The sequence below is a fragment of the Vidua chalybeata genome, chromosome 13 (genome assembly GCF_026979565.1).
Source record: "Vidua chalybeata isolate OUT-0048 chromosome 13, bVidCha1 merged haplotype, whole genome shotgun sequence".
Lineage (NCBI taxonomy): Eukaryota > Metazoa > Chordata > Aves > Passeriformes > Viduidae > Vidua > Vidua chalybeata.
Window position 1 is genome coordinate 12,964,326 of NC_071542.1, and position 279,915 is coordinate 13,244,240.

General features: G+C 50.1%; 9 protein-coding genes, 2 long non-coding RNA genes and 1 other non-coding gene across 18 annotated transcripts in view; 5 read left to right on the forward strand and 7 right to left on the reverse strand.

Moving 5' to 3' along the window:
- Positions 1-10,487: 10,487 nt before the first annotated feature.
- Positions 10,488-51,526, reverse strand: LOC128794778 (collagen alpha-1(III) chain-like). The gene is made up of 5 exons (XM_053954981.1): positions 51,432-51,526; positions 51,223-51,370; positions 50,662-50,920; positions 35,952-36,021; positions 10,488-11,138 (listed from the first exon to the last, which is right to left on the reverse strand). The coding sequence occupies exons 1-5, from the start codon at positions 51,524-51,526 to the stop codon at positions 11,129-11,131; spliced, it is 582 nt and encodes a 193-aa protein (XP_053810956.1). The 3' UTR covers positions 10,488-11,128.
- On the forward strand, positions 46,447-47,506 carry LOC128794721 (uncharacterized). The gene is made up of 2 exons (XR_008433241.1): positions 46,447-47,191; positions 47,311-47,506. It is a non-coding gene; the product is annotated as an uncharacterized LOC128794721 (long non-coding RNA).
- A 570-nt stretch (positions 51,527-52,096) lies between the features above and the next one.
- On the reverse strand, positions 52,097-54,443 carry LOC128794740 (uncharacterized). Its single transcript, XR_008433260.1, has 3 exons — positions 54,252-54,443; positions 53,220-53,657; positions 52,097-52,410 (listed from the first exon to the last, which is right to left on the reverse strand). It is a non-coding gene; the product is annotated as an uncharacterized LOC128794740 (long non-coding RNA).
- A 2,032-nt stretch (positions 54,444-56,475) lies between these two features.
- Positions 56,476-56,548, reverse strand: TRNAR-UCG (transfer RNA arginine (anticodon UCG)). The gene has a single exon. It is a non-coding gene; the product is annotated as a tRNA-Arg (tRNA).
- Positions 56,549-56,659: 111 nt separating this feature from the next.
- POLG (DNA polymerase gamma, catalytic subunit) lies at positions 56,660-67,768 on the forward strand. Its single transcript, XM_053954662.1, has 23 exons — positions 56,660-56,720; positions 57,210-57,834; positions 58,125-58,320; positions 58,714-58,881; positions 59,132-59,278; positions 59,492-59,571; positions 59,982-60,164; positions 60,280-60,437; positions 60,649-60,772; positions 60,852-61,076; positions 61,224-61,344; positions 61,528-61,599; positions 61,712-61,831; positions 62,012-62,172; positions 62,283-62,336; positions 62,426-62,543; positions 62,967-63,102; positions 63,211-63,457; positions 63,542-63,664; positions 63,965-64,136; positions 64,407-64,615; positions 65,707-65,864; positions 66,982-67,768. Exons 2-23 carry the CDS (start codon positions 57,254-57,256, stop codon positions 67,041-67,043), a joined length of 3,615 nt encoding a protein of 1,204 aa, XP_053810637.1. The 5' UTR covers positions 56,660-56,720; positions 57,210-57,253; the 3' UTR covers positions 67,044-67,768.
- FANCI (FA complementation group I) lies at positions 66,560-90,815 on the reverse strand. Of its 2 annotated transcripts, none has more exons than XM_053954661.1 (37): positions 90,692-90,815; positions 90,543-90,615; positions 89,876-90,006; positions 89,315-89,471; positions 89,179-89,236; positions 88,706-88,747; positions 88,324-88,447; positions 87,310-87,395; positions 87,000-87,132; positions 86,679-86,771; positions 86,047-86,183; positions 85,081-85,261; positions 84,415-84,502; positions 83,165-83,295; positions 82,442-82,512; positions 81,437-81,551; positions 80,926-81,048; positions 79,765-79,833; positions 78,608-78,709; positions 77,602-77,784; positions 77,386-77,507; positions 76,835-76,999; positions 76,403-76,582; positions 74,962-75,125; positions 74,481-74,557; positions 73,930-74,046; positions 73,185-73,236; positions 72,501-72,628; positions 72,308-72,376; positions 72,095-72,182; positions 71,611-71,792; positions 70,934-70,990; positions 70,791-70,850; positions 69,973-70,059; positions 68,865-68,960; positions 68,202-68,327; positions 66,560-67,463 (listed from the first exon to the last, which is right to left on the reverse strand). In XM_053954661.1, exons 1-37 carry the CDS (start codon positions 90,773-90,775, stop codon positions 67,398-67,400), a joined length of 4,017 nt encoding a protein of 1,338 aa, XP_053810636.1. In that variant the 5' UTR covers positions 90,776-90,815; the 3' UTR covers positions 66,560-67,397. The 2 variants fall into 2 exon arrangements, with proteins under 2 accessions (XP_053810636.1, XP_053810635.1); XM_053954660.1 differs by having other exon boundaries at positions 71,611-71,795.
- A 2,046-nt stretch (positions 90,816-92,861) lies between these two features.
- RLBP1 (retinaldehyde binding protein 1) lies at positions 92,862-98,072 on the forward strand. The gene is made up of 8 exons (XM_053954941.1): positions 92,862-93,050; positions 93,868-93,911; positions 94,147-94,275; positions 94,550-94,751; positions 95,839-96,017; positions 96,624-96,782; positions 97,410-97,520; positions 97,631-98,072. Exons 2-8 carry the CDS (start codon positions 93,900-93,902, stop codon positions 97,787-97,789), a joined length of 951 nt encoding a protein of 316 aa, XP_053810916.1. The 5' UTR covers positions 92,862-93,050; positions 93,868-93,899; the 3' UTR covers positions 97,790-98,072.
- A 2,036-nt stretch (positions 98,073-100,108) lies between these two features.
- ABHD2 (abhydrolase domain containing 2, acylglycerol lipase) lies at positions 100,109-137,533 on the reverse strand. 2 transcript variants are annotated; one of them, XM_053954753.1, is made up of 11 exons: positions 137,482-137,533; positions 127,675-127,755; positions 126,672-126,872; positions 118,077-118,252; positions 117,001-117,168; positions 114,035-114,218; positions 110,407-110,499; positions 108,631-108,744; positions 107,340-107,409; positions 106,513-106,597; positions 100,109-105,653 (listed from the first exon to the last, which is right to left on the reverse strand). In XM_053954753.1, the coding sequence occupies exons 3-11, from the start codon at positions 126,863-126,865 to the stop codon at positions 105,457-105,459; spliced, it is 1,281 nt and encodes a 426-aa protein (XP_053810728.1). In that variant the 5' UTR covers positions 126,866-126,872; positions 127,675-127,755; positions 137,482-137,533; the 3' UTR covers positions 100,109-105,456. The 2 variants fall into 2 exon arrangements, with proteins under 2 accessions (XP_053810728.1, XP_053810727.1); XM_053954752.1 differs by lacking the exon at positions 137,482-137,533 and adding an exon at positions 136,763-136,837.
- A 13,827-nt stretch (positions 137,534-151,360) lies between these two features.
- MFGE8 (milk fat globule EGF and factor V/VIII domain containing) lies at positions 151,361-162,967 on the forward strand. 2 transcript variants are annotated; one of them, XM_053955101.1, is made up of 10 exons: positions 151,361-151,541; positions 155,077-155,202; positions 155,463-155,588; positions 156,081-156,194; positions 156,591-156,772; positions 157,177-157,332; positions 158,215-158,359; positions 159,191-159,393; positions 161,135-161,290; positions 161,572-162,967. In XM_053955101.1, the coding sequence occupies exons 1-10, from the start codon at positions 151,469-151,471 to the stop codon at positions 161,713-161,715; spliced, it is 1,425 nt and encodes a 474-aa protein (XP_053811076.1). In that variant the 5' UTR covers positions 151,361-151,468; the 3' UTR covers positions 161,716-162,967. The 2 variants fall into 2 exon arrangements, with proteins under 2 accessions (XP_053811076.1, XP_053811077.1); XM_053955102.1 differs by having other exon boundaries at positions 159,209-159,393.
- Positions 162,968-166,638: 3,671 nt separating this feature from the next.
- Positions 166,639-171,749, forward strand: HAPLN3 (hyaluronan and proteoglycan link protein 3). Its single transcript, XM_053954758.1, has 5 exons — positions 166,639-166,688; positions 168,199-168,345; positions 168,587-168,967; positions 170,070-170,372; positions 170,533-171,749. Exons 2-5 carry the CDS (start codon positions 168,219-168,221, stop codon positions 170,811-170,813), a joined length of 1,092 nt encoding a protein of 363 aa, XP_053810733.1. The 5' UTR covers positions 166,639-166,688; positions 168,199-168,218; the 3' UTR covers positions 170,814-171,749.
- A 679-nt stretch (positions 171,750-172,428) lies between these two features.
- On the reverse strand, positions 172,429-218,981 carry ACAN (aggrecan). Of its 2 annotated transcripts, XM_053955085.1 has the most exons (18): positions 218,679-218,981; positions 197,514-197,590; positions 196,625-196,996; positions 195,795-195,969; positions 195,139-195,266; positions 194,263-194,556; positions 192,013-192,552; positions 191,341-191,515; positions 190,812-190,939; positions 190,398-190,691; positions 190,045-190,236; positions 186,733-189,924; positions 178,685-178,798; positions 175,853-176,011; positions 175,422-175,504; positions 174,955-175,099; positions 174,230-174,412; positions 172,429-172,780 (listed from the first exon to the last, which is right to left on the reverse strand). In XM_053955085.1, the coding sequence occupies exons 2-18, from the start codon at positions 197,581-197,583 to the stop codon at positions 172,692-172,694; spliced, it is 6,333 nt and encodes a 2,110-aa protein (XP_053811060.1). In that variant the 5' UTR covers positions 197,584-197,590; positions 218,679-218,981; the 3' UTR covers positions 172,429-172,691. The 2 variants fall into 2 exon arrangements, with proteins under 2 accessions (XP_053811060.1, XP_053811061.1); XM_053955086.1 differs by lacking the exon at positions 178,685-178,798.
- A 57,567-nt stretch (positions 218,982-276,548) lies between these two features.
- The window catches only part of AEN (apoptosis enhancing nuclease), a 3,477-nt gene continuing 110 nt past the window's right edge, over positions 276,549-279,915 (reverse strand). The window contains exons 1-4 of one of the 3 annotated variants that reach the window (XM_053954708.1): positions 279,818-279,880; positions 278,825-279,486; positions 278,351-278,551; positions 276,549-277,973 (exon numbers count right to left, since the gene is read on the reverse strand). In XM_053954708.1, coding sequence (XP_053810683.1) covers positions 277,770-277,973; positions 278,351-278,551; positions 278,825-279,481 — 1,062 coding nt within the window. In that variant the 5' untranslated portion in view covers positions 279,482-279,486; positions 279,818-279,880 and the 3' untranslated portion in view covers positions 276,549-277,769. Of the gene's footprint in view, positions 277,974-278,350; positions 278,552-278,824; positions 279,487-279,817; positions 279,881-279,915 lie in introns of those variants that run through there. The other 2 variants (XM_053954709.1, XM_053954707.1) reach the window with 2 other exon arrangements.

A 279,915-nucleotide genomic window follows, 5' to 3' on the forward strand; every position in this document is an offset into this window, starting at 1 on the left:
CGTGGCAGCAGCTGGAGGAGCAGGGCTGGGCGCGGTTCGGGACCTACACCCGCCGCCGCCCCGCCGGGACGAGCCGCCGTCGGCCTCTCGGAGCCCGGCATGGCTCGGGAAACCGAAGCTGGATGGGCGGCCCGGCTTCCCCGCCGACACTGCCGGCCAGGGCTGGGAAACAGCATTGTCCTTCCCCGTTTTGCCCGTCTCTTTACAAAAAGACGCGCGGGGCGCAGCACGACGGCGGAGGCCCACGCGTGTCCCTGCCCCTCCGTGGAGCAGGACGGGTGCCCGGCGGTCTGAGGTGCGGAGGGGAGGCGAGGGACGCTCCAAGGGGCGGATTTCGTTGAGTGGGATTTGGGGAGATGCTGACCGACTGACAGCCACCCCATCATCGGCTGCGGCCCCGCGCCTGTCCCCGGCCCTAAACACAAGAGATGGGAAACGGTCTGATCCGGGCAGTGAGACCCCGGCAGAGCCTTTCCCGGCCAGCTGCTCCCCGGCGGGCACCAGTCGCGCCAGTATCACCAGTGGCACTGGCGCTCCGCACCAGCGGAGCTCCGGGCAGCGCCGGCAGAGGGGAAGCCGTGCCCGAAGGGGCCCTGGTTTTACGCCGCTCGGCTCCGAGATTGTTCGTACGAGGCAGAGCCGTCCTGCCCGTTGCCCTCTGCCCGCTGCCCGCCGCCCACCGCCGCTCGCCCCGCAGATTCCTCCGCGGAAGAGCTGAAAATAGCGCGCAGCCCAGCGCAAGGCGAGCATGGGGCGGCCTCCTCCGGCCCCCCGAGAGCCGCAGCGCTGGTGTCCGGTGTTTGGGGCTGTTTCTGTCTGAACCCCTCACAGCTCTCTGCCCCACTCCGGGAGCTCCTCCAGCATCAAAGACCTTCGTGTTCTATCCAACCCTCTGCGTTCGGGTCCTGGAAGCTGAGGGCTGATCCTTTTGCCGTCGGCCTCCTCCTCCTCCCAGCTCCCAGTCCATAGGTTTGGGGCTTTTAGTCTGGTCATTTTAATTTATTTTATTTTATTTTATTTCACTTTCTTTCTTTTTTTTTTTTTTTCTTTTTTTTTTTTTTTTTCTGGGGGAAGGGAGGGCGTGTGAAATGTCGGCTTTGAAGGATATTTGTAATAACATAACCAGCAAAATGAATGTCATATTTTTGCTCCAATGAATTGGATTTCCTGAAATATTGTCTCCGTAATGATGCCTTTAGGCTCCTCTGGATTAGATAACTCTCCAACCACATCAAGAAGGCTAATTATCCCAAAGCCACTTTCCCGGCGTTTCCACATCTATTTCACACACCTATGTATATCTATATTCAGAGACGCGGCACTCTCGCGGCACAGCCGCTCCGCGGGGCCGCTCCCGGGAGGGGACAGGCCCCCCGCGCCCACCGCCCGCCGCGTCCCCGCGCCCGGGGGAGCCCCGTCGAGCAGCCGTGACGACACCAAGCCCGACTGCCCCGCCAGCCAATCCGCGAGCCCCGAGCGCACCCGTCAGCCCGCGCTGACCAATGAGGGGCGGGCGGCGCGCCCCGGCGGGATCCCCTCGACGGCTCGAGGCTCCCGGGGGGCGCGCCGGGACCCCCCCGCCCCGCCGGCCGCTCTGGGGTCGCATCTCCCGGCGCGGGGAGTGGGGGACACCCGCGGGGCGCGGGGCCGCGGAGGGCCGGGGCAGCGCCAGGTGCCGCCGTTGGCCCGTGGGGTTGGGTCACGCTGTCACAAGTGCGGGTGTGGGAGGGGGCGAGACCCTCACAGAGGGGTGGAGGCGCGAGGAGTAGAGCCGCAAACAAAGGACGAGCGGTTGTCCCGGTCCCAGCAAAACCCCCAGCGCTCCGGGGGCGCGGACAAGGCCACCCCTGCACACTTGCGGGAGGAGCCGAGGCAGCCCACGCGTGGGTGCCCCCGCCGCCTCCCACCCCCCTGCCCCGCCCGGCGCGGCTCTCTGTCCCGGCTCTTTGCTTGGGCCGGGGAGTCTGTACTTCGGGATTATTCAGCTCCTGCAAGTTTTTTGTTAGGCGGCCCTGAAAGGCCTCAAAGGCTGGGAACACCATTCTAATTACGGGGAAGCACGGCTTATTTAGAAGATAAAAAGAGACTTGTAGTCTCATAACAGCTTCTTATATCCGTCAAATAAGGATCTCTAATGACGGGGTGAGAGCCAGTGAATGCCTAAAACAAACTAAAAAAAAGGAGTGAAAATAAAGCAGCCAGGGGCTTAAGATATATTAAATTACCCTGATTAGGAATTTAGGCCGTGGCTCGAGTCTGCTGGAGAGGCTGGCAAGGGAGGGGGGGGACGGAAAGTGCTGCTATTCATTTCTGGGGAGAGGGGTCAGTAGGTCGGAGGAGTTCACAGGGCCTGGCTCTATTCTTATGCTAACAGAGAATACAAGCGCTGGCCTGGAAAATAGAAATGAATTTGCAATAATCCGAGCCCCTCTGTTTGCAAGGCGAGCGGCTCTATAGCTAATTGCAGCCCGGCCTCCCCCGCCTCGCTGCGGACAGTTGTAACGATGCATGGGAGATTAGAGCCCGAGGGGCTTGGGGGGGTGGATTTAAGCCTTCTCCCCCCCTCCCTTCCCTCTGCCCGACGGTGAAATATTCCGGGGCAGGCGCTGGTGTTTGGGCTGGCTCTGCTCGGAGGGAGCGGGGCCAGGCAACTTCTTGAACTTCCCCGAAGCCGCGCAGGGGAGCGGCCGACGGGCAGAGCGGTGTGCCGGGGGGTGGGGAGGGGGGGTCGGCTCTGCGCGGCCGCGCGGCCGGCGGGGGCGGGAGAGGGGGAAGGCAGCGTAGGTCCCGGAGACGGGGGGACCCCCATTGAGCTGCCGGTGACAAGCAGTAAATCGGGGAAGAATAGCGCATGGAAACGCGCCGTCGGGGCCGCTGGCCGGCCCTACAGCTGCCGGCCCGTCTCGCCGCCGTGAGAGCCGCCGTCTCCTCGGTGGCGTTCCCGGCTCCCGCCCCATACATCGACGCCTCCCGCCCCGCACCCGAGGAGTCCCTCCCCGCAACAGAGGGGTCCCACCCGCACCCCGCGGGGTTCCGCCGCTCCCCGCCCCGAGCCCGTCCCGTCGGCTGCTCGGCGGACTCGGCGGCCCCAGACTGTTTCAGGACCCTGGACAGGGGCGGGGCCGCCGTCGGGGCGCGGCGCCGCCGGGTCCCCTCGCATCCTCCGGCCACGTCGCGACGGGCCGAGGAAGGAGTGGTCCTCCCTGGTCCGGCCCGATCTTGAGCTCTCGCCTCCTTTTCCCTACGTTACCGGGCTGGGATCACCCGCCGCAGCGGCCGTCAAGCCTCGGGGCCATACTGTGGGGACGGGCCGTGGTTTGGCACCGGTCGAAACCCACTCCAACACAAACACACCCGCCAGTGTGCGGAAATCGTGGGTAGGGGACTCCAGTGCAGCCGAGGGGGGCTGTTTTAATGACTATCGAGCGGCTCGGTCAGCTTCCGCCGCCCTCGTCGGCATGAGAGCTGCTCCCGGTGATGGGGACGGTGTGGACTCCCCGCCGTGCCCCGACGGTGAAATGGGGTGGCAGAGACCCGGGGTCGCCCTGCCCGGTCCTAGGGACAAAGAGCCGGCCCTGCTGCCAGAAATACAGCCCTCTTTCGTTAAACGCATTCCCCTCCTCCTCCCCGCCTGTGGTTGGCCCCAAAGCCGGAGCCAGAGATGCCCCGGGTGAGGGCTGTGCCTGGGGTAGGAGGGACAAGACGGTGACAGCCCTGGACCGAGACCGGGACCGGCTCCGCAGAGCTGGGCCGGACCCTGAGCCCCACACAGCCCTGGCATCAATCCTGCCGAGCGCTGCCAACTTTGCCCGGCAGCTCAGGGCTGTCCCTGCCGTGCTGATCCTGGAGGAATCGGGCACAGGGGGGTGGAGAGCCGGTTCGGGGGCTGCTACGGGCCGGGGCCGGGGCTGCCGGGGCCGCCCCAGCGGCCGCAGGTCTCAAGGTCTCCATAAATCACTTTTTCAAACTCTTGGAATTCTTTCACTCGAGACTGAAATTAAAAGGATGATTTCCGTAAGTGGCACACGCCAGACAGAGACATCCCCGCTCGGCATTGTCCGCGCTACGGGACTTCTCCCAGAACCTTCGCCTAACACTTTTGTCGTTTTAAAAGTCAAAACCTCCGAATTTTATCTGGAGTCCTCTTCTGAAAGGCTGCTTAAGCTTAAGAAAATTATATTTCAGGTTTATTTGAAAAAAAAAAAAAAAAACCCAACCCCCAAACTTAAAAAACTCTACTACACACAAAACAAACAATAGTAATATTAATATTATTATTAATAATAATAATAATAATAATAGCAAAACATCGGTGTTTCTAATTTCCAATTGTATACTTAGTCGCTGAAAAAAAGAGGCGGCATTATTTGTAATCATAATCTATTAACTGAGTTTGGGAGGAATTTTTAGCAGAAGAAAATTCATTACGGGGCTGCTCTGTGAATTTTCGCTCTCCCGAGAACACACGGGCAAAGGATATACTCGAGGTTTTAAAAATTGTGTTAGAAAACAAATTCGCCGGCGCTTTTACCTCCTCTGTGGTGGGACACGGAGATGAGCCGGGGCGATTTAATTTCTCAACGCCTGCCGGAGTTTGGGTTCTCCCCTCCCCAAAACATTGCCCGGTCCGTCCCCACGTCCTCTCCCCGCCTTGTCATTCCCGGCCAGAAATAAACCACCGGGGCAGAGAAAAGCTGGCTTATTTGCTAGAATAAAAATCGGGGTTATTTACAAGATTTTAAAAATATTATCGTGTTTATCTGGAGGAGTGAAAAGTGTGTTTCTTTGCAAGAATAAAAATCGGGTGTACTTGCGAGACCAAAAAGCCGATTTCTTTGCAGAGGGAGGAGCCGCTCCTCTGGGAGGTGTGGGACGGGGGGCTGTGCCGTGTCTCGGGGGCACGCAGAAGAAAGGGGGTACCTTCCCCGCAGAGTACCCCTAAATGGGGCTGGGGTTCCTTCCCAGCCTGGGGTCCCCCCGGGCTGCGAGCGGCCGCGACCAGGGGCGCCGGGGCACTTCCTCGATCTCTCCCCGCAGATGTGCGGGGAATTTGGGGAGGAGGGAGGGACACACAAAGGTGCCCGAGAGTGCCCTCCTTTTCCCGCTGAGGTTGAATTGCCACTCGGATACGTTTTCCTCGCTCCGCGGCCCATCGCACACTGTTCGCCTGCCCTCTTCGCAAGGACGGGAGAGCTGTTCCCCCTTCAACGAAAACCCGGAGAGGTGGCGGCGGGGCCCTCTGCGGTGCCACCCTTGCCGCAGGACGGCCGGCACGGAGGGGAAGCCTGGCCGGGAGGGATCCCCCATCGCATCCCTTTCCCCGCACCCCCCTGGCCGTGGGTGCGGTGCTCGCCCGTGAGAGAAATGCTCCCGAAGGGTGCCCGGGGTGTGTGCGAGCACCCTCCCCTCTGGTGCACACACGCGTGTGCGGGACACGCACATACTCCCCCCGGATGGTGAGCCGCCGGTGTGACACACCCACCCGAGTGGGCACACGCGTAGGGCGCGGGGATGCAGCACGCGTGTGCGGGCACGCACGGGGCGGCACTCGCAGAGGTCGCGGACACAGCCGTGTCCACAGACGGACACAGACCCCAGGTTCGCATCCGTCGTTTGCAAACGCGCTCCCGCAGGGCGCACCCGGCCGCTCCCCAGCTCCGGCAGCCGTGGGGATCCCCTACCCCGGGTACCCATTCTCCTGCACCTTCCCTCCCCAAATTCGTTGGCTTTGTCACTCCCTTTCCCCACTCCACCCAACCCACTCAATTAAGGGCGGTGGCGGGAGCGGGGCTGCAAGAGGCGGCGGCGGCTGAGGGCTCCCCGCCCGCTTCCTTCCCTGCACAAGGTGAAAGAACACGAAAAAGGTGAAAACACAGAAAAAGCCCCCAAAACAGCCGCTTCCCGTGGTTTGGCTTTATTTATCCCTGCGTATCCTTGTGTCCTGCAGCCCCGGGCAGGCTGGACGAGCCGGGTGCCCGGCGGGACAGCTCCGGTGTTGGCTCGGCGGGCCGGGGGGTGCAAAGGGGGTAATGGGGTCCCACTGCCCGCGGCGGGGGGCGCGGGGAGCCGCAGGTGCTGCTGGCGGGAGAGACCCGCAATGGCTGTTTGGGTGTTGCATTAAAGCACGCTGCAGTGCGCACACTGCGGCCCCTCCCCCCACAATCTGCCTGTATGCTAATGACATGCAAAGAGACTCATTTGCATGTTTATCTCTGTCAATGGGCAAGCGTGGCGGGCGCGGTAATACGTTTCCCACCGTGGCGTGGAGGCCTCCCCCCCCCGCGCCCCTCACCGCCCCGCCGGGCCGGGGAGGGTCGGGCAGGGCTCTGCTCCGGCCCCACCGCCCAACCCTGGCACCAAGGCAGGTACTGCCACAAAATGGCTGCCAGGGGGGCCGGCAGCCTCCCGAGCACCCACCTCTGCCCCCCAGCAGTCCCCGGCCCCTCCGTGCCCCCACCCCGCAAACCCACCTCCGGATTTTGTGCTTAAGCAGCCAATCGGGGGCGCGGTACCCTTCCCCCCTCCGTCCCTCCTTTCTCCCTTCATCCCTCCTTTCTCCCTCCATCCCTCTTTTTGCATCCTCCATTCCTCCTCCTTCCCCTCCATCCCTCATTTTCCACCCTACATTCCTCCTTCTCCCACTCTATATTCTTCCTTCCCTCGTCTTTATCCCACCTCTATCCCTCCTTTTACACCCATCATCCCTCCTTTTCTACCCTTCATCCCTCCTTTTTCAGCCTCCATTTATTTTCTACCCTTTATCTTTCCTTCTCCCCCTCCATCCTTCCATCTTTCCTTCTCCCCTTCCATCCCTCCACCCTCTCCTTCAACTCTCCATCCCTTTTTCATCTCCATCCCTCCTTTCCCCCCACTTTGTCCCGCTTTCCCCAAACCCAGAGCCCAGTCTTCACTGTTTCCACGAGCGGGGATATTTTTGATTTCCCACCGAGCGGGGGAAAGTCTCTTCCCTCCTTCCAAGGGGTTCCGACTCTTGCCCGGGTGCTGAGCCCCGGCAATTTGTGACCTCTGTGGGTCCGCCGGCACCGCGTGAAGTCCCCGGTGGGTGCAGAGCCGCGGGTGGGTGCCCCGGAGGGGCTCGCCCCTGGTTCCTCTGCTGAGGGGGCTAGAGGTGTCCACAGGCACGAGTGGGGAGAAGCAGCCGTGCATACATTCACGCGTGCGGGCCCACAGAAGGGACGGACGTTGGAGGCACTGGTGCGAGTGCGGGTTTTTGAAATAGCCACCAAAAAAAAAAAAAAAAAAAAAAGGCGCGGCCTCTCCCACGGCGCCGGGGTGCGCCCACGCCGCTGTTTCCAAACACGCACGTGAGAGAGAAGGGCTCTGTTTTGCGGGGCGGGGAGTGCTCCGTTCCCGCTCTCTGAGCGAGGATGCGGCCACCCCATCGCATCCTCGGCGGGGACGCGGCACAGCGCGACCTCCCCACACCCCACGGGGCGTTGGGAGCGGGGGAAACCCGGGGGCGACTCCCGACTGCAATGCAATACGGCGTTATATGCGCTCCATTCCATACATATATAAATAACACGTATATCCTTATGTTCCGCTATCATTTATGGCGCCGTATTATACTACACGATGCTGCGTGACGCGATGCGACGTGACAGCCCTCGGCCCTCGGCACGGCGCGGCCCCACCGGTGTCCCCGGGCCGCGGGGCCGCCCCGCCCCGAGGCGCCGGTGAAGGGCGCCCGCGTCTCTGCGCTGGGCTCGAGGACGGGTTTCGGGGGATCCCCTCCTGTCTCCCCACCCGTTATCCCTCCTCCTCCCTGTCCCTTCTCAGCCTCTTATCCCCTCCTTTCCTTTCTCGCTCTCCCAAGCCCTGCTCACTTCCCCGGTGAAGGTGTGTTCGCTCCTTCCATCCGTTATCTCTATTTTAGCCGCGGAAAGTGGAGGGGCATGTGTGTTTATTCTCCTCTCCTTCACCCGAAATTGTCTTAGAAAAAAATTAAATAAATTGTCTTAGAAAAAAATTAAATAAACGAAAACCTAAATCTGCCCGAGGCCCCCAGACTCGGGGTTTATTTGTGGGGTCAGTCAGCACCTCCCTCGGTCACGCTATGGCCTCTCCTGCCCCATGCCATCACACCTGTGCAAAGGGAGGTGTGACCCAGCTGGGATGGTGCCGCTGACCCTCGGCGAGGACTTTGCCCCGAAGCTCCGTCCCGGAGGGCAGCGGGTCCGGGGGTGTCGGTGCTCAAAGGCCCCCCAACCCCGCGGTCCGCTCCCCGGGTGGGTGTTCCCCTCTCGAGGGGGGCGGAGAGAGGCAGGCCGGGGCAGAGGCAGGTTTGGGAAGGCCACCTCCCCTGGCTTTCCGACTGCCCCCGCCAGGCAGTGTCCCCGCCGCACCCCGGCCGGGGGTGGGTCCGCACGCCCGGGGGAGGTCGGCTCGGGGCTCCTCATCAGCGTGCCCGAGGCAGGGCTGGCTTTGCCAGGAGTATGTGGGAACCCCTACAGAGAAACACCCTCCCATCACTCCCCAAAACCTGCTGTGTCATCACGCCCCGAAGCAGAGGCAGCCCCCCAAAAGCGAATGGGGGGTGTGTTCCCTTACCTGAGCGCTAGCCCGGGGGAGCCACGCAGAGCGGGGGTTCTGTATTCGGCTCGTGTTCTCCTGCCGTGTCCCGCAGCAGAAACTTCCTCCGGCCGGGGCCGGGGTCGGTGCGGGTGAGCCGGGCTGTGCCGGGGGGACCCCGCGGCCGGGGAGAGCCGCACACCCCGGGCCGTGTTTATATGTAGAAAGAAGGGTAATTTGAGTGCTTATACCGAGAACCGGGGTTGTTAAGTTTGCAGGCAGACAGCTAAACGGTGCCAAGAGCGGGCAGGGAGGGGGGTGCGGGGGGGAGGCTGGGGGTGTGTAAGAAATAAAGAGCAATTGTCAGAAGCGAACAAAAGGCGGAGGATGGAAAGGAGCTGGGAATCCCAGGGCAGAGCCCCTCGGCGTGGACTTGAACTTGGGCTTTGACACCGTCTGCCAGGCGGAGAGCGGCTTCGGGCCGGGCGAGGCGGGCTGCGGGGGGAGTGACAACAGCCCCGGCAACGCAGACAGGGGGCATTACACCCTCCAAACACCCACCTTGGATGCGGCGGGGGGGCACTCTGCTTCAGAATGCGACTGATCCGGGGAATAACCCAGACGGGCTGAGACCCGACGGGCTCAGCGCACCTCCCGGTGCAGAGCGGGGCGGCGGCGGGGGGACCCCGTCGGGGCTGGCCGGGGCCAGACGGTCGGGGGGGCCGCCCGGTTCTCACAGTCTGCGCCCGAGCCTGGATTCTCTGCACGTCCCGGCCGGTCCCCCCTTTGCTACTATTCAGCACTTAATTGAACATTAATGGCAGCTGGGGATGAGGTCATTGGAGCCGGCTTTTCTCACACATTTTTCATGCAAATCCGCTAAACTCTAAACAAATTTGAATAAAACCCCCTTTGTGCAGGCCCTCCATGGTGTTTTTCCACGGGCCGCTCCGCCTGTCTCCGCACACTTCATCCGGGGAGGGGGGAGTGGTGGAGAGATGGGGGGGTGTGGGGGGGGTCTCTGCTCGGGCCTGGAGCGGCAGGCAGACCCAAAGAGGCTGTGTCCTCTGCGAGGCTCTCGGATCACCCCCAGCATGCCCACTGCACCATCAGGGCCCTGCACTGTGCCATCATCTCCACTTGCAGCCCCCCTACAGCACCAGCTCCCCCAGTAATATCCATTAGCATCGCCAATTCCCCCTGTAACACCTCCATAGCACCAGTCTGCCCCCAGTAGCACCAGTTCTCCTCCAGCTCACGCTAATCCCCCACTGCAATACCAGCCCCTCAACCACCATCAGCCCCCCAGCGACCCAAATTCCTCCCACTACCAGCAGTGTCCCCACCCAGTACCCCTTGCTGCACTTGGCAATCATTGCCTCTCTGTAAGGTGGTTTTTGGGTGCTCAGGACTGCACAGGGCTGCAGACCCCCCCGGCCCCCCTGCTCCGCAGCCCCCGCGCAGCCCCCATTAGCATCCCCGCGCCCGGCCCCCTGCCCAGCCTTGAACTTGGCCATGCCGGGCTGCGCTCCTTCTGCCTGCCTGGGCTCGCACAATGCCGGCCTTGACCCATTGTTTGCTTTTTTCGGATTTCAGCTGGGAAAGCGGCCACCTCGCGCAGCCTGCCCCGAGCACGCCGGGAGCGGGGCACAATGGGGAACCCTGCTCTGCAGGCAGAAGGGCTCCAAATCATTTGAGAGACATATTCATTATATTCTTTCACGGGGGTCTGTTTGCATTGGGTTTAGCGGTTACTTCCCAGACGGGGTTCAGACCAAATAAAGATCATTGAGTGGCGAGGGATTCGCTCGGGCTTTCAGGGAAATGTGCCTGATGCGGGGCACGGCGCAGCCCGGCTGCTTGGCTCACGGCTGCTCCCGTTTCCCTGTTGATTTGCCTGGGTTTATTTTGTGCCCATTGCCTCCTCCGTCTCGAGACTGCACCAAATCACACGATCACTTTTGCAAAAGAAGAGTTTATTTTCAACAGTGCATGGGGTTGGGAGGATTTGAATGGGAGAGAATTACAGGCAGTACATTTCTCTTACAGGAACAGAGAGGGTGCAGTACAACAGCAGCAGGGCTGCCTGGCCTGGAAAAGCTCATGGTCTTCTGGGCCCCAAGCACAGTGTCTTTGGGAAGGCTGCACTCCCACAGCTCCACGGACCCAGGGATCAAGAGCAGCAAGGCCCGAGCTCTGCTCCATGAGCAAAGCTGGGGGCTAAAAGCTCCCTCCAAACTTCACACACCTGGCATTTCACCAGGTGAGACAGTGACTGGCTCAGGTCTCTCTGCCTAAGCACTTTGGTCCTGCTCTGGGGTATTGAGGGCACTGAAGGCAACATACAGGAATGATGTGGGATGATCCCTTGGCTCCCTGTGTTGCCCTGGCTCCCTCCCCATGGCTGCACCGCTGTGTTTCAAAGTGATGCAGAAATCCACTGTGTTCACGCGACAAAGCTGTCTCCTCTCTGGGGCCAATGGAGAAGCAGGTTGGGACCCTCCTGGAGAAACTCGGAGAAGTCAGATGGCAAGTCCAGGCAGGTGGTAGCCAACTGGAAGAAGGAACTCACAGGCTTCAAAAGTCCCTTGTCCACTCACTGGGATCTAGGAAGGAAAGAAAAAAAATTGAGTGGTTATGATCTCTGTCAGAGAAATGGTCCAGTAGCGCTTGGCTGAGAACAGACCAACTTGTCCCTGGTGGAGCAGAACTCCAATCCTCTCTTTGTCCCCACCACATGTTTCTCATGGCTCTGGACCACTTTACCCTCTTCCTTACCAGGAAAGCTGTAGTCCCCAAGATGCCAAGCTTCCCCTGCACCCTCCTCAATCCCCTACCTCTGCCTGCCCCGCACACCGCCAGCCAGGGGAGGGCTCACGGCTTGTCCTTCCTCCCTAGGCTTTGGGGCATGGGATTACTCTGCATGTCAGAGCCACTAAAGGCACAGCCCTCTGATGTTTTAATCTTCGTGTTAACTTTCCCTGCCCTCGGCGCCCTTGCCTGACTGGAGAAAGTGATACCAAGCCACCGAGCTGGAGCCGAAGCTGTGACGCTCAGCCAAAGTCCCCTTCTCGGCTTTCCCCCGGCCTCCCATGCTTTGCCCCACACATCTCGCACCTTGCAGCACGTTCTCCTCCCTTTTTCCTGATTTTTTTCATCTATTTCCTTTACACTTTATCCATGTTGAGTGTGTATTCCCTAGCCCCCCAAACCAGTCCCATCCTTTTCCTATCTTCCCTTTGCTTTGCCCATAAAATGTTACATTGGAAGGAGTAAAGACTAATATAACAAATCCTTGAGTACACTTGCAAAAGGAACCATCAGCTGGCTAATTTATTCTTTTTATTGCACCAAATTGTAATTTTATAAAATATTGCAAATTTTATAAAATATTTGCAAGCCCATTTTAAGAGATAAATCTTCTGTGTGGCTCTCTAATGAGCCGCCCTGGGAGTAGCTGGCATGTGATCTGCTGTAGGTCGCACCGCGATGTTCCCAGGCTGTGACTGGATGAACCACCGTAACTCTTTGAACTGTGCAAATACTCTACACTCTGGGGTCCAGGCTGCAATTTTCATGGGTATTTTTTCTCTCTCTTAAAAATAGATTATCTGTAACCCCTTTATTGCAATATTCATAAAGCACTTGATGGAAATCCAAGGAAAATCCCTTCCCTTCTGCAACTTTGAAGCAAGCCTAAAACTTAAGAGAGGCAGAGGCCAAACCCACCCCATGTGCTTGGGTTTGGGGAAGGACCAAGGCCTGTGTCTGTCTCTGGGTGCTGAGAGGACAGACCCCATACTGTATGTGTTTAGAGAGAGCCAGGCTGCAAAAAGCCAAGGCTCAGCACTTCTCTGTGAGATTAGGAGTCATCCCAAACGTTCCCCCAAGCCTGGAAAGGATGTTGAGGTTAGGACAGATGAGATCTGAATGGTGGTGGGTGTTTTCACTAGCACAGGACTGGAGGAGGCAGCTGAACTCTTGTTCTCACCAGGGGAAAGGCTTTACCTGGCAGGTAAAGTTCCCTGTCCTGGGCAGAGACAGTCCCTGCCCTCTGCAGGGATAGGCTGAGCTTGCTTTGGCCGACAGAGAAGCTCCTCTGTAGTGTGACAGAGAGAATGCTCGTTGGTACCCGACATCAACCCAGCCTGGAAATCACCCACTGCCTGCCTGGTGGACTTGAAACTTCTGGCACTCAGGAACTGAGGGCAGGAGGGGCTGGACCAACCCAACTGATTTGACATAAGCTTCAGAAAAACTCAAATCTCCTGCATGCACTTTCTCTCTGGGCAGAGTTCAGCCTTGCACTGAGGGTGCCTGCAAAAATAGGGCTTCACCGGGTCCCCGTTCCAGCCCCAACACTGCCTTCCCTCCCAAATGCCCTGCACAGGGAAAACACCCCTCTGTGTGTGGATTTACTGTCTATCTTTTTGTTGTTGTTGTTTTAAAGCTGAATAAACAATTGAAATTATAGCTCAGCCTCTGCCCCAACACTTGCTCCTCTGCCTCCTTGTGCCCTTACAAAGCCAGCACTGAGGTTTATATGCTGATAAACTGCCCTGCCACAGCAATTCTGGGCGGTGGGAAGAGAAAAAAAAAAAACCCTCAAATAATGGTAAATGGATGCAGAACGCTCTGCCTAATCAGATTCCTGTCCCCTATTGAGGCCAGGAAGGAGGGACCCCGCTCCTCCCCTGCCCTCAGCCCAGCCTCCGCTTCACCGGCTCACATGGAGAAACTTTCTGGACAATTTAATCTCGACAGGGTGTTACTTAGAAAAACCTTTTTCACTGTCAATTTTTTTCCCCCTCCCTTCCACCCCCCCCCCTTTTTTTTCTTCCCTCCCAGCCTTGATTGAATTTTGCAAGCCCCTGATATCTTTCTTTTTTGTAGGGATGCACGCTGCTTATGCAAATACCAGCCTTTCATACCAGCCTCCCTGGCTCAAGCCCTCCAACTTGAATGTGACCAAAAGCTGTGCTCTCCCCTGCTAACTCCTTAGCACAATTACACCTCCATTCTGCTCCAGGGGCCCGGGGAGGGGGAAAAAAAAATCATTTTAAACTAATAACACGTGCTGTTTGCTTTGGATAATTACAAGGGAGCTTCGGCTTCTAAGAGCTATGAAATATTCTGTTCAGCGGGGCGGGAGGGAGGCTCCGTGTTACGCCTACGCCGCGAGTTTTATCTCCTGACGGAGATGCTCGCGCGGCCTCTCGAGGCTCCCTCCATCTCGTGCTCATCCTCTGCACCTGGGCAAGCGTTTACATTTCCTACGGAGCAACTTCTCGGTGCTTTGGGCTACAGGAGAGAGGAGAAGGCGCCTGACATTTTCCTTATCTCAAGTTACAATTTCCTGCAAGCATCAAGATAATAAAACATCGGAGATGGGCAAGATGAGCGAAATGAATGCGGCGGCTGAGCCTCCCGCAGCAGCGCGGGAAGGGCCGGGGAGAAAGGACACCCGGGGGATGCGGCTGCTCCGCTGGCTCTCGTTTGCATCGTGGCCCTGACGTTATTGTCCTCCTGCCTTGTCTGCTGGGGAAGTTTATGTGGAGGGCTTTTGCTGGGGCGAGGAGGAGGAGGAGGGGAGTTTTCCCCAAAAGCACCCAGGAATCTGTCAAAAGAGGGACAGAAAAGAGAAGAAGAAGAAGAAGAAGGGAGACAGAGAGTGGGAACGTCAAGGACCCCTGACTAATGAATAGCAAGTTTGCCCTTGAACCTCCCTGGGCTTTGCCATTCCCAGGCTCCAAACAAGGGCTGATGCATGCTTGGGCCCAGCTGCAGGGGGACCGGGCTATGGTTCATCTCAGACACTTTGACAGCCCGGGCCTTTTCCCCACATAGCTCAGACTCGCCTAACTACTCCCCTGGCAACAGCTCAGTGCAGGAACCTGCGCTGAGGCCCTGCCTGCTGCATACAGAAGTACGAGGAGGAGGAGGGGAGCCGCTGGGAGAAATTAGCTAGAGACTGGCTTAACCCATCAAATGCTGGGCAGGCTTTGCCAGCCCCAGCACCCTTTGCTCAGCCCCAGCACCCTCCAGGCACCCCTGGCCAGTATCTGCAGTGGAGCTGGAGAGGGGCAGGGGTGGGTTAGACGTGCAGAATCGCTGTGTATCACAAATCCCACGACCTGCTGCTTCACCATGACCCAGTGCCTTGGACCTCATGAGTCGGAAGGTCCTCATGGTGCCAGGCATGTGGGAGGGAGCCAAAGTAGCCAGCTGGAAAAGGCCACCAGACACTGAGAGGAAAGGGCATGGCCTCTCCCCGGTGTGGTGGGACAGGGCATCCCTCCCTGCCAGCCAAAATGAGGGCAGGGGCTGGATGAGAGGCACAAACTTGCCCTGGATGCTCTTTCTGCATTGCAGATCAAAGGCTGAGGACGAGCTGGCCTTAGGGGTCTGCACTGAATGGCTGGAGAGAACAGGCACAAGCACCCGGCGGCTCTAAAATGCGACCCAGAAACGTTCCCACATCCCAGCCCCATATAAATCAAGGGGGGAAAAAAGGGGGAGCTCCATCCCAGCCTCTGTTTTTACAGAGCATCTTTCATGTGCAGCCCCTGAGAGAGGGCTTTGCCGAGCTTGTTAAGGATGGCTCCTGCGCCAGGCAGAGAGGGGGACGCACCATATGGAGAGGAGAAAAAGAAAAGGGGACACTGAAAATGGAAAATTATGCAAAGCAGGAGGAGAGGCACTGGGGGAAAGGGGGGAGGGAGGCAGCAAGGAGGTGGGGGATGGGGAGACAGGAGGCTGGAAGGGAGCCCTGACTTGGGGAACACCATTAGCCGGCACTGGGGCTGCATGAGGAACAGAAGTTTCCTGTGATCAGGTGCAGGACAGCCCTTTGTACCCTTGGGTGCTGTCACTGGAGGACAGTTCTCCAGCCTGGCCTTCCCTGAGATGGTCTGGGCTGTGCCAGGGTGATGCCCAGCTGGACTGTGGTGGGTACATTCTCTTTCTGGAGCTGTGCTGCACTGGGAGACACAGAAAAATGGGGTCTGTGATGACCTACTTCAGAGGTGTCCTGAGGACCTCTGTTACTATAGCAATGAGGCTGCAAGCAAACATTATGGTCTTTTGGACAAGAGTTTTGCTTGTCATCAATCACAAAACCCAGATTCATGTAAGGAGGTGCCAGAGTATTGTAAGAAAAGGTTCTGACCAACAGCAATGATAGCAAGGGCCCAAACTGCCCTTGGGTCTCAGCTGCCCTTACAGGGAAGGTGGATGCTTGGGTGGGTGAAAGGAGAATCCAAATTCAACTGCCAGAGCTCTACCCTTCCCCTTGGACCCTGCAGGGTCCCAGTTCAACTCAGGGTGAGCTGCAGGCCCAGTGCAACTCAGGGATGCTGTGCAGGCATTCCAGTCCAGCCTTGCGCTACTGCCCAGCTTGTGCTCAAACTCCAGCATTGGCCTAACGTGGTGTTTGGAAAAATGACTCAGCTCTTCCCAACCCAGGTGCAGAGCTCCTTTTCCCTATCCTGGAAACACTGGTCACCTTTGGGGAAACACCCGCCTTGTCACTGTGACAGCTTCTTTTTCCCAAAGCCACTCTGTGCCCCAAACTTGTGACACTCTGTTGGCTCACTGTCTTGGGCCATGACACCTTGCACATCTTCACTGGGTGCAAGCCCCCTTCTCCAGCCCATCTTTTACCCAGAAAGGAAAGCCACCCACACCCGTGCTTGGTGCTGGCTATTCTGTGTCTCCTGCTTTGTCCCCTCTGTGCCATTCCCATCTCCCCGTTCAGTGGCTTTTGTTCAGAGCAGCCAGTGTTTTTCCTTCACTCTCCTCAGCATTGCTCGACACCCAGGAACACAAACTGCTCCTGGCTCTCACCTCTCATCGCTCTTGGCCCTGTCACAGCCTTTGATCTCACACCCATATCTACCACACTGCTCCCTTTTCTAGCTCCTTCTGTTAGTTCCATCAGGAAACCTTCCCTTGCTGCATCCCAAATGGATCTCCCCATTAAACCCATCTACTGTGCTTCCCTGCATTTACCATTGGTTAATTTACCATCAGCCCTATGCCCCTAAACCCTCATTTCAGGCAGGTGTGGGGAAGATTCTTTTCAAGCCAGTGCACAAGAGGGGCTGGTGCAGAGACAGACGTGGGCCTGTGCCTGCAGAGATGGGCACGCTTGCCCTGGCATACACGTGTTCCTGCCTGCACATGCCAACACCTACATGTTCCTGCCCACGTTCCCGCTGCCACATCCAAGGCTGTGGGATTTCAAGGGGAGCTCTTGTTCTCCAATGGGGCACAGGCATTATCTGCACAGCACGGCTGCAGGTTGGGATTTGGGCTGCTTGGTTTTACAGCCACTAGACTAAAAAGAAGCCATACCCATTTAGTTTCTTCAAGAACCATGCCCTGGAGTAAGGCTACGTGTGTTGGCCAGATCCTCAGTAAAGCCCTGGAATAAGCTGTAGGCACTGAAGAGGATTCATCTAAGCAGCATACAAAGAAAAATAGCAAAAAATAAAGTTCACGGGGGCACATGAAAAACAGAGCTTCCACCCACAGAGCAGCTGTGTGGGGCTCCAGAGACAGGCAGGCAACGTGGGAGATGTTTCAGAGCTTGCTCTCAAAATTATACATTTGCAACCGCTTCCCTTCTTCAACCACTGGAGGTACACTGAGCTACCTGCCCTGCAGAGACACATTTCAATCTTCAGGCACAGGACTTTGTCCTGGGCTGCTTTATGGCTGGCTGGCCCTTGCGGCAGCATGATGCAAAAATGAGATGCTCCTTCGAGGGAGAAGAAGAAGAGGGATGTACTCTACACCTTGGTGTTCTGACACAGGCAAGGAACTGCCCGTCCATGAACAAACCCAGGCAGAGGGGCAGTTTGGTGCTCTCACTGCAAATTCCCACCCACTAGGAATGGGTAGTGTGGGGAGAGCAGATGGGATTCAGGGTGTCCTTTGGATCAGGCTGGCCTCAGCTGCGGTGCTGGAAGCTGAACCGTTTCCAGGAAGGATATGGCAAGAACAGTGAGTCCTGCCCAAGTGACGGTCCAAAGCGCTGGCACTTCGTCCTGATTCAACCTCGCCCCAGATTCCCGCCCTTGGCTCGCTTCCAGGTTTCTTTCTCCTTGACCCATCTCCATCAAAAGAAGCGCTGTTATGAGTCTCTGCTCTGAGTTTCTAGTCTACAAATAGAAGCAAAGCAGCACCTGCTCCAGAGCTGAACATTTCCACTAAACCCTATTTTGATGCCTGTCCCGGCCAAAGAAATCTTTTGGGACCATGTCACTTGTATGAGATGTTAAATATTTCAACCTCCAGCAATACAAGACACTGATACGATACTGAACTACACAATTGCTATATGTCCCTGCACTTCCACCTTGGCTGCAGAGATGTCCCACAAGGGCTCATCTCCAGCAAATATTTCTCTGAACAGGGACAGGGAGTTGGCTGCCTTGAGTGCTGGGGCCGATGTGTTTATTGGGCAGCAAAGCTGGCTCTGCCATCTCTCCCGGGGAAGCTGTGCCATGGGAGCTGCTAAAACAGCATTTCATTTCCAAACAGGGCCCCAGAGACCTCTTCTGTGAAGGATTCAACAGAGCGAGGCGGGGTAGAGCAGAACAAGGAGACACATCCCCAGGCTAAAAACAAGGCAGACCCCAGGTTTGATGGACCTTACTGCTCTGCACCAGGGTTCAGGCTGGCCTGTCCCTTGAATCAGTGCCAATCTCTCCTGGGCCACCACTGATGGGGAAACGGCGAATTGGGATTTTTTTTCACCTCCTTCTTCCCCCATTTTCCCTCCCCTAACTCCTTTTCCGCATCATAAGCAAAGTCCTAATAAAGCTCCCATCCCCACTGCCAGCCCTGCACCATGCTCCCAGCAGAAAAGAGATGCAAAGCCACGCTTGGAATCTGATTCCCCGGCTTTAAACGCTGCTCTGCCAGCAAAGTGCGACTTGAAAGCTCCCCTGTCACAGTTACAAAGCTCCGAACAGCCCTTCCTCGGATAATCACGCTTATCTCCAGATTAAGAAAGAGAGACCTGCAGCTGAGGCTGGTCACATGGGCTGGGATGTGGGCAAATCTCTTTTAAACAATCCCCATATAGCTGTGACCTCCACCGTAGCCCAAATACACCGTCCCTCAGTCCCACTCGAAAACCAGCTCTGGAGACATGACAGAGCATGTGAGAGGAGACTGGGCTGGGGATGGGGGGGGCGGAGGGAAACCACGGGGGAGGAGTGAGAAAGCAACGGAGGAGAGGAGGAGAGGAGGGTGAGAAAGACGGAAGAAGAAATAAGTAAAGGGAGGATGTGGGAGAGGAATAGGATGTGGTGGAGAGGGAGGAAAAGTGCATGAATGGAGGGGGAGGATGATGAAGGACAGGGAGATCTCTGCTACTCTTCCTGTTGGGGATTAGTTGTCCCTGCACTGTCCTCAGTTTAACTCTTCCCACTCTGTCCCCGACTGGCAGCCTAGCCTGATTACGTGACTCCAGCTGTGCCAAGCAGCCTTGGCAGGGAGAGCACATTACCTACTTTGCTGCCACAGATTCATTAAGAGGCTTTGCTTGTGTGGGAATAGTCATCCCAACGGGGAAAGGGAAAAAAACCCCTTCTGCAGATCAACCTGGCGAGGAGCTCTGACAAAGCGGTTTCTACAGCCCTGCCCAGAGTTTGGGAGCCAAATAAAGAGAGATAGGGATGTGCACACAGGAGAGGAAGGTACAGGGGGGGTAGGAGGTCAGCTGGAAGGGGTCCTTAGCATGGCCACTGCTCAGAGACGGGGTACCAGACAGGGAGGGAACTTCAGGCCCTTTGCAGGATGCTGGTGCCTGGTTCTTCTTTGTGATTAAAGGCCACCTTGCATCTGGGTCAGGCATGGATGACACATTCACCCTCTGTGTAAATGAAAGGTCTGAGCAACCACAGAGAGACTTTTTCCAACAGCAGGTTCCCTTCTTACATCCATGTGGGATTAACACAATTACTTTGCAATGGAGGAGCCCAAACAGCTCTGAAACAGGCACAGAGTGCTGGGGCTGCACCTCTCTGAGGAAACCCACTTTCTGCTGGCACTGATTGGGGTTTCCAGCCACGGCCACCGGCTGCAGCCGCCGGAGGGACGGCCGTGCTGCCTCTCCAGCTGCTCATTATTCACCCTGCGCAATTAGGCACCGCTGATAAGTCACATGAAATTGCCTTTGTTCTCCAACTGGAAGACCTGCATTTCATGGGAATCCCTTTTTTCCTGCACATTACTGATGAGCTGCCCACTGTATCTAGTGCTGGAGTGGCAGTGAGGATTTTGGGGCACTCTTTGGGCTGGCCCCCATAGACATCCTGTGCAGGTCAGTGGGGAGGTGTAGCCTGGCCCTGCCTGTGTTCCTGGACTTCTCTGAGCACAAAAGAGAGCTGCAGCTCCTGCAGCTCACCAGGGACTTGTCAGCTCTCCTCCAGGCAGGTGGCTTTGTTGCTTCCTGGCTACTCTTCCACCTCTCTGTATCACTTCCCAGCTTCCCTCCCAATAGCAGAGGAAAACCCAGTACAGCTGCAAAGTCAGCGGGGGAAGAGGTGTCAGCCTTACCCAACCCAAACCCCCAACAGACACCTCACCTTGTTCATGACCTTCCCCTTCCTCCCCAGCCAGCCATCAGGAGTAAACCCCATGCTCTGCTGCTTGATCCAAGCATCTCCCACCCAGGCTCCCTGCAGGGCCAGCCCTGCTCCATCGTGTATCAGCTCCTGCTCTTCATTCCTTCACTGTACCAGAACCCAAGTATGGAAGAGAAGGCAAAGCGAACTGGAGCTGACATGAAGCTGGATGCTACCAAGCTCCACAGGAGGCAAGCTGTGCTCCAGTAAACTTCCCAAAATGACCTCTGCTTCAGAGCAGCCTTGTGCCATGTAAGTCCCTGCTCTTTCAGCATCTGGCAGCTGCTCAGATGGGACCACAGGGAGAAAGGACATCTTGGCCCATTAAAGAGTTTCTTCCCATTCTGCTCAAGAAATGTATGTGGGCTCTTAAGTTTTGTTGATTTAAGGGAAAGGATGCAAAATTAATTTAGACAGGAAATTAATTAGATGTGAACTAATGTTTACATCCTTACACATACAATGAGTTCTTGTGTGAACCTACAGAATGCAGATGGATGGATGGATGAAAGATAACAGCAGTCTAGGAATGACATTATGTGCTGGTCCATACACTGGGGATGTAGAAAGACTTTTCTCTGCATTGCTAATTAATAACTCTATCCTGAGCAAATGTTGATAAATCCTTTATAGAGCATGTTATCTCTGTCTCTCCAACTCCTGTTCTGCATTTCTATTTGCCTGTTTCCACTGCTCCACCCCTGGCACCCACACGCTTCACTTCCCTCCCGTATTTTGTAACTGGTAGCAGATTTGACTCCCTTTCTGGAGAAAGAGGCGGAGGTTTTGTTACTGGGGCTTTGTGTGAGTGATTGCATGTGTATGTGTGTATACAAAGATGGATACAAATCCATTGGAAATAAACACCTTTTAAGGGACTTGAGAGAAAGACACACAGGGCAGAGGAGAAGAAAGAGCCTACAGACCCTCAGCCAGACAATCAGCCAAGATGAAGAGAAAGACCCAGTGAACCAAAAAAAGCCTCAGTTCTCTTTTAAACTCTCCATGATTTGCAACGAAAGCAGCAGATCCCACCGCTGGGAAGCCGAGCTCTGGCGATGTAACCCTCACCCCTTCTCTCAGCCCCGCACAGCTCAATTACCCCAGGCTGCCAGGCTGCACTGAGCACACCCCTACCACCCCGCATCTCCCCCGCCGCCGAGACAGCTTTCACCAATGGAAGGAGTACAAATATATTCATTGGCACCTTATCAGACATGCATGCAAAACTAATTAACATGGGGAGACATGCAAGCTGCCACCCAGCCACAAATACACACCCACGAGCATGCACACACACACGCACGCATGCACAAGGCAACCCTTGTCTAGGGGGGACATTCAAAAGGCTTTGTCACTAATTTAGGCATCTGTCTCAGTCTGGTCTGGTCCTCCTGGCTAGGCTGGAGTTGTGGTTTTTTTCCCACTCTGTTTGACAATGCTGGGAACATGCCCGGAGACCCCTCATTCAAATCACCCCTTGACAATGGTCTCATTGTGTGAGCATATAGAAAAGGGAAAGGATGGGGGAGAAGATGTGGAAGGGGGGTAAGGAATTAAAATGTGAACCCAAGGAAGTGTTTACTAACACAAGCCTCGCAGCTGCCCCGTCTCTCCTCCACCCCCTTCTTCCGCCCCCGGCCGTTCCAATGGCCCAGCTTGTCCCCAGTTCGAAGCGGGCAGCAGGATGTCGGGACAGTGGAGTGGGAGCAGGGCTGCACAGAGGTGCACAGAGAGCAGGCAGACTGAAGGGACGAAGCCTCAGGGCATTCAAGTCTTTGGCAGCAGGGGGGCAGGTACAGGTTAGAGAAGAGAAGATAGAGCCAGAGATGCCTTGGAGAGGATTAGGGACTTAAAATGTCCTGGGAAGGACATCTTCATGGAGGAGCAAGAGATTTATTGGTATAACCACTCCAAGGCTTTTTCCGGCAGGAACAAAAAGTGCTTAAAGCTGGCCTCGTGGATTTAGAGCAAGTGAGCAGCCTCGCTGCACGGTTTGGACTGCTCTCTTTGGTGCTGCAGCCAGACACGCTACAGCACGAGAAGAAAGGGGGGGAGCAGCAGGGTGCTGGAGCTGGGGGCTCAGAGGATGAACCAGACTCCCTTCAGGACCCCACTCTCTGCCTATTGCTAGTTATTAAATACCAGGAGAGAAAAAAAAATAGGGAAAAATGCCCCAATGCCCTGAGCACCCCCAGGCACGCCTGGGGAAGGAAATAGCGATGGTGCAGATGGGGGGTGTTCGCCCCCAGCCCCACCGCGCTTGGCTGGCCTTGGCAGGCTCCGTTCAGCTGGAAATGCCCAAGAGCCAGCAGAGCAAAGGGAACGGGAGCTGAGGAGGGGGAGAAAATGATGACAGCATTTTCCATATATGCAAATGAATCCACACAAGATACCCAGAGGGAGACAAAACAAAGAGACCTCAAAGAGGCTGGCTCTGAGACCCACACAAAGCCAGATACCTCCGCACACCTACGGTGTTTGCACGTGAGGACCTGAGCAATGCAAGATGCAATGTTGCCCAGAGGTTCCCCCCAATCTGAGTAGATATCAGCCTAAAGAAAGCCTGGAGAAGGAGCCCAGTGAAAGCTGCAAAGACAAATGCCACAATCCCACATCCTCCTACACAAACAGGTGCACCTTAGGAGTACAAAACTATTCCTGTCCTTTAGCTTAGTCAGAGAAGAGAAAAGCTGTGATGCAAACCCACATAAGACCTGCCTTGGTGGGCAGAGGAAGCTCTGCTCCTCCGACAATGCTCCTGCAGTCAGATCCACCCCCTAGACCTTTGTGTGATTTCCATAAGAGGAAAGCTAGGAAATTCCTGGACATTACTAAACAAGGCAGGGCAAAATGTCACACAGAAACCTAAGAATGTACATGAGGCAAAACCAAAAGTCACCTGTGCAAACATTTCTGCTTAAAAAAGAGAAATTACTGCAAGGTAAGCAAATCTATGCTTTTTATCCAAACAAGTGGTTGTGAGCAGTTTTATTGCCACATTCCTGTGCCCCAATACACAGGGATAAGTACTCGACGCACAGTGACATGCAGGGACTCGGGGACAGAGCTGTTGTTTTAATAGGGCAATGAAGACAGCAAATGAAATAAAACCCTACAGAGATCAGCTTGCAGAACTCAAGGCTGAGAAAATCTATTTGATGGTAAAAGGAAACAAGGACACTCATGATTCTGCTCTCATTTCCATGCTGTAAATTTGGGCAGCTTTTGCTGAACGCAATTAAATCCTCACTTAGGATTTAACCTGGTGAAGCTGAGGGCAGACCTTGCTACAAAGACCCACCTCTGAGCTCTTCCCCTCAACTTGCTCTGCAGAGGCCAGCAGGAGTTGTGAGAAAACTGAGTGAAAAAGCAAGGGAATTCATAGATCCCTGCCAGTGTGGCCATTTCAAAGCCCCCTTCAGCTCTGTCTTGCCTGTTCTCTCCTTCCCCAGTGATTTGCTGCTTTGCTCATGGAGCTTTGGCTTCAGGGAGCAGTCAGTACCAGCACAGAGACTCAATGGTATTTGGGCATCTCCTTCCCTTTGCCTCTAATGGGAACTGAAAGCCTCAGCAAAGCCCCGGCACATCCATTTCCTGCCTCTCGTGGCTGATCCTTCCTTTCCAAAACTATTAGAGTCCCAGTGGGGATCTCATGCAAGACTCTTGCAAGAAACCCTGCAAGACCCTCTGTTATTAACACCTCTTAGACTATTCTTTACATTTCCCTTTATTTCAAGACAGGGCATTTCAAAGTCTTTTGCCCAACAGCACAGTTTAATACACTGAGTTTCCCAAGCAACAAGTAATAGAACTCCTCACCTACTTGTACCACACAGGTAAAGTCACCTCAGGGCTGTGATCTTAAATCCATACATGCTATTCCCCATGGACGTTGAGAGCTGTAAATCTCAACATTTCATTAAACAGATCACTCAGAACAGATTGCCTCACAACATAACTTCTCGGCTGGCCACTACCCACGAGCAGATGATTTTACATGACATTTATTCATGCAAATTGCTGAGGCTGTAGTCTAGTTACCCAGCAAGAGCATAAAAAATTAGTTTAGATGCATAAATGCTGGCACCATGAGAGAAGACATGATGAGACTGGAAACACATGCCTGGGTTTCACATAGAGTGCAACAAAACTTAGAGGGAGTCCTCATCAGGTGGGGGTTTATCAGGAATAACCCCCCCAAAATGATCCAGGGGAGGCAGAGAAAGGCATGTGCAAGGCTGCAAGGGCTACAGAGAAATGAACTTCTCCTGCTGCATGTGCAAGAACCTGCCATGGGGAGAGCACACGCAACATTTTACGTCACTCACAAAGCCTACTCTGTCCAATAAAGTGGGGAAGTAAAACAAAGCATGAAATCCAGGCATAAATTAGCATCCCTCTAGCCTAGCTTTATTTGTGCTGCTGCTGTGGATTAGCATCTAGCTGGCTGACAGGCTGATAGGCAGACAGAAACAGGGAGAAATTAAAAAAAAAAAAAAATCAGTAGGTGTCTTTTTTTTTCTCTATGGTTCCTGGGATGTCTGCCTTCAAAGTGCAGGCAGTGTTCATCCCTTTAGGACCCAAATTTTTCCATCTTCCTGTGAGAGCAATAGGCTCGGTAGGAAAGCAAATCCCCCTGAGATATTTGTGCCTGCACCCTGTGGAGCCGGCACCCGTCATCTAACACAAGCCCAGTGCGAACCCGTCACATCCTCAGCCAGCATCCCCCCGGCATCCACAGCTCCACTGCAGAGAGCCACAGAGCCCTGGGAGCACCTCCAGTGTGGGGCTGGGAGACCTTGAGGATAGCACCTTGCCACAGGCACACACAGGGAGCCGATGCCTCGGGACTAGCTCTGCATCATGTTCACCATTGCTCGGGGCAGCTGCTTCCTTCACTGCCTGCAGCCACGGCTGGGTTTGGTACCTGATCCCAGATGACATGACCGGGATCTCACGCCGGCATCTCCTCTCAGTTTGTGTCAGAAATGTGTCACTGCCTGCTCCTCGGGCAGGAGGACCTGCAGAGAGCTTCCATCGGGCTGACACACAGCCTCCCGCTCCTCAGGGCTGCATGGCAAAATGAGTGGTCGTCACCAGAGACATCCCTCCTCTCAGGGCTTGGTGGCCTCATGCCCACCCGCCCTTTCCAAGCACAGCCATGAAAACATAGCACTAAAGAGGTGCCATTCTTGACAGCCACCACTCCAGTCCTTCCCAAACCAACCCTGGCAAGGGACCCTTTCTGCCCTACCAACTTCAGGCAGCAGAGAGGAGCTGGGAAGCTCCTCAGTGTGCACAAACTGGGGGAACAACAGCAGTAAACTTGACTGGGGTAAAAGCAAACTGCAAAGCCCATTTCCACCCTCACTGAAACATTCAGAGTTTGACTGGGCTTTCAGATCACAGGAGATTTTTAGTCCTTGCCTGTCTTTTAAGGAGCCAAACACAGAGCTCAGTTTTTAGGCTATGGAAATCAAATTTTCAGCCGCTTTTCAAAGGTGGCCTAGAAAACACAGACTAATTCTGCACAGCCATAAAGCAAGTGCCTCAGGAGTACAGCATGCAGTTCAAACACCCTCGTGTCCCTCTGCCTGCCACCATGACTCTTATTGAGTGGGTCTGATCAAGGGATGCAGGTGTGAAAACTCCCCAAGATGCAGAGAATCCCTCCTTGGCAGAGCCCTTGCAGCTCTCAGCCCCTCAGCCCAGTGCACTGGCCCTGCTGATCACTGGTGCCACAATCCCAGTAGATTGGCACTGCCTTTGGAGCATGGAACAGGCAAAGCCATTCTTGCAGCAGGCATCTGCGGCCAGTTTTCCTTGCTCCATGTCCAAATGGGTCAACACAGACAGGTTTTCCTCAAAGGAGGAAGAAGGGCACTCTGCAGAGCTTCAAGACAGCTGCAGCTGGAAATAGCCCAAGCAGAAGAGATGCATCCCTGTTCCTCCAGCCACGCCTTCCCTGGAGTGCTTGATCAAAGTCTGGAATAAAGCACACCATCACCATCCTCATCCCACTGCACACGAAAGACAGTCCCCTCCACATCCATGCAGCCACAGAGGTATCTATGGAAACATCCCATGGTATCAGTAGGGCGGTTTCTTTTAGGGGCTAGGAAGGAAGGGAAGAAGGATGAAGAGAGTGTAGAAACCGGAGCCTTTGTTTCCCAGCACTCAGCCATGCTGTTAATTAGGTAGCAGAGACCAGCCACTTCCTACCACATCCTCAAGCTCTTGCAGCAATAGCAGGCACTCCTTTAGTCTCTGTCCTTTGGGGATGAGAAGGAGGCAAGGAGGCAGAAGTCAGTCAGAGCTTACAGAAATGCAACAAGCTGCAGGAAGGATCTTTCCTTTGCAAGGGAACCAGCGCCTGATGGGCTCCCCAGCCAGCACTTATCTATGTGAACCATTTGTTTCCTCCCAAGCTCTCAGCTTGCTCTGACACATCACCTATTCACCTGATTGCAAGCAGAATGAGTCAGATGGGTCCCAGCCTTGCACCCACTCAGAAGCCCTCTATTTCTACTCTGCTCCTCAGTGCCACGCCATCAGAAAGCTCAGCCTGGGCACCGTGCAGGACCACAACTGCCTTAAAAGCTTCACACAGAAGGTCCAGACTCACACACGTAGTTTGCCCTTCATTCTGGAGAGCTCCAGTACACTGCCGCATGAGATGCATTAAAACTTACACTGGCAACAGCACATTCAGACAAGCGGCCACTGGGACCAAGGCAATACCTATGAAATATATCAGAAATGGACTGAAGGAGCACATTCCCTTGAGTCTCTAGTCCAAGTGGCAGCTTGGGACATGTCTGCAGCAGCCTGGGAAGATCCTGCACAGTACCATGAGGACACCACAGAGACAGCATCTTCTCCTCTGGCTCTTAAGCAGAGTCTTCCACAGCGCTGCACACAGTACATGACCTCTCAGTTAGAGCAAGGACCAAATAAATTTTAAAAAGCATTTTTTTTTTCCTGAGTCCTGGCAGTGTGGAAGTCAAACACTGTTTTTCAAGCTGTTCCCAGAATGAGACAGAGCCACACATATCCACAAGCACAGACAGTCTGCATCTGTACAGCCTTGTTCCCACCACCTCCATTAGCACACACAGAGATGTGCATCCCTCTCTTGTAGAATAGGGTGCCAGAGATCAACATCCGCAGTTATTACCTTCTGGACCACAGACCTCTGTGCCCAAGTTGCTCTGTGCCTAGGACGATACAACAGTGGCTGGGACCACTCCTGAGAGTCCTCAGTATGTCTAGGGGCTTAAATGAGACCCAAGCCAGCCACTATCCAACCCAGAGTGATCCATGACACTTTGAGTTGTTAGTCTCTCTTTTCCTCCCTGTTCAGGTGTTAGCCAGCATCCTGCACTGTCAGCCTTGAGCTTTGAGTCTTGATCCCCCAAATTGCTAGGACTCATTCCAAAAACCAACTAATTGGAGGAGTTTTCTTCAGACTGATAATGCCTAAGCCCTACAAGGTCTTTGACTTGTTTCCAGAGTTTTCCCTGCAATTAAGATGTCTCTAAATACATTTCTTGTTAGCATAATTCTATTAATTTTAAGTGAGAACTGAGACTTTTAAACAGTCCTTGATTACAGTTGCTGGGGGTTTGCAACAGACACCCCAAATCCCAAGGTTTGCTCTAAAACCCTTGTGAATTATTCTAGACCAGCCTTGCCAGCTGCTCTTCTACCCAAAAGGCACCTTCCCTTGAGAGCAGGATAGTAGAAGAAGGGAAGAAAGCTGGAAAACAGCCATATCTGGGACTATAAATGAAATCAGGAGGAACAGTCCCAAAAGCCTCTCTTAGCCTTGGCCACCAGCAGCAGCTACTCGTGAAGCTCCCACCAAGTGAGAGCCAAAGGAAGAGACATATTGATCCTGCCTTGCTAGATTTTATGCCAAGCTTGTCAGCAAGGCATGCTCGGGTTTGGCTGCCCAGGAAATTCAAACCTCTCCTTTGTGTGGCTTTCTGGACCCCTCCTGCTGTCCTCCCTAAATCCCAAAGCCAGCAGCATCCCTTGCAAGGTGCACACTATGCCAGAGGCAGCAAGGACGTGCTCCTTGCAGCCTCCTGGCCTCAGGCCTTCTGCCAACACCACCCCAACATGGGGCACGCAGGCAAAAGAGCTGCCGGAGGAATCCACACCAAGCGGCGCTGAGCACGACCTTTCTGCTTTACAATGGTAACCTGAATCCTAAATACTGGATTTCTAGGCACGCATTAAAGCCATGAGACAATGGAGACGGCGAGGCTGGGGCTGGCTGCAAGCCAGCTCCATGCCGGCCCTGCCAGCACCCGATATTTCCCATTTCCTTCTTTTTTCACCATGGCAGATAAGCTAAGTCCCCCTAAGCCAGGAGGCAGGTGCATGCACAAGCTCACCCCTGACTTGGGGACTGTGCGTGACTCACCCCCCATAGAAGGTGGATACCCAAGAAGACCAAGAGAGGTGGTTGCTTTCCTCGCTCCCTCTCTCTCTCATATGAGCATTGCTTCTCCTTTAATTGGTTTCATTCATGGCGGCCCTTTGCTAAATGTAATTATGCCAGGCTCTCTCCATCTGTCTGCGTTCAGGAAGAGACATCGCTCTCACTGTTTTTATCTTCAATCTTTATTTCTGCATTAATCCCCGCTCTGCAGCTCACATGTACAACAATGTCCAGGACCTCCTGAGGACATACAGACACATAATGAAGAGCAGGATTTGTCCCTGGGTCTCTCCTGGCTGGAGGACATTTTTTCACAGGGAAAGCCCCATACCTCAGTCACTCTGTAACATCTACATCTCTCAATGATACCTCCACAAGCCAGTCCTTTTTCAGACACTCAAGAGTTGTCTGTGAGCCCAGGCAAGAGGAGACGGCTTGATTTTGTCTGCATCACAGAGATGTCTCTGCCCTGTCTTCCCAAGCCCGGTACATAAAGGTAGCAAGATGTCTGCTTAGGTTGACATGGACCGCTTTTCACATGGAGACAGCATTCAGTCCCAAACTACCACACTCATTTTCCTTTCCAGGAATGCAGACAGGGTGAACACGGCTGAGCACAGGGATTAACAAACCTCAGCTCTGCAAGGGCAGCTCATAGCTGCATAGCTGAGGCTGCAAAGCGCCCAACACACCCAGAAGGATTTCATCCCTGGGGAGTCATTACCCAAGGTCCTTACACCTTCCTCAGCCAGGGTAGGTAGATCTTGGGGGAAAACACAATGCTAAAGGAGCTGTTGGTTTATCGAGAGACCAAACCCAGTGACACAGACCCTGGGCAACCAAGCACCATCTGGTGACCGCCGGCTCCCGACACAATAGCCCACGTTGGCATGTTTATGATAGAGACCAGAGGCGGATTCCCATTATCCCCATCAGATCCTGTGATGTGGTTTCAGGAGAAGGACCATGAGAAGCAGATGGGATGGCAGAAGAGAAAAGAACTCAATGAGACAGACAGACAGGAGAGATTTATATGAAGCTAAAGCGCATACCCATAAACATGGGATAAGTAAATAGCATGTAAGTATGAAATTAAATGCAGGGAATCCATGGCATCCAGTAATCAGTCAAATATCTCCTTCACCTCTTTTTCAGTTTATCATCGGCATTTTAAAATGAGATATTTATGCCAATAAGTAAGCCAGTTGTATATTGTAACCCTGCAAATATTGGCTTGGATCTGAGAGATTCGTCCCGACAGACAATTCATTTTTACAGTTATTTTTGGACTCCCGGCTTTCGTGGAACACCGGCTCTCGGTGTTGGATTTTATGCCCCTGAAATGTATTTACAATGCATGGCATCTGTATTGTGCATTACACACTTAAATCATTGCATTTCATTCATTGCTTGTAAAAAAAAATATTGCAATATCCTGAAGCTCTGAATACTCAAATTCAAAATATAACTGCTGCATTTTCAGAGTAATGCTATAAAATAATGTTGTATTTTTAGATAAAGGAGGGAAAATTGATCATGAGGAACATGGATTCCCAAGATCTGGGAAGAAGGGGAGTTTGGATTTCACACCACGATAAATGGGTAAAAAAAATAAAACTAAAAGCTGAAAAATCCACAAAGGTTTATTTTCTAAACAAGAACATGGAAACATTTTGTCACTTAAACAAAGGGAGGAGGGCGGGGGAGGCTCCGCATCCTTGGCTTGCTCTCTGCAATGGACAAATACTATCAGAAACAAAAAGCATGGCATAGTTAGCAGGAGCTCAGTGCTTTAGAATTAATGGTATGTATTTAAGTTCCTTTTAGGGGAAGCCTTCTGCAATTGGGGGTAAAAAAAATTCTTGGTTTTAAAGGCTTCTGTCATTGCTGCCCACAAGCAGAAGAGAAAGGCGCTTTCTTTGTCATCCGGGGGTTTATGGCAACACCTTAATATGTCCTTTTCATAGGTGAAGCAAGGCACACAAAGCAGCCGCGTGCCAATGCGTCCCCCCCGCCACCAGTAAAATAAATAAATGGAGGAACGCGGGGACGGCGGCCGTCGTAATCCCTCGGCAAAGAGGCAGAGAGGATGGTCTGGCGGGGTAAATATCGCACGTCTCCTGCCAAACCCCGCGTGGGCTATTGTCCCGCCACCCCTTTTAGATGTCATTAAGGATTTTTCGCATACAACCAAACGAGCGGAGGGGATGAACACACTCGCTTCTTCCCCACCAGTTGGAGAAGCCATGACGAGGCGGCTGGGAGCCGGCGCAGGAAAAACACAGGGCAAATTAGGAAGTATGTTAATTCAGTTAATATCACAGAGGGGCTGGCGGGCGGTGGGGGGGAGGTGTGTGCGCAGATTTTCCGCCCGAGGAAGGAGGTGGCAGAGAAAGAACTGGGGCATGCCAGCTCCCGTTATTGTTCTGCCTTCATCGGTAATTAGCAAGATAAGGAGGGGACGGCGTGAGGGAGGCAGCGTGGCGAGGACAAGGCAGCGCTGCACCCCACCTCATGCCCATGCGGCCATCTTACAGGCGGCGCTCGCCTCCCGCAAAATGGCCGCCGGGGCCCACACTGCCTCAGGCCTGCAGCTGGCCCATCCCAGTGGGCTCCCTTCTGCCAGCCCCGAGGCAGTGGGCACCCGGGAGCAGTGGCAGCCAGTAAAGGGGGGCCTCAGGAGAAAAGGAGTTGCCGTGGTGGGCCAGAGTGTGCTGGCGAGCGGCCATCTTAGCACAGGCCCTGCTTGCGGTGCCTTGGGCACGCGGCACTCCCACAGCTCTTTCCCCAGCCCTCCTGGCTGGAACACTCTTGGTACACTTCTCCTTCACCAGGCAGCACATATTGCCTGGGCCCTGCCCGTGGCCACAGAGGCGGCTGTGCCCTTGCCATAGCTTTACCATTGGACACGAGCGGGCTGATCCCCACACAGGCAACCGCCTGCCTCACTGCGTCCCAGCGAGTTCTGAAGGCTGCCAGGCACTGGACTGGCCCTGGAAGACACGGCCTGGACAGACAGAGCATTCCGAGAGCTACAAGGCAAGATGTCACCTGACCAGCCATCAGAGAGTGAGTTATAGATAAATTATGCCTTTCCCCTGGACAAAACAGAATAAATCCCAAATCAAAACTGCAGCAATATCAGTAAAGAAGACACGAGCTTCCTAAACCTTAATTTAACACAAATTTAAAACAAGGTCAGTTATAAAATGCATGGTTACACAGACGACACAGATAAAGCTACAGATACATTTCTCACTCCATGGGAGCTTTACTGTGGACACGTCAGTGCTGCTCAGTTCTCCAAATGAGCAACACCAAATACCAACCAAGGAACCCTCATCTCTGGTCTCGGGCTGCCCTCAGGACAAGACCAGCAATTACTGACACTAAAGCAGTATTTGGGAAGCATTTAATGTGTCTTTAGCTATGATGGGACTACTTCAGACGGTGCAATAGGCACACAACGCACATTGAAAATTCGGCTTCTGCTCCAGTACTCTGTGGAGAACCAGAGGGTGATTGCAACCACATGCAGGCAGGGCCATGTTATACATCTCAGCTAGACAGTGAAACATAAGGGATGGCAGGCTAGCTGCTCCGCTCCAGGGTTGTCTACACGGAAAACCACACCATTATAATGACAGCACTATAGGTCAACTGCTGCTGCTCCTCGCCACGCTGGTGCACATCTTCACTCTTTAAACTGGCTTTCTCCAGTTTAGCTTAAACTGCTTTCAGCGTGACATCACTGGTATACAGGAGAGTCCTGCCTTCTGCTAAAGTAAATACCCACGGAGGTTGTATGAGTACAGCTCCTTGCTTCAAAATCCGCCCCCCAACCGTACGTCTGTAGCTAGACCTGCCCTTCGGCTAACCTTTCTGTACTCCGCACACTCCTGGGCTGTTCACAGTGCCCGTGAAACACTATTACACCCTGCTTCCCTTGGGTGCTAATCCTGCTTGTCAACCCAAAGGCAGAAGCAGACGGTGGCTTGGCATTTTGATTACGTTGTGATCTGTTTGAACCTTCCAGATTCTTTTGATGTCTGTGCAAATTTGAAAGGGGGAGCCTTCATCCCCCACAATGAAACTCTGCTATTGCATGGTGAACCATCTCGGGACTCCTATGTCCATAGCCATTGCTAGATTTGAAGTGGGGAGGGGAGTTGCAGCTCCTCCAGGAAGAGTCTGAATTTCAGACTAACCAGTTCTGGCCCTGAGCAGAGAACACTACAGGGACAGCGTGTTGCTCTTCAAACAAATGCATGCGCAGGGGAGTATGCGCATGCACAGAGACACCAGCTTTATACAAATAGATGCATTCATAGGAAAATGCAAATAGCATCCTCTTCCATCCCAGGCTCCCTTCGAGCTCCTGACATCCCAAGGTTTCAGAGGAGTACAACGGAGCCTCAGATCAAACATTAGCCCTGCGGGGGTTCCCTCAGGGAAGCAGCCATGCACTGGGGTCTTTTCCCCGCTTCCATGTGAGGTTTCCCGACCCGGCCTTCCGTGGGTGCTCAGTTCTGACACGCGTACGACACGCGCGCGCGCATGCAGAGCCTTGCTAAAAGGTGCTCTGGGAATTGAGCTCCACTTCCTCTTTCTCCTGAATCAATTGTCATAAACCAGCTTTTGTTTTATTTTTAACAAAGCGACAGAAATAATCTCCACACACAGCCCTTGACACTCCCACGGCCCTGTCCTTTAACAGGACGAGGTATCTAGGGCCCCCGAGGACATGGGCACAGGGAGACAGCAGGGTAGGAAAGACCAGGAGAGGCTACTTTCTGGGTGCACAGAAATCCTCTGCTCCTCTCTTGAGCCCATTGCTTGGCAGGCAGAGAGGTGGTGGGATGGGAAGGTAGGCAAGGCACTTCCAACCTCTCCAACCCAATCTCCAGCTGTTCCCTTCATCCCCTACCCACTTTCATCCTGCATTTTACCTTGCACTTTGTTCCTCTTGCTCTTTGGTGCCAGCAAGAGGTGACTCAATGCAGCACCATTGCAGCAATCATTGGGCTGATGTGCAACCTGTGACAGCCCAAGCTCTGCCTGCCTGTGGCAAACCCCTGTCTCCAGCATGGCCAAGGACTCATCTCTCCTCCTCCTCCTCCCATCCCTCATACCCAGGTTCGGGACTCAGACACATATGGAGACATTTCTTGATGAAACCTATCAGTGGGTGAGTGGCAGCTGAGCAGGTACTGAGCAAGACGTGGGGCCAGACAGCAGCCAGGGGGGAAGGCAGCGGGTGGAGGGAACGTGCCTCGGGAGGAATACTCACAAAGGGCTGCTTTCATTAATAAAACATTCCCCCCTCGGTTGCCTTTTGATTTGGGTGTAAGAATTAACCCCATCTGCCCAACAGCACGCTACCTACCAAGTCATCTCTGCTGAGGAAGGCTGTCTGACGTGTCTGCTCAACTGCCTCGCTTCCCACTGCCTGCGCTCCCTGGCAGCTCAGACCCCTCCAAACAGCTCACCAGCCTCGCTGGGTCTGCCCTATGGAAGAGATCTTCTTCCCACAACATAGATTAGACCCAGTGGAAATAGGCTTAGTGAAAATACCATTTCACTATTAATGCCACCCCTCCACGAGCCCCCCCCCCCACAACCCCCCCGCCAGCTTCACACTCTCTCACACCCAGAAAGATTATAACAAATCCTGGTCACCTTTTGCCCCTGCTAACTACTGCTCCAGTCTTTGCACTGCATGCCTTCAACCACGAGTAGAGAGCTGGGCACAGAGAGTACTTATATATATACACACACATCTATCTAGTCAGCACTGGAGGTGTTCAGCTGCACAACACACATCTCCCTGCACAGCATCTCGCCTTGTCACAACACCCCAACCCATCCCTCTCTGCTGTAATTGCAGCGCCTGGTCCTTGGGCATCAGCAGAAAGTTGCAGCAAATCCTACGTTGGTTAAAGCACAGTCTGTCCATTCAAAATTGGTGGGGGGTTGCTTTTAAATCACTGAGACATTTCTATTCCCTTTCTGTTTAAAGGAAAACCAAGATGCAGAGATGCCTTCGAACCGACAGCCCCTTCATTTTTCCAGAGGTGTGTTTTAATGAGTGACTCGCCTTCCAAAAAGGGGCCGGCAAAGGGGAAGGACGGCAGATTCTCCACACAAATTCAATAGCTGGTAGGTTGCCATGGGCTAAAGCATTTCTTTGCACACATGAAGGGAAGGGACTCCAGAGCACTAAGGGTTTTGCCTCCCATGAGTTATAGCTCTACCCTTCAAGAGCGGAATAAATGCTTTATCCCATTGCAGCCTGTGATGTATTCTACATAGATGGATTGATTTCCCCTATTGTTCTTAATAAATCCTGGTGCATGAAGAAACTCACTGCACAGCCATTTTTCCTGCCTTGTTCTAACTTGCAGGAGTGATAAGGGTCAGATGTGACTGCAGTGGGAAGCAAAGGCCGTACGTGAGGCAGTGCTTTGCGGGATGCAGTGGGTGTGCTTGCAGGGGCTTGGTGGGTGCAGGCAACTAACTCCCTTTTCCCTGTTTATTCCCCCTTTGAGTGGAGGTGAGGAAAAGGGGAACTGGCTGGGTACTGCAGCACTGGCGTGGTGCTGACAGGAGCAGCTACTGCCAAGCTGAGCCTGCACTAGCCTCCCAGATCTGCACAGGGAAAGGCAAGGCTCTGGCCCTCTCTGACTTGAGCTCTCAATTGTGAGAGATAAATACATATATTGTGCTGTCTGATAAATGCAGGGCTGAGCACTGCACCACTGTAGAGCCTTCCTAAGCACACCCAGCTCTCCATCTTGCGCTGCCCATCAGACCTGTCCCTGTCCATGTCCCAGCTGAGAGGAGTCCACACCACCAACACAGAGGCTCCTCTGGTTTTTCATTTGTTTGGGTTTTTTTAAAATCAAAATGCCAAACCAACCCCCTCTCAATGACTCCCAACAGCACAACTCACACCCCCAGATTGTTGTTAAAAGGTTCTCTCCCTCCCTACCATCTTTTCTACTCACAAGGTTGACACCCACCCTCTTTTACTGCTACAGGAGGGTGTTTGCTGGACACAGTTTTGCTGGTGTCCAGCAAGGAGGCACTGCTAGGCTCCAAGAAGCAGGTGGCTCTGCACAATCCTGCCTTGGCCACCTGCCTCCAGCTCCATCCAGGCTCCCTGGATTATCACTGCTGGTCTTCTCTAGCAGCAGCTAACAACTGGCCCCGTTTCAAAAGCCTGGCTGGGAATTTGGCTGTGGGAGAGAGGGAGGGATCAGGTAAAAGAGCTGGTCTCCCACACATGAGTTGAACTCAATCCTTCAGCAAGACTTCCAGGGACTCACCTCTCCTTGCTCAGGTGGAGACGTCCCAGCCCTTCCCAAGGCATCCCACTCCACGAACTCTCAGTCATGTCTGATTAAGGAAAAGAGAATTTGTCTCAATTAGAAAGAGGTTCCCATATGCATGGATGGATGTCAAGCAATTACCACATGTCACTCACGTTTGGAAAAGAGACCTTAAATTTGGGGCCGTGCAAACTTGCACACACAATTGCAAGTGAGTTACAGACCCTGGCATGCTCCAGAGCATACGTTGTTCGGATGCTTTCAAGCCCATCCCTCGGCTGAAACACACCCAGCCACGTAAAATACAGCCAGACACGACCCCGTTCTCTAACAAGGAAATAAAGCCGAGTGGACCTGCATTGCCAGACCCCAGACAGCAACACTGTCTCTTTAATTTTCTCCCTGGCTATCTCATCCTTTGCACAAACTCTTTCCTCCCCGTGGCTTCTTCCAGCCTGGTGGGCAAAGTGGGAAAACATCATTAGGGAGGAAAAATAATTTAGTTTGTTAATCAGTATCCAGTGGTGGGAAACAAGAAAGACAGAGAGCTGGGCTGGCGGTTAGGGCTTAGGAAGGGCCAGCACAAAGCCCACCATTCATGACATCTGGGGCTGGGATTCTCATTGAATTAAACAGACACAAAGAGCAGAGGCATTTCATGCTCTCTTCACAAGAATTATCATATCTCCCTGGCACTAGGAAACCTTCAGCATGGGAGAGAGGGGGAGAGAGAGAGAGAGAGAGAGAGAGAGGGGAAAGCGGGCAGGCTGGGTAGAAATATGGGGCAGGGTAGAAGAGGCTTTGTTCCAGGGTTGGATTTATGGATGGGATGCGGCGCGTTGCTTTGCAGGGAGAGACAGGGCCCTGGCGCGCTGGGTCTAATAAGAATCAGCAAATGTGAAACAGGGGGCCCCTGTGTACCATGAAGCAGGGAAACCCACGTTTGACAAGCCAACAGAATAACCGCTCGCGTCTCAAGGCTGTGGAAGGATGCTGACGTTCCTACGAGATGTGTCGTCTTGTGTGTGTGTCAGCGAGGAGGGGGAGAAGGGGAGAGGCGAGGAGTATAAACAAGAGACCAGGCAGCATCGTTCAGTCATGAAAATTAATTAGCTGATGTGCAAACCATGGCTGCCTCTTCCTACTGCCCTGCAAGCATTCCCCATAAAGCTATGGTGTGTGCAGAGCCTGTGACTGGGAATGACAGGGGCAGATTAGGCAGCTCCTTGGGACACAAGCCTGGCAGCAAGAAACCCACAGCCCATGCAGAAAAGGTGAGGAGGGGATGATCAGTGTCCTTGGGGAAGGGGCAGAGCCCAGGGACCAGAAGAAAGAGAAAAGGGAGAGACTGGGCACCAAGCTGAGACCAGGAATCATGTTGCTGCAGCAGCATAAATTGGGGTGGATCTCAAAACCCAGCCATTAAAAAAAAACAGGGACTGGTGGGCAGCAAAACCACTTAGGGTTTAGATCACAAAATCTCTGGGGCAGGACCTGTCATCTCCTGCAGGCTCACACCATGGAGGCCTGTCCTACTTGGTCTCTGGGCATTACCAGAAGATCTACTTTAAATACTAATTGCTCCATGATCAAGACCTGCAAGCTGCTGGGAGGCTCCCAACAGCATTACCTGTGGGAAGAGGGGATAGATCTCTGACCTCACATCCCCAGGGTAATTTGACCCCATGCACTAGTGCCACAAGCAAATATTACTACCCAGTGATGAAGATGAGCAGTTCCTGACCAACTTCACATATCTGATCCCCAAGCTTTCAGATCCTACTATAATATCAAGCTTATTCTTTGGCTAGAACAACCACAGAATAATGAGGGTGACAGGGAAAATGGAAAAAAAACAGGGAATGAAGGGATGCAGAAAGTGATCGGCAGGGAAAAAATAGAGAAGACTCTTTGACATGGAATGTGCACAGTGAACACAACGTGCTGGAAACAAAGGGATGCAGGAAGAGAGGAGAGGCTGGGATGGGCATCTCGGCAGACATGTAGGTAAAAGTTGAAAAGGAAGCACTAATTAGCACCCAGACCATCACTTTCCATTAATAGCTTGTCACCGTTTCCTTGATGTTGCTGAGAGCAGGGAAGTTGGTATGTGTGATGCTTACCTGTCTCTATCTCATTAACAGAAGTGAGGGTGAGAACAGATGTTTATTGCCTGCATTCAGATAGACAGGCCCTTTGCTGAACTGAGAGGCAGGAGAGAGGGGGAAAGTTATGAAAGAGATGCTCATGAAACACAAGCCAAAACCAAACAATGGAAACCCAAACGCAGGACACTTAGGTACCTGTGCCGATCCAGAAACAGCCCCAGGCAGGTATCAGGTTCCAGGAATTCTGGAAACACAAAACTGCTCAGTCAAATAATTATAACCCAGGGCAAATACACTGCCAGCTGGGGGAGAGTGCTCTGGTATTGGCACAAGGTATGTGCAAGGGGCTGTGACTGCATTATACCTGGGAAAGTAAAACAAAGGGCTGCTTACTTTCCAGACTGATTTGCTCAAGGTGTCCACTCCACTCAAAAACAGACAGCCAAGCATCTTACTGAGAGCCAGAATGAAGATACCCACCAGTAAACAAAGGAAAAAAAGAAAACAAAAAAGTCGTATTTCAGGCAAAGATAAATGTGCTTTGCATATAATCACCGTTGGAGTAATTCTTCCAGCAGCTAAAAAGGAGATTATCCTTCCTATGTAAAACAAAAAGGCCTCTCCTTTCCCTCCAACATGTGGAATGGCTCCTGACAGTGACATGGGAAAGAGGGAGTGTGCAAGGCAAAGCAAGACAAGGCAAGGACACCAATCAGCAAGTACCTGCAAGCTGGTAGCACATGTCTGCTGGTGTGATGACGGGAGTGTGCGTGTGTGTGCGCACATTCCTTGGGACACCCTCGCTTCCACCAGCACAAAAATTCACTATGCAAGCCAAAGGTTCCTCTGGAGCAGAAGCCCAAACCTCCTTAGGAGGGATCGAGGGAAAACCAAAGGCAAAGAAAACATCAAGGCAGGGACTGAAGGAACAAAGGCTTCCCCCCTCTCAGCTTGGAGATGTCTTCTTGGCCATTTAGCTGAGATCAAGTGTAGGCTCTGTTGACTCCCCCACCTATTCAAACGAACACTTTCAATAGTCTGATAGGTCTTTTCTGCTCTACAGCTTCTCTACCCCTGTGTTTGACATCCCCAGCCAATGCAGTTAATGCCACATGCAGAAATACTGCCCTGAAGAGCCCTCGCTTAGATTGTGTGGTCAAGCACTTCAAAGTTAGGAAGTGTCCAATTTATGGCTGTCCATGCAACCTTAATTCCACCTCGCTGTGCAGCCACTCTGGACAGGAAAAGAGGGAGTGAGCTAAAAATAGGCTGTGACCGTGTCGTCAGCCTCGTAAGGGCATGGGCAGGGAGAGGCTGAATTAACGTCTCATGGTCAAAATGAAATCAGGTACCCCCCAACTTGGCAGCGCTTGCTTTGGTGCCTTCAACCATGTACATTTTTAATATACAGAAATCACGTGCATTCTAAACATACAGAAAAATGCATTATTTATAGCTAATAAATAATAGATTGTTTATATAAGCAAAAAGAAAAACAATTGTAGGCAAGTGTAACAAATTCCCCTTCCTCCACCCCGCACCCATCCTTGCTTCATCCTGTGCGGGCAGAGAGATTTCAAGCCCCAAGCCTCGGCACAGATTTCTGCCACTATGAAATACAGGACTAATGTTATCTGGCAGCGGCAGAAGGCTGCTCTCCCGGGGCCAGCAGAGAAGGGGACTGCTGGGGCTGGCAGTGCCCAGGCCAATGCACCCACATACCCTTCAATTTTTCCTCCTGGACATGCAGGAGTTTTCTTCTAGGAGATGGGTCTGTGCTGGAAGGATATGACCTAAAGGTGGAAAGGGGTGATGGAGCTGGCTGTGAACACCCTCCCACCTTCCCTGGCTGGTCCAGAGCTCTGCAATAAAGTGGTGGGAGTCCATGGTTTCACCCTGCTCCTAATCTGTTATTATTATTCCAAGGAAACAATAAATTTTAATTCTTTTCCCCCCCAAGAGGCAAGCGAAGGGAAATCGTGATTCTGAACAATTCATAATTCAGCTAAACCTGAAAGGAATTTAAGGGACAAAGAACAGGCATTTCTCGACTCGAAGAGCTTCCCCCAGACGAATTTCAAGGGCCCACAGCAAACAATGGGAGTGTCAGAGGTTCTCAAAAAGAAAAAAAAAGTTCAAGAATCTTTACAATAAAAAGTGTTAGGCAACACAGAGGTCAGAGCCAGCTCCTCCTATAATAAATAGCACGACTACCCTACATTAACTATAGGAGACATTTTAATGCAGTGCCTCAGCTTCGTGCTAATTATACTTTTTCACCATATTTTGAACCTAAGAAAAAATGTCATCAGTTAATTATAACAGATGAGGGAGTGTGAAGACTTCCTCAATAAATAATGCCTTGATATCTCATATCCAACAAGCTGCGTGCTCTGCTCTGAAGGTGCCCAGAAATATGTCCTCTCAGGAAATATATCAAGAGCTGATGGTCCCATAAGCTGGCTTTGTTTCCAAGCCTTGATTTTCAGCCCAATAATTAAGTGATTTTTATGGATTGGGGAGAGTAAAGGTCGTGGGACTGCTGGAATGGTGCCAGAGAGAGCCAATGTTTAAAAATAAATAAATTCCTAAATCAAAATTAGATAAAACAGACCTCAACAAATTCCCCCCATGGCTGCGCAGGTGAGCACACAGATGCAATTTGGTTTCTGGACCCACGTCCCATACTTCCTGCATTCGTGGCATCTCCATGGGAGTCTGGCATGCACTGAAAAAGCCTGGTTTAATGAGACCAGGCCACAGCTGCCAGCATGCCACCAGGAGCCAGCCACCGCTGTCCACCTACCCCGAGGAGGAGGAAGGGCACCGTGCCCCTGCTGCTGTGCCACCCTGGGCACTGCCCCCGGCTGCACCCATCCCTGCCGAGGCTGCCGGGCATCCAGGTCCTTACGAGGTTCCTCAACTAAACCATCTTTCTTTCAGCTCCCTTCTCCACCTAGCACCCCTCACTTCCCCCTCTGAAGAGCTGGGATTTGGCGTGGGAAAGATGTCTTTGGGCTTTTCACAAATCCAGTATCCCCTTGAACCAAAACCAATTAGCCTGGCCCAAGGTCCTGCCATTGAAGGACTGTCCCTTCTTTTCAAACCCCCGCGGGCTCAATTGCTCTAAGGAGCCTGGATGTGAATGAGCAAAGCCCGCTTAAAGTGGTACTTAAGGCCAGACCAGGGTGAAGGAAAAGAGAAAGCCTCTATAGGAACAGCAAGCTGAGTTTCCAAGACACAGCTAACTGCCGGAGATTGTGTTCTTTCGCTCCCCCCATTTTCTTTTTTTTACCCCCACTCCTCAGCTTTCCAGGCAAACGCTCCTAACCAAACCTGGGCCCCTGAATAAATATTAGAAAACATGAAAGCCAGAACATTGTCCTGACTCTTTGCGGATGCCCGTCTGTGGGAAGTGTGATGGCCCAGCCTTGTATGCAAGCTCTGGTCACAAACATGTGCACTCAGAGGGACAGAGGGATGGTGAGAAGCCCAAGATGATGTTTTTCCAGTTTGGGTGCTGGCAAACAGCTTTCCAAGGTGACCAGGCTTGTGGGCACGAAACACCAAAATCTCCAACCTGGACAGAGCAACTCCCTGTACCGTGTGTTGGGGAAGCCAGCATGGGCAGCCACATGTCCATCTTATGCTGGTGGCCCCTGGTGACACCCAGAGAGCGCAGGGCGATTGAGGGGCTGCAATGTGGCAGCAGCAGTGTCAGGGTGACACACAGTACCCACACCATGTGCCTGGCACCTCAGTGCTGGTGCCAAATCAGCACCTTCCCTCCACCCAGACACACGAGTGTTTCCAGCAGGCAGCCGTGATCCCTCCTGGTGGACAAGCAGCACCAATCCATGGCCACAGGTTGGATGGACTCTCCAAGCTCCTCGGCTCTGCCCTTTCTCCGGCGGCACAGACAAAGCCGGGGCAGAGCAGCAGGTAAAGGGAGGCTCTGCCCGTTTGCATCAAGGGTGCAGGGAAGGCATGGGAGCCAAGAGAGACAAAAGAAATGGCTGAGCCCAGCCTCAAGAGTGGAACTCGCCATTGCCAGGCAGTTCCACAAAAATGCCCATTGATGTGATTTCATCCATAACCAAGTGTGCACGGTCACACAGCCTGGCTTCCAGGGGAGCTCCTTCGAAGAGCAGGGCCCGAACAGCCCCTTCACCTGACCCCAAGCCCTGGTGAGTTTGTCTTCCCCAGGTATTTGGTATAAACCCCCTTTATCTCATGCACCAAACCAAACCCACTGCATGGCGGACAAGTTTTAGGAAAAGGTGGGAATCCTGAGCTGGAGCACACAATCTCCCAGAGCATCACTTCCTTGAGGTGAAACCCGCAAACTGTATTTTCCATTCATCCCCCAATGGCACATGCTGATTCTTCTGTTTCTGTCTCCCTCTGCCCATCCCCAGCTCTGCCTGAAGAACAAAGACATCACAACCCAGCTCCAGGAACCTCACCCATGTTTGGTCTATGCTGCATCCTATTGCTCCATCAGGAGAGTCCCACTGAGAAGAGAAAGAACCAGGAATGCCGGGACATGGACTCTCATCTCAGCACTCCCGAAAAAGATGCCTTCCCTTCTGGGTTTTGCCTACGCAGGGGCAAAGACCCATCCAAACCAACAGCCACCCTAACAGGGCAAAAAGCAAAGCCACAAAGGGAACTGCGTCCAGCCAAAATCCATCCCTGGCCCAAGGACAGACCCTTCGGGACCTCCCTTCCAATATGGCACTTCAAAAGAAAAAGACAGAAAGCAGAGACCTGTCGGTGGGCTGCCAGGGACTCTCTAGATGCAGCGGGTATGCCACAAGCAGAGATTTGCTGGGGGGCTTCATCCACTGCTTCACCCCCGACCCACACATGCATGAGCTGGGGATTTTCATCCCGCTGTCCTCCATCACTCACTGCCACATCCCTTGTTAATTGAGAAGGTGCTGCCTTCACACCTCCTCAAGACACCCATAGGTTCATGCCAGCAATGGGGGCAAGAATGAAGCATTTAAAGCAGCAGAAAAAATTCAACCGCAATTTCTCTCTCCTGGACATTAAAGGCCAAATCGCTCAGTCCCTGTCTCAGTCCCCTTCAGGGGAACTGCTCTGGGGTAAGTGTACCAAGTACATGGCCTGAAAAAAATACCTGAAAAATCAGTTCAGGAGAGGTGATTTTGTGGAGGAAAAAAAATAGTAGAAGTCAAGAGTGGTTTCTGACCAGCTGATTGAATAGCAAGGTGAAAAAGCTTGCATCAATCTTTTGTAAGAGTTCTCATGTAGACACGGATTTCCACACTTCCATTTTATTTCATAAAATTATATATTTATATATATATGTATTTATATATATACACACAAAGACATTTATTATATGTGTGTATATTTTTTTTCCTCAGATCCTCTTTTTATATTTTCACCTTTTGCAATTACAAAAGCCAGGGACAGAAATACCTCCTGGGTTCTGCCAGTGCAGAACACTCCCACCAAAGAGATTTTCTCTAACATGCTGGTTGAATGATTCCTCCTGAATTACATTCATTAGGAATTTGAATGTTTCTTTCCTCCATCCCCCATCAAATCATTACTCCGGAATAAATGCATTCATCAAGCACCTTGCTCAGTTCCCTCCTGCTTTGTTCAGTCTAGTTTTAAAGCATCTCCACTGAAACCGTTTGCACCTGACTCAATGCTGGCGCACCAAAGGGGGAAAAAATAAATAGGAGAAGAATTGAGCGCCACTCACAATATTGTGAAAATAATTGGAAAATTATTTCTTAAAAATAGCCAACATAATAAAGGAGGGAAAGGACTACATTCCTTCCTCCCCACCTCCGATCTCTTCCACAATTTCTGGGATTGCATCAAGTATACATATTCCAGATGGGCTGGAGAGAAGGAGGTTGGTTCTTAATGACACGTCTTTCGCTGCCTTTGGAATGAATGATTCATTCGGATCTTGCCGAGACTCGGTGCCACAGTTGAGTTACATTTCTAGAAAATCCGTATCTTTAATTCTGGCGCTGCGTGTGGGACCCAGCAAATCATGGAATTACTGCTGTAACTTCGGATTAGTAACGCTTTCTAAATGATAGTCTAATTCCAGGCCTTCATGCTTTTCAGCGTTCACACTCACACAGCCTTTTCCCTGGGAGGCTTCCTGCGGAATTAGTGCTGGCGTCTTCGTCTTTCTCTGCCCTTTTTAATTTCTCCAATGACTTCTCATTAGAATATATAATAACAGCTCCTCAGAACTTTTCTTTCTCCCGGTATAGCCAAATTCAGGCTGAGATCCTTTTTCCTTACTGTGGTTATGGCGGTGCTTTGCTGGCCCTGGAAGGGTGCACAGGCAGATTTAGCTTTGCGGGCCTACGTGGCATCTGACGCCATTACCCCGTGCAAGGGAAGGTGGAAAACCTGCCTGCAAGGTGCGGGGGGCTCCCACCTCGTGCTGCCCCCGCTGGGCACGGGCGGCTCGGCCCTGCGGTGCTCCCCTCTCCCTCGGCAAGGGATGCCCACTGCGGAGAATGGGGCAGGGTACCCGCGCTCCACCTCGCCGAGTAGTGGGAACGCGGCAGCGTCTTTCCCAGCCCTCCCCATCTCCCGCAGCATCTCCTGGGGGGCAGAGAACCAGCTAAGAGCCCACTCGCAACCCCTGCCACAGGAAGGTTTCTCTCTGCAGCCTTCCCAGAGCTGTCACGACCCGTGTGGGTTGGCGGCAGCGCGGGGATCATCCCTGCGGGATGCGAGCGGCCAGCGCCCGGCGAGGGGCTGGTGGCGATGCTCCCAGGCTGCCCCAGGGTGCCGGGGGGCCCGGGAGACCCCGGACCCGGCCAGGGGCTCTCGCCCCACACCAGCTGGGAAAACGTGCCGGGGAGGCTCGGCGGAGAGCACGGTGCTTTGTGTCGCCATGGGAACGGAATGCAGATGTGCCAATTGCTTTTCTTTTCTTTTCTTTCTTTCTTTTTCCACCTTTTTTTTTTTTTTTTTTTTTTTTTTTTTTTATTTGCCAGACATTGTAATACATATTATGTTTCAACTTCTGGGGCTTTCAGCGGAGGTGAGGGAGGCTTTGTGCCTTGCCAAACGCTCGGCTCCCAAAGGGAGCTCTCTCAGGGCCGGGCGGCTGCATGCTGGAGGGGTGCACCCAGCAGCGGGACCCCTTTCCTAGGCATCCCCCCGCCGCTACGAACAAAAGCAACAGCCACCACGCAAAAAAGTGATCACATTCTCACCAACTTGACCTTCCAAAGGGAGGCCAGGATCAAATCCAAAGCCGAAAAAATAGAGCAGGAGAGAGAGAGAGAGACAGAGAAGGAAAGATATCCAAAAGCTGGGGAGTTTCGTGGTGTGACCCGTAGGCTGGGACGGGGGGGAAGGTTTATTTGGGGATGGTGCTCGCTCTCTCCATCCTCCCAGAGCCGCAACACCCCCCAGCCTAGGAGTGAATTTCGAGTGCGTTTAACCGATAATTAAACCTCGGATTTATTCGGCAAAGGAAGAATTGGCGCAGGGCTCGCCTCCCTGTCCCCATCCCTCCCCCGTGCTGCCGCGGAGTCCCGGGCTGCCCGGAGCGGCCCGACGGGGAGGTCGCGGACCCGCAGCCCTTACCTGGAGCCCCCAGGGCGGCGAGTCGGGCCGTCTCTGCACTGCCGGTCCTGGTGCGGCCGCTTCCCCTGGGCGAGCAGGTCTGGAAGTCATTTCTACTTTCGGTTATCTAGCTTTATGATGGCTCCACAACACTCATACAGCTAGATAACCAAAGACAGAAACATCCCTCCGTCGGGGATGCCGGCCATCCGTCCATCCGTCCGTCCGCTCCAAGGTGCGGGCACGGCCGGGGCAGGGCGGCCAGGAGCTGCCACCGGGAACCACACACACATAAAAAAAAATTAAAAAGAAAAAAAAATTAAAAGAAAAAAAAAGAAAAGAAAAAAAAAAGAAAAGAGAGAGAGAGAAAAAAGATAAATATGAAGCGGAGAAGACGAGCCGGGGCAGAGCCACGGGCGCACGGCGGGCTGCCGCGGGGGCTCGGAGCCGAACCGCGCCGTACCGAGACAGGTCGGACTGTGCCGAGCTGAGCCGAGCCGAGCTGAGCCAGGCCGGGCCGGGCAGCGAGGGCTGGGCTAGGCTGGGCTGCGGGGGCCGATGCTCGGCGCTCGGCGCCCAGCCCGCCGGCCCGGCCCGGCGAGCGGCACTCGCGCTCCCGCCCCGCTGCCCAACTTCTACTCCCCTCGCATGGTAATCGCCCCCTTTGGGAAGTGACGTCGCGCCGCGCCCAGCCAATCCCCGACCCCTCATTTAAATCAGCGCCCCCTTTCCCGCGCTTTCCAGCCCGGGATGGGCTTTGCAGCGGGCCGGGCCGGGACGGGGCGGGCCGGCACGGCTGGGCTCGGCACGGGCGGCACCGGCCCCTCCGCCGCACCCCGCCACCGGCCGCCTCCTCCCGCCCTGCCCTGGCCTGTGCTGGGGGCTGCGCCGCGGCTCGCTCACCTCCCCTACCCCCTGCCCGCTTCCTCCCGCCCCGACGTGCCCCCGCGGCACCTCCGCTGGGCTGGGGGAGAGGCGAGCAGCACCCCTGCATAGCCCTGCACCTCCAACTAACCTCTCTTTCCCCCTCCTCGGCACTCCCCTCTCTCCTTTTCGCCCCTTTCCCTTTCCCCTCTCTTCCCCTCGCCCTTTTCTCTCTCCCCTTCACTCTCTCCCTTTCCCTGGCCTTTCCTTTCTCCTCACCTTTTCCCTTTCCATCCATTTTCTTTTCGTATTCCCGACTCCTTCTCCCATTTTTCCCTCTCCTCGCCATGCACCCCCACCACCCCCCATGCAGCGTACCTCTCTAACACCTTCTCCTCCCCCAACAATCCCTTCCCGTCCGGCCTCCGCACCTGGGGGCAGCCCGAAAGACCCTTTCTCCGCAGCCAGACGCGGGGCCCGCCCGTCCCGAGACATGCCCCGGGGACGCACCCGCGATCCCCCACACATCCTCTGCTCCCCATTTCCCCACACTTTTCATTATTTCCCCTCCAGCTTCTGCTATTTCCTGCACAGGTTCTTAACGCGATGTGCGTGTAGCGGCGAATCCGGCACATACAAATAATAACAGCAGCAATAATCAGACTAAAATGCCAGGAGGTAAATATGATTATCTGAGGTGCTTAACTGACCTACTCCTCACACAAAAAAAAAAAAAAAAAAAAAATTAGAATTGTAATCCCTCGCCGCTTCTGAACATTTCCTTTTTTAAATTCCAGACGAAGGTAAAATGTGACCTGCTACAAAACGAAGCGATCTCGGCGGGAGCAGCCGCGGCAGAGCGCTGCCTGCCGGTCCCGCCGCCTCCGGCTCCCGGCGAGCTCCGCTCGGATTATATATTTCTCCCTCTCTTCGCCCTCCCCCTCCCCGCCATTCCCTTAAAAAAAAATTTAAAATTAAATAAATAAAATCTACGAGCTCAATCAGGCTAAAAGCTAAAGGACGAGGGCTGCCAGCCCTTTGCGAGCCGGCGCTGCTCCCGGCGCCCAGGCGAGCCCGGCCGCCGCTGCTTGGCTCGCGGGAACTGCGCGTTCCCTCCCGCCGCCTGCCTAACGAGAAACGGGCCCGGCTCTGCTCTGGCCGCCCCGACGGGGCTGGAGAAGGAGGAGAGAAATAATTTCTCTGTCCCCAGCCCCTCGATGCCTTCCCTGCGGCCCGGAGCGGCCCGGGAGGGGACTTGGCCGGCGTTTATTTTAATCTATACTGGAGACGGAGGGGGGAAAAAATTGCCATGAATGGGATCTCCTTAATTTTACGGCCTTGGATTTTCTCCTAATTTATCGGTTTCGCTGTTAGGGTGGTCGCTGCTAGAATGCTGGCGGCTGGGGCGGGGGAAGTCGCCCGCCCGCCCCGCTGCCTCGGAGGGCAGCCCGGGGGTACGGGGACGGTGGCACCGAGCGGGTACGAAGGGCTCGCCTTGCCCGGGGACCGGCCTCGCTTTACCCCCACGGGGGAGGCCCCGTTACTCACCGCGGGGCCCCGGTGGCGGGGAGAAGCTTGGCGCGCCGCCGACAGCTTTCCCCACTCCCGGGGCCGTTTCGGCGGCGATGCGGCCCCGTTCCAGCCCCGTTGTCCCTGCGGCAGCGGCGAGGGGGCCCAGACGGGCAGCGCCAGTCCTGCTAAGCCGCAGCTCTGCCCGGCTGCCGCCGTGCGAGATCTCCCGCCCGCCGTGCCGAGCCCCCGGGCCGCCGTGTCGCTCAGGCGAGGATGCTGCGGGTAAACCACCGCGCCTCGCCGGGCTTCTCGGGGCTGGAGACGAGATTCCCTCTCTCTGCCGGTCAAAGGAGGTGATTTTCTTGGCAGAAATATATATTACATTATTTTTCTTCCCTGCTCCTTTTCGGCAATGTTTTGCTCTGCTCGGAGCTCTCGCCTTGACACTCTCTCTCCGTATAGACAGAGCCCCAGTACGTGGGAGAGCTCACCATGAGCTCGGGCTATTTTTGTTTGTTTTTAGGCTTGGGTATTGTGGGATTTTTTTTTTTTTTTTTTTAATTCTGGTTATTTTGGGGTGGCTTTTTTTTTTTTTTTTTTTTTTTTTTTTTTTTTTTTTTTTTTTGTGGCGGGTAGGGGTTGTTTGGGCTTTCTTTTTGGCGCGATTTTAGCAGGATGCGTACAAAATGGCTCCTTGGCACAGCGCAAAGCACTATCGAGAAGCCTGGGGAGGGATCGGCGGGGCTGCCCTGGCTCCGGAGCTCCGATGGCATCACCCGGAGCCAGCTCGCGTCCTCCTGCCCTGGGCCGCCCACGGGGGCCGCGGGACTCTCCTTCATCTGCACGAGAGAAAAGCACCCACGGCGGCGGGCGGCCCGACGGGACGGGGAGGGACGGTGGCGCCGGCGTGGCTCTGGCCATGGTGCTGCACCGGCCCCGGCCCGGCGGACCTTCCGCCCCACCCGCGGGCAGGACGGCCCCGCTGCCTCCTCGGGTGACCCCGGCGCCAGGCAAGGCGGGCGGCCCCGCTGGCCGCACCTCGGAAGAGCCCGGTCACCAGGCCGCCCCTGAATTATTTAACGTGATCGCCCAGGAACGAGTCCGCTGCCTTCCCCTCTTCTACGTCCTGCACGTCTGACGTCACTTTTCTTTAATTAGGATAAGTTATTTTTAGCCAACCTGGAGTAACCCCCCACGCCTCGCAGCCTCGAGCTGCATCTTCTCCTAATTGTTTTTTTAGGATGGTTTTTCTTTTTTTTTATCTTTTTTTTGGCGGGGGGGGGTGTGTGTTTGCTTTTCCCCTCACCATCGGGGCTTGGCAAAGAAGCGGCAGCTCCCGACGGGCGTGAAGGAAACGCGTCGCTTTGTTTAGTAATTAAAAGCCGCCTCTGAGCAAGCCCCGGCGCCGAAAAGGGAAAGCGGCTGCGTCTCACCCCCAGCTCCTCTTTTCTCTCCGGCCGTCGGGGCCGGGACCCAGGTGGGGACCGCCCCAGACCTTCCTCGCTTGGCGGGGCGAGGTGCTGCCCGGCCGGGGGCCGGGGGTGGAGGCACGTCGAAGGGATCCGGCCAGGTGCAGAGTCTCAGGCCACCTGCACTGCTATGATTCGGGTTTCCTTAAGGCTGAGGCCTAAAATGCGTTTCACTTCCAGGGTGATACAGGGAAAAAAACAAAACAAAACAAAACACAAAAGCCAAACAACGATCCCCGAGGAAATAAGCAGTCGCGGGAAGGCAGGGAGCAAAAAGGAAGAATGAATGGGGGAAAAATAGAAAATTTTAAAAATGAGGGTAAAAACAGAAAGGAAAAGAAAATTATAATAAACGAAGATTAAATAAAATAATTTTCCCCTTTTCTTCTTCTTTTTTTTTTTTTTTTTTTTTTTTTTTTTTTTTTTAGCAAAGGAAATGCATACAGCAAATGAAAAATTAAAAAAATCCACCGGCACCAGAAGCCGGTGGCAGATCAGGGCACAAGCAGCGGTAGCCCCGTTGCTGGTCCTCAGGGGTAAATCCGAGCAGGGGAGCAGGACGCCCTGATGTCCTCCCTCTTATCCCTAAAAACAGGCCCAGTAGCAGCACCCGCTGCACCGGGAGGATGAACTTCCTCGGTAGCCCGAGATTTCTCCCGCGGCCTAAAGCCTGGGTGTCCCGGGAGGCTCGGCCTCATCCGGGCGTTTTGGCCGGTGCCGCTTCTCCGACCGGCGAGAGCGGAGGTTTGGGGGAAACTCGGCAGCCCCCCGGCAGCGCTCGGCCCCAGCTCCCCGCCGTCCCGTCGGGGCTCAGCCCGCCCCGGGCCCCTCTCCCGAGCTGCAACGTCCCGGGCATCCAGGGAGAAGCTGCCGGAGCAAACGCGTCCCCGGCAGCAAAAGGTTCCCGGTGTTTCCACTCGTGCCCCGCGAAGGGTGAGCCGGGGCCAGGCAGCGACGCGGGGCTGTCCCGGTCCCGCCGGCACCTGGAGGAGCCCAACTTCCCGGCGGGGACCGGCCCAACTTCGTATCCCCCCTTCCTCTCTCCCTGCCTCCCTCCTCCCCCTCCGGCAGCCGGTGTGTCCCCCCCGGAGGAGACTGTCCCCCCGCACCCTCCCGCCTCCCCGGGGCCGCCCCGCCGAGGCGGCGATGCCCGGCCGCGACACTCACTCTGCTGCCGTTGCGGAGGGCAGGACGGCGGTCCCGGGAGAAGCGGGCGGCGGGGCCATTCCCCTCCCCGGGGCGGGCGGAGGGGCGGGCTGGGCTGCCCCCGGCCGAGCGGTGGCCCCCGCAGCCCCCAGCCCCAGGCGCGGGCCGGCGGGGGCGGCGGAGGCGGCTCTGCCCCGGCTCCGTGCGTCTTCCCGGCTGCTGCCGGTGCCGGCTCTGGTCGCTGGCCGGGAGCTGCCGCCGCCGGCAGGCTCTGCCCGCACTGACGTCAGCCCGGCAGCCGCCTATTCACTCCAACCATGGCGGAGAGGAGGAGGAGGAGGGAGAGGGGGAGGGGAGGAGGCGGTGGGAGGGAGGGGGAGAGGAGGAGGACGGGAGGAAGGCGGCGGTGGCGGCGGGGGCTGGTGGCTGGCAGGCTCCGCCGAGCAGAAAGCGCAGCCCCTCCGCCTCACCCCTTAATTACCCCCCGAGGATGGGGCTGCGCGGGGGAGGGGGGCCGTGTACCCCCCTTTCCCCCCGGAGAGCCCCTCTGCCTCCGGCTCCCCCGGGGCTGCCGTCGCTCACCTGGCCGCCCCACCGGGCACCCCACTCTTCCCCCGGCCTCGAGAAGCGCTTCTCCGGGGGGGAGAGCGGGGCCAGCCCCCCCACACACCCCGCCACCCGAGTCCCCTCTTGGTGGTGCCCCCCATCCCTTGAGGAACGGACCCCGTGACTGCGGACAGGGAAAGGGCTGAGGCCGCCCCTAACCCTTCCCTGGCCCGGGCAGCTCCCACCGGCCCCCGGCCGCCTTCCCGGCCCCGCACCGCTGTCCAAATGCTGAAAGGACCCTCGACTGCCCGGTCCGGCCCGACACGGCTCGGCACGGCATGGCCCGGCCCTGCCTGGCCCGGCACGGCACGGCCCGGCCCGCCTGCGGGGCACAGGCTGCCCCCGGGCCGAGTCCCCAGCCCTGGAAAAGGGGTCCCTCGTGTAGCCGGGCCGTGCCGTGCCGTGCCATGCCTTCCCCGACGGACAGGCCGAGCCCGGAGCCCGGTTCGCCCCGACAGCCGCAGCGCAGGGCTCGGTGGCCACAGCGAGCTGGAAGCGGGGCGCGGGCGCGCAGGTACCGCGGGCGCGTCCCTCTCCTCTCCCCTCCGTCTCTGTCTTTCCTCTCGTCTTTACAGAACCACACACATACTGCACCGCCTGCAGCCTCTGCTCTAAGGCTCAAAAAGCCCTCCCCAAAAACCCACAACTCCCCACACCCCAATCCCTCCTGGCACACCTTTACTTCGCTTCCGACCTCTCCTCTTCCTTCCTGCGTTTAACCTGGCTCCTAATTTTTATCTCCGATTCACTCCACCGATGCCCCGGAGTGGCTCTGGGGAGTCTCTCGCCGCCCCGATGAATACACAGGGATCCCCAGACAGGTTTTCTATGTAGGAAAAAATAAACCGATCGAGCCCGAGAGATCTGCAACAGCCAAACACGCCGCCTCGCCTTTACATTCGTGTTTTTAAATTCCCCCGTTATTTTCCTTTTTTGCATCTGCGAGTTGCCACGAAAGGAAATACAACCCCAAATGCCAAAATGCCATCGCCAGCAGAAATCGGAGCTTGTTGCCAAATTCCGTAGTATTTTATTTTAAAAGCAATTAACACCATAAAAAAAAAAAAAAAAAAAAAAAAAAAAAAAAAAAAAAAAAAAAAAAGCGTGTCTTCTCCTCTTCCCGGGGAGTGTAAGAAATCCTTTTGCTCACCCAGAGTCGAAAACCTAATGGCATTGTCGTTAAACACGAAAAGGAGAATATTAAGAAATTGCAACACTCCCTCCCGAGCGCTCCCCCCCTCCCAGTTTATTTGCCCTAATAATTAATTCACAAGAGCTTAACTTCGGTGTAACCCCGGCGGTCTTTTCATTAAAAAATCCCCCCGTTTCCTATTGAATTAGCTCTGCTCCATTGTCGCTGAAATGAAGACGCCAAACCAACTTTTACCCTGAGCATTTTCTCACCAGCCCAAAGAAAAGTCTCTCTCCTTTTTCTTTTCTCTGTTTTTTTTCTTTCTTTTTTTTTCTTTCTTTTTTTCTTTTTTTTTCTTTCTTTTTTTTTTTTCTTTTTTTTTTTTTTTTTAATTCAAGCACCCAGGCGATGGACGTGTCCTGCAATTTAACTACTTTCAAATTCTTTGTTCGGGTCCCACCGGGGCTCTATTGTCACCCTATTGAGAGAGCTTATTGCCAAGTCAAGCCTGAGCGAATTGAGACACGCACGGGAGGAGCCCCGGTGCCTGGGAGCGGGATCCGTGGGCTGCTCGGCCCGGGGGGACCCTGACCCAGCCCCGAGGGAGCGGGCACGGAGCGGGACAGGGGCTGCCGGCAGCCCCCGGGCCGGGATAACCGGCACCGATTCCGCAGGAGCCGCAGCCGCCAAAGCAGCCCCGGCCCCGCAGAGCCCGGTGGTTGTGATGGGGCAGCCCCGGGAATGGGCGCCCCCGGGATCGGGCTCCTTTGAACCCTCAAAGCATCCCCCGCAGCAGCGCCCTGGCTCAGGTACCACCGCTGCGGGCAGGAGAGGGACTTACCTCGGATGCCCGCGGTGCCGCCAGCTTCCCTCCTTCGCTGGTTCTCCCTTAATCCCGAAAAGGAGGATCCTCCTCTGTTCTCATCCCACCCCCGACCCCTCCACCTCGGAGCCGGCTCCCGCCTGTCTCCTGTCGCCCTCTTCAGCGCTCACTTTGGGAGCTCCGGGGCTCGCTTCCCGAGCAGGGAAAGAGCGGGATGTTGGGGTGCTTTTCTTGTCTCTTTTCCTTCCCTCTTTCCCGACTCCTCCCCAGCCTGAAAAAAGGGGTTGAGAGCTGGAATAGGGGGGTACGAGCTTCTCGGAAGGGTTATTTCAGGAGAAAAAGAAGCTGAAAGAGCAGTGCTGGGCACGGATTTCCACGTAAGCCCGTACGTCACCTATAAAAATTGCCCGTTTCTCCCGTTTCTTGGCTCCGGGGGGGCAGCTGAGACATCTCCACCTGTGGAGGGAGGGGGTGAAACACCGTTAAAACCGGCACCCCGTTAAAAACGTCCTGCTCCAGCTGGGAGGGGAAAGCAGAACCGGGGGATGCTGGAAAACAGGGGCTGCCTCTGCATCATCATCCGCTGCCCCGTGGTGATGTTTGGCCTCCGCCTGCCCCCCCAAAACACCCATCAGGAGCCCTTCTCAGCCTCTCGATGCCGGGGAGAGAAGGAGGTTTACGGGATTCCACGCCGATGGCACGGGGAGGGCCGCGGCAGGGACAGGGGGACACTGCGGCCATCACTTCCCCCTCCTCGCCGCTGTCCTCCTGTTGTGACCAACGGCGTCTCCGCCGTGTCCCGGGGGAAGTGGAAGCCCTTGACCCCTGGCCCCAGGGGCAACGGGGTTAAACAAAGTCCCACCGCCCCATTATCCGACAGACAGCACTGAGCTCCCGGCGGGGAGCGGGGTCTCCAAGAAACTGACGAGAAGTCGGTACCGGACCCCGACGGGGCGCACCTGGATGGGGATGCTTCTCTGCATGACAGACAGACATAAAACCAAAAAACCTAGGTAATGAAAATAAAAAAAAAAAGAAGACGATACACACCCCATTCCGACTTATGCATTGCAGCCAGCTCTGCTGAAACGGCGGGTTTTTGAGGTTATTTCGGGTTGTTCATAGTGGTGATTTTTTTTTTTTTTAGTGGTTCCCTGCCTTGTCGAACCTTCCTGCCGGCACTCAGGTGAGGCACAGGCAGCCCTGGCCCGGTCCTGCCTGCAGACAAGGCAGCGGAGCTCGTTGTCATCGTCCCTCCCCAGAGTGCTGCCGCGAGAAACATTTAGAGGAGAATTTATTTTTGATATTTACGCCTTGGAGAGAGGATAATTTTTTTTTTTGATGGGGCGGGTTTGGATTTTTTAGAATTTAATTTTTTGCGAACACGATGAAAATAAGGAGATAAAGGACGCCAAATTAGAAAAATCGGCGTTAACACAATGCATCGGTGGGAAGAACAAGTGCACCCAGGTCCTTTCCTACAACCACCCGGGAGCCGGGGGTCCCTAAATCGTTCTTCCCTTCACTCCAGGGCAGCTCATGGCTCTTCCATCCCGGGCAGAGCACCCGCAGTCTTGGAGCATCTCTCCCCGCCGGCTCCACACCCCGCGCCCGCCGAGCTCCCGCAGAAAGACCCTGAAACCTTAAGTCCCCGGTATGGAGGTGGCCGAGAACAGGCAACCCCTGTGGCTCCTGGCGGGCTCAGGCAAAGCGGGTGCCTCCCGCTGCTGGGTGAAACTGGGTGAAGCACAACTCCCGCATCGAATCTCAAGCTGGGGGGCAGCAGGGACTTTGAGGGGCACCGAGGGGCTGTGAAACGCATTCCGAGCCGCAGAACCCTGCATCGCGCCCTGTGTGCTTGTGCGGTTCCTCACATCCCACACTGCTCCCACGCTGGCTCTGCCTTTTCGGAGAGCGGAGGGCAGCAGCGGTTCCTCACCCTCCATCCCGCCGACCCTGCGCCCCCAAGGGGAGGGCGATGCGGAGCGGGGGAATTGGAAAGGAGGCGACCCGGGGTGTGGAGTTCCGCAGGGGCCGGGAGGGGCGAAGGGGAGTCTCGGTGCCCGCTGGCCCTGCCCGGTGCCGCACGTGAAGCGGGAGCGGGACGGGACCCGAGCGGTGTCCGCGCCCCGACGGCCCCGGGGGGCCCGGCCCGGCCCGGCCCGGCCCAGCCCACTGCGGCGGGGCCGCAGCGCCACCTGGCGGCCCGGCCCGGCCCGGCCCGGCACGGCCCGGCACGGCACGGCACGGCCCGGCACGGCACGGCACGGCACGGCACGGCACGGCACGGCACGGCACGGCACGGCAATGTCAGCGTGGGGCTGGGCTGTGCCAGGAGCCACCGTCCCGGCCACAACAGCTCCTGCGGCTCCACGGAGCCTGCACCCACCTGTCCGCACCTCCGATTTCCCTTCCTTGTCAATCTACATCCCATCCCTTGCACCCTGAATCCCGTGCGCCCTGCATCCACCTGCCCTGCAGCTGGCATCGCATTTGCTGCACCTGTGACCCTTCCTCTATACTCTGCATCCCATTCCTAGTACCCTACATCCATACCTTGCACTTTACACCCTAGCACCCTAATTCCTAGCACACTGCATCCCCTGCCCTGTGCCCTACATCCCATTCCCTGCACCCGTGGCTTTTTCCTTGCACCCTACATGCCCTTCCCTGCACGCCACATCCATACTCTGCACCTCACAGTCCATTCTTCGCACCCTACATTTCGTCCTGCACCCTACATGTACCCTATATGTACCCTATATGCCCAGCCTTCCACCCCTGCTTCTATGGCTTTTTCCCTGCCTGCAACCTGCATCCTATTCCTTCCACCCAACGCCCATTCCCAGCACCCTACATCCTACTCCTGTGGCCTTTTCCCTGCACCCTGCACCATACATCCATTCCTCGCACCCTACATCCCATTCCCTTCACCCTACATCTACTCCTTGCACTCTGCATCCCATTCTTTGCACTCTACACCCTCTTGCCTGCATCCTACAGCCCATTATCCGACACACTGCGCTCACGTTCGGCTCTCCACGCACTGCACCGTCCCCAGCCCATCCGTGGGGCTTAGGGCTTTCAAGGTGACAAGGGCGGTGCGTGCTGGCCCCGCCACCTTGAGCGTCCCGCGCCCGCCTCCTTGCTCGGGCCGGTGAAACTCACGGGCAAAAGGGGCACCGTGAGCGCGGTGAGCTCGGTACCGGACCGGCAGAACCGCGGCACGGGCGGCAGCAACAAAATAAAGAGCGCAAACACAGCGCCCGCAGCGCGACCGCGGCAGGACTCGAACCTGCAATCTTCTGATCCGAAGTCAGACGCCTTATCCATTAGGCCACGCGGCCACCTCCACTCGCCCCTCCCCGCGTGCCTTACTGAGGGAATCCCGACGGGCCGTACCATGCGCGGGAGGGGGGCGGGACGGGACGGGACGTCACCGCGGCCGGAAGCTCCCCCGGGCGCCCCGGTTTGGATCTGCCCGCCCGTGCAGGCCCCGGTGGCGCTTGCGGGAACCAGGTGGGAACCGGGGGGAATTTGGGGGGGGAACATCTGTATGGGGGGGGAAACAGCTGTATGGGGGTAGGGCTGTACGGGGGAAAACATCTGTATGGGGGAAAATGTCTGTATGAGCGAACATTTGTATGGCGAGCAGGGCTGCATGGGGAGCATGGTTGTATGGGGGAAAACATCTGTATGGGGAAACATCTGTATGGGGAAACATCTGTATGGGGCACGGCTGTATGGGAGAAAACATCTGTGTGGGGAAACATCTGTACGGGGAAACATCGGTATGGGGCACGGCTGTATGGAGACAGTTATATGAGGGAAACCATCTGTATGGGGACACAGCTAAATGAGAGAAAACGTGTGCGTGGGGACACAGCTGTATGGGGGACACGGCTGTATGGGGCACAGCTGTACAGAGGAGTGTGTGACTGCACGGGACAGTGCGCGCATGGCGGGGGTCAGTGCTGAGCTCACCCCTCGCCCTTTCTCCCCCCGCAGCTCCAGCCGCCCGTGCCGGGGCACGTCCCGGAGCAGGGGGGACGATGAGACGCGTGTCCTGGATGCGCTCGGTGCGGGGCTGCAGCCCCCAGCCCCGGCGATGCCCGTCCAGCTCCTCGGCCAGCCGCCCGCTGCCGGAAGAGCCGAGCCAGGAGGCGGCCGCGGGCCAGCGGCGCATGAACCCCCTCAACATCCAGATGCTCTCCAGGAGCCTCCACGAGCAGATCTTCCGGGGGGCCCAGGTGCGCTACTCGGCGGAGGAGGTCCAGCGGAGCGTGCAGCACCTGCAGCGCCACGACCTGTGGGGCAAGGAGACCTCCACGCTGCCCGACGTGGACCTGCAGCTGCCCCGCATGTACGGCGACAACATCGACGAGCACTTTCGCCTGTTGGCGCAGAAGCAGAGCTTGCCCTACCTGGAGGCGGCCGACGAGCTGCTGCGCTGCCGGCTGCCCCCGCTGCCCGAGCGCTGGGCCTGGCAGCTGGGCTGGACCCGCTACGGCCCCGACGGGCAAGCGGAGCCTGTCGACTTCCCCGAGGAGCGGGCGCTGGTGTTGGATGTGGAGGTGTGCGTGGCCGATGGCCACTGCCCGACGCTGGCCGTGGCGGTCTCCCCGCACGCCTGGTGAGACGTGATGCCAGCAGCGACGCTGGGGTCACAGCAGCACTGGGGGGGGACAGTTTTGAGAGGATGGGGATGGTCCTGAGCGCAGCCTCTTCCTGCAGTCCACTGCTGGCTTGCAGGGAAGACACAATGAAGCCCCAGAGCATCTGGGATGTGGGGTGTGTGTCCTGCTTATCAAGAACAGCACTCCCGGGGTTGGTCACCTCCCTCGCACAGCTGGGGTCCTGCTCAGCACCCCGTGGCACTGTGGCTGCTTTGTGACAGCCGCAGGTGCCGCGTGTCCCCCGCAGGTACTCGTGGTGCAGCAGGCGGCTGCTGGAGCAGCGTTACTCCTGGTCCAGCCACCTCACCCTGGCCGACCTCATTCCCATGGAGAGTCCAGCAGGTGCCAGCTGTGCCAGCAAACAGGACTGGACGGAGAGAGTGGTGGTGGGACACAACGTGGCCTTTGACCGGGCATTCATCAAGGAGCAGTATCTTATCCAGGTGATCCACTGAGCCTTTGCTTTGTTCTGGCAGCTGCAGTTTCTTACCCAGATAATCATTTGCACTGGCTCTTGAGGGTTATTTTGAGAGATGCTGTTCTGCACAGGTACCCCAGGTTTGTGCTCACTTTGTCCTGCAGAACAGGTTGAGGCTGGATCCCTTTAGAGGAAGATACTCTTGCACCCTATAGGGCTGCTGGAGGCTGCGGGGTAGCAGCTGGGGATGTGGCAGGAACCTTTGAGCAACTGACAGCCTGCACTGGGGATGCTTTTGGCTCTCAAAAGGGGAGTGTGGGAGGCAAAGTTTCCCTTAGCAAAAGCAGCTTAAGCAGAGGACTTGCAGCTCCTCCAGCATATCCCAAACCCTCTTTTCTTCTGCTGTGTGGTGTCCCAGGGCTCCAAGATGCGTTTCCTGGACACCATGAGCATGCACATGGCCATCTCGGGGCTGACGGGCTTCCAGCGCAGCCTCTGGATGGCTGCCAAGCACGGCAAGAGGAAGGGGCTGCAGCAGGTCAAGGAGCACATGAGGAAAACACGCAGCAAGGCGGAGGGGCCGGCGGTGAGTGAGGGAGCTGAGCTGCTGGCAGTGCTGTGGGTGGCAGGGGGCCGCATGCTCCTGTGACGGGGCCGTTTGCTCCTGTGCTGGCAGAGTGGGAGCTGTTGGAGCAGCTCCACTGAGTGAAGCTCTCCCAGCATGTTTCAGATAAGGTGGCCTTGGTTTAAGCTGGAGCAGCAGCATCTTTTACTCCTCCTGATCTTGGCTGCAGCTGGTTGTCCTCCCACGCTGTCTGACCCCCCCGTTGTCACAGATCACTTCGTGGGACTGGGTGCACGTCGGCAGCATCAACAACCTGGCGGATGTGCACGCGCTCTACGTCGGGGGGAAGCCGCTGGAGAAGGAGGCACGGGAGATCTTTGTCAAGGGCACCATGGCTGACATCAGGAGTAACTTCCAGGTGCAGGAGGCCATCCCTGACAGGCAGCAGGAGCTGGAGAGGGGAGCAGGGTGGTAGTAGCTGCTGGGGTAGTTTCCATTTTGCTGCCCTTTCTTGCAGCATTGGGTGTGCGTGGGGCTGTGACCTGCTCTGTGCTCCTGCAGCCCTGATGCCTTGCCCTGTGCTGGCAGAGGGGTGGCTGCTTTGCCTGCTCTCACCTGCTGCTGTCCCCAGGACCTGGTGTCATACTGTGCCCGTGATGTCCAGGCCACCCATGAGGTGTTTCAAGAGCAGCTGCCACTGTTTATGGAGAGGTGAGAGCCGCTGGGTTCTGGCTGGTGCTGGCCAAGGGGCCGTGGGCTTGGTGGGCAGTGGGGAGGGTCATGGTGCCTCTGGGCATGAGATGCAGTTCCTCTTGTCCTTAGGGTGTCCTGAACCTCTTTTCAGGAGGGCTTTCAGACTCTTCCCATGTAGGTGACCAGGAATAAACAGCAGCACAGTGGCTGAGGGATGTGAGCAGGCTTCCTGAGGCAGTCTGGAGCCATACAGTTCTGGGGATGTTGCACAGGGCAGGCAGAAGATACAGGGATCCTTACAGAGTTTATGGGAAGAGCGTTGAGGGTTGTGTGAGGCTGGGAAGTTCTAGATGAAGACACATTCATGTCTATTGTAGTCTGGTGTTCCCTCTGGCAGATATCTAATTCCTTGCTGCTGTGGGGTCCAGGTGCCCCCACCCTGTCACGTTTGCAGGGATGCTGGAGATGGGAGTGTCCTACCTGCCAGTCAATGGGAATTGGAACAGGTACCTGAATGATGCTCAGGGTATTTATGAGGAGCTGCAGAAGGAGATGAAGAAGTCCTTGATGAACCTGGCCAATGATGCCTGCCAGCTGCTGCACGACCACAGGTACCACGGGCTGGGGCTGCAGGAAGGAGCTCAGGCACCAGGTGGTCCATGGGGGGCTGTGGGTGGGTGTGAGGTACAGGAGCAAAGCTGTGGTGTGACAACGGTGTGTCATCAGCTACAAGGATGACCCGTGGCTCTGGGATCTCGAATGGGACACACAGGAGTTTAAGCAAAAGAAGAATCCAGGGAAGAAGAAGAAAGGTCAGGATGGGAACAGCCGAGTCTCCCCAGCAGCAATGGATGCAGAAGAGTCAGCACAGGAATGGCAGGAGGGTGAGCACAGGTGATCCCTGGGGATGAGGGATGCTCCAGTGCTGCTTTCCCAGGGTTGCCCAAAGGGACAAGGGTTGTTGGTGCTGGAGGGTGAATCATTGCTGGCCTATGTTCCATGCTGCTTCATGTGGTGGGGGACTGGTTTGATGTCCCTGTCCCCAGAAAGGTGGCACAGAGGCCCTTTGCAAGCCACTTCTCCTTGCCCCACCAGACCCTGGTCCCCCCAGTGAGGAAGAGGAGCTGAAGGTCTCTGCGAGCCAGCTCTGTCTGGAGCGCCTGAAGGAGACGGTCGCGCTGCAACCCAAGAGACTCCAGCACCTGCCGGGCCACCCGGGGTGAGTTTGGGACCCTGTGCTGGGACCCCTGAGCTGGGGCTTGCCCTGCCCTTTCTGACCCATCCCTGCTGCTCCCCAGCTGGTACCGCAAGCTGTGCCCACGGCTGGAGGAGGAGGGCTGGGTGCCTGGCCCCAGCCTCATCAGCCTGCAGATGAGGGTGACCCCGAAGCTGATGCGCCTGGCCTGGGATGGCTTCCCCCTCCATTACTCAGAAAAACATGGCTGGGGATACCTGGTGCCAGGGCGGCAGGACAATTTGCCAGCACCCCCTGTAGAGACTGACGGCCCCTCCTGCCCACACAGGTGAGAGGGATGTAATGGGGTGCTGGGCTGGGAGCTGCCCCACGGGGGTATCTGGGAGCTCCCTGGCACCCTGGCACTCTGCCCAGGTGCTGCCCCAGAGCCTTGGGCCCGTTGTGGGTGTGTCAGCCCTGCCCTCTCTTCTGCCAGGGTGATTGAGGACCTGTACAGGCAGCACTGCCTGGAGAAGGGCAAGGAGCAGCCCCCGGGGCTGGAGGCAGCTGTAGAGGATGAGCTGCTGGTGATGGACAGCAGCACGATATGGCAGAAGGTGAAGGAGGGCATGGAGGGTTCCCTGGTGGGAGGGAGGTGTGGGGCTGTGCTCTCTCCTGTGTGCATGCAGTAACCAGTGCTGTGTGCAGCTCCAGGGCTGCAAGCAAGAAATTCCCTTTAATAAGGGTTACTGGAGGATTGGTGTTTGATCTGGCTCCCCCACGGTCCCTCTCTGCTGCAGATGGAGGAGCTGAGCCGGACTGAGATGGATCCAGAGGAGAAAATGAGCAAAGCAGACCAGAGCCTGGTGCTGGTAAGGGGGGTTTCCTGTGGAATGGGGTGGTGGATTGTTCTCTCTTTCCTTGATTCCCCCTCCTGCCATGCTTGAAAATGTTCCTGGCATTGCCTTACTTTGCTGGTCACAGGAGGAGATGGAAGAGCTGAGGTGGGCAGAGAGGAAGAGCAAGCCCTCATTCCACCATGGCAATGGTCCCTACAACGACGTCAACATCCCTGGGTGCTGGTTCTTCAAGCTGCCTCACAAGGCAAGCTGGGGCTCCTGAGGCTCTTTCTGTCCCCACAGTGCTGCTGGGACCCACGTGATCGCATCCCGTGCCATTGGGTGGGGGAAATCCATCTCTGTAGCTGGGACAGGAGGATGCACAGAGCTTTGGTGATGTGGAGTGGTGGCTTGCTGCGCCCTGACACCTCTTTTGCTGCTAAAGGATGGGAACGATAACAACGTGGGAAGCCCTTTTGCCAAGGATTTCCTGCCCCAGATGGAGGACGGCACCCTGCGGGCTGCTGTGGGCCGCACACACGGGACAAGAGCCCTTGAGATTAACAAAATGATCTCATTTTGGAGGAATGCTCACAAGCGGATCAGGTGAGCAGCTGCTTTCATGGTGACACCTCTGTGCGTGGAGGCTGTTGAGACAGGGGAGTTTGTGTGGATGCACAGGGGCTCAGCATCTCACCTGCCATGTGTCCCCTCAGTTCCCAGATGGTGGTGTGGCTGAAGAAAGGGGAGCTGCCTCGTGTGGTGACCAGGTACAGTACCCAAATCTGGACTGTTGTTCCATTTACCCTGCGCCAGGAGGGCTCTTGCAGGGTGATGCTCATCCTTGCCTCTGCCCCAGGCATCCTGACTATAACGAGGAGGACAATTACGGGGCCATCCTGCCGCAGGTGGTGACCGCAGGCACTGTCACCCGCCGGGCGGTGGAGCCCACCTGGCTGACAGCCAGCAACGCCCGGGTATGGCCACGCTTGGATCCCTGTGGGAGTGTTTTGGACTGATGGGAGGTACTTGGGTTGGAATAGGCGTTGGATACGGATGCTGGGATTTGGTGTGGCAGGGCCAGAGCTGGGGTCCTCTTGCTGATGTGCTTTCATGTGGGAGAAAGGAAGGAGTTGGCAGAGGCTCTGGAGCTTCAGGATGTGGTCAAAGGGGAAGAAAACAGCAACATACCAGTTTCTGTCTTCTCTCAAGCTCCCCTTCTTTGCTGGAGTAACCAAGTGGGTGATGGTCCATATGACTTAAACCCCATTTTGACATTGAGAGCAAAACTTAGGGGCACAGGGAGTGCTGTGCCAGCACTCTGTGGCTGTGGGAGGAAGGCTGCTCGTGTGCCATGGAGGAGGAGAGGGATGTGTTCACCTGGGCATCGTGTCCTGCAGGCTGACCGGGTGGGCAGTGAGCTGAAAGCCATGGTCCAGGTGCCACCCGGCTACTCCCTGGTGGGCGCAGACGTGGATTCCCAGGAGCTGTGGATCGCCGCAGTGCTCGGCGAGGCGCAGTTCGCTGGCATGCACGGTGAGCCGGGGCTGCGCCGCGGGGGAGAGGCTTTGCTGGGCAGGGGGGTGATCCCCCGATCCTCATCCTGATCCCGTTGGGTGTCCAACCTCTGCTCCCCTCCCGCAGGCTGCACGGCCTTCGGCTGGATGACTCTGCAGGGCAAGAAGAGCAACGCCACGGACCTGCACAGCAAGACGGCCGCCACCGTGGGCATCAGCCGGGAGCACGCCAAGGTCTTCAACTACGGGCGCATCTACGGGGCGGGGCAGCCCTTCGCCGAGCGGCTGCTGATGCAGTTCAACCACCGGCTCACGCAGCAGCAGGCGCGGGAGAAGGCCCAGCAGATGTACGCCGTCACCAAGGGCATCCGCAGGTGGGTGCTGCGCGGGCACGGCGCGGGCAGGGCTGGTGGCGCTGTTCCACCCAGAGGAGCTGGGTTACTCGCTCTCCCTTCCAGGTTTCATCTCTCTGAGGAGGGGGAGTGGCTGGTGACGAAGCTGGACCTGGCTGTGGACAGGGCGGAGGATGGATCGGTGTCGGCCCAGGATGTCCAGCGGCTCCAGAGAGAAGCCATGAAAGGGTGAGATGGTCTGACCCTGCATGGCTCTGTGGCATCAGGATGTGAGGGGGAGAGTGCTGCAGCCTGATGGGCAGTAGGCAGAGAAGAGAGATGGGGCTGGATAATCCTGGTCTGCCCTTCCTGCTCCTCCAGGGCCAAGGAGGTTTGATTTGGGGGCTGTCAGCCTCACCCACTTTCCCAGTGAACAGTTAGCAGGGTCTCGTCCTGCGGCCCCAAACCAGGAGGGAGTGTCTGAGGGTCTCAAATGGGGACCTGCAACCCCCTCCCACTTTTTCAGCAAACCTCCCCTCTGCCCCACAGGTCCAGGAGGGAGAAGAAGTGGAACGTGGTGGAGCAAAGAGTGTGGGCTGGAGGCACTGAATCTGAGATGTTCAACAAGCTGGAAAGCATTGCCTTATCCCCCTCCCCACAGACCCCAGTGCTGGGCTGTCACATCAGCAGGGCCCTGGAGCCTGCCATGGTCAAGGGGGAGGTAAGGATGCAGCTCTGAGATGCTTTTGCATATCTTTGCTTTGCTTATCTATTCTGAAGTGGTTTCCTGATGTTCAGCCCCTCTTAAGATTGCTGGAGGCCCACTAGGCTCTTGTAGCCATTCAGAAAACCCATTGTGCCTTTATCTCCATGCCACCAAGAAAAGCCAACCACCCTGAGTTTAGCAGATTTCTCCCAGGAGCTGTCCTGTACAGGTACTGTGCCCTTGACTGCAGTGCTCTCTTACTGTCCATCTCTTTCCTTTCACCAGTTTGTGACCAGCAGAGTGAACTGGGTGGTGCAGAGCTCGGCTGTTGACTACCTGCACCTCATGTTGGTTGCCATGAAGTGGCTGTTTGAGGAGTTTGACATCAACGGGCGCTTCTGCATCAGCATCCACGACGAGGTGCGGTACCTGGTCCAGCACCAGGATCGCTACCGGGCAGCCCTGGCCCTGCAGATCACCAACCTCCTCACAAGGTGAGATGTGATGGCTCTGGTGTCTCCTGGGGAGGAGCAGCAGTGACTCTGGAGTGGGACAGACAAGCCCCAGGGGCTGGGGTTGGCTTTGCCTACAGCAAGCTGGTGCAGAGCAGTTTTCTTCTGCTCACGGCAAGTTAGCAGCATTGGGGGCTGCAGTTCCTTCATGTGTGACTCAGGTGGCTATAAATGGACCTCAGCTTTGATTTCCAGGGATAATGTGCTGGCAAAAGCTTTTTTTTTTTCAATCATCAGCTTTTGGCCCTGCGGGGATGGAGCCAGTAACTGGCTCTGCTGGGATTCAAGTGCATTTCTTCCTGCTCCCTTCAGGTCTGCAGCTGTCACATGGCAGCAGCCTTTGGGCTTGGTTGAGGAGCTGGGAGCCTGAAACTGTCCCATCCCTCATCCCCTGCTGCCTTCAGGGGACAGCAGGGGGCATGGCTCATCTCTGCTGTGAGCACCAGCGCTGTCACCCCTCCCACAGCCTGGGGTGTTCCTGCTGCTTCCCTGCTCCATGCAGAACTAAGCTCAGCCTAGAAAGCTGCTGACCTCCAAGGGCTCCTGTTGATCCAGCCGTGGCACAGCCAGCTTTGCCAAATCCCCTTCCCAGCACAGTGGGGTATTTGGTTACACAGGAGCTAGTCAAGGTGAGCTGTTTCTCCTGTGTGGAGGCAGGAATGACACAAACAGCCTTTCTGCAGCCACAGTGGGGCAGGCACCCTGACGTTCCTGCCTTTGTGCTGGCTCCTGTGAGCACAGGGCTTCCTGCTGGGAAAATCCTGCATCTGCTCTGCCTGCCAGGGAGGATTAGCCAGCAGCGAGGAGCTAGATTCTTCCCTTTTCTCAAGGAGGCTCCATTACTTCCAAGGAGGCACCATTACTGTTCCTCCCATGCCCATTTTAGCAATACTTGACCCTCCTGCTATCTAGGACTCAAAGCACCTTGGCCCCCACCTGCTGACTGATGTGGGTGCATAATACCCTGTGAGGGGTGGCTGGCCAGTGTTTGGTAAATGTGGCTGATTGGAATGGGGTGTGACAAGGTCACGGGTCATGTCCAGCACTGTCCCACCTGCTTTCTTGCTCTCCAGGTGCATGTTTGCCTACAAACTGGGCCTCCAGGATCTGCCACAGTCAGTGGCTTTCTTCAGTGCAGTGGATATTGACCAGTGCTTAAGGAAAGAGGTGACCATGAACTGTGTGACACCATCAAATCCCATGGGGATGGAGAAGTACGGCATCCCTCAAGGTGAGCAGTGTTCCCTGTAATCTCCTCTCCACCTGCAAGCTGCCCCCTGTAATCTCTTCTGCACAAGCCTTCCCTGCTTAGGCAGAGCACTTGGCCTGAGTAGTCATTCCCTGAGGGTTCTGTTCAGCTGAGGCACCTCATGAGCCCCTTGGCTCCTGACACGTCATCTGACCTACAGGGCAGCCACGGTGCTGGAGCCTGCCCCTCTTTCCTCCGTCCTCGAGCGTTCATGCTGCTGCTTTCCAAATATTTGTGACAGTGATGAGCCAGGCCTGGCCCTGTTCGCCCACACTTTGTTTGCTTTGTGCCCCTTGGAGGAGCCCTCCTGTGCACTTCTAACACTAACCAAATTTAATTTCTTCTCCGAAAGGAAGCACCTCAGCAACCTTGCTTTGTCTGTTTTGTCCTGCAGACCGAAACTTTGCCATCTTTTGTTTCTTTCCCTCCTTCCCTGCTCTCCCTTAGCCAAGCACAGCTCTGTTCAGAGAACTGCTCTGGCGTTGCTGGGTGCTTCCTCAGCAGTCCCGAGGCCTCAAGTCATCCCTATCTGCACTCAGTGTAACCCTCCAATTGCTGCAAGCAAACATTTAACTCGTGGCAGGGAAGCAGCTCCTCCTCACTGTGCAGCAGCTCATTCCCAGATAAGGGAAGAACCTGCCCTCAGATTTGTTCTCTCAGTCACTGCACACATCAGATACTCTGCCCTTAAGTAACCTTTATTAGGACTCTTACAGGCAAAGGGTGCTTTCAGAAACAGGATTTGTGCTCTGTAGGCAAAAAGGGCACTTTTCACCAAGAACAAGGCAAATGAAGCAAGTGCATCACAATCGGGGTCAGCAAAAATGTAACAACAAAACCAGCCTGGGCAGAGGAAGCTGTGGCCTCTCACTGCTCAGGAGAGCACACAGCAGCTTCAACTCCAAGGCAGACCAGCTCATGTTCCCAGCTCCCTACTGGTGCTGGTTTCTGCATTCTCACCACCACCCAAAACAGAAGTTTGAATAAATTTAGGGTGTTCTGTGCTAGATGCTCTGAACTAAAGTGAATCCCAGCCATCGCTCTCTTGCATTGCAGTCTGAGTGTACTGCAGGGAACTGACTGTCCCCTTGTCTTCCAGGGGAAGCACTGGATATTTATCAGATAATTGAAATAACCAAAGGTTCGCTGGAGAAGCAATGATGACACCAGAGTGCCAGGACAGTTGTCCAGACCGTGTGCCAAAGCCTCCCTGTCCTTTCAGAAGCAGATCCTTTGGCAGGGACTGACTGATCCCAGCTGCTTCCTTTCCATTTTGCTGTAAGAAGGGATATTTCTGGGCAAGATTCAAATAGCAGAGGCACTTCTGATGGCAGCAGCCAGCTGTGAAACCTGAGACAGAGGCCAGAGTCACTCCCATGAACACAAAGGAAGAAGGCAGAAGTATTTGGCAAGAGAAGCAATAAACCATCATCTCCATATCTGCAGCCTCCGAGACCAAGGCGAGTCCACCATGGAACGGGCACTGTGAGAGGAGGCAGTGGCAGCAACCCCAGTTTATTTTTTTCTCTGTCTCTTCTTTTTGGGTTCCTGGTTCTCATCTGTCTGCTCCACTGTGCTGCTCTGGAGAGGGGAGGGAGAGAGCAGCAGTAGAGTGTGATTGTTTTTGTGTGAGTAGTCCAAGGAATGTTTACCTAGAGCAAGAAGCCAGCTGTGCAGAAGGGGATTTAGCTCTTTTTTTCTCATTAACAAAATGACCTGAATATGGGATTCCTGTCAGCCACTGAGACTTTCCCCATGGGCCACCCCCTCCCCAGTTCATGCTGGAACTTAGACCACAGGCTACCAGGGACTCTGTCCTGGATTTTGGCTTGTTGAAATACTCAGGAAAATATGGACAGAAGCACCAATAAAAACCTGGACAATCAGCAGAGTAAACTCTTTATTTTCCTTAGCCAGCATGTTGCACTCACTGCCTTCACCAGAATTATGTAGTAGAAATGGGTCTGAGGAGAATGATGCCTTGCAAAATTTACCCTGCCAGGTCTTTATCTACAAAAACTTGCATACAAAACCACTTTGCATTGTGCTGCAAAGGTCTGATCCTGGCCAACAGTTTCACTTCCCCAGGACCAGGGACACAGAGCTGGTGCATGAAAATAAAGGCTGCTTGAGGCAGAGGGCTTGGGGTATAGGGGGTGTTCTGAGAGAAGCTGTTCACTCCTTCCTATCAGCTTAGTGAGAGCTAACTCAGGAAAGACAAGCTGTTCTAACCTCACACATTCCTGCACAACTCACAAATACAGCTGGCTTCTAAAGAGGAGGAAGCCTATCAGTAAAAGCAGCTAAATGAGTCCTGACCTGGTCGTTGTGTGGCTCGTTCTCAGCATCCTCTGAATTCTGCTCCTGCAGGGCGCTGTCCAGCACGGAGGCGTTGATGCGGAAATCCCGGGAGGTGCTTAACTTCATGTACTGCATCAGGTTCACCTGCAGCAACCAAGGGGAAACCAGGCAGGGAAAACATTCAGCCATGAGCATCTTAAGTTTAGTTTTCTACCCTGCCTAGTCCTTTGCACAGCACTGGGACAGAGTCCATCACAGTAATAATGCAGGACTGAAGCACAAAGTGGGTGCAAAAGCACCTGCCCCCGTGCAGTGCAGGGGCCCATTTACTTTCTTCTAAAAGCCAAGTGATTGCCAGCTACTGTCACTCTCATGTAGGACCTCGTTGTGGTACATTTCATGACACAGACTGGGGGAGAGTGAAGGAAGGTGGCATGAAGTGTGCATGTTCCTGCTCCACCAGGAACCACAGGTCACAGGCAGGACTGATGTTGGCACGGGCTGGTATCAGTGTGGCAACAATTCAGCAGTGTTGGGCCACGAGCATGGGTAAGGGCTGAAAGGTCCCTACACCTTCCTAATCTGAGCATTAAAAGAGACTTTTAACAGCCCTCCACCATGCCATTGATCCCACTGTTGCACCAGGTTCAGGTCACAGAAGATCTCTCTGCTTTACATTACCTTTGACTTCTTGGAGAGATGGATAAGGAACTTCTCATATTGCTCAATTGCAAAAATCAGGTTTGGGATTGGCTTGGTCTCCCGAAGCACCTTGGCCTGAAATGTGAGAGGAGTGAGATGGGTCAGATTTAGAAAGGCACAATGGCACTGTAGCATGACATGAAGACCACAACATTCCCAATTTAGAAAAGAGTCTTTGGTAACCTTGCTCTGTACCAGTCCTGCCCCACCCAGCAAGCCTTGTCAGCTTTGTCACTAGCTTTAAACTGACTCCCCAGATGGTTCTGCAGTGAGGCTCTCCCGTGCATTGTTTTGTGCTCTGCCTGCAGTCCACAACCCTGACATCCCTGTCAGCAGCTCCTCTGCTCCAGCTCTCCCAAGGCATCACAAGCACAAGCCATCCAAGCAAGGAGCACCCTGACGTTTCACTACATTGTTGTCCTGCTTATGCACCACCACTGGTGTTCGTTCCCCATGGTGACAGAGTGGTGAAGGACACGCAGCATTTCAGCCCATTTCCATACACTCGGGGAAAAGCTAGGAAGATCTTATTTGTGGCTTTTTTAAACCCTTAACATCACAGGAATGTCTGGGACGGCTGATGAGACGAAGGACATCAAGGACCAGGAACCTGCCAGCCTGTTCACTTGCTCCCAATCAAATAATCCAGTCATTTTCAACTGCTTTACTTTAGTGGAATCCATTCCTTCCTTCATCTTTAAATGTACTGATAAAATTAAGAAACACTTAAAGAGGATGCAATATCGGTTCCAATAAATTAGCCCATATCTCTAATTTCATAGCTTACCCCAAATGGTAAAAATACCAGACAAGGCAGACTATCCAGATTGACCTTTGTTTCATGTCCATGAGATTTTAAGCTGCATTTAGTGAAGATGGCTTTTTTGTTGTGGGTTTTTTTTTGGTTGTATTTTGTTTTGTTGTGCTCTTTTAGATTTTTTTTCTGAAATTACAGTATATTAAATTTAATTTTTACTTAAAAGGCCTATATGACAAATTGTCTGGTGATCTGTAAGAAGCCACCAGGTACCACAAGCCTCAATCCTGCAACTACAGCCCATGTTCTCATGGAGTGAGTCAGTCTTACCATTACTGTGGAGACTGCAGCAGCTTCATCCTCTTTCTTCTTCTTTTTCTTCTCTTCTACAAAGCTTAAGCTCTCGCTGTGGATGTTCTGAAGGAGAATGCCAAAAGATGTGTCATTAGAGGGTAAGCAGGGAAGAAAGGCCAGCCAAGAAAGGCCAGAGAAGTCCTTGTTCCAGATAACAGCATTACCAGCTAGATAACAGAAAGCTAGTGATATAAGGGTGGAATTAGGTGTGATCTCAAAAAAAAAAAAAAAAAACAACCAAAAAAAACCACAAACCCAAACCCAAGAAAGAAACTAATTTCTTAATTTATACATTCAGAAATGTGCATGTATGAGAAGTCCCCAGCAGTGATAGCTCTGCACACCACAACACCTGCCCCAATATGTTGTAAAATTCCTGTGGTGCTCACACAAGTACCCAGTTCCTCTCCAGGCAGATAAATCCCAGCTCCAGCACTGCAGTCTTTGGCACCCACATTACTTCACACTGTGATGACTGCAGTGTTGTTGACCTTTATTTGCCATTGTGGTTAACAGCAGTATTAATCTCATCCAAAAAACCCCACATGAACAGAGGGGAAAAAAACCCAGCTAAAGCCCAGCTCCTTCCCTGCTCAAGCAGAAATCAGCATGCTCAGTCCCAATGGTGCTGAAATGTCTTATGCTATATTTGACAAAGTAAAGCTTGAACTCCATGAAACTCAGGTCATGTCAAGAAGATTAATAATCCCCAAGGGTGCCTGTGTACTGAAGCTGATACACCACTCAGCATCAGATGGACTGGCTGTGATTGTGCCAGTTAATTTAGGCCTTACCTGTACGTAAGTAATGAATGAGTAACACTGTGGGGTCAGATGGGAACCTGAGAGCTTCACCTGTAAAGGAGCAGACAGAGAGGCTGGTGTTACTCCTAACTCAAGGCAATGAGCCATTTCCCCAGGAATTTGCTCACACTCACCAGCTTTTCCAGTCTTCCTGGGATGGTAGTTGAGCTGCTGCGGCAAGCCTGGATATACTGCAAGGAAAAAAGGAGTTTCTTCTAGGTGTGCTGTTCCCATCCTGTATCCACACAGAGCTCAAAGCAGCTCATACAATGGCACAGTGGGGAGGGCAGGATTTGCACAGATACCCTCCCCAGTGGCTTGTTCCATCCCAAATGCCATGTCTGCATTCCAGAGCTGTGAGAGGAGAGCTCTGGGGCAGTCACCACCTCATCTCAGGAGCTCCACAGGCCTGTGGAGTTTCATGGTCCAGTTCCCCCAGGTCCTGCTTCAGGGAATGGAAATGAGTGGCAAGGGCAGGGCTGGGTGAGCACTGTGAGTGCCCTTCATTGTGCACATAGTTGTGTAGAGGAACCCACAGCACACACTGGAAACAGCAACTCCAAGCCATGCAAAGCCAAATTCAGCTGGAGAGAACCTTTCCTTTCATCTCCACTGGTACAACTATCACTGCTCAGAAAGGTCACAAAATTGAGGGCATGAAAGCCAACAGAACAAAGGCTCAACTCCTTCAAGAGATCAACAGTCCAGTCCTGAGCGTAGCTGCTGCCAGGGGTCACTGTGAGCTTGCTGCAGCAGATGGGGAGAAGGTTTTTAGCTCAGAGGCAGCCCACCGTCAGCAGAGCACACTCACGTGTTTGATGAGGGAGGTGAGAATCGCGTATGTCTTGCTGAGGCTTCTCAGCAGTGTGTCCACACAGCTCCCTGCTGGGAGTGCAGTCTGCACCAGCTCATGATAGACTGTCAGAAGAGTTCCCAGCTGCAGAATTACACCTTTCTCCAGAGCCTGAGTTTGGTTTGATGCCTGAGAGGAGTCTTCTAGAAGAAAGAGGTATCTCGTGAATATATCTAATGAATCCAGTTGTGCAGTTGGGAGGCACAAAAGACCATCTTTGTGTCTGATGCATAAAGCCCCAGTGGGGCAAGGGGAAAATAATCACTGGAGAGATTTTATCACAACACCCTTATCTTACTTTGTTCATGTGGAACCAGCTCAAGGGAGAGTTTAACCTGACCTCAGATGATGCTATCTCAAAATTCTCAAATGTCTTCTTACTCTCTATCTTTAGCTGTTTTTGACAGAGATGTAACAGTAAGAACTGGACCACTTCCATTACCTGACGTGTCTGACCCCAGACTGGTGAGTTTCTTGATAAGCCAATCCACCTCTTCAAGGACCTTATCCACCTGACCCAGAACCAGCAGCTGAGACAGAAACCAGTAACAAAACAGGTTTTTGGAGGAGTTTGGCACAACAGGAACCTGCAAGCTGCTCCAAGCACAGTAGCCCTGGACACTGCAGGTGTCACACACATGCTGTTCTGACTCACACAGACAGTGGGGGCTGCAGTCTTGGCATTCACTATGGCGAAATGGCACCGACCCTCCACTTCTATGTCCTGGGGAGAGGACAGAAAAGAAATTCTGGTAAGACTTTAACTTCTGTCACATAGTTTGCACCAGAGATGCACTCAAATCTGACAGCACTATGTGAGGAAGAGCTCAGCTGCTCCTGCATCATACCTGATCTATATCTCCCAGGCAGGCGTGGATGTCTTGTGCAAGTTCCCGCAGGAGACCAACAGGGCTCTTGTAGAGAACATGGACACTGAAGAGCAGAGACAGCAAACCCTTGCAGCAAGAAATATCCTCTGTGGGGAAGAGAAAGTGACACAGTGCCAGGTGCAGAGCTTGCCTAGCTACTTAGGAACATCAGACATCCAGTGAGGGAAAGTCTCAGATTCAGTATGGATTCAACAGTAGGTGAAAGTCCTATCAAAATACCCCAGCTACAAAAGCAGGGTTTAAAACATCAGGCATCCCTTGTAATAGTGCAAGGGGAACTATGGCCCACTGGAGCTGTTTGGTAATAGAAAAATGGTGACCAAAAGCACTGAGGAAGTGCAATACAAACCCTGGCAAGAGTACTGTCTTTGCAGTGTATAAATCCCGATTTGAGCCTAAATAACAAGGGAGAAAAGTCAAGTATGTGAGTGGCTTCCTTTCCTTCAGAAATGCTAATAGTTTTAGAGATGGAGCTCCCTCTCTAACACTTGTACTTATATCACAATGTTGTGCTAATCTGCCACAGAATGGGACCTGAATGTATCTTGACAAAGAGGTAAAACCAGGACAGAGCATGTAAGTAAGGGTCTAATGCCAGACCTGACATATCACATCTAAACATGCTCCTCAGAGCTTACTTACCAAGAGCATTTTCTTTGCAAACTTTGACTGTCCAAGTCAGGAACTGAAGGAACTATTTAAGAGGAGAAAAGATACCATGACTTTGAAACACAAAACTACTACTAGTAATAAAAATCCAAGACAATGAATCATAGAGAAAGATGAGTAGGGAATCTAGCTGTGCTCTGTGAAGTTCCACATGGGACACTTAGCCTACTAACAAGTCAAAAACTGAGATCCAGGACAGGGTAATGGCTATACATTCCCTTGGACAGAGTAACAGCTCCATTTAATTTAAGGTAAATGATGACCCCAGACTTCTGGCACAGTTAGTACAGTTCCTAGCTTGTAAAACTGGGGCACTTTAGAAAATGACTCCTTGCATGGAAGGAATTAGGCATTCAGCCAGTTTGGACTGGACACGAGTCTGCTGGCCTTTTTTGCCTCTACTCCCATGTGGAGGCCACACCACAACTAGGCTATGTTAGGAGTCCCTGCTCAGGCAAACAAATCATTCAGGTGCTCAAAGGCAGGATCAGAATGTGCAGGAGTGGGATGGCAAGACAACTTTCTCTGAAGTGTCCTTGCAGGTGTGTGACAGGAGAGCCCTTCACAGTGTAACAGAACTGTCCCTTTGACCTGGTGTGGTCTGTGGGAGGAGGCAGGGCACACATGCCAGAGCCCACAGATGCCAACCCCATCTGATAATCTCCTTCCCACACCCATGGCTATGACACCCAGCTACCATGTGAAGGCTGAGGAGTACCTGCTGTGAGGCTGGGTCCAGGAGTTTGGACAATGTGGAGAGAACAGTGATGAGTGACTGTGTTTCCTTGGCATTGAAGTCATCTTCAGCACTGCTGAGCTGGTTCACCAGGGACCTCTGGTTAGGGGAAGGAAAACACCCCCTGAGTGTGAATATGTGTTGCATAAGCAAATAACCAGAAGCTGCAAGCAGATAAAGGGATCAGCAGCAAGGAGAATGACAGAGTACAAAAACAGGACTCTTCTCAAGAACAAGTGCTGATTTTTGATAGGAGTGCTTACAGTCTGCATATGGTCAGTGTGACTTTTAGAATACTCAGGTAAGTTTATGCTGCACTGAAGAACCTCAAGTTCCGTAAACACACATGCACATCCACCCACCTGGATCATCAGCTTTCCTTAGGGACCAGAAACTTTTCTGAACTGCTAGTGAATCAGTGCCACAGTTGCTATCACATACTCAACCCTGTGGTCAAGCAACAGAGAGCTAGCAGTGTTTCCTGCCAGAATCCCAAATGCTTTGGAACACTTGCAGCACACAGTGGTACTCACCTGAAACTGTCGGATCTGGAAGGCAGCTTTCTCTGTGACATTAATATCCGTTTCTTCTGCGTCACCATCAGTAATATCTGGCAGAGACAGAAAGGTGCAGAAAAAAGCTAAATGCCAAGAGCAGAATACAGGATTTATTTCCAAAAGTGGGAAAGACTGCTCACAGCTAGAGGAGGAACACAGACTGCAGAACCATGGTGAGCCGAAAAACATGTTAAAGGCAAACTTCAAATAGATGAATGCTGTATCAGACCCCAGCTATCCTCTGCTGACAGACTGAGAGCTCTGTTATAAAGGCAGGTAAAATATATCTCTAGAACTTGTCTCTGGTGTGGAAACCTGTCTCTGGTATGCTACTAAGCCCACCTTGTTACTGAGAGACAAGAACCAGAGCCATCTCTCCCTGGTTAGGGATACCTGCCCACACATGGACTGGAACCTGGAGGGTAGAAACCAGAGCAGAATGGTACCATGTGCCTACCCAGGGCTTGCAGAAACTGGGGGATCTTGGCAGAGTACAGCTGCTGCACCGTGTTGAAGATCCGCAGCAAACCTTCCAAGCACAGAAGTGAAATGCTTTTGCCTTTCTTCTTCCCTGACTCTTCAACAACGGTGGGAATTGAAGTGTACCTCCAAAGCAGAACCCTGTGGGATGGGAGATGAGATTTACTCCAGCAGAGCTGGCTGCACAGGGCAAGAACTAGATCTACTCTTAGGATCATATTTTTAACATAACTAAACTGGAAGGTCTTTTACCTATAGAAGAAGGGTGGGGGAAGAGATCTTTTTTAAGAAGATTTTATTTCAATGTTAGCAAAACAGCTACTGCATTCTTCCTGCACAGCTAAATAATTTAATTCTTTCCAGGTGCCAAGGGACCTTCCAATCCCATTTCAAGTCCATCTTTTTACACTCATTTCTTCCACTCTGCTTTCCCTCTTTCTCAGACTACCCTGACCACTGGTGTCAAATCTACTAGTGACAAAAAGAGTTTTACTCGTGGCAGTTTGGTTCTGTGAAATGTCAGAATTCACTACAGGGCTCTCTATAAATAAAATCAGAAAGGTAAAGGCAGGCAAAGCAAAGTAAAAAGCTGTGAGGAAAGCAAAATTGTTTGGCCCAAAGAAGACTTTTCTATTTGTAGGCAAACATCTTTTTCCTGCTTCCCTAACCCCACTTCTTCCCTTTTTTGTTCCCTCTCCTTTCTTCTCATTAGTTGTGTTGCCTGCACAGATGATCTTATTCTGTTTCAATGTCCAATCACGCAAAACATGTAGCTCACATGTAGTCCTAATGACTGCAACAAAAATAGCCTCTATTATTTGGGGTGAGACACAAAACCGGCATTATGCATGGCAGGGGTAATTTGCATTTTGTGCTCTCTGCTGACTGGGCTCTGAAAAGACCCCATGCAGATATGACCTAGATTCCAAAAGACATTTACATGGTTCACATTCTTGGATTTCCAAAGGATTAGATGCATGAATGTCTTCAAGCATCTTGCAGAAGTCCTAAACAAATGATTTCTAAAGCTTGTGTCCCTCATACATCTGTTTTGTTCCGTAGTTCAAAGTGAATTTTAACTTTGCTGCATTCCAGAGGCCTCAAGAATCCAGCCTGTAATCATCTTACCTTCTCTATGACAATGAGTTATGAACAAGAAGCCAGAAAGAAACTGAAAATTTTTGATGGCATTTGGTTCTTCCAGGCCAAGTTATTAAAGCTGTATCACTCACTATGGCACAGAAACTGTAGTGCCTCCACTTGATTTCTCAGGAGCACAGAAAGGCAGTGACCTCAACCCAGCAACAACAACAGTTTCAAACAGTTATGGACTGAATTCTTCTTTCAAAACCCTACCTGAGAATCAAAAATCCCCCCCAAATGCATTGCTGATGTCTCCACATGCCACACTGACTCACTGTGTGATTTTGCAGAGGTTCTGGAACATCTTCTCTGGATTTTGTCCGTCTGGTCCGTCCGTCTGTCCCGTCTCCTCCAGCTGCTGCACCTTCTGCAGAGCGACGCTGACAGCGTAGCGCAGGAACTCCATGCTGGAGCGCAGCACGGCCAGGCTCTCCTCGTGGCTTTGGGCATTGTCCCTGCAGGACCAGAACTGTCAGAGAACTGGGGATGCACAGAGGAAGCTCAGGGATGGCCTATGAGATCCAAAACCTAATATGAAATTGCAAATAAAATCTCTGGCTGAACTGGGGGTGGAAAAGACCCTTTGTTTTGGTAGCTTGTAGTGAACACTCAGAGGGTAAGAGCTGCACCAGCCTTTCCAAGCACACTAACACATGGTTTGAATTGATGTCTGGCTCTGCTCCACAGAGGACTGGACACCTTCTCACCTGAACAAAGCTGTGAGCAGAGTAGATACAAAACCCATGGACAGGAAGCTCCGTGCAGTTTTGTTGCTCAAAGCAGATTTATTCTTTCCAGCTTTCTCCCTCAGGATTTCAGAGAGTTTGTTGTAACATGTAAACAGGCCCAGGACATCCTCAAACTTGTTCTTACTGCAATAAAATTGTAGAAAACATTATTGGAGAAAATGCATTCTTGGAGTTTCCCATTTGATGCTTCAGCTGCCAAATTACACCATGACACTTCCTAAATGATGAAACCTATTACATCCCCCTGCCTCCCTAACAGTGTATACCTCACCCAATCCTCCTCAACCTGCTCTTCTACAACATGTCAGATCCCATCTCCTACAACACATGACATTCCAATGGAAAACACTCCCCAAGGCTCTGTGAGTGGCTGTGCCACAAGGCACTCGTGCTCAGATCATTGATTCTGTGTTGGCACTACCATCCTGTGCCTGCAATGAGGCTGTACTCCAAAGAGCTGGGCAAATAATAGCACAGCTAGTGCTAGAGGGTAAGATTTAATGTTTTACCTGAAATTCCCAATGTTGAAATTGTACTCAATCAGAACCTCACAAATTCCCATCACCTGAATGGCATAGATGTTATTTTTCACACCGACACCAGAAGACAGCGAAAAATCTGCTGATTTATCCTGAGAGGTAAAGGAAACAAGTGAAAAATCTGTTCAAAAACTGACAAGAACTCGGCGTCTTCTCCCACTGAGTCAAACTGAAAATCTGATTTACCAGTTCAAAGTCTTCCAACTCGCTCTTGATCATTCGTCGTGTGACAGATTCTAACATCTCTTCAAAGTTTTGCTCAAATCCCACACCCTCCTCCTCCTCCTCGTCATCTTCAGCTCCTTGGCACAGACGCACAGTGCTCTTGTACCAGGCAAGACAGTGCTGGATGCAGCAGAGCAGGTGGGCCTGGAGGAAGGAGGAAGCAGCCACACAGTCACACTCAGCCTCTGAGCTGGAGGTCACTGGCAGCAGTAGACATGGCCCAGACTGTTATGGTGGGATGTAAAGAGCTGTGGCTGCCTTTGTAACTGTCTTGAGTCTTGAGGATATGCCTCATTCCCAAATTGAGGGGATCAGTAATCTCACATAAAGCTACTCAGTTCCAGCTTCAGACAGTGCTCTGTCTGAATGAACTTTTCTAGATGGGATGTAAAGACTTAACTCCCACTGCTCCCTCCACCCAACCACCTCAGGTACTGAAGGAGATGGAAAGGGAATTTCCAAAGGGACTCTCACTCTAGCTGAAGTGTCTGTGCCCTTCCTGGGTGTGCTACTGCACACAAGCTTCCTTAGGGGAAAACAAAATGATTAATTGGAATTTGTTCCCTTGGAAACCCAACAAATCATTGAGGTCTCATCTCCAACAATTTCAAAGGAGCAAAACCAAAGGACAAATTCTTCCCCCTGCTACACACACAAACTGCACAACTATTTTATGTGGAATTAAGTTAAAGGAGGGAAAAAATTCCCGTAGGTTGAACTCAATGGAGGATAACAGAAGAACGCTATTCCTAGAGCATTTTTCACACAGGTCCCCACAACCACTATGCTTGGGGAGCTCTAATAAATAGCCTGAGGCAGGGGTGAGATGCCCAGCTCTGTTGCTATTAAAAGAATTGCTCCAGGCTAGAAGAGGCTGAAGAAGCACAAGGTATTCAGCTCATGTAGGACAACTAAAATGCTAGTAACAGATGAGCTTGCAGCTGTGGCCAACCAATATAGCTCTTACCAGTGGTTCTTGCAGAAAGATTTGATCTCCCTGAGCCATAATACATCCCTCCAGTTTGAGTGGAGGCAGGAGGTCTTGCTGGGGCAGGTAATATTGCTTTATCTGTCAGAGAAAACAAGAAATAAAAATAACCAGTTACTTGGTAACTGAGCCTCTTAGGACATTTGAAAACAGAGTATAATAGTCTTTGTACCCCATTCTAGAGAGCAAAACCTGGCACTGTGATAAGGGGGACTGTACAAGTACATGAGCCACGTCATCTGCTCTACTGGTGATTAAAATCCCTTCTTGAGTTGCTCCTGTACCTCAGCCAGGACACGTCAGTGCCCTACAACAAGATTAGCTGACCACTTGCTGTTGTGTTGCCTCAATAAGTAACATCACTTGCAACCCACCTGCAGTGTTACCCCTCCTTTAAACAGTGAGGATCAATAGCTGCTGCTGCTATAGAAAGTTATAGATACATAATGATGCTATAAAATTTTACACCTTTACACCAACTTACTATTAAGTGCCCTCTGTTACCCAAAAGCTGTTTTGGCTCTGTTGATGTTCCTTTCTCAGACCCTATACTGTCATGGGAAAGCTGGAATTAGTCAGCATGAACTCTTTGGATGATTAAAGGGAAGAAAATTACTTGTCTCAAAGAAAGCACAGCCTGTCCAATGGATTGAGGAAATGTGATTGTCTTGTTGCCATGAGCAACACTGCTGGGGGATGAGTTAATCCTCCCAGATCCTACATGGACTTGGGTATTCTCCCGATGGGAAGACGGCAACAATAATTACTGTGTCAGCACATATCCTTGGGGAACTATGGAAGGGTAACTGCTGTGCACTGCTAAGGAACAGGGAGAGCACAAAGAACTTCTCTGGGCTCACACCTACCACAGCACCTAAGAACTGAAGGGCTGGAAAGAGCTCCAAGAGATCCTTCCTCTTCCATCCTATGGCAGGAAATGAACCCGTCTCCAGACATTTACCTAGTGTGCTCTCTCAGCGTAGCAGGGGTTTGAACACCTCTTTAGGGAAGTGTCACAGCACCCAAACATGTTTCCAGTGTGAGGGAAAACAATTTCCCCAATATTTAACCTGAATTGTTTGCCATACTGGTTGAAGTGCAGAATTGTGCAGCCCCACCATGGAGCAGGACTTTACCTGAGACAACAGTGTTTCCATTATAGAGCTGGCCAGCTGGGAGTTCCTGCGAAGGACATCATAAAAACCCTGGAGACAGGAAGGAAGGACAAGTTGGCTGACACAGCAGAGAAAATGAACCACAGGAATAATAAGTTGGCGTCATAAGATTGCAACGACACTTTGGCACCGCAAGGAACCATGAGGAAGTAACAATGTGCTCAGAGTAAAACTCCATACCTGGCAAAGCCAAGGCACCACAGAAAGAAGGTATGAATCAGAAAAAGTATGAATTTCCTCATAGGGGCCCTCTCACAAGCTGTATCTCCCTAGCAGCGGTGGCATCAAGCCCAGAGTGACTTTCACTGCTATTTAACACAAGCACAAGATCCAACTTCAAACTGTGAAACCCTGCTTCAAAGGCAAAACAAGCCAGTGGGGAAACTGTAGGAGGCAACAAATCCTGCAGACTGAGAAAACTCAGTGGATGGATAAAGCAAGCACAAGTTTTCTAGCAACAGTGATGAATACACCCAGAACTTGCAGCTCATCAAAGGTCAATCCAACCCAAGACAAGAAGGAAACAAAACCTCTCTGACCAGTACAGGGTTTTTTTCTCAAGGTGGTATCCCATGGTTATAACACAACCTAATATATACACCCAAAAATGGCCCTTTATAACAGGCCTATCACAACAGACCTAAGGACAGCCAAGTTTTTATAGAAACTTGGAAAGGAAGAGGAGAAAAGACAGATCCCTGATGCAGTCTCCAAGGAAGCTTCTCCATACTCTCCAGACAGGGTTTTCTTTGGAGTCCATAATTAACTCTCAACAGCTCCACATCTACCCAGTGCTTGTTATACCACTCCTCCTCACAGGGCATCAAGTATCCTTCTCATTCCCTAGGCCCTACTACAGCAAGACAGACTTTGACATATTTTTGCTCTTAAACAATGCATGAGCTGAAGAAGATACATCAACGTGTCTTTGGGTTTATAACAGTCAAAAAAAAAACAGCAACAGAAGGAGTGAAAACACGTTACACATGTCCCATGAAGAACAAAACTGAGCTGAAAGGCTGTTTTTCACAATAACATGATTGTTATTTACCTGAGGCTAAAGAAGAATCAGACCACAGAAGAGTTTGTGGCTGTTTAAGAGACAGAAGAAACCATGTTTACCTCATATAACATGAGTCGAACGTCTGCTTGCTGGCTCAAACATCGCCTCAGGCTGCCCAGGATTTCTAGGCAGAAGGCCTCATTAGCTGCAGAATTATAGCAGGCATGAACATCTGCCTGGACCTGAGAAGGAACATTAGTCACGTTATACTGGTTACAATATCACAACACAGGAGCAAAGTGGTAAGGGTCTGGCCCCTGAACAATCACTGAGGTAGTCCTTGTGCTCATCATTGTCATGGAGCAGTGGGAATGCTCCCCAGAGCACTGGTGCTGTAAGAGAGAATGACTCTGAGAAGCAACATCTCTAAGCCAGCTTCTCTTTGCACACTGCACTTCCTAAAGCTTTCCTTACAGGAAGGAAATCCTTGCTGGATTTCCAGGACTAATCCTTACTAAAGCTGTATTTCCATTCTGGGGGAACACTTCCCTTTTGAGTTGTTTCAAACAGTGGGTAGTAGACACCAGACTGTCTCACATGGCCACACAGGGACTGCAGAACAGCACTCACCTGAGTGGCACCAATGGCCTGGCTGCACTGGGAAGAGGACAAGCTGCCCAGAACCTTAAAATTTCTTAACAGGAGCAAAAAGCCAGCGACTGCAGCTTTACGAGCATCGAGCTGCCTGGGAATTGGGACAGGAAAGAGGGTTATGTAAGGAAATGTGGAAGCAAGAAGCTCAGAAGCACATAAAATATCAACTCAGCAATGAAAAAAAGGTCACAAATACAGAGTGACTGAACCTGTACAATTGTATTTCCCAAAAGGGCAGTACAGTCCCAAACAGTCTAGAGCTGGGCAGTTTGCTGGAAACTCCCCTGCTCTACACTGTCACAATATTCAATCTCCTTTCTGTCCTTACAATGCTCACACTCAGGGAGAGCCCAGGCCAAGACCCAAGTATTAAATATCCCTTGAAAGCTGGGAGAGTGTCACAGAGCTCAGAGTTGGAAAATTTCTAATAAAAACCTGGTGTTTTGCTTTACTCACAGAAATGCCAAGTCTTTCCCAAGACAGTCCCTTGCTTTGAAAAATAATCCCAAATCTTGAATTCTATATTCGTAACTAGGCAGCCAGTGGTCAAGAAAATCCAGTCTACAATAACAGCAGGATGGTTTGCTCAAAATATGACCAAGCCAACACCTTGTAAGGGATCAGAAGGAATGTGGCAGCTCAGCATTTTGATCAGTGGCTCCTTCCAGACCCTCCCTGGATGTATTCAGCTGTGCTAGACACATGTTGCAATTGGTTTTAATTTTACCTATGTATTTGAAGTTACCAACAGCTTTCTGAACTTGCAAAGCCCATTCATTCAGATGGGGGTTGGGATTTGTGTCTCAGTTCAGTGGAGCTGTGACTGTACCACAATTCCAGGCTAAAGGGATAGGAGATGTCACTATCTACTTATGGGAAGAACATTCTAAGAAGATACTTAGCCCAAAATAAAAATACTTCTGCTCCAAAACCATAAATGAGTTGTAGAAATTTTTTCAAAGAATCTTCTCCCCAGCTTACCTGGAAAAGATAGCTTTTTGGAGAACAAGTATCAGGGAGTCCCTCACTGACATGCTGACTTTGAGCAGAGGCTGGAAAGGAAAATAACCTTTGGAGAGAAAAGCACTAAGGCATGCCAAGCCCTTGGGGCATATGAGCTCATCTTCCTCAAGCCCATCTGGCCCTGCATTTCCAGTACTGTCATCAGTACAGTAGGAAGACCAAAACATTTTAAAATAGACAAGAAAACCCAGAGAGCTGTGGCAGTGAGACACCTTAGCAGGTTAGTGAGGACACAGTGCAAGGGCTTAGGAAAATAACTGTTATCCCCAGGTTGGACAAAGCAGGTAAAAGTTAAAACACCAGGGCAATATCTCAGCCCAGGCAAAGAGGAACACTGACATGGAGCTTGGAAGGAGAAAAATCAACGTGACAGCTACAGCTGTTCAGCTAAACACTGTAGATTTAGTTTTCTACAGGGTGCAGCATCTGGGCATCTTCCAGATGAAAGGTCAGCACAGAGCAGTTTTGGTCCTGTGCCAGACCACACCATATGCTTTTTGCTAGAGGGCACATGCAAATCCATGCTTGAAGAACAGTTCCATGCTACACCAAACAACCCACAGCAGAGAATGAAGGCTTATTTCATGAGGAGGGTTATCAGATCATGCATATAATTGTGGCCAAGAGCTGTCACTGGAACTAAAGTAGCAAGGAGATCCATGGAGATATGCAAAGCTTTACCTGTACTGCCCGGAGAAGCCCTTGCACTGTGTCAATGGGCAGAAAGGACAAATTGTCAAAGGTCTCTGTGACTTTGGAGGATGAAGTCTGAAGCACAAGAGGAGCAGACACAACAATACTGGACAGCAAGTCTGAAAAATAAAAGGACAAAAAGAACAGCTGATGCCAAGGGGCCAGAAAAGCCTGAGCAGAAGATGTCTGCAGAGCTAACTATTACAGACTAATCAAAGACCTTCCATGACACAGAGAGGTCATGATAAAATGAGCATCGGCAAACTGATTCTACTGCAGACACCACGCACTAAAAATGCTCCCAGCCCAGCTGAAGGGCCTCACCCCACCAGAGGGCACTGAGATGCAAGGGAAGAGACTGCAGCACTGACATCCCAGCAGCCTCAGTGGCTCCCAAGGATGAGGAGAAGGCAAGGCTGGGAACGTGGAACAGGCAACTGACTGATGATTCTGACTTTCTGCGCGTCAGCTGTTCCATGGCAACTGCCTGCAAACATATTTTTCACCTGTGATGAATACAAGGCAATCTGATGCAGCTGATACCTCAGTCAGAGGACAAGGAACAACTGATTTCCTTAGCTTCAGGTCACTTCAGTAGGTACTTCAGCAACCAAATCACATCCTGGGCTGCATCAAAAGCAGCCTGGCTAGCAGGCTGAGGCAGGGAATTCTCCCCCTCTACTCCACTTTGGTGAGAGCCCCCTTGGAGTACTGTGTCCAGCTCTGGGGTCCTCAGCACAAGCAGGACAGAGACCTGCTGGAGCAGGTCCAGAGGGGAACAAAAATGCTCAGAGGACTGGAGCACCTCTGCTATTGAGATGGGCTGAGAGAGTTGGGGTTGGTCAGCCTGGAGAAGCCAACTTTGGGGAGACCTTGTTGTAGCCTTTTGGTACTCAAATGGGGTTTATAAGATGGGGACTTAAGTTGCTGTTGTGATAAGAACAGGGCTAATAGTTTTAAACTAAAAGAAGGTAGATTCAAAGTGGATATAAAGAAGACATTTTTTACAGTGAGGGTGGTGAAACACTGAAAACATTCAAGGTCAGGTTGGATGAGGCTCTGAGCAACCTGGTCTAGCAGAAGATCTCAATGCTCATTACAAGGCAGTGGACTAGATGACCTTCAAAGGTCCCATCCAAGCCAAACCCAATTCTGTGATTCTATAATGTGTTTTGAGGAGCTGTCTTGTGACTGTCCACAGAGCAGAGCAGAGGACATTTCTCTCTCTTTTCTGTTACCTATGAAGTGGCTGACAGGAGACGCTGCTTTTGTGAGGACTCTGTTCAGGACCTGCTCAAGAATATCACTTCTGATGGGCTCATGAACCTGAATGAGGAAGAACAATAAATAAAAATCAAAACCTTTAAGATATTCCTGTACTTCACAGCACAGGCATTGTACAGTACAAAGCAAATCCAGATCCAACAGGTAAGCAAGGATGGTTACCAGAAGTCCCCTTTCAGCTAAGTCCACACTACTTGATTCAGATTTCATCCCAGGACAATCAGAACCAGCACATCAAGGCACACACAGTACACTCAGAACATAATGGTTCCAATCATCTATGGGATGAAAATTTACCAGTTTGGTGAAGATGAATGGGTTTCAATCCCACCTTGTCAGATTTTATTTGTACCTCTGAATTTATCTACCTTCTCTACCTCTGCAGTTTCTTGGAAACTGTAATAGGGATTACACAAGTATCATGACAGCTGGAACAGATTAGAATTAGACCTTCATGAGGATGGCTGGAAAGGGTCAAATAGGAGACAAAATCAAGCATTGTTTGCAAAACACTCACAATGGATATAGCAGGCAAGGTTTTGACACTGTTTACCAGGATAGAATAAGAACAGAGTTGTTCTCTCCCCACCAAAAAAAAACTTCCCCAAAACCTACATTACCTTAAATGTTTCCAGCAGGATACTTGCTCCCAGTCTGCAAGCCTGCTTGGCTGGCATTTTTGAAAGGCCATAACTGTTATCAGCAGCTTTTCCTCCAAAGGGCTTTTTTGGTTCATAGGATTCCATTAGGCTGAAGCCAAGATCCACCAAGCCCTGAGTAACATGGTCCCAACCAAATGCACTGAGGAAAGCATTAAATAGATGAGGAAAGAAACAACTTAGTCATAGGAAAGTTTGGATTAGAGCAGAGGTAAAATGTTCTGCAGTCATTCCAGGGTCCAAAGCAGCAGTGAGAGACACTTGATGACAGCAGGGAAGATGACAGCCCTCATAACCCTGTGACTGTCCTTAGGCTGAGGGACAGGTGCTCAGCACATCTCTGCAGTCCTGGTTCTCTGTAAGAATTTGTTTCCAGCCTAAAGGTTTCCTCACCATAGGGAATGATGTGCCTTCAGGTCTGACCTGAACATAACAGCAGGCTACGGCTGGGATGCACGAGTACCCTACTGATGTCAAGATCTTCAAGTTGGAGAAAAAGAGAAGAGGAATGCCTCCCATCAAACTAAAGGACAACTGGTGACAGACCAGAGCTATTCCACAGGATGTTTAAAGGACTAACCAGTGAACCAGCTGAAACAGTGAACCTACTCCTCATCCCTTGATCAGAACACAAACTACAGCCAGCAGCATGACTCACTGCAGATTAGGCCCTGATCAGTTTAGTCCTTTGTACCACCAGACCCTGAGATTTGAGGTAGAAGGAGCAGATTTATACAACCACATGTTGTTGTTTTCTTTTTTTTAATTCGCTAATATAAAACTGGGATAAAACCTTTGGATTTTGACACTGATCCCTGCCAGCACATGGTCAGAAGTATTTCGTATCCTAGAGTGTTTAAACAAAGCTGAAACTCTCCCCACTTCTAAAGCCCATTGAATGTTCTGCAGCACGTGGCAGCAACTCACCTATTTTTCACCACTTCCAGAATGACAGCAGTTATATCATATTGTTGAGGAAACAAATCCTGCAGAAACTTGGAGGCCTGAAGGAACTGCAGGTCCTTGCAGCTTCTTGTGATTGATGTTTTCAAGAAATCAAATATCTGGAACATAAAATCATTACGTGTGAGGAAATGATCTTTGAAATGGGACCTGTATTGTCTTGGGTATGTTCCAGTAAGAGCACCAGCCAGACACAAGTTCCACTACAGCCTGCCAAAAATCTTAACTCACTTCTTTGTCAGGACAAATACACTAGTCTCATTAAGTGCCTCAAGGAGGGTGACTTGCTGCCAGATGCTCTTCATGTGGCCACCACAGAGCCAAAACATTAGAAAAATAGACTGTTTTTCTTCTCATCCTACAATACCAACCCACAGGAATCACTACTCTGGAAAATTGTGATATTGCTCTGGGGTCTTTTAGAGTGTTCAGTAAAGTACAGCATACCAATGATCTAATTGCCTACCCACGAGCATCCTGAAACCATTTTAAGCCTAATTCTGATGGGACTCTGACCTAACCATGCTTCCCTTCCTTTACAGGGAGTGCAGAATGCATCCCCATGGAAGCTCTCTGCAAGCTTATCAAGCACATACCTGCTCTTGCAGTCTGTGTTTTACAGCAACTGACAGCAGAAGAGCCACACTGAAGGGACACAGGGCTTTACCAGGGTTCTTCTGTTGCTCAGTCTAGGAAACAGCAAGGAGCAGTGAGAAAACTTGTTGTCTTTACTGAAACACCCTGGAAATTCAGGAAGCCATCAGGCACATGTCTCTTCAAACATATCACAACACTCGCTAAAGAGAACTTGACTGCAACCATAAAAATTATTAAATCCCTTGTCCAGATAATAAACTAAGTTTTTAAACCCTGCTTCAGTATCTTCAAGAACAGTGGCTGCTCCATCTTTGCCATACCTTCAGATGTCTAATTAGCTCCTCACCCAGGTCCTGGTCCAGGTTGATGACAGAAACAATGTGGAGAATAACGGTACCTTCCACGTGGCGCAGCTGGTCCAGAGGCATTGTGGCCACCTCAAGGTCCACTGACCTGTAAGTTTTACCAGAAAATAACAAGCCATCCAAAGCCAGAAATCATTCCTTATGGATCAAGAAGGATGTTCTTGTACAAGGTTTAACTGTTCAAATTCAAGAAGCCCTGGGCAGGAGCAGTGTGACTACAAATACCCAGGTAGTAAAGAAAGGGAGTGACAGGGCAAGAACTTACTGAGGAACCCTCTGTTCTTCCTTCTGTCTCTTATCCAGCTGATTGAAAAAACTGATGATTCCTTCCAAAACAGTCTTCTTACTGCCCTGCAAGGCAGGACATTACATTAAGCCATTGCAGGGCCTGCAGTATCCCAGAGAACAAAACTCAATTCCCACACCTATCACAAATCTCAGGGTATCTTTCATTTCCCTCCATAAATTGCTCATGCAGGTGAGCACTCCTCTATGGCTCATTTCCAGACTTCCAGTTTTCATATTTCTTTTGACTGCACTTATTTCTTTTGACTGCATTATCGAATAGCTGGAAGAAACTCAGGCTCTCAGGTGTTCTGACTGTCTTTTTTTTTTTTTTTTTTGAAGTTGTTATTAATTAGAAAGGATCCTTTATGTTTTAATCAATTGGGAAGGCTTTCAAATTCCTAACCTTAAATCTAACAATACATTTTGGCCAGTGGACCCAAATGACCCTCTATAATACACATATAATTTGTCTTTGGATCATTTTGGCATTGACTTGGTCACAAATGAAGCAAGGAAAAGAGCCAGATCACCCTGTCAAAGGGCAGAGATGTCCCTGGCAGTCTCTGCTCTGGAGAAGAGCACAGGAGGTGACACATTCCCAGTACAAGTCAGACTACAGCCCAGTAGACAATCATAGTGCATGAGCTATTATTGTAGCATGCAGATCACAGAGAAGGAGCAAAACCACACTGAGAAAAAACAATCCTCTCTGCCGTCTGCTAGGTCTGTGCTCATCCCTTATTTCCCAAAGGTTTGCTTCTTTTCCCACAAGGAAGACCAAGATCCCACCTTTCTCTGAGCAGTCAGCTTCCTCAGGCTAGAGGGAGTTAGAGGAAACAAAACCTACTGGTGTTCTGTTGTGTCCCTACAGCGTGGTTTGGGAACAATCAGAATCCCTGCCAAAATTCAGACTACAGATCACTCTGGACTTTTTTTTTTTTTTTTCTGTTGGACTAAACCTGGGGGAAATCCAGCTCCTGTGAGCTTTTACCTTTGCAGAAAGCAGCAGCAGCTGATAGACCAGAGGGGGAATTTCCTGCAGGTCTAATTTGGAGAACATCCTAAGGACCTTTTCCACCACAAACTGCAGCTCCTCTCCTGATAGTGGAATATCCCTGTTGAATCAAAGATATTTTTTTTCATAAATATTTTGTTTAGTTGCCAAGGTTCACTCACACATGGAACAAAAACCATGATGCCATGCCCAGATGAGTTTTGCATCCAAATCTGGTGTGGATGCTCACTGACCAACCATCCATGGTGCTCTGCCTGGTATAGTCAGCCCTCCTATTTGTACTTGCCCCAAACTGCTTATGAAACAGGACACAAACAGAACCATGGCACAAGTCAATGTTGAAGGGAAAAAGAATTACCTGAACATGTTGGCAAGATGTATCACACACCGAGGATCCCACCTGGTAAAACAAAGATGTGTTGGAAGATTGAGAGCAAGCTGGACTATTGTTTAGCTCTCCCCTCCTACACAATTATTCAATGTCACCATTTCCCTGTTTCATTGATACTAAACTTAGAAGCCAGATTTCCACCAGAAAAAGCATCAATCTTAACTACCCACATTTCCATAGTCCTGAAGTGCCCCAGCCCCTTTAATAACAAATGCCAGAAAAGGAATAAAACCAAGCACGTCCTGAGACCAGTTCATGCAACAGTCTCACAAGATCTGGGAACAGGGTGCTCCCTTGGATTCCCAACTAGAGAAGACACTGTCAGAGAGGGCAGGGATTCAGGGATGACAGGACACACAGCCCATGGTGATGCCTTTTTCCAAGCACAATGTGAAACACAATGTTTTGCCATGTAACCAAGACCTGCCAGACACACGTACTTGCTGGAGCAGAGGGTATTTATCAGCTGTTTCTTAAACTCTTCCCCATTCAGTTCACCTGAAAAAGCAAAAGTCTTAGGAGTTGATTCCAGAGAAAGGAGTACAAGCTGCAGAGAGGAGTTGATAGGGGGGTTACCTTTCCCATAAGCCAGGTTCTCCTTTGAACTGGCCAGAGCCGTGAGAACAGTGGAAAACAGCTCCAAGGATTTCCCATTGGTCAGGCTGCCCCCTTTAATGACATCCACAAACAGGCTGGCAAGCTCTGCTAACGCGTGGCCTGGCAGCTGGCGGGCCTGGGAGAACATACAGCAGGAGAGAGCCTGAGGCACTACACAGAATTCCACATACACACCCAAACTGTCACCAAAACCCAGCAGAAGACAGAATTTCTTACAGGGAAATGCTCCCTTTAAAGGAAAATTCAGCCCTGAGATCTCTGTTTTGTACTTTCTTTACAGAACAGAGCAATAAATCAAGATTATGTGATTATAGGTTTAGAGTTTTGAGCCTAAGATTAAATTTCTAAAGATAATCAAATTCACACATAGAGCCAACTCCAACACCAGCTAATTTAGTCTAGGGAAGATCCATGGAAAGGATACAACTAATTTTCCTCAGTGGCTTGGTGAAGTATCTCAATTTACATATTAAATTATACTCAGCAGAGCCCAGGAAAGCCAGCCCAAAGGAGCTTTACCTCCAGCATCAGCAGTCCTATGATTTCAGACACCTTGCTCAAATGCAGGTCCCCTGACTCCACTAGTGGGACGCAGTGCTTGTAAACCTGGAGTCTCCTGAGAACACCGCTTCTCTGGGAACAGGGGGAGCCTTACAGCAAGAAAACAGAGGGACAAAAGAATGGGGAGAAAAGTTATGCAAGTAACACATTGCTAAACTACAGGAAATCAGCAGGGATAAACTGTCACCTGCCTGCAGCTTCCTATTTTATCTATCTGACAAAATAAATAAAAAATCCCAGAGAACGGGAAACGAGATACTTGGATAAAGTAGTCGGCCACCCTATTAGCACATCCTGTGGTTCACTCAACCTGCAGCCGGAGACCAGGAAGTGTCAAAACTTGAGAAGAACCAGCTTGGCAATTAGCTCTCCTCATCTGGCCAGCTCAGTGCTACTGCAAGGTACCGAAGGGCTCTCAAGAGTAAACCGCACTTACCACGGGCTCTTCACAACTCTAGTCCAGTTTGCCATCTCCTCGGATGTCGTGCTTCCCCGTGGCAGCCCTGACGAGCGGGTTTCTTACCAAAAGTGACTCTTCCCTGTGCTGCTGAGCACGGGCTGCACCCACCGGCCCCCACCAGGGCTGGGCCCGCAGCCCCCCGAGCGCAGCGCACTCATCACCCACCTTTGAAGATCCCTCTCAGCAGAGCCGCCGTCTCCCTCCCCTTCAGGGCCTGCCTGGTCACCATGTCGCCCAGCTGCAAGAGAGGGGGACGCCGTGAGCCGCCGCCCGCCCGCGGCGCATCCCCGCTCCCCGCCCGGCCCGCGGCGCACCTCGCCCTCCGCCAGGCTCTGCAGGGCCTCCTGCAGCCGCTCGGGGCCCTCCTCGGCCGCCAGCGAGAGGATGCGCTGGGCCATGGGGCCGGCGGCCGCCCGGGACCGTCGGGCCGCGGCTCCGTCCCGCGAAATTCCCGCCCGGAAGTGCCCGCGCGTCACCCGGGGAACAGCTCCCGCCCGCGGCGCGCGCTTCCCGCCCCGCCGCCCGCGGGGCCGCGGGTTCGAGTCCCGCGGGGGCCGGCGGCGTGCGGGCCGCTGTCACCGAGCCACAGCGTGGGTCGGGCTGGAAGGGGCCGCGGCGGATCACCTGCTCCGGCCTCCCTGCTCGGGCAGGGTCGTCCTAGAGCACATGGGCGGCCCGCTGGTTCTGGAATATCTCCAGTGAGGGGAACTCCGCGGCCTCTCTGGGCAGCCTGTTCTGCTGTGGTCGCTTTACAGTGAAAACGTTACTGGAGCGGAGTGCAGGCACGTGGGGTGGGCAGCCGGGGGTACCGGGGCATTTGGCACAAAGTGCCCGTTCAGGGCCACCCCGCATCGGCAGCGAGCGCCACCCACGTGGGGTTCAGATCCATTCGAGTAAACCCTTAATTCCGGGGGACGTGAGGGGTGGCCTTTAGCGTACCAGGAGGTGTAGCCCGCCTTTAAGCAGCGGGATTTGGCCAAAGGATCCGGTGCCAGCACAGCGTGGGAGCTTTCCCAAACCCCGTGCTCACGCGGAGCAGGAGTTGATGCTGCTGAGCGAGGGGAGCGGGTTTGACGTGGGGCTGTGGGCAGGGGGATAACCAGACCTGGGAGAGAGGTGCACTCAGGGCTCTGTCACAGTACATCAGGGTGGGTCCCCCTTGAGACCCGTTTACTCGGGACAAAACACTCTCTTCGTGATGCCAGAGGTTGTACATGTGTTTGCAAAACTATTTCATCTTTGACTACCATGCTGGTGAGGATGCCCTGGGATCACAGGTTCTCTCTGGCACCCCAAGAGAGCATTATTTGGTCTATTTGGGAAACCCCATGCTGATGATGTACCCCTGTTATGCGCTGTTTTGCGCTGAGCTGCGCACAAAGGTCCAACGAGCTGTAGGAGGGAGCTGAGCCTTGCACCAGGGCTGGTGTGGGAAGGGGATGGGAGGCTTGGGGGTCTCCTCTAAAGAGCAGTGCACACTGCCTCAGGCCACAGTGGCATTGCTCAGGGTTTTGGCACAGGTCTGAATTTTCCCTCAGCAGCACCCCAGCCTTTCATCTGGAGTCTCGTGCCTTCCTCCTTCTCCCTCCCTCACACTGGGGTCTCAGCTCCGCTTGCAGGACAGCCCTGTGTGGAAACCAAATCCGTAAATCCCAGAGGCCTTACAAAACATGCCTTGTGTAAGCTCCTTCAGCCCTGCTCTGGTGCTTAGCCTGGCCCTGCCAGCTCCCCAAAATCCCCATCATGGTAAGAGCCCGGCCAAGCTCCTCTCCTGGGCTTGAGCACAGCTCCATCCTCTCCACATCTTCACGCAGCTCCCACAACCCTTGACCCAAAGAATTAAGGCTGCAAGGGCTCTCCTGCCCTATGTAGCTTCAGCATGCTGGGGCAACCCAGAAAACCCATTTTGCCATCCTGCTGCACCCACATGTGGACTGACCTTTGTTTCTCCCATATCCCGGGGCTCCCCTCCCTTCTGGGTCTGTGGCATCTCCCTGGGAGTGGAATGGGTTCCAGTTCCCAGAGCTCCGAGCAGTCAATCATCACTTGAGGGCATTGTAGAAATTTTGCTCGTGTCTTTTTTTTTTTTTTAAAGCTGAAAGGGGTCTTGTATGGATGCTGGTTTGGGAGGCCTCATAGGGGAGGAATTGGAGAGCCCCAGAAGCATCCTCTGCCATAGACCCATCCTGCAGCCATACCCTGCCCACATGAATTCACAGCAGGATCTTGCCAGGGTTTTTGGGGCAGAAGCTGGGATCCTGCTCACCCTGGGGAGCAGGCTGGGATGGCAGGCTGCCCACCACCTGCCTCTCCCCCTGCCCCGTGCTAATGAGCGAGTTACACAACAAGGAGCTTTTATACTTTGCTAATCGGGTCCGGCACCCAGCCCGCCTCTCCACGCACGCTCCGGCTGGCGGTGGAGCCCCAGCTCCCTCTTTCCCTCTCCTCAGCTGCCTTTTGTAATGTTTTAATGGGGTTTCTTTCCTGGCCTGGGCTGACTTAATTACAAAGCTGCAGTGAGTTGATGCCTTGTGACGGTCTAATCCCAACCCGGTGACTCTACAAAGCTTTCTCCCGGCTTCCTCGCTGCTCCACTCCGGCCTCGCCATCCCCGCTTCCATCTCAGCTCTGTGCACTCACCTGCTGAGGACAGTTCAGCTTTTCCTCTTCCTGGTGAGTATCCAGGACATTTTTCAGCTGAAAGAACTGCATTGAAGACCATCATTCAGCCCTCACTCAACCTGCCACCTCCAGAGCTTGAATTGGTTTTGATGCCTGGAACAAGGGGACGCCTATCCCTTTCCCAGGAGGTGGAGGGAAAGAGGATGCCCCTGGGAAATGGATGAGCTGGAGCCAAGCATCCCTCACACAGCCTGGGCTTGGAGCTGGTGCTACAGACAGGCAGGGGTAGATGCTGGAGGCAGGATGAAGGCAGCCCTCCTCCTCGTGGATGGGAACAAGGTGTTTCATCCAGACTGTGTTGGAAAGATGGTGAGAGGTTTACAGTCCAGCCTGGCAGTTGGTGGAGCAGTGAGAACTGAGAGTTTGGGAAATACTTTGGGGATGAGTATTTATTTTGGTAATATTATTTATTTTGGTAGCAGAAATAAAAGGATGAGCTGGCTGCCTGGCCAAAGTTCGATGCTTGCCTCTGCCAGTGTGAAGGTGGTTTGAGACCACCTGGGTGAGCTCAGGCTGAGACGCTCCCAGCCCAAAGAGGAAAGGCAGAGGGAGAAAAACATGTGAAGGTATCAGATGATCAATACACAGATTTTTAAGCTGCTTTTGCAAACATCCCTGGTGTTTCTCCAGGCTGCTCAGCCTCCTCGGGCAGGCAGAGATGCAGGCAGTAGGTGATGGAGCTGAGGAGGGTTGGGGGTGTCCTCTGACCCACTTCTACCCCCGTCTGCGCAAGATGTCAGGGAATGGGGCATAAGGGGGGGCATGGAGACCATTTGGATCCATGCTGATTCCTCCTTCCCTCTGCCAGTGTCCTGCTGCCGACAGAAGACAGAGGACAACATGTCTGCAGTTGTGAGTAATGTCCCCACGCTGCCCCATCCTCTGGGCTCTGACCATGCCCTCCCTGCAGTGCTGGGATGGGGTGCACAGGGTGCACCTTAGTCCAAGCAGCACACAGTCCATCCCAACCCCAGTGCACTCCCTTGGGTTCATGTGTGGGGCCTCTCCCCTTCCCCGTAGCTCCCAAGGAGACTTGGGGAAGCTGGGGGGCTGTCTGGGGAGCCCCCACATCCTCTCCTCCCCCCAGACGGGCACGTTCCGGATCGTGTCGGAGGAGGAGCAGGCGCTGCGCTCCAAGCTGGAGCGCCTCACCACCAAGGACCACGGCCCCGTCTTTGGGAGGTGCGAGAAGATCCCCCCACACACCCTGCAGAAGGTGAGGCGGCTGTGGGGAACAGGGGGCAGCTGCAGCCCGAGGCTCCTGCTCCCCAGGGGCCAGAGGAGACTCTCGACTGCCTCTTGCACTGGGGGGGATGCACTTACCAAAATGTCTCCAAAGTGGGGGATTGAGTGACCCTGCCTCCGTAAGCTGGGATGCTGCAAGGAGCTTTACTGTCCTCCCCCAGATTTTGGGTGCCTCCACGACCCCCGGGGTGTTTTAGAATGTGTGTGTGTGTGGCATCACTGGGTCCCCTCTCTGCTCCCCCCAGGCAAAGGATGAGCTGAACGAGACGGAGGAGAAGAGGGAGGTGGCGGTGAAGGCGCTGCGGGAGCTGGTGCAGGAGCGGGCGGGCGGCGAGGACGTTTGCCAGAAGGTGGCTGAGAAGGTGCAGGAGAGGGACGACTCCTTCTTGCTCCGCTTCATCCGTGCTCGCAAGTTCGATGTCCACAGAGCCTATGACCTGCTGAAAGGTGGGGAGGGGTCCTGGGCTGTGATGCTGTGTGAGGATGAGGGTACACATCCCCCAGCAGCTCCCAGTCCTGTGCTGGTGCCTCCTAGCCCAGACTGGAATGTGCTGGCAGAGCAGGACTCTGACATGGGAAGGGAATGAAGGGAGGGGATAAATAGGAAAAGTCAGGGTTTGAAGAGAGGGAATGAATAGAAAAAGTCAGGGTTGAGGGGCTTGGAAGGAGTTGGGATGGGGAAGGAAATAAATGAGGCTGACACCAGGCATCCTGCAGCACCAGGACAGTTCCATTCCTTACAAGTTTACCCAAGCAAAATGGAAAAAACCCTCACAGCTGGCTTGGGCTTCATCCCCTTGAGACCCCCATGCCCTGTACATGCCCTACACTCCCCTCTCTGTACCCCTATAAGGAGCCAGTTCTGCACCCTCCTGATGCTTCTGTGCATGGTGCCTGGGGGGCTCTGCACCCCTGGGGCACCTCTAGGTCTGGGGACAGGTTGGGGTGCTTGTGGCACCCTCTCCTCACACTGAGAGTGACCCATTGGCATGGAGGGGGAGCAGAAGAGCAGCCCAGAGGGTGGCTGCTGACTGGAACCTGCCTGGCTCCAGCTCTGCTCTTCTTTGTGTTAGCTTATGGGATAATGAGTTGTAATTATCAGTGCTGGCTCTCAGACTAGCTGTTTTGTTTGCCTGCATTCTCCCAGGATGAAACTCCTTATTTTGTGCCTGCAGGGTGCCAAGAGAGGGTAGATGGGGGTTTTCACCCGAACAGGGAGGAAGGGGAGAAGGGAAATGAGAGGGGGAAATTACTTTTATCTACTTGTTAAGGTGTTGGAGAGAAAGCAGGTGTGGGAGGCTCCTGGCAAGGGGAGGGGTAACACCAAGCATGCTGGGGCTGGTCTGCTGCTGAGCTTCTCTTTCCTGCTTTGCTGGAGGAGACCTGACCCATGTGGGCCGCAGGCAGAGCTTTCCACAGCTCTCAGGCTCAGCACTGACATCTCACCATCATCAGCCTGTCCCGTTCTGGCAGCTCCCCCAGCTTCCCGAGGCTGGGAAAGCAGCCAGTTTTTCCAATTGTTGCCTCTCTCCAGGCTACGTGAACTTCCGCCAGCAGTACCCCGAGCTGTTTGACAACCTGAGCCCCGAGGCCGTGCGCAGCACCATCGAGGCCGGCTACCCCGGCATCCTGGCCAGCAGGGACAAGTACGGACGGGTGGTGATGCTCTTCAACATCGAGAACTGGGATTACGAGGAGATCACCTTCGATGAGGTGAGCCCAACTCAGAGGTTGCTCCCACAGCAGTGGTCCTGCTTTTGGGCTTGTCCCGCTCGGCACATCTGAGCACATGCTCCTTACACACACACGTGCATCCGTCCAGCCATGCAGGTGGAAGTAAATCTGTAGTCCTTAGAATTTATCCTTTGAGGGAGCCTGGGAGAGCATGGTCTACCCCAAAGGATGCAGTGCAAGATGCATGCCAAATTCAGGGTTTGCATCCCCCAGCCCATATAAGAGACCGCAGAAAGGCACCACACTGTTAAATCAAAGGCAGAGGAGGAAACCGAGGCCCAGGGATGGAAAAGGCTTCTTGGCAAAGAGGTTCCAAGCATGTAACTCACAGATTCTCATGGTTTCATTTTCTGCTCAGCTCTGAATCTGGTCTCAGTGTATCACTGATCCAGATCTGATGCTCATGACTTGAAAAGAGAATGTGGTCACCCCCTCCCTGCTCTGAAATCTGGGGGCTGGCTGTGACAAGCAGGCTGGAGTCCAACAGACCCTGGATAACACTCCATGGGACTCTTCCTGAGTACCCCCTAGGGTTATGGGAGGTGAGACCTCATACAAGACCCTGCTGTCTCTCCTCTCTATTAGATCCTTCGTGCCTATTGCATTATCTTGGAGAAGCTGCTGGAGAACGAAGAGACCCAGATCAATGGGTTCTGCATCATTGAGAACTTCAAGGGCTTCACCATGCAGCAGGCATCAGGGATCAAACCCTCTGAGCTCAAGAAGATGGTGGACATGCTGCAGGTGAGGTGGCAAAGTCTGCACCCAGCAGTGGCAGAGGGGACTCTGGGGAAGCAGAGAGCTCAGAGAAGGGAGGTGGCAGGGCTAGCAGGGTTTGGGATTGCCACCATGCTGGAACAATGAGAAAACATCGCAGAGAAGCTGTTCCCCATCACCCTCTCCCTAACTTGCCAGCTAATTGGCTTAACCCTGCAAAATATTCCCCACCCCATCTCCCTGCCTTCTCAAATGGCTGACCACTCCTTGCAGCATCCAAGGGCATGGCCTGGAGGGCTTTCCTCATGAGCCTCTCAGCCCAGCCTGGTCCAGGCTGGATGGAGACTCACAGGTACTCCAGGATTTCTGCCCTTGGACCAAATGCCAAAGACACTCGGCTCTTCCCAGGGAAGGTCCTTCTCATGGAGTGGGAGCAGTGAGCTGTCTGGGAGGTTCTTCAGCTCCCTGGTACTCCTGAGGCTGGGATGGTTGATCCTCTGGGTCAGAACAGAAAAGGGTCATCAAATAGAGAAGGGGACATGGAGCAAGGAGAGCCATGGCAGTGCTGGTGTATCCATTGCTGGATCTGGGCAAGATCTGAGCAAAGGTAAGGTCACCGTCTGTAACCACCCGTATCTGGGTTTGGGATCCTAGGACTCCTTCCCAGCGCGGTTCAAGGCCGTCCACTTCATCCACCAGCCTTGGTACTTCACCACCACCTACAACGTGGTCAAACCGTTCCTGAAGAGCAAACTGCTGGAGAGGGTGAGTGTGGGAAAGGGACCTGCAGGCCAAGGCATGTCCTTGGGTGAAACGGAGTGGCTGGGGAGAGCTGCCCTGGTCCTCTGCCGAGGGTCACTCCCATCTCCCTCCAGGTCTTTGTGCATGGCGAGGAGCTGGAATCCTTCTACCAGGAGATCGACGCTGACATCTTGCCAGCAGACTTTGGTGGCAACCTGCCCAAGTACGATGGCAAAGCAACTGCAGAGAAGCTCTTTGGGCCTCGCATCGAATCTGAGGACACGGCTCTCTAAAGCAGGAGCCTGCTGCACTCCCCTGTACCACAGCACCTGAGGTGGCCCTCTAACCCCAGCCACCTCCCTCCTGTAGCATTGGTTGAGTGACTGCTCGTGCTGAAGCACCCTGGGCGCGTTGCTCCACGCCTGTCCCTCCTGTCCTCGCTCCAGGCAGAGGGCTGTCCCTCCCAGGCACAGCATCCTTCCCTCCAGAGCTGGTGGAGAAAGGAGGCCACCAGCCCTCTCCCACAGCATTTCCTGGAGCTGCGAGGGGAGGACAGGAGAATGTCTGCTCTGGGAAGGGAGGGCTACAGTGAGGGAGAAATAAAGCGTTTAACAGCAGAGCTCTGCGGTCCCTCATGGTGAGGAACAGGGACACAGCTTTTTGGGTGTTGGCTGTGTTGCTGGTTCTAAGGAGATCAGGAGTACCAGCATTTGGCAGGAGACTCCTGTCCCCTCATCACTGACTACACTTTGGCAGTGGGACCAAGGATCTGCCCATCTCCATCCTCCCTGCATTCCAGATCAAGTCCCTTTCTTGCCTGAGAAAGGGCCCTCAGTTCTTTGTCATCTGCTCTAACCAGGGAAGAGAAAACAGATGCAAACAAAAACCCAATCAGTGTCCCATGTGGAGCTGTCTCTGCCTAATTCCTGCTTGGGCAGGGAGGAGAACAGAAGCTGCAGTAGCCGTTGAGACTAAGATATGCATTTCAATCACAAAACAATTGAAAGAAAAGCAGAATGTACCCTCCTAAATCCTTCAAAAGCCTCAGTACAGTTGTTTCTCCTAGCACTGCACTGTGAAAGGGAGCTCATTCAGGGAAGCCCCACCAAAAGTCACCACAGAGGGCAAAGGATGGTACCTGTGCAGCAAACAAGCTGCACCTGACACTAATTACACCTTAGGGTAATTCAGGTGGGGAAGAGGGAGGAATAAGTAGCTGTCCCAGGCAAGGGAGTCTGTTTTGGTTCATGAACCAGGCATCTCCTCCAAAGAGCCAACTGGGCACCCATTCCCAGACCATCTCCCCCCTTGGCCAGCAGCAGGGCTCAGAGAGGAACAAGTTCCTGGTCTCTGCCCAGGTTACCTTCTCCCTGAGCCTGGTCCCACAGTGGGTCCTGTCCCCTCTCCCAGCTCCACACAGGTCCTTTTCATCAGCCAGATTAGCCCCCCCCACCCAAAGCTGGCTGAGGTGGAGGGTGCTGACAAGAGCCACATTCATCAGGGCACTGGCTCAGGCACAAACCAAACAGGACAGCAGCTCTGAAGCCACAGGGAGGACAGGGTCTGTCTGGGGTTAGATGTTTGCTCCAGCCTTAGCTGCTTGCTGAGTCCATGTATGGAGAGTCCCAAAGCCTGAGGCTGTGGCAACCTTGTGGAAGAGTCCAGAGACAGAGCAAAAGGCACTTCTCCACCTCCTTTGGCTCCTTTCTGTACATGGAGCCATCCCAAGGAAACCACGTGTGACAACCCTGCAAGCATCAGGCCAGTGCAAACACAACAGCACAGCTTGCCTGGGAGGCAGAGCAATTGCAGCTTGTGGAAACAGAACAAGGAAAAAAAAACCTATCCACACAGATAGGAGTGTCATATTGCTGCCCCAGGGGGTTAGACTGGGATAGTCACAGCTCTTGGGAGGTGCCTGTGGCTGCTCACCACTCCTGTGACAATTTGTCAGCCAGCAGCTTGCTTTGATGGGGAGACAGAGAACAGCACAGCAGAGCTGAGAGCAGAGTGACTGACCAAGGCAGGAAGGAGTTCTGAAGTGGATCTAACCACTAACTCACAACAGCCAATAAATTACAGATGAAGCCCACTGTGTCCCACAAAGCACCCAGTCCAGCTGCCCCAGCAGGTCACCAGTCCCAGTTACCCTCCACAACTCCCTCCCTTGGGCTGTAGGTAATAAACCACACAGTGGAGAGTTGTCAGGGGCAGCTGAGCAGTGCTTTTGCCAGGGCTTTTGTATGCTCTAGGCTCGAAGATGTCACTGTCCTGGCCAGAGATGCTGGTTTGTGTTTCTTCTGCCAGCAGCTCAAAGATTAAGAAATGCACTTGCTCTCACAGAGGGAAAAATGACATATGTTCTATTCCACTGGCAAAAATAACTCCTTTTCAGTAGTTTCATGGCAGATGTGCTTTTTTAAGCCAATGCTACACCCATTCTCCATGAGAGTGGCATCAAAGATCTCTTCTTGGCCAGAAGACAAAAAGGACACAGGAAAGGCTTGAGCACCACGAGTGCTTGTATCACCTGCCCCCCAGCCAGCTCCCCAAGCTGGGCCTCAGAGAAGACTGAGAGCCTCTGCCAACATATGGAACTTCACACACTGGCACTAGCTGTAGCACTGACTTCAATAAGTCCTTTATTTTTAAATAAAGAAACCCCACTGAATCAAAGATAACAAAATTACATTTTGTTTTGCAATGACTTCCATTTTACACCACACAAGAACAAAAATTAAAGAAAAAATCAAAGACAGTTTTATATATATTTATATATAATTTTAAAGGTAAACATCAGCAGATATAGAAAAATTGCATTGCTAGTTGCAAATCATCTCCCCTGCAGCTCTCAGCTCCAGAGAATCTGACTCAGAACATGGCAGCAGGGAGGGTGTCTCAATATACAGGCTTCTTTAGGGCAGCATTTAGAGATAGTTACAGAATATAATTTTGCCAAATTGAAAATATTTTCATAGTCAACTGCTCACCGAGAACACTGGAAATCGCTCTGCCTGTTCTAACACAGCTGCATGAGAAAAACAAGGGCACAGGTCTCCTCTCCCCAAGCTCTTTACACACCTTTTTGTCTAGGAACTTTCAGAGAAAGAGGTTATGCTTTCTCAAGAAGAATGATTAGAGATCTGTCACTAGGAATTACAGTCAAGCTATCATGTAGCAATGACACAATATGCCCCTTTGGAAAGTTGTTGACTTGGGCAAAGCAGTAGGATTTGGTTATAACAAATACAAATGGATTTTATTTGGCTTTTTTTAAAGACTTTCCAGTTGGCAGGGACCATGAGATGGGTCAATATCCCAGCAGAACTATAGTGGAGATCCAAGAAGAAAATCCCATATCTCCTCTCTGGTCATGCAAGAACTTGGATTCCAATGGAAGCTGGTCAGTCAGACCAGAGCAAAGGGGCTTTGTGCCACCTTGTACAGATGTTCAGCATAACTCCAGAGACCTTCCCAGCAGAGCATAGGAAGCTGGCAACTGCTCTGACTCATTGGTGGCACTTGTGCCTAAGCTCCCCTGACAGCTGAGGAAGCCCAGCCAGTGTCACTCCCACTGCCAGTGAGAAGAGGGTACAGAAACAGGGCACCCTCCCTTGGGCTGGTGCTGCTCTGAGGCATTCTAAGCTTGGAGAAAAATCATAAAGTCAAGAAGGGCTGTTTGCTTTTCACCTAGAAGCCATGGAAGAGACACTGCTTTGAGTCACTGTGGCTCCAGCACCTTCCCAAATGAACCAACCCACATCAGGGATACGGACACATGGATTATGACTCAAGCCAGAAACGAGATGTTCTTTACAATGACTTACACAGGCAGCACAAGGCTTAGGCCTTCTCTGGTCTCACAAAAAAAAAAAAAAACAAAAAAAAAACAAAACAAAAAAAAAAACCCTGAAGGATTTCATTAAGCTTTAGACAAGCATAGTACTTCCAGAAAAACTTGGAAGCAATCCAGGTGACTAAACTGGCAATTACGTCCTGAAGATGGTACTCTCTGCTCTTTCCTTTGAGATATAGCCACTTGAGCAATTTACCTCCAGCTGTGCTGCTAGAGTGTTAATAGACAAAAACTTTGGGTTTGCAAGATAACAAGTCCCATATTAAACAAAGCAAACCCTGCTTCTATGACTCAATTCCTACCGCTAAAGGAACAGAGACCTGAAAGTGATCCACTGCTTATATACATTGTTATTTTCAGCCTTGAAACTGACTGTAGCCAGTTGTAGGCTGCCCATAAAGGTCCTTGAAGTCAGCACTCAGTTGTGCTGTGTGCATCACTGGTGTGTCTCAGTAATAGTGTCTGAAAATTCATTTACCAAAAAGCAAAGCCCCAAAAGCTCTGACAGAGCTGTTACTGAAGTCTCTAGATATGCTGATGTCAAGGGAGGAGGAGGAAAAGGGCAAGGCACCACGTGTCAAAGGGCTGTGGTCTAGGAACTTGTGACAGACCCAGGACAGATGACACACAGGTAGCTTGGCTAAATTCAGTACTGGAGTTAATAGTTCCCAACATTTTTACTTAATGCCCTGTCTTTCTAACTCATATCTTCATAAACAGGAACTGCAGAAAAACACTCAGGAAAAGGATTGCAGGGAAGTTCACTGTTTGCCTTTACAGTGCAACTACAACACTGCCAGACTCACCTGAAAACACCTTGATTTAGAACAAAGGGACAGTGAAAAATGCTGGCAGAGCTCTTGTAGTGGAAGCTGAAGTTCCTTGTGTTCAGTCAGAGCAAGTCTGAGCTGCTTATTTATCATCTTCAGATATCTCCAGAAAAATGGCAAAGGTGATGGTTGGACCAGCCTAACCATCAAAGAGTAATTGTTCTGCAACTTGCTGTCTGATTGAGAGGGTCCTCAGGGTTCATGTTCAAGTGCTACTTACATTCAGTGATGGGGAAGGTGTGCTTACCATGAGACCACCCATGGAAGAGCTCTCCTAACGATTTTTCTAATCCCAGTTTGAAACTAAGCAGGGCACATGTCAGATTCACCATGCTGTAATCATGAACTGCTCTATCAGACCACACTGCAATGATCTACAAGTGCACACTTCAGCAGCCTCATGTGTTTTGACAAGAGATGAAAGACTTCACCTCTAAGACTGAAAAATTCAGACTGCATTTAAGGCTGGGTTCACTGGGCAAATAAAGACCACCTAGCCACATAACAAGAATAGTATTGCCTTCTTTTGGGAGAGAAGAGTATTTCAGATTAGGACTGTACAAAGCCACATGTATCACTAGGTATCAATTATACATCATTGTCAGTAGCAAGATTTAATACATAATTTAGATAACATGAACTGCAGCTTAATTCTCTCCTAGTTCCCCAAGACCTCTAAGTGACTGCTGCAAGTCTGACTACAAGTCTTGCTTTGAAAGAAGCAAAGAAGCATCACATTTGTTGAGATGGAGATAACAGTTTTTTTTTTGTTGTTTTTTTTTTTTTACACTGCTTCCACCTACAGGCTTAATAAGCTGAACCTCAAGCTCCAGAAACCTTGCACAAAAAAGCCACAACGAAAGCTGTCCTTCCCCAGATAAACCAGACTCAGTCAAGTCACAAGTGATTGGAACAGTTTCAAATTCAAGATCAAAACCAGGGCAAAGGAGCAAGACAGAGATTCACGGTACTTCTTTAGTGGAGAGTTTCAGAAAGTCCACAGCATTGGCACTGCTGAAGTATGAAGGCTTGGGTTTGTGGGGTAGGAAGGAGTACTTCTCAGAAAGGCTCTCCAAGTTTAAAGAAAAATCTCTACTTGATTAGACAAAGCTACAGCTCCTCCTGCTTTGATAACTGTCCAGTTGCTCACCTCATTTTGGGAGACTTAGACACCTAAATTTATACTGTATCTACTTGATGTGTACATGTGTTGTTTACACTCCACTTCTGCTGAAGTGAGAAGATATTTAAGTCATACCCAATGAATATTACATGAACACTACTTAAGCAAAAAAACCCCGAAATGTCTTTTATGACATACTTTAGTGATGCAGTATGAATAAGAACATAACACAGAGACAAGATATCCATCAGCTAAGAATATCCTTGCTAACTGATGCCCTAAAATAGTTCTTAAGGAACAGCTACTAGCACAGCCAAATCTTGCTGTAGCTTTACTTAGTTTCATCTTCTCTTTGAAGAAAAAAAAAGAAGCCCAGATTTACTGACTAGGAGAAATGTGCAGATATCCACAGTTCATCATGGATCACAGGCCAAGGTGTTTGGCCTAAGGCAAATGAAAGGAATTTCCTGATATGACAATGCATCTTTGCTACAATAGTTAATTATTGCTTTATTCAAATGAAACCCCACCTACTCAACCTACTGAAGTTCAGGGACAGGGCAGTCCAGCAGGCTTGTTCCCCAGGTTTGTTGTTACCAGACTGAAGACTTGCAGCTTGTTTCACCCTTAAGCTATAAATTAAAGTGCCTGGAACACAGACCAAGGCTGAAGCAATAAAGTGCTGATGAGGGAAGTTTTGACAGGAAAAAAGAACTTCACTGACACTGTGATAAAGAAACCCTATGGATGGATTAATGACACTACAATACTGAGAGAACAAACAGTAAGGAAAAAAAAAAAGATTTTTACCACTAGTTTCAGTCTCCAGATTGTCATGGGACAACTTTCCTTTAATAACTATCTTGGCACAGACCATAGCTGCCACTTGAGGGAAAAGCACAGGTGAGTAGCCAGCTTTCCTGCAAACAGCTTTCACACTTCACTTTGCACATTAGAACTAGAAGGGGATGTCTGGTTGTGGAAAATAAATTCTAGTGAGAAAGAGCCCAGTGTCTTACTGGAGCCAGTAATCCTACAGCATTACACAGATCTGGAAGTAGTCAGCCATGCAAAGATGACATTTCAGTTGCACAGGGCTGGGGACACCAATTCCACATCAACTGTAAGGCAAGTCATGTGCCTCAAACCCACTTGATGCTCTGAAAGTGAACAGGAAGTATTTTGGTATTATTTACCCTGACATAAGGGGAGTAAATCTAAATAGATACACCCTACTCCTCCACCAATTTATCCCTAAGAGAGTACAATAACTCTCCATAAAATAGTCTTTCAAGCAAATTGAGCAAATTGAGAAGAAATCCTGCAGATTCTTAATCATGGGTTTCCATTTGAAAGCCAGAGCCAGCTTTAAAAAAACCCAGGTCAAACAAAGAATCCAGTACTGAAAAGAGAACAGTATTTAAAAAGAGGCAAAGATGACAAGAAGGTGACTGATCAGGTCCTGAAGTGAGAACATGTTTACATAGAAACATTAACTGGCATTACCAGGCTGCAGCTTTTCTCTACTTGGAGACGCAGCACAAAGCCAGCCCAATCCACTCACACCTCAAGCATGGAGAAGTTGAATAAAGTGATTCACTTGTGCAAGTGCATTCCTAGGTGCTAAAAGGTTTCCCTTGAGATGGTGCAAAGCTGACACTACACTTGCAGTCAGGCATCTGTTTTTTCAAGCCACACTGTAGTGACTTACAGGCTGAACCACACACTGGCTTGTGGCTTCGTACAGGGATTTTCCAGCACCCAGACGAGAAAAGAGCCACAGTCATCCCATCATCTACACCTAAAGTGCTGCAGATCAAATTTTTGACCAGCAGGTAAAGAGATTTTGACATGTGAAACTTCTGCTATATTAGAGCAAGCAGTCTTTAGCTCAGTAGCCCTGTAACAAGCTACAGACAGCAACCCAATTCTTCAAGCAGAGCAGTAAATTACAAATCCGCATGACTGGATATCCAAAGAGGTTCTGACCAGATGTTAACCTCTTCTTTAACTCAATTTTGGAAAAACACATGGTGATCAAACCCCAGCCACAGGATATCAAGGAGAATGGAAACCTGAAGCAGCAGGTGAGGGAACAAGATGTTCCCAAACAGAGAGATATACTGAAGTGATCCAGAGTCTTTGGGTTGATTACTCCTGGCCAGACACAGCCTGCTCAGCATCTGAGCAGTGAGGCTTTGTCTTCTCCCACTGGCAGATGGCATTGGCATACTGTACCACAAGCTTATCCATCCAGGTAAGAGGTTCTGGGAACAGCACAGACCCCTCAAAAAATCCCAGGTGGCCTCCATGAAGGGGCAGCACATGCATGACATTCTCTTTTTTCTCTGTAAAAGAAAAAGAGGCAGAAAGTTCCAGTATAACATCTTCAAGCTGAGAATGAAAGCATCGTGAGTTGCCAGGACAAAGGCTGCCCAAGAGGTGCTGCTGACTGGGCCCTAACAGCAATACCTGTACTGCTGTAAAATGGTCATTCTTTAACAAATGAGCACTTTTAACTCACATCCACTGGAACCAGGTCTGCTTGCATGATGCCAAGCTGCACCAAGCTCTATCAGTGCATCAGCCATCTTGGTGCATGGACAGTAAAAAACTCTGAGCTTGCTTCTGTCTGAAAGCAGCTGAGGATAAATTCTCTGCTCACAGCCTCTGACCAGGAAAAGAATGAACCCTGCTTCCCTCCCTGTGCACCCACTCTTTGTGTGATGAAGCAGCAGCAGCTCCCTCTTCTGAGCTTCTAAGGGTAGCTGAAGCTACACTTGTTTGAAGACAGACAGCTCAACTCCTTTCAAGGGAGAGATCCCAGTTCGGTGGCAAGTGACAGAGCCATGCACACACTGTCCCCATTTCATCAGCAAAGGGGAGTTATCTGTGCTTCATCCAGACTGTCACTACCACCCATCTTCCTACTAAATCCCAGTGAGCAATGAAGAAACCTTTTTCATTCTTGAATGAAACCCACTGCTATCAACAGAAGCAACAGGTGCCTGAAAGGACTGAGGCTCTTCCTGCTCGGGGTTAGCCTTGTTAGTTCTAGCAATTGGTGACTTAAAGAGGCTTAGCACACCTCCCACAGCATCACAGATGTAAGGAGGCAAGTCAACCTTTGAAATCAGGAATTGTGATGTGGTAAGCTAGCTGTAGGTACACAAATATGCCCAGCTTGAAGAGACTGTTTCAGCATACCTGAAAGAGCTCTTGGAATTGATAGAAGACTCTCATGAACAAGAGGGTCATCAGCAGCATTAACCAACAGAAGAGGAACATAGATCTGCACCAGGAAACATGACATGAAAAGAAAAAAAAAAAAAAACAAAACAGAAAGGGGTTAGTATTTGAATGTCATCTACCAACTGTAAAAGTATCTTAGCATAATTCAATTAAGATCTCTTATTTCAGAGTTAATTTTTTCCTCTAACCCAATTGTAAGAAAGAGGCAGAGAGCAAACAGACTGAGTCCCCATTCTTAGAATTGAAATAACTACACCCTTTTTTCACTCTGCATTTCTCTGCACATCAGGCAGCTATTGCCAGCTCTGTTATGGACACCTTGGTTCAAGTCCAGGAAACTCCCTTGGAACATCTCCATTCTCTGGTTCAGTAGAAAAAGGAGGAATTGATCTCAGTTACACTTTGGCAAAACTTTGCTCAAGCATCTGCCTGTCAGTGTCCTGAGTCTCTTCCATAGAATCCAGTAGGCCTTTCTTCCTTGAAGGTGCAGGCTCAATGCAGGCACCCATTTCCCACTTTATCCTCATACACTCAGAGCAGTTCAGCTGAATGTGTGGTTTTGTCTCCATCTCTCGGGTGCTATCACCTGCCAGAGTTATGTGCACTTAAGAGCCCAGAGAATTTAGCCCCAGTGTTAGAGGTAGCAAGATCTGAAATCCCACTCCAATATACTGTGCCTGATTATTCCTGAAAATCCCAGCTAAGACATCTGCAGGTATCAACAAAAGAAACCACAGAGTATTTTCCTTCCAGTGCAAGAGCAGTCTGCTGCAAGAGCTTACCCTGTGCAAGTAATGCAGGCAACTTTCTTCTTCATAGTACTCCTTCAGTGAGCTGTAGCCATGGAATTTCCTGAAATAGAGCAGACTGTCACTAGTATCACCTGTTTCAGTCATGTCACTATTACTTTTAAGTGAGGACACGTGCAGAAACAGGAATGATGACTCAATTTCCATAGACAACTTTTTAAATACCCAGTCTCTTTGCAAAACCCTTTGGCAGCACATGCCTTGATTTTTTCTCTGCCTTCTCAAACATTCTGAGAGCATGGGCAAGTCAAACATGCCAACTGACGACCAGCAGCCTTTCAGGGTGTTAAAACACCCAGCTTCACTTAATTGTACATGTGGATGAAAGACAGTTAGGGTCTTGTTCATCTTTCCCTAAAAGTATTTTCAAATACAAACCCAGCACAGCTTATAAACCTCAAATTTGCTGGACAAGTTCCCCAGAATTCACTGTGGTCCTACTTTGCCAAAACCCTTCACACCATCCCAAACCAAGAATTCAGTAAGCCTATATTCAAGTGCCTTTTTGTTTACTATAAGGGACAACATAGCTGTTGGTCCAAACTAGAAAGGCCTCAGGGACGGAGGACAAGCAGCAAGCAGGAAGATTTCCCAAGGAATGTTTGTTTTATAAGCAGCCAACCATACTCCTGGTTTGCCAAAAGTGTCATAGCTTTTTAGCTAACACTTTACAGCTTTAGTTTGGAAAGGGTCAATGCCTGATACAGAACATGCCATGGTATGAACACTGCCACTTAAAGTGCTGTGTTGTTGTCAAGGACACAGGCAGTAACAGGCTACTGCTTATTAAAGCAGAGCACTTAATTAGGTGTTAGTATGACAAAGGCTGCATTATCTCAGCCAGCCCTACTGTCTATTGAGAAAGCAGAAGTGTTTTATGGGGAGAAGACTTTTCAAACAGAGTAAGGAAATCCAGGAGCAGTTCTGAGCTTCTTTCCACATTCCCCTTTTTTGCTGCTAGAGCTTGGCAGCAGAGCTGGCCTCTTCCTCCCTCAGTGGAAGGTAGGAAGGTGTTGCAGGTTCAGGTGTTACCAATAAATAAATGCCTCCTGGATGATTTTAAAGAAGATGTGACTGTTAACAATAAGTTTGTGTTTTTCCCCTCCTCTAAATTTTCTTTAATGTGGAGGCAAGCAAGAATTTGAAGTTGTGTGCACTGTATTTCAGCAGACTCCTACAGGCACAGCAAGAGGCATGCAAGAGCAACACTGGTAAGAGAAGGTACTTGGAGTTCTGTAGGGGAGCAGAGAACTGCCCTTCATACCTCATAACATTATCATCGATCTGCATGAGTGATGTTGCTGTATAGAGCTTGCCCAGATCAGCATCTGACAGGCTTTGTGGCTTCTTCATGTTGTTATCTCCAAAAAGAACTTGCCTGCAAGAGTGACATCAAGAATTACATCCAAATAACACAAGGGCAGCAAAACCATGACCTGTTCAAGGACAACTGAGTTTACCAAATCTGACAAGATAAGATTAGAAATAGGTTACATAAACATGAGGCTTCCTTGGGAGCAAGAACAGCTTGTTTGTCCACTTACCTCTGCAGCAAGACATAACAAACCCCAGTAGCCTCCTTGTAGGAAAATGTGTTTTCCTTATCTACTGAAAAGCTGCATGAGGGGGCCCTCTTAAAAGAAACTTCCCAGAACAGAGAGCACTAAAGGTATTTGGACTTGAGGTTACATGTTAGAGGGAGGGTTCTTTGGCTTCAGCCCAAACCTGTGGTTGGTTTGGGTGAGAGCAGCAGCAATGCTGGGCACAGCATCTCCTGCACCATCTGGTTCTAAAGCCCCCCAGCCCAGACTTCAGGCTACCCCACACAAAGAAATTACTCAGAGTATTCCCTTAGCAGAAAGCTATTTACTATGGACACTCATAGCTGGTTACTGCCCTCAAGGGAGGATGTGTTTCTTTACCACAACAAACTTCTTCCCAAACAAACGCCACAAGTTGGAAAGGGGTTTTTATTCCCTTTGAGAGGCAGCTGCAGGGCAGGGCAGGAGGCTAGGTTTGATTTGGGCAAGGTAGGGCACAAGTGATTATGGAAAAAGTTTACTTAACACACTTCCCTTCAAGTCAGCACCAGCTTTTTCTGGGTTAAGAATTAAGTACCCTTTAATGGGAGCTTACATAACTTCACTTGTCAAATTTGTTCAAGTTGTCTAAATATTTGTAAACCTGGAATGAATTACGTGGATCATCCTACACTGGCTACCCTCCTTCTACAAGTGCTTCATACTGCACAGGAGTGTAAACAAAGAACCAGAAGTCTGAAGTGATATGTGCTCCTTCAATGAAATAGGTCTTAAGATATTCCCCCTCCTTTCCCCTCAGTCAGGCAACTTCCAATACACACAGATGAGGTACTTTCTTGCCTACAAAGTACCACCCAGAGAACTTTTGATGGGGAAAACACCAACATCGAGCATGTCACCTGTTTAGCACACAAATATCTTTTGTTATTCAAGAGCCACGGATCAGCAGCAGCAGCACAAGGATCCTACAGCACACTTGCACTCCAGGAACAGCAATGTTAAGTGTTTTGCTGGCTACATGCTCTTTCTAGAGGAACAGCTAGAAGCCAGAGCTACAGGTTTGACTATTTGCTTATTTGATAAGCAGCAACTCCATACAGCAGATCTTGATGATTAGTCCTACCTCAGGTAGGTGGCAGAACAAGAGGCTCCTTCAATAGGGAATTCTTTGGCTAGAAGTGAAACAGATGCAGAATACTCCACTTTGAAGTCTAGTTGCAATGTTTTCCTGTGCATGTCTTGTTTATTCATTAAGCAAGTTTCCACAGAACAGAAAAAGACAACGTCTTTCTTCTAACAAAATGGCCAAAGCTTATTTGTCTATCTTACAGTATAATGAGATTGACATGGGCTCACCTTCTCTGTTGGTTCATCTACAGATCTATCAAGGAACTTCTGCTAAACCTTTCAGGAGTCCTACTTTAAAGGACCAGGCAGCCAAATCCAATATAGCAATTGACCCAATCAATACTGTCAGTGTGAGTGACGTACTGCAGTACCTGTGAGAAAGGATGATCTTCTTCATGTTGTCTGCCATGAGGAAGTTATAAAATCTTCTACAATGGTCCCACTGCATGAAGGTTTCTTGTGCCCTAGAAAAAACACAGCAGAACAAACAAAGCTGTTAATGGAGCTCTTGAAAGGTCAGATTAATACACTGTTAACATCTTATGGCAGCCTGGGGGCTGTGTAAACAAACCTCCAGGCCTTCTCTGCCACAGCTTAACCTTTTCCAGGAAATGACTTCCACTTTGATGAAGTTTGTTAGTATCAGAAAACAGATCTGCAGTCTCATCTTGCACAATGCAATTAGCAGTTTTGATCAGAGCATTTAAGAGCCATCAATCAAGATCCATAACACTGACAAGAGGATTTTAGTATCCCTTTGCAGAAGTTGAATGTAATTTACATAATGGGACTTTCAAGGAAAGGGCTAAAACCTGTTGCTCAACAGTGTTGTCTATTGTGTAATACAGCTCTGCAGAGGGAAATAATGTGTGCAGATGTTTCCAATATGTACAGATACTATTACTGTTTCAGTTCATTGGCAGGAACTGTAGGAATAAATACTAGCTGCAGCTGCGAGTGGCATCTGACTTGAAGTCTTTACCTATTCTCAAAGCAGAAGAGCACTTCTCAGCTTATCTGTTGTTAAAACAGAATTTAAGCCAGCCAGAGTTGTGTGAGCTCTGCCAGATACCAGCACTCTTTGCTATGCAGGGTCATGGGCAGGTTAGAGCTTTACTCCTAGCAGGGTTTGCTGTTGCTGAGGGAACACACTATCATTTACTGAGAGACTGAAGAATGCTGGGAGCAGTTTCAGCTACTGAAGCTCTCCTACCACTTAAACATTAACATATCATGAGAACTGCTGTAGATTTAGCATGACCTTCCAAGCTACAGCCTGCAAGTCCCCTACCAGGCAGGAGCAAGCTGTTTTCTTGTAATTAGCTATGCTGGAGTATGGATTAAAAAAAAAAAAATCCATTACCTTTTTGTCTAGCCAGGCTATACCTACCACATTTATGCCAGGGCAGAGGAATGAAAGAAGATAGGAAAATGCATGTTTGTTTCTTCACAAAAGGTTTTCCAAGCAAACCTATTAAGTTATCACAAGAAGTTTGAAGTTTAAGCTACTACATTTCCCTGCAGTTCCTGTGTGTACAGCAGTACTCCCAATATGAAGAGCTGCAAGCGTTAAAAACAAACAAACAAACAAACAAAAAAACCACAGGCAGCTTCCAGTATTTAGAGGACTGCCCATATTTCAGAGCTGAGGTCTCTCCTCACAGCCTGTAGCTATGATGAAGATGCATTCCACAAAATCAAGAAGCAGAATCAAGCCTATGCAGGCAGAGATTAAGGAATAAGGAGTCCTGTCCCTGTTTAGCCTCAGGGAACACATTCCCTAGACTGTGTTAATTCATTAAAGAGTCTCATTCTTCTGGCAGCCCCTAGTATTGCTGCTGCTCTGGAAAGGCTTTCCTGTTTGAGATTCTTGATTCACCTTGCTCACTAAAACTTTTTCCTTTGCTTATGAAACTTATTTGGGGAATAAATGCTGGACAAGCCAATATTTAAAAAAATGGAACTGTAAACTAACTGGTTGTGTTATCAGGGTAATCCACTTCCATGTAGCCCTAAAGGCTGAAGCCAGCTATTTTCATGCATCAGACCAAGCCCAGGAAGGCAGTGGCTTCACCATTCTACCTGGAGGTGCTTTAGACCTCTTCCCTCCCACTTCTATAACCAGGGCACAAGGCCCTCCCTCCTCCTGTCTTTTGCTCAGTAGATGTTGCTTTCCCCTAGTTCTTCAGCTAATTAGCACTTACAGCAGATGTGGGTATGAGGAAGGGAGACACAAGACCTGAGAAGCCTTCCTGCTGGTTGTCCAGTAATACAGAGCAGATGTTTTGTGGCAGGAGGTTTGCTAGGAAATGTTTACCCAGCAGGTGGAGGCAAGAGCTCAATAATACACACAGCCCACACCATGGGGTACATTAAACTAAGGGGAAAAAAAACCAAAAACCGAGTGAGTTGTTTTTCCACACAAATATCCAAGTGGAGAATTGTTAATCAGGCTGTCCTTGCCATGCAAGCATCACAGCATTACTCACAACAGCATTTTGGAGATCAGGAATACAATATTGCATAATTGTAGAAGATGAACCAAGTGGACCTCAGCCAGATATCCCTGCAAACCCTCTCTGATGGTTGCAATTAAGGAGCTGGCTTCAAAAGGATGCTCTGTGCTCTATGCCAGAACCCCAGGACAGCTAAGAACATTTTACTTGAAACAAAACAGAACAGCTGTTCCTGTAGCATCTGTTCAGATTTTAAGGGTGTGAACTATCAGCAGATTATACACTTTTTTAGCAGTAGTCACATCTGACCTCAAAAGGGATTAGATAGCTGGAATATTACAAGCATGTCAAGCTTTTACTCACATCTTAGTGCTTCCAGAAAAGCTTTCTGCTTTTACCTGTAAGAGCCTGATTCATAAAAGCTGTCTTCAGACTGCTGAATAACAAACTGGTCCCTACACAGGCAGGGCATCATCAGCATCAAGAGTTCCAGCTATCCTGACCAGGCTGTGAGGCTGAATTCCATAGCAGGCCCTTCACAGACCTGCCACAGTTTCACCACTCATATCAGCCCAAAAGATCTTGATCCAAATACCTGAGTCTCAACAGTCCCTTTTGGCTTGTAAGTAGTCTCACAGCTCAAAACTGTAGGTAAATTATTGCAGAGTCAGCTGCACCTTAGTAATTGTCCATATGTACAGACAGTAAAAACTGCAAACAGCAGCTTAGCCAGTTACATTGCTTTAATCTTCATTACCTGTGCATATATGGAAAGGTTAAAGTACATTACTTGAGTCCAGTTTTCAAGCAGCACTGCTGTGCCTGGACCCTCCACAGTACATAAAAATTAAGCCATCACAGCTCCTAAAGTGCCACAAGCTTGTCTTCCAGGTGGAGAAACATTAATATTTTCAGACTTTAGGGCTGTAATACTTTTCCTCCTCACCTCCCACTCCTATAACACAGCTGTAAGCATCTCCATCCCTCAATCACCCACAGCACTGTTTCAGTGAGACACACTAAGAGGGGAGCACAGACTGACAGAGACTGTGCTGTGTCTTTCCAGTCTCCCTGGGTAAGAGCTGCCAGATGAAACTGCACACTAAAGCCAAACAAGCTATTACAAACCATGGGATATTTCTCAGAGTGATGAGACAGTGTAAACTATTGCTTGCAAACCTGGCATCAGCTCAGCAGCTGGTCACGCTGCCCAGCCTGCCTGGTTAATTACACCAGGACTGCACAGGGAATGCCTCCTCTTCAGACACTCTAGCCATGAGACAGCATCACATGCACAGTCCAGAAGCTGCCAGCATGTACCTAGCCAGGTACACAAAACCTGTTTGCACTGCTGACAAAGTTTACTTGTGCTTGCAAATCAACAAACCTTCAGGTGCTCCTTCAGGACGGGGCCATCCTACACACTCAGTCTGTCAGACCAGTTCAGTGCAAGAGAAACACCCATCTTCACCTTGCCCTTCCAAAGACCTGCTCCCTCCTACACTCCCAGAAGACAGCAGCACAGAGAAGGCTCCAGACCCACCTCAGTGCACTGTACCCCTGGCACAAGCTGACACAGCACAGGACTCGCTCCTGGTTGGCCTGGCTCTCTCCCAGGTATTTGCACACTATGTTTCCACCCAGGCTGAAGCCCACAACAATCAGCTGGGTCTGAGGGTAGGTCTTCTTGATGTAATTCACCATGGCACCAAATTCCCAGGTGCATCCTAAAAAGAAGAAGAAAGTTAAAAAACATAATATATTTAAGTTCTCATTTGAAGCCTCAGTTGTGTGCTTTGAATTCAGCTTCTTACCCTTTCTGACTTTTCAATAGCCTTAAGGTTTTAACAGCTCTGATTCACATGTGTTCATACATCTGTGAGTCCTGTGGAGCTTAGCTCATGCTTAGTTCTGACAGAGTGCCAAAGCAAGATGAAGTTTAGTTGCTTAAAAATCATGGCGACAGTTAACGTGACAATCAAAACTCTTCCTTTCTAAAACAGCTTAAAAAAGCGGAGTCCAGCAACTCTGGGCTTGATGTTACCATGCAAGAACAGCACACATCATTACTTTCCTGAGGCAGTTTGCCACTTCTAAAGTGAAGTGAGGTATATGGAATGCAGTTTGCTCTTTTGTTTTTAAGCAAGACCAGTATGGATCCCTAAATCCAGCTGCTGTGGGGAGGCGAAAGGAGTGGCTTGTCAGGAAGAGCTCCCAGCAGATTGCTGCAGAGCCTGACTAAGCAGGTGATCTCTGGAATCAGGGAGAAGGGTTAAAGCAGAGATAGTCAACCCTTTGTAACCAGTGAAAAGGTAAAGATACTGCAGCTCCCTGAAAGACAAGGGCATCCCCACATCAAGAGAACAGTTAAGTGTCTCTATAGAGATCTGTTCCACTGTCAGCAAACGCCCACTTGCATCCCACAGGCTGCAGGCACTGAGGGATCCAGTTTCTGGCAGTGCTGGCATCCTCCAACTGTTTGACAGACTTGAAGACCTCCACACATACAACCTGTGTACCTACAACTATTTCTCCTGCTTGTGAGTATGGGAAAAGGAGATATGGAGAAGCAGCTGCAATAGTGATGGCATTAGTACACTGGTTTCAAGTGTTTATGCAGCTTGTTAACCTTCCCTTTGGATTTAAGGCTGCAAACCACAGAAGGCATCACATGAATAACAGAAATGAAACTCCAGATGTTTATTCTTGTCCAGAGTCAGAAACTCAGCTCTATTCTGTGGAACTTGGCCAGGGAGATAAATCCTAGGATTCCAGCATTCCACCCTCTACTAACCTGACACTGCTCCGCTGTGTCCCCACCCCAGCTGTAGCATCCTCAGTAGACACCCAACTTTACCTAGCTCTGGAGTAAACTCTGAGCACCAGGGTTTGCTTCAGTGGAACAGCAAGAACCCAAATGTTTCAGCAGGGTTTGGGCACTTCCTTGTGAACACTCTTAAGACAAGAAATTCTGCACTGCTCTGGTTTCCTCTGGAAGAAGCCAGTGGTCAAAATACTTTAGTGTTTGACCTTCATGATTTCAGGGCAGCTCAAAAATCAAAACTAGAAAAGCAACAGGTCAAGCTTGATATAGAGGCTGGGATTCAGTGAATCCTAAATTTAGGCTACTTGCTCCTCAACAAATATGTCTGGAATACAGCAAAGCTGAAAGAGCACTGAGTTATTTGGGTAGGAGGCAGAGTGAAGTCTACTGGACTTGCTGGGACTTTACTTAACAAGCAACTCTACCAAGTGATTTACTGTCTTACTCAAAGGAAGTGCTAGGCATTCTTTGCCCTTTCCAAGGCTATAAAAGACTCAGAAAGGTATGTCTCAAGAGATGTACTACAGAATAACACCCTAAGGCCAAAAGCAAAGCTTCATGAAAGCAAACTCTTAACTTCTATCAAAACAGCAAATGCTTTAGCATTAAAATTTAGTTTTCAAGACATGGTAGACTTGCAGCCATAACAGCCCAGGGCCTCACTACAAATAAGGGTATTTGGTATTCCTGAAGTGTTTCCCAAAGAGGAGTATATTTAATAATTCTAAAACAAGCAACAAAGCATTACAGCCTATTTGCCTGCCAGACTTTGGCATCTCAAAGCCCAGTATTTCTGTTTTGACAGTTTAACTGTTCAAGATAACTATTCTGTTAATCCAAAATCTAAGCAGTAGCTCAGCTAACTTTAAAAAAATAAAGCCTAACACAAGTCTCCTAAACACAGAATTGGCAGGGTACCTATAGATACTTAGAGTAAAGGAGATGAAGGCTCAAAAGAGCTCAGAAACAAGCAGATTAGGTCACAGGCAAAGAGGCCCCATTCTACAAGGATCACATTACTCACCAAAAGGGCAGTTAAGACTAGCTGGAGTCACCCTTCACACAGTTTCAAATCATTTATTCCTTTTAATATCTAGGTTAAGAAAGACTTCCTTATACTCAAGGTGAGAGCCATAGTCATGGCAGTTAAGCACTACCACTTCTGTAGCTTTACTGTCACACTCCTGAACTGTTCCTGTTGTTGACTTGTGTTACATCCAGGAGCAAATCCTCACTTGTCCCTCCTAAGATATAAAGGTACTTTCTGGATAGGCTGGTACAAACTCCTCTCAGGTTGCATTTTACAAAGCCTCAGAAGTGGCATTTATCCTTCAGAGACAGGTTTGTTTCACATTCTGTGAAAACGGCAAATTCACTATCTCTAAAATCATTTAAACAGGCTCTGGGTAGGCACAAAAGGGCTTTTTTCCCAAAAGTTTTTTGTAAGAAAACTGCCTCCTTGATGAGAACATACGTGTAAGAGCTGACAGAAGAGACAAAAGCTAATTTAGTATTAGCCTCCTCTCTTCCTCCCATCTAAGTTTAGTTTAGTTCTTAAGAAACAGCACAAAACTGTTTTACCCCCACTGGGGTACAGCAGTTGTGTTATTCTGAAGGAGGCTGAACAATCCCTAGAAGTTTCATGAGCTTGAAGGTAAGTTCCCCAGGTGCCACGAAGTACCTACCATATGTGAACATCCGTGGTGAAGTGAGCTCAATGTTTGGCAGGGCTCCCAGGTGATTCAGGACAGCACATCTGTACCCATTTTTCTGGGCATAGTCAACAAAGGTGCGGATGTACTGCTTCTCACTGTGGTTAGCAATCCCCGGGCAGATCACCATCGTGACATCCTCTGTGCTCAGAGAGAGAGGGAAGTTAAGTAAATGTCACTTCATGCAAATTAAGAGAGTCAGAAGGTTGCCATTTCAGATCCGTGGGAAACCACCTACCACAAGCTAGAATTCCTACTAGTCTGCCAAATATCCTCTATGGGACAGGAGACCAGCAGCTCTAGTGCTACAGATGGGAAAAAGTAATTCATGCTATGGGAGATGAACGGTTTTTAACTTCAGGGAAAGCTGTGCAAACAGTTCTCCAGGCACTGCCTAGAGACCCAGAGTACATTCTTCTGTCTAAAGGACATTTTTGATGTTACACATGTTCTGCCTTCTGACAGCCTGTTGTGATTACAACATGTGTGGAAGCTGTGGAGCCCAGCACTCCAAATAGACTGGTTATGCTATTTCCCCCTTATTTCCTCTCTAGAGCTGGGTGTAATGCAGATCTTCCAAATGCAGCTCTGCTAAGCACAGACATTCTGATCAGCTGACATTAACCATCATCTACTTTGTGGCTAATCTAATGATATTTGATCTGCTGACACTGTTCGCTAGTTTAACAAGATATCATTTCATCAACCAAGAAAGTAATTGCTGTAATTCAAGTAAGCACAGTAAATTACATTCAGGATTATCATATGCCTTCAAATTAACTGTAACTCTCATGTGCAAAGCTCCAACATTAGCAGCTGTAGCCACTGAATTTTTATCTCATTAGAAAAGCACTGCTCACAGCAATAAAAATAACAGTAACTGTTCTAGTGCAGCATTGTACCATGAAGATCTCAACACTGACAGTCTTAAAAAAGAAATCTGCTTTTTCTGAGGGCCAAATAGGAGCCATTAGCTCTACCCTCATCTGTACCCCAAAGCACAGAATCAAGTTTAGCAGCTAGATGCAGCCAGCAGCTGTTGGACTGACCTCCAGTGCAGTGCTCAGAGCATGGCTCAAAGAGATCAAAGGTGGCTGTTGCTCCATCTGGCATCGTCAGGTACTTGCGAAGTCCATGTGGATGTGGTGATCTCACTCTCCCCATTTTTCCATAAAGAGCTGTCTGGATATGTCCACTCTTTCCCCAGATGAGGGGTGGAATGTACCTGAAAGGCAGTAATTTAATTGCTTACCCCTGCTGTGTTAACGAGCCCTTGAGAACACATCAGCACTCCCATAACAAATCTTGCCAGCTCCCAAATAGAGTAACAAATATGGAATTGTTTTTGCTCTGACTGAATAGGCAGCAGTGATCTTTACAGCCTTACACAAGAGGAGAGACCAAAACACTCCCAAAGGTGAAAAATCAGCACTGATGGTAGCAGCAGAAGCCAAAACCCAGACATTCCCTATACTGAGATGTTAGAGGAACAAATGCTTCTCACTAAATACACAGAGGCCTTGTGGCTCGATGAGATTGGGAGTGCATGTTGCCAACCAACCAAAGTGACCTCCAGAACTGTACAGTGCTGTAAATCTGTTTTAATTGAAACACTGAAGCCTCCTGGGTTGATCCACATGAACTTCTGTAAGCACTTAACTGTACAAGCCAGTGGCAGAAATAACAGGATTCACACCAAGTTCCAGAAAATGGAAAGCCTCAAGACTTTCTAGTTGGGACCATTTTACACAGAACTGCTTTACTAAGTTAAGCAAAGCACACAGTGCAGGTTGATTTTGCCTTTCAGAATTAGAAGTTGAGACAGTGTTAAGAGAACCAGTCAGACCTGACCAAACTCCACCGAATAACAAATCCCTTTCAGTAAGAGGGGTGAGTCTACCAATTACTTATACTTATCAAGGGTATATTTAAAGCTATGTGACAAAGCAAATCGTCTCTTTTCCTGGCTTACAAGCCCTTAAAAGAGATATGTGAGAAACACAGCTATGAGCTGGAAAGCATTAAAGACTTAGTTATCAGATTTTTTTAGCACAAGCAGAGCTGCAAGTGGTTTAACAGGAAACATACTGTGCCCTAGCACCACCACCATGTGGGCAAGTCACCTGGTCACTCAGCAAAGGAGACTGAGCCAATGCCTTGAAAAAGAGAGTTACATCAGCTCTGAACAGGAAAGCATGAATGATTTATTGTTGAAGAGAACAGCAGTCCCAAGGGACACGCTTCCAATTAAAGAACTGTGGTCTTTGGTGCACAGACCAGGGTATCCAGAAGAAGCTTGAGAGCTTCTGACTTCACCTTGGATCCTGAGGGATTAGCAGCTCCCTCCCTGTTGTGTTTAGGGCTTCCTGCAATTATTCCTTTTGACTTTGAGAGAGCATATGAAGCAGAGATCATGTTCTTCCCTGTTCACCAAAAGCTAGGCAGCTCAGGACTCAAATTTACTACTTAAGCCCATAATCCACTAGAATGTGGCAGAAACCCTACCTTTGTGCTCTGACACGACCTATTCATACAGCTGAGCCTCTCCCCATGTGTCATATAGGCAACTCCCTCCTCTTCCACACACTCCTTAAAAAGACTTCCTACCAAATAAAAACTACTTAGAGTTGTTTAGCAAGACAAGAGCAGCAGTATGGCCTCTTTCTCCCCATCCTTTTCCCTCATCAATGAGGAGGATTTCCTACAGTCAAAGCAGCACAACAGTTCTCTTAATTTCACTCATTCTTGCACCTGCACTTCCCAAAGAGATCCAAAACAGATTTCTGGAGAAACAGGTATTCCTTCAATAAAGGCTGCAAAAGCTGCCACTGATGCTCAGAACCTTGTAAATTAGCCCTCAGTGCATTCCGGATTTGACCACTCAACTATAAAGCTTTTCAAAGGATCCAGGCAAGGCCAGGAGCAGCATCTCTGCACTGGGTCTTGCCAGGCACAATGTACAAGTGGGCAAATTCCCAGCAGTGACAGAGGCTGGACGAGCTCATCCTCTGCAATAGCTGCCAGAGGTAGAAAGCAGTCAGTGGGCCCATTCTCACAATTCAGGGTAGATATCCATTGGGATAGGGCAGTCAAACTAAACCAGGCTGCACAAGAACTACACATGGCTCTGCTCAAGTCACATACAGCTCAGTGCAAGGGTTTTGAACACAACTATTATGCCAGATGGAAGAGACACTGCTCTTCTAACATAAGGAAAAACAGCTGGCTTCAACCCCAGTCATTTACTGTACCACCAGTTCATATCAGTAGCCATACTCCACATGAGACAATGGTTGACTGGTTTTTTGTCTTTTTTCTTCCACAGGCATCCTTTACAGATAGGATTTGCTAGCACCTTCTGAGGGGAGCTGACAAATACAACCTACAATAAGAATTTGCAGCGCTTTTAGAAGAACCTCAGACATCAACATTGCTTCAGGGTTTCTAATCTTGGGTGAAAGCAGGCATTGGAAAGTTTTGGTGATTATGGTTCCATCCAGTGCTTTTCAAATCAAAGACTATCCTCCAATTATACCCTATAGGGCTAACAGGAAAGCAATTTGTGCAGCTATAGCAGCTAAGTTATACAGCTATTACTGATTACTGCTACCATGAAAAAAACCAAAAATCAAGGATCTCTGCAAGCACCAATCCTGTCCTCATGTTTAATCTACAGCTCAGTTTCCAGCCATCCACTGGAAGAGATGCAGCAGCACATACCACAGGATGTTGTTAAAGATGAAATTAGAATAATCTTCAAAGCCTCACTGCTACTGCCAGAGTTTAAACAAAGGCAAATGTTTTCAAGCACACTGCTTCCCACAGCCTGTCTCTTCACGTTACTGATGGTTTCTCTGGGGAAAGAAAGCCCCAGACCCATCTTTGCATAACCCAGCTGAAGGTTCCCTAAGTACTGCTCTGCAATAAATCAAACCTTTACACTGCTTTTACAGGCAAACAGCACATGCATTTCTATCCTCAACCCAGCTGAAAAAACCCAACTACCCAGTGCTGATAGCAAGAGCTAGAACAGATTGTTTTGTAGTGAAGTCAACATTCCTCCTGGGAAGAAGCTGTAAAAAGATGCTTCTCCAAAACAACCATCCTGCAGACAGAAGAGCACGTACTCAGGGCATTCTTCTTGTGGTTTACCTTAAGAAAACAAGCACAGCAGGATGCAACACAGGGAAACACAACCATGCAGACTGAGCAACTAAGTAGTATCCAGTCTAAGGGGCATTTGAGTACTCCCCTTCAGATTTTATGCTAAACCTATAATTACTGCTCAATTTAACCATGTCTTCCAAACAAGGGCCCTTCACTCAAAAGCAGGTGGCTTTCCTGCAGCATTGATAACATTGGAAGAAAAGCATTCAAGGGCACAGCAGATTTTCAACTCCTTCCTCTGTCTGCTATAAAGTGAAGTGGTTCTGAAAAGCAGTGTACTGCAGAGATTACTCCAGCACAGCATGGAGATGGTTCAGTACCTATTCCTCAGTGTCCTGTTCCAGAGAAGCTGCTCCCAGATGTACAAGAGTCCAGGAGCAAACACCATGTCCATAAGCAGCATATCCACTGTTATGCAATAGTGGCTTATGGTGACAGGAGCTGAGCAGTGAACACCAGCCAGGAGGACCTCTTGCCAAGGCCTCCACATGAGGACAAGGACAGCAGAACACAACAACCCAGACAAGCATGTACTGATAAAAAAAAATTCCAAGGGAAAAGTTGTGTTGTACCAAAAATGGAGATTTTTATTTCTGTGAACCAAAAATGGCTTCCGAGCTTTCTCCAGACACAAAGGCTTTTAACTGATTCATTTCCCTGTTTTGGTCAGTTGCAATAGATAGCAGGCACTCTGAACAAAGATAAATATTTGAAGGAGTTAGGTCTTCCAGTAACAGGACTCTGCAACAGAAGGCAGAGAGAACAGGCCTGGGGATGGCATTTACTTATTATGGAAGGTCTCTTACATGGCCCAACATGTACAGAGTTCACCACTCTGAAGTGGTTAGAGTGAATTCACACCCAGCTACATAAATCTGCTCACCAATGTTTCTGTTTGAGCTCTGAACCTGCATTCCAGCAGCACAGCCTCACATCTTGATAGGTGGCTGCCCACAGTGCTTGAGAACAAGACAATTTCTAGGTTTTTCCCAAAAATTTCTCCTGGCGTTTTAATATTTAAAACAATTCCAGCATGTGATTGTAGATTAAGTTTAGTGGCTCTCAGGCAGTAGATTATCATTTTAGAGCACATACATAATCCAGTATGCAGGAATTTAGGAAAGCAGCAGCTGTATAAGCAGCTCACACAAAGCACATAAAAACTGTGCTATTTTTATTAGCAGGCATCAGCATTCAGGTCCTCAAAGATGTGAAGTGGAAGTTCAGCAACAGGCTTATTTCTGGAGCATTGCTTCATTTCATCTGAGGAGATTAACACTTTAACTCTTACATGGCCTTTGCGTGCACACTGGATACTGATGGTGAGAAAACAGTCTACAACTTGTCAATGGCAGAATATTGTAAGAACTTCTGCCTGCATGACAACAGGTAAGAGATTATTTTTCCCCTTTACAGAGCAGTTTGGAGGTATTTAAAGAATGCTTTACAAAATTAAACTTTGTTTGAGCCTTGTCCTTTATTTGATGCTAGGGAATGCAAGTTGAATTTCAAATAAAGGAAACTCAAAAGTCTGCAGGGTTCAACCCTCGACCCCAAATATGTAGAAAGCAGCTTTTTCTGCATCAGCTCAGCTAGATTGCTCAATGTGATGAGGACACAGCAAAAAAAATTGCAACAAAAAAAAAATTAAGCAAGTTATGGAGCTTCCACATTCCCCAAGTCTCAAAAAAGAAACAAATGGAGTAGAAGTGTTTGTTTGCTGCCCACAGTACCTGCGTGAAGCCAGAACTATTTAAAAGTACAGACTGGCCTCCTTAGCTAAACCACCTCCTTCACCATTTAAGAGGTTTTTATTTAGTCAAGTGCCCATCACACCCCTCCTCCCTCGCCAGTGACTACAAGAAGTATTTTAGTCAAAACAAGGCATGAAGATTTACAGCACTTAGAATCTTCCTTGCTGATAAGAGCTGGGGAACACAAGGCTGCTGCCAATGCCACAGCATCCAGCAAAAACTCAGACCCCCGAGGCTGCTTCCTCTGCAAGGTCAATGCTTCAACTTACCAACAGGGAGCTGCCATTCTCCTCTACCTCTCAGCATGTTCACTTGCCAAAGCTTCAGGGGTAACACTGTTCTTCTAGTTTATTATTCTCCTGGAAGTGTTCCTCCCAGAGTAAAACACCTAGGAGTTGACAGGGATCAAACACTGCTTGCCATTAGGGGAGAGAAAAGAACACTGAAAAGCTTGAAGACAGCTATTCTGACTACTCATCTCCTTGCATCTAAGAGAAAAGCAGTGACAGTGTAAAAGACTTTGGTACCAGGCAGCCTGCTCACCCAACATAGGTTGGTGTGCAAACAAAGGATAAGAAGGATCTAGGCTGGATCTTTGACAGTGTTTACTAACAGGCTTGACAGTCATTTGCCTCAATCTTTGAGGAGCTTGCCTTTACTGATGATAAAAAGTGTGCAGACAGCAAGGATAATTATTTTCAATACGGATGACACGTGCCACATCTCTACAGAAATAAAAATTCACACACTTTTTTAGAATAAACAGCCAAAAATGTCTGGCCTAGTACAGCAAGCACTGGCCAAATTTACCCTCGTGAATCAAAGAGCCAGCACTGCATTTCTACAGGAATAAGAGCAGATGAAGGACTTTCTGTACCCTTTTGAAAGGCAGGAAAAGGACACAGCTGCCACCAGCAGTTAGGCCCAAGTGCTCAAGGGCACCAATAGCTGTGCTGAATTGCAAGAGCTTCCATATAAGCAGCAGCAATTTGAATGGAAAATTAAAAAATTTGAATGGAAAAGGGTCTAATTATACTACTCCACTTGGTAAGCCAAAGTACAGAGCTGGACAGGGTCAGAGCAATGGAAAAAGAGGTAAGACAACATGAGCTCTAGGAAGACAGATTCTCTTGCTTCCCAATGTTTGGTAGATATGTAGAAAGTTTCTGGCAGTTCACAGAACTGTAATAACCAGTACTAACATCTACAAGTACAAGGTACCTGGCACACAGCCATCTCAGGCAGCTTTACAATTCAAAGTTGCTAAATTATTCATCCACCAACACTTGGCTTACTGAATGACAGTGCACTGAATTAAGACCAGAGGTGAGGATTGTGCCATAAAGGGAAAATAAAGTCCAAAAGTGTTTACTCTAAGAATTTTTAAACATCTTCATATGTAGCACAAACAAACAAAATTATTCTTTCTCCCCGCCAGCCTGTTTTTCATTGCAGTGCCCTCACCCCTTCCTCCCTTCAGCAGGAGCTGAACAAACCAGGTCTGAAAGTCAGCTCACAGCTATGAACATTCCTCTGCACAGAAGAATTGGCTTTATAACAGATTTGACAACAAACCCAGTCCTAAAGTAACAGAAGGGATTGCTGGGCTACTTATTTTGCTTTCATGGTAGAATCTGAAAAGAGCTGCTTAATCAGCTTTCCTAACACTCTGAATAATTAGCAAGTAATCAAAGCCTTGCAAGATTTTTCGGTGGAGTACTGCACAAGCTGTTTTCACATAGTTTTTTCTTAATTATCCTACAAACTGTTTCATGCATAATTGCAGGAATTTAAATACATTTGTCCCCCTGTAGTCTCCAGGTGACTTTCATGCCTAAAGACAAGATTTTTTTGATTTTTTAAAAAATTCTATATTGGAAAAAAAAGTCTGTGATAACATCACTAGAACAGTAAAAAGAAATAATCACATATACATCTTACATCTGTCTTTCCTGTAAACTCTTTCAATTCCCTACAGCAATTATATTCCCAACAGTCCTGTCTTCCTTAACAGAGATATAGAAGTAGGAGGACTGAACAGCTACCTATTGATACATTTTGTTCTGGTTTGTTTCAGCTGAGTTTGCTTCCTTTTGTCATGTAAGTCTTTCAGACAATATTTTGCCCATAACCAGGTATTGGAGATGACTGCTACAGTTTTCAGAGAAGCTGGCAAGCCTGAGCTCAGCTGATCTAGAGAAAGCAAACAAATCAAACTTGCACACGATCAACACAACACCAGGGGTCTGCAAGTAGCTCATCACTCCTGTAATTAATGCACAACAGATGCCTAAATACTGCTAGACATGTTTTGCATTTTCACTCTTTTGGGAATGCTTTGTTCTCCAACTGAAAGTCAATAATACGGCAGTGCTAGGAGCCTGTGCTCTGAGGACAGAGCTGAAATAGCAGGGAAATGGATGCTAAATTAGCTTACAATCCATTTCCAAAGACTAGCCTGATACTAATATGCCTTCAAGGCTGGTAACCGGCTTCATGCTTGTTCCTTCAGTGACTAGGGACATGTCAGACTGGAGTGCAACACTGGGATGGCAACTACCTGAAGTACTAAGTAACTCAAACCTCCTCAATGTATTTTTAAGGAAAGGAATTGCTTTGCAGTTAAGGCAATAGACATAATCAAGTATCATTTATGTTACCACTAGCCTGGAGTACATCACAGAACCCTCTCTAGATTCCAATTTCAACAGATAATGCTTTGTTTCCTCTAGAAGTTTACAGACCCCATGGCCTAACATCTTATACCTTATGTAATCAAGGCACCTAACACAGCACTGCTAAAAGCCTCTCATCTCCCCTGAAATGACTATCCTTAAGTCAGCTTGACTTTTGAGATCCAAAAGGAAAGTTCATGCAGCTGCACTCAGCACTTACTATATAATTGATGTACTTAGAGCTTCTAAATAGGACTTGCAAGTTTTCTAAGTGATTGCAGAAGAGAAATACTGTAATCAAAGTCCTTGTCCCTCCAAAGCCTCATGAAATTGTACTAAATGCTTGCTATTATTGGAGAATGTTCTTGGTGAAGCTAAGGGCAGCTGCACTGATTCTGGAGGTCTTGGAATGGAAGATCAGGGATCAGCCTGCTCAAATTCAAATTGACCTTGTGTCAGCTGTGTAAGTGTATTCAACAGGCTTAGAACTGGCCTCTATGTCATTACTTTATTAAACTAGTTAGGATGTGCTCTACCAGTAATAAATTTCATTAGTTTTCAATCAACTTGAAGTACTTCAGATAAGAGCAGGCACTTCAAAACTAATAGCCAACCCTGTGTTCATTATAAGGGCACTGACACACCAAGAAAATGTTTCCTTCCTGTGGGTCCCAACAGATTCTTTCTCTAATAAAAAGGAGTACAAGAACATGAACAAGTGCTAACTGCATCCATCCCTCCCCCATTTCCACAGACAGTGGGCTGTTGCTGCTGGTATAGTATAATATCAGCACACTATAATTCTATAAAGATGGACAGTGATGACTTTTTCTATGCATCTGTGGAAAACTCCACACAACAAGGCTTGGTCATAAATCCAGGTACCTGAGACAATAAAGAAATGCTTGATTTAGAAAAGATTTATTTTAGTAAGAGTATACCCTGACATTCATTTGAACCCAAGTCCATGAAACACATGAGGAAGAATGGATAAATGCAGCTCTTCTTCCAATAATACAGGTCAGCATGGAAAAAATATACCACTTACTCTTTGGTCAAAAGTGGGCAGGATTTGAGTAGAAAGCGAGCCAAAGCAGAGTCCTGGTAAATGAGTTCAGGAGGGGCAGTCGGGCTTTTTAAATTCAGGCAGCGAACAATAACATACAGAACAGCAGCAACTGCAGCTAGCTTCACCCCATCAAACACTGCTGGCAGCTCAGAGGTTTCCAATATTGCACTCATTTTCAGCCTGCAGATAAAAAACAACGTTAAAGCTTTTAGAAATATAGTGTTGGATATGAATATCAACTGTCATGTTAAATACACAAATTTATCAGTCAACACTGCCAGGAAATCCTAGCATACCAACTAAGACTAGCAACTTTTAAGCTGGAAGAAAATTTAGTTGGTATTGTTCTAAACACCCTGACCAACAGAAGAAAAACTGGATGATCAGCTGTGAAGGAGATTTATTCCTAATCAGTGCTGCCTTAGAATTGCACCAGTGTCTCAGGTATCAGCAGCCAGTCAATACATGCAGGATCCTGGCCAAAACTACCCAGGTCAAACAGAAGCTGGGTGAAAAGACAGGCTATAAAGGCACCTTGGCAGCTTTGGACTTGTGTTCCTTCACAGGTGTACAAGCCAGACTTGAAAAGGAGCACCTGAAAGAACTACTGTGTCAGCTCCTCAGCCTGAGTCTTGCAGTTCCATGAGAACACTGGTACTAAATCCTGCCTGCACTTAAGATGGTCACTTTATCTACTGGCATTTTCAGCATTTCTTTCTATTCACTGTGGATCTGCAGCTGAAGGACTAGATGAATATCTAATCTTTCAGAGGCTTCAGAGTAAAGGAACATAAGCAAAGAAGTATAAAAAAAAAATATATCCTTCCAGTTTGAAATCAAATTCTTATACTGATTCAGCTCATTTTGAACATACAGTTCAAACAGCTGGCTGCATTTATTATTGAAGGGAGAGGTTTTTCCCTGGGTCTTTCCTAAGTAATATGGGTAACCCAAGTAAGATAAGTGACAAGCAAAGTCTTACCAATTTCAATTTTCTTCAAGCTAGAAAAAGTTGCCAGTCCTTAGCAGACTTCTCACCGATCCACGTGCTGTGTGAGCAACCCTGTGCGGGGGGGGGGAAGCAAATTGATTTTTACTGATCAAGCTGCATTTCTCAGCTGGAAAGGATGAACACAAATTTATACAAAGGTCCCATCACAAACATGGCAAGCTATTTGTGTAGTCAGTCATAACCAACTCTGATCCATCTGCATCAGAAATTCATTGCCAGTGGACAGATTCCAGACTAGATCACTTGCCTACAGGGTATTAACTCGTCTGCAGTGTGCAAATGCAACTTCACTAGCAGAGAGACTTCATCTCTGCAAGACAGTGAGACATTGCACTCAGAAAACCTACCCAAATCTCTTCTTATTTAAAGGACTAGAATTAGCAGGATACTCTTCTAAACTCTTCAATGTCTACAATGTTACTGAAGTGTGAAGCCAGCCTGAAAGAAGTTTCTGCTACTTTTATTCTGGCTTAGCAAGGCAGCTCACTCCTACAGATGGAAGCTTGTAAACATTCTCTGCTTGTTCCCACACTTGCTTTTTGAGATGTTACAATATATCACACTTCAACACGGTGGGAGCCACAGGAGGCTCAGACACAGACACCTAATTAACACCACTGCACATGCAAGTTCTTGTTACAAGAATTTGATGATGCCAATAAAAGAGAAAGCTTTCAGCCTGTGACCATACAAGTGTAAGCAATACTTGCTGTTAGAGCTGCCTTCCCACAGGCACAACAAATCGATGGGGACTCGGAGCTTCCAGGAAAAGCTCCAGAACTGTCTGCTCTCTACCACAGCTGCTGCTTCCAAATGGAAAACACACTATCAGGGCAGAGCATACCAAAGCCTTACTCTTCTTTATAGCAGGAGTAAAGAGCCTCAGGAGTACTTTCTGTACTCAGTGTAGCTACACCAAAACCCCTTGGAAGAAAACACGTGTGACATCAGCTATTGACTAACAGCATGCTGGAAAGCTCCAAGTTTCTGCCACCACAACCATCTGCATAGCAGAACAGAATGAGGGAAGCAGAGACATTTAATCTTGGACAACTCTTCAGCTTTTGTTTTCCAATTCTGAGCTTCACAGTAGAAGTGAGAAGATGGGCCACAAAAAGCCATCTATTCTTCTGCTCAGAAGATTGCATGGGCATCATGAGAGGAGTTGAAGTACAATGTTCAGCTGCAGGATGTTATCTCACATCTTGACTTGGTAAGCTTTCACCAACACTATCAGTTCTGTAGGAGACAACAGGCAAACAACAGCAATGGCTTCACCAGGGAAGGTACAACTGGCTGAGAAGCAGACCAGGTTCCTGAACTCAAGGACAATCAGGTGCTCAAGCAAAACTCCCTCATATCAAACTCCCAGAAGTTCTGTTGACATCTTCCTGTAATTGTGTTATTCAGAAAATTAAGAGGCACTAATACCTGAGACCATCCTGACACCTGGATTTTAAGCTAGTTTGTTGTTTACAACTTTCACCTAAGTGAATGTAAAATAAAACTGAACACAATTAGTCATTAGGATTTTGTACTAGTGACTCAACATAATTAATCCAACTAAACCCTATCTCCCTGAGATGTTTTCTCCAATATAATCTTCAGATTACAAACACGTCACATCTTTTCTGATACTTTTATATTTCATGTTAGCCTGTCACTCCCTTAAAACAGCATGCAAGCTTGCCATTACCTTCAGAAAAATCAGCTGTTGGTAGGCAGGAGTATGCTTTGACACTTATGAACTAGTATTTTCCATTTTAGACAGTCTAAAACAGATTCACAGAACCTAGGCCACAAACATGTGCTAGAGGTTTATGTATTTGTCAAAATCTTTACCCAAAAGCTCAGATCAGCCTGTAGATGTAACACAAAGCTGGCACTGCTTCAACTGCACAGCTTCCTGCTTTTATGTGATTATTTAAGCAGTGGATCCAGCCCATGAAGACTCCATGCCCCATGGAGCTGTGTCACTTGAGGCACTTCTAAAGCCTGGTGTTTCTGAAGACCTAAACAGACCTGTCTCAGCCAGGGCAGATTTGCAAGGGCTGAGTCAAGGCACTCAACTCTAAAATTTTAAGGGTTTATCTTGCTAAAATGGATTTGAGCTTTGTCTCTAATCACCTAGGACAAATGTGTCCCTCTTTAACCAGCTGGGATGAGGTCACCTTGCTTCTGTTTTGTTAAACCCTTTTTGCATTGGCCCAATACACTTATCTATCTAAACAAAAAAGATAAATAACTACAGGGTTGAGCCAGACAAATTTTAATCTAGAATCTCCTCTAACTGGGTCACCATTAATCTAAATGGACAAACATTTGACTTTTTCTATATACAAAACATTGGATTCACTTCTGGAAGGCTAGGCAAAATTACCAAAAAGCATACCACTGGAAGCAATCAAGCCTTTCCATCCATCAAAGCATTTGAGATCCACATTGAGGAACCCAAAGAAGTAGAAGCTCTTGGCCCCAAGGATGTTATTTTGAAGCATCTTCATGGCACAATTTAATTTTTTTTAATCACTTACAGGCATGACAGCCCCAAAGACCTGCAGGCCTCTAAAGCAATGTTGTTAAATCCCAATTTTAACTGAGGGATAAGTTAAAAATTAATCACAGGAAAGCAAGTGCTGGATTTGTGGTCTTTTAATTTGCCCTTTCATCACAAAAAAGCTGAAAATCATGTTACAGGAAACATTTCAGCATTGCTGTTAACAGAGTGCACTTCATCTGTACAAGTATAATGAGAAAAAAATCCTAAGTCTCACCCTTTCCAGATAGAAACAGATAAAAGTACAACAAAAGCCAGTAGAGCTACAGCAAATTCTTTATGTAGCCCTTCAAGAACACCGGGTTCTTGGAAAAGCCATCATCAAAATTTTTACTTGTACAGTAAGTGAATTCACAACTATCAACAAATCCAAGACCTGTACACACTTCAGTTTCAGGTTTCCTATGGAGAGGAAACTTCCAGAGACAGGAGTCACTGTGACTCAACAGGGCACGCACAGGATTTGGTAGCTACCAAGCTTTACAGCTCCTCCACCCACAGAAACAGTCTGACTCTTCATACTGGAAAGCCAATTTTAAAAAAGCAAAGATATTAAAGGAAGCCATTCCCACAGGATCCTCCCCCCTCAGGCCTTTTAACAAGCCATTGAAAGCCTGGCAGACTCATTTATTTCACTGAAGCATTAGAAGTGCTTTGGGCTAATACAAGGATGCAGCTTTATGGAACACAAAGAGCAAAGGCTTCTTTGAAACGGGCTCCACTAACGAGATGTGCAATTCTCCATTACATGGACTGAAGAATCTTGAAGGAATGCCATTTCCAGGAAGGGCAGCTTGGTACAAAAGCCTCGTGGATGCCTCCCCACCCCTCAGCATTTTGGCTCACTGATGCTCTCAGAGCTCAGCTGGATGCCACAACACTGGAAACATTCCTGGCCAACAGTGAGAGTCTTTAACCTGTCCCATTCAGTGACAGCTTACCTAGCAGAGCAATACTCTTACCCACTAGGCCTCAGAAGAGCCAAGGAGGCCACTTCTGACAGATTTAAGCAGGCAGACTTTGTTAACTAACATATCAGACATTTCTTGGACTGGTTTCATATATTTCAGTGCCTATTTGGGAATAAAACTCTGAAAACAAGTATATCAGACAAGAGGAAAGCAAACCCACCCTACTTTAAAGAGTTGTGCCTAAGCAGATTGGGATCAGAAATAAGGTGGGTTTTTTTCCCACCTTTTTAAGGAGGAAGGCTGAAGTTAGTTCTTTATGGGATGTTTCCAGGAAATTAATCATCTTTAATATCAGCCAAAGCTAATGACTTTTCTGAAAGATACACTGCAAAACCAGAAGGTACAGGCTTGTCACCTCCAGGTAAGACATTTAGAACCACATTATGGGGAAAGGAACTTCTTTAAGGAAAGGGTAAAAAGTAGAGCACTGCATAGTTTTTTAAACAAAGACAAGTTTTATGCCAACATATTACTCAAATGTCACTCCAGGAAGTGCACGGCAGTGTCACACTGCTGAGCTTTCAGTAGTTTAAATGCAGAGGATGATGGTTAGAGACCATCCAGATGAAGATGAATCCACTTGAGAAAGGTTCTGAAGCACGTGTCCTGATGGGAAAGGCTGCCAGACTAGGCACTGGAGGACAAGCTACACAAGTACAGAACCTGTGTAAGAGGACTCGCAAAGAAAGCCTCAAACTTTATTGCACAGTTCTATATCCTTTTACCCAGCACCTGTATAAAAAATGCCTTTGTTTTTTTAATACTGATGTTATAAGTGTTAAGTCTAACCTGCTTTGTTCCCTGAAAATTACAGACACAGGTATTTTAGGGCCACACCAATACTATGCCTCATCAGCTTATGCACAAAAACCAAGTCATAATACCACTTATCTTGAGACTGGCACCTACCCAGCCCAAGCTCACCCAGTGCAGAACCTCCCATTACCTTCAGTGTGGCTCAGAGAACACGTCAGAAGCAAATGCTGAGGTCTTGATGCATCACTCAGTACTTCTGGCCGTTTAAAAGAGCCAGCTAAGTCTCAGACCTCAAAGCACAGAGGGTATAATTAAGAATTAGCTGAGCACTTAAGGCACTTAAGTTTAGGGTTAGATGCAGCCACGAGACAAAGTGCAGTCCTCAGGAGTTTGGCAAAGCCCACCACAGGTTTGTTGTCCAACATGTGACAGATTTTATCTCCAAATAAAGAGGGCACACTGACATGCCCCATCACAAGGATGCTTAAAAGAACACTATTTGGACAGCCTATTGAAGTCCTCAGTGCAAATCCCTCCCTGTGCCAGGGCCATACCAGGCCAGGATTTGGCTGGTTGGCAAGTACAGAAACCAACAACTATTGTTTACACCCTGCTCTAAAAAAAAATTCTTGGCTGGTGCCTTCACTGGAACTTGACCTTTTCATCAGTTACAAACTTGGCTCACACTAGATTTAGAGGTACTGTGAGGTTACAAGGACAAAGTTCATAGCACAAGGAACCATCAGCACAGTCAGAAAGCCAAGTGCCTCGAACTAGAGCTTTTACCTTGCCCTTGAGGAATTCTACACCTTCATAGCAGAAATCAAACATCTCAGAGAGCTGGGTGTACAGCCCAAGGCAGGTTGCTTAAAAAAGCACCCAAGAATTAATCTATAGCCAACAGGGCCAAAGGCTCTTCAGCACTCTCACTTATCCAAGAATGCTAATTTACAGTCAAATGAGCCTTGTTTTTGACTTCCTTCTAACTACAGGAACTGCCTTTGTTTCCCCACAATATCATCTTAACTAATCAGAAATAGTTCCATTTCAGGACAGGCAGCTTTTATACATTAGCTGAGGTTGCTATGTAGAGTCCTTGTTACATCACCTTATCCTGGTTCCTGTTTTTGTCAAATGGACTGAAAACCTCTGCATTGGCTTTCATTGCACACACCTCATGAACATGATTAAACCAAGACAGGATCAGACGCTGACTTCACAGAAATCAATTAATTGCAGTAGTCAAGTAATTATGTTTGCTGAAATAACATGAGCCTTTCCTTTAAGATAAGGTGCAGAGACTTGGGACTGTCTCCCCATCCACTACCTTATGTAACTACAGGTCCTTGTAGAAGAGGTCAAGATAACTTTTAGGTACAGAGAGAAATGTCGGGTAACACCTTTCTACAGTCTTACAGCATTAGCAGGTGTCCCTTGCCTACCACATAACTGTGCCAGGGAGCAGCATTAAGCTCCAGGGAAGAAACGGAGTACACAGACTGTAGAGAACCCAACAAACCACGCTCAGTAGTTGAGGGAATGCTGCTGGAATCAAGCCACACTGAGCTAAGTAAGCTAATAAAAACTGCATTATAGACCAACCCTCCTCAAGGAAGTCTGCTCTATTCCTTCATTATATTTTGAAGCATCACATTGTTAAAGCCTCATTTATCCTCTGACTGCAACCCCTCCATTCCCACACTGCCACAGGGCTCAGCTGAACATACTGGAGGAACAGCTCAAGGTCCAAACACACCACATTTGTTTGCTCAGCTAGAGGGCTGAATAAGTGGGGAACACGCTCCACACACAGCAGGGAGAACCCACCTATAACAAAGCACAACAGAGGTAAGAGAACTTCATTTGAGAACGGTCCAGTTCAAGCAGCTTGAAGACAGCTATATGAAAAGCTGAGGTGCTGTTTCACTGAGGTCTTTAAACACCTTGCTTGCTTTGTTCCCCTGATGAGCAGCTCCTCTCCACAGGGGAGCAGAAGATTTGCAGAGTCATTCTCTCACAGCCTGCCCATGACAGATAGAAGGTTCGCACTAGAGGAATAACGTCATTTCACACAAGTAACATTGAAAATGAGGCAAAAACCTTTCAGGACAGAACAACTACACAGCTACCACCACTGCTGAATACTCAGGTTCTCCCAAACTGCAACTAAAAGAAAGGTTTTGGAGCACTACAGCAGCCACCAGCAATTCAATGTGCAATGAACTACACTGTCCTCTCTTCCACTGAATCAGTGTGACAGGCTAGGAGTATTACAGGCTCATGTTTTAGGACACTTTGTCCTTACCTCTTACAAGGAGGTTCACTGTAAATGACTCTGCATGTGCTTATTTCACTTAGTACAACCCTTCGTATTCACATATGCTCAACCAACACTTCACAGAACTCGGTGTTCCAGATAAAGGAGAGCCAGGCTTGAACCCCCTCTGCACAAGCTTTTTGGAACCTGCAGCTCTATACAAAAGTATCTTTGAGGATGCTTTGAGGTAAGTTTAGAAGCAGGACAAGCTACTCAACAGTGAGCCTCTTAGCAGCAGTCACTTGTCCCTTCCTATGAGGAGCCTGTACTATACTTTTTGAGTACTCAATGCCCTGAATAGGGCTGTAGCTCAGTTACCTACAAATAAGACATGAGACATTTCAGAAAAGTTCGGTGTTTCCAGGAGCTCAACCCATATTAACAGAGGAAGTTGTCAATGTCATTTGTTTTAGTCAGACTGAACCCATGATAAGGAGAAATTAAAGCAGAGAGTAATAGGCAACAGCACTTGGTCAGTCTAGAGATACAGATAAAACTCTGTTCTCTGCCAAGTCTGGCACTGCCTTCCACTGCCACTACCTTTAAGAGCTCAGGCTCAATGACATTTCAAGCACCTGGTTTGTACTGAACTGCTTTGCAAAGCATTTTCAATTACTGCTGCCTGATACTGGCAGAGTAAGGCTGGCAGTCAGAGACAATCTTTATTATTAAGTCAACTGAGGGAGCTGCAGGAAAGATAAGCCCTTAAGTGTAAAAGCCTTCCTAGAGCCAGAAAAGGCTAAGACAGCTGCCCCACAGGGTACCATCACTGCCACCCATATATGCTGGGCAAGTGGAGCTTTGCTTCTCCACAAGAAGGACAGTGTGCCCTTGCACACTGAAATGAAATCAACTGAAATTCAATCAATCAGCCGAGTTTGATCAGATGTTTAACTGCATATTAGCTTAAACTTTGCAAGGTATATAGGCAGAAGAAGGGTAAATACTTGCACAGAAGATCAATTGAACTATAGCACTTTAAGAACAGCAATTCAGAGCTGTAACACATTACGAAACACACTCTTCCAGAAAACTCAGAAGAAGATGAAGACTCTAAAGTACTAACAAATCACGATTGTTTAGGCTTTGGCTGAAAAGTCCAAGTGACTAATTTCAGGCTGGTCTTTGCACCTTTCAGTAGGAATTACAAGCAGCCAAGAACACAGCACTTACACTCCTATGAGAGACTGAAAAATCCTGTTCTTGGTTAGTTTAATCCAAATTTTGGTACTGCCAGAGCTGGCAGTGTGAAAGCCTGGATGAAGAGGCGAGAGTTGTGGATGAAGAAAGGTTAACAGGACAATGTAAATCCAGTAGCACCCAGGCATTTCACTGCTCTAACCATTTCCTATCCTACACCAAATCCCATCTGGAGTATGGCTGGAACTTAGAAAACATCTTCATATGCCTGTGTCAAGATCAAAGTGTGTTATTTTGCCATCTTTCCTTCCCAGTGCCACATCCCAGAAAAACTCTTTCAATGTGTTAATATGAGTTTTCACATGACAAGTTTAATAAAGCAGCTTTATGAAACACTAAGAGTTTAAGCTGTTATTCACTCTCTGAATAGAGAAATGCAGCTTTTACAGGAAGAATAAGAACAAGATAATTTTTAAGTTTCTGAAGAAACAGTTCTGCAAGATAGGTGTTATCCACAATCTCCACATCTTTTACACACCTAAAAAAGACAGTCTGGCACAATCTTAGGTTGGCCTCATCTTTTGTGCAGCTAATTCACTCAGTAACACAGAAGACCTCCCATGCAAAAGCAACTATTCTTAAGAGTAAGACAGGAGAATGGAAGAACTCAAACATTAGCTTTTATTTCTCTTCTCATATTCTTCCTGTTCTTACTCTTGACTTTGATCACAAAATAAGTGATGTCTAGAATAAGAAGAATGGCTGCATGTCCACTGATCTGAGACTAGAGAAGCTATTGAAACTTCTTTTGTGATATGAGAACTAACCTCAGAGAGAAGGTGACTCATAAAAGATAAGACAGCAACCCAAGACTACTCATCAATAGCAAAACTCCCTGCACAGGAAATACACATTATCAAAGTCTAAAAACAAGATATCACAAATGCAAGCAACTGAACTGAGTGCTCTGTGGACACCACATCAACAGGGACTAGAACATGTCAACCTAAGCAATATTATGAACATGGCTGAGCATGATAATAATTGATAAATGAGGCATGTAAGATGAACACACTGTACCAGTTAGCTGACTAAGAAGACAGGAACATTTGTTACAGAAAGACGCACCAGTGCTGTGAAAGCCAAAAAGCAATCTAAGGGGCTGACAGGAATCTTTATACTTGCCAGACCAGTGACAATTGTTCATCAACAATAAGAGGAAGCTGCTATGAATTCTCTAAGGGAACCTACACGAGACTGAAAGTAGAGTGCAATCCCTCCAGCACATCTGCATGAATAAAGCTGCTCCTGACATACCTCTGCAAACAACTTAGCATCAGGTGAGAGATCTCAGCAGCTGTAACTCATCAATTGTGACAGATACATCGACATTTCTGTGCTGGAGGAGATTCACATGTTCCACCTGAAGGTGCAGGATGGGGCAGAGTCCCATCACACAGGGTAAAAAGCAGGTACACAGCAAGCAACAAAAGGGAGTCTGAAGCTGATGCAAGATGCTCGCAACAGGGTCAGGACCTTGGAGCGTGAGCACCAGGGAAGAGCCTCGCTTAGCGGAAGCAGTATGACCTGACAGGGGCACAATCCCCCCGGCTCTCATTCACGCAAGGAGCCTTCTCTGCTCCGCACCCAGCTCCCGATCGCACCCCAGCTCGGCCTTCCCTCCCTGCGAGCACAGGGATGGGATGCGCTGCTCCCACCGCAGCTCCTGCCCGGCACAGCCGCGCACCCCCGGGCAGCGAAGGTGGAAGCTGGCACCGCACCGCCACTTCCCAGAGCTTCCAGCGCCGGGGAGAACCGCGAGGAGACCGGACACTGACGGCCACCGCCCCACCGAGGGACATCCCCATCTCCCCCCGGGCAATAACACGCGGGGCCGGGCGTGCAGACAGTGCACGGCAGGACGGCGGCTGGGCAGGGACAGACCCGGCCGCGGGGCAGCCCCCCAGGGCTGCCGAGAGGAACGGGAAGGAGGCTCGGCCGTCCCCGAGCCCTGCGGGAAGGCGCTCCCACCTCACCTGCAGCCCCGGCCGGGCGCGAAGGCCCCGCCAGCTCCCGCCGCCGCTCCCGCCCGTCTGCCCCGGGCCCGCCGCCCGCTGCCCTTTAGCGGCCGCCCTCGCCCTCCCATTGGCCGCCGCCGCGCCGCTTCCGCCCAGGCCCGCGCGTCGATTGGTCAGAGGGCTCGCCGGGGACGGGCGCTCCATCACTGAGGCGCGGGTGCCATTGGCCGGAGGGGGAGCGGGGCCGGGACACCGCGGGCCGAATGGCTCGCGTGCCTGTCCGTCAGGCGGAGGGCGCTGATTGGCGGCGGCGGGCGGGGGGCGGGGCTCTCGGCGCCGGCGGGGACAGCGGCGCCGCGGCCATGACAGAGCGGGGCCTGGGGCACGGCGGGCTGCGAGGCCTGGGGGAGCCTCAGCCGCATTTCAGTCCGCCGCTTCCTGCCGCCACAGTCACCGCCCGTGGCGTGGGGGACGCAGCCTGGGGAGCAGCTCCAGCTGAAGGACACGATTGCTCCTCAGTGCCGTGGAGCTCGGTGGTCTTGGGGACTAAAAATCCCTCCAGGCTGCCGATGAGCCGTGTGCTGTACCGGGTGCTGGTTATATAATACTGCATCTTTTAGAAACCGGATCTTCGAGCCTTAGAAATGGTGGCTGGGCCCTCAACGCGCTGGGTTTGTTCAGGGTGGGCCCAGAGGGCAGCTCTGGGTGCCAAACGCTGGGAGCAGCCTTGGGCTGTGCCAGCAGCAGTGCAGGGCCTGCCCCGGTCCCTCAGAGTCCTCAGCATTGTCCCACCAAGCGGCGTGTGTGACTGGGACAGCGAAATCCACTCCGAGGTAGATGGATCTGCCCCATCTGAAAGGCACTAGGAGGAAAATAAATGATAAGATAAAAAACTGTCCACGATGCAATGTTTATAAACCTACTTTTTTTGTATTCTTCCAAAAGAGCCCCATGTTACGTTGCTGGTAACATCAGCCATTCTGAGCTGTGTTAATGGTTGCTTTATATAACTGGATGGAAAAATCCTTCCTCTCATTTCAGATATTTTAAATGTTTCCTCTGTTTACTGGGTGTTGGAGCTTCCTACGTGGAGAAAGCTCTCAAGGAGCAAGTCACATTTTCCAGGGCGCTGTGTACGTGGAGAGATGAGTAACTGCTGTAGCCTGAGTCACAGGGAAGGAGGGAGCTCTGGGTAAGGGCAGAGAGGGAAATTCTGGAATGAAGGTGGCAGAACAAACAGCATCCTCCTCTCTCCACACTTGCTACAGGTGTGATCCCACACCACTCAGTCAAACAGAGTTGTATTCCTTATCTTTTAATTAACCTTGTGAAAATACCCAGGGTTTATGGTTGCTAAATTTGTCAGTGGCTCAGCTGGGCTGAGGTTTGGTGTGTCTCAAGGCAGTGAGTTATGCTTGTGATCAAGTTAACAGATAGGCTCGGCAGATAAACATCCGGTATCAGACTCAGCTTTAAGTATTTGAGGAATGTGTTTGAGGTTGATTGCAGAAAATTGCAGTCCAATTGATTCCAGGTGTACCTTAGCTCTTTCACCATCTGATCCAGGCAGGAAAAAACAGATCCGGGCAGGAAAATATGCCTCAAACCGTAGTTGAGCCTCCAGGCAAGGCTTTTATTTTAAGTCCTTGAGACTGTTGGAGATTTCTCCGACCTGAGAGAAGCTCAGCTATTAGGAGAGCATTGTTACAGACCTGTCACAGAACAAAGCAAACCAAACTTGCTGCTCACTTCTTGCTGAGGAGAGATGAACACTGAAGAGGTAGCAGCATAAATTTACAGGTGGCTGTGGCAGTGGGAGCCAAAATCCTGAGCTGTGTTTATTGCAAGGAGCGAAGTGATGGAAAAGGTGCTGTGTCTCCAGAGACAGAGGGAAGAACCACTGCAAATCATCGGTGTTTTACTCTGGGCAGTGTTGAGGGGTTCCAGCTGCACCTTGTAGCGTGGGAGCAGGGATGTCTGGGAGGAAGCAAGCACATTTGGGAATGCAAACCCGACTTTGGGCTGGTGAGCTGTGGCTTGTGAAGGAAGCTGCCCTCCCTGTGAGCGTGTGGGGAGTTGCTCTGGCCGATGTGCTGGTGGGCTCTGCAGAGTTGCTGCTGCAGCAGCCGCGGGTGCCCGTGCCGCGGGTGGAGCGCTCTGGCCCAGAGCCAGGAGCAAGGCTGTGGCACTCACAGTAAACAGGTCATACTCAGAAAATGCCATCTGAGCAGGAGCCTGAGCCATCCCCAAAGGAAGAGTGCTGGAAAGAGCTGAGCTTCATTTCCAGCCTTCTAGGGAGGGATTTAGCTGCTTCAGCCCAGCAGATATTTCTGCCTGCTGGTATTGCTGTGAGGTGGGATGGGAGTGTCCAGGAACACTCTAATGCTTTGGAGACAGGAGGATCCCTCTCTGAGCAGTGTGGCTACTGCAAAAGTGGACAAATGTACATGCTGGATACTGCAAGCACAGGAAGAATGCAGCTTTGCCTTGTGCTTTGGGCAGGCAATTACCTCTATACAGAGAGGCCAAAAAAAGACTAATTAAAATCCCACCTTTTTAAATGCAGCAATTGGAAAGGTACCAGGCAGAGAGAACTCCACGTGCTGCTGAACCAACCTGAGACTCCCCCATGCAGCACCGTGGTGACAATCACCTTTTGTTCTTCATATCCCTCTCTCTTTTGGCTGTTGCTGCCACAACTCTGAACTCTTTTTCTGCTTCATTTCCCCCAGCCCAGCTTTTCTCCTGCTCAGCAAACATGCTGTGTGCTGAAGGACTCCTGCAGACTTTGCACCCCTGAGGAAACCTTTTTGCCAGAGGAAACATCAGGGTGTTCATCTATGGCAGTGTGTAGCAGGAGCAAGAAGGAAAACACCTCTTAGGCAGGGTTTGATTGCCAGCTGAAAATAAGCAAAGTGCCTGTCAGTGACATGTGAGCACAAAAAAGCTTTGCAGATGGAAATAAAGGCAATGCTTTTTCCTCCTCTTCTGCTCTGCCTTCCCTGCAGTGCCAGTGAGGCTTTGGCTTGTGGGCTGCGGAGCCATGCTGTTCCCGAGCCTGTTGGATCTGGAGGCACAGTGCTCTTTGGACTCTTAGATATTTTCTGAAAATGGTGCCTAAAAGAGTAATGGGCACTTTGCAGAGCTCTAAATAGACCAGCCTCTGTCCTGAGGAGCTGGCAACGTACGGAGGCAAGTGCCAGGGATGGGAGAACGGCTGCATCATACAAACCAGCTGGGGAGGTGGCACGTGGCCCACCTGATCAGTATTTTTCCATCACATTCTCATTCAGTTGCTCCTTGCCAACTTCCAGCTCTGTCACACTCCTCAAAAGCTTGTGCTCTGGGTTTATTTAGCATGCTATTTATTTCCTAATTATAGAACTGAAGTGACTGACCTCAGCCCTTCTGGGTACTGCTCTCCACCTTTTTGCCCCCTCTAAAACATAGACTCTGGTCTCCTCTAATGGCTGAAGGCCATTGCTAGAAACTTTATGACTCATTTTTTTTGTTTTTCTCCCAAGCCCAAGAGGGCTCAGCCTGCTTGTACAGAGAGCATCACTGATCATTTCAGAGCAGATGGGCTATTGCATTCCCAAATTCTTTAGGCCAAAAGAGAAATGCCACTGAGCTGAACACTTTACCAGGCTGTGTTCTGCTGCTTCTGTCCACAATTTCCCAGCAGCCAGCTCACTGCTTTTATCCCACATCCAGCCACAGCTGCTGCCCAGAGGAAGAGGTTTTGAAAACCACTCCCTGGCATCAGCAGTGCTGCTGGTCCTGCTTTTGGTTGCTCCATGTGCTCCATGGCACTTGGACCCTGCCTGGCTTCACAAAAAATCTCAGTGGTCTGGGAGAAGGACCCATCTCTATCTCCCTGAAAGGAACCTGTGCCACAACACTACTGAATTTTCCAGGAGTATGGTTAGGTGAAATTCCTACCTTCAGGACACCTTCTGCACCAAAAGCTGCCAGGCTGAGCAGACCTGTTCCCTGCAGCCACCTCTAATGCCACCTCTTGTTCAGTTAGAGCTGTTTCTGCCCCTTTCACACATTTTGGTAACTTAAGATACAGCTGCAGGAGCCAGGCAGTGCTTTGGTGTGGCACCTGTCCCTAAAGCCACCTGCAGAAGCAGAGGGGTTCTGTGCAGGGAAGGTGGCATCAGAGCAGCAGGTGTCTGGCAGGCAGTGAGAGCAGGGAGAGGAGGTGTCTCTGAGGAAAGCAGGGTGGATTCAACAAATGGATGTACTAGAGCCAGAAGGATGTATGAGCTTCTCCTGGAGAGTTTCCAAGATGTCTTGCTGAATAAAGGAAACCGCTGGTCTTCTGTTTAATCCCAAATGTCTGTCTGACATTTGCCACTATAGTGTGTTCCTGAGGTTGGAGTCTGGAAAGACTGTGACTGTCCTGCCTCAGAAAGCTGGCAAAAGAGTCTGCTAAGGCCACATTTTTTTTTTTCCAGTGGCTACTTGCAAAATGCTTTCTGTGGAAAAGTTTCCATAGAAGTAGTGGTGCCTGAGGAAAATGCAGGGTTGTAATCCTGCAAACTGAAATGCTCAGTGAACTGAACAATGGGATTACCAGCCCCTTGTGAAAATCCAAATTTTAGTATTGCCTGAGGAATGGGGAAGGGCCTTTTCCTAGAGAGCAATATTCATGGAAATAAATTGAGTGGAGGCGGAAGATTGATTTTGTGCCAAAATAGTGGGAATTGGGATAGATCTGGGAGGAAGGGAGGGAGGGAGAACACAACAGTGTTTGAATGATGGTGAGTACAAAAGAAATGGTTACAGTTGTGATTTGGGAGAATGAGTGATGGTGTTTGGGAGCAGAGGGCCAGAGCTCTGTTTCCTGAAGGTGTAGAAGGAAAGCAGGGGTGAGAGGAAACAGGCTTGATGCTGGTGCAGGGAGGAGGGTTGTGGGTGAGGCTGGTGGGGTCCACAGGAGCATGGTTTGGCAAGGTGGGTAGGAGAGCAGGAAGCTGGAAAGCACAGTGGGATGGCTGGGATGAAAGGCTAATCCAGAGCATCTCCATCTGCCTGATGACTTCCTGGAGATGCACTGGCAGTCACAGCCAAGCAGTGAAGGTCTGCCACCACGGCCAGGGGTGAACTGACCACCCTTTTCCATGCGCAGGCACCTGGAAGGCTGCAGATCAGTGTCCCAAGAAAACAAAGCAGCTGCAGAGCTACTGCACTCCATTCCTCTGGCTGATCTTACCTGCCTTTGCAGGAGCAGCACTTCCCTTTCTACCATCTCTGAGTTAATGTATTGCATGGGCTGGAGGAAATAAACAGTGCTGCTGATGCTGTAATGACCCCATTTCCAGGCTGACCTCCACCTTGGCTCATTGTGGGCTCCACCTTGCAAAACTGATGTCTCAATTTTTGGGAAATGACGTCTGATTTGCCACATGTCTCCTCAGAGCAGACCAGCTTTAAGATCCTGACCTCCAGAGTTCCCATGAAATCCATCCTGGGATTTGGCAGTGATGCTGCAGGAGGATTTTGCCGGAGTTACGCCGGGCTGGACATGCAGGGAGCAGGGCTGGATGTGTGGGGAGTGTGGCAGGACAGAAGGATGCGTGGCTGAGTGATGATGGTGAAGGTCCTTCCTTCCTTGCAGCTGAGGAAAGAGCTACAGCCCTGGTGGAGGCTAGAGGGTGCTGTGCTGCAGGGAATGGGTGTCCTCCTCCTTCCCTGCTCAGCATCCCTTCAGAGCCAGGTAGAAATTTGCAGGAAATGCTGCCTCTGAGCTGACATGAAGACTAAGGTGCTGGCTGGAGTTACAAACAACCTCCAGGGCTTTTTTTCAGACCAGAATAGTTCATTGGTTCATTATTTTGCACCCAGAAGGTGACATACAGAAAGGAAGGGTGGCTTTTCTCAGATGGGTGTAAAAGCAAAAAGTGGGTAAAAGAACTGAGAAAATGAGGAACAGATCAGAAGATAAGGAAGCTGAGTGGAATAAAAGCAGAGAATAGAAGGGTGAAGAAAGAAAATAAAAGGATAAAGAAAGAAAATAGAAGATGAAACCAATGAAGAGGATCACATCCACTGCTGTGTCTAATTAAGGGCTTCAGATCTGCTGAATGATGAAAGGGAGATTTACTTGGGAGAAAAATAAAGGAGCACTTCTTGCTTGCGGCAGCTGAGGCCGCAAAGCCCCTGGCTGATGGGTCAGGATCAGCTCCTGTTTACCCAGCTGAGGTGTGGCTAATCCTGAGCACCACAAAGAGCAGAGCTGAGGAGTGAGAAGAGGCCGGGGGGGAGATGGGAGACAGGGCCATGTTTGTACAGCAGCTGACAGGCAGCTGCAAGCCCAGGCAAAAACACAACATGCTCCTGAACAAGCAGCTCTGTGAGCCGAGGGCTGCTCCCTGGAAAGGCTGCCAGGAACCACAGGCAGCAGGAGCAAACGTGCCTCCTGCGTGGGGCTGCACGTGCTCTGCAAAACACAGCCCTGCCGCCCGGCCTGTGGCTGGGGGTCACTGTCCTCACAGCTGGCAGAGCTGCTCTCCCTGCCTGCAGCAGGCAGGGCAGATGTGCAGGCGTAGCTGGAGCAGGAGGAAGCACAGGTACATATGTTCTTATGTTCTCAGGTCTTGCCGAAAACAACCGACCAAAAGTGAGAAGATGCAGGCAGACAACAAAGGAGGAAGACTGCAAATAAGTCCTGTTCACAGCTAAAGGGACGGCACCTCCCTCTGGGAGGGTCTTGGGAAGGTTCTGGGGTTCTTTCAGGTGAATGGTGTGTACAGCACCATTGTCAAGAAGCCAGCCCTGCTCACAGAAGTGAACCACATCAGATCTTGATGCAGGTGACCTCCATTCTGTTTTCTACATCAGTCCTGAGGTGGGTTAGCAAGGAATGGAACAGAGCTTCCTAAATTGGACACAGATTAACACACAAGCCCCTAATAACTGTTCTGGCCCCACCACACGTGCTGAGGGAGGTGCTGGGGCTGCATCCACAGGTCCCTGAGGGACATCTTAAAGAGATACAAACAAATCTGGCCCAGACCATGGACCAAATGGAATGCTATGGTAAGCTGCAAAGCCCTGTTAGGAGCTGAGGGGCTGTTGAACCCACATGTTTTCACTCTGTGTCTGCTCTGATGTCTGCAGCAAGAGTCACTGGTTTTACTGCTGGGGGTCTCAGGGTAGCAGCCCATTGCCAGCTGGGGACATGTAGAGGGACTCAGCACTGGAGTTGCAGCTGCTTAACTCTCCAAGAGCAGTGGAAGAATGCAGAATAGGTGGGATCTACTATTACTAACTAATCTGTGGGGCAGAACAAGGAGGTGAGAGGGAAAAGTGAAATGTGAAAATGCCTCGAGGGGGAGTTGATGGCAGAAGGCAAATGGGTTCATGCTCTAATAAAGGCTCTGTTGGAGGCTGGACAAGTAGTTGATGTGATGGGAGATCCCACTGAGAAGGAGGGGTGATTGCAGAGGACATATGGAGTATTACTAACTGAATGCCTATTGTAAAACCATGTTGGTATAAACCTCCTGGCAGAGAGGGAGAAACACTTGGGAGTCTTTAAAAGGGTCACACAACTAAGTGCTAGCAAATATCACTTGGAGGAAATTCGTGAAGCAGGTAGGGGAGATGGGTGGATACCCCTGCCCATCAGCCCACTCTTGTTTCTTTGTAGAGAGCTCTTCACCACTCCAAACAGTGTGTATGGGAACTGCATGGAGACATCTGTGGCTGTGCAGAGCTATCAGCTGGCTCCTTGCCTGGAAGTTGTTGTTGCTGCTGAGAAAGGAGGTATCACAGCCCCAGGCAGAGTGCTCAGAGAGGACACAGCTGCCTGGCCATCCCGTGGCATCCCCTGCTCCAGCCTCGTGTCCCCTTGGGTGCGTGCTGCCCCTGGGACTGGCTACGTGCACTTCTCCATGACAGGGCTGGACACCCTGACCAGGCAAGAGCCCGGTGAGACCGTGGCGATGGCTCTGACAGATGGGTTTCATTGGGGACACATGTCTGCCTTGGAGCTTGTTTTTATTTCCTTTTGAGAGAAGGAGGAGCCATGGGAGAGGAGTAACTGAGTGGCTGAGCCGGCTCTCCTGGACACAGAGTGTGGTGCCAAACGAGCTCTTGCTGCGGTTTCCGCTGCGGCTCTGGAGGCTGCAGCCCAAGGGGCAGGAAGTGGTTGAGAAGGAGCTTCAACTGGTGTGCCAGCAGTGCAGGATCGATCCTGGATGGGAGAGAGACAGAATCATAAAGGGAAGGCTCTGATGGGTCACGGGATGAGGGAGATGTTTGGATCTTTGCCAGCATAGGAGCTCCTGCAGCAGCTCCAGCGGAAGGCACTGGTCACCAGGAACTTCCTTCCAGTGCAGAGGTCCTATGGTAGCCAACATCCTGCATCAATGGTCACCAGCCTCTCCACCTAGGGGCACAAGTGGCTCCAGGTGGCCTCCAAGAGCTGCTTTGGCCTGGGGGAACCAAGGGAATAAGTAGCTGCTTTTGAGATGTGGTCACCCTGGATTCCCTCACAGGGTCAGGCGCGTGTGTGAAAGGAAGGTGTGCAGGGACTGGTACTTTCCTGCTGCATCAGCCATGGTTGTGGTTACTGAAGTCTGTTTTAGAAGGCCACAAATATGCTTCTCTCCAGGAAGAAGTGAATCCTAGAGCTGTGGCAGTTCTCCCCTTGTCTGTCAGGTTCTGGGGGAATCAGAGCAAGTGGGAGGTATGGAGAGGGTGGGACGGGCAGAGTTCAAACCTTCTCATTATGCTTCCAGATACAGAGATCAAAAGACAACTTGACAAATTAATAAGGCCTCCACCTGGGCAGAGCCTCTCTCGGCATGGATGGGCGGAAGGGGAGCGTGCAGTAATGAGCAAACTGCCTCTTCTCCACCAGCCGGTAGGACAGGTTCTGGGCTCTTGCAAACAAACCCTGTGGTCTAGCTCGTTAGAGTTCATTAGTGTCGTTCCATATTCATACAGCATTAGCGCCATCAGGCCCGTGTTTAATCAGACTGTGAGCTTGCCTTAAGCCCTGCAGGCATTGGAGGACCTTCCATGAACCATATGCCAGAAGCACATGCACCAAATTGGTGGCTTGAGTAAGGAAGGGTCTTGTGAGCGTGGTAACAGGGTGAGGATCAGAAACCTGCCACAGAAACCTGGGTTATCAGAGGGACCTGGATAATAAAGCTATCAAGTACACAATTTAGTGCTTTGTGTCAAGGCAGGATCTTGCAAAGAGCTTCCTGAAAAAAGAACAAAGAGCCATGGTTTATCTTCCTGTCATATCTGCTCGGTGCTCAGGCAGGGTCAGGCTGCTCGAAGCTTCTAATCCATCAGGGGTTTCGATTAAGCAGATTAAGCACCGTGGTGTACCACAGAGTGTGGGCTCATGTTACAGGTTGGTGCTCCCAAGCAACAGGCTACAGAGGGCAAGGCAAGTCTGGGATGTGGAGTGTGCCCCGTCTGTCCTGGGCAGTGCTCTGAGATGGGCACCACAGGGAGCCACCACCAGGAAGGGCTTTAATCCTGGCCTGAGGTCAATGCTAATCCATCATCAGTGAGGAGGCAGGTATTTCCCAGGGTAATTCCTGCTGTAGCATTTACAAATGATCTTTGGAAGTGGTGCTGTTACCACTGGCTCAGGAGGCCATGTGTGTAAGAGGCCAAGCCTGCATGCCTAGCTTTTGCATGAACAAAATAAAGGGAGATACGTCCTTCCCTCGAGCCCTTCCAGCGCTTGGTTTCCCATCTGCCAAATGAAGATGAAGGCAACACCTTTTCTGCTGGAGATAAGCATGGATAAATCCTTAAAGACTGCAAAGGATTCAGAGAGGGGGGTTATATAAAGGTGCTTATATTAAGTACCTTACACAGACACACCAGCTTTAAGCTGGGTATAATCTTGTTTATTTAGGTTAGAGCAAAGGACTTGAAGTTAAACTGGCTGGAATCTCGTCTGAGCTCTGACAAGATCAGCAGTGGGCAGCAGAGCAAAACCAGGGGATGGTGCTGCCCTTTGCCTTCTTCCTTTTAAATCAGAAAGTTTTAGGTATCCAGAAGGGCTCTCAGTAGCCTTATGGAGCTTTCCATGCCCCAAGGATATTCAGTATCTAGGTTTTTTGATTAGTCCTGAAATTCCCAATTCCTAAACATTAGCATCCCTAAGTGTACAACTGTGTTTGAAGAAACTATTACCCATTTGGTGGAAAGGGCAGAGAGTGTGGAAGCCTTTTGTTTCTCAAGAAACTAAACAGAGAAGTCTGGCTACATGCAAGTGTTATTAGGTAATAAAATGATAGAGCCAAATTAATAATAAAAAAAAATAGGTTTTTATTTCACGACCGAGATTTGGTCTCTGATAGCCACGATCAAAGGGACAGCGCCGAGCCCGGGATCGGCACTGGGTGAACACTGATCCGAACTCTACCGCTTCGGATGCCCTCTGTTCACCAATGTTGTCTTTGTCTGGTTAGTTTTATACAGTTTTTTTCCACCTGGGGCAGAGGTTCTCCTATTCTTTTCGTTGCTTCACATATTCATGGGGTCTCCTTTTCTCTGTGCTGGGCTGGACAAAGCTGTTTCTGGGAAGCGATGAATGCTGATGTTGAGTTATGGGAACCTGGTACTGGATTGCACGCTCCTGAGGACTCTGACTATCTTGATCGTAGATATTTGGGTGTCTCCTGGATTGTCCCAGGAAAGGGCCCATCTCTGCATGAAGCCACGGTTTTTCGTTTATAAATTAGGTCTTTCTCCCTGCTGCCATCTGTGGTTTCACAATCTTTCCCTGGCTGCGGCTTGTGGCTTTTTATTTAAAACTTTAAGAATCTTTCGTACAAGCACAACTTATTTCATGTATATTTTATGTAAGCACGAATTATTCCATAACATATATTACACAAGGATTGTCCCAGCCAGTGGATATCTTCGGCAGCTGTTGGAAACCTCGTGCTGGTAGACCAGTGGGCAGTGACGCTGGCTGGGGCTGCAGGACGTTAGAGATGCTGGCACAAGCCCTTGGTTATCCTGTTAGAGGGATTAAGAGCAGACTGGGGCTTAATCCACTGCTGTGGTGCCACAGATCATTTCTCCTTCCCACTCGGAGTGGCTAACACGTGTGGCAGGATGGGAGGCTTGATCCCATGTGGCAGGAAACTTTCCCAGGACTGTGTTGTGGCCTGAACCACAACTTTGAACTCTTTTTAAGAGTCGTGCCTGTGAAGGATGAGGGCTACCTCTGTCAGGGATCTTTCTGGGGCTCTCAAAGCTGGGGTGAAAGAGGAAAACCATGTTGCAAGGAGTGTTGTGGGAGCGTTTTGGGTGGGAAATCCCTCTGGGGTGTAACAGCTGACTTTTGAGATAGACCTAAGCCAGTGAACTCCTTTACAGAACAGATAGTTGAAACAATAGGAGCTGCTACCCAAAACAAGATCCATTCAAGGGCTGAGCGGGGGGTGGAGGGGCATCTTTGCTACCTGATTGTGGTGGGGAGAGGTCCTGTGAGTTTCTGAGAGGGAGTGGAGGGAAGTCACATGAAACTATGCTGATACCAAAGCTGTCACTGCACATTCATCAGCCATGATGATCAGCCTGGTCAGTTTTATGGCAGATGGGGACTTGGGCAAGGGATCACCTGTGCATTGTTCACCTTTCTTGTTCACAGGAAAACACCTTTGTATAAGCTGGAAAATAAATAAGATTGCATCAGAGAAATGCATGGCCCCCATCTTCACCTATTTTCCTCTTTATCACCCCAGCTACGGGAACCAGGCTATCTGCTATCAGCACAGCTCGGAAAGGGTTACGCACAGCAGAATCTGGCAGATCTCCGCAGAAGAAACCAAACCCAGTGGTAAATACTGCAATAGCAAGGCCTAAGTAGTCCCTGCAGAAGGGAGTGAAATTATGCCTGACCTTCAACCTACCCAACTCTTTCAAGTAGAGCCATCCCTTGCAAAAACTTGGCGGCTGTAGGAGCCCGGGCGTGGTGTTTGCCTGTGGGAGCTGCCTCTGTTCCTCGTTTCTTCCCTGTCCTTGACAAGTTGTTCCTCTCTCTTCTCTGCTGCCCATGTCCAGAGCTTCCCTCTGCCCGCTGGGACAGCAGAGACACTTCCCAAGTGTAGTTTCTCGTGGGATGCCACTCTCCATCGCATAATTCAAAGAGCCACTGGAACTTGCAAGATGCACTGTCCCTGTGGAGAGCATTGCTCCATCTGGCCTCCACAACTCGCTTTTTAATATCCTTTCCCATGCACGCTCCTAGGACATTGGCATTCATTTCTCTGGGGACAGAAAGAAAACATTTTGCTTTCTGTTTTTAGAGAGGCTGATGCTTTTTCTGCAGCTCCCTCTGGGTCTTGCATTCCCTCTGAGACTAATCCAGGCAGTAGCCCCTCAAAAGGCCGAACAAACACCCTTGTCCTAGTTGCTTGTGCACAGCCCTGGGAATCTTGCCCTGCGCTCTCCTCCTCCTGACCTTGTTTTCCTCAGAACACCACAGCAGCAATTACCCTGAGGTTGAAGGGTTATTCGAAAGCAAGTACTGTGTCTTGCGTGCTCCCTCCTTTCCAGCTGTTGTTTCTCCCTACACTGGAGTTAAACTCTACCTGGAGTTTTCTTTGTGTTGTTACTAATTTAGGGAAACACCAGCAGCGAGGGTGGTGGGTGTGGGTTGGAATACGTGTCCAGTTCCATGTGTTTCTCGTTCTGTGGTGCCCTGAGAAGTCACCAGTGCAGTGGTGCAGCTGGACCTGACACTGAGTCTCTCCCTAGGGTGCTGCTTGTGCTCTGGGTGCTCTCATGGGCGCTGGTTGACTGTGTCTGACAAAAGCATTAGCTGGACACTGGAGTGGAGGTGGGAAGACTGGTCAAAGTGCATGGCATGCAGCTGGACTGCGTGGCTGCATTGCCAAAGGCAGAAATGTAGCAACACTTGGGCAGAGTCAACATAAACATGAGCAGCCCAAGTGTCTGAGGTGGGTTAGTTAATGCTGAAATGGAGGGTTTTGCAAGAAGAGATAAAATCAGCTTCACGTTTAGGAGGAGGAGGGGGGTTTGGAGTAGATTTCCATGACAGGGTCAAATGATCCAGCATTCCTGTGCTGTGCAGTGCTCTTTTCCAAAGAATTTGCTGCTGAATATGGTTTTAGCCTGGATATGCTTTAGCCTTCCAGGGCTAAATATGTTTTTGCCTTCCAGGCCAGAGCTCCCCACAGGGCACCAGTTCCTCTCAAGAGTGTGGCTGGGCTTTTCAAGGTCTTAGTGGCTGGGCACAGCTCAAAAAGGAGCTAGTTTGTGGCCAAACCAGTGGAGCTGTGGTGCAGTGCTTTGGGCAGAAAGCTGTTATGTCACTCCAAATCCCTTTCACATATTTGCCGGACCTGGCTGCAAGCTGATTTTCTTGGTGCTAGTTAGGAGGAACTTGGGAAAACCCCATGTCACTGGCATGCTGGATGACAAGGATGGCACAGGGCACTTGTGTTCACTGTCCATCGGAGGGGAAGCCCTCTCCAGCTTTCATCCCACCCAAGGAGAGAAAACTGGGGTTTCTGCTGCAAAACAGTTCTTCCTTTGCCAAGTGCTGGCAGCCCCCAGTACATTCCGGTCCAACTCTGCACCCTCTGCCTGCCAGCCAGGGCCAGGAGCCATGGGCACTGCCAGGCTCGGGAAGTCCCTACCGGCCACCCGAGGGCCAAGATGTGGCGTGGGGTGAGCCAGCGGTCCCCCTCACTGAAGCATCATCAGCGTGGCCGTGGTGGCTCTCACTTCCAGAGACACCTCCGCTGCCTTGTTGCCTGTACCCCCGTGCTGCCCGCACCCCGGGGGCGCGGACCCTCGGCCGGGCCGTTCCCCGCCGGCGGGGCCGGTCCCGCCCCGGGGGCGGGCGGCGGAGCACGTGGGGCCGCGCCGGGCCGGGCTGAGTCACTGCCCGCCCCGAGCCCCGCGGCGGAGCCGAGCCGAGCGGAGCCGAGCGCAGCGGAGCGGCCCGGGGGGGAGCGCACGGCGCGGCTCGGGACGCAGCATGGGGGCGGCGAGGTTGTTTAGGGCGCTGCTCGCCGTGGCGGTGGCGTTCCCGCTGCTGCTGCTCGTGTCCGGTGAGTGCCGGGGAGACGGAGTGCCGGAGAACGGGGGTGACGGGGAACCGGGGATCAGGAGTGCCGGGGAGCCGGGATTCCAGGGATCTGGGGTGCCGGGGAGCCAGGGCTCAGGGGATCCGGTGTGCAGGGAAACCTGGGTAGAGGCTGGAATGCTGTGGATCCGAGCGGTAGGGATTTGGAGTGCAGGGTTGTCCGGTGTGCAGGATTCCGGGGTGCAGGGCAGTCCGAGGCGCAGGGCAGCCAGAGTGCAGAGAGTCTGGAGTGCGGGGTTGCCTGGTGTGCAGGGGATCCGCGGTGCTGGACAGGGTGAGTTTCAGGGGATCCAGAATACAGGGGAGCCCGGAATGCTGGGGATGTGGAGTGCGAGGGATCCGGGGTGCAGGGGTTGTCCGGGGTGTAGGGGTGTGTGTAGGGGTTGTCTGGTATGTAGGGGACCCCGAGATGCCAGGGATCCGCGGTGCCGGGGATCCGGGACGTGTAGCGAGAGGACCTGGGGGTGCAGGGTGACTGGGTCCAGGCTGCGGTGCGGGTTGCACGGCACGCAGTGCGAGTGAGAGGGCGTGCAGCCCCAGGGCTGCTGCTGCCGGAGCGGAGGATCTCGGGTCCACGGCCCCGTCCCTTCTTCCGAGGCGGGAGTCTCTCAGCCGGGCTGTCCTGTGCTTTCAGATAACCGTGCAATGTAAACAGCGTCCCTGGGACCGCCTGGTACGCGCCCAGCTGGCCTGGCCAGGGCAACCCCGGGGACTAGCAGCTTCATCGTAACCCCGTGGATCATGTCTGGGGGCTTGGCTCCGAAAGGGATGGAGGAGACCAGGGAAAAGGGGAGCAAAGCCTTAGTGCAGGCTCCCGGTCAGGGACAAAGGGCAGCAGGAAGGGGTGAGGAAGGCTCTGTTTATGTTTGCTCTCCCTGGATGGCTGAGGTGCCTTTTTTGCCCTCCCGAGACCTGACTTCCCCCAGCCCCGCTGGGATGAGCTGTCCCAGTATTCGGAGGATGTTATTTTTGCCTCCCAGCCAGCCTGTGGGCTCATATAAGCAAACATTTCCAAAAGCAGTGGTTGATCTTTGTTGCCTTGGTTCCTGAGCGTTCAGGCTGTGACAGCTCTGTCCTTGACTGGAGAAAAATGTGTGTGTGGAGGATGGAGATGCTGAACAGCTATGAAACGAGGCCTGAAACAGTCCAGAAACAGGAGCATCCAAAACTGCTTGCTACAGTGGAAAAAGTGACCTGTGTGCCTCACTGCTAGGCAGGGGGATGGCTACCAACACCCACCATGTAAGGGATTATTCCTGGGAGGGGATAAAAGGGAGTCCAGTTACTTGCAATAAGTGAAGTATAAAACTTGAACCACTCCTGTCCCACCCATGGGAGGAGACCTTGCTGCTTTGCTGCCATGTCACACCCCAGACACTCCTGTGCTGGAGGCAACACTGATGCTGGGGAGCATCCGTTCCTTGACACTCTGTGTTTGGGGAATCAGCCATCTCCCACTGTTGAGCAGAAGTAGCTCGGTCTGCATAGCCTTGACTGGCTGCTGGGAGAGATCCGTGGGATGGGGGTGGATGGATGTGCCCAAGACCTGCGGAGGGGTGGAGGGGTGTGGAGCAAAGGCATCCCCACTTATCAGCAGGAGCCCTCTCCTCCCATGCTGTAGCTCATGGCAGCGCATTGATGGAGCATGAGGTCATGCAGAGCAGGCTGGGCAGCACAGGCAGTGACTTGAACTGGTGCCCAAGTTTTTCTGCCTCCTGAGGCTGGGCTAAGGGAGCTACAGCATCCTTACATCCTTACGGAAACCTCCACCTGACACTGGCCTGCCTGCCACCAGCCTGTACCTTACACATGTGGAGCGTCAGGAAGAGAAGGATTAACTCGAAGGTCCTGCTATTAAAGGACTAATGAGTAGGAGCTCACTGAGTAGTAGCTTAGGCAAATGAGAGCTGCGTTGTTTGGTGTTCATCTGGGCAGTGAGCCCACAGCTCATCAACTTCCACCTTCTCCAGGTCATGCAGGTAGTGAAGGGTTATTCCTAGGTCTCCACCTGGGTTCAGTCCTTGTTCTGACTTCTGCAGCGTAGCAGAGAAATGCCTGGCATCAAGGGATGTGCTGTCCTGTTTGACAAGGAGTTACTGATGCTTTCAACCAGTCCTGTGGAAATCTGGTCTAGGTTTATGGAATGTTGCTGCCTTGCGGCTTTTAGGCAGAATAAATTGAGGGTGGAAGGAACTTCAGCCCAGCTCTTGCAATCTGATTCAGCCCTGCAATGGAGCTTAGAAGGTTGGAGGGTGCAGTGGGTTGACATCATTCACTTCCCTCCTCAACAGGACAGGGTGGGGAAAAGAAGGAAAAGATCCAGAGTGGGTCATTTTCATGGGCTGCAGTTATTCATTAACTGCTCTGGTGTGGGTCCTTTCCATGAGATACAGTCCATGAGGAAGAGACTGCTCCAGCCTGGAGTTGTCTGTGGGCTGCAGTGTGGATATCTGCTCCCCTGTGGTCCTCCACAGGCTTCAGGGAGACAGGTCTTCTCCATGGGCTGCAGTAGAATCCCTGTTCCTGCACCTGGATCACTTTCTTTCCCTCCTTATTCTCTGCCGGGGGTGTTTGCAGGGCTGTGTCTCTCATTTTTTTCTCACTCCTCTTCTACAGCTGCTGCACAGTGTTTGTTATTTTATCTTGGATATATTATCACAGAAGCTGTGCTGGTAGGCACCATCTTTGAGCAGCAGAGGGTTTGTTTTGGCATCGGCTGGGAGTGGCTGTCTCCAGCATGGGAGCAGCTCCTGTTGTCTTCTTGCTGAGCCACCTTTGCAGCCCCCTGCCACCACCACCTTGCCACATAAACCCTACACCGTGGCAGATGCTGGAGATGGATGAACAGGCAGGGAAGATGGTGCAGCCCCACCAGCTCCCTGGGGGAACCTGCCTGTGAGCCAGGGCTGCCTTGTGGGAGCTGCTTGGAGAATGATGGAGGTCTGGCAGGCGTCCTGCAGAGATGGACCTTGTGCTTCCTCCCTGCCTGACTCCAGCATCTGGGAACTGAGGAATGCGAGCTCCCCCTACAATGATTTTTTTTTTTTTTGTGTGTTCTTACAAGTACAAACTTACCTTAGCAAAACCCAGCAACAGCACCAGCCCCATTCCCTTTAATCATTCTGTCCTTCTCGTGCCTGAGTGAGCCCCAGCCTGGTCACTCACATTTCCCAGCCAAGTGTCAAAAACATTTAATGCCCCCAAACCTGGGTTTCCCCTGCCTTCATTTTGTCATATAGCATCTGTTCAACCTCTTTTTTAATGTGTCAGTGCAAGGCAAGTCCTTGCTGCTGGTTATGCTCCCAGTCTCAACCACTGCTTTTGAATGCCAGCAGCCCTCTGCAAGGTCCAGCAGCCTGTCCCTGCCAGGTGCTCCCTTCCCTGTGGGATTTGCAGCAGACCAGTTCCTGCTGTTGGGCTGGGGTGCCTTCGTGTGCATGGGGCTCTGGTGGATTGGTGCCTTAGGGATGGCTTGCAGTGACACCTGGCTTTACTTCCAGGTGACTTCTGCGACGTGAACCACTGTCAGAATGGGGGCACCTGCCTGACTGGGATTAATGAGGCCCCCTTCTTCTGCATCTGCCCTGAGGGCTATGTTGGGATTGACTGCAATGAGACAGAGAAAGGTGAGGAGCTGACCCTTTCCCAGGTGCTCCCTGTCAGCCAGGAGCCTTGCTAATAGTTAGTGTGCCCTTGTCCTGGCCCTGCACCACTGGCCCTGGGGTTCAGCCCTTCTGATGGCTGATGGACACATAGAGCACAGATCTGAGTATATGGTGATGGGATGCACTTGGGGGTAATGCAATGTGTGTGGGGAGTGGAAGCTCACTGGATGCTCTTATTTTCCACCTGCGCCTATATTACAGTTGTTTTTCCCCTTCCCCAGGGCCCTGCCACCCTAATCCTTGCCACAACAATGGTGAGTGCCAGCTGGTCCCAAACCGGGGCGACGTCTTCACCGACTACATCTGCAAGTGCCCTGCGGGGTACGATGGGGTGCACTGCCAGAACAGTGAGTACAGCAGGGGGGCAGGTGGGGGAAGCTTGTCCACTGAGAGCCTGGGGACCCCTTGGGTGACAACTAGGGGATGTGAGCAGCTGTGACTGTGTGGGGCACCAGGCTGTTTTGGAGCTTGCAGGGTGGAGGGAAGGATCATGGTGTGGGGACAGGTTATGTCTCAACGTTGCTCTGCATCTCTGGAGGGACTTGGTGCCTCAACTAATAACACAAGGGGTGCCTCAAGGCTCAGCCTGCTCCATGCAGGTTCCCAGCCTTGATGTGACTGTGTGTCCTGGTGCACCTGCATGGCTGCACTCAGTGGGGACACAGCATAGACGGGTCCTTGGGTTAGAGCTTCAGTTTGTGCCACCCTCTCTTCATGGACCCTGCCATGGCCCTTGTTTAGGGGATGCCTCTCCCTCTTCTTGCTGTGCTGAAGGAGGGGTCTCCTCTCCAGGACTGGTTTTGGAATTGCCTTCTGAGCTCCTCCTCTCTCTCTCCTAGACAAGAACGAGTGCTCCTCCCAGCCTTGTAAAAATGGAGGCACCTGCCTGGACCTGGATGGTGACTACACCTGCAAGTGTCCTTCTCCATTTTTGGGGAAGACCTGCCACGTCCGTAAGTCTTTGGCACCAACTGTACTGAATTCCCTTTCCCTCCTGTTCCCTACTGTCTGTCCCTCATTGCCAGGAGGGATCTCACCAGCTGATTTAGGGGATCTGGAGGGCAGCTGTGGCTACCCTTGATGCCAGCAGGCCTGGTCCTAATGGAGGGAACATCCTCAAGAAGGTGCTTTCTCCTCTCTGGAGTGCCCCAGACCTCTGTGCTGTGAGGGGGACTGATGGATGGTGTGGTTTTGGCTGAGGGATGAGGAGGAGAGGACACCCTGGGGACAGCCAGACCCTAGGGCTGGCCTCCCTCTCCTGTTCTGCCCCCAGACAAGAAACAGATGACCCCTAGTTCTGCTCCCTGGTTAGTGTCTCTCTCTGATCCTGATCTCCCCTCTGCCCCCAGGCTGTGCTGTGCTCCTGGGCATGGAAGGAGGAGCCATCTCTGATGCCCAGCTCTCAGCATCCTCTGTCTATTACGGCTTCCTTGGCCTCCAGCGCTGGGGGCCAGAGCTCGCCCGCCTCAACAACCACGGCATCGTCAATGCCTGGACTTCCAGCAACTACGATAAGAGCCCCTGGATCCAGGTACCTGTGGCAGGAGTGGAATGCCAGCACAGAGAGCAGCCCCAGCAGCCATGGCTGGTCTTGCAGTGCTGCTGTCACAGGATTTCACTGCTCCTGGTGGCAAGCGTGGGGCTAAACTGCTGCATCAAGCTGCCACCAGGGGTATCTTAGGGTGTGCCTGGAGGAGGCAAATCCATTGGAGGAAGGTGGGACATGGGTTCATGATTCCCCTTGCTCTGCCCACCTTGGGATGCAAGGCTGGAGGGATGGACTGCTTCCTCCCCAAGGGAGCTCCAGTGCCATGGGCAGCCCCTTTCCTTGTCCCAGTGCCCACCCTCCCACCCAGACTTGGTGGTCCTAGTGGGTGCAAGAGCTGTGCACCCCATCCTCACTGCACCCCACTCATCCTCTTCTATCCTCCACAGGCCAACCTGCTGCGGAAGATGCGGCTGAGCGGGATCATCACGCAGGGCGCGCGCCGCGTGGGGCAGCAGGAGTTTGTCCGCGCCTACAAAGTCGCCTACAGCCTGGACGGGCGGGAATTCACCTTCTTCAAGGATGAGAAGAAGGACGTGGACAAGGTGGGCTGCGATGCTCTGTATAGGGGGTGTCCCAGCTCCCCCCATCCAGTGGTGCTGTGGGTGCTGAAGTGGCTGTGAGCTGCATCCCTGTGCGTGGGAAAGTGCTTTTGACCTGGGGCAAAGCTGCATTGGGAACTGATGGGAACTCTCCTAGCAGCGAGATGGCACAGGCGGTTCCAGTGCCAAGCAATGCTCCCTGCCTCTGTTTAATTGACCATAATAAGCATAACCAAAGAAGCAGCAGGCCTGATTTAGGTCATTCAGATAGTATCTTTACCACTGACACCCTGTGGGAACTGGGCTTGGTCTGGGAGTGCTACTGAGCAGCTTGGGTAGCTCGGTGTTGTATCTGCAGCAAGCACCAGCTGACAGAGTGTCTCTCAAAGTGACTTACAGATTTCCACGCTCTCCACTTGCAGTTCTTTATGGCAAGTGTCTCCTGCTGGCTTTCTGAGCATCCAGGGAATGGTTGGGAGTATCTGCTTTGCTTTAAAAAAATAGAAAAATTCCCCTTGTTTCTGCAGCAGTGGAAAAAGTGCATGAAAGACAATTTGATTCTATTTATTATGTTAAAAAGAAAGAAACGAGCCACCTCTGTGCTTGTCATGATTTGAGGAGCATCGTGGTAGTGGGAGTGGGTGTTGCTGCTTGTGTGGCTCTGTGGGGGTGAGAATGAAGCAGGGAATGTTGCAAAGCTCTGTTGAGAGTGTTGGAGCTCCTCCAAGGTCCTGCACTGTTCCGGGGCACAAAAACAGAGCCCAGCTTCCCCCTCTGTGCTCTTTTGCCATTGGCAGTGCCGAGATCTCTCTGTCTGCTGTGCAAAGGATTTGCTGCAGGAAACTGTGGGAGAGCTGGGGCACTGAGGCCTGGTCACTGTTGCAGGTTTTTGAGGGTAACGTGGACTATGGCACCATGCAGACCAACATGTTCAACCCTCCCATCACGGCCCAGTTCATCCGCATCTACCCCGTGATGTGCCGCCGCGCCTGCACGCTGCGCTTCGAGCTCATCGGCTGCGAGATGAACGGTAAATGCCGGTGCCGTCCCCTCCCGGGGGCTGCAGGGCAGGGGGTGACATGGGGCAGGGCATCACCCCTTGGCCTGCTTCTGATCCCTCTGGACAAGGGATTTGGCGATGCTTGTTTTTGCTCACGCTGATGCCTGGGAATACCCAGGGGTGCGTTTGGGAAGCACAAGCTGTTAATCCCATCGGCTCAGCCAGCTCGAGCTGCATTCTCACGCTGCTAACACCTTCCCAAGCCAGGGGTTTTTACTGTGCCCCCTCCCCATCTGAGCTGTGATCCCACTGCTTTTCCTGCTGGAGAGCTTGAAAAGCAGCAGAGGATCAAAGTCCTCTGGGAAATGTAAAGGATCATCAGTCTGAGCCCTTTCCCTGTGCCTCCTGCATTCCTGCCGTGCAGCACATCCCTGGGAACTGAGTGGGACTCGTGTGTCAGTGTGGGAGTGGGATGTTGTGGGGGCTTGGGGCCTGTCCTGCTGCTGCGTGGGTGCGATGCCATCCGTGCTTTTGGCTGGGGATATCTTTGCGTTGCTCTTTCCACATCCTTCTCTGCTTCCTGCCAGAGCTTTCTGTATTCCAGGCCTGGGCTGGGCTGTGCTGTGCTGTGGGGACATCTACTCATCCCTGCAGCAGGAGGCACTGTGAGCCAGGGAATAGCTGGGAGCTAAAAATCCCGGGAAAAGACAGCTCTGCGCATTTCCCTGCCTGGCCCTGGTGCTGCTCTGGGCAGTGGAATAAGAGTGTGGGGATGGCTTCTGACAGGTCTGCGGGGTTTTGCTTGCAGCGGTGCTGTTGTCTCTTTCCTTTTCACTGCCCGTGTAAACTGTTGTGTTACAGTGTATTTCAACACGGCAGGTTGCTCGGAGCCTCTGGGCATGAAATCCCACCTCATCTCCGACCAGCAGATCACAGCCTCCAGTGTCTTCAAGACCTGGGGCATCGATGCCTTTGCCTGGCACCCTCATTACGCTCGCTTGGACATGACGGGCAAAACCAACGCCTGGACAGCCCTGAAGAACGACCAGTCCGAGTGGCTGCAGGTGGGTCTCTGGTCTCTGTAACCTCATGAATCGTTCAAACAGAAAATCACGGACAAAGACTCTCTAACTAGTCAAAGTTGGAAAGTGGTATGTTTATTATGCCGGTGGGCAGCACTGTGGGGATTGTCCCTGAAATGTGTGACCGCACCACACAAGGATTTTTACCTTCTATTTATTTCCCAAAATAATACATGTGCATAACCCCAGCACCTCCCATCCCTGCTTTGTATCAAAATGAGGTTTTTAGTCCTTCACGCGTGCGCAATTCTTCTCTTGAATTGGGTCGGTGGTCTCATATTTGGTATGTTCCTATAATGGTTTACTTGCTCCACTTCCTTCTACAAATGAGCTCATAATATAACAATTAGCTTTAACTTAAGCATCTAATAATCATTAACCTATTGTTGGTGTATCTAACTTCAATATGAATTAGTTCTAACCCTCAGCTAAAATCTTAACCCTTTAAAATCATGATTCACTCATGTCTCCTCCAGCTCCTCCAGCTGTGCCTAGGGCCATCTCCTTTTTCAGGGTAGCTGGAACAGCTGGGTTGGTGTGACCAGAGCCTTGTTGTGGGTCACAAAGTCCAGCAATGCTCTCCCTGAGCAGGGATCACAGGGGCAGGTCAGGATGGGACCACAGCCACCGGTTTTAACAGCAGTCCTGGAGCTCTGGGTCAGAGTCAGTGCTCATAGGAACAAGGTGGTGCCGTATCTGCAGCTTCCTGTGGGGTGCATCAAGCCTGCAGCACCCCAGTTCTGTCTCACCCCCTAAGGAAATGCCATCCCAGCCTGGAGTGACCGTCCCAACAGCCTCTGGCTGCCCAGAACACCATGTTTCTGTTTTGCAGGAAAAAAATCAGGCTTGCTTTTCTCTTCCCAGTCTGGAATAGAAACAAATAGTTTTGAAATTTCCTTCTCAGTTTCCTTTGCTCCCCTGTTTTTGTACTTTTCACATGATTCCATGACATAATAGGACAAGGCAGTTTAGATATTTGTCCCGCTTTATATTTGGGAAATGATTAAAAGCAGCTGTCTTACAACTCCAAATAAACCAGCTTATCGAGGCATTGGCTGATGACGGGGTCAGGATGACACGCTGAGTTGGGCTGTTGCACCACAGGCTGCCTGTTTGTGTATGTGTGTATAGATTTACATGTACACTCAGGATTTATATGTATTGTATAGCTGGAATTGCCCTCTATGAGCATGAAAACAGAACTAAATTAATGAGGCTTTCAGCTCCTTTGGTGGTTTACCCTGTAACATGCCAGCAGCAGTAAACACAGTGTGGCAGAGTAAAGAGAATAGAAACCGTCTCACTTAGAACCCAAATGTCAGATTGTGTTGAACTGCATATTTTCTCAGCCAGAATTACTTTCCAGTGGAAATGCATTTCCTCTGTGAATCCTGTATTTTTTTCAGTTGAGGTTTTTTGCTGTCCTTCTCACACTGGTGTTTCCAGGAAAAAATGTGGAGGTGGCAGGGGTGGGCATGGGAGCTGAGATGGGTTTGCACCCACTTTTGGTTGCTTTGAGGGATGCTGTGAGTGTTGAAGGATCAAATATTTCAGAGTCATGTTTTATGATTTGTCTGGCATTGGCATGGGGGTCAAGTGGTGTTTTTCTCCATTCTTGACCCCCGAGGGTCAGCTCTTCCTGGCTGCCTCTGGAGCATGAAGGGTGTTGTAGGGTGGGAGCACTGCTCCTGCAAGGAGCTGTGACGAGCCTTGTCTCTGCCAGATTGACCTCCGGGACCAGAAGAAGGTGACAGGCATCATCACACAAGGAGCCCGTGACTTTGGGCACATCCAGTATGTGGCAGCTTACAAGGTGGCCTACAGTGACAACGGCACGTCCTGGACCCTGTACCGGGATGCCCAGACAAACAGCACCAAGGTGGGTGTGGGGAGGGCAAGGTGATTTCCCAGGGCTCAGGCATGCCATGGTGGGGAAGGATGAGGGGGGGAGGGCTGAGGTCACAGAATCACAAAAATATGCTGAGTTGGAAGGTACCCACAAGGGTCATTGAGTCCAACTCCTGGCCCTGCACAGGGCACCCCAAGAGTCACACCATGTGCCTGAGAGTGTTGTCCAAAGGCTTCTTGAACTCTGTCAAATGAAGCTGTGACTGCTGCCCTGGGGTCCTGGCAGCACTGATACCCACCTTTCTCCTCTAGATCTTCCATGGCAACAATGACAACTACTCACACAAGAAGAACGTGTTCGATGTGCCCTTCTATGCCCGCTATGTCCGCATCCTGCCCGTGGCCTGGAACAACCGCATCACCCTGCGCGTGGAGCTGCTGGGCTGCGATGAGTAGGCACGGGGAAGAAGGACGGGGCTGCTCTTCCCCGCTGCCCAGCCTGCACCCTGCCTGCCCCTGCCCACTCCTGCTCTGACCTCACACCCCCCTCTCCATGTCCCCACACTCAGGAGGCGGCCAAGAGGGCTCCCCTGCCCCGCGTCGGTGCTGGGGCTGCAGCACTGCACTTTACGGGACCCTTGCAGGTGGGATGTGGGGATGGCTCCTGCCCTCTTGCTGCTCCAGCCAGGGTTGAGACCTCCTCCTGCAACTTGGGGCTTTCTTGGGGACACCATCCTGCAAATGAGGCCTTGCTGGGGGACCCTGTCCTGCAACCAGGGCTTGGCTTTATCTTCTCAGCTAAGCCTTTTCTCCTTGTTGCTTCTGCTTCCAGCAGAGAGGCTGCAGCCAGTGGCAGTCCCTTGCCTGAACTGTGTCTTGGGGCTCAGCTGCTTTCAGGGTCTTAGGGCAGGCTCCCCTGGCTTACAGCTTCCAATGTCCCTCCTCCTCCCTGCTTGTCTGCAAGCAGGGGCTGTGAAAATCCTCTGAAAAGTCTCAGCTGTTGTCCCCTGCCCATTTTGCCAGGCCCTGAGTCTCCTTGCCTGCGATGTCAGCACCACATAGTGCGAGTGGAGTGATGAGATGACTCCTGTCAAGAGGCACCAGATCCCCAGTGATGGTGGCTTTACCTGCTGGGTACTCTGGCAGGCACCACAGCAGGCATTTTGGCAGGCACTACACATTCCCTTTTCTGGGATGCCAGCTCCAGCAGCCTCTCAAGTCTCAGCATTGCCATCATCCCCAGCTTACTGCAGTTTGGCGTGCCTGGCTGTCCCTTGTCCTCAGAGCCCAGTGGTGACCAGGGGAACTACGATCTGGTAGTGGGGAGAGTTGGTTTGTAGCCAGAAGGATACGAAGAAAAGATGGGAAAGGTGGTAATTAAACCCTCCAAATGCAGTGGGCAGAGAGCCGTGCCATGATCCTTTTTGTAACCTGATTTTTTTCCCTGTACATGGGGTGGAGGGGAGCCTCTTGCAATGCTCGAGCCCTCGGGATTAGCAGTAGGAGATGAGTGAGTCCCAGGTGGGAGCACGGGCAGGCTGTCCTGGGCTGGTAGCGATGCTTCCCCTGCCTGCCGGGAAGTGAAGCAGCCGTGGGGCTGGGCTGGCAGTGGGTTTGCTTTGGCAAGGGCTGAGGGAGCCCGAGTGGGATGGCAGCAATGGCCCCACTCTGGGGTGTCTCTGACAGTATTAAAACCAGCTGAAACTTTTGGGGGTGTCGGCTTGTCTGCTGTGTGCCTCCCCAAAGGCCATTTCCCAAAGCCTGGTTGGTCTGGTGATCCTCCTGGATTCCCTCTGAGCCCCTCGACTCTTCCATCCTATGGGGTGGCCGGCTGCTGTGCTGGCCCTGCACCTCTCCTGCCTTCACAGACCCTCCTAGCTCCCTTCCCTGCCTGAAAAACAGGGTATCTCAGGGCTTTGTGTGCATCCTTCCCACTGTCTCCACCCTGTCGCAGCTGCTGGAGACTGCTCACAGCTGGCCAGGCGCGGCGGGATGAGACTTGGGGAGGGGAAGCCTCTATCAGCACCCCACACCCTGTGTCTCCTCCTTTGGCTTTGATCCTGGAGCAAATCCCCCAGCTTGGAGCTGGATCAGCTCTTACACCCAAGCACGCTCCCAGGGCTGGAGGGAGCTGTGAATTTTGCAAGGGCTGCCTGTGGGGATGTTCCCAACAGAGCCCTCTTGGGGAGGGCTGGGGCATGGATGCTGCTGGAGCAGGATCTGCCTGCCCTGAGGACGTGCCCCCAGGGAGGGGGCATTGTGGTGAACAGGACAGAGGAGTTTTGCTCTTGTCCAGAATCTGCCACACTGGGCAGGGACCCCTGAAGCTGGCATGAATAGCCAAGTGTCACCTATGTCTTACCACAGCCCTCTGTCCCTGCAGTTCTGGACAATCTTCCTGCACCTCCCTGTGGCCAGCAGTGCCCTGCTCAGCCAGGCATCTCCTCCTTGGGCCTTGCCTATGGGAGGCGGGCTCTTGCCTTGTCCTGGGAGTGCCAGCCATGGGCATCAGAGGAGCTGGGGATCTGCTTGCAAAGACTGGGCTGAATTCATTGTGGCTGTGGCTGCAGCTGCTTGGTGACAAATAGCAGCCACAGTTAGAGCCTGGGACAGGGGGGACAGTCTGCCCAGTTCACCTCCAGACATGCCACCCTTATCATCGGGAAGCTGAGGCAGAGATAAGAGCAGTTCGCTTCGAGTCCAGCCAAGACAGCCGTGAGCCAGGGATACGGCAGAGGCTCCACGAGGAGGGTGACGGGAGCAGATGCTGCACATCAGAGCGGGGCATGCATCCTCAGCCCCCGACTGCTGCTTCCCCCTGCCCATTGCTACTCCCCAAGCCCCTCTGACGGATTCTGAGCCCTTTCCCAGCCTTATGGCATTTTCTTCATCCCCCAGAGCCGCAGGATGGGGGGACTGGGAGAGCCAGAGTGCCCTCCCCACCACGCACAGCCCCTCATGGCTTGTCCCTATCCCTTGGACGCTCTTCCTGGATGCAGCTGGGTTGTTGGGACAGCAGGAAGGCCGGGATGGCCGGCACGCTGCGGCACCCTGCTGACTGCTGCCAGCTGCTGGGAGCTGGCTCCTCAGGAAGCAGCCGTCGGGGAGAGCATCCTCTCACCACCACCCGGAAAGCCCAGCACAGATCACAGGCTCCTCCATCCCACCAGGAATGTGAGTGTTCCTGCTGAAATAATCCTGTGCAAGCAGCATTTCATGGACAAATCTCTGGTGAGGCCACAGCAGAGCTGTCAGGCGCTGGCTTTGAGGTGGGGAAGATGAGGATGACACTTTTACGGCTCCCATTCAGCCAAATGCTCAGCCAGCCCTAGACACGTGCCCTAAACATGTGCTCCCAGGTCAGAGCTTCCCTGACCCTGCACAGCTTTGCTCAACCTGAAACCTGTGGTCACACCCAGGGTACATCTCTGGGAATAGAAAACAAAAAGACGGTGAGACGTGGGAAGGAATGAAGGAGATCCCTTCTTCCTCAAGGACTGCTGGTGGCCAAATCCTTCCTCATGCCTCTGCTCCCTAGGAGGAGACGGAGAAATCATTGGCCATGTCCAGACAAGAGTCGCCTAAGGTGAGGCAGGAGCTGTTGCTGAAAAGAGGTGCTGGGAGTCATCCCTGTCCTCTTCCCTGCTGCTGCTCCCCTCCTCAGGCCAGGCAGGGGATGGCTGCTGGCAGGTGCTGTGGTGCAGGCAGTGCAGGACACTGTGGGGCTTGTTCCTTGGTTCTGGAACAATGGGATAGCCATGCCAGGGAGCAACGTGCCCTAACAGGGCTGTCTGTTTTCTGCACAGCCCGGGGGTGGAGGGAACCATCCCAATTGCTGGATCACTAGAACAACCTGGGCAAGCAGCAGCAGGACACTGACAGCCAGGATGCAGCTGGGACACCATCCCACCACCTCCTCCGGCCAAGTGGCAGGGCCGGGGGTAGCAGGGACCCTCGGCCAGGATGCAGGCAGTGCAGTGGCCTCATGCCGGAAGATGTAATTGTCCCTCCATTGTGGGCTGCGGGACAGGCTGCTCCGGGCAGGCGAGCAGGCGGCGCGCCCGGCCGTCACACTCCCGTGTCCCGGGGCAGCCCGGCTCCGCCGCGTCCCTCCTCGGGGAGGGCTGGCAGGGCTGCTGCGTGTGCAGGGAAAAGGAGAATAAGGAAGAGCAGTGCCTCCAGACCCCGGGTCCCGCAGCCATCCCTGGTCGGGGCTTCCCACGCGGAGCAGGGCTGTCGTGCCGGCGCTGGCGGCAGATAACGCCGTTTCCTTGCTGGCTGCTCGCTATCAGCGCGGCGGCGACGGGCAGGCAGGATCGCACCCCGGGCGCTCCGTGCTGGGCGCTGTCGGGAAGGGCTCCTGGCCCCCTTCACCCCGCAGCCAGCCTCGGGCCGTTTATTTTTACACGGCTTGTTTTCTTTCCGGCTTGAAGCCATCCTGCACGGCGGCAAGAGCTGGACCGGGGCCCCCACGCCTCATTTCCTTGCCGTAAAACAACAAAGTGGGGGGCGAAGCAGCGCACTGGACTTGGACATCGGGTCGATGGGTCAGGGCACACGCCGCATCGTGGTTCCTCTGTTTGTCCCTTCTGTCTATCCCCTGACCGGCATCCCCTGGCGGTGCCGCCGCCGTGCTGCCCTTCCTGAGGACTCGATCCTCCTGGAGCTGTATCTGCCTGTCTGTGTGCCAGTGGGAGCTGGCATGGAGGGCATCGCCCAAGTTTAGGGATGATGCCCCCACAGATGGGTGCAGCTGGGCACCCCAGAGAAAACTCTGGTTTCTGTACCTCTGCTTTGTCCCCACAGCATCAAGCAGACCCTGAAGAGGCTGAACCCCACAGCTCAGCTGTCCCTCCTGAATTCCAGAGCAGGCAGGCACTGGCACACATCACTCCGTGCCATGTGCCACAGCCCACCTGTCCTGAGCTGCTTGTGCCTGTAGTGCTCCTGCCACATGTGTGTTGGACACCTCCTTTGTCTGGAGACTGTGGCCAGTGCCCTCCAGTGGGATGTGGGACAAGAGATGTCTCTTCTTCCCTGGCACTCTGGCTTCAACAGGGCTTTGCTTGGGACATCACAGGATCCCACCAGCCCCAACAGGGCACATTTCTCTCCACTGCTGTCCCTTCCAAGTCGGGGGCAGTGCAGGCAGCTGGCACACCGCAGATAAGGTGTGTGAATGGTGTGTGGGCAGCATGTGGGCAGTGTATGGATGCACAGTGAGGCTATCACAGGCCTGGTGGGCAGGCAGGGGGCCAGGGGCACCCACCCCAGCTCCGGACTGCGAGCAGGGGGTTGGGAAAGGCGTGTGTTTCCCTTTAAGAGGCAGGCCCTCGAGCTGCTTCCTCTCAGCTTTGCAAGAGCCCTAAACACAGTGCATCTGCCTGCAGCCTGCCTGCACGCCCGCCTGCAGCCTGCCCGCAACCAGCGTGAGTAGGGCTTGTCCCCAGTGCCGGGACTAGGGAGGGCTGGCACCCCGGGGCGATGGGCACCCTGCTTTCCGCTAAGGGCAGGGGGGGATGGCATTGCCATGGAGGGAGCCGGGCATCACTGCGAAAGGTGCCAGGCATCGCTGTGCTGGGTGCTGCAGCACGATGCTCACGGCGCTGCAGCTGAGAACACTGGGCACACTGCACGTCACTGCAACGCTGGGTTCTGGGGGGGCTCACCAGGCATTGGGGTGCAGGGGGACCAGGGCTGGTGCCCTGCAGACCGAGGTGTGAAGCTGCCGTGCCTCGAGCCCACCCTGCGGCCGTGGGCAGCACGTGGCGGTGTCCCCGCGGCTCCGGTGCCAGCAGCGCCGCGCTGCCGTGCCAGCTCCCGGGGCTGTGCCGGCGCTCCAGCGGGTGCACCCTGCACCCTCGGGCACCGGCTCTGCTGGCCCCAGTGGGTGACAAGTGTGCCTGCACCCCATGGTGAGTAGAGGCACTGACTGCAGAGGAGAGTCGGATTGAGCAACCTGCGGTGAGAGCAGCCGGTTTTATGCCCCGGACCCTGGAGAGCACCACCGTACCCCGTCTTGGACCCTTCCGGCTTGAGCATCTGCTCTCCCACAGCCCCCTGGCCCGGGGTGTGTTTGCAGGCACTCGTGAGCCTTGTCTAAGCAGGGCACAGATGTCAGACCCCCGCCGGTGTTGGAAGGGGTCTGCGGGCGGCTTGCCGGGTGCCGGGCCCCCTCTGCCGGCTCCGGGAATGCTCACAAGTAGCCAATTCTGCTGGTAGCACCCTGTGTGGGTGCACATTTCTGGTGTCGTGGGCTAGCCAGGCTACCCCCCACCGATGGGACATGCTTTGGCAGCCAAATGTGTTGCATGAGGTCGGCGCCAGCCATGTCTGTGATGCAGAGTGGCAGCCCTGGGTTGGACTAGGGGATCCTTGGCCGGGATGATGACTGCTGCTGGGCTTTGTCTGGAGCCGGGGCAGTGGAGGCAGCCCGAGCTCTCTCCCGCACTCCTTGGTCGGGTTGCACGCTCGGCTGCCTCTTGTAAACCGAGCTTGCTGCTTTACGGTGGGGCTCAGCCACTTCTCTCCCCCTGCACCCCTATGTGACCTTTTCCCAGTACTTCCTGTCTGAAAGACACCCTGGGATCCCATTTCTCCGGCTGCCCCGTCCCTGACTTGCTCTTGGGCCAGGTGTTCCCCACATTGGGCACCCCCACAATGGGCAGCAGCAGTGAATGTGCTGGTGTGCAGTGTGAGCCAGGTGGGAGGATGAGGATGGAGGGGACTGGGAGCACCAGCTGGAGGGTGGGTCTGGGGGCATGGTTCAGGTTGCCTGCACTCTCCCCTGCAGGCAGGGGAGCTGGAGGTGCTCTGCTGGTTCTTCCCACCCCTCTCCTTGCACCCCTGGTATGGAGTCTGATTGGCACCACTGCCAGGCAGTGCTGGCTTTCTCCTGGCTATTTGGGGATGTCACAGCAGTCCTTTCCCCCTCTTCAGCCCAGGCTTGCTTCCCAGCCATGCTGCTGCTCCCACTCCTCCTGAAGGCCACCCTGCTGCACCTGGCCAGTGGCTTCTACCGCCCCTTCTACAATGGCTTCTACTACAACCACATCATGAATGACAATGGTGATGAGCAGGAGAAAGGTATACTGGGGACAATGGGGGCTGGCAGGTTGTCACAGGAGGCTGAAGTACCCCTTTGCCTCTGGATGGGGTGGAGACCCATAACTTGGTGGGATGTAGGGCCCAAAGGAGCAGTGGGAATGCTTCAGGGATACCTGGGGGATGCTCTTGGCAGAAGAGGTGGTGGGTGGAGGGAAGATTTGGGGATGCTGCCCAGCCCTGGATCCTGACCTGCCCGTCACACCTTCCTTCTTCCTCCCAGTGGATTACTTCAGCGGATCCAAACTAGTGGTGGAAGCCTCCAAAGACCCTGTCTACAGCTACAACGGTGCCAATGTCACCCTGCCCTGCCACTACCGCTACGAGCCCGACCTGGGACCTAAGCGGAAAATCCGCATCAAGTGGTCCAAGCTGCGGGATGACTACACCAAAGAGCAGGATGTGATGGTGGCCATTGGCAAGACCTACGTGGCCTTTGGGGACTTCAAGGGCCGTGCTCACATGCGTCAGGCCGGCGAGGCCAGCCGGCACGAGGCCTCGCTGGTCATCAGCGATGTGCGCTTGAAGGACGATGGCAAATATCGATGCGAGGTCATCGATGGGCTGGAGGACGAGAGCGACGTTGTGGACCTCCGGCTGCAAGGTGGGGGCATGCTGGGGACCACATGACCCTCTGCACCAAGCCAGTGAGCCTGGCCTTCCTGTGGTACCTTCTCCTTTGGGGACACAGCAAGGCAGGGGGGTTGTGGAGCTTGATCACGGCAGAAAGGGGCTGGGATGCTGGGTCGGATGGAACAGTGGCTTGAGGCTGTCTGGCTCTGGCCTCAGGAGTGAGTGAGCCCAGTGCTGTCTGCCCAGCTGGGACACCAAGGGTGCTGTTGGAGTCAGAGTTGGGAGTCACTCTATGGCCGCAGCATTTCCTGCCTTTATCCACCCATCTTCCCACTGTGCAGCATTACATGGAGCTGTCCCCTCCCCTCCCAGCTCTGGATATCCCAATGCATCCCATGTGATGATCCTTGGTGACTCGTCCAGCCTCTCTTGCTCATTTGTCATGAGGGACCTGACTCAGCCCTGACATTGCTTTGGAGCTCAGAGCTGTGGAAATGTCCCCATTGCTTGTCCCTGCCCCACCCCCTTGGCCCCTGGCCCTGTCTCCCACAGTGACTTCTCCCTACCAGTCCTTGTGACTGTGTCCAAAGTGGTGATGCCCGTGGTTCTGTTGGGATCCATGCCCACGACAGAGCATTCATCCCCATGCTGGTGGTCCATGTGTCCCCTGGGATCATGAGGACGCTGACCTTTGTATCCCTGTTCCGTGCATTTCCATGACAACGAGTTCTCCATCCCCGCAGGGGTGGTCCATGCCTCCCAGGGACCACTGTCTGTGTGTTCCCAGGACCGTGGTCTGTACAACCCCGTGGTGGTGGTCCCTGCATCCCCATTATAGTCTGTGAATCCCTGTATGTGCAGGTGCTGTCCCCGTGAGGGGGTCCTTGTGTCCCCAGGACCGAGCCCGTGTGTCCCTGTGCCACCAGATGTCGCTGGCAACTCGCTGCTGGCGCCTGCATGTCCAGAGCGACCCCATCCCTGCATGCCTGAGCCTTGTCTCCGCACATGGAGGTGGTCCCTGTCCCAGAGCCTGAATTTGACACGGGTCAGGGATCCCTATGGCTCCTGCTGGGGCTGGGTTCGGTTCGGGTGGGTTGCCCACGGAGCCAGCTGAGTGTCCCATCTGCCTCCAGGCATCGTGTTCCCCTACCAGCCTCCCCGCGGGCAGTACAGGCTCAATTTCCACGAAGCCGAGCAAGTGTGCCAGGACCAAGGTGCCATCCTCGCCAACTTTAACCAGCTCTTCCAGGCGTGGAGCGAGGGGCTGGACTGGTGCAACGCGGGCTGGCTGGCCGATGGCACGGTGCAGTACCCCATCCGCCTGCCCCGCAAGCCCTGCGGGGGCGTGCACCTCGCCCCGGGCATCCGCAGCTACGGCCCGCGGCACCGGCACCTCCACCGCTTTGATGCCTTCTGCTTCTCCTCCGCGCTCAAAGGTGGGTTCTGGGCCCGGGGTGGGGGTGGGATGCTGGGGAAGGTGCAGTGTGTCCCTCCCTCTTAGGGCACAGAACTTGGCCTGGGTGGGGTTGTTCCAGGCATTCCAGATGGGGATGCTCGGGATGATGCTCCCCTCTCACGCTCCGCTCTCCCTCCTAGGAGAGGTTTTCTACCTGGACCGCCTGGCTGGGATGACGCTGGAGGAGGCCAAGCAGAGCTGCCAGGATGCAGGGGCCGAGATCGCCCGGGTGGGGCAGCTCTACTCCGCCTGGAAGTTCGTGGGGCTGGACCGCTGCAATGCCGGCTGGCTGGCAGATGGCAGTGTCCGCTACCCCATTGTCACACCCCGGGCCAATTGTGGCCCCGCGGAGCCTGGTGTCCGCAGCTTCGGCTTCCCCAGCAAGGGCAGGTTTGGAGTCTTCTGCTACAGAGAGAGATAAGGAGCCAGGAGGGATCCTTCTTGGATGAAGGATGTTTCCAGCCTGCCAGTGCCCAGTGTCGGGCATTTCCAAGGGCTGTTTTGGGGCTGACTGGGGGGAGGTGGGATGGGGGGAGGTTTCTTTTTTGTTTTGTTTTGTTTTGTTTCCTTCCTTTATATTTTCCACACCTTGCTCAGCAGCTGGCACCTGCAGCTGCTTGGGGTGGCTGCCAGCTCGGCAGTGTGGGACAGTCCCTGTCGTGGGATGTATGCAAGGATGATCCCCATGGGGGGATCTGCTGCTGCCAACCCACATGGCCGTGCCACCCTATGGGTGGTGACCCCTTCCTGCGGTGGCAGGTTGTCACTGACACTCACCTGCCCTTCCAGGCTGGTCCTGCCTCCGAGTTCATGAGGCAAGGCCATGAGGGAGCGAGGCAAGGCTGGATTTGGCCAGAGCAGAGAGCAGGTATCTCCATTGCATCCTGGCCCCTCTTCCAGCCCCATCCATGTCCTGCTGAAGGATGCCATTGTGCCTGTCCCTGCTGGAGCACAAGTGCCTTATCTCTGTGTGCCCCTTGCCTGAGCTCCATTTGAACTCTGGTGCCTTCTTCTCTGAGCATTGGCTATGAAAAGATGTGTTTTTCTGAACATCTTCTAATAAAATGGTGGAGAAAGCCCTGGAGTGACATGGCTGTGTCCCCATCTCTGTCCCAACACAAGAGAGAGGTCTTCTGTGGAGAAAGGATTTGGGGATCCCTGGCTGTCTCATCCTTGGCTAAGCATGTCTCATTAGTGCTGGCTCAGCTCAGCTCCTGCAAGGGCCTTGTGTTCCCTCATTAGTGAGGGTTAATTAACCCTCTGGGTGTCAGGACTGAAAGCTGGGAGGTGAAGCAGTTCCTACTGGTCATGGGTTTTAGGCATATGGGTTAATCCCCTTCCAAACTGGGAGCTGAACAAGGAGGGTCAGTATCCTACTCCAGGGTCCTTCTTCAGCGAGGGCTTGGGACACCCCTCCTACCTCCACGGTCCCTTAGGTGCTGCCTGGGGCTGAGCCATTCCTGTGTAGCTTGGAGCACCCTCTTTGGGTTCCCCTTCCTTCCTTTTTGCCTTGCCATGGGAGACCCTTCTCTTCCCAGCCCACTAGACATCCCTCTTCCCTATAAAAAAAACAACACTGACCAAGTGCCCATTCCGATTTCGCTTTCTTTATTATTTATCATTCTTTCAAAATAGGATATGTTCAAAAATATAAATAGGTGCAGGGAACGCTGGTGCCCCGCACGGTCCCCTGGAAAGAGCACGTTGTCCCAGGACGAGTGCTGTGCTGCAGAGGGGGCAGTGGGGAAGCAGAGAGGGGCCACAGTCCCCAGCACCTGTGTCCTGGGTCTCAGCATCCCCTTGCCTCCCTCCTCCCACAGCTCCTTCCACCACAGCCCCCCAGCCCTCCCCACCCGTCCTGACGTGCTGCAGCAGTAGAAGGATTCTGGAAAAAAAAAATAAAATAAAGCCCCAAGAGGTGCTGTTCACCCTGGAGATTAAATAACAGAAATAATTACATTGTTCGTGGATAAAATCAGGAAAAAATAATCATCTTTATTATTTAACTTAACCCCCTGCCCTTTGCAAACCCACCCCCCTCCCTGTCCCCAAAGGCATGAAGATAATTGGAACCGGACGGTTAGTAAAAATGCTGAGATCTAATTCGTTTTGCTTTGGTGCTTGGAAAAACAATTTTTTTTTGTATATATATACACAAAGGTGGGTTTGTCTTTAATATAATTTTTTTTTCCTTATATGACAAAAAAGCAACAAAAAGAAGAAGAAATCGACTCTGTTAATATAACTGTTCTGTTAAAAATCTCTCTTTCTTGCTTTCCCCTCGGTCTCTCGCCCCGCTCTAATGGGTGCGTCTGTGCACGGCGCTGCCGCTGGCTTTCGACCGGCTCCTGGGGCTCCTCTTGTATAGCCTGCGCTGGTAGCTGGAGGCTGTGGAGGAGAAGAAAAGGCACCTTGTTGGCAGGAGCCGGGACAGAGAAGCTGCTTGTCCCACGCTGGCCACCCCGGCCCCTGGCTGCCTGGAAAAACACGGGCAGCCGCAGGCAGCGCTGCCCGGGGGCGGCTGCGTGTGCCCCGGCGCCAGCCCGCCCGCACACGCACAATCGGCCCTTCTCTTGCCCTGCCCCGGCTTTGCTTCACCCAGGGGAGAAGTTGCCTGTGGCTCGGCGAGAGCCTGGGCAGGAGCATCATCTCCACAGCTGCTTGTCCCATCCCTTCCCTGTGCCCAGCCAGGAGGGCAGCTCGTCCCCATCTCACCCACTGCCCTATCAATCCCTACATCCCCAACCCCCATATTCATTAGTAGTGGGATGTGCTCAGGGCACAGGAGGGAAAACAGCCCGGCTTGGCTGGCAGGGACAAGGTTTCTGCCTGATCTTTGCTGCCAGTCTCCCTGGAAGCTGGCATGCTCTGGTGTGAAATTGCAGAAGGGTTTTGGTGGAAGCAGCAAAAGCTGGCTGGGAGCAGACCCGGCCTCTTGATCGCTGGCAGTCCGTGCTAAGAACAGCCTGCAGCTCTCCAGACCCACAGCAGAGCCAAAGGAATCAGCATCTTGGTCTGCACCAGGCAGCCGCCCTTGGACACCTCCTTCATCCCTCCTCCTTTCATCTCCTCTCTGGGCAGAGATTTGTCCCTTAAGCCTGTATCGGCTTTCCCTGGCTGTGGGACCATTGCTTAATCTTCCTTATCTGGAATTGCCCAGCAGGACCAGAACCTGGCAAGGAGGCCACTGGACAGATGTGATTTGTCTGAGGCCAACAAAATTCTTGGGAAGCTGCAGGCAATCAGAGACGGGACAGGGGTGTAGGCAGGCCTGGGAGTGGGCTGGGACACCAGTGGAAGAAGGCTGACTGCCATCAGCTGGAGGCCTGACAGAAGGAGAGTCAGGAACCCAGCCCTATGCCTTGGCTTGTGTCTGCTGCAGGACTCCTGTCTGCTCCCAGGGCAGGGGGACACCAGGGAAGGGCTGGAGGGCCCCATAGCTCTTCCATCCTTTTCTCTCTGTTGATGTAGGTTGTGCCAAAACTCACCCTTTCAGAAGCCATTTATTTTTCCTTCTCTGAGTAGCCTGGGCCATTGGTAAGCTCCTTGTTGCCCTTTCCTGACTCTGGAGCTGCCCCTACTCTGCCTTGGTGGGCAGTCCTGCAATCCAGGGCAGGGCAGTCCTGCAATTCAGGCTCCATGGTCCACGCCTGCCCCAGAAGATGTCAGCTCCCATGGCTCCCGTGGAAACTTCCAAGAAGTCAAGGGAACCATGGTGTGCCCTGCTGCCTGTCTCAGAGCTATCCTGCACCCCGAGATGATGTCCCGCATTCCCAGCTCCTTCCAGCTGCAGGGAGGCATCGGCCCTACCCCGAAGGTACAGGGACCCAGACGTACGGTTTAGGCAGGATATCCGTGGCTCCTCCCACTGCCCGTTGGGCTGGCACCGGATCGTGGGCACGTGCCGTTGGATGTAGCCTTGGTCGCACTGGTACCGCACCATGGAGTTGATTTCGTAGCGTTCCTTCTTCCGACCGAAGGTCCTGGCATTCTCCACCGCAGGGGGGTCCCCGCAGGCCACTGTGGGAGATGGGCACAGACTGGAGAGTGAGTGAGAGCACAGCAGCCTGGCTGAGCAGGCAGCTCACACCCAGGGCAGGCTGGGCGTGCAAAGCCTCGTCACTCTTCCATGAATAAAGCCTTAACTCCCTTTGAGATTGGACTCCCTCTGTTCACAAGGCTTAGGGGCAGGGGGATATAGAAATTCTGTGATTTGAAATTAAGCAGGGGTCTGCCTCCTGGAGCAGCTGTGAGAGCTGAGCATCACAACAGCTGCCTGTGTCTGTAGGAGGGCACAGAGCTGGTGTGTGCGAGTGATGCTGCAGCCAGGGTATGACTCTGCCTGGGGATGTTGAATGTCAATAGCTTGTCCTATTTAGTTTCAAGTCCTTATGGAACTTTCTCCTAGAGCCTTGGCCAACTTCTGTTTCTAATTCCTTCTATCTCTTTGATCACCCTTTGCAGTAACAAAACCCACATTCCTGGGCACTGGGCACTCTGCTCCAGACCCACAGCCGCCTACTGAGTCCCCCATCCTTGCCAGTATGGCAGAGGGTGCTGACCTGTTCCTTTCTTGCAGGTGAAAGGGAGGTGATAGTTGCAGGGAACGTCGTTCCATTCGCCTTTCTCGTGCCAGATCATCACAACGCAGTCCTCGCCCGCCGAAAAGAAGTTATCGGGTTGGTTGGGCCGCCAGTTCTCATATTGCTGCCGAGAGAGGACAGTCCTTCAGCTAAGGTTGGGCCCCAGTCTCTCCTGCTCCCTCCCTCATCCTCACCCCACCTCTCCCACACCTCTCTCCAGCTGAGCCCGTGGGTTGCCAGCACTGCCCCTACACCAGTTATTTCTGTAGTGATGCTGCCTGGAACCCAACCAGCTTTTCTAGAGGCTTGGAAAAACCCTGAGCCCTGCAAAGTTTACGGTTGCCTCCACTCAATGCCCAACCCAAGCACTCAACATGTAAGCCATGGGGCCCTTCCCACCACCCTGAAAAGCTGGTGCCAACTCGTGCCGTGGGCTCCAGGCTCACCAGGGAGTGCCCGTCAGACCAGCGGAAGTCGTTCTCCACAGCTCTGTCACTGAGGCCAATCCATTGGTAGTCCTGTGCATGACCTGGAAGAGTAGGAGGGAGAGAAAAGAGTCATGGCTGTCCTACACATTGCTGGAGGCATTTCTTTGCCATTTCAGCTGTCCCTGGCTCTGGAGCCTCTGGTTCATTCAGCTACCTCCCAGTCAATATTCCTGATGCCCTTTTCCCTTACCTCATGTTTGCCCAGCTCCCTCCCCACTCAACTGCCATGAGCATGGGTGCACCCATACAAGGATGAGGCTTTGTCAGGATTCATAGGAGCACCAGTGGGGCAAATGGTGGTTTTTACACTGCTCTGGATAAATCTGCCTGTAGAGTCAGAATCCAGTGGTTGGATCCATGCTCAGTCTTAGGCTGCCCTCAGCACTCACTGTTCACAAATTCTTGCTCCTCTGGGGTGATGATACTGCTCAGGTGGGCTTGATGTTGTCGGCATCTGGTCTCTGCATCCATCCAAGTCTCTCTCTCTTCAAAGTGCCTGTAGCAATGGCCCTGGAACTTGGTCCAGCCTTCCTCACAGTTTTCCAAGTCTGAAACACACAGAAGAGGGATGAAAAGGAGTTGGTGCATGTGTCTGAAAGCTTTCAACTCACCTCTTAGCAGCTCATGCTCCCATGGCATGGGACAACACATGGTCATTTTCACTAAAAAGCACACCCTGACACTGCTGTCTGTAGGAATTCCCTGGGAAGGTTGTCAGAAGGCATCCAAGACACACAGAGAGGGCAGCCTGTGTGAAGGCCCTGTGTCTGCAGTGACACAAGCAGTGCTACTAGAAAGCTTGAATGATACACACTTATTCCTGTGTAATGTTCCTGAAATCTGCTTTTGAGGAACTGACCAAGCAAGAACACCTCTCTTCCCACTTGTGCTGTCCTGCAGAGTTTTCTTGCTTTGGAAAAAAACCCTCCAAACCCTATATCCAGATGTCCAGAATCAATGCATATGTGTTGAACGTGAAAGAAGGGGCCACCAGGTGTGGGTGATTCCATCACTTGGTGTGATTCTGGAGCTCTGGAGGAGAAACAAACCAACCAAGAGGGGTGAAAAGCAGTGGAGACAGAAACTTACCACAGTGGAGAGAGAGAACTAAGTCTCAATGAAACAGCTTAGAAGCTGCTAAAGAAGTACAAACATTTCTCAGCTTTTCAGAAGATGTTTTATCATCTGAGAAATATTGAGGAACTGAACACATTTAAGAAAAAATAAAACCACAGATGGGGGAAAGTAGAGACAAATGGAGAAACCACCAGGAAAGACCTTCAGCAGTTCCCACACAATGCAACACCACACATCTGTCTGCTACATGTGACTGAAGGAAACAGAAAATGAAATGTGTTTAATCTCAGCCTTTCAGTTGCCTGATCTACCATCCTTTCTCAGGCCCCTGCTGCTCTGAGAGTGGTGGGCTTCCATGAGCCCTCATGCCTCTCTCCCTTTTCAGTAGGGTTTTCTGTACTCAGTTTCTTTCTTCTTTGTTAAACTTGGTAGGTAAAAGCACTTGTCACTTTCAGTAACAATAATTCCTCCTAATCCACCTTTCTGGTGTTCTTCCTGCTGGAGATTGCACTCCATGATGGCACTTCATAGATGTTGGAGTGGTTGGTAGTTATTTGAGACATTAAAAGCATTTCCTGCTTTCTTCAACAGATCAAATGGGTTATCTGGAAGTAGGTGAAGCTCAGAGGATTCTTGGGTTTTGCAGGCAGATCTCTTGCAGAAAGTTAACCGAGAACTCGCTCAGTCTTTTGAGATTAAGACTTTTTCCCATTATCTTTAATGGCATCCCTTGTCATCACAGACTGAGAATAGGACAGCACATGATAAAGAATCTCAGCAGGCCATTTTCTAGTAGAAAGGCTATGCTTTCCTACATAATTTTTTCTTACAGGTAAATATGACAGCAATTTTATTGGAAAAGACTGATGAAAATCTTGTTCCCTGCTAAGGACACTTTCATGGTGACAAAAGGGACTGTCTGTGTGCATTGTTCACCTACAGTATCCCATTGTTCTTGGACACCAATGGCAAGGATGGTCTGTCTCATGGGAATATGAAGATTTACATTTCCAACAAGTTTTGGGGAACTGGTTTCCTCTTGCATCTCCCAGGTATCAGAGCCCATAATTCAGAGAAAAGAGAAAATTAAGTCTGGCTTGGACAAAACAAGATCATAAGCAGTTACAGGGTGGAGAGTCTCTGGCTGGATAACAAGGATCTTCAACAACAGGTATCATGGGTGGGTAAATCAAGAACTGGTGAGGTTGCATTGGAAAATTGATGCTAAGACAGCACAGTTCCTGCCCAGAAGGTTCAATGATCCTAAGCCTGCTCCTTATAGTCTACTCCATGTTCATATTGGAAGCAGAAAGAGATGCAGAGAAAATCCAACATATATTACCACTACTCATGCCAAGGTGAGGAAGATACTGCAACCTTATTTCTCTTTTGAGTAAGGCAGGAGAGCTTCCCCTCATCTAAGCTGACAAAAGTTTGGATTTTCATCAGCTTTGAGGAAAAAAACTCTTCTCCTTTCCTTGTAGAAACAAGAAGAAGTATTAGTGCACTAATTTTGATGGAAATACAGGTTGCTTCCCGTTTTCTCAAAGATACATTCCCTGCTGATTTTGCCACAGGAAGCTACGTTGTGGAGATGACAAAAATGTCATGCTCTGTCAAATCAGTGGAGATTCCTGGAGTGAATGATGTGTCTCTCAGCTGCATCTTCCCCAAGAGAAACACAATCATTTTTCATGGCTCAGTTGAAGCATCCTTCCACGAAGTTCCAGTCTAGCAGAGAAAGTTTGCCTGGGGTGAAGATGTACTCAGAAAGTTCCCTACTGTTACAGATGAACAGAATGACCCTTGGCCCAAGAGAGAGCAACTTCCATGATCAACATTGTTATGATCTGTGTGGAACTTCACCAGAGACACTTGAAAAAGAGAAAGCTGAAGAAGACACCAGAAGCTCCTGCTTAGGAATCTTAGAGGACACGGTGCTGTGAGGAACAAACTTATCAAATTAGGTACTCAAAAGCCTCAAAGCTTTTCCCTTGTGTGTTTTAAGCTGCTGTTAGAGGTTAGCTCACTGAGATGAGGCCAGCACTGACGGGAGCACTGGGGATCAGCTCTTTTTGGGGAGTAGCAGGGGAACAAGGTGGTGCAGCAGTTAGTAGGATTAGCTGAAGCCAGGGAGGCCGTACCGATCTCACACAGGTCCCCTCCGTAGCTGGGAAGGCAAAAGCATTTGAAAGAGTCGATACCATCAACGCAGGTGGCTCCATTCAGACAGGGGCTTGAGTGGCACACATCGGTGTCTGCAAGAAATCAAGGGCTTCCATTAGGGCTCTGGGAGGCAACTCCACCAACAGGAGAACTTGTTTCCTTGCTTGTGTAGGAGGGAATATCAGTTGTTTTGGGGGGACTTGGGAGGGTTGTATTTCACAACATACTGCCACTGCTGCTGGAAGAATGAAGGCAAGAGACCCAACCCACCCTACAAGGAAGACATTGGTTTTGTGATGGTTGCACACCACTCTGAAGATATCAGAACAAAGCTCAGCAGGATGTATCCGAAACACAGCACTGGCTGTGGTAATTCCTCCTTGTCTGCTGCCTCTGCCTGATGCATCAAACATGTAAACTTGTGCCTGTGCCTCCACCAGCTAAAGGTCTATGAGGAGGAATGTGGAATTCTTCCGTAAGTGATAGAAACATACTCAAATAGATCTCTGTGTCCTAAGCAGCATTCCTGGTTGTCTGTCCTCACTAATAGTTTCTTCCTAATCATAATTTAGATGAAGTTCTGCGTCAAGAAATCTCTTCTCAGTGAAAATGAAGAAAGTGCAGAGAAGAAAAGAAGTGGGTTCAAAGGTGGTTCAGAGGCCCTCAGCTTTTTCTCTTTGAGGATCTTAGGCCTGGGTATGGGTGCTTATTCCTTGGGGAGGGATACTGGAGTGCAGTGACATTTTCTCCAGACCTGTCCTCACTATGTGCTCTTCAGGTTGTGATGAAGATGGAAGAAGTTGGTACATCTTTTCCAGCTGTGGACTCCATCTTGGTGGAGAGAGCATTGGAATCAGAAGAAGGGTCATTCAGAATGGAAAGATTTCAGATATATTCAACTCAGAAACAAGGAGGAAGACTAAGGAAGGAAATGGGAACACATCCATGCAGATTGGATTAAATGATGGCTGGTTAGATCATCGTGTGAGACAGTGTTTCTTTCACACTCAGGAGAAATGCAAGGTTTAAAAGTGATGACTCCATGCTCTTGTGGCTGACAGGGTTAGTGAGGAAAGATTCAAAGGTAATAAATATACTGGTTGTGGCAATAGCAGAGCAGAGCAGCGACTCCCCAAGATCTATGTTCATCTTCTGACTGGGGTGTATTTGGTTGGGTATTGTTTTCTTGGAGCTGAGGCCCAGCTGCTCAGTGTCCCCAGGCACAAGAGAACAGATGGGCGTTATACTCCCTGTGGCTGTCTAGTGACTCAGTGGCCAAGGTCTGATACGTCATCTAAAAGCTGACATGTTCTGTAATGTGCCTAAGTGATGGAAAAAATCCTTTCTGACCTTGGATGGTAAATCTGTGTGTGCTTTGGAGCAAGGAGATTGTCATCTTTACTCTAGGCTGTGAGCAGTGAAATCATTCCTCAGATGGCTGATGAGCCTCTCACTCCAGTTTTGCAGATCTTCTCTGAGAGAAGGAATTTTTCACTCTGGATTGCACTTCTAAATCTCATGGATGCTTTTTGGATTTCTTTGTTCACTGCAAAATGAAGATAATCCCTGTTTCCATGATACTAGTAAATACTTTGAGACTTTCCAGAGCAAAATGGGAGTCACAAGCCTAGAGGAAGAATAGAGGAGCTGAACTTGGCTGAGTACTTCTTATTAGTCACACTTGGAGTTCCTAGATGATAGAGAGCATAAAGAAAAACGAGGCATCCTGAGGGGTGATTGCAACTCAAGAGGCCCTTTGGGCTTCTTCAACAGCAGTGGCAGCAGAAGTTCATGTTGATTCCAGTGGGCTCCAGCTGAACATGTAAGGAAAGGCTTTCCTTCATTCGTCAGGCTCCATGAAGTGGAAAGAACAGTGCAGAAGAGGGAGGGAAGCACTCACAAGAGCTAAAGCTGAATGTTTAGCAGTGGATAATGAGCCTTCAGCTGTCTTCGGCCATGTGGAATAAAACTTGGCGTGTCCAAGATCTCTTCTGAGATGCAGGAGACCTGCTGTGTGCTGCCATCCCTGGTCTTGGAGGAGGGGGGAGCAGACACACATTGCCGCAAATTTCCAGCTGGGAAGTAAGTCAGGAGCAGAGTTTCCTTTTACAGATATTGCATATAATATGGTTGCACATATTATATATACAGTAAAAACAAATCTTTTATTATAATATATATGTTACATATCTCTCCATACATATACATATATATTTTTGTATATAACATATAGAGAAAGGGTGTGCACTTGTAGGTAATGTTGGAGAAACAAACATCAAATACAAGTGAAACATAGACAGGTTTTTTTTTCCCCAAAATTGTGCTACAAATGGCTGGAGAGAAGATGATTTAAACACATGATGATCATAAACACCAAACTCCCCTTCAGCCTGTTGGGCTGATTCAGAGACCCTCTCTCCATCTAGATGTAAAATCACGTCACCAAGCTGATATTAAAAAACTCAAATATATCTGTCAGGTTGGAGAAAGTGTTGCTGATTCTGATCCTTCCAGAAAATCTGGATCTCAGAGGTATTCAAGAGAGGTCTAAATTGTAAATTTGGCAGTGATGTTGCCTCTGGAAATCCTGGCAAATTGGTTTGTGGGTGTTTCTAGGGTAAGGCATGTAAGCCACAAACACAATTTACAGGAGGTGAGAACTCCATTAAAAATAAAAATCCATCTATCACACAACACTAAGTGTTTTTTTTTTTTTTTCCCATAGCGTTTTATATGCTATAAATGTGTCTATTTCCACATTGTTTAGAGCTAGATGAGGTTAGCAAATTCAGCCATCTGCAGAGCCTGCAACACGCTAGCGAGGGGCGAGCCCCCACCTCCACAGCGCTGGCTGCCAGGTACCTTGACACTCAAGGATTTAGACACGAGCTATTTGTTTGCTTGGCTGAGCAGTCATCCAAAAAGTCAGCTCTGCTTTGCGATGCAGCTCAAGTGCTTATCAGCTGACAGGGAGACAAGACCACTGCTATTATTACCCCGAGCTAACAAAGGACAGCGATAGTCGATAGTCGAGGAATGCAGAAGGGAGGCAGCCCTCGCTTTCAAGAGCTGCAGATGTAAAACAAAGACGGGAGAAAATGCCTCGCGGTGCCAAGAATAGGAAACCCAGTTAGAACATGTTATTAACTCACTTCTTGAGGATAACGCAGAATTAGCAATTCTTCTTAAGAGGATTCATACTGCACTTAATATTGCCCAGAAGTTGCAAAAATTCCCCAATTCTACTGTCACAACAGTTTCTATTTTTTGCTACTATCATGACCCAAGGTCTAACTTTTAGATGCCTTTTCTTTTCTTTTTTCATAAACCAATTACAACAAAATGGACAATGTAAACCAGGTCTTGCATCTGGAAGATGTAAACTGTTGGCTGGAGAAAGCAAGGGGAGTTACACAGCTGCAATGCAAATTTGAGTTTGTTCCACCATTTTCTTCCTAAGACTTCTTCTCCATTACTAGATATACACTATATTTAGTCAGAATAATTTTCTTTTTATGCAACTAAAAACAAGAGAAGTATTCTTGTCATCGCTGCCCATGGTAGGGGGAGGTCTGAGCTAGATCATCTTTAAGGTCCTTTCCAACCCTGACCATTTTATGATTCTATGATTCTCCCAATGCCTTTGAAAAAATCTTTTGTACTAGATCATGGAAATTGGAAAGAGAAACCTGGAAGAAATGAAAGAAAAATAGATTGGTCCTGGTTTTGCTCAGAAGGCAAATGGTATGTAAAAGTGAACATGCAGTGTCAGTGGTGAGAAGGAAATGCTTTTAAAATTCTTCATCTCAAGCTGAGACAACAATACCAGAAACAATGCTACCATTTCCTAAAACAGTGCAGTCTGTGCATTTCTCTCCATGGCTGCCTATATGGAAGATGAGCGAGAATATCCATTAAACAAGGTCATCTTTGTGTTTAAAACAATTACTAAGGAGAAGCAGCTGGTGAACAGAGAGGATGCTGTCACCCAAACCCTGAACAAACTATAGTTTCCCTGAAGCTGCGAGTAACAGGTTTAGTAATATATTCTATGATATTTGTATATTGTCCTGTTTTTGTTCTACAGAGCAGAAAAGGTCAGAGAGAAGGGCAAGACATTTCAGGATGCCCAACACTGCCTGTTGTGCTTCTCACCCTTTCTTTATAGGCCTCCTTGTAAGTGCAATTATCCAAACAGGGAATTAGAGACCAACTAGATAATTATCTCCTAGAGATTGGGGGGAAAAAAAATCCAGGTAGAAATTAAATTTGCTTTTCAGAGTCTGCTGGGAAGTTAGAACTACTGGTCTGATAGCTCAAACATCAAAGAAAAACATTGGAGCAATTGTAGGGTGACTCCTGGAAGAAAAGAATAGGAAGAGTTGGGGAAACCAGTTCTCTCACATTTTAAGTTAAATGCCAGTATTGAGCATTACATAGCCAGCTACTGACTTACAATGAGCAATTAAGTAATTAAAATAATTAACTACACTAATTGAACCAAAGCCTCCATGCAGCAGAAGGGGCAGGCATTGCTGTAGCCTTAAAAAAAATATTTTACTAGAGACCAGGAGTTTCCAGGAGGACTTGTTGATCTGCTGGAACCTTCAATTTGTCCAACACTCTCGTGGAAGAAGAGGAAGAAGAGGAAGAAGGAAATTTAGATATCTCTGTTTCCAAAATATTATGTGTAAAATACATGGATTTGTAAATAACACTAGTCCAAGGCTGTAGGCTACCTCTGCAGAGGAAGGTTTTGTTTAAGCAAATTAACTTGTGATGCAAAGCAGACAGTGTGTTCAGGAGACATCAAATCACCTGCTCAGCCACAAAGGGTCTGTGCCTCTCAGCCAGGACTGGGACCTCCAACTCCTTGAGAGCATCATTTGTATTCCACATTGGGTGAAACATTCTGAATCAGGGGAATATTTTCTTGGCTTTTTTTCCTGCATGATTTTCTCTGGACCAACAAAACTCAATCCCTTGGACTTCCAGGTTATGAAGTATAAGGAAAGCCCATTAAGACCTTTTCTCATTTGTATTCTAACCTTCTGCTGTGTGGGGCCATAGGCAACAGACTTCATGGACTTGTTTCACCAGACACAAGCAAAACTTCACATAAAAAGATGCCATTTCAGCACATTTCTCTTCCCCCCCACAACTGGAGTGAAGTTTTAAAGTCATTGACTGGTCTCAGAGCTCCAAACCACAGCCTTTCACTGAAGTGCCAGCATGTTTTTTCAGCTAATAATTATTTGCCTTCAAATGCTACCAGAAGCAAAAAGACCTGCTGAGTTGGCAAAATCCTGGGTGAGGAAGCCAAGCCTATGGACAATTCTTTCAGCTTGTGGGGTTCCTGTCCTCATGGAGGAATCAAATGCTGACTAAAGACATGTACATGCACAGCCTTCAATTTGGTTAAACACTAAAACATACTGGCACTCCAAGTGTTAATCTTCAGTCTTCTGGCTCTGGCTTTTAGAGATACTTTCAGGCTCCAGCAGAGCAGAATAATATCATTCTTCTTAAATCATCCCACTAAATAGACTGCTGGATCTAACTGGAACCCTCCAACAACAGGGCCAGAGGGCAAAATCCACATTTCTTCCTGTCCCTCGCTCTAAGCTCCTGTAAAGCTGAACCAGCTTCACCTGTGCTTTAATGTCAGTGAAAATCCACTGCACTGCATGGGCCCCCATTGCACCCTACAAACCCTGAGCACAGCACAAGGCATGCACATGGAATCTGACAGCTTTTGCAAGAGCTAGATTTCAAGACTGGGAATCTTCAAGTGGAAAGGCAGCCACAACATGGGAAACGGCATTTTGGGATCCAGCCTACCGTTCTTCCTTGTAGACTTCCCATGTTCACAATCCTAGAGCTCTGTAAAAAGTAACTACCCATAAAAGGAAACCTAGGATTCCTTTTCTTGTTTTTTTTTTTTTCTTTTTTTTTTTTTTCTTTTGTCATCTCTTTGCTGTAATTCTCTAGAAGAGGTTTGCCTTGTTTTAGGGGTGTTCTGAGTTCATGATCAACACTTCTTTGCCACCTGGATGAGCTTCCTTCATACCCTGACTGGGTCTGCATTTAACTCTGTAGGGACATTGTAGTAAAGTTTACAAAAAAAAAAAGTGAAGTTTTACCCTAGAATATCTTCCCTGGTGGGACTACCAGCCAAACACATGTGTTCAAGCCCATTTCTAATTTATAATGTGTACAATTAAACTTCATGTAGTGGTTGCTTACCTCTTGCTGTCTCCTGCTAAGAAACCCCAGCTGCTACATTGTCCTCTCTGTGACTTGCAAATGTACATATTCCAATTTCAGAACATTTTTCAAGATTCTTCACACATGAGCTGCTGAACACATGGTTTTCTTTCAAAATACTTCACAAAAATGTTGGCTAACAAATGACCTGAGGAATCTGGCAATCGCCTTGTGGTTAATTTTTAAAAAGAAAAAGCAGTGGAATAAAATCCATAGTTTGGGGCCAATTTTTTTTAAAATTATTTTTACTAAGCCTCACTGTCTTCCTTCCTTCCTTCCCCTCAATGCTGCCTTTGCTGGCTTATTTTTGTCTCTGGGTTTGGACGTGGCAGTGGGCACGACCCAAAAGCAGAGCCTACTTTGACAAGAAGGGTTTTTGGGTCCATAACTCCTGTACCACCCTGTGCTGTGCCAGGCTGGTGCAGTGCTGTGGGAATGACCCTGCTGATCTGCCCTCACCCACTCCTGCAGCATCCCCAGGGCAGCTGCTCAGCACGGGCAGAGGGGACCGCAGGTGTGCTGTGAGCAGGACTGAACAAAGGTTTGTGATTACCTGTGCTCGCAGAGAGAGAGGGCAGAGAGAAATGCAGTGACTCATTGGAAACACTCTGGGGATGGAAATGACGTTAGAAACCAGGCTGAGCTTCACAAAGCCCTGCACTTACTGACCCTTACTGAGTCCAGAGCTAGCTACTCTGAATGGTTTAAATTGACCCAGAAAAGCATTTTAGGAGGTAATGTGGGAAGGGCTAGAATTGATGACATTTTTGCCAGAAGGAAGTGAGTAAAACTCTTTGCACATACATTTTGTACCATACTTAAGCAACGTGTGGCCTTACAAGAACATGTGGCCCTCTGAGAACTGAGGACATGCAGGACATTCATACAACAGCACAAGCACTAATGGCTTTCCAATGAGGCTTGTCCCCAGGTGCCAGCTCCTGATGGCAGCAAAGGGAAACCAAGCTTTGTCCAAGGATGCTGCAGGACATCCTGCATTACCAGGACTGGGCATCTCCCTTGGCCAAGAGGCATAATGTTTTGCATTTTGTTTTTTTTTTCCCTCTGCTGTGCACTGTTGCTTTCACAGCACACAACCTCTTTTCAGGAAATGCTCATCAGAATGCCAGGAGAGTGTTTCCACCATAAGAGGTTAATCAGGCTTAACTATTTTGTCAGTTTGTACTTGGCAACAAGGGGGCCCAACCAAAGACAGAACACTAAAACACTAAAAAGGCAGGGTGGAGGGAAGGGCATTTATCAACAGAGCTTACAGAAGCTAGTGATGCTCTGAGCATTATCTCACACGTTTATCCTGTTGTAGCTGCAGAGAGCAGAGGGTGGCCACATGCTGAGCAATACTTGGGGCTAGGCAGCAAGTCAGCCCACCATGGAAAGAGAAACAGAATAGGACTGAGATTAGCAGCCCATTTTCTCTGACTTCTCAGCTGCGTGCAGGGTGGAAAACTCTGGACATGTAGAGGTGGCACTGAGGGACATGAGTTAGTGGTGGACTCGGCAGTGCTTGGTTAATGGTTGGACTCGATGATCATACATGTCTTTTTCAACTTAAACAATTCTATCATTCTGTGATCATGACCTGTGGAAAACCCCATGTTTATGGCTTTCCATCAGAACAATGTTCTGCTCAAGTCTGCTTCTGTGTTAATGTTCTCTGCTGTATAAAAACCAAAAAAAGTGACAGCTATGCCCCTCCTTCCCATCCACAAAGCTTTCCCTTCCATATGAGACACATTACCTTCTGTAGTGGGTCCTAATGTGTCAATTGCTTCTTGTGAGACTTGGGGCAGGGCAGCAGTGGTGGTGGCCAGCAGATGGGGGCTGTCTGGAGCAACAGCTGTCTCTGTCTCTTGTTCTGACACCACAGGAGGGGAAGGCTCCATTTCAAGCTGAGCCTCTTCAGGGTTCCTGAGTCCCTGTGTTGGTTCAACATCTGGAGTCCTGGTACTAATTACAATGTCTGGGACAGAGGTTTCCCCTGAAATGCCTGCGATAGAGTGTGTCACAGCTCCAGATGTTGTGTCAGGAATCTCCTTCTCCTCTGGAGTACCAAAGGGCTCCCCGCTGCCCAAAGATGTGGCAGCTGTTTTGATGTTAGCAGCAGGCAATGTAGATGCTTCCCCACTGGTTTCATGGACTGTGGATGCTTCTATGCTGATCTCAGGAAATGTCTCTCCGCGGGCTTCTTGACTTGTGGGTGCTCCTATTCTAATTTCAGGAAATGCAGAAGTTTCCCCACTGACTTCTTGAACTGTGGATGTTTCTGTGAAAATTTCAGGATAGGCAGATGTTTCACTCCTGGCTTCTTGACTTGTTGGTGTTTCTATGCTGAACCCAGGGAATGCAGATGTCTCCCCACTGATATCATGGACTGTAGAAGTTTCTATGCTAATCTCAGGAAATACAGATGTCTCACCTTGAGCTTCTTCACCTGTGGATGTTTCTATTCTAATTTCAGGAAATGCAGGTATTTCACCACTGCTTTCATGGATTGTCGAAGTTTCTATGCTGATTTCAGGAAAGGAAGACATATCCCCACTTATTTCATGGACCGTCGAAGTTTCTATGCTGATTTCAGGAAATGCAGAATTTTCCCCACTGGTTTCATGGACCGTTGAAGTTTCTATGCTGATTTCTGGGTAGACAGATGTTTCACCCCTGGCTTCTTGATTTGTGTATGTTTCTATTCTAATTTCAGGAAATGCAGAACTTTCTCCACTAATTTCATGCACTGTTGAAGTTTCTATGCTGATTTCAGGAAAGGCAGATGTTTCTCCACTGGTTTCGTGGACTGTCGAAGCTTCTATGCTAATTTCAGGATAGCCAGATATTTCACCCCTGGCCTCTTGGCTTGTGAATGTTTCTATTCTGATTTCAGGAAACGCAGACGTTTCCCCACTGAGGTCTTGGCTTGTGGATGTTTCTATTCTAATTTCAGGAAATGCAGATGTTTCCCCACTGATTTCTTGTATTGTCGACGTTTCTGTGCTACTTTCAGGAAATGCAGAGGTTTCCCCACTTGCTTCTTGACCTGTGGATGCTTCTATGATAATTTCAGGATACCCAGATGTTTCACCCCTGGCTTCCTGACTTGTGGATGTTTCAGTGAAAATTTCAGGAAATGCAGAGGTTTCCCCACTGATTTCTTGAATTGTTGATGTTTCTGTGTTAAATTCGGGAAATGCAGATGCCTCCCCACTGATTTCATGAATCGTGGATGCTTCTATGCCAGTTTCAGGAAATGCAGATGTTTCACCACTGATTTCATAAGCTGTTGATGTTTCTAGAGCACTTTCTGGCAGTGCAGATGTTTCCCCACTCAGTTCACCGGATCCAGAGGCTTCACCACTGGGCCCCAAACTGTAGGGAAACGTGACAGTTTCCCCGCCCAGTTCTTGTGATACTGTTGGTCTTGTCACCACTTCTACTAAATCAGAAGTGACTAAAGTGACTCCTGGAAGCCCTGAGGCTTCCCCACTGATATCAGACACCGTTGAAGACTGTCCACTTAGATCTGTGGCTCCATAAAATTCTCCGCTGATGTATGGGATTCCAGATGGCTCTTCACTCAAGTCTCCTGCCCCTGAAGGAAACCCACTACTCTCCACAGCTCCAGACCCTTCTCCAGATAGTCCTCTGTCACCAGAAGTAAATCCACTGATTTCTATCACCCCAGATGGTCCTTCTCCCACTTCTTGTGCCACTGATGTCTGTGTTACAACTTCCACCAAAGTGGTATCCACAAGAGACACCGTGGGAAAGCCAGAGGTGAGTCCACTTTCCTCTCCAGACAGCAGACCACTGGTGACATCAACTCCAGAGATGTCTCCGCTGCTGTCTGTCACTCCGCTCGGATATCCGCTCATCTCCAGCACTCCAGAAACACTCCCACCAAAGTCTACATGCCCTGAAGGCTCACCACTGATGTCTAAACTCCCAGATACCATGCCTGATCCATCTTCATCTCCTGAAGGCAATCCACTGGTTTCCAAAGTCTCTTTTGCTTCTGCTCCTGTAATCGGCGATGTTGTTGTCACTTCCTTCAAAGTGGCATCTACGAAGGTAATGCCGGAGGCCTCACTGCTTCCCTCAATACCAGAGGTAAGGCCACTTAGGTCCACCAGGCCACTGGCCTCATGTGTTCCAGATGTTTCTCCACTGGCATCCAGTCCTGAGGCCAAGCCACTAAGTTCAGACCCTCCCGAGGACAGCCCGCTGAGCTCGGGTACCCCAGAGGGCTCCCCGCTGGGCTCAGCTCCTGAGGGCAAGCCTTGGATTCCACCACTGCTGTCCCACTCAGAGGATGGGAACCCTGACAGATCTCCTTCACCGCTGACTCCGATGGACCCTTTTCCCTCCTCTTGCCGTTCTGTCACTGCTGTTACAACTTCCACTAATGTGGTATCCACGAGAGAGATGGTAGGAAAACCAGAGGTCACTCCACTTTCCTCTCCAGATGACACACCACTGACTAACTCAGTGCCAGAGATTTCTCCACTTGCTCCAAAAGGCAGCCCGCTGCTTTCCACTCCAGATGGCATCCCACTAATTTCTGGTATCCTTGAAATAGACACCGATATCTCCTCCTCTGCAGAAGGCAGGCCACTGATATCAACAACACCAGAAGACACACCACTCAGATCTCCTGAGGGCAGCCCACTTTCTCCAGGTGGGAAGCCACTGGCATGCAGGTCTACCGACGGTAATCCACTCTCTCCAATGCCCGAATGGTCTCCACTAAGTTCAAAAACTCCAGAAGTTGGTTCTGTGCTTGTATCTGGAACTCCAGGAACCCACCCGGATGCTGAAGATTCACCACTGACTTGATGCTCTCCAGATTCTGTCACCTCCCCTGACACTTCGCTGACGGTAGCATTGGTACTGGTTTCCTCTGGTACTATGGTAGCTGGAGGAAAAACAGATGGACTCACTGGAAAAGAAAGAACAGACAAAGAGAAGGAGTTGGGAAAATTATTTATACTTTGTGAGGGTCCCAACCCTACACTACCAGGCCAGCACGACACAAGGTACAAGGAAGCTCTGAACCCACCTGAGAGCAGTGACACATCGGTTGGAAAGACCTCTGTACCCCAGGCTGTCTGATTCTCAGGTTGAGTGGCAGACTCTGTCTCCATGGTCACCTCCTCCCCCGAGGGCACCCCCTCCACTCCAGGGATCACTTGTGTTGCCAGCACATCTTCAAAGAAGGGGGTGACTCCCTCCTCCTCCACAGGAGGCAGAGCTGGAACAAAAAGGCATTGGAGGGAGTTTCCAAAAATTCACAATCCAAGATGCCGCTGAAGTGCTTCGCTCAAACCGCCACCCCAACATGCCCAGCCTCCCTTTTGAAATCCCTTTCCCCCAGGAGACAGGTTTCTGCGCTCTGCAGGGGTGGGAGGGTACCTCTGAAGCAGAAGGCGTGGTGCCGGGACAGCGGGTCGGGGAAGCCCGTCTGGTTGTGGTGCTGGTACAGGGTCCTGACGCCCGGCGCGTCCCCCCCGCAGGCGGGCCGGGGGCTCACGATGGGGTAGCGCAGGCTGCCGTCGGCCAACCAGCCCGCGTAGCACCTGTCCAGGCCCTGCTTCCACGCGGCGTGGAGCTGGCCAACAGAGGCCAGCGTGGCGTTCTGGCTCTCGCAGTACTGCTGGGCTTCTGGGAAGGTGAACTGCTCCGGCTGGGTTGCGAAGAACACATCGCCTGAGGGATGGGAGGGAAAACACGGGTGAATCCCTGCATCCCAGCCATCTGCAGACAGAGGCAGACGTGTGGGGCACGTTTTTGCTCCACAGCAGTGCCCAGGGACAGGGGAGGATGTACCCTTGAGCCTGTCGATGTAGCAGTACACGTCGTAGGTCTCCGAGGCGGGGCGCATGCCGTATGACTGCACGCCCGGAGTGTTCTCTTTGTCTCCTATGCAGTTATTCCGGGGATTCACAATGGGATACCTACCAAAAAAAGGAAGAGAAGAGGTAATCCAAGGTCAGCCTTATGTAGCCAGGACTGAAGAACCTCAGTGTGCTTGGGAGCGGGACATGAACTCTTCACTGTTTGAGGTCCTCAGAGACAAGTCCACTTACAGCTTGAGACAATAAATACAAATTTCCTGCTGCTCTTCCTACACACCAGGAGGGCTCACTGGTGCAAGATGTATACACAGGTTAGGAAATGAGAGGAAAAAATGGGCAAAACACATCTACTGGCCACTGAATATCACAGCCTGGAGAAAATTTTGGGTCAGCAAAGCTTTCAATGTTGATGAGGAGAGCAGCAGGACAAACCAGAGTAAAGCCTCAATGGCTGAATAGCCATTTTGAAGGGTGTCTTCCCCAAGTCAGTGTAACTTTACCTGACTGTCTGGTCCCGCAGCCAGCCAGCATCACACTGGTCGAAGCCAGCCTCGTAGGCAGCCTGGAGCTGCTGGGGGGTGGCAATCACGGCACTGTTCTCCAGGCAGGCCTTCTGGGCTTGGACAAAGGAGAAGGCGTACCTGCTGCTGGCTGCACGGTAGTGAAACACCACACCTGGGGGAAGAGAAGCTGTGGTGAGACAGCAGGTACAGGACTCCCCTGCACTGAGATGTGTGACCAGAAATGGTCTTCCAAAAATCAGTGCAAGGACTAGGCCCTCTCAAACTCCTTTTGATGGAAATGCCTCATTCATGGAGCCCTGATGCCACTGAGGGTGATGTTCTGGGGATCTCTTTAGCCCTCCTCTAAGGTCTTCTTGCCTTGACTTTCCCCTTCCCTGGAGTCAGGTGGATATGGGAGAGCAGAGTGTGACCACTGCAGCCCAAGCATCAGCCAGCTGAGCCCTGGTCAGCACATGATGGGGTGGCTCCTCTTCCCTCCTGCCCTACTGTGATGGAGGTGCTCAGCCTGTCCCTGACCCCTAACATGCCTGTGCACCTCCAGGGACCTGGATGCCCTCTGAGATGGCAGAAACTCAGGCTTTTTTTCAGCTGAATGGTTACCTCTAGAATGAACTGGCCTTCAGGCTTCTTGGAGTCCTGGTGCCTTACCTGTGGGGGAGATGGGCTGCTCGGGAAGGTGACCAGCACCGGGGGCAGCTGTCACTCGCACAAGCTGATCTTCCACTGTGAACGCTGAGGCAGACTCCAGTCCTGGTGTGGCAGTCACCCCCACGACCTCTTCCACCGAGCTCACCTCTGCTGTTTCAGTGGTGCTAGCAGTGCCAAAGGCTAAGGTGGTGATGGCAGTGCCTAAATCTATGGTGGTGGCCTCTTCAGGTACAGTCCATACTGCTGTGACATCCTCCCTGGTGACATTTTCCTCCTCTGTGGCAGCTGTCTCTACTGTGACAGCGGTGGTGAAGAGATCGGGCAGGGCAGTGAAGCCCTCGTCCAGCCTGGTGGCAGTGGGGGTGATCTCAATGGGCTCCAGGGTGGCGATGCTGCCGCGGGCCTCTTCCTCCGTGGCATTGTGTGACAGAGGCAGCTCCACCTCGGTCTGGGTGACAGTCTGGACAGTGAAAGCGCTGCCCAGCTCGCTCCCTGTCTCGTCGATGAACTGCCCTGGGACCAGGCTCTCAAAGTCGTCCCCTGCATCAGGACACAAAGCAGCAATCAGGGAGGATAATGTCAGTCTGATGAGGTGAGCTGCCCTGGTGCTGCCTCCAAGAAGCAGCTGGGTATCTCTGGCTCTGGGAGGATTAGGGAAATCGTGACAGTTTGGTAAAAGAAATGGTTTTACTTCCTCCACTGTGGCTCTGTACAACGCCTCAGCACGGAGGGCATGTGACGAGGCACTGAGCCACTTCGTGCTCCAAATCTGGTTAATCAGCGGAGACATTGCCCTCGCTCCTGCCAGTTCTCCTCCCCGGGAACACCTTGCCCATATCCAAGTCTGTACTGACCCCTAGTGCCTGCTGCAAGGAAATTAAGGTGGACGGAGGGAAGTCGGTGAGCTTGGATAACCTCCACGGCAGATCCGTCTGAGCCGTGGGAGAGCCTGAGCCTGGATCCTCACACTCGGTGCATGAAACCTCAGCAGGATCACGATCACCTTCTGCTCTGCCCAGGCAGAGACTTGAGAGCTCATCCCATATAAACATCCTAACCCACTGTCAGGACAGCCAAGGCCACTTGCTGTACCAAACCCATTGAAACAGCTCCCACCTTTCCCCTTCCAAATCACGTTCCTGCCCAAGTCACACCCCTTGGATCTAGGACAACGTGCTTAACATGACACTGAGCAGCTCAGTGGACAAGGACACTGGTTTGCAGAGCAGCATGAAACAGAACTGTGAGGGCAGGTAAGGGAGGGATGGATCACATCTTGGATGTGCAGCAAGGCAGCTCTTGGCTGGGGAGGGGAAAAGTATGAGACAATGCCTGGGTTTTCCCTCTAATAATGCTTTTCCTGCTCTATTTCCAATTCCATTTTACTGCTGGTTCATTTTAGGCAGTATCTTTGAGATCTCCATGGATTCAGAGATTTCTGTAAAGCTGCTCAGAAAAGGACTGACCATATGCAGCAGTTTCTGAGGCAAACCCTGAGATAATCAGAAGGCTGTGGCTTGGTGGACCAGTCTTTAGCTTGTCCACATAACTGGGTACCTCCATGGGTCTGGGAGATGTTTCTGGGCGTAACAGATCTGATCATAAGGGTTCCAACACATATTTTAAAATATTGTTATTTTTTTAACTGTGGCACTCCTATATGAATGTTGGCCTCTGGTTGCCCTGAAGAGACAATATATCACTGTGTTTTCCCCTCTTCTTGCTTCAGGGAGAAGTATGCAGTTAGAAGAAAGGGGGGGGGGGCAGCTGGGATGCTCTTCACTTCCTGGGTGCAATTTTAATCCACGATTCCCAGAGACTGCATCAGTCTCAGATTTATCCCAGCATGGAAACTCAGTCACACATCTGTACCACACCACATCTCATCACTACACACATCTTCAGGGTCAGACCTGCTCTCTTTCTCCTTCACTTCCTTCTCCAGCATTCAAAGTCTTCTATATGAAGCACCTGAGCTCTGCTTCGTGTCTCCAGAAGAGCTTTAAAAGCAGGAGGGTGTGGGAGGACTGGAGAGACGTGGACTGTGTTACCCCCACCTCCATGTACAGGTCAAGCAGCCTTCCTACCTCAACACGAGCAGAGGACTTAGTCATTTGCCAAACCTGCTTTCTCCCCTCTCCTTTTTTTTTAAAGAAAACCCACCACCAAAGAAGCAAGAGGTTGTCTCTGGCCAGGGAGCTCCTCTGTGCTGGTGTGCAGAGGCGCTGCTCGGTGCCCCGAGGCACTCACCGCTGTAGCAGATGGCGTCGTAGCGGGAGTCGGGGTGCGGGTAGCCCGTCTGGTTGACGTACAGGTACACCGTCCTCACGCCCACCAGGTTGCCCCCGCAGTTGGGCCGTGCTCTGGAGATGGGGTAGCGCACGCTGCGGTCGGCCAGCCAGCCCGCGCTGCACATGTCCATGCCGTCCTTCCAGGCCAGGTACAGCTCTCCCGTGGTGGCCAAGCGCGCTCCCAAGCTGCGGCATTTGTCAAAAGCTTCTTGGAAGGTGAACTTCTCCGGGGTAGTGGCATAGAAGACTTTGCCTGTAATCACATCATCCATTAGCACAGGAATTGCCTGTAGATTTTAATCCCAATTCCCTTTCTGTCTCCCTCCCACTCATAAGACTTTGGATAAGATGAAGACTCCTGTGTATTAGAGCTGAAATGCAAGCCCGTGTTGGTGACTTTGTAAAGACCAGAAGAAAGTGAGTCTTACAGACCAAATGCAGATTTGAGCAAAACACACCACACCAGCTGGAGACACAGGGCGAGAGGGAGATAAAGGACAATTGCAGTTCTGTTGTGCCAAATATTTCAATGGATCCCTGTCACAAGCATGAATGATTGATGCGTCTGCAAGTCACACACTCAAATGGCTGACCAGGCAGGATGGTGTGGACTCTGGTGGAGATTAGATGGACTCCACCCTCAGTGCTGCATTAGTCATTTGACATTAAAATTGTCCAAGGTCTAATAAAAAAGACAAGAGAACATCTGGGCTGGCCGGGGTATGTGCTTTTCGAGCTTTAACCTGTCTTTTCTCTGTTTGCTGTTGTCCAGTCTAGGCATGATCAGGGCTTTGGCTGCTTCTGTGTCTAGTAACAATAAAAGGGCCCAAATCACCTTGCATTTGCTCTGCATAGCAGTAAACATCATAGGTTTCGTCTGGCTCACGGACACCGTAGGTCCTCACTCCTGGAAATTCATCCTTGTCGCCATAGCAGCGCTCCCGGGGCCAGTGGATGGGGTACCTGAGGGAGAGATTGTGGATAAGGAGGGGGGGGCAGGATCCTGGCAGTCACAGAAAGCTGGGAGGGAGCTGCAGAGCACTGCCCAGTGTGGTGATTTATGGCTTTTCCCAGGTTATGGGAAAGGGAAAGGATGATCTGTTGTCCTGCCCTCCCTCTGAGGGTCCTTGGACCTCTGACCAAAGACATCAGGACAAGGTGCCTCCCCAGTGAGGGATGCACAGCTCAGTCTGGTTGAGCCAAACTTGTGCATCTTGGCACAACACTGGTTTTGTTCAGGGGAGATGGAGGATCAGGATGAAAATATTGTCCAGTCAGTTGTCACCACCAGCCCAGGAGGACAGTGGTCACTCTGCTTTCCTACTAGAGATTCACCTCCAGCAGAGAAAGGTTTGTAATTCACCACCCCCCTCTGCACACCAGCAGTTACAACAGCTGAGATTTAGCAACTGTTTTCAGTTGTTGGCTTCATTACAGGAGTCCTTCCCTAACTGCTGCTGTGGCTTTCCCTTCCCCTGCCTGGCTTCTCACCTGACAGTCTGATCAGCCAGCCAGCCAGCATCACACTGCTCGTAGCCATCCTCGTAGGCAGCCTGCAGCTGCTCGGGGGTAGCAATGACAGCACTGTTCTGGATACAGGCCTGCTTTGCCTTCTCAAAGTTCAGGGTGTACCTTGTGGAGATTGCTCTGTAGTGGAATACGATGCCTGGAAAAGACAATGGACATCACTCACAATCACCAGCCCCTTGCCTTCCAGAAAAGGCACAAGAAAAAGGCAAAATTAAACCTCATCCTGTAGAGTCCTGCAGTGGAAGCTGTCTCCCTGTCTTATACAGAAAGCAAAAACCATAAAAAAGAGAAGGATTGTACAAAATCCTTTTGTTATTTTATCCACCTATTACTAGGACAGGCTTTGCAATATGGCAATGGAAATTTTTGCAGAACAGCCCAGTTCTCCAGATGAGGGCATCCCATCTCCTAAAATGTTTGGAAAAAATTAAAGGTCTGATAAGGGCCCTGTTCCAGCTTTACCCGCTTGAGTAATAGCCCAGTGTACCCAGTACCACCTCCTGCCAAGGATGTCGTCTTGCTGCCTCTGTAATTCACCTTCTGCCAGAAGAGACATTTGCTTGCCATATTCTGCCATGACTAATTTTACTGGTTTGTTTAGTCTGGTCCTAGCCTGCTGAAATAAATGCTTGGCCTGTGGCTTCTCCACCCATCCCCTTATCTGTGACCTGAGAGAAAGGGCTTATTCCTATGAGGAGAACACTGCATTCTCTGCCTGCGTGCCTCTTCCTCCCTTCTGCCCAGGCCGAGCAGCAAGACACTGAGAGAAAGGAGCAAGGGCAGGATCCCACCTTTCACTAGGACCTCTATTGTGTCTTGTCTGTCCTCAATGCCGTACATCACTTCGCAGCGATAAATCCCGGTGTGGTTGGATCTCAGCGCCTTGATCTCCAGCGTGGCATCCGTGGGGATGGCGGGGTAGTTGGGCAAGGAGATCACCTCCCTGTACTCGCTGTTGAGCCGGATCTTCCCACCCGTGGCCACCAGCAAGACAACTTCGGTCCCGTTGGAGAGCTTGCTCCATTTGATCCGTGGGGTCAGCATGACACTGGTGTCCTGCTCCTCTGGGATGTTGAAGTAACACGGGATGTTCAGGGAGCTTCCCAGGATAACACGCAGGGGAGACTGCTCAGGTATCTTGACTTCCAGGCCATCACTACTGTCTGCCAGTTCCCAAACAGAGCAATGGTTACATCAATAACACATGTAATACAAAATACCCCATGTTTCCATGTGATCCAGTGCCTGTATCTGCTGTGCAAACCTGTACCCACATATTCAGACTTTTTGTCTAGTCTAGAAAGGGAAGTTGTGGCAATGACCACTGCACCATGGCTGCTTTTGAGATTTGGACCAGTGCTGGATGTGGGAATGAAGGGAACAAAGGGCTCTGCTGCAGCCTAGCTGTTGCCCACACTACGAGTTCACACCTGGTAATGTTTTAAAAGGGAAATGCTGAAATTCTCTTCGTTTCCCCACAAGTCTGCAGCTATCTCCCTGGCTTCCCAAGCACCGGAGCAGTGAGAGGCTGTGGCACAGCAGCCATCCAAAGAGAGGAGCCTTGTGTGTGCACAGCACAGGCCTTGGGCACGTTTATCTCTGGGGGCTGCCCATCCATGGGGATGGGAGCAGAGTGCAGCACGTGGCTCAGTCCTGCTTTGCCATGCCCTGGACACGTACCTGAGAGCTCCACAGAGTCGGCTGCGGTGATGACTTGCAAACACACAAACACTAATAGTAAAGTGGTCATAATTTACCTGCAAGAGACAACACAGGGAGAATGGATTTGTGTATGTTCACAGGCAGCTGGGTGCTGTGGATGCTGCTGCAAGGCAGTGCAATGCTTTCAGCTGCCCCTAAAGCCTCCTACATTCCTCACACCAGCAGGGAAAGCCTGTCCTTGGGGAAGGATTCTGCCCCAAAGGGCTGCTTGCTTTGGGACATCAGTCCATGGGACAAATAAAGAAGATGCTCTGCTATGTACAACAGTCTGAAGTGTTTTTATACACCACTTAATATATTGCTTTCCCACTCTCTCTCTTGTGATTCAGTCTTACCTATGGAGCAGAAAGACAATTTTACAACAGGTCTTCACACACCTGTTACGTATTTACTCAAGAGGGACCATCACATCCACTAAGCCTTTGTCTCAGAACAGGAGCTGTTCCTCACTGGGCATTCCAAATCAAGCCAGCACTGGCTCTCAGGCCAGATGGTTGGAAGAATTTTCTATTCCTTAAAATGCTCTGAAGCAAAAATTGCCCTCTGCATGGGGAAAAGTAAAATGTTACAACTCTTTTCCAAAAAAACCTGCACAGAGAGCCAGCATATCCTCAAGTGCAAATTGATCCAGAACTAATACAAGAAATCCACAGGATACAGTTTTGGGCATCTTAAATCCACCCTAAATATATCTTCTTGGGATCCCTCAATTAGTCAGAGCAACCTGATTCTTATGAAGGCTTCAGGAAAAGAAAGGATCGTCCTGCTGACATTGAGTGACAGAAGCAATATAGGGAGGCCAGCTAATTTAATCCTAACTGGATTACCATCCAGTATAATATCATGCCGTGTTAAATCATCACAAAGACTCGAGTTGGTTTCAATATTTCAAATAAAAAACAGGTCCTCTGGCAACCCAGCACCGTTTGGCATCACTTTTCAGCCCTGACTCAGAAGGAAGGACCACACCTACTGAATCACTGGAGTTTCCTTTGAGTTCTGAATATTGGCTGTTTCACTCCTGTGATCTAGAAAGATTCCAGATGACTTCACCTGACAGGTAACATTCCAGGTATATGCCTACTGGACTTGTAGAAAACTCCATTATATATCCACACTGGCACAAGAAAAGGTCAAAAATAAGCCCCATCCTGTACAGTTCAGCATTAACCTTTCACCTATGAAAAAACTGACCTCCATGCACTCATTCATTTGAATCTGACACACCACAGAACCTTATCTTTAGAGAAGAGAGACAGCTCCACTGGCAGAAAATAGGAGAGAACAGGGATGGATCACACTGGCAGAGGAGTGTGGAGACTACAGTTTGCAGCTGTAGGGCTGAACAAGGTCGAATGGAGATATCCCATTTTCTGCTGTTCATGGGAATAAAATTCCAGGTAAGTGCTAACCTCAGGGAGAACTCTGGGAGCTGTACATGTGTTTGGGTGTCTCTCTGGTGAGGGGTGATGTCTGCACAAGCATTGTATTACAAACCTCCTCTGCAGATGTCAGCTGACTTCACCATTTCCCTGCAGGGATGGGCAGTGCAGAGCCACTGCCCCTCTCAGAGGAGGTCAAAGAGTCTGGCAGCCAGCACTGGGGCAGTGGGCTGTGCCCACAGCATGGGCTGTGGGGGCAATGAAGGGTCTTCTGCTCCTCAGTAAAGCAAGGGGAATTGGAAACACCATCTGCCACTGACAAACAGCCTGAAATCAGCTTGGCCAAGCAGTACCCAGGAGTCCTTAAAGAGCTGGCTGAGTGAGCTGCTGGCCCACTGATGCTCGTTCATAATCTCTGCTGCAGCGCTGGGGCAGGTCCCAAGTACTGAAGCTCTGAGTCCAGTCAGCCAAGATACACAATGATGAGCCTCATAAATACGTGCTAGTTTGATTGACATAATTTCCAGGCAAAATAATGGAAAATTTGATACAGAGTTCAGTTCATTAAGCACTGAAGAATAGATGTAATACTAATCTTAGTTAAGGCACTTGTGTATAAAACAGGTGCTTCCAGCCTTTTATTATTTGGCATGATTCTAAGCTTGTTTGATAAAGCTGCCTGCATGGCTGCAACACAATGTAATTAGATTTTGATAAGGTTTGAATTTTTCAGGGTTCTGTGATATGAAGATGTGTAATGTCAGTAGCACATCCATTAAAATGGCTTAGCAGAAGCCAGGCTGGTGGCTCCCTAATGGGATCCATCTGAGGGACCTTGAGGGAAATATTTCTAATGGCCATCTACAGGGGTTGGTATTAGATCCAATGGGTTTCCATACAGACTGCATTTTAATGGAATCAAATATAAAATTGTACAAGAAATTCATGCCTGACAATGGGATGTTGGGTCCTAGAAAGAAGTCACAGGAGAGCTACTGCTATTATCTCACAGTAAACCAAACAGGAATTCCTCTCTGTGCATTAGAGGTGAACAGTGGGAATACTTTGCACACCCCTGGGCTGTCATGAAGATACCAGAAAAAGGTGGTGAAGAAATATCCACTAGCAAACATCTGAGGGCTGGACAGTGCTATATGGGGGAAGACTGGAAAGTAGGAAGTTTGAACCTAATTATTGTAACAAATAAAAAAAAGAAAAACTGAGAAGTTGACAACTGTGCAGAAATACTGTTTCAAGCAGAGACTGCTGGTGCTAAAGGGCTCTTTAATCTAGAAGAAATTCATGACCAGAACTAATAGCTGAGAGACATATGCTGAGTAAAATCAAATGGGAAACAAAGCCCACATTCTGCACAGTGGGTGATGGATCACTGAAACCGTTACCAAAGGAAGTAATGGAGTTTCTATCAGGGTGGATCCTGCAGGGCAGAAGGGATTTGGGTAGAGGACACTCTCCTAATCACTAGTAAAATACCTGTTTGAGTATTAAATAAAAAGTCTTATTTCTCCAGACTGCTTAGATGAGGTACCTTTCACCTACTTGCATTTTGTCAGAATCAAAGTAAGCTGACTATCCCTGAGTGTCATGAGAGAAACTCAGCCAAGAGAGGCAGGCAGCTTTCGGCCTGGGTTACCTACTAAAGAATAGAAGTGTCCTGGAGCAAGGAAACAGAGTTGTTTAAATATAACAGGAGTTGGCTGCTGAAAAGACTTACAGGGTCTGTGGCTATGGGAAACAGGTATTGTTCTGAGTTGATATTTCTGTGTACATTAACAGTGGAGAGGAGGAGAGCAGGTTCATCTGCCCATCAGGCAGACATCACACAACAGAATGCCCTAACCAGAAGAAATTTCCTTTGTCCCAAAAGCTAAGACAAGCTCATGTACTCTTAGTCTTATTAAGGCTTTATGTTGATCTTCCACAAGGAAAAACAGCCTCATATGACAACAGCTGAGACCAGTGGTATCCTTGCAGTTTGGTTTAGCTATGGAGGAAAAAACCCAACCTCCTCCTATCCCACAGAAGCCCAGAGGAAGTAGATTTTCCTTGTGAGCAGTGGTTAACAAATCAGAATAACAATGTTTTGGGTGTATTCTGCGAAAGTGTTGAGTCCCTGCCAGTAAGAAACCCAACCTACTCCTCAGGGTGCTGTTTGCAATGTTGATCTTCATTTTTCATTCTGCTGAAGCATGCCAAGGAGATCCAACCCTGAGTCTGCACACAGCTCTGGTTGGGACTCACCGCGCTGGGAATGCCTTTGATTAACGTCCCGTTGTTACAGCAGTGGTTCCATGCTGCAACACTTCTGCTCTGTGGTGTCTCCAGTGGGATGTCCAGGCACATGCTAATGGGTAAACAGCTTCTTGAGGAAGCAGCTCTGGAAGCAAGTGAGTAAAGAGGGAGGTCTGTGTGAGCAGACGTGGATAGCACAGGCGATGGAGACCTGGTCTGCCTTGACAAGGGAACTGGGGAGGTTGTTCCTGTCATTCTAAAGCAACGTCTAAACAGATTGACTGTCAGGGCAGGGCAGGGTGAGTAGCTCAAATGTGGATTCTGTCTCTCACTGAGGTGTAGGGTCAAGCTGAGTGGGCTGTGCCCAAAGCACAGGAAGGTGCAGTTCAGTGTGTGGGAGTATCAGTGTGTGCTCACTGAGGTGGGACCTGGCACAGAGAAAAAGTCCTCAGGGATAAGTGGCTGAGCTGCAAGACTGAGTAAAGGCTCGGTATGGTCTGGAGCAGGCTAAGCAATGGTAGGAACATCCCCTGCTCAGGATCTTCCTGCTTGGCCCCCAGCTGCAGCTGAATGGCTAAGGAGAGAAGCCTGGAAACATGCTGGAAGTACAGCCAGTGCCCCTAGCATATGTGTCATAAATGACACAGGCCTCTGGACATATCCTCCTTTGATTACTTCTTTGAAAATCATTGGGGTATTCTGGCTACTAGAAAAAGGTGAGTTCCTACACCCACAGGAACAGCCAGATCACTGCTGGCAAACTCCAATTCAGTTGCAGGGTCCTTCTCTTCTGGCAGAAGTCACCCTGAAGAGAAGTTTTCCTGCACACACTTCGGTGGAGCTGAAAAGAGAAGATTGTCCAGGCTCTAGTGGGGAGCACTGTGAGAGGTAATTCTTGCAGCACAGAGCCTTCCAGACAGGCAGCAATGATCACACCATGCTTCCTACCAGTCCGTGCTACAAAAACACCTCCCATCCCTACAGATTGCTCTCCTGCAAAACTCCATTTGCACTTTCTGAGAGAGCAGCTGGAGCAGGCAGATTTTGTGGTGAGAAGAGAGGAGGAGGCAGGAGGAGTTACACAAGGTCATGGCTGTGCCTCTGTCCCCGTGTGGGGTACTGAGCAGTGTGGAGCAACAAGAATCCAATCAAACTGCCACAAAAATTCTGGCCATCCTACCATCTCTAAGCAGTGATCAAGACAGAAACAAGGCCCTCTCCAATTCAGCCTGGGCCTGGAAGAATTCAGGAAAAAACTCCTACATTTCTGAGAAGGACAGGGTTGGGAATTGCTGGTATGCTCAGGAGCTCCCCACCCGGAGAACAACTGTCCCTTTCACTGAAGTTTATTGCCACTCTATTTTACTGCTAAGACTGTGCTTCTGTGTCAGGTTGTGTGCAGTGTCCTAAATTGGCTGCATATAAATATGTTTATTTGAGAATCCAAGTGTGTGTGGAGGGAAATGTGTACCTATATGCAGACAGGTTTAATTCCTTGCTCTTCCAACCACATCCCCACCTTTTCAAAGGGCTGAAGAATGTAGAGGGAGCAAGAAAAGGAAAAGTCACTACAGTGGAAGTTCAACAAAGTACCTACACAGTCAGGCTATACAGTGGAAAATAGCCAGATGGCCCATTTGCAGCACAAGCGAAGATGTTTGCTTGCAGGAAAGCATTTTCTGTTCTAGTCTATTTTAATTTTTTTAATTGAGTCCCATCTGCAGTTTTTCCTGTGGCCTTTGCTTGCTCTTTTTTTTTTTCTTTCTTTTTTTTTTTCTTTTGGTAGGGGCAGATGGGTCGTTTTAAGCTTCCTTCTTCCTCAGTTTTGGAAAGCCTTTAGTACACTTACATTTTGCTTCTGGCAGCTAAAAAAATGTCACTCATTACCTAGAAGATATGCCTGGACATAAAGGCATGTCCAAAGACAATATTTCCTTTAAAATTATGGCTATAAAGAGGCTCCTGAGCAAGAGTTACATTCAGCTCTCTTTATTTAGCCTTGGATTCTCTTTCTTCAACTGGTTTTCCATCCCCAGTTTATTCCCCTTCAGGGAATGGACCCTAGTTTCTTGAGGACATGTGGTCACCTTCATCCAGCCTTATCTCAACATTAATATTTTCAGGTACCAGCACTTGAGACCAGGGGTTTGATGAGGTCTGAGGAGACCCCATCACCCAGCAGGGGCATCAGGAGAACACATCCTGTGCCCTTGTAGGTTTTGAAATCAAACAGTGGTTTATCCTCTCTGTAAACATACAGATGCTCCTCTGTGATCTCTACAAGCAAACACTTTATTGTCCCTCTGTGTGTTCTCAGCCTCTGTGCTGCACTCAGGGATTTTCAGTTAAAAACCTCAGCCAGGTCCAGGAAATGGGAGGGAAGGAAGGGGAGGTGGGTGAAGTGAGTGAGGTGAGCAAAATCAGTTTTATTTCTTTTTCTTCTTCTTCTTTTCTTTTTAAATAAGGCAAAACCTTGGAACAGAAATATGGCAATAAATGCACTCCTGTGATTTTTCATGTTTTTTCAGCTGTAAAGAAAATAAGAGAAATATTCCATTCTGTCTGGCTTCCTAACCATTCTGCAAGCTCTTTATGTGCAGAGCAGCTTGGATGCTGCTCCTGCCTGCTCAGTTTCTGAAACTATCCCTGCAACAATAAAGTTGTTTGTTTTTTTTTTTTTTTTTTTTTTTTTTTTTTTTTTTTTCTTCCCCAATAAAAAAGACACATGGCAGCAAGTGTTCAGGCATTTTGTCATTGAAGCATGTGGTCCTGACAGCCCTGCAGCACTGGCTGCCTGGATTGCTCCAGGGGATGGCAAACTGGTGGCGCTGAGGCACTGTAAGTGCACAAAACAGAGAACATTTATTGACGATTAGGGTTAATGTGAGGTTTCACCTCAAGCCTCAGCTGGCTCCTGTCCTCAAGCACCCCTGGCCACTGTAGGTATGGACATGGTCAGACACAGCTCTGTTGATGCACCCTGGTGATGGTACCAGGCTGCCTTTAGCCATGTCATCAGCTCCAGAGCTCCTCTCTGTCCTCCGACACAGACAGCCAAAGCTGGTGCTTGCTCTACCCTTTCCAGTGTCTTTATGACTTCTCTTCCAATAAAACAATTGCAGCCTGTTATATTCTGACTGTTTATCTGATTATACTGCGCACACACCACAGGAAAAGCCAAAGTGCTCAAGGCTGCAGGCTCATGCTTTCAACGAGCAAGATGCCAGAGGAAATCTTAACAAAACCTAAACAGTCCCGTGCTAGGTTCAGTTAGTGATCCAAGCTCAGACAGATGGGCTGGAACAAAACTCCTACTCAACACAAAAGGTTTCCCAAGCATTTATCTGATATCTGCCACAGAACAGCTCTCATCTTCCTCTGGTGTTCATTGGTTTTACATTATATCTCCATTGATTTCAGCAACAAGTTAAACACACAGGCTCCAGGACAGCAGAAGCCCATACCACCAGTTATTCCAAAGCTACCCCTCTTGCAGGAAAACCAGAGCTGTCTGCCACTAGCAACACCCACCATGGTAATTTTTCTGTCCTTCAAGGACAGAGAAGTTGCAAAACACCCACTGTGGCAAGAAGATGACAGCTGGAGCCTTTCAGGCAAGGTGTGGGATCAGCACCAAGCCCTGAGCTGCCATGGCTCCAAGTATCTGCTTGATATGGAAAGCCAGAGCTACACTCAAACAGGCCCTGGAGCCTCTCAATTCAAGGGAACAATGAGCCTTTGAGACTGGTCTAAGCTCACACTGAAAATCTGCTCTAGTCCAAGAGGAGGAACTGAAACTTCTAAAAAGCAGTTAATCTCCTTATAAAATAGGTGTCTCAGCTGAGAACCTTTAAAGAGGAGTTCAGCCTTTTCTGTCAGCTAGCAAGGGAGCCTGGAGCACTGTTAGGCATCTAATTTTTAGAAATTGGTGGGTGATTATGCACTTCATAAAGTCTTCTTATATCTTGTACACTTTTTTCTGGCGATGCTGTCAGCCTCAAGTGAAAGTCCCCCAGACATGGGAAGCAAAACCACCACAATACAAAAGAAGAGAAACCAGATTCTCCCCAGATGTGAGGTGTGAAGATGACAGCTTGGGCCATGACCCAAGGAAGTCAATAATCAGTCCTTCAACTGGCAACTTTTTTCCATCCAAATGCACTGGATCACTACAACTCCCATGAAAACCACAAAAGCTGTTGTTTCTGTGCACCTAGGATCTGAGCTGCCAAAGCACAGTACAGAGGAGGAGGAAGAAAAGATTGAGGGACCTGGAAAATCCTCTGAGGGAGCTTGTGTAGGACAGGTAAAGCTCATCTGAGTAGCAGCATTCACTTGCTCCCACCACAAGATGTCCTGTTGCTCTGCTGGAATGTGTGGATGATGAACAGGCTGCACTAGAAATTTTCCCTCGTGCAAAATTTGACTTCTCACTTGGAGAAGCCTCCTTCAGGAGAAGGCTGAAACCTCATTTGTACAAAGATGTAGCCTTAACAATGAGAAATCATCCCTCTCTGGCTGATCAAGATACGAGTGTGACTACAGAACAGCAAATCTCTGCAGTGCTTCTATGCTGGCAGAAGATTTCAAAGAACCATGGAATGGTTTGGGTTGGAACAGACCTGAAAGGGTTCATGGACAACCCTTCTGCTCTGACCCAGCTCAGCCCTTCAGAAGGATGGCTTTCCAGAAAGTAATAAAGTGTTTGAAACCATGTTTTCTTAGAGAATCTGTAGGCTTGGAGACCTAAATCTTCACAGACTCTGCTCATTACTGCCCAGATTGGTAACTGTTAATACTCTGCTACCCAAAATCACCTTGGACGCTCCTAAGAAATACCATGTGGAAGTTCACCCAACAGGGCACTGGGTGGCACTGGAAGAGACATGGCAAAGCTGGTTCCTGCCAACTTCACAATGATTTTTCCAGGTAGACAGAAAACATCATGCTAGCTTGGAATAACAACAACCTCAGGAGGCTCAAGGTGAGAGCCACAGGACTATGTGTGTGCCTGTAAGGTCTCTGTACACACTGTGTCACACTGATGACATGTTGTGACCCCATGGCCCCATTGCATTAATGTCCCTTCATGGGAATGGGCACCTCTCACAAGATACAAAACTGCAGCAACCTCTGGCTAAGGACACTTTCTACTGATGTGCTACACACATCAGAGCCCACCTTGATCTTTGGTGAGGCTGTCCATGCTGGGAATGCACACAGCTGGTGATATTAGACATCCTCATAGTGTCACACCTTGGGCACAAAAAAGATAGGTGAGCAATCATATCCTATCTGGGCCTTGACTTAGTACAGCATGCTGCTGGTGCTTAACAGCAGTAAAAGCAACCTTTCTTCCAACTTGGAGGAAGACCTTCCAGCTTCATCACAGTCTCAGTATCTGCCTCTTTTTGCTCCCCATTTTCTCTTTCCAAAGTTGGCACCTGAAAGTTTTCTCTGCATTAATTCCAGACATTGTGTAAACACTGTGCTTAGATTTACTTAAATGAGGCTGTTTCAGCCCCAGTTTTCCTCCTCAGTAGATTTCCTGTCTCATAAATTCAAGACATGAACAGTTTAGTTTTGCTAAGAAGATGGAATCTCAAACTGATCCTCCCTTTGGGATGACCTGGAAGACAAAAGGGCAAATGGCACGGGAGAGGGCCTGGGGTTTTCTGGTTACTGGCTGAAAGAGGGGAGCCATCCTGCCACGTGCTGCTCAGGATGCAGTGCCAGTGTTCCAAGAGACTGTTACTATTTGCCATAAATAATCTGCAACTTTTGAAATCTATCAATATCTTGGCATTTTTTAATCTTCATAACTCCAGAAGATGAAGAACAATCTTTTCTTACTCAGCAGATCACTGGCATTTTCATTGGAGAAGCAAGGGATTACTATTTTCTCCTGTACCCAGATCCTTAAAGTATTTGTGACTCCTTAGAAAGGCACATGCATATCAAATGTTCCCACACAACCTTTGTGCAAGGCAAGCAGAGGAAGTCCTAGGAGTAAAAGAGCTTTTCCTCTCACCCTCTACTCACTGAGACTTCAGGTAATTTCTCTGGCAGCAACGTGAACCCCCAACCACAATGCAAGTGTGAGTTTTGCCACTGCTGCTGAAGGATCTCACACACTCTGGTGTCAAAAGAAGGGCCTTCACCAGAGCATTGGGGTGGGTTTTCACCAAAGTGGTCTGTTGTCTGGGAATTATATGATCACTCAGTTCTGAAGGTACTGGGCTCACTCTGCCTTCCAGCTTATGGAGAGGGCACACAGCACAAAGAGACCACAAGCTTCACATTCAGACTATAAATGAGGGTTTTGCTGCCTTGGCTGTGTTGAACAAGACTCTCCTACTTCTCCATTTCCTCTGCCAGCAAACCTCTGACAACTAAATTGAGCACAAAACATCCATGCCAGCTTGTATTTCTCCAGGAGGTTGAATGGTACAGGAAGGATTAAGGAAGAGAAGCAGCTTTTCACTCCCATTTCTGGTTCTAGGAAAACTTAATCAATGGCTGGGCATTGCACCCCCTGAAACTGCCTCATGCACGACAGCAGGAGAATGGTTCTCTGTCTCCTCTCATTTCCTCCTCAACCAGCTCTCCCAGACCACTTTGTCCCCCTCTTGACAGCTTCAGCAGTGGTGAAAGATTTTGTGGACCATGGACAAAGCGCTGCCTCTTGGTCCCGTCCAGGGATGGAGCCAAGCAGCCGTTGGGAGCTGAGCAGGGGCAGTGCCTGAGGCTGCTGGCTGGCTGTACAAACCAGGGGCTTTCCTGTAAGTGTGTGGACGGCTTAAGGCCCTGAAATCTCACCAGATAATCTCTTCTTTCATGTTTTTCCTTTATATTCATCCCCAGTCACTCTCCCAGCCATTGCCATCTCATGGCACCTGGTAGTCATAGAATGATAGAATGGTTTGGGTTTGATGGGATGTTAAAGATCATCCAGTGCCACCCCCCCTGCTGTGGACAGGGACACCCTTCACTAAACCACTTTGCCCAAGGCCCTGTCCAACGTGGTCTTGAACACTTCCAGCCATGGGGCATCCACAGCTTCTCTGGGCAACCTGTACTGGTGTTGCACCACCCTCACAGGAAAGAATTTCTTAATATCTAATCTAAACTCCCCTCTGTCAGTTTGAGTCCATTCCCTCATGTTCCTGTCCCAAGTCCCTCTCCAGCTCTCTTGTAGCCCCTTTAGGTCCTGGAAGGTGCTCTAAGGTCTCCATGGAACCTTCTCTTCTCCAGGCTGAACATTCCCAGCTCTCCCAGCCAGTCTCTAAAGAAGAAGTGCTCCAGACCTCTGAGCATCTTCATAGCATTGCATGCCTGCACAGTTCCTTCCTTTTTTTGTGTGCTCAGACTGTTCCTGTACCAGGAGACTGTTCTGGTGCACAGTGCTCTCTTCACTCTTAGCTAAGACACGCAGTGTGTGTTTAACTTAATTTAACTGGCTCAGTCAATAAGTCCCCTGTCTAATTTAGTACTGCTCCGTTCCTTTTGGGGAACAGAGTGCAGTCAACTGCCCTGTCCTGCACCAGTCAAGCCAAGGGTATTTCACTGTGCAGGGAACACTGAGGGATGCTCAGCTCTCTGTGCTAGGGGCACTTCCACTGGACACAAACACTCATCCACTGCTCCTATTCACTTGTCGGGTCACTTTGTCCAAACAGTAATTCCTGCCTTTGGTTCAGACTGTCCTTTTCTTCTTGGGAAGAAACGAATGGGGACTCCAGGCAGAAAATAAATCTCTCTCTTGTGTTTTTCTACTATAGTGATGCTTTAGAACGAAGCCAAATTGTACAGCAGAGAAGAAACCATGACAAGAAAGAAGATAAGGACAAAATGGTTCACAGCCAAACAAGCTTGTTTTGGGGCTGCCACAGAGAAGGACCATCCATCAGAGACCTCAAAAGCTTTAAGTGCTATTTTATGAGACTGGCAAGGGAGCTAGAAAGAAAGGACCAATGTGATGGAAAAGATGCTTTAAAAATTGTCCTTTCTCAGCCTCTGACCCCTCCCTCCAGTGGATGTTGTTCTCTGGGTGATGTATTCACCCACCCAGGAGGAAAGGTAATGGGACTCCTCATCATAAGAGAGAGAATAAGTGACAGAAGAGTTTCAGTTCCTTGCCTTGAGATTCTCATCTTGGCTCAGGCCAAAATTCACCAAGAAAACCCTTCAAACAAACACTTCCTGAAAAAAGCAACAAAGATAAAAGAATAAAATTTTAATCATATTGGACCCATTGCTCAGTCCAAAACTCAATCACAGGCTTTTCTTTTTTTTTTCCCAATGGAGGCTTTAGTGTCTTGGAACTCTGCCCACACTGAAAGGTCTGTTTCCTTCAAACACATGATGAAACTATCCTAAAGAACAGAGACACTGCACTGGAAATACAGACAAACTCTTTGACCTGAATGTACATTTTGTATATAGAGATCCTTTAATCTTATAAATCTTATAAATCTTATAAATGGTTTTAGGTATGGTATAATTTAGGAGAAAACTGTGTGGATGTGACATTGAAAGAGAGAGCACGAGGAAGACAATTACCCTCCAAAATGGGTTTCAGTCTAGGGCCAGTGAATGAATATCAATAATTTTTTCATTACAGCTCACATCTCTGGGCTCCACTGGATAACCCCAGCACAGGCAGATGACAATCTCTGCCTTAGAGATCTTGGAATCTAGAAAGGTGCTGCTGGCCAAGCATAGAGAGACCAAATGTGAATTTGTGGAGACCACGGGAATCCAAAAGCAAGGCTCTTGCATGAAATATAAAATTATTCTGTAAGGTGTAGACTGTGAAGGGAAAGAAATGTAACCTTAATACAAGCCACAGACATTTGGAGAGCTGCTGCTGCTAAGCCCAAATTTGCAGTTTGCTAAGCAAAGTCTGTATGTCATACCTTCAAAAAGAGAAAGTGAGGTATGGAGAAAACCCAAACAGCAATTATATGGGAAAAACAAGTTTTCTGAGAGGTAAATAAATAAGATGTGGCTGAGGAAGAGCTCCAAAATGTTGTCCAGTGTTTGGTGAAGCATTCTGTAAGGGCAACAGAAAATGTTTTTCCAGAGATATGTGGAACACCTTAAAACCAACAGTGCCCACATTTTGAGGCACAGAAAGGCACCAACACAGATCCCCTTGTAGGCAGAATAACTGCCTAGCAAAGTATTTAAAATATGCACATATGGTCTAGCATTAATGGAGGAGATGTGGGCTTTAAATGGACCCTGGAGCATGTCGTGCTGGTATTTTAACTCAAATATGCAACAATACTAAGGGAAACTGTATAAAAGTAAATTTGTTTTGTACTATTGGCATAAAAGACCAATTCAAAGGCAAGTAACAATTATGATCTATTTTAACCTATCTTGTCATTCTTCCAGTAAGACAGGCAGGTAAATTTTCTGGTGGCCAGATCCAGTTACCACTGGAATCAGTAGTAAAGATGCCATTTACCTCTGAGGCTGGGAACTTTAATCCCAAATTCTTCTGTTAAAACCTAGTCTAGACAGGTAACTGCTTGCAAGTCCTGAAAAGACAGGGGGGAGAGCCCTCAAAAGGATGTCTAAATCCCCACAAGCTGGCACAGAGAACACTGCTTTCAGACAGAAGAAGTATTGATTCCTTAAGACAATATAGCAAGGAAAATGCTCTATGGCTTTTACACACAGTGTGAGAATTGGATGAAATCATACATAACATTTGGGCACTGTCACACAGCAGCCTGCAAATCATGGAAATTCCACAGCTGCAACTGAAGAGCCATCACAGCATTAGTGGACATTGATGCACCTCTGAAATAAACCACACAACAGGAGAGATGTTCAGAAAAATAGCTGACAGCTAAATGTGCAAACCAAAAATATTCTCTCTAACATTTAGGACGAGCATTCCTGCAAACATGTTGAATGAGTCATGCTTTCAGTTAATCATTTTTAATGAAAGCATAATGGGAAGGTGAGGGCCTACAGTGACAATCATTTTGGCCCCTTAAGCTTGGTCCATACAAACTCCAGCCTTGTCCAGCCAATACCTGGAGTCAAGTCAATATCTTGAACCTCCTATGGGCATTGGGAATGTACAAAATCCATGCTGGACATCCTCTCCCCTCAGGCTGTGAGCCCTGTGCTTGCCCTCTGCTCAGTGAATCTCATTCCCACCATAAGGAGGTTGCAAAAGGGAATGAAAACTAAAAGCAAGTATTTTGGAAAGCAAGAGACAATTGACCCACTGGCCATTAACAAATTTAACAGATTGCTTCTATATGGTGCTTTCAAGGATCTTGAGTACAAGTTTTGACACTATAGCAAAGGGTATAGTGCTCTCTGAGATGCCATGAGATGTCAAAACTGTGTAGTAAAACTCTGATGGTCTGCCAAATTGTGCATGGTATTTCAGAATTTAGAGATGCAAATGGATGAGCAAGCCACATAATGGAATTTGCAGAATTGCTTCTCTCTGTCTTTGGTTACTCTGCTGTAAAACTGGCTTTGAATCCCTAAAGCAACTTCTGGGAAAGGACTGATTTTATAAGGGAGATAAATCCAATCAGCTACCTGAACATCTAATGACCCTTGTACCCAACCAGTTTAGTTACATTATTGTTTAATTATACCCAGCAGCACAGAAGAGAGAGACATCTCTGATGGGTGAGGTACTGCATGCAGATTTACAGAAAACCAGTCAGCTGCACTTGACGTTACAGAACAGAAAGCAATCCAGTTGGAGAATAGAAGAAACTGGAAATGAACTGTGCCAGGGTTGAAGAGAAGGTGCCAACAAATGTATTTATATTCACTTTTGCCAATACACACAATGGAGAAATGAGTAAAGCTTCAGTGTTAATCTGAGACTGAAGTGTGAGAAAGTTTCCATTCCAAGCATAAAAAAACCCAACCTTCTTGCCTTTTCTGCTAGACTGTGATTCTGAAGTTCCTAAAACACCCTTTCTCCATCAATACCTGAGCAGATGAGGTGCCATTGAATATGCAGGAGGAGTGGAGAACCTTAGCATCTAGGAAAGAAAGGGCTGAGCATAACATTCATAAAGGACATGTGTTTATGTCAGTTCAATGTGCTTATCCAAGTAGGAGGCCAATGGCAATTGTATGCAAATAACCAAAACAAGAGCAGAAGTGAGGTATCCTGTGCGGATTTAAAAGCTGAAAAATGGCAGAGTGATATTCAGCAGAGGCCAGCTCACTTGAGAACTTATTTTTCAGGAAGGCTTCATAGACCACACTGAACTTCAAGCCATATTTCTCAGAGGGGTGATGGTGCCTGGGCGAGATAATTCAGGTATCTTTTATGTGCCAGTACTGAGAGCTGGAAGCACAGCTTTGAAGGCAAGCTGAAATGAAGAGCTTGGTTCTCTCTGAGTTCTTTGTGCCGGTAACCCACATTCCCACCTGGATATGGTGAAAGAATGGCCAAAACAGTCCAAAACACATTCATGTGCTGATGGGTACAAAGGAAGGTGCATGTGCCTATCTCTGTGCTGATACAGGAATGATTTTGCAGATGAAATGGGTACAGCACTGAGCAGGGGATCAAGGGCATGCTGGGGTTGGTCTGGAGCATTTCAAAATGCTAGACAGATTCAGAGTTGAGCAATGAACACCCTTCTGTCCTCTGCTAAACACATCTCAACATTATTGGTGGTGCTGAATCCTTTCATGTGTCCTGTGACAGGCAGGAAGCCACACAACAGGACTAGCAGGTGATCTCTGCTGCAAGCAGCATCAAGGGTTTTTTTCAGGAGACAAACTGCAGGGAATCTGGGAATTATGAAGGCACAAGGATTTTGTCCTGACTGGAAAAGTGGCTCCTGGTCGTGAAGGACATGAGGAAGGGTAACAATCCCATGGGCTGGCTGGCTAAGCAAAGGGGTGATCCCTTTTCCTGCTGACACACAGTGATGGTTGCAGGGTAGCATTAGCTCTGTGGCCACTGACCACCCTGTTTTCTGAGAGAAGGCCCAAGTATCAGTGGTGAAGGGCTGAGCTGAGAGCCCAGTGTCCCTCTCTGCACAGTGCTGGTATTAGCAGAGTAAGAACCCTGCATGGGATCACTTACATATCAATTACTATGAGGCAGCAGGGTATTATTTATACAGTAAGTGCTATACAAAACAGCAGAGCAATATTTAGAGGGCAAATACTATGGACAGGAAAACTACAATTTGTTCTGCACCAGCAGGATGCTCTGTGCACTGCAAAGTGCCAGGAAGGATGAGGGTGATGCTTACATGCCAACTACTGTATGAGGACAGGTTATTATTTAAGCCCCAGATACAATGGTAGGGAAAGAGTATTATTTACTAACCAGACCGAATGCCATAGCAGCAGTGGCAGTAACTGCATGGTATAATTTACAACACAGGAAAAGACATAATTTGCAGACCAGTTATTACAGTTTGCAGAGTGTTTGTTGTGGTAGAGCACTGAAGTATTACTTTGAAGCCGAGCACTATAGAGGTACAGGGTATTATTTATACACCAAATACCAGAGAAACTATTTTTTGGGGGTTAAGTAACAGTGGCAGTTAATCATTTACATGAAAGCCATTCTGTAATTTCCAATATGTAACCTACAAGATTATTTCAACCTCAAAACTGTGGTACAGATGATGTAATGTTAATTATACTGAGATCTACAGCTGCTCTACCACAGGACTGCTAAGCTGGAATAATCTTCTGCAGTCAATAGACTTAGGCCAGCCAAACTACTGAATCTGCCCTGCCCTGTGCAAAGCTTGTGGTGCCTGGGGATTTCCAGGGGTGTTTATCCCTGACCCCGTGCAGGATCCCAGTGGGAGCTGCAGGTTTTGCTGTGGATTACAGGTTATTCAATCACCAGCACAGTGACTGCTCCCTCAGCAGAGGTGCAAATGATGGATAGGAGCTCCAGCTAGAAGGGATCAACAACATTTTCATCTGTTTATCAGCTGCTAGCCTTTGCACTTTTTTTCCACATACCTTTCTCATCCAGTCTGTGATCTAACCTCAGGCAGAAGATGTTCCTTGGTTATTTCCTTTTAGTTTCCCCTACAGAGTTTTGTGTCCTGTCACATTATTCCTATTAAGTCAAATCTGTATGTCCTACAGCCATGACAAATGATTCCTTTTGTCTTTCAGTGGTTGCCTACACTACTAAATAAACAAATAATTGTGTCCAAGTCTTCTGCCCACTGCTAACCAAGGGCACTGGAGAAGCCAAAGGCACATGGAAATTGCCAGAGCAGATGAAACCAATGGTGTGTGTTCAGACCAGTATCCTGTCTTAGACAAGACCTATATTACCAGCTTCAGAGCAAAGTTCTCATCATCGAAAAATAGGGAGTAAATTGCTGAGGAGGAAGTTTCTTTTAACATGAGGCATTTAGTGGTTCCCTTCTGCCTTGAAGCATGAGTATTTACATTCCATATTCTCCCACTAATGTACACTAGGTTTGCTTGGCATGGCTTAATAGACAATTTTACTCCTCTCAGGCCTAACCCATGAGCACTACCCTGCCAGAAGAGATTTCCTGTCCTGATCACTTCATCCCCATGACATGAGGTGGCTGCTCTTGCAGATGCCCTTTTGTCTCTTGCCACTTGATGTGGGCTCTGTCGAAGCGAGTCCCTTTCCTCCAGGACCTGCCCTACCCTGTGCTGGGCTCATCTCCCCCACACCCAGGTGTGTCAGGAGATCCCTGGCTCCCAGCTGGCTTCCTGATAACATGGTGGCAACCAGGACTATCCAAGTGTTCAAGGGTCATGTGGTGCCTCACTAATATCATAGCAAGCACCGGGGTCAAGCTGTCCAGACCTGCCTCTCATGGGACATCCCCTAACCCAAGTTCTTCACAGCAATAACTGCTCCTTTCCATCATAAGCCCCCAAGCAATTAGGACACAGTGACAACTTGGCAGGAGCTGAGCAATGAGGTAGGGCTGTTCATTCACCTGAGTTAATTTTGGGTCTTGTCCAAAATTTTCTCTACTTCATCTGCCCCAGGTATCCTCTGAATTGATCTACAAAGTGTATTCTATGGAAAAGCCATTAGTTGCATAAAGCCTTGGTTAACATAGAGAGCAACTACAAAGGTGAAAACCCAGAGGATTATGCTTGTCACAGGTCTTTCATTACCCTACTTTCATCTCTTGCTCCCTTCTCTCAGCAGAACTCTTTCTGTGGCTCTCCTCCTGCCCAGCTCCCTGGCACAGCAAGGTTTCCCCCTCAGCCAGCCTCAGGAACTGCCAGACCTATGGAAACCCACAGGCAAAGCCAGCTTCCAGGCTACTTCCATAGAGCGTGTACAGCAGGAATGAGGTCCTGGTGGCTTCTGGACATTGCTGTGTGACCAACATGCTCAAGTCACAGCATCTCCCTTTTCCTTACTTGGTCACAGCAGCAACGACACAGCTCCAGCTGCCTCCATCCATGTGCTGGAGCCTTTGGGAGCATTGGATCACTACAGCCGATGGCACAGCAGTTGGGCTTGTAAAGCAGGGGAAGGAAGTGGGAGCAAGACGCTCCATGGGGCTGCTACTTAACACCTCAGGGCATTTCAACAGCTAAAGCACATGGAGGGTCTTGGGGTGCCTAAGCAGAATGGTTCTGGTGTTTCTCATCCTTCCCCCACCCCTCTGCTCTCTGCTCCGTACGGAGCAATCATTGGGGAGGGGGGATGTTATGCAAGGGAGACGTGGAAATTTTTCTTAAAAAAGGAAAGTCCAGTGAAAAGCACATGGAGGAAAAAAAATCTCGGTGTGAAGCGTCTCAAAAAAGACTGCGCGGGTAGCGCGACAAAACCCCCTGCCTATTCATCAGGCCAACAAAAAGCTTCTTTAGATTTATACTGTGAACCCATTGAGAGGGAGGGGAGGGAGGCAGCTCACACACCGCCCTTGTGCACACAGAAGAGCCCGCAGACCTGCCCCGCACACACAGGCTGGGCTGTTCTGCCCGCTCACAAGGAAGCTCTGAGTTCTTAAAAGTAAACTGTAAGGTTTCCGTTGTTGCACTGGGCTCAAGTTGGTTTTTTTTTTTTTTTTTTTTAATATATAACAGCTCCCTCTCTTTGCCGTCCCTCTCTCTCCTTCACTCTTTAAACAGCCCCGGCTGCTCTGGGCTGCTCGGCAGCCGGCGTGCGCTGGCTCCCTATGTGGTCCAGAGCCGCTATGAACACGGCTTTTGTTACTGATGCTGGGAAGCTGCCTGAGAGCAGCACACACAGCCCGGCTTGTTCCACACGTGGAGGCTGCAGAGGGCTCGGGAAGGGGGGGAAAGGAGGAGGAGGAGGCGGACGAGAGCAACTTGGGTTAGGATGTCTTGTGGAAGAGCAGCCGTCCCACTACTGGCAAGCGAAAGGGGAAAGCAAGGAGATGGAGGCGGGTGGTGGTGGAAAAGATTCCTCAGGCAGCTAAGAAAGGTCCCGTTGATTTTTAAAATGGGACCAGCTGGCCCTCCACCAGCCCACGTTGCCGCCGGGTGTCAGTCAGCATGGGAAGGCAGTGAAGTCACTGGGTCCGTGCAAGTTGCAGATCTGCCCCGGAGAGGGGAGAGGAGAGTAGAGACCAACAGTGGAGTGGCTTTTGGAGTTCTGGAGTTCCTGATAATTTTGTGCATTTCTGGGTGAGACCAGAGCACTTAACAACAATCTAACCCTTTTTCCATGTACCTTCATTTTTTTTTTTTGTCTTTAAAGTGATACCACCCATTCTCTTTTCCTTTAAACCCCTTCATGTTCCTCACTTATTTGGAGTGTTTTACAGCAATGAGCTGCAGTTTGCTCTGATGGAATCTAAGTCTGCTGAATTTTATTTCGTGTCCTCTTTTCCTTAGTAAGTTTTTCCCTCCACCTCTTTCACACCCTCAATTTCCTATCCTGTCTGCTGTCTTTGCCCATCCATCCTCCAGTCCTCGTGTTGCTGTCAAACCTGGCTACTGTACACGGAGGTGATTATATGAAACATTAAACAGCAATTCAAGTGGAACAGATGGAGTGCCCCTCCAAAGACTGCCCAGGCTGCAGAAAGAGCTCAGTCTCTGTCCTAGTCAGTGATGGTGGGAGGTGATGCCTCCCCTTTTCCACTCAGACAACAACTTGAAACATCTCAGAAAGGGGCAATGTCCCCTTTGACCTGTCAGGCAGATAGAGTCTCTTCAAGCCAGCAGGAAAATATAACATCAAACAACCAAAGCAAAGAAAGGAATAGTTCAGCTCCCAATAGTGCCTTTGCAGGATTTGAAATCCCACAAATTTCAGTCCCCAAACCACTGGCCCCTCTGCCCAGCCAACATCCTTTACCAGGAGCTTATAGATGGAAACCAAAGTAGTGAGGAATGCTAAGAAATTCCTCTCTCCCAGCTATTTCATTGTGGGATGTTTGCCCCTTTCCACATCTGGCAAAGCTATTTTAGAAACCAAGAAAAGCTTAACAAACTGACGTCTTTTTAGCTAAATGACTCAAAAGAGAAAGGTTAAAATGTACTCTTTATTCTGTGTGCAGAGCTCTACTGAGCACAAGATGTAACTGAGAAATCTTAAAGAGTAGCAAATGAATGGAAAGAAGGAATTTCTGATAGAGATTCTGACAAATAAAACCTTTTTTTGTTCGCTCTACTTCTGGAGAAGAGCTCAGTTCCCCGAAAACTATTGCTAAAAATATACTTCATCTGTGAACGGCTTCGGAAAACGGGCAGGTACTGAGGAACACCCGGAGCAGCTCACTGGAAGCAACCCAGGGGACTCTGCCAGCTGCCAGTCCCTGACATCCTCACGTAAGGGGAGAGCTGTCAAACCCTCGGGCACCCTGGTTCTTTTCATTCTCTTTCTGAATTTGTCAGCCCCTCCAGAGCTCAGCACCCCTCCAGTTCAGGGCTCACCCTTTGCCTGCCCTGTGGCAGAGCAATGACACCGAGCAAAGCTATGACCACAGGAAACCCCAGCGCTGGTTGGGACACTCGCCACAAATCAGCAGGACAGCAGCCTCCGTCCCCAGAGCTCGGGAACAGGATCAGACACATCACCTGAGCTCCAGCAGCAGCTGAAATCCACCACAAACAAACACCGATGGCTCGGAGGGGGAATGGGGATAACCCTGTCCCTGCTCTCCCACCTCATGGTTCTGACTGTAGGATCTCTGAATCCATCCTTCTTTCCCTCCTTTCCCTGAGCCAACAAACCAACTTGGCACACAGCTGTTGCCCCTGGCTGTGGGTCTGCTCCCCATAAGGTGTGGGGTGCTGGTGAGGACCCATCGTGCCGAGGTGAAGCCCAGGCACGGGCTCCCCTTCACAGCAGCGCTGCTTGCAGGAGGGAGAAGCTCTGGCTCAATCAATTTTACAACTCTCACATTTCTCTGCTGGTTGCTCAGCAGGGAAACAACCAATCCACCGAGAGCCTGCTTCTGTAGAGCACTTAGGAAAGTTAAGGCAAAGACACCAAAGAGAGAGAAGGGAGGAAAGTGCGATACGTTACCTTTAACAGTTCAGTGCAGTGCTTCCAGAATCTAAGTCACATACACCTGGCAGAGAAATGAGGTCTTTTTCAGTGTTCAAGAAGTAAAGAACTTGCCACTTCTTGCTGTTACTGTATGTCTTCTTCACAATCTCCAGATGAGTTTTCCTGCGTTTTTGGCTTTTTTTTTTTCCTTCCCTGGTTCTCCAGAAGAAATCAAAATTCCCTATGTGGTATTTCAGGTCCTTTCAGGCAGTGGCAGCAGCAGCAAGCTTGAAGAGTAAGTACTGTGTGTGAATGGCAAAAAAGAGAGAGAGGGTTTCAGACCACATTAGCTGCCACTGGCTGCAAAAGAGACCATCAAACTCCTGTCAGCCTCCTTAGATACCTCTTGAAGAGCTGGCACTCTAAGTGTATTGGATCCTCCTCTGGATTTTAGAGTAAAGGTAGGCAGGCATCCAGGGGGCAGGGGGAAATAGGAGGGCTTATGGACCAAAAAGGAAGCCCAGCCTCTTGGAAAGAAGGATGAAAAAAAAAAAAAAAAAGCCCAAACCAAACACCCAACCCAGAAAAGAAAAGAAAGGGGAAAAAAAGCATTACTGAAAAAAATACTGTAAATGCAGAAAGCCGAATGGGGAGTGGGGGATTAAATTTAGCCCTCTGGTTTGGAAGCAAACCTGGCTGGGGCACCACAAGTGGTTGAGAGAGAAGAAATAGTTTGTGTAGTAAAAAGAGAATGTGGTTTATGCAAACTAAAATAAGATGAAGCTAATTAAGGAACCTGAGCAAAGTATGTGTGTCTGCAGTGCAGTCAATATCACTGCAGTCTGAGCAGAAAGGAGCAGATCCACTGGGAAGCCCAAAACCAGCAGCAAACAGGAGAGTTCAGGGAACTTCTGCATGGCCCCACTTGCTTCTGAGGTAGGGAGGCAGGTGATGGAGGGAAGGAAGGGATGCTCAGCATCAGGAAAAGGGAAGCACCTGGAGCATCAGTAACTGATAAGTGATATAAAGGCAGAGAAAGGAGGCATTTGGGAATAAGTGTGCTTAAAGGTTATTTGGGGTGAACTGGGGAGAAATGGAGAGCTCGTACACACACCTAGGAATGGTGGAGCCTGAAGAGACTACCCCAAAACTGAGGAGGATTCATAACTGAATCCTTGGCCGGAGTGAAGTTGTGAGAAAGTGCTGAGAGAACTGTAATGTGTTTTCTTTTTCTTTTTTTTTTTTTTTTTTTATTCTGTGGGGCTGCTGGTACCTTTGAGATGGATAAAAAGCTGTGACTGGGGAGGAGGAAATGGGTCTGTTACTGCAGACCTTGGCTTGTGAAGGGGCCAAATGACAGCTGGGAGCAGGTGAGAAACTGCTGAGGTGTTCACAGTTGAGAAAAGCACTTTTGTTTGAAAAATCTGTTGTTTCTAACATGGAAGAGAGCACCACCAGCCTAGAGTAAAGGTAAAGTCTGAAACTGAGTGCAGGCAGGTCCCCCAGTGCACCAAAGCCACATGGCTGCCCTCAGTATCTCTCCTTCCATTTCTCTTTTAATATGATCTTTAATATCTGCACTTCCTGCTCTTTTCCCAAGATCCTGATTTTCTGTCTGATTTGTGATATAATAGTTTCTCCTCTCTCCATAAATTATTTTGGTCCCATGCCTCACTTCAAAACTTGCTTCCTTGACTGCCTCACTTTTTAACCTGAGGCTCATAACCACCAGCCCTGCATCCATCATCCTGACAGGTAATGCTCCCAGACCACAGAGCATGGAGCCTCACTTCTTCCTGCGAGTACCTTATTCCATCTCAGAGATTCAATACCAAATTTTGGTTGTGAATTTCCCTTTGGATTATCCCCTCCACACCTTTTTTTCCCCCAGTAGTGCAGCACTAGATATCAATTTCAAAACTTTCCAGGTGCCCATCTGTTAAAAGTCCAAAAGGCAGTGAGGGAAAGCTTTGGAAAGGACACTGGAAAGGACAGTGTCTTTGTAACCTGAAACACTGCTTGGTGCAGCCCAGGACGTATTTGGCTTTCTGGGCTGCATGTGCACATTGTTGGGTCATTCTGAGCTTCCTATCCACCAACACCAAGTCCTGCTCCTCAGTGAGAGTAAGCTCTCAATCTGTTCTCTGCCCAGCCTGTATTTGTGCTTGCTTCCCCCACCTCAACGAGCCTGTCTGTCTATACCAGCACTGTCTGTTCATATCAAAATTAATTCTTCATCTGCTGAGATAGACCTGGGCCCTGCTCAAAGGACATTGGATCCATCCAAGGGCTGCCACCACCTGCAGGTGCTGGGTGGGCTGGGACAGACAGGGCTGTGCAGGATCATCACCTGCCTCCCCCCAGCACTAGCTGGGGTGTTTCCTCATGGCCAGCACAGTGTAGCCATGGCAATGAAAGGAGAGAGGCAAAACACACTGCAGATGGGGCATGACAGCTCATGCTCCAGGCAGGACTTGGTATTTCCAGCTGGGTATAAGAGACACATAGACAGGATCTATAAAATGTGACCTGGCTGATTTTGCTCAGACTCACGTACGTGAGACACTCCGAAACAGCTCATGCCTGACCACAGCCCTTTCTCCCCGTAACATAAAGATCTTTTGGGAAATGTACATGTTTAGTTGTTTTGCTGTGGAATAACTGAGCCCTCTGTACCCTCTGCTGCTGCTGTGGTTTGGCAAAGAAAACCTCATTTGAACCTTTGGTGAGCTTAAGCCAGGGAACAGAGAAAATTCCACTTCAGAGCTGACCAGTTAGGAAAATGTGATGCTCCACACATACCGGTTTCTTAGCAGCTTCAGGAAAGGGATAGAAACTGTTCAGTACCTGCTGGCTGTCCCATTTTTTTGTCTGCATCAGGAAGGATTGAAAAAACAGCTAAATATGTTCAGAGAAATTGTGATTCATAAACTGCTCTTGTGTTTGTTTGTTCTTTAAGCTGAGGAGTGGCCAGGTCAAAAAAAAGTCACATAGATGACTTTTGTTTTTTGTTTAAAGAAGGAAAGCAACAGTTCATGGCTTTTTGAAATACAGGTAACACATTGCAAAAGTGCTTGCAGTTAGGTAAGATTTTTACATGTCATTATAAAGTTAAAAGGAGGCTTATGTCTATTCCCAGTTAAGTTTAGCCTTCAGGGAGCATGAATATTTGAACAGAGAACAAACCCTGTGGCCAAGTAAAAGTAGATAATAGCTTTTCTGTGAAAACTATTGAATATCCAGAATTTATATAGTGGAAGCAGTCACTGAATGAAAATGGCCAGAAAAGGGAAAAACACCAGACAGGAAAAGGTTGTGTTAATTAAGGTGATAGTCACAGTTTTTCAAAATCAATCAAAGGTGGGGTTGGGTGGGTTTTCAGCCAAGAGAGAGGAGGAAAGAAAAAATAAATCGAAAAATATTAAAATAAAGAATAAACATTTCAAACTGCTTTTAAAAATTGTGCTAATCAAACCACTCATGGTTGTGAACTGCTGCTCCTTTCCTACAACTACCAGAGCAGTCATCTCACAGCTCCCAGCTTGTCTTACTCTCAGAATGAAAAGGAGGGTATTGTGTCCCTAAAACACTTATCATTTCTGGAATTATTGTATTGTATTAAAAGCTAATTTGGCATTTTTTAAAAAGCACTGGGGACATGAGAAGGGGCTGTGGGATCCCAGCTACTCTGTGCACAGGTAGAGTGGGGTGCACAATTTCAGTCTGCGCACGATTTCAGTCTATGAACCCTCTTCAGGTTCTGAAGATTTAGGGTCAATCCACGACCTTTGGACTCATGTCCAAAAAGTATTGTTCATTCTTTTACAGTCAGTTGTCTGACATTGCAACAGACACTTCTTGATCAGCTGCCACAATTTCCTTCAGAGATCGATGTCTGAGCTCTCCCTGCCCCGCAGTGCTGCCGAAGCTCTGACACTACGCTGAACTGAGGCACACAGAACCAAAGTGCCTTGCTCAAGGTTACGGGTGAAGGCAGTCTTAGAGCCAGAACATCTCCATTCCCAGCCCTCTTCCCTCTTTCAAAGCCAGTAAAGCCCTTATCTGCTGCAGCAGTTCAGGAGTTTGCTGCTCTGATAAGTTGTTTTTATGGACAGTGATGTTCTGTAGAGGTGAAGCTGCCACCTCAAAATGTCAGCTTTGACCCTCATATTTGTGTTCTGCATTTCTCCAAGCCAAAATCCCATGATGGGTGTAATACAGAAATGCCCATGTCATTGCTTAAGTCACTGGGTCCGTGACGGGGGGTCATTGTATAGTTTTACTTTGGAGTGCCACCAGAGGGATGAAAAGGGACAGTGCTGACATACCTCTAGCTAAAAATTAGGAGGGGCCTAAAACCTCCCAGGAGAGACTTTGCCTACTTAAATTTTATCCTGAAAGCATGGAAGGGGACTGAAAAGAAATGAGTCAACATCTGGGGGTAAAAAGGACACAGAGGAACCTCCCCACCAAACACAGCACCTGTGCCCCTTTATTCCAGTGTGAATATCAGTCTTGTCAGTGCAGGTGGAAAACTCACCCCATATTTAAAAAGTCAACCCCATACACACACACACACACACACACACACACACACATCTTCTCTCAGCCCTGTTTGCATCCCGGATTGGAAACGATGCCCTTCCTGAACCTCCTGTGCTGGACAAAGCACCTATTGAAGGTGCAGTGGCCAGGAGGCTCCTGCTGAATGAGCTGCCTTCTGCTCTCAGCCCGTCCCAGCGCTGGCAGACGTAAACAGCGGGGCTCGCCCCCACCCCGATATTGTGGCTTGTTCATCCCCTGACAAAAATAGAATCCTGGGCTGGCGGGTGGGATGGTGCACACAGACCGAGGTTTGTTTGATGGTGCATTTTAAAAAAAATATTTTCTTCTTTTTGCTTCTCTTGTCCCCTTGGTGTCTTTCCAATTGCGCAACAGGGCTGTATGAAGGGAGCGGGGATGGACAAGTTTGGTTAAAGATTTGGACAGCACTGGATCACCAAGATGAGGCCTCTTATGCTTATCCGAGCTGCCCAGCATCTCATCTTCATCCTTGGATGGCCAAAGGGAAGGTCTGGAGGTGATGGGCACCACCAGCTTAAGATACGTGGTGTCAGGGCTCACACCAGCATTTGGGCTGGGGCTCAGCACACGGAAGGGATGCCCAGTGTCCTGGGGCTGCTCATCCCTCTGTTCTTCTGGAGGGCTCCCCAGGGACACTTGCTCTTGTATTTTGAGGTGCAGGGAAGGGCTGACATCTCCTAGGTGAGGGGAGATAGCAGTGGCGAGGTGGCAGCATGGGGTGGCACAGGGCTGTTAATGGGATGAGACATGGCTTCACAGTCCATGGTGCACAAGGGACTTGCTGTCCCTCCTGCTGCCCAGCTCCATGCTTGCAGTGTGTGACACATGCCCAGCCTTCCTGGCCATCCCTGGGTGACAGTGAAACAGCTTTTGTCCAGGAGGCACAGTGTGCATTGCTCCCTTGGCCAGGGCGAGGCTGTGCACAGCTCCCTGCCCTCACACACAACTCACGGCTGTCCTTTTCTCCTTTTTTCCCCGCTTGCCACATTCATGCCCTCACCTCACCTTGTTAATCAGCTGCTTGGACTGAACCTAACTTTGCCCCCCTCCCAGCCTCCCTGATGGAGACTTGCAGGCTCAGCAAGGAAACGTGGGGGTGGGCACGACGCAGAATGTTTGTACAATGAATAAATGAAAACAGTGCTAATTTTATGTTCCTCCCAACTTGGGACAGAGCAACACGGGAATACAGCCCCTTTTGTACGGGCATGGGACATCTCCTCTGTTTGCCTTTCTCCCAGAATGCCTCTTCTCACCCTGCACAGTACAAACAGGTCGCTGTTGACCTTGGAAGCTTGGGAGGGGTTACGTCAAGCCCGGCAGGTTTGCTGCGCTGGGTATTTATGGTCTCGCACCCTCTGACGTACATTGAGCACTCCCAGCTCCCCGCCCGGCTCCCGAGGGGGAACCACCTCTGCCTGTGGCAGCAGGGAAGCCTGGAGGTCTCCCTGAACCCCCAGTGAAATTTGCTGCTTGGGAAAAGCTCTTCAGAGAGTTTCTCCTGTAGCTTTGTTTGCTCTTTTTGTGAAACAAGGCTTTTTATGGCATTTGTGTTGTTCCAGTGGAAAGTGTTTGCTTGTCTGAGGTCAGCAAGGAAGAGGCAGGGAATGGATGTGGGAGTGCAAAGAGCAGGAAGCAAATAGGCTCTGGTAGCAGGTGAAACTTCATCTGCCTCCTTCAAAAAGCTTATCTGGGCTTGGTGGGATGCGCCAGGTGCTTTGGAGGTGGGAGAGGTCACTGGAGAGGCTTTTGACCTGAGCACACCAATGCCCCTTCACAAGGAAATATTGAGCTGATTTGTTGGTGGTGAGAAGAAAGCTCAACAGAAACACCAGCAGGAACCTGACCCATGGAAAGGGCTGCTCCACAGCTCTGGGTATGGCTTGTCCTCTGGACAGGCTTTGCTGGAAAACAGGAGGGATGAACCTGTGCCTCTCAGTGCTGAGGGGTGACTGAGGTGCTCCCCACCCAGAATCACTTATTTCTGGAGGGCTAAAGGCTTTCTCTTGAAAGCTGGAAGAAACACCTTCTGTACTTCCCACCCTGAAGGTCATGGCCACTGTGCTGGTAATTTAAAGCCTCAGCAGAGGACCAGGCCAAGGCACTTGGTGGCAAAGAGCTTTCCAGGAATCCTCCAGGCTGAGCAGCTTCAGCTGAGGAATAAAAGGATTGCAGGGAGACTTGGCTCTGCTGGCATGCAACAGCCCAGAGGTCATTTTTCAAGCAGACTGTCCAAGAACGTTCACAGCAGGCAGTGGGCTTTTCTTACAGTAGTTAACTGGTTTTCAGTCCTCAGCAAGAAGTGTATGCTCATCTCTTGGCCTCTTCTGTCATCCTATTAACACAAGAATCCCCTTGAGCCTCTTAACCCTTTCAATCCTGCCCAGAATATTCATTTTCCCTTTCCCATTTATATGTCACTTCTTAATTTGCAAGTGAAAGAGGTTTCATTCTGGTAAACAAGGAAATGTTGTAAAAAAAGTCAATCTCAAAACCAAAACCCCACTAAAAGCTTCCCTCAGCTGGACAGCAATTACACAGACCCACATATAACAGATGTGGATGTAAGATCAGTGCTGGATGTTGCTATCTGCAGCTGCTGGAGCTGCCAGAACTCAGCTGCAAAACTGTGCAAATGGAAAAGAGTGTAGGGGGCTTCTTGAGGCATGACACATGGAAACCTCGATAAATTATCCAACCTCAGGTTTGGCAGTGAGTAGGTAGCTTGTTCCTTCCACTTCTCTTGCATTTATTATTAGTCTGTCTCTTTCCTTTTCAGTTTAACTATGAAATCTCATCCTCTGGTTCCATCATTTCACTCTTTATTTTCAGCAAATGTGTCTTTTTGTTTGCTGCAGAAGAGAGGACATTTCTCTTTCTGGATTGTAGGTTGGGTAGGTGGAGCTGGAGTTTTAGGTCAAAAGGACCAGAATATCCTCAGGTTACTCCTAATAGCACACCTCTACTTTTTCTGCCAGTGGATATATAACCTGCCTCATCTTTTAGCTCTGAGTACTCAGGGGGGGGTAGATAAACCTTCCTTTAAGAAGACCATGGTTAGAGAGGAGGTTGTGACCCCTCCCATCCTTTCCTCAGCACTGGACTGAGGTTCTCAGAGAAGCATCCAGAGTCAGGGAGATGTTCATATGAGTCTCCATTATTAAACACACCTCCAGACAGCCTCCTCCTTTTCCTTAGCTCGGTGCTGCTGGGCCCTTCCCTCAGGCTGATGTCTCTTTCTGCCCTCTGCTGAGTTTCTGGGTGGAAAAGATGAACAACAGATGTTTGAACCTGGGTTGAGGCTGGTAAGAAAAACTTACCTTGGCTTGTGTTTGTGTTAGGAGAGAACATTTTGAACTGCCCCAGGCTTTTGGGTCCGTGCTGGGATCAGATCTGCACTCACTGCCAATGCTGGACCCGGAAAGGCTGCAGGGGAGAAGTCCTCAGAACACCTTCCCAGCAATCTGTACACTTCTACTTTACTGACTGCTTTCTTAAAAACCCAGCTGGGACCGTGCTTGGAGCTCTAAACAGGTCTCCCTTTGACAGCTGCTGCCTCCTGGCATCTGTACATTTTTGGGAAACATCCCCCACTGGCCTGCAAAGAGGTGGCTGCAGCTCCAAGGAGGCATTTCAGTGCCTCTCTCCAGAGGTTCCTGGGGCCTGAATCTGGGTCAGGGTTGGACAGGTACACCTGAGGATTTACTACAGTGGAGAGGAAAGCAAAGGATTAAAATCCAAATTCCCCCATCTTTATCAGAGCAGCTCTGCAGATCAAGGGCTCTCTGGAAATGTTATTCCTCAGCTGGGATGTTGAGATCCCAGTGTCAATATTTGTGAAGTGGGAAAGGCCCTGCCAGATGCAGCATTCCAGAAACAAGCCTCTGTGCACAGGGCTGGGGCAGCTGCTGGGGCTCAGCCTGGGACACCCCACACTGCTGCAGAAGCCCCTGGCCAGTCCTGCCTTGAGGGCTGGGGGAGGCAGAGGGATGGCTCTACTCACAGCCCTAATCTGCCCCTTTGAGGTTTGGGTGAGATTTATCCTGTTCTTCAGAGAAGCAGACAGCAAGCACTGCCCTGATGCTGTAGAGTTTCAGCAAAATGCACGAGTGAGTTGACTTTGATACTGCAGCAGAGTTGTCTGAGGGCCTGGGGGCAAGAGCAGTGATACCTGCTCAGGAATGATGCTGCTCCAGCACAGTTCCTGTGCCAAAACCGTGTCAAAACCACTCCCTCTGAGGGACAAGTTAATGGTGACTTGACTCTCACAGTCCTGGGACAGCTGAGAGTGGGCAAGAAGGTGACACTTGATGTAATGACACCGATGTCAGGCTGCAAGAGTAACGTCACTGACCCCAGGAGGGGACCTGCCACCTCAGAGAGGATGGGCTGGGAGCCCAAACATGATGTAATGCCAGGACTCTTCAGGTGTGCCTTCAGACCTGGCACAGTCACAGCACCAAGACCAGCTGCTTCCGGAGCGCCTTCTTTCCTTCTTTCCTTCTTTCCTTCTTTCCTTCTTTCCTTCTTTCCTTCTTTCCTTCTTTCCTTCTTTCCTTCTTTCCTTCTTTCCTTCCTTCTTCCTTCCTTCCTTCCTTCCTTCCTTCCTTCCTTCCTTCCTTCCTTCCTCCTTCCTTCCTTCCTTCCTTCCTCCTTCCTTCCTTCCTTCCTTCCTTCCTTCCTTCCTTCTTCCTTCCTTCCTTCCTTCCTTCCTTCCTTCCTTCTTCCTTCCTTCCTTCCTTCCTTCCTTCCTTCCTTCCTTCCTTCCTTCCTTCCTTCCTTCCTTCCTTCCTTCCTTCCTTCCTTCCTTCCTTCCTTCCTTCCTTCCTTCCTTCCTTCCTTCCTTCCTTCTTCCTTCCTTCCTTCCTTCCTTCCTTCCTTCCTTCCTTCCTTCCTTCCTTCCTTCCTTCCTTCCTTCCTTCCTTCCTTCCTTCCTTCTTCCTTCCTTCCTTCCTTCCTTCCTTCCTTCCTTCCTTCCTTCCTTCCTTCCTTCCTTCCTTCCTTCCTTCCTTCTTCCTTCCTTCCTTCCTTCCTTCCTTCCTTCCTTCCTTCCTTCCTTCCTTCCTTCCTTCCTTCCTTCCTTCCCTTCCTTCCTTCCTTCCTTCCTTCCTTCCTTCCTTCCTTCCTTCCTTCCTTCCTTCCTTCCTTCCTTCCTCCCTCCCTCCCTCCCTCCCTCCCTCCCTCCCTCCCTCCCTCCTCCCTCCCTCCCTCCCTCCCTCCCTCCCTTCCTCCCTTCCTTCCTCCCTTCCTTCCTCCCTCCCTCCCTCCCTCCCTCCCTCCCTAAATATTGGGACAGTATTCCCTTGAGTGGTAAGTGCTTTGTATTGGTACTGGAAAAAAAAAATACAAGAATATTTTCTTGCAGGGAAGGAGTGGCATCCATGCTTTGTCTTCTGCTTCACCTCTGTCCCCTCTTTTCCCAATCACAGTTAGAAAAGGGTGGATACATGTCCTGGGTGGCAAGGACAAGCCAGATCCATTGCATGGGAAAGTGGAACTGAGCAGCAGCTGAGGCTGCAAAGGTGGAAGCAGTTAGCAGACCAAGGAAATCCCACACTAGGGAGCGAGGGCTGCGGGGATGTGCTACCCTACCCCTTTCCTCTGCTTTCCTCAGCCCCCACACGTAGCACAAACATTCAGCAGACAGCCTGTCCTTTGGCTTGGGACTACTCAGGTGGGAAATAGTCTTTCAGGGCTTTTGATTTGTTTTACCCTTTCCTTTGTTGGGTCCTTTTACAGGAACCCAAAAGTAGCTGTTTTGAAAAGACAGCAGAGACTGTGTGGACCTTTGGTAACGTTTTTGACGACTGTGAGACCTGCCAAACAGCCCGAGAGAAAGGATCTTACTGTGTTGATTTGTTTTCTTTGGTTTATGGGGGAAAAAAATATTTCACACATAATTAGCACAGCCACAGAGAGATTGTATTAAGGGCGCTTTACTGGAAATTTCAAGGGACAGAACAAGGGAAACCTGTGTTAACACTAACAGCCAGGAGAAGGACCTTGCCTGCAAAACCGTGGGGAAGGACAATGTGGAGTGTTCAAGCTGCAAGAAAGAAACTGTTCAGGAGGGCAGCATGTGCATCAGGGGCTGGGATTAAACTAAGCTACTGCAGGCCACGATGCTCCTGCTTCCCTCCCCCAGGGCTGCCAGCCTGGGTGGTCAGCGAGGGGGAGACTCCACTCCCATGGATGGAGGAAAGCAAGGGCCAAGAGCCCAATTTACTGCTCAATATCAAAATCCTTGGTGTCTCCTTCAGCTAAAGCCACCCAATTGCAGTTTTACCCTCGTGCCAGCGTACAAAATCAGCCAGTCCTTCTATCTTGAAGACCTCTTCAACATAATAGAAGAGCTTTCGCCTGCTTCCTCCATCTGCTGAACCCACTCCAAAGAGAACAGGAGCTCTTTCAATGCAAAAACTTCCAAGACAAACCCAAGTTGCTCAGCCTTGTCCATACTCCAATGAAAAGCCCACCACAGGCCTCTCTCTCCCTGGGTGTTTCCATGAAACCAATCACTGGGGGCTTTGCATTCCCTGGAGTTTGGAGTTTCCTGGTGAACCTTGCTTACATCCAAAAGAGAGTTATGTGAGTGAGGTGTGACCTTATTCAGGTGGCATTTTTTGATCCCTGGAGCTCAGTGAAATGCCTGAAAAAGAAATTTCTGTTTTACTCTAGTTTGAGCACACTGATACATGAGCAGAGGACTGATGTGTCCATGAGACCCACACTGGTACCTTATTGCATGGCACCTTCTGTTGAACTGTCTGAGCTCTTCACCCACACTGAGGTGTCACTTTAACTTCAGACACACAGAAGTACCATTATTTAAAAGCAGAGATGTGAAGTGCACAGCCCTGCCCAAGGCCATGTTAAAAATCTCTGCTTCACACATATTTAGTTGCCCACAAATCAACCTACAGTGCCCCAGTACCATTGTTCCCATGCAGGGGAAGCAGCATTTAGACTCTCCTGCTCACAAATCCTGCCGTTTCCTATGAAAATAATGTGCTTGCTGCTGGCTGGTTTGTCTTTCTTATTGTTTCTGCTTGTTTGGTTTTCAAAGCTTACATCACTCTGTGGCCAGCAATGTCTTGGGTGTCATACAAGAACCACTCTTTCCCAGGTTACCTGAGGGCAATGCCAGGGCTGAACAGCAGCTCTACAGAAGGCAGGAATATACTGTGGCCATTTATTTCCTGCTGTGCTTACGAGAGGAGTGAGGCATATTTGTGGTGGCTGAATTAGACATCAGGGAGGAGCAGTGCCTGGTGGTTGGCAGAGGGACGGGCATGGGCTCCTGGGTTATATTCACAGCAATGCCACTGACTTTGAGGGGCAAAATGACTTGACCTGGGCTCCTCATCCTCGACAGGGACATCAGTATATTTAACTATTCCACAAGCGAGCTGGCAGCACCTGGATAATTCAGTAATTCAACAGCAGCTCAATTGTTTGTGTGCCACCTCAGCTGTCACCGAGTGCTCTCTGGCTGTATGGTGGTGCTTGGCACAGCACACACACTTAGGGGTGCTGAGCAGGGAGGGCTGTGGAAGTAAAGCAGTGCAAAAAGCCACTCTACACTACATTCAAGTTCTGCCTATCCCTTTTTCTTGGAAGCTCATCTTTCCTCTTCTCCTTTCGGACTTTATACCTTCCCCTGTACAATATTCCCTGCTGGAATATCTCTTAGCTCTCCTGAAGCTTCTGATCTCTCTCCAATCTGAAAGGTCATTTTTTTTTGTGCACATCCCTGACTCCCAGCTCATGTTCCCTCTGTTTTGCCATGTGCCAGCTTTACAGCAGAAGGCAAAAATATACTGAGGCTGTTTATTTCCTTCTAGGAGCCTGTTTGTGTGGTTGCTATCAGCCACTAGGGAGGAGCAGTGCCTGGTGGTTAGTGCAAGGAAAGGTACCCAGGCTTAGGCAGGAGGATCTGCCCAGGGATCCCACCTGTCACAGGTGAAGGTGCTGCACTGGGGCTGCTGGGGCTGAGAATGGACCTGAGGAACATGGCATGCATCAAACCCCTGGTGGCCAAGGAGAGCTGGGCACTGGGGAAATGATTAAGCAAATGAGTGTTTTTCCCATTACTAAGCTGCTGCCTGTAACTCAGGATGCTGATTAACTGGGAAGGGGTACCAGGAGGCAGGGCAGGCCCTGGGACAGTGTTTACAGCACTCCTCCTTGGCACAGAGTGAAGGTGGCCAAGAATAACCTTCTGTTAGCCACCAGCAAGGTGTGCTGGTTGGATTTTTCCATTTGCCTTGTGTGTGGCTCTCATCTTTGTCCCCTGACTCATGCCAGCCCTGGAAAAGCCCTGGCTCCAGTTGTCCCCAAAGAGGCTTCTCTATTTAACGCTGCTCAGGCTGTGGGGAGGTGGCTGGGGTGCGAGGAAGGACAGCACCCATCTCTGGGAGCCCCGGAGACACTCAGGCTCCAAATGTCTCTTCCCTGCCACTCTTCCCTTGTTTAAAGCCACACTGTTTACACCCCAGTCTGGCTGCAGAGGTGAACGGCTGGCTCGGGGTAGCCTCGGGGCAGGAGACAAAAGATGGAGGAGGGAAGCAGGGCTGATGGCAGAGGCAGCCAGGTCGGCAGGGATTTTCCTTTGATGTGTGTCTCTGGCAGCACTGTTCCGCGCTGCCACAGCCGCTGCAATTATGGCCCTCTCCTCCTTGCCAATTTTCCGTGTCCGTTAGTGCTGAGGTTGGTTTGTGACATTAATTCTTTCTCTGCTGACATGGGCAAATAAGCTGCTAGTGTGTCTCTGATTTAGGAAAGTTAGTGGTCCAGCACTTCTGCCACAGCCACGCAGAGTGTGGCACACCACAGGCAGAAGAGAGCAGGCACCAGAGCAAAACAGGGCAGCACGAGTGGTGGGAAAGGGGGAGCTGGAAACCCGGTGCCCCAAAGCATCCTCCCTTCCCACTGCATGGGAACTGCTGCTCTACACCCCAGGGGTCCTTCCCACAGACCCCACAAACCACAGTACTGCTCTCAGGAATTCCCTGCCTCCATGAATACCTGGGCCAGGTGCAGCATCCCTGCCCCAGCTCAAGGCTGGTAGTCCTAAGCCACTCAGAGTAAGAGCCCAGCACACTCCCTGCTGTTTATTCAAGTGGATGCTGAGAGCGTCACTTCCCTGCTGCTGGCCCTGCCAAACTCTTCTACTTTTATCCTCTCTGACAGTCTTGTAACAAGGACACCGTAATTTTATCTTGCTTGCACCACTTTAACTTTAAAGGCTGCTTGAGCATGGGAGGAAAACTGCCTCCTTTCTATGTGACAAGGAGTGACTCAAGGACTCCTTCTGAAACCCTACTTTGAGCAGGAAGTAAAACACTTGGCAAATGAATACAAGCATACAATATGAAACAACAATTCAATTATTTGAAGGTCCCTCAAAGCAGCAAGCCTGGAGAGAACTGATGGGAAACTTCTGCCTCAAGATCAAATTCAGAGATCCAGGATCAGAATCCAGATGAGAGAATTTGGGTTGATTTGGAATAAATGGTCACTTTCCAATACAGCAAAAGAAATGACATGAGATTTATGATGCTGGAGGAAGAAGAGAGTGGTCTGGTATAACAACTTCTGGCTTTCTGGACAGCAATATATTTGCCTCCCCCACCCTGGGTCCAGCCTCTCCATGGGGCCTTAGTCTGCACTGCAGGGAGCTCCTGCTGAGGGAATTCGGGGTGTAAAGATGAAGAAAGAGGTTTCCTTTCTAGGCATGAGCATGAACTGCAGGGGAGTGAAGGAACTGGTTAATAAGGGCTGAAGCCTCAATGAGAGGCTTGACAGAGCTCAGAGCATACTGGCTTCAAACACCCTCAGACAGAATCTTCTGTCCTGGGGTGACTGCTAGCGCCGTCTTCTGAGAAGTTGCCAACCTGCTGCTGTTGGAGACTCACAGATTCTGACTGCAGGGCCTGTGGCTGCCTTCATATTTCACTTCACACATCAGACACCTCCACACAAGCTCCAGCACCCAGCGGGACCAAAAAATACCAGCAGAGAGAAAGCAAGAGTAAGAGAAAAAGAGATTTTAAGATTTGATCAGAGATGTGTTTCCCCTCGCTGGGTTGGCTGGAGAAGCACCTGCCTGGCCAGGTGTATGTCTGGGATGAAGGGCTGGAGGTGCAGCAGGCAGCAGAGTTTGGGCAGGTCTGTATTTACTGCACTCACTTGTTAAATTAATTTAGGTGGCCCTGACTGTCAAAGCCCCAGACTGCAGTGATGTAACTGTGTGCTGAGTGGTGTGCTGGGATGTCTCTCCTGGTGACACTGGTGCACTGGGAGCTTCCCAGCTCCCTCCCTGCATTCTGCCTCCTTACGGGGGGAGAGGGCTGAGTGCACAGCACTGAAAGCTGGACACCTGGGGCTGGGCTCCTTCCAGCACCCGTAGTAACTCATTTAAAGCTGCCTGGATAACTGTGCTTGGCTGTGCTGCTGGCAGTGCACACATGGCCTGAGAGCAGCCTCTTCACAGGCTCATGAAAAACTGACTCAGTGGCTTTAAAGGATGGGGCCAAAGCTGCAGACAGGCCTGGGGCTGAAAAGTAGGAGTCTTCTTCCCAGTCCAGTGCTTAGTTCACTAAACAATCCACTTCAGACTATTGAAAAGCCCCTCTTTGAGACCAAGGATTGCTTTAGTGTCTCAGCAGAAAAGCCTGCTGAGCTCTAATCAGCTGTAGAGAAGGATTTTATGGAGGATATTTTTTCTCCAGACCCTGCTCCAGCTGATAGGCATTTGTTCCAGCAACTCACCAGCAAATCTTCCTAAAAACATCAGTGAGTCTGTTATAATAGGTATCATGAGGTGTCCTGGCTGGAGAGGAGGTAAACTCCCCAACTTCAGAAAAGTCAGGAGCAGAACTTAAAGCAGTAGGGTGCCCTGGCATGAAAATGACCAAAGTTTCTGACGCTCTTGACCAGAAATCTACAGAGGTTTTAGGGTAGTCTCCTTAAACAGTGCCTGCAGGGGGAAGGCAGCAGAAATATTATGGGAATGCAAGAAGTGGCCCTAACACAGCACTCATGCTTAGGGCTTGAAGGTACCAATGAGGACATAAACCCAGGGCTCCTGACAGTGGTGGCAGGATCAAGTCCTTTGGGAGAAGGTTAAGATTCATCAGAAAAGCAGCATGAAATTGCATGGAGATGGGTTTCTGGGTGATAAAACAAAAACACTGAGGACTGTGTAGGCTTAGAGTACAAACTGGATTAGCTCTGCCTGTTAGCCATGATTTTCTTTCAGGCCCTGGGCAAGAATTTAACATACCCTCTTGGTGTTAGTGGTAGCACAGATAGCACTGCAACCTTCATGTAAAAAAAAAAAAAAAAAAGACATCTATGTATCTATGTTTAATTCAAAACAGTTTGTTAAGCCAGTGAGCAATTTGCATAACTCTGTGATTTCAGGAGAGAAGAGGCAACTCTGGTCATCTTGTCCTGGCTGCCAGTGCCCTGGAGCTAGTGACCACAGGCATCTGGCAGGGAACAGAGACTGAAGACCTGGACTTCTGGAAGAACTGGAAGTCCTGCAGCTCTCCGTGCACAGAGCACTCTTGTCTAGCAAGGCTCAGAGTGGGCCCTGCACTTTGCTTCATGCTCCTCAGCTTAGTTGGACAGCTGTTTTCTACCTGTCACCCTTCCTAAATCAACAGGCTCCTTTGCTTGCTGCTTTTGTATTTTTCCCCGTAGAACTCAACAGACACATGCTGTTCAATCCTTTAATGGAATTCAGTGGGAGTTGAACTGTTATCTGGGGTTAAATGGTTATTTGTGAAGTCTGAGAGCAGCCTTGAGCTTGGGCAGTGCAGAAATCAGGCTACAACCACCCATGCCATCTAATGGAGACACCACTGCTTCTCCTGCTTTAGCAAAGCTGAAAGCCTGGTGAGGAGGTTGGAGGTGTGAGGAGTGCTGCTCTCCAATTCCCTCCCCTCCCATGTTACCACACCAGGATCTTCAGAGCGGGATCACTGATGGCACTGGGAGATCATAGAATCACTAAGGTTGGAAAGACCTCTAAGAGGATCAAATCCAACCATTAACCCAGCAATGCCAAGTCCACCACTAAGCCATGTCCCTTAGTGCCCATCTACACAGCTTTTAAATACCCCCAGGGATGGTGACTTAACCACTTCCCTGGGCAGCTTGCTCCAACACTTAAAAGTTCTTTTGGTGAAGAAATTTTTCCTGCTGTCCAACACCAGGAACCTGACTGACAGCAAATCGCTGTCAACAAATGACATCATATAGCAATAAATGATTCTAAGGAGTGGTATGAGTCAGATTGCAAGTTGCATTAAGTGCTTTGTACTTAAGGGCAGTTATAAATTGCAGTGCTGTTCCCTCCATGGGTTACCTGGTAGGAGGAAGGACGTCTGTGTCATGCAGTGTTGACCTGTTCAGTTCCCTGCATTGCTTCTGAGTGGACATTGTGGCCTTTGTCCTCTTAGGAACTGGATTTCCTATTACAGAAGAGGAGTGGTAGCACTGCCCTAGCACAGGTATGTGGTGGTAATGCCTTTGAAGAGCAGAGCCACAGGAGTAATGAAAACTGAGGAATGAATTCAGAACTGACTACCTGCTGCCCAGGGAAGCTGAACAGGGAACCAGGTAAATGATTTATCCCTTGTGCAGCAATGCAACACGTTGCCTTTCCCCTCCCCTTGCCCAGACAGAGGGGACACGCTCTGCACAGTGTGTTTCTGTGAGAGAAGGGTGACTTGCACAGGTCCCAGGACTCCTTGATAGCTGCAGAGGCATGGAAGCCATAGTTGTGACATTAAATGACAGGAAAATCATGGAGCTAAGTGTTCTTGATGATGCTGTTTTGAGTAGAGGGCAGTGACACTTCCAGAAACTCCCTCTGAGTTAGATGATCTCTCATCCAGCTTATCAGAGAGTTTGTGGGACCCATTTCAGGTTGGAGAAATGGCCATAAATAATGAGCTGAAAGAGCTAATTCAGATCCAAAGCAATAAAACTTCAAAGACCCCCTCTAAGGATGCTAAAAAGCAAGGAACTAGTGTGGCTGCATTCACTAGTGTGATTACCTGCAAATGAAGGCAGCAGCTCTGACTCATGTGCTTATGGAGAAGAATTATAAAGAGATCTGTATTCCCAATTATTCCCCAGGCTGGAGGACAGGAGCTGTGAGATAATGGGCAAATCAGATTCAGAGGTAGAGAAAAGCTGTTTCTCTTTCTCTGCATGGCTGCACGAAGCTCACAAACATGAGATTTGAATTTTCTTATCTCCTACATAGCATCAGCTTAAGAAAATACAGGCATGACTCCACTGTCAATATTCAAACACAGGAGCTGTCTTGGCAAGCTTTTGCACTATATCACATCACAAACAGGGCTTAAGGCACTTGCTGCTGGTGGATTAGGGGACATCCTAACCTGAACCCTGATCCCCAAACTGATTCTGAGGCTGCTCAGCTGCTGAGCTGGGGAATAATTTCATAAATAAAGGCAAATGAAATTTGGTTTCACATAATTCCCTCCAGTTTCTCTCCTGCTTGTTGACGGAGAGGAAATGCTTTTCAGATGCCAGCTGGTGACACTGCTTCATTATAAATTGCTCATGTCCCGTTTTGAAATAGTGACTGCAAAATATTCATCCAGCTCTCAAGTCAGGCTCTCTGTGCTCTCTGGGCCATCTACTGCCTCTTGGGCTTGGAGTTTGGTAAGAGCTGTCTAAAGATTTAACACCTTTGCCTGCAGACAGGCTTGAAAATCCTGAGACTGTCCAAGTGACCCCTCCTTGTAAAGTTGTCCTTGTAATGTACTGGATCAGCTGTGGGAATAGGGCCAGCTGGAGACCTTTTTCCAGTGCAGCTTTGCAAGGACCAGGTCATGTATTCCTGCGCTCTCCCTGCTCCCACTGCAGGGCTCTGTGACCCCTCGAGGCCCGTGCCCTCTAAAAGCACCACGGTCCCCACAGCCCTGTGTTAAATACCACAGCAGGGCTGTTTGTGTGCAGGGTGTCTGCAGAGCCCCCCGTGGGAGGAGAGGGGGGCTGGGAGTGAGCACTCCCTGGTACTTTTCCATCCTCCTCCTCGCAGGCTGCTGGCTACCTCGGTGGGAGCTGCTTGTAGGGCTGAAGCCAAGAAGTGTCCGTGACGTGGCAAACCCTCCTGTGCCAGAAACCACCTTTTGGGAGTGTTTTCTCCTCATAGTCATCTGTGTTTTCATTTCTCTCTCCCAGGCCTGCAGGGAAGGGAAGGCAGCCAGCAAGCTGGTGAGGATGGAGATGTCAACTGCATGGGGAGAGGCAGGAATTTAGCAGTCCCAGGGCAAACTCAGCACTTCTGACAGGCTGGCTGCCATTTGCACACCTTTATGGATTCCAGCCCCTCAGAGGTGCTGCTGGTTTAACTCCTTCAGTGCCAGGCTACCACAGTCACTATGGTCTTTTCCCTCTCAAAAGGCATCTCCTTTCATCTGCTTGTGACACAAGGTTTAGAAAGATGATGATAAAGTAGGAGATTGGGAAGTTCCCCACGGGCAGGGACAAGCTCTGTGGCTCATTTCTGAGCCTTTCTGAATGGCTGAGACAGTTTTTGGCCTGTGTTTGCATTTCAGAAGAAATATGTGTCTTTTGTCAGGGGTGTTTTATTTCATAATGGGACACTTCCATGCTGTAAAATCAATATAAGTAAAGAGTAAGTCACCTGTCAAAGCAAATTTGAAAAGAAGTCTTGAGAAAGCATGTTAGCCTTAAGACCTGGAGATTTTTAACCTAGTCCTAAGGACATTGGTGACATTATGGATGGCAGCACTGATGTTTGTGAAGATCCTTATAGAACCCTGCTTGACCAAGTTGGCAGTGTCCCATTGTAGACATTTCACAGGCAATAAGCACCTGAAGGAGGAGAGAGGATGTTATCTAATTCTTTAGCCAACTTCAGCACACCTGTTAATTGCTGTTGGGTTATGAGGTTTGTCCCAGTGCAGGTGCAGGATGTGGTGCAGAGTATGGTCTACAGATGGCCACTTTTTCAGGGCTTTACCCCTTCAAAGTTCCCTCAGTGGCTTGCATGGCAGAGTTTCTTGTCCCTGTGTGAGGACAAAGGCTGTTCTTGGGGCAAAGAGCTGGATCCTGTGCCCACCTTCACCGCAGTCTTCTGTATGGTCTTGGGTCCATCCCTTCCATGCAGTTCTGTAATGGCTTTTAGCACACACACCATCACAACCTCTGCACTTACACCATGAGGCAGAAGGGAGTGACAGGACCAGACTGCCACAAGGGAGCCACATTTCCTGGAGAAGAGCAAGCAAACCAAACCACCAGTGTCTCATTTCACCAGAGCATGGCGACACCAGCTGATACACACACACACACCACAAGTGACAATAAACAACAGGAAAAATACAGTCAAAACCAGTCCTGGATGAAAAACCCAACCATGAACAACACTGTGTTTTGTATTCCGCTGGCACTTGTGATTTGCTGGGGTTTTTAAAAAACACGATGTTCCTTTTGGTGGACAACAGAAAGCTGTTTGAGGAAAGTGGAGCTCACCCAGCTCCACAAACCCCTCAGGCCAGCATTCCCATGACCTAGTCCCCTCCACTCGCCTTATTCTTTATCCACCTGGGCCTGTCAGTCACTTCTCTGTCACCATGTTCCTCCTCTTCACGACCCAGAGCACTCCGTGGTCTATGGCTCTGGCTGGAACAAGTGAGGACCTGTGTCTGCTCCAACTGGAGCCAATTGCTGTGTGTGAAGGGATTGAATACAAAAATTAGAAATGAAAAGGAGATTGGGCCGAGGCAGCCAAAGGAAACACACCTGGCAAGCGCATGGGGAGAAGAAAAGCTTGTAAGATCCCTGGAACTGGGCAGCACGGGGAGTGCTGTGGTAGATGCCAGGGAGACACTGTGGCCTGGTTTTGCTCTTGGGGGGCTGTTCTGCCAAGCTCACCAGGACAAGGTCTGGTTACATCAGGGCAGGTAGCAGCACTCTTTGCTCCAGGGATGTTTTGGAAAGTGAAGATGGGCTGGGATTTATGAGCAGTCCTCCGGGAATGGTGTAGCTCTGGGTGTTGCTGTGGAAGCAAAGAGCATTGTGCCTTTCCCATAGTTTGGTTTATTGCAGAGCTTTCCCCCATCTTGCCATTACTCCCTGTTTCCCGTGCAAAATCTTGCACAAACCTAGCTTCTCTTTCTGGCTTCGTTGTCTCAGTCCACCTGGAGAGGAGATGCAGCTTGGGATTGAAATGATGGGAATGTCTGTTCAGCATCCTGGCATCCCCACCACAAACCCTGGCATGGGACCAGGCCCTCAGCATGTTCTCCTTCATGTTTTTAAGGAGTTATTGAATCACCCCAGCCAGCCCATGGGCAATCTGTGTGTTGCATCCTTCACTCACTTGGCGTCCACATTTGGCAATTGGCCACCAGAGTCCGGCGCCCTGGTTGTATAAAGCATATTTTCAAAACCAAGACAATAATGATGTGCTTCTCCATAAACATTTCCTTCACAGGTAGATCTTTGTGATGCTGTGTGCACTGCACTCACAAATACTTTTTCAGGTTCCCAAAGTCTGGAGGAGTGTTTGTGTACAACAAACATGACCCTGAATCACAGCAAATGGCCCCTGGTGCCTTCAGGGGCGGGGAAGAGCTGTCTCCTGCACAGCCAGCAGAAGTACTGGGAGAGGAACATAGCTTTTCTCTAGAGCAGCGTCCTCAGTTTTGACACTGGCTATGTCCAAAAGCCATTACAATTCGGTAGTATTTCTGGTTGCAGGAGTTGGGAAATCCTAGTTTTGATCCCAGTGACAACATGCTTAAAAATCAGCAGCTGTGGAGTTTGTGGTGTTGCCTGGCTTGGTGATTTGGCAAAAGGATCAAGGTCACTCTGTGTGCTCCAGAGTTCTCCATGGGCTTCTCCCACCAGGTTCAACTTATCTTTGACCAACACTGACTACTTTGACCTTACTGACCAATGAAATGCTTCTGTCCCAGTTCTGCCCAGACTAGCTGCACTGATAATAGAGATATCAATCCAAGAGTCTAAGAATGTCTTCAGAGAGTTGACATACAGTGAAGAGATTTCAAATTTCCCCTGAAAATCAGCTTCATAACAATTATGGAGACACTGGAATTGTGTTCATACAAGCCTGTAGGGCACTGGAATTGAGAGGTGAATTGGCTGTGAAATGCAAATCAGCCATGCTCCAGTGAGTAAGTGGAGCCACACTGTTTTGTCCTGGCTGAAGATCTGATCACTAGGACACTGTTAATATACTGTAGAGAGCAAGAAATTCAATTTCCAACAAGGAAAAAAAAAAAAAAAAAGCCCACAATGGAATCATATGTCCAAATCCACAACAGGGAAATGCATATTTGTGTTTATTTTCCATTTTGCACTTATTGGTAGCGAACCAGCTGCAAATATGTTTCAGGAGCAGAAACCAAGGGCCACCTACATCAGTTTAGTGTAATCGCAGAAGAGGGGTCATGGGAAGAAGGTGCTGCTTCCTCAGGCTTATGTGGACATACAGAATTCAGCTGGAGTTCACAAAGGCTGCACTCTGCTGCCTGGTTGCTGCTATGGTCTCTATTACAATGGTTAGTATCAAAAGAAGAAAGAAGAGAAAAAAAAAAAGCCCAAGGGAACATAGTCTGAGTGTGAGAAGTGAAAATGTTAACACAGGCCAAGAAAGCTTTTTCTCCTGCTGAAAATCTGTTGTGCTCACTCTGGAGCAGGGAGCTGGCAGAGGGGCTGGAGCCGTGTTCGCATTGCCGAGCCTCCCTGAATGGCCCTTTTCAGCCTGCAGTTTCTGAAGAAAAGTGGGAAGGAGCCAAAACCAGGGTGGAGGAACATATAAATACTATGTGTAAGCAAAGATATTTTTTATTTGGAAGCAGAGCAATATAGTTGAGACTCACCTTGGATAACTCTCAGTGGGGGTGGCAGAACTCCTCCCACCTCCACCCACTACCAAAAAAAAAAATTGGTTTTAGGAGGCTTGGACTTCTTGCTGGCTTTTGGGAACTGCCTGTGCAGTGCAGAAATGCTTGCAGCAGCTCCTTTTGCTCCCAGACGCTGGGATGGGTTTTGCCACCTCTAGAGGTGATGAACACACTCCCAACTTCCCATAGGTGAGGCTTGCAGGGAGTATTAATGAAATATATGAGGTGGGACTCATGTACAGCGTAGCAAGAACATCCAGCCAGGGATCTGTCACACTGTCACAGAAATACTGTTGTGCTGAATGTGGCTCTGCTGCAAGTCCCTGTTGGGGACCTGCTCTAGTCTTGCAAGGGACACCTTAATTTGATGTTGCATACAGAGTATATGACTTGGGTAAATAGAAAGAAAAAAGAGTCAACCTTCAACCCTCCCCACCCCCATCTGTTCTTGAGCCATTTCTTTCTAGAAAAATTATGAGCAGGGTGCTTCGTTATGAAATAACCAATTTGTGTATTTATGCAGGATTTACATGCTTAAGCTCCACAGAAAGTCGCAGGGAATTGTGCAGCAACAGAGCAAACACCAGGAATGTCATGTTATGAGTCCATAAGAGTGGTGTTGTGTGCTGGAGGAGCTGTGCAAGGGAGTTATGATGTTTTCCCACTGCATCCCAGACCCAAAATCCCACAAGGCTTTGCAGTGTCCAGTGTGGGGCTGTCCAGCTCAGTAGAGAGTGATATTTGTATTAGGGTTTTTAAAAATTTTCCTCATGTTGAAAGGTCCATTCTTAATTTATTTAGGTGAAGGCTATAATTTTTTAAAAAACCTTGGAACGTTAATAATAGAAGAGATATTTTTCATGTCCTGTCAGTATTTTGGATTTATGCTCCTGTGACAAATATCTGAAAGTGCTGAAGCCAAATGAAAGATTTTGTTTGTTTTTAAATCTTCTTCTTTGGACCAAAGACAATCTTCTTTGTCTCAGTGTGGACATGGGCAGTGGAGCAGTGCAGGTGGCTGTCCCTTGGCTCAGTGGAGAGTGGCTCCTTCAGCAAGGCAAAAGGGGGAAAAGAAGGGGAAAAATGGTGGAGTGGGCTCATATTATGCACTAGCAGATGGAGGAAAGGGAATAAACAGAAGCTGTCTGCTTTGCCTCAGTGGGAGAGCCTATCTGGGCATTTCTAAATCTGTCAGGAAGGAGGGGACGGGAGGGGCAGGCAGGAAGGCTGGCAGATGGTCAGTCTCGTGGAGGGGAGCGGGTGGCTCAGGCAAAGGAGGCTGGAGGGGCTGTGTCAGGTACAGGATGGAGTTCCCTGCTTGCTCAGGAAGTCTGCAGTGTGTGTTCCCTTCCTGCACTGAAGTGACACGTCCTGTTCACGATGCCAGCAGCTAAGGGATTTCACCCATCCTCCTGAGGCTGCTCCCTGCCTCACTGGGGGACAGAGGTGCTGACGCAGGAAGGCAGAGTGCTGGCATTTCTTCCTATAGAAGAGGTAGAAAAAAGCTTTGTTCACTGGAAGAAGCATTGCTGGGTCCTCTTGAAGCCCAGAACAACTTGAGTTGTTGTCTTACACACTGGTCCAAACTCTGACCTCAGCCACCCCATGAAAGAAATCCCTCCCTCCGAAAGAACCATGTAGTTTTATACTCATGAGTCTCCCAGAAGGCTTCCAGAAGAAGCCTTGCTGTGGCCCATCCCCTTCTTTGAGAAGATCCTTGCTCTTCCCCAGTTCTCAGTCCCACCTCCCACTGCCCCAGCATATCCGTGAAGGATCTAATGGAAGGGAACCATCATGTAAAGTTGCTTCACCCAATGGAGATTGTAGGTTTGGATCTTCCTGCCGTTAACATCTGTGGGAAAAGCAGGAGTGTATCACAGAGGGAATACTTCTGAGGTCAGTGGATGGAGCGAGGATAAAAGCTATAGAAACTTCTCTACTGGCATGGAGCCTTACTAGTGAAAACATTTCAATCCAGCAGTATCCACAATTCCTTCAGACCTTCCAGAAGGAGAGGGACCATTGCACACTGGAATCTGCAGTTCCTTTGAGCTGCAAATGTCCAATCTGTCCAATTTCACAGAGAGCAACCTGTGAAGTTTCATCTGAAGGGACGGCTCCCAAGATAGGATCACATTTAATTTACCACATCTGAGTGGTCGCATCATTTTCTTTCCTTGAAAACAGAAAGAAAATCCTGCTTTTTCCTTGTTGCCTCCTTTCCCTTTGATGTGTCTCACCTTGGGATGATGCTTTGCTACCCTAAGTCACCACATGAGGATCTGCCAGTGCAGGAGCATTCCTGGTGCAGGTTCATTCCCTGTATCACATGCTCTGGGTGAAGGGAGTGGATCATGGAGCACCACAGTGCACCAGCTGTCCTGACAGTGACATGGCAAATCCCACAGCTGGATGCAAACGGGAGCAGCCCAGAGCCAGCAGCAGACTCTGTCTCACCCCCAGGCATGGCTGGAGCAGCACCAGCAACAAAGAGCATGGTGCCCAGATGGGTGACGCAGGCAGGCCTGGGGCTGTTACCCACTTAAGTATTCCATGTCAGGCTGGTCAGATCACCTCAGTGTGAAAATTATTCAGGGGCTTTTATAGCATTTTTCAAATAAACATGCAGTGCAGACTATTTTCATTACTTTCCCAGCCTCCTGTAAAATTTGTCAACAGAGTGCTTGAGGAAGAAATTAACTGTGTCTGGGGTGGAGAGCTCAGCAATGAGGTCTTCTGCCCCTCAGTGCTGGCATTGCTGCTGTACAGAGTCTCCATGCCCCTTTTTCAATGCAGGAGCCAAGAAAATGTTCTAGGTCAGGCATTAACAGCCTCCTCAGCCCAGGGCTGTCTAAGCACATTAAAATATATCAATACCAGTGAGGCTAAGAGGGAAAGATTTTTCTGTGGCTGGTAGGAACAGAACAATGCTTCCCATGAGCACCTCCCTGGGGATGGAGATGAAACTCTCCCAGGAAGAAACTTCAGTCCTGTCCTCGTGGCCCTCAAAGGGAGCATTCCATCTCGGTGTGTGTCCACGGAGCGCGGTTGAGTGGCCGGGTTTATGGCGAGTGAAATCATTAACACTCCTGCAGCATGAATGCCCCACTTCTGCAGGAGCAGCCGGCGGGCTCGGCAGGGCCGAGGTGCGAGCGAGCCAGCTGAGACCTGAAAAGGCTCAAACACCCCCAGCCCATCAGGGCAGCTTGTGCTCAAAGGAGACTTTATAGAACATTTTACATAATGTTGAAAAATACCCATTAATTAGCAACGCCTATTTCTCTTTGTCCCTTAGGTGACAGAGATGCAGTCTCAGGATCTTCCTTTTTCATTTCTCCCCATTTCCTTTCCCAAGAACGCTTTTTATTTCATGTGTTTTCATTGTTGCCAAAAACGCCAACAGTGCTTCTCTATGGGGCTAAATGTGGGAATAAAAGCTTGTGCTGTGGTTGCCATTCCTGGCATGTTGGGAGATGCTCCAGAAGCCTCCCTGGTGAGCTGGGAGCTGCACTGATCTCCTGCAGCCAGCCAAAAGGACTGTCTAAGGCAGTGATGGCAACACAGAAGAGTGCAGTCCCACGGCCATCCATGGCTGGGATCAGACCCCTACTGCATCCTTCTCCACACCAGCCAGCAGAACCACCCCAGAGCCATAGATTCTCAGGCTTTCCTTTAGCTGGATAGCTTCTTTTTTTATTTTGGTCAAACCTAACCTCATTTCTAAATCTGTGAGTCCTCAACAAGAGCCTCAGAAGAGCTCTAGCAGGAACAAAGCAGACTGCATGGAGAATGACTCTTGAAAGCCCTTCTGTCACATATATGCTTTACTTTGCCACTCTGAGTCAACATTTGGCCTTGCACCTCTGCTTTTCCTAGCCCAACCAGGAGAGTGGAAGAACTGGAGTTCCCAAGGATTTAGTAACTAATGTGACTAAGGAATAAAAACAGTGATTCATGTATTTATTTCTGAGCTTGAGCTCTCTGTTTGAATTGCTGCTATTTACAGGTGGTGGAACGTTGTTTCTGGGTGAAAATATTTGCAAACCCCTGTATTCATTAAGCATTACCCGTCCTCTCATCACATGTCCTCACCATAGAGGTGCTATTTTTTCCTGTTGCTCTTTTAAACTGATTTCCTGTTCTTAATTCAGAAAGGGGAAAAAACCAAAGTCAACACCCTCAAGAACAAAACCAAACCCAAACCAAAATCAAAACTTGGTGCAATTCAGCTCCTGAGTGGTGCAGCAAAAGGAGCAATTGGATACTTCTTAACCCAAAATCACTGAAGAGAGGTTCTATTATAGGTGATTTGGAATTGCAAGTGTTCTTAAAGAAGCTGGGGTCACTTCACTAGCAAACTGATAAAAATGCCATGCTCTGTCAAATGATGACATAAAGAGGAGATTGTTGCTGCTGTGGGAATTCCCAGCAAATCAGACTCCAAACTTTTCCAGTAGTGAGATATTCAAATAACCAAATATAGCTTTCCCTTTGTGACTGATATGTCTTCTTTTTCCATGAGCACCTAATGTGGTGGTAATCCTGAGCACATAATCCCTACCTCTGATGTAACCCAATCATTGCACTTTTCGGGCTACCCAGGTTTTTAAAAAAAAAAGAAATACTGAACTGTGGCAACTCCAAATGTTTTTTTCCATTAAAGCTGCTTGGCACAGTGATTTCCCTTCTGTCTCACCCTTTGGACAGCTGCCTTGCACTTTATCCACATTTAGGTTCAGGACGTCGAGATGTCTGAGCCCAAGTGGTTTGGGAGTAAACAGGGCTTTTTTTAAATGGAAATACCTCTGGACAAAGCCTCTATATTTAAAAGGTAACTATATATATTGTGTGTACAGACTATTAATGGGGCTTTTGGCCACACAAATGAATTCAGTCCCTGGGCTTGAGAGCACATTTGGTTATTAGTCATCTCCCTGACATCTCTGAGATGAATCCTGCTAGGAAGGGCTGTATGGGAGCTACAGCTTGTGTCCAAGAGGGCACAGACCTTAGCCAGATTAACCACAAACCCACTGGGATGGGTGATTTAGATACAAGGCTGTTAAGGAAGAACAGATTTGTTCCAGCTCCCTTCGATGTCACCAAATAATTCTTGTCATTAGTTGACATGGATGCTACAGTCTGTGTGGGGAAAAAAAAAATTAGATTTATTGAATCCTTTTGTCTCCTCTGATTTTACAGTTGTGCTTTTGTTCCTGTCTCTCTCATTGGTATTTCCTTGGCAGGTCATCAGGGATTTCTTTTTTTGAATGATTGAGCTCATTTTGCGCCAAAAGAGAAAGGAGAGACAACCATTCTCCAAAGCTCAGGAAATGTGACATCACCCAAAATGCAGACCCAGCCTTTTGGCAGCCAGGTGGTAAAATGAAATATTCTCAGCCATCTCAGCATCTCCACTGCAAGGAAATTGGAAACAGAAACTTGGGATGACAGCCCTTGGCAGCTCCATTCAACTCTGGTTTGGGACGCTAAAAAAGGCTGCTAGAGAGAATAATAAAAGGGCCTAAATTTTGCCAGAATTGTGGATTTCTGCTCTGCCACTGAGCAGAAGCTGATTGGTGGCTCACACGTCTCTTGACAGAGTCTGGCACTGCTGGTACCTCGTGGCTCTGGGGAATTGTGGGGCTGCTGCTATCCCAGCCAAGCCCACCGCCTCATCTCAGCAGCTCTGGCACGGGAACGGCAGCGCTCACACACTGAGGGGCACGGGAAGCTGGCAGAAAAATGGGCATTTTACTCTGCATCCAGACAGGCTGCAGAGCATGGGAGCGAACACACATCCAACAACAAGAGCCACAGTTAGGCTAATTTTGGGAAGAGCGTGTTTCGTTTCAGCAATGGGCATCAGCAATGGGCATCATCAATAGTTCTCAGCAGGGCTTAACACTTTGGAAAAGCAAAATGTGACCAGAAGTCTTGCAGTGGGTTAACAGGCTGCTAGGGTTATGGAAAGCAGAGTTTTGTCTCCAAAAGGTACATCTCTGCTCATTGATAGAAAGAAAAAATTCTGCCCTTGTCGCTTGGCATTTTATGGGCTGGGTCTATTCAGGGAGGTCTGGTGGGGAAGCCACCAGTTCTGGTCATAAAACTTTTCTTTTTAATGTCTTTATGCTTCGGTTAGTTTGACACAAGCTCTTTATGTCAGGGGAGGATTTGGCAGTTTTATGCTGCTTTGGGGTACCTGCCATGCACAGAACAAGCAGGAGACTTTCTGAGGTGATGTGTGACAGCAGAGTCCTGCAGGCTGAAATTTGTTCCGGATAGGTGCCAAAGGCTGCTCCACTAACCTGACATACCTGGTGCTCCACACCAGGGACAGCACAGATGGCCAGTGAAGGCAGTCACGTGTCCATATATGTGGTATAATTCTGTTGCAACCTCTGGGTATTACAAGCCCATCTCCTCAGAGAGGTTTCAACTGCAGTGTTTCAAAGAGCCTTTGTGACCTCTTAGCAGAGATGTTAATATATCATCTCCCGGCACAATAAGGGTCACCTTGAACTGGGAACCCAAATCAGTATAGAAATAAGAAATTAACTGCATATACCTTAATTGTGCTGAAGTCACCCAGCCCCTTCTCAAGGCTGCGTGCCACCTGGAGAAGAAAAGTCTTAGAAGGGAAGGACGGACCCAAGCATCACTGATGGCAGCACCATAAACAACCCCATGAGCACAGTGAGGGTGCCACAGATCCTCCGTACAGTATCACTCTTATACAGTGGAGTAAATGCTCTTTGCTGCAGCAGCATCACACAACAAAAAGCCAGAATATCAAAAGCCAAGCATGTGGCCAGAGCAGGGCAGCTGGGATGGCCACCACTGCCAAAGACTCCTCTCTACCCATGGCTGGATGCAAGTGCACAAGGAGTCTCAAAGCCATTTGGAGCTTGCTGGGTACCAGACTCTGCTGAGCAGCAGCAGCCTGCAGTCTGGCAGGCCAGGATACATGCTGAAGGACTGAGCCGTGGTGCAAAGGACTCATCTCCATCTCCACAGCTGCTTTTGAAATAAACTGGCTTTGGTATTGCTACACTGCGCCCTGTTGGACTGTTTGGCTGAATCCCTGCATGTGGGATTAATGGGAAAGTGGAAAGAACAGCCACAGGTCCTTGACAGTGAGCTTCACTCACGGTTAACCTGTAGTCACAACTACTGCATCCTGCTGGTGCTGTGATGGCTGTTTGCTAGAGATGGCAAAGATGGTAGACATGGGAAGCAAGCACCTTCTTTGTACTCCCAAAACACGGTCCCTTCAGCTCTTGTCTTTTTTGCTTATTTTCACTTGATCTGCAGAGTAAATTTTTTTCTCAGTGCTATCTGTGATTGCTTTCTTTTTTATTAGAATTAACCTGGGGCTGAGTGCTTCTATTTGTTTTTAGGGGACAGCCTATATGGAAATGTTCTTTTCCTCCTCCACCCCAGGGCCAGGTTCAGTGATGGGGGAAGATGTTGAGAAAGGCAAGGAGAGGGAGAAAACAAAAAGCCTAGCTCTTAGCTCCCACACATGCAAGGAGACCCGAGAACCAGGTAGAGCCTTCTTGTGTTGAGTCCTTAAAAGCTTCATTGTGATGTCTTTGCAAGAACATATTTATTTTGTTTCCTGAGCCGTATGAGCAGGGCATTGTATCTGCTGGATTAAGGCAGCACTGTGCTGCTCGGAGAACTATGAAATCCCTTCTCTGTCAGGCTGATGTGAAAGGATCCCATTCATCTGGGCACTCCCGCCCGGTGGGGTCTGCTTAGCATTCATCTCAAAGTGCGACAGAGCTCCCACTGCTGTCTCTGGCTCACGCCGCTCCTTCCCTCCTCTCCCACATCCCCGCTGCCCCACATGTACCGGCAGCCAAGAAAAGAGAATGGGGAACCTTTGCTCTGCGTCTGCTCACGGGCGGCTCTCTCCTCATTGCTATGCAGCAGGCATTTGCCCCAGTACCCTACTTCACACCAGAAAAGGCTCCTGGCCCCGCCGTGTGCCAGCGACGTGCGGCGCAGCAGAGCCAAGGGATGCGGGAGGGCAGCCGCCGGTGACGACACGTGAATCAGCAGCATCCCTGCCACGGCAGCCAGGACACTGCCCGGAACGAGCGCTGCGGGCTGGGTGGGAAGGAGGAAAGGGAGCAGGAGTGTGTGAGAGTGTGTGAGAGAGTGTGAGAGTGTGTCTGAGTGTGTCTGAGTGTGTCTGAGTGTGAGAGTGCCTATGCTCGCACTGAGGTCAGCCTGTGCAGGGGATGTGGTGCCTGGAGCTGGGAGGGCCGGGAGGGATGTGAATCAGGGAAGCAGATTGGTGTTGTAGATATGTGGAAGACATCAAGGTCTTGGTCAGTTTCTGCTTTCTTGTCCTATGTTTGCTTGAATGACAACCGGACATTGAGTTTTGTTCATAGTTTGGATTCCTGATATGAAGCCAGGTACTGTTTATTTGCCCTAACTTTTCTAACATCTGTCTAGGGTCTGACCTTTTTTTTTTTTTTTTAATTTTGGCAACTGATGGTCAAAGACAGTGCTGGGGTAAAATTATGAAATCAGCTCTTGAGAATTACACATTGTCCAAGACAGACACTAAACAATGTTTCTTTCTTACTTACACCTTATTCAGATGAAATTGGACCTTTGCCTGAACATCTGTACCAAAAAAGCTTCCAAAAAACTTGTACCTGAGAGATAAGGATGACTCTAAGTCAGTCCAGCCCATGCAGTTGGTGAGACTGAAAGAGCAGCTGATGCTCAGAGCTGTTTCTCCACATGATGGTCAATTTTGTGAACACATGAATTCACAGCCTTGCCCACTGAAATTTAGCATCGAGAAATGGGTTGGGCAGCTTGGAGTGGACCTTTACACATCAGGCAGGCTCTGCTTTTGCAGGTCAGCACTGGCAGATGGAGTTGGAGGCACAAATTCCAGTCAGGCACTGATGTCTCATCCTCTGCCCAGATCCTGGATGGGATGGGGCACAGAGCATCCTCCAAGAGATTGTTCCATCTCTATGTGTGGCCCTTGCAGCAGAAGGAAGTATCTAAAGTCTCCTTGGGAAACGAAAAGCCTACCGACAGCACAGGAAGCCTGCCAAGCCTCATGGTGTGTGGCCACATTGGACCTCAGCTTTGCCCATCTGTAACAGCATTTATTGTTTTTAGAGGGAAAAATATACGTTTGTGAGCACAAGATTTCCCAAGCTGACTGCTTCTTTGGAGAGGGGGAGAAAGGGGTCTCTGGCGTGGCTGGAAGGCACCACTTTGTTGCCTTCTGGGCCCCTCCAGAGGCATCACATTTCACTCAGGTTGTCATTTCAGGTTACACTTCCAGCCCTTTCTATTAGCGGTAGGCAAGAAACAAGTGCCCCTTTCTTCCCACCACAGGACTCACATGGGTGTGCAGGGGGAAGCCAGCCCTTGAAGAAAGGACTACTGAGGAGGGACAATCCCATTGCACCCTCCTGGTGATGGCTTGGCCACATCCTGCTTGGAGAGAGCGCACCTGCGAGCCCAGAGTGGCAGAAACTCCGTGTGATACCTGAGCGCTGACCTCACTGGAGACATGACGCAATCACAGAGCTCAGAGAGAAAGCCCTGGGGACTGGCAGCTTAAACACTGCTGCCTTGTGCCTGGAACAACACCTCCAGTCTTTGAGCCTTAAGAAGCTCCAGTCTGTTGGCAGGATGCTGCTCAGGGCTCGCCGGAGGCTGTGGGACTCGGGGAGGCTGAGCGCTGGCCCCAGTGGGAGCCCCAGACTCCACTGATGCCTCTGGAGACCTCTCCCAGTTGTCTCCCTGAAGCAGTGAGCAGGGATTTTTGTTGTCCAGATATTTGGTGTTTCCAGTGGTGTTTTTTACAGGCTCAGCTGTTGAATGCAGCAGAAGCAGTATCTGCCACTTCCACATGGTGTTGTGTCCCTCATTCATTGCAGTTCCCCTGCAATCAATGGAGTCACATCTAAGGAACCAACCCACCTGTGGGTGTTTGAACACATGCTTTGCACGCTGACATGTGTCTGACATGTGACTTCAGCATGTCACTTCTGGCTGTCACTGTCCAGCACACAACCACAGTGCCACCAGCTCCCTTGAACTCTAATTACATTTTTCTGGTGACATTCCCTGGATTCATACGAGTAGGACCAGCTTCACAGGCAGGTTTGTCCAGCCCCCCTGGGAAGGAGAATATAGCCTCAGATAAAAAGATGGTGAATTTCTTTCTTTCTGAGGAGATAAAATCTCTATATTCAAGAGAACTCCTTCAAGAAATAAAGAGGTCAAGAAATAAAGGGATTCATCATACTATAAAAGACAGCAGTCTCATGACAGCTCGTTTCATGTGGCATTTGCTAAATAGAAGCCAGCTCTCTCTAAGAATGGGTTTTCCTGAGAAATTTCTACATTAATGTATGCAATCTGCCTGTGGAAGGGGTGTTGTGCATCCTCTTGGGGCCTCATCCAGCATGGGTGTGAATCTGTCACAGCTCCCTGGGGCTCACCTGAGCTCATCATCTCCAGAAGGAAAAGTTTGGGCTTCTGTGTGCTCTGCGCATCAGCTGGGCTGTGCTGACCAAGCTTCATACATGTATGGTGGGGAGCTAAGCATGCAAACCACACCAGATATATTTCCTGAGTGTAATTAATGCCTAAAAAGTCACCAACCTTGCTTCTAAACATTGCCAGACTCCTGTTCCTCCAGCCACACATATGTGATCCAGCTAGAGAAGAGGTTTTAATGGTACCGAGAACAGAAGCCATGATCCATCCAGCAGGACCAGCTCAGAGATGAAGGCCCTGATGTGGTCCTAATTCTAGTTTGGATCTTTGGGCTGCAGGCAGGGACGATCAAAGAGTTTCAAGAGCACGGGCTTCTGGCTGTGTTAGTCAGCTCCAAGTCTGCTGGGTGATCCATGCTTTAGCTGGCAGGCGTGAGTCCCAGCAGGGAACACCGTGCCTGGGACTGACCACCCAGCCAGGATCAGGTGCAATGCAAATGCAGACTCCAGCAGAGATTCTTTAGTCATTGTATGATTCACACATTGGCAACTGTGAATCCGTCCTGCCTTGTGTGATCTGAGGCGGTCTGTTGTCCCTTGTCATCACAGGAAAGATGGGCTGGGAGACAGGCCAGCTCAGAAGGGGACTTAGAGACGAAAAGTCTTTGATGAGAGAAAAGAAGCATCCAAATGACACTTTTCTCAGTAATTTTTGCTAATTATAAAGCCATTGACTGCTATTCCCAAAGCCACCCTGTGTGAAGGAGCTTAATCACTGATGACAATTTTTTGGCATTTTTCAGACTTGTCACTGACAAGAACACACACCAGACACTCCACCCAATGGCAACATCTGCCTCGACAGAATGAAGTCTCCACATTACTCTCAGATTCACCATTCACTCTGTCAAATTCTCTGTTTGCCCCACTAGTCACACTACAATGTTACCTTGGGGTAGCTTCAGGTCTCAGTTGTTTACAGAGCATCCTTCTCACAAACAATACAAACATTTCCTTCCAAAAGTCTCTTTGTGGCCAGCAGTGTCCAGGAGAGGAAGAGACAAGAGCCCATTTGTGGGCTGTGCTATACTGATTGGAGATTTGGATTTCTAAACTCCTCAGTTTTGTTCATGGAACCTCCCAACCACTTTTGACACTGCTGGTGTGGATCTGTAGACTCCGTAGACAACTTTAGTCCCCAAGATAACACCAGCAAAGAAGCAGTGAACAGGGAAAAGAAGGAACTGCTTGCCCAGGAACTGGCCTGTAGGAACCTGGGGCAAGCTGTGCCTTACCTTGCCAGACCTAGGCCCAGCTTAAAGCCTCACCTGAGTGTCACAGCCAGCCAGCCCTTTCAGCCAGATGTGGGAGCAGTCTCAGCTGTGAGCCAAGTCTCCTGTGCTGAACGTCCAAAGGTGCTGGCTAAGCCCCTTCCCTCTCCAGACATAATCCTAATTGCCAGTGCTTGGCAGCCACTCCGTCATGAGCAATAAGGGAAATTCATATTTTGTGTTTTAAATGTGTTTATTAGCCAAGAAGTTATCACCTGAAAGTGGACGCTAGGGCATGTCCAGAAACCTCTTTCCCTAAGGTTCCCACCAACAATGTAGGCACTGTAAAGCCTCATGGCAGCTTGGTACCAGCTTCACGGCTGCTAAAGCTGTGCAGCAGCCCAGTGAAATCCAAGGGTCTTTCTTTAATGTCACAGAGCAACTTTTTGAATGACTAGCTCAGACGGAAAGTTTTTTTTTAAAAGCTTTATGGTCACTGGAGGAAATTTGTGAGTTGCAGTGTGTGGCTGTTTGATGATGGAGAGCATGTAAAATGTCCTCTTGGGATGAGGCTGGCACGCTGGCTCTTTCTGCCTGTGACCTCGTGCACATTCACGCTCTGGTCTCAGAGTGTGAATATCCCACTCATCTGACTTCTCCACACCCCCAGCTAATTACAACTCTGCATTTCCTTAAAGAACCCCAGGTGCAAACATACAGATTAGAGGTGGTTACAGGAATAGGCTGGTTGGCTTGCAGAGCTGAAAGGTTATTGTTGTTTCCACAGGGGTTTTACACAGTGTGCATGTGTCTGTCCATATATATATATATTTATATTTCAATTATATTTATGTTATTATTTCAATTAGAACCATCCATCTCTTCATAATGCCTGATTTCATTCTGCACTGGATTAAGCCCTGGTTGAGTGCCAGCTCTGAAAAGGCATGAATGAGTCCTCACAGCATGGGGAAACTTTCATCATGAAGGTCTTGAAATAAATGTCACCACCACTCTCATCTCTTTCTCTGAAGCGCTCTTTTGCCCCATCCCTCCTTCCTGCTCACTGAGGACACTATGGCTGTGTATTAACTTGTGAAGAAAGAGACTCTTCTTTAGGTCCCATTCGTGCCCTTCAGCAGGAGGGAGGTTGGGAGCCATGGACAGTTTGTATTCATCTGCCCCTTGGGATGCTGTGACAAGGGTCTTGTCTTCCCTGACCAAATAAAAATAACTGAAAGCCATTATGCTCTTCAGCTCAGATTCAGGAGTGAAGAGGAGGCATTATGTGTTTTTTGCAAGGCCAGTTAACCTGAGCCAACCCTTGGCACTATTCATGCGTCCCTTCCCTGAGATAAACACACACTTTTAGTTAGAAAAGGAGAGATCAGTGACTGTCAGGATCATACCTGACCCATCACTGTACAATCAGAGTGAAACCTCAACAAAACACCTATCTAATTTAAAAACAAAATCAGGCATCCGTTTAGCCAACTGCAAACTGTTGAGGTGTCTTAAAGACTACACATCAGATCAGACCACTTTTGTCATCCAGCATAAGAATTTGGAAGGAAATATCTGTCAGCTTTCTTTGTGGCCTCGACTATCAACACTGCCCACAGCTGCCTGGGGGAGTTTTAGCTGCCATGAGAGGATCTTGTGGGGCGCAGAGGGTGAGGGTGTCACAGCCCAATGCTTTGCATTCTCATCTTGGGGCATTTTGTATTCTAGACACATTCTTAGGAAGAAGTGACATCAGGATGCCCAAATGAGGAGCGTGTGAATCATTGTGTGGAAAGCCACATCTGAGCAATAATCAAATTCCTGAGGATTCCTATCTTCAGACCTCTCAGATGCACCCGTTCCAGGAGGAGGAAATATAATTCAAAATGAGACAGTTTGAAGTCTGTTCTCTAAGGGTCTAGAAACCATTTTACAGCTTCCGTCATTCTCACATGCTGCAGTTATTGCCTTTGTAAATATATCAACAGGGAAGCACAAACTGCTTTAAAGTCAAGGAAATTCCAACAACTGGATGAGCTGCTGTGAGCACTGGTGGAATGAATCCCAGGCTCCTGAGGGCTAGGGTGATTCAGGCTTTGCATTCTCATGGTTTGTGATTCCACCAGATTTCCTTGATGCAATTATTTTCTTGCGACTCTGCAGTCTACAAATTCTAAATATAACCTTGCACATAAAATAATACCCTCATTTCTGAAACAGTCCCTTGCCAAAAGTTCTGCCAAACAGTTGCTTTTTATATTACATTAGTCATGAACTGTGGCTGACAACAAGTTCCTCTTTGCAGACCCCTCCCAGAAATCTTGTGGAAAAGTCTTTTTTTTTTTTTTTTTTTTATAATTCCAGCCTAGCTGAGCATATCAGGCAGGAAAACATTAACATTTTCCAGAAGTGGATGATGTCTCATGCTCCCTTTAACAGTTGTTGCTGGTCCTTTAACAGATGTGTGGGAGAGATACAAGTGACTGAGCTGGAAAGCGGTGTCATTGCTCAACAGCAGTAAAGACACATGAGGCCGGGCTTTGAAAAATAGCTTTTACAGTCTAAGAAGGATGAGGGAGTGAACCTAGAGATGTTCTGTGGTAGTTAGTGGCAAGGTGCCATGCTGAATCTGAGGCTCAGACTCCCACCATCTCATCCTTTATGTTTTCACAGCTCAGGTGCTGAGCGAGGTGAAGGTTGTAAAACAAACAGAAGATCGAAAGAGTTCTTCAGAGCTCCCCCACCCAGGGATGGGAGAGACAATCAGTGCTGAGAGGTGGAAGAGCCATGGGCAGAGCTGTGGGTGTCTGCTTAGGTCAGTGCTAGAGAAGCTTCACCTTCATCACCTGGCTTCACCCATTCCTGCTCCTCAGAATGAGGCAGGAGCCATGAGTGCAACTATCTCTGCACTTATCAAAGGAAACAGGCTTAGATGATTGGAATAGAATAGAAATAGAAATAGAAATAGAGTAGAATAGAATAGAATAGAATAGAATAGAATAGAATAGAATAGAATAGAATAATTTCAGTTGAAAGGGACCTAAAATGATAATCTAGCCCAAATTCCTTCCATAGGAAAAAGCAAGCCCCTATCCCTTTGCCATTCTCTGAAGGGGACAACAGCTGCAGCCCTTAGGATATCATTCCTCATAAGCTTGTGCACTATAGGGACTCCAGGACCTCTCTGCCTCCCTGCCATTTAACACTGACCCAATGCCTCACAGCATCAAAGCCAAAGTAGCAGGCTTGGTATTGTGCAATGGGGTGTCCATGGCAAACCAGGCTGGAATTTGGTCTTTGTTCAAGCACTGCTAGGAGGAGGGGAAGGGAGAGGAGGTGCAGGGTGTGGTACCACTGCAATTTTCCTAGAGGCAAAGCCAGTTGAAGTTCACATCCTCCAGCTACTCCTTCCTCTCTGAAGTGAGGCAGCTGGCCACCCTGCTCCATTGTGCCATCTCGTGTCTAATTGGGTCAGGGATCTGAGTTTAAAAATGGCCTTTGAGAACAAACACAAGCTTTCTTATGAACCTTGAAAATTTCACTGGTCCTGAGCATGGAGCAGGTGCTCATCAACAGGAGTTTGCGTGAGGGAAGGAAAAAGCAGAGGAAGCAGAACCTCTCTTGGCTAGTTTTCCACCAAAACATGGATTCAAACCCAGTGCACGTGGGAGTCAGCAGGGGCTCTGGAGGGAGCACTCACACTGTGTAGGATTAGCAGGAAGCTAATCCCATTAACAGGTAACCCACCTTTTCTCAGCAAACACATGGGGATCACCAAATCTCAGCCCTGCTCCTGCACCCTGTGCCTGAACCGCCTGCCAGGGTGGTGTGGGTGGTCAGAGGAGCCTGCAAAGCAAGTGCTGGTGTCCTTCCACTGCCTGCTGGAGGGACAGGGCTCTCGTGCCCGATGATGCCCTGCAGAGCCCATGGATAGCTGGTGGGATGCAGAGCCAGAGACATGGGGCCGGAGCTGCCGTCGCTATGGTTGCTCTTCAGGGACCCAAAGAGCACATTCCTCGTCCTTGAACTGCAAAGTGTGTCTATTTTAACCCCGCTCTCCATGGCAACACAGACTAAGCAATGCCGTCTCTGCCTCACGTACCCCCTTGTTGTTCTTTTGAAGGGTTTGCTCAGAGCTGACCACCTGAACCAGTGGCTCATAGCTGAGCCAAGCCTTTCAAACCCTCTACATTTCTTATTTTCCACCCTCTACATCTCCTGGATAAAATTCTTTCAAGAACAGCTTGTTCCTTTTTGGCCTTGGTATTAGAATTAATAAATCAAACTTGGATACAGCTCTTGAAACCTTCCCCCAAGATGCCTTTTAATTAAAGCAGTGGAAAGAAAAGACCAGTCTAAATGTTGTAACATTTTTAATTAGTGAAACCTTTATTTTATTTGCTAAACAACAAGATTACATTTAAGTCCATTAAAATGAGTCCTTCGTTGAAAGGCTTTACAGTGTGTGTGAAAGGGAGATTTAAAGGATATTAATAAGGGCTTAAACATCTTAAACATGCTAAAACAATTGAAGAATGATATTTTTTAATGGAAGAACTTAAATAACCTTTTATTCCCACCACAATGAGTATGTATGTTTGTGTGCTGATGCCTTTGAAGATTCCTCAAACAAACATGCACCTGCCTTCATCCAGACCCACCTATTCTTTTATCCCTACTGCCATGGGGAACTGTAGTCCTTTCCCAATAATTCCTGAATAAAAATGTGTTTCTCAGACAGGAAATACATGCTACAATCATAAACACTGCACCTGGAAGTCCTCTTTTTTATGGTCCCATGAGCTGTTTATTGCAGGGGAGGACTCTCTCCTCAGAGATGTTTAGGAAATGGATTTTATAATTTCTATAAAAATTACTTAACATTTTCAGAATCACCTACATTTTTTTACAGCTATCAGAGATATAAAAGTAACCAGACCAATTCCTGTAGAGGCTGGCAAATGTTCCTTCTTGGACAAACCTTTGAGTGTTGTTTGCTAATGGGTCTCGCTGGTTCTGACTCAGCACAGCAGAGAGTACTCACACACTTTCTTCCTTGGCAATGCACCCCAGGTTTTCATGTGCAATGTTCACAGGCTCTTCTTAACCTTCTGACTGAGGAAACTGCTCAGAGCAGGCAGAGTTTCCCTTCACAGAGATGTAACAAAGCTAACCTGCTGTACATGCCTCTCCATGAGTATCTCTCAGAAGCACCTAATTCTATCATAGCTTTGCCATTGTGGAGAGACATATCAGTGTTAGCTGACCACACACCTGGATGTTCTGTCTGTGATGACCTGTTTTCTTTCTGTTTTTTTTTTTTTTTTTTCTTTTGCAGGCATTCTTTTATGGCCTTTTGTTAGTACACATGAAAGTGCAGAGACCTGTGTGTTGTCTGTACATAATAACAAAGCAACAGAAGGCTAAAAGGGGTTTCAGGCACCCAAACCAGCTTTTTCATGGTCTGATCATTGAGAGGAAAGGATGCTGCTGGAAGTACTTTTGACACCATCAAAAGTTGCCTGTCCTTGGTCAAAACATTTGGCCTGATTTTAGGACTCCTGATCACATAACTCCATTTCCTGTCTTCTCTCAGAGACCATGTCCATGGTCATCATCCACAGGAGGTTCTTTCAGCTTCAGATGATGTTCAAGGTAAAGCACTTTCCTGCTTTCCAAACCCAGCAGCAAAAATCAAGTCAAGCCAGGTTTAATCCATCCATCCCTTCCTGGATAAAGGGAACAGCAGTGGAGGGGTCCTGGGGCACAACTCTCAGCATGATACAGCTCTTTCCCTGCAGCCCTCCTGCAAAAAAAAAAAAACAAACCCTTCCCCCCACCCTTCAAAAGACCTATTCCTTGTGATAGTAAAAAACCACTGATTACTATTAAAAACCCAAACCCTGCAGGAAAGAAGGGAGGGGGAGTTTATGGCCATTGACCTTTTAACTCAGGTAGGTTTATAAAGAGCTGTCTTTCTGTTGCACCACTGGGATTGTACAAGTTTCTTGGCCATGAATGGGAGCTTTGTAGGATTCTACTGTGTGGTCATTCACGGGCAATCTGTTGGTCTTTTTAGAGACATTTAATAAAAATAAGAGAACCTATCTAAAATACAGGAGGAGGGGGGGAGGCTGAGTATCATCTACCGGCCCAATCAATGAGCGAATGTGTTTGGGTCTCCTCCCGGAAGAGAAAGCTTGTTTTAGGAATTTAGCCTGGCACTCAAGGGGTTCTGTTTGTATAGCCCTTTCATTTAAAAAAACACAAGCAGGCAAGTAAGAAGAGATGAATTGGAGCAGGCATGGGGAGAAGAGACAGGGAGGGAAGGGAAAGAGGAACCAAGGTGGGGGGAAAAAAGAGCAACTGTTAGAATTGAGAAGAGGGCAACAGTAAGGATGAAGGCAGAACCAATGGTATGTTCTCATTCTGTGGGAGCACACGGTTCTCCAGCTGATGGAAAGTTGCTGCTGGGATGGAGTAGCTGCCCCCAGGGTTAGGAGAACCCATGTCCATGTGTGGTGGTGCATGATGGTGTGCCAAGGGAACAACAGCTTAGGCTGAACATCCAGACACCAAAATTATATCAGTCAATATCCTTCATCAGGAATGGCATGATGTGGAGTAAAATCCAGGGGTTTTTCCTGATTGTGCAAGAACAAAGCACAGAGGGGCACTGCCAAGATTGGGATGGACTCTAACACACTGTGGATACATGGGATAAATACCTTTCAAGTTTCCCCTGGTATCTGATGGAAGAAGGGCACTAACTCTACACAAGCAGCCTCCAATAAAGCTGCTTCACCAATCTGACCAGCAGCTCTGCTTGGACACTGTGCTTTCCCTATCAAGTTGTTGCCATGAAAAACTGAAACAACTCCCCCCAGTTTTCAGTGGTGAAGGAAAACTGCTCTTGTGTAGCATGATAAAAGACACTTGGCTCCTTATATGACAAAGGCAATGTAAATGCCAGGCTCAACCATTAGCTAAACTCATTTTCTCCATGTGTGTGTGCTTTTATCCATATATGGATATATAAATCTTTATCTAACTCATCAAAATGTTGGTCTGTGTAATTTTCACCTTGCAACATGCAGCTTGCTAAATTCTCTGCATCACCCTGTGGCAATAAAAAAGGCTCTCACCTGTGCTGCCCTATCTCTGCTGGTAGCCCTTGCTATCTATAATCTATTGGTCTTTCTTCCTCAAGAAAATTAAGGAGTTAATTTGTGAATAGTTACTAAGAACATTTAAGGATAAAATAAGTATGTAGCCTGGGGATAAGAAATGTTCACTGTTCTTCACTGGTGCTCTCAAAGAGCTTAAAGAAAATATCTCCCACCAGCTGGTCTACAAAGTGTGTGACTTGTACATTTGTAAACCTGGAAAGTCAACAACCATATATGATGTTAATATTTGCCAGACAGAACCCACAACTCATATACAGAGACCTTTGCTCTGTCCTTGCTAAGTTGAGGACTGGACTTTAGTTGTCACTTGTAGGAAAAAAAAATACCTTGTGAAGGAAAACTTTCCATTAGCATAAAGCCAAAAGCACCAGCCAGTGAACCAGCTGGATGTGCCTTTACACCAGGGCACTTTAGAGGCAAGAAGGAGGGGACTTGGGGGTGTCCCACAACACATGCAGATAGTCCCTATATTAGAACAGCTCCTGAGCTGGACAACAAATGGTGGAGAGCCTGGGCTGGAGACCAGTAGCTGTGAGGTCTCTGTACCCACAGTATTGAGAAAGTGATGCCTGCTTTGGGAAAGCAATGGCTCTTCATCCCTGAGGAGCTCTGAGGAGGAACAGGGAGGAGATGAAGTCAAATCCTCTGGGTCCTGCTGCATTTCTAGGCCTGGGGCTGTGTGTCCCTCCTGAAATGCTTAATTCCTAGATATACATTGGGAAAATTCTGGTGTCTCTTTTTCAGGGTTCCTGAGGAGCTGAACCAGAGGCCAAAGCAAACCAGGGTTTGCTTATCAATGACTCCACTGAGGGCTGGGGCAGGCAGAGCACACAGCTGCAGGGCACAGCTGCTGAAATGAGGGGGCTTGCCCAGCCTGTACATCTGCAGGATAACAAAGTACTGGGAGGGAGGATGGAGGTGTGGAGAAGGATGGAGAGGTTGCCACTGGAAGTGTGGAAATTGCACAGATTCGGAGTTTCCACTCTGAAGTTCTTATAAGGTGTGAATTTTGGCAGCATTTTGTGGCTTCCATGGTAACCTGGGGAGGTTGGAGCCAGGATGTCTGGAGAGAAAGATGGCAGTGGTGGGTTTGAGAGTCCTGGTAGCTGTCCCCTCACTCGTGACCAGGGAGTCTCTGCAATGATGAAGCACACAGGGAAACACCAGAGACCCTGCCAAGACTGTCTGCCCCCGAGTCATGGATGGTTCAGCCCTGGGTGCAATGCTGCCTTCAGCATCACCTTTTACCCCTGCTCACAGAGTTCACCAGCAGAAACACCTCTGTGACCAGCCAGCATCTTCTGACAGCTGCACACACACACACACACACAGAGGTCAGCACTTCATTCCTCTCCCAGCAGGAAGCAGCAGGACAAAAGCAGAGGTAGGTGATTTGATATCAAACCCCTACTGCTCTCCTCCTTAGATAATGGCTCTGAAACTTGTGTACATTAAATACTCATCTAAATATCCCAGCCCCAGACTTCAATGGGGCAGAATCTATCCTGACCCTCCAGCCAAGAGCTCTGTTCCCAGAGGAAGGGAAGACAGAGAGATGTGCACAACAGGAAGGTCCTGTCAGGTCAATGTGCCTGGCTGCAAGGATAATAATCAAAGCAACAGGGATCTCTGGAGGACTGGAGCCCAGCAGGATCATCCCTTCTGCAGACACAGGCTGCGGGCACCTGGCAGTCACATCTCTGCCATGGGAATTGAACAAGCTCATCTGGCTCTTCCTCTGCTTCCACCTGGGACCACCCCCCCACCACCAAAAAAACAAAAAAAATCCAAAACAAACAAACAAACAAAAAACCAAAAACAAAAACAAAGCAAAACAAACAAAAAAACCCCCCACAAACCCCACCCCCAAAAAAAACCCAACCAACCAAACAAACAAACAAAAACCCAAACAACCCAAAAAAACCTAACAAAAGAGAGGACCAGGAGGAGATTGTACTTGATCTTGAGCAAGAAGAATAGGCTGGCCAGGAGACAAGCACATATCCTGCACTAATCATCCATCACCTAATGAGTGCTGGATGTGTTCAGTGTCTCAAGGCAGGGGTGCTGCTCAGAGAACATCAGCACGTGCTGTGCTGTAAAGGAAGCTCAGGGTCCTCCTTCCAGCACCTTCTGGAGCTTATGTCTTTAAAAAGCACGATCAGACAGCTGTTTCTGAATGGCCAGAGCACTGAGATAATTGTTGCTACAGACAATGTGAGGTGTGGGCTTCAGGGACTGTGCCTGGGGAAGGTCAAGGATACCCCAGCTTTCCCCAGCCTGACATGATGGGACAGGCCTGGAAACAGAAACATCCTCTCCATTAGTACTGAGGCTTGGAAAATGCTTATGCTACTTGGAGAGCAATCCTTCAGGGCTCTCTTGCTGCTCTCCTGGCAGTAGTGACAGGTTTCAGTGCCCAGGTTTCAGCCCTGTGTGCCTTGCAGCTGGCTGGGTGGTGAGAGGAGTCTGTGCTGTGCAAACAAGCTCAGGCTGGCCTGGGGAAGGGACAGAGGGGCTTGCATTGCTGGGACACACACAGCAGGCTTTGGGACAAAGTACAGCCCAGGCTATGGCTCATCCCAAAGCCTGGCCAGCCCAGTGAAAGCTGGAAAGAGCCCTGGGATGACAGAAGGAGTTCTCAACTCTTCCTCTGACTACGGCTTTTGTGAGTCAGGTTGTGTTTGCATAAACTGGACCTGGTTGCTAGCTGCAGGTTTTCCTGCCCATAACCACTGTGCCTTTAAAGACCTTCAGCTGTGCCATTATAGAAATTATTATGGTGACTCCATCTCCACCTTACTGCAGACACATTCTGGATGGAGCAGTCAGAGTGTGGTAACACTAAGGGAATAAGATTATTTGGGCAATTTTTCTTCTTTTGACAGCACTTGAACTATGAGAGATTCCAGTAAGAGCAATTACTGGCAGAATGGACATGGAAAGGGTGATTTTTTAAAGCAGATATTGGAGAGGGTGTTTGGAGTGAGGGATTGAGAAAGAAATTTGACCTGTGTCCCATCAGAGCAAGCAATGCAGCTTTGTCACCACAGAGATCATGCAGTCCCAAACCTGGGGAGGGAAGGAGTTCAAGAACTTATTTTGAATAAACACACACTGTGCAGAAATCTCTGCTTTCTTCTCAAGCAATGGGCAAGCAAAAAGGCAAAAGACTTCAGCAACCCACAGGCTGACAGGTTTCTGCCCATTTCGATTGAAGGGAAGATACTGGCCAACATTATCCAAACTGTGGGTGTGCCAGGATGTTCTGAAGTTCTGCCCACATTCATAGCCTGACTCATCCTGCAGGAGCCTATTGGGTGGAAAGTGCCCTGTCTGCAACCTCCATGGCAGAGCTGAGTGACAGGAGCCTTTGGGTAAGCCCTGGCAGGGACTTTATGGAAGAATCCTTGACCTTCAAAGCCTGCAGTTCGAGACAGAAAACCTCATTCCACCCTGCCTTACTCACATCTTTGCCTTTCCCACACGGTGGAGGTCAGAAGATGTGCCATATAGCCCTCCCTCCCTATCAGAGCTGCAAGACTTGCTTTAGGGCATGTTGGCATTGCTGTGCCAGGTTCAGATTTTCTTACACAGCTCAGATTCACCTGCCACACCTTCCCTGGGACAAATGGCAATCTCTCTAGCAGTGGCGCAAGCTGCCACCTCACCCGCTTACAGTAGGAAAGCAGAACTGCCAGAGGACTGAGCACTGGGAAAGGCAGGTCTTGAAGGGAAAAAAAAAATAAAAGCCATGTTGGGCATTTATGGCTTTTGGAAAAGAAATGTCAGAGCAACAAAAGAAAATCCAGATGTGCTACATTTGCATGGTAACAGGCTAGTTGGTAGCAGCCCCACCTGATTTCTAGCAGCTTAGCATTTCTCTTGTAGTTTATTGACTCAGGATTTTCTCATTATTGGCTCATATTTAGGAGAAAATACTATTCTTGCTTGGCATTTGATTTTCTTTCAGAAATACTATTTTTATCACTATTCTTTCAGCAAGTTTTCCTAAGAAGAAACTGGAGACCTTCAAGCTTTGCTGGAGTTTTGCCACGGTCTTCTACAAGGTTGCAATCTTGGTGTAACCCAAAGGGCTGAGAACAGGGCTGAAGGCACCAGCATCTCTCTGTGCAGGTATTCTCCTCCACTGTAGCAGCACCACACTGGTCAAACCAACAGTCCATTAATTCTCTCTTCTCACAAAGAAGAATGCAAAACAATCACTGTTTATATGAACAGTGTGTGAGAAATTCTAGTAGAAATACGTAAACATCAGAAGGCATAAAAAATTTTAGAAGAACTTTAAAACTTTCAGAAGAACAGGGTGACAACTGTCACACTTACATCAGGCATTGGCATCTGTCATGAGAGGGCTGGAGGGGTGCTGGACTTTAAAGGCAGGTACAGGATGAAGGATTAACCCAAAAACCCTCCTGGTAAAGGGCAGTGGAGAGAGAGAAGCCACTCTGGGATGGGGAGCTCACCAAACAGGCAGAGGTGCCTTTCCTTGCTCATCTATCCCCTAAGAGAAATCTTTGGATTCCCAGTTTGTTTTAATGAGGCAGGCCCAGAGAGGCCTACATTAAGCACCTAACAGCCAGGACATTTTGCAGCTGTCTGCCCTGCTGGGGATCCAGCCTCCTGCCAGCTAAACTCAGACACCCACAGCTGGCAGGCCAAGGGATGCTGAGCTACAGCTGCTGCTTTGTCAGCAAAAGCATTCCCACCTTCCCCCCGCGTTCCTGCTGCCCCTGGGCTGTTACACCAGGCAGGGTTTGGCCCCAAGGACACAGCAAACTCACTGAGCTGAGCCACAGGTAGGCACAGGCATTCAGAGCCCTTGATTTCTGTCATTCCTGAAGCCTGCTTTCCCCCACTAAGCATAAACCCAGCCCAGCTTCCTGCCTGCGCTGAGAAAAGCTCATATCCAGCAGAACAAATCTGGAGTGGAGTAGGTTTCAGCAGCCCCAGCACAAGCTGAGGAAATGGAATAAATTTTAGACATTTTTGGAATTTCAGCTGCTTCATCAAGCAGCTGTGCCCTGCCACAGGTGCTCAGTGCTGAGGGCTGGCAGGAAGGAAGGTGATAGCTCAGCACAGGGAGAAACAGAGGTGAAAAGGCCAAGGGCAGGCTGGTCCCACCCCGGTGCCAGCTGCAGCCTCCTGCCCATCTTATTGCCACTCTGCCAGCACCCCAGGGCTTTTGCTAGGTCCCTCTGAAACACTGGAGGGGACCAAGTAAGAAGAGACAATCTTTGTCCCTGGCTGATAACACATCATTTCTCAGAGACCTCCCCGTAGCCAAGCTTTAAATTTTGCACTTGGGGCCATCTGAGCCCAAGGCAGATGCTGGCTGAGACCCCCTGGCAGACTGTCCTGGGACTGGAGCCACCTCTGTGTGACAGCAGGCACGAAAGCTTGGTAGCCCATCACAGAAGATATTGCTCTAAGGGGTGGAACAGGCAAAAAAAAAAAAAAAAAAAAAAATTAGATCAGTCCTCTTCGAGATTTTCAGTGGTGTAATAAAAGTCCCTGTGTCCTGGATGCCAGGGGGAGGGGGAAGAGAGGGGGAACATTAATTAAATGGGCCTTTCAGAAGCAAAGAGAGCACTTAAATCTTCTCTAGCCCATTGAATGCAGATGCTGTTGAAGCCTCCCTGCCATGATAGCCAGCAGAGCTCACCCATATTGTCTTTTGACAGTCCCAGGGGAGGGCTGAGCTGGCAGAGAGAAGCAGGGCAGGAGGGGAAGGGTGTGTGCTGGCTGGAGAAACAGGCACCAGTTTATCCATGCAGGATGAAACCAGGGGCACGCTGTGTCTGGGAGCACTTGGATAGCATGCACCTCACCTTGGGGTGAAACAAAGAGCTTATTTCAGCTTCACCCTCCTGTGAGAGACATTAGCTACCAGGTGGGGTGCTGGGGGGAGCATGAAGTTGTGAATTGAAAGCATCTGAAAGTCACCTTCACATGTGCTCACCAGTGATGCCAGAAGGGAACCAACATCTGGTGCAACTGGGAAAAACAGGGAGATGCTTCTGTGCCATGCTCACTTAAAATAGCACTAGAGGCAGCTCCAGCTTCCTCCAGGACAGAGGACACAGGTGGGCAGAGCAGCCCCCACCCTGAGCCTGCCCATCCCAGCACCAGGGTTCTGTAAGAACAGGCTCATCAGGAGCCCCTTCCTTCTATGTGAAGATTTAGGTGACAGGGGAGGGAAGGGAATTTTTGTCAGGCTGCTGGAGTGAAGCCAGCAGTACCTGTAGAGCCAGGGAACATTGTGCTGAAGGAGATGAGGAGGGTAATAGGAACAACTAAAAATAAAACCCTTTGGATTCTAAGAACTTAAAAGAAAGATATTTTTTAAACACTTAGTAGCTGCAACTGGGGGTCAGCAAGGCTGCCTACCTGAGGCTGTGTGAACTAAGAACATTAATTGAGCCTCCTGGGTATGTAAGCCTCTTATCTACTTACACACAGTGCTTTATCTGGGCGGGAAAAAATGAGATTATTAGCTACTTTTAATGAACAGCAGTAGGATGTGCGTGTACACTACTCTTTGCTGGAAGATCCTTTCCTCTCTCTCTGTTTTTCTTTATAACTATTAGCTTTTTAGCATATGAGCCAGGACTTCAAAAGGGGTGTAGGTGTCAGAGGAAGGGAGATGGCTCCTATTCATCTTTTCAGGGCTGAAGGTGTTCTCAAAGCTGCTGCTCTGCTCCTTAATCCTACGGGTGCTTCTCAGATCTGATAGCTCAAAGGTGTGGGGCTCTCCCTGCTTTGCTTAAGCGACTCCCTGTTTAGCAAGGCAGCCTTTGAAGCTGCTGGCACCTCATGGTGCCCGTGCTCTGTCTGGGGTGCACAGACAGTGTGGATGGCCCAGAGGTCCTGGCAGGCACAGGGACCTCGAAGATGGAAGTGGAAGGTGGAGGTTACACTTGGGGTGATTTAAATGCAACCTGGAGGCAATTGGAAGAGTCTCTGTAAAACCCAAGTTTTTATGCTGGGGGATAGCAGACATTGGTCTGGGTTGTGCTCATGGCTTTGGGGTCAGGCTTGGCTGCAGGGGCCTGGCTGGGAGTTACCCACAATTTTGCTCTGTTCTTAGGAGCTTAAGAGACAAATCAGTGTGAGATCAGCACCATGCTGGTGCCACCCCCAGCTGCCCTGTGCCTCCTGCCACCAACAGCGTGGGGGGACATGCTGGCTCACAAGCCCCAAGGGCCTCGTGCCTGGAGAAGGAAGCTGATATAGAAGAGCCTATCTGCAGGAGCAGGATGTTAAACCCTCAGCATGGAGTTTCCCAAGGCAGACTGACTCCAGCAAGGGGCTCCAGGGAGCCCTGTCTTCCCTCCTGTCGCCAGCCCTGCCTGTCACCCTGCCACTGCTGTGCCTCCTGACGTGATCCCTGCTCTGGGTGTCCTTCTGATCTGAGGGTGACTTCCACCAGCTGCTGCCTTTTTCTTTAATGTCTCAGAGAACTGTGTTTGCTTTTCAGATTTCCTTTCCTGATTGTTTTGAAAGACAGATGCCCTCTGCTCCTGCTCCCGTTAAAAGCCATGCTTTTCTTGCTTCTAGTGGGCTGTAAACATCTTTCCTATTACAAACGTGCCCTTTCAGTTGCTCTCTGGCTCTAAGCACTGTTGTTTTTCTCTTTGTAAGCTGATTTTCGTTTATTACCCTTTTATCCATAAGCTGCTAAGGCGGGCAAGCAGAGATGGGGTAATTTCCCCTCTTCTAAGCTCCCCTTCCTAACTAAATTACACCTGGATCTACTACTAACATTAAGGATGATGTACTTGAGAGACAATTCAGGCCAGGATGAGGGTTTGAGAGCGCTGCAGGGCTTTCTCCTTGCCCTCCTGTTGTGTTTGTACCTGGAGGCTATCGGGAGCTTCAGCTGTGGGGAATCCACAGTGGTCTGTGGCTTGGCCCAAATGATTTCTAAGCAAGGGCAGGGGGAGAGGGAGGAGCAAAGCAGGTCCCAAAGCAGGGTTTTATAATTCTCCCTCCTCACATCTAGACTGAATCCGAGGAACTGTTCAGTCCCTCTCCCTGCAAGAGCCAAGCACGCCATAAAGATGGAACTTGAGGCAGGGGTAGGCACCTTGCAGCTCTGATTCCTTGCCCTCATTCTGCCCTGAAAGGCTGATTCTTCTACAAATGCTTCCAGCTCCATTCTCAGCCTGAGTTTTCAAAACTGCCTCTCCCACTGCACGTGAGGGCTCATCGAACACCTTCCTTGCACATCTCACTTCTTGTCCCAGCTTAGCTGCTTCTGCCCATAGGAAGCAGGGGTAGGGGAAAGAAACCCTGTAACTGAGAACCTCAAATGGGTTTGCAAAGCTCTTCTTGTCCCTACTGTGATGCTGCTCGTTCTGGTGGTGGGAAAACTGACTCAGGGAGCAGTGAGGGGGTCGTGTGTATTTCAGGCATGGGGGCACCAGAGCAGCAGCAGTTTGTAGGATCCCCAGTGCACAGCCCACTCTTCCCACAGCTCTGCTCACCCCCCAGCCAGCCCCTGCAGTACAAAACAGGCTGTGGCTGGCAGTGGATGCTTTGTGCTGGAGTCCAACACTGCCAACCCTGGGATGGTGACGATGGCTCAGGTGGGGGGCCATGAAGTGGAGAGGGAGCTTTTAAAATGCTGCAGGGCTTGGCATGAGGCAAAGGAATACAGCAGGGAGAAGGCTCTCTTCCAAACTTATATATATTATTAAAAAAAAAAAAAAAAAAAAAAGAGGAAAAAACCCCAAAAGTTGGAGCTAAAAAGGCAGCTTGAGGAACGGAGCCGCTGGAGTTTTCCGAGAAGGCTCCCAAGATGCACAATGGGAACATCTGTACCTCGGCTGGCGCCTTGGAAGGGTCTCAGGCCGCAGAGCGGGGCTGGCGTCAGCCGGCTCAGCCCTGCCTTGATGCCTCCCTCTCCCCAGAGCTTTGCTCGGCTCCTCCCGCTGCCCCTCTTGCCTCGCAGCGAGCCGTAAATCCCTTTTCCCACCTCTCCTCCTTCGCCACGGGCTCTGCGGGTTTTGGGCAGCCGAGCATCCCGCAGCAGGAGCAGGGCAGAGGGAGGTTTGGCCCTGGGAACAAGTGTGCTCTGTGCTGCCCGTGAAAGGCAGTTTCATCAGGCTCTTCTCAAAACGTTTCGTTATTGGGACCTGCCGAGCCCCGCTCTGGGGACAGACACAGCCCAAGGCACACAGAGGCTTTGGCAGCACCATTCTCCTGCTTTCGGGGCTCCAGGCAGTCAGGACTGAGCCTGTTGGGGGGCTGGAGGTGCAGTCAGTTCTCTCTGCCTTCATACCTTGTGCCTGCTCCTGGTGAGGGAGTGGGAAGTGCCCAGAATCCTTGCTGGAGGCTGGCCGAGCCCCACTGGCTCCCAGTGCAGCAATTCCCATGAACAGAGCTTTTGGGATGAGAAATGGGCCCCCTGGGGGAGGTAACGGCAGCCTGAGAAGCAAGTCCTAGGGGAAACCTCCCTCCCCTTAAATTCCCATCAGCTGCTCCATCTTTCTCTCTCCCCACAGCTACTGGCCCTGTCCCCTCCTGGTGGTCCCCTCAAAGCTCAGTGCTTGCCCGGTGCCAACAAAGGAGGTTTGAGAGGAGACAGAGCCCACCTGAGACTTGGTTCTCTGCATGCAATTTTCTCTCCTGAGTGAGAAGTAAATGTGGAAAATGCATCTGTGTTTAATGTAGCATGGGATTCAAAGCACTTCCCTCACAAGGGGGTATCCCGAGCTTCCACAAAGGTAAATTATGCATATGACAGGAGTGTGTAGCTGTACTGAGGTGTTTTTCCTGACACTGGACATAACTGCAAAATGCAGGGTTTTATTTGCAGGGTTGGAGGCAGTGGGTTGTCAGGTCCCCAGGCAGAAAAGGTGAAGGTTTCTGAGGGTGGGGTTTGCCAGGGAGGAAGGTGCCCTTCCTAGATGTGACATGAACCTGCATCTGTCCAAGGCAGGAGCATAATTTGATGGGGGCAGCCCCCATGGAGGTGCCTGGGACTGAATTCCCAATTTAATGGGTTGGTTCAGACAAGCTTTCCTCCACTGAGGGGGCTCTAAAAGATCGAAAGGAGGCTCTGTAGGCAGTTGTTTTGTTTACGTGCTTGTTCTCTACATTCATCCCCAAAATGAGAGATGCTAAGGAGGTCTCTGTTTTGCCCTGTTTTTATAGCTGTCAGTGATGCCAGAGGCTAAGAGGACCATTCCTGCCTCCTGCTGACAGCCCCTCAAGACTCATTGGCAAGGTGTCCCCCTCCAGGACATTTAGGCTGCTGAAGCTGAAGGCAAACACAATTTCTTCTCCATTATATCCAGCTTGATCTACCCACTATCAAAAACCCCTTAACCCTAAAAAACAACAATATAAAAATAACGATTTAAAAATGGCACAATTCCTGGCCTTGGTTGCTCCAGTCCTGATGTCTGGATGGCTCTGCAGGACGTGGAGCAGTCCTGCAGTGAGTCCCTGTGAATGGACAGCACTCAGGGTTTGCCTGGGGCAGGGCAGAGATGAGCAGAGATGAGAAACCATTTTTGGAGAAAATTTTTCACCCTAAACTGCATGTTAATGCCATCTTAAAATGACAACTGCTGCTCTGTAGCTCTGGCTTTGATGGTTTCCATCACTCTGCTGTTTTAAGAGACCAGAAGGTTAACAGGGACTCCAGCATGTCCCACAGTGCCACCACAGAGTGGCCTTGTGTGACTTGGCCCCTGGAAGCTGCCACTCACAGCTGGGATCCCCATCTTATAAAGGCAGGAGTGGTTTCCAATAAAAGGGAAAAAAGGGGTGTCCATCCTGGCCAGGTGAAGGCCAAATGCAACCAGACCCCAATGCTGCCCTGGAGCATCTCTGGCTGTCCCTGCCCTGGGTCCATGGGTGGTCCTGTGACCACAGGATGCCCTGCATCCTTGTCCCATCAAATCCTCCTGCCCATGGTAGGGCTCTTCCCTAACAGACACAGCTAATGTTACTTTATGCCCCTGGTTTTACATTCCTAAATGAATTCCTACCTTCTGAGTAACACTAATTGGTGTTAGCTTGTCTTCCTCCTGTCTGGTGCTCAGGAACTACAGCTGTACATGTTTTTTGTGACAGTTAATGGATGGTTAGTCGCTATTTTACTCAAATGCATTCAGGATGGAATTGCCTCTTTGTCCATTTTCTCCTCCTGTTTTGGGGTTGTCACCATAATAGCAGTAGAATTATAAAATACTAATGGATTCAGGAAGACCTGGGGTATGGGAGAGAGGCCAGTGCTTGCAGAACATTATCAGACCTCGAGGACCCCAAAACACACAGGGATTTAACTGAGTGATATAAGTGGCCTTCACGCTGCTTTCGTGCTTGCGAGATTCCTAAATACATCCTGGGAACTCGGGGCAGAGCAGGGCCCCCTCCCATCCCATCCCAGCCTGTAAGGGGATAATTCAGGAACCAGCAGCCCGAGGGCACCATCTAGTGAACAGCCGGGACTGTAAAAACCCGAAATGGGCAGAAATTGAGTGAAAATTGGAACTGGGAGCTCCCCGGGGGTCAGTTCAGGGAATTGAGGAGTCACGCTTTGTGCTTCTCCTCTACTCCTGTTATTTTTAATTTTTTTCCATCAGGTTCCCCCAGAGAAGAGCCTTCACCACACTGCACCCTTTGTGGCATTGGTATTGGCCTGGAGCATACCACACTTGCTGCTCTGCCCTGGCCAGTGGCTTTGGAAAGATGATGGCATTATGTTTTCTTGTTTGGTGGGGGAAAAAAAAGGGTTGTTTCTAATGCTTTGTGAGGGGATGCAGGTGTGCAGGAGTGGAGTGGGGGAGGCAGCTCTGTTGTGGGGCAGGTCTGAGCTGGAGGCATGGGCTGTTCTTTCAACTGAGATGAAACCACCCCATAAGAGGAAAATTTTAAATGCACCACAGGTGCTCCAACATCTCACCATCATCCCCAGAGTGAGCTGAGAGGGCAAAAGGAGAGGCTGAAAGACCACAGGTTTGGTGCACAGCTTCACGGTCCCTGAAATGATGCAGCAAGTGGGGAGGAAGGAAACACCACCCCACACTCCTGCTGTCCCCAGTGCCCGTGGGCTGAGCTGGTCCTCTCCCCATGCTGCCTTACTGGGAATTGCACACCTTGCCAGGAGAAAGCTGTCCTGTAACTTGCTGTTCCCCAAGGAAGATGGGTTTCTGCAGCCCAAAAGTGATTCTCTTATTTGTTATCTATTGCCATTGCTGCCAGCCTGACTCCTGTAACGTGTCCCTGCTCCCACTGATTGCAGGGCCAGCCCCAGTCCCCTCATCCATAAGATCAGTGATCATTTTGTGATCTGGCTTTCAGAGAGGCTGTGATTAAGGCATGGGCTCATGCATTCAACCTCACTGTCCTTGGAGCTGAGAGAGTCCCAGGGCAGGAACAAGGAAAGGTGACATCCCCAAGCAAAACCACAGCAGTGACCAAGCCTACAAGTCCCTCCTGATCTAAAGGTGGCACCTTCTCCAGCTCATGGTCCCCATGACCTGCTGGCATCCAGCCCCCCGTGAGTGGGGGTGCCTGTGGTGGGGTGAGCCATTCTGGGGGTGGCTGCCTGCACAGAGAATGGAGGGGGGTTGTCCTTGGGGGTTTCTTTGTGTTTTGCTGCAGCAATCCATGCCAGGCACCCAAAGGATTTGTGGAGCAGGCACTGAGGGGTACAGGGGTACTCGGGTCAGGCCACCCCACCTGCCCAGCTCACCCTTTGCAGCCCCCTTTGGGGGCAGCTCCCTGGGGAGGACGGAGCTGCTGGGAATTGTGCCTTTCCCTCTCATATGCACACAGTCACGATGGTTAGTTAAGTGGCTTGTTTTTCATTAGGAAAAGACTGTTGCTAGGCCACCCTGTTCCCCGGCGTTGGTCGGGAAGGGGTTTTGCAGCCAATCCGGGAGGCTGTGCTGGGGTTTGCACACGCACACATCACGCACACCCCTCCTGCAGCCCAGGTGCTAAGCGGCTGCCAGATGTGCCTATTCATTTCCACATCACACCTATCCGCTTCTTCCGGCCAAGCCGCTTATTAAGGCTCCTCAGATTTTAATTTAGAGTTGGCTGCGAGTTTTCTGCCTTCTAATTTACCCTCGGGGAGTGGAGGAGAGGGGTGGGTGGGGGTGCTGATAGGGCGGGGGTGCAGGGAACACGCACCCTTTCTGTGACTGCTTTGGCCTCTGGTGAATGCCCGTTAGTGAAGCCTCTGCTCTCCGACTGCAAACGGGTGAACTGTCCCGCCGTGTCTCCACAGCGAGGGGACGGACAGACTGCCTCAGCTTAGGGGCTTGCTCCGGGCTGTTACTAAGTACCAGCACTGCTCCACCCCAAGACAGTCATGTTGTGATTTTTAGGGATGTCCTGCCCAACACCAGGTGTTGGTGAGCTCCTTGTAACTCTGTGATTCTGTGATTTGGGCTTTACGTGGCACTTCAATCGTATGTCTTGTGATAAGCAGAGCCAGCAGCAAAGCAAGCCAGGTGATTGATCAGGGGATGCTGCTCCCAGCCGTGCTCCCCATGCAAGCAGTCCCTGGCAGCTGGGAGAGGTGCTGGACCATGGTCAGGCATTGGGGATGCAGGGCAGGAGGGTCAGACACATCCCTGCCACAGGGCTCCTGGTACAGCTGCTGCTCTGCAGTGGTGCAGTTCCAAGTGCCCTGTGGGTGTCTAACGCCCACCCAGCAGAATTCCTGGTGCATGGACAAGGGAGGGAGCCAGCCAAGCCCAGGATATGAGCAGGGTGGAACCTTTCACAGCTGCAAATCTCTCACCATGGCAGGAAAGGAACAGAGACCAAAACATGCAGGAAAAGGTGGACGATCCACTCAAGCCTCAGTTTTTGAGTGTCCCCCATGAAAAGCCCCATGGAGCAGGAGGAAAGCTCAATAAAAGCAAGAGAAAGCATTGAATTGTGCCTGCTGCTGAAGGAGAAGCTGTTGCTAGACAGAAGTAAAAGCTGTCGCCATCGGCTCCCATTGGCTCAGCCCCACTCCAATGATGGCCTTATCGGTTACCTGCACTCGCAGCTGGCTGGAAAAAACTCATTTGACAATGTTTTCCCTCTGATAAAAAAAAGCCCAGTGCTGGATTCATGGGTTTGGGTTAATCATTGTTCAGGGGTTGTTGAGATAACAGCTGAGTTTTTTTCCAGATTCTTCAATTATCACAAATTTTAGCGTAAATGGCGAGCCAGCCCAGCTCTCCTTCTTCCCGCCTGAAGATGCTCAGCCTCCCAACAGCAGCTCCAGCAGGCTGCTCCTGAGATGAGCCGGAGCGTGTGATGAGCTGGAGTTTGTTCAACCATGGCAACTCCGAGCTGGCATGGAGGTGAATATTCACAAACACCTGTGAAATCCCAATTAGATCTCAGAGGCTGGAAATGGGGTGAATGTTGCCACTTAGATTATTCAGAGCAAACATTGTTGGCAGGAAGCAGATTGCCACCACCTCTAATCATCCATCTGAGGTCTGCTCAGCAGCAGCCTTATTTTGGGGGGCTGCAGTACACAGTCTTGGGGTTTTCCAAGCCCTTCAAATCTGATGCAAATAGGGATTAACCCTCAAATTTGTTTGTTACCTTCCCCAAGAAGTGGAGATCATGGCATAGAAGCAAAGCCTGCAGGGCATGACAGCACTAAAAGGGCAGCTGGCCTTTGGCTGCCTGGCTGCCTCCAAATTTGCCTCCAAAGCAGGAAGGGTATTTCAGCAGGAGGCTTAAATTAGTGGATGGTCAAGATTTTGGAAATGCTTTTTTTTTTTTTTTTTCTAAATTATGCCTTAGGCTGATGGCAAGGCAGCCTGAGTCACAAGCTGGTAAAGCCTTCCCCAGGTTCACCCCACCACACCTGTCTCACATGGACCATCACAGGGTGTAGTGCAAGGCACTGAGATGAGGGCTGGAGAGGCAACAGGCTGGGGCTCAGGTGGACAAATAATTTGGGAGCCATGGAGTGCCCCATTTAGGTTCTCCACAAACTCACGTACACCCCGAAAGGATGTGGTTACACAGGTTATATGACCAGGTTATATGACCATGAGCAAAGCTCTGCTGTGTCCTTCCTCCAGGTCTGCTTTCCCAGGAGCAAAGACAGCACTGCTGCATCACTTTTGGAATGCCACCATCTACTGACAGTGGGATGCAGAGCTTTCACCTTTCCTTCAGCTTTGCCTCCCTCCTGCTGTTCTGGGGGAGGTGGAGATGGCAGAGAGGAGGAAACAGACCTACACCCGCTGTGCTCCTCCTGCACTCCTCTGGGTGCCCTGCGGGGTTCAGGTCCTGCTGACATTGCACAGCTCGGCTGAGCTGCACCCTGAGCTGGCACAGAGGGTGCTGCTGGCCCTGTTTTACACCCTGCTGCATCAGGAACACACCTGGGACAAGCAGGATTTAAAGGCCTACCACGGCGCCACGTTTCCTTTCCTGTCCAGACCACAAGCTCACGGCAGAGTCCAGGTTATTATATCTGTTGAAAGACGGTTGTGTTTGGGCCACTGTGAGGACAAAGATTTTTAGACGTGTCTGACACGTTTCAAAGCATTTCTGAGCTGTTCCTGGCTTCCTCTGCCAGGCAGGGAGGAGTTAAAATGGGAAGTGCAAGATGTGTGCCTGGTAATGGCACTGATGTGTGCGTCAGGTGTGTCTGCGTCACCCGGCTGCCTTGGCCGCTTCCCAAGGCTGGGGCTGAGCTCTCCTTACCTTCCACTGCCTGCTGGTCCAGCCTGGCTGACGGGGTCATGGACTCCATTCCGGTGCTGGCTGTTGTACCCACTGTGCTGCACCAGGACCCCCAAAGTCCCCAGGGTGCTGGCAGCCCTCCAGCCTGCTCTGCCACCTCCCATCTCACAGCCCAGGCAGTAGGACTGTGCTCAGGGGATGCCCCCAAGGGCTGCCGTTAAGGCACATTGTGAAAAAAATATCATTTTTCTATAACCATGGCTGTTCAGTTCCCTGGTGAATCAGGTAACTCGCTGTGTCCAGCCCCAAACCCCTCTCTGGTGCTCGCACACCCAGCTGGGGCACATTTCTGCAGGCACAGATCATCTACATGTCACCTAGAGGCAGAGTCACTGCAGATGAGCATTACCCTGTCCCCACACTGTGACAGCAGCCCATGCCACAGCGCACAACATTCCCACAGTGATCTTGCTCCCAGACCCTGGGCTTTGGCTGAGCCCATCCCCTGCTCCTCCTGCCTTCACAGGGGTGTCCCCAGAGCACAGGGGACAAGCCTGTACCCCCAGGAACTACCTACTCCAGCCACTCAAAGCACCTCTTCCAGTTCCAGGAGGGTTTGAAGCCCTAGAACATGGCATGCCACTTGGGCATCTGTTTGCCAGCCTCATCCCTGCCCTCTCACTGCTGGAAAACTGCCAGATCAAATCATGCAAATATACACAAGGGGTTTAGCCAGAACAGTTTTTAATTCAGAACTGGACAATTGTGTGAATCATTTATATAAAATGAAGTGCATTCTATGCTCTTGTCCAGGCTGGACATTGATTAGACCCAGACTTTCCTCTTGAACTTCATTGTGCAGTTGGATCCCTATAAATCTATGGGGCCTGATGGAATTCATCCAAGAATCCCCAAGGAGCTCTGTCATTACAGAGCTGTTCAACTATTTTTGAGCAGTCTTAGGAATCCAGAGAGGTCCCAGCTGACTGAAAGCTGGCAAATGTTGCCCCAGTTTTGAAGGGCAAGAAACTGGAAACTACAGCCTGTCAGTCTCACTTCACTGACAGGTAAAATGATGGCAAGTATTTTTTTCTGGGAGGTATTGAAAAACACCTGGAGCACAATGCAGTCAGTGGTCACAGCCAGCGTGGCTTCATCAGGGCAAAGTCCTGCTCGCTGAACCTGATTTCCTTCTACACAGGGTTCCCACCTAGCTAATCAAGGGACACCAGGTGATGAAATCTTTTTGGACTTAAGCAAAGCTTTTGATACAGTATCACAGTATCCTTCTGGACAAAATATTCAGGACACAGCTGGAGCTGAGCACTGGAACAGGCTCCCCAGGGAAGTGATCTCAGCACCAAGCATGTCTGAGTTCAAGGAGTGTTTGGACAAAGCCCTCAGGCACATGATGGGATTCTTTGGGTGTCCTGTGAATGACCAGGTGTTGGACTCAATGATCCTGACAGATCCCTTCCAACTCAGCATATTCTATGACTCTGTGAAAGAAAGTGAGCAGCAAACTGGTTGTTTACTGGCCCAGATGGTTTTCAGCCCTTGGACATCAGAAAAACACCTCAGTCCCTTTTCCCTCAGGAAAACTTGCTCCTTGCTGTCTGGGAGGAGGACAACCCCACAGAAGGCATGGAGGGTGTTGGTAGCCCCCTTTACATGCCCACAGAGGCTCCTCCAGGCTGACACAGGACCCTACTCATCCCCAAGTGACAGATGAACACAGCACAGTACGGCCCTTATTTCTGTGTGGCAGCTCAAGGCTGCAGACAGCATTTTTGGGAGACTGCTTGTGTCCAGGTGTCACCTGTCTCCATCCCTGAGCGCAGCAGCGCTGGGCACAAGCCCCAGAGGAGGAGGTCAGCAGTCACCTCCACCTTTAGCAGCTGAAGGCACCAGGATGGCCCAAAACACACAGGGGAGACACTGTCCCCCATCACAGGCTGCTTGCCATCAGGTCTGTGGGCCAGTACTGGTCATCCAGGTACTGGCTGCTGTCTGCAGCGGGGTCTGTGACAGGGCTGGGGGGCCGGGGGGGCAGGCTGTGGGCCAGCTCCTGCTCCCACTGCACCTCCACCAGTCTGTACAGCTCCATGGCTGTCTGGGCGTCCTCCACTGATGAGTGTCCTTTGCAGCCCACCTGAGAAAAGGGGAAAAAAGCCTCGTTAGATAAAAGGGGCAGCAAAAATCCCACAGGTCATGTTGTCTGCTTGCTTGGAAAGACACAAGTGCTGTGGGTTTTGGAGACAGCAAAGGTTTGATGTAGCCAAGGCCATACAGGTATCTGTTCCACCCTTTTTGGAGGGCACAGATCCTGTGCCTGTTTTACTGAGATTCTTAATGGTCAGCTCAGGAGGTCCTTGGCTCTCCCAGCTTATTTACAGCCAGGAGCACGGGGCGAAAAAGGTTCATCCCCACCTCACAGAGAACACACGTGGAGGTGGGATGACCAAGCTGACCACAGGGGTTCATAGCTAACCCAAGGCTGTTTCCCATCTCAGGGTTCCTGGGGCTTACCTGGATCTTTTTATGGAGCAGATGCCTGGCCAAGTTCTTGAGGGAGACATTGGCTCTGATGGGTAGCCCTGCCCTCTTCTTCAGCGCAGGGCTCTGGCTGGTGTCTCGAGTCCTGTCTTTCGGGTGGAAGTACTTCAGGGCTTGGAAGTCATTGTGGATGGCGTGCCCTACCACAATCTTGTCTTTCAAGATCTTCAGGATCTGGAAGAGTCACAGAGGGTTAGACAGACACTGCAGTGAAAGAAATCCCAAGCAAAAAATAAGACATTTCTTATTAAATTCAGCTCCTTGCCTTCTAGTTTTAGGTTCCCAGAAGGAATAACAAGCAAGCAATCCAACCCACTGCACAGCTTGAGGCTCCCATTCCCGTGTTGTGCCTCTGCCTCAGAGCAGCCTAGCACAGGCCACCAAGAATCCCAATTTGTGTCTGACAGATAACACAGACACTTTTAAAAAAATTTCTTTTCTTCTGACCTCAGCCTGGGCAGCCTTGAAGGGAATTGCATTCTTCATGTGCTGCTTGGTGATGCCACTCCAGCGCGTCCGGTAGTCCATGATGGGGAGCTCGGGCTGGACGTACTTGTCGTAGACGACGTCCCCCTCGTAGTTCACCACGGAGCACCGTGCCAGCTCGCTCACCCTACCCTGAGGACCGGTGCCCACCATCTCACAGTCAATGGCCACGTACTTGCCCGGCCGCAGGACCAGGGAGGACGTCCGCACCCTCTTGGAGCTGCCATTCCCTTGGGACAGCAGCATGGAGTGGTGCCTGGCTATGCTGTCTGGAGATGGAGACAGGGATGAGGACATGGTCTGTTTGGGCTTGGGGACCTTGTCACAGCGTGGTGCCGTGGTGCCATTTGCCTCGGTGAGTTCAGTGAGTGCCTTCAGCCCCGCCTCGGGGCTCTCACTGCCCGGCTGCCTGTGGGGGCTCAGCAGCCCCTTCTGCTCCAGCACTGCCCGGCGCGCCATGAACCGCTGGTGCTTACGGCTCCTCTTCTTGCTGCGACCCTGCGGCGAGCCGGGACCCTTCGGGGCCTGAGCGCAGCCCCCATGGGTGCCCTGCAGGGTGGGCGCGGAGACCTGGGGGGCGGGCAGCAGTGGGGTCATCTGTCCTTTGCCTGGTGGCATTCCTGCTGGAGGGTGCACAGGGGGCCATGAGTGCCATGCGGACCCCATGCTCTCCGAAAAGGGACGCACAGAGCCCACGGCAACCCGCCCCCCCCCCCCCGCGGGTTGGCACAGGCAGGAGCTACGGGGCAAGGGAAGGGGGGGAGGGGACACGGACGCACTGTCGCACCCTTTGACACACCACGCCTTTGCCCCCTCATTGCCTGGTCCCACACCGCCCTCTTCCTGGCCCCAGGGCCCTGCCCACCCCCTCGCCGATCCGCAGCCCCCTGCCCACCCCACTACCCCTCTGTCCCCCCCTATTCCGTACTCCCTAGGGCCCTGTCTGCCCATTACCCGGGCCCTCTCTACGTCGCTCCAGGCGCCAGCTCCCCGCCAGCCCCGTTACCCATCGCCAGGCCCCAGCCGGCCCCTGTGCCACCCCTGTGCCGCCC

What these genes read in the sequence shown, in the direction of transcription:
- LOC128794778 (XM_053954981.1), bottom strand. Translation starts at nt 51,526, where the DNA reads ATGCCGTGCCGAGCCGTGTCGGGCCGGACCGGGCAGTCGAGGGTCCTT. An exon ending in GGGAAGGCGGCCGGGGGCCG is followed by an intron (nt 51,371 to 51,431) that starts GTGGGAGCTGCC and finishes CCCTGTCCGCAG; the next exon opens with TCACGGGGTCCGTTCCTCAA. An exon ending in GTGCCCGGTGGGGCGGCCAG is followed by an intron (nt 50,921 to 51,222) that starts GTGAGCGACGGC and finishes GGCTGACGTCAG; the next exon opens with TGCGGGCAGAGCCTGCCGGC.
- POLG (XM_053954662.1), top strand. Translation starts at nt 57,254, where the DNA reads ATGAGACGCGTGTCCTGGATGCGCTCGGTGCGGGGCTGCAGCCCCCAG. An exon ending in AGCACAGGAATGGCAGGAGG is followed by an intron (nt 60,438 to 60,648) that starts GTGAGCACAGGT and finishes TTGCCCCACCAG; the next exon opens with ACCCTGGTCCCCCCAGTGAG. An exon ending in TGACAGCCAGCAACGCCCGG is followed by an intron (nt 62,544 to 62,966) that starts GTATGGCCACGC and finishes CGTGTCCTGCAG; the next exon opens with GCTGACCGGGTGGGCAGTGA.
- FANCI (XM_053954660.1), bottom strand. Translation starts at nt 90,775, where the DNA reads ATGGCCCAGCGCATCCTCTCGCTGGCGGCCGAGGAGGGCCCCGAGCGG. An exon ending in TTCGACTCATGTTATATGAG is followed by an intron (nt 79,834 to 80,925) that starts GTAAACATGGTT and finishes TCCTGTCTCCAG; the next exon opens with GGTTTTTATGATGTCCTTCG. An exon ending in AACCTCTGCAAAATCACACA is followed by an intron (nt 75,126 to 76,402) that starts GTGAGTCAGTGT and finishes CCCATCCCACAG; the next exon opens with GGTTCTGCTTTGGAGGTACA.
- RLBP1 (XM_053954941.1), top strand. An exon ending in AGATGGTGGACATGCTGCAG is followed by an intron (nt 96,783 to 97,409) that starts GTGAGGTGGCAA and finishes TTGGGATCCTAG; the next exon opens with GACTCCTTCCCAGCGCGGTT. An exon ending in AGAGCAAACTGCTGGAGAGG is followed by an intron (nt 97,521 to 97,630) that starts GTGAGTGTGGGA and finishes ATCTCCCTCCAG; the next exon opens with GTCTTTGTGCATGGCGAGGA.
- ABHD2 (XM_053954753.1), bottom strand. Translation starts at nt 126,865, where the DNA reads ATGAGTGCAATATTGGAAACCTCTGAGCTGCCAGCAGTGTTTGATGGG. An exon ending in TGCCCACTTTTGACCAAAGA is followed by an intron (nt 118,253 to 126,671) that starts GTAAGTGGTATA and finishes ACTGCCTTTCAG; the next exon opens with GTACATTCCACCCCTCATCT. An exon ending in GCCTGCATTACTTGCACAGG is followed by an intron (nt 106,598 to 107,339) that starts GTAAGCTCTTGC and finishes TTCCTGGTGCAG; the next exon opens with ATCTATGTTCCTCTTCTGTT.
- MFGE8 (XM_053955101.1), top strand. Translation starts at nt 151,469, where the DNA reads ATGGGGGCGGCGAGGTTGTTTAGGGCGCTGCTCGCCGTGGCGGTGGCG. An exon ending in GCTGCTGCTGCTCGTGTCCG is followed by an intron (nt 151,542 to 155,076) that starts GTGAGTGCCGGG and finishes CTTTACTTCCAG; the next exon opens with GTGACTTCTGCGACGTGAAC. An exon ending in CTGCAATGAGACAGAGAAAG is followed by an intron (nt 155,203 to 155,462) that starts GTGAGGAGCTGA and finishes CCCCTTCCCCAG; the next exon opens with GGCCCTGCCACCCTAATCCT.
- HAPLN3 (XM_053954758.1), top strand. Translation starts at nt 168,219, where the DNA reads ATGCTGCTGCTCCCACTCCTCCTGAAGGCCACCCTGCTGCACCTGGCC. An exon ending in TGGTGATGAGCAGGAGAAAG is followed by an intron (nt 168,346 to 168,586) that starts GTATACTGGGGA and finishes TCTTCCTCCCAG; the next exon opens with TGGATTACTTCAGCGGATCC. An exon ending in CTTCTCCTCCGCGCTCAAAG is followed by an intron (nt 170,373 to 170,532) that starts GTGGGTTCTGGG and finishes TCTCCCTCCTAG; the next exon opens with GAGAGGTTTTCTACCTGGAC.
- ACAN (XM_053955085.1), bottom strand. Translation starts at nt 197,583, where the DNA reads ATGACCACTTTACTATTAGTGTTTGTGTGTTTGCAAGTCATCACCGCA. An exon ending in AATAGAGGTCCTAGTGAAAG is followed by an intron (nt 195,970 to 196,624) that starts GTGGGATCCTGC and finishes TGTCTTTTCCAG; the next exon opens with GCATCGTATTCCACTACAGA. An exon ending in CACCTGCAAGAAAGGAACAG is followed by an intron (nt 174,413 to 174,954) that starts GTCAGCACCCTC and finishes CATCTCCCACAG; the next exon opens with TGGCCTGCGGGGACCCCCCT.